The sequence below is a fragment of the Rhipicephalus microplus genome, chromosome X (assembly GCF_043290135.1).
Source record: "Rhipicephalus microplus isolate Deutch F79 chromosome X, USDA_Rmic, whole genome shotgun sequence".
NCBI classification, from domain to species: domain Eukaryota; kingdom Metazoa; phylum Arthropoda; class Arachnida; order Ixodida; family Ixodidae; genus Rhipicephalus; species Rhipicephalus microplus.
The window spans coordinates 25,051,619-25,295,411 of record NC_134710.1 but is presented as its reverse complement, the minus strand read 5'-3'; the positions used below and the strand labels follow the sequence as shown (position 1 = coordinate 25,295,411).

Sequence of the window (243,793 nt, the reverse complement as noted above, 5' to 3'; positions counted from 1 at the left end):
GTCTTGTCAGTTGTTCTTTTCTTATGTGCTGTAACATTGTAAAATGTAAATTTAATCCCTAATCTCTACTAGGTATCAATATCATGTTTATGAGACAAATAAATTTTTGGTTGATAATTGTTAACCTAATAGGCATATAGTTTTGCTCAAAGAAATGTTGAAAAAACAGCTAACTTGGGCTATTTTTTGGCTACCTCAAATTTATGCGTTAGGCTATCTGGACATCGAATTTGGTGGTTTGAGCATTCAACGCCATCTCGTAGCCCTGATCCCAGTTTGTTTTGCCCAGTAGCATGGTCTCGGTGTTAGCACGCATATTTGTCGTCTGGCGCTAACTTTAATATCGAGGATAGAGTCGAGTGCCGCAAAGCCCACGAGTTTAAAAGTTTTGTAAGCCAAAACTGTTGCATTTAATACGACAAGTGGTTCAAGGTAAGTACTAGAGCTCCTCTCGTTGGAAGCGCCTCTAACCCCTGCAGTCACGGCGTGTACAAAAGCACTACACGCCAACTTCAATGGCCCGTCACAGGCACTGCGCCGTGCTCCCCGACCGGGTTGCAGAAATTAGGTGCCTTTTCTCATCTTCTAACCACTACCACCAATGGCCCGTCACGTACCGCGTCTTTCATCACATGGCTTGAAACTTAGCGTGCGCATTCGTGCAGGCCTCCCGAGTTGTCAAGTAGTGATCATTTAACGTTATAATGCTATATGTTGCTGCGGAGGATCACTTTGCTGGATACACTACCACGTTCGACGTGACGCGGTCCAGGAGCAGCGGAAAAAGTATTATTTTTCTTCACCCGAAACACGTACAATCAAATAATAAACTGTGCATGTATTTCGGGTCTAATAGAGGATAATTTTTATACAACTACTGAAGCTGACTGGTGTACAAATAATTAGTTACGCTGGAAGCGTCTGTACACACCGACTGACTGAACGGGTTATCCCTTTCAGTACACGCCAACTTCAATAATAGAGAGTTTTAGAATACCGTTTGCAAACGCTGCAGGCGTCGCGGGCGAAGCGCGCGTGCTGCGAAGCGCAACGCACGATCGCAGCGACACTTCATCTCGTAACACTAATCCTGGTTCATTTCGCTCAGTTGCACGGAATCGGCTCACTGTGTTGCCCCACACAGCTGGCGGTAACTTCGATATAGAGGATAGAATCGAGTGTAGGAAATGTAACGAGTTTAAAAGTTTTGCAAGCCGAAACTGTTGCATTTATGACGACAAGTGGTTCAAGGTAAGTGCTAGAGCTCCTCTCGCTGGAAGCGTCTCTAACCCTTGCAATCACGGCTGTACAAATGTACTACATGCCAACTTGAATGGACTGTCACGTACCGCGCGTTTCATCACATGGCTTGAAACTTAGCGTGCGCATTCGTGCAGGCCTCCCGAGTTGTCAAGTAGCAATCATTTAACTTTATAATGTTATATGTTGCTGCGCAGGATCACTTTGCTGGATAAACTACCACGTTCGACCTGACGCGGCCCAGGAGCAGCGGAAAAGGTATTATTTTTCTTCACTCGTAACAAGTACAATCAAATGATAAACTGTGCATGTATTTCGGGTCTAATAGTGGATAATTTTTATGCAAGTACTGAAGCTGACTGGTGTGCGAATAATTAGTTACGCGGGAAGCGTCTGTACACACCGACCGACTGAACGGGTTACCCCTTTCAGTACACGCCAACTTCAATAATAGGGAGCTTTAGAATACCGTTTGCAAACGCTGCGATAAGAGTTTTTGAATAGGTGGTGGTGGTAGTGGTTCGTAAGGAAGAGGAAAAAGGCACCTAATTTCTGTCTGCCTATAGGCGAAGCGGCGCAGTGCCTTATAGGGGTGGGGGGAAGGAGGGATAAAAAGAATAGAAGGAAATAGATGAAGAAATAGAGAAGCAAGCGACGGAAAATAGAAGGAGATAGGAAAGTGGTGATCCGGTCGAAGCAGTCCAGGACTGGGCACCACAATGCGAGAGCTGCACGGCATCAGGAGACCGCGGAGGGCGAACCAGTCGGCGGGAGCTACGCTGGCGTCGGAGATCGCGAGGGCACGACCGTCCACCTTGAAATCCTGCGAGCGAATCTTGAATAGCGTTTGCCCTACTGCGCAGTGACACTGTTAGTGATTCACTACACTGTAGTGTAGTGAATCGCAGCGACACTGTCGCCTCGAAACCAGCGCTTGCAGGCCACATGCGGGCATAGCCTCTTGATGCGGGCCGCCATCCCCGCCCGTAGCCTCGAAACCAACGCTTTGTAGGGTTAATGATGGACTGTGTACTTACTGTGCCTAGCTGGAAAAGTAAAACATCCAAAGCCTTGATAAAGGCTGATCTTGGAGTCAGGTTGTGAACATGGTCATGTTGAAAGGCGCATTTAGCAGCTGGCTTTGATGTTGAGTGATGATACTCTGCTCTGCTGGTGCAAACCATATATTAAAACTTAATTTTGCATCATCGTAGCCAGAGCATTGGCTGTTGCATGATGGGTCATCTTGAGGCATGGTTGTCACTAATAAAATTTTAGCAATGCTGCCTCCTTGAGGAATTTTCTTTGCTGCAACCTTATTGAAAAGCACTGTTTTCGATGTGGCAGGAATGGATAAAAGTCCTTGAAAAATATGTATAATGTTTAACTGTTTATGTTGTTCTATTCCCACAGACACAAAGATCATGGAAGAGAGGTAAGTGTAAAAATGAGTTTTTGTTGTTGTGGAAGCCTAACACGATCTTTTATTCTTGCAGCCACTAGAACGCGAGTGCCCAGCAGATTGAAAAAGGTATAATGTTTCAACTGTACTTTGGGGAGTGGATTGAAGGGCTCGTTTCTTTGTGAGAGACTACATAATGAATCCTGCTGACAGTGAAGCCAAGGAAGGCAGATGGGATTTCATTACAGGGAATTTGCATATGGCTGAGGATCTGTGTATTTTTCCTGCACGTCAACAATGTGCCACTCGAATACGGTAAGCCCCACTGCTCTCCGCATGTAGGCGTCAAATGAGCAACGGAATGTGGGGGCCGCAAACACCACTTGATGGAGCCCCGCAACACTTTTTCGGTTAGAAAATGGGGCCAGTTGGTAGTCAGGGCTTCCAAGAACATGCGAGCCCAGGATGCAACCTGCATTTTATAATCAATTCTCGGTCAGCTAGAAATTGCTTCCTCTTCTCTCAACAAATGATAATGTAAATTGTTATGACTGCATCATGAATTCAAGGCACACAGATGTTGGCTGACTTGAGCTGTGCGAGCAGCTCAAGTCGCCATAGCTGCTGCAGGATGCTGCCACGGGCCTGTCTGCAACGCGTAGGATTGCACTGAAAGCCATGTATTAGAAAAAAAGAAGAAAATGCTCAAGGTCATGATGCGTGCTGACAAATGGACGCATCTTCTTGTTGCCCTTCTCCCCCCTCCCCCCAGCTTAGCTTTCAATGTGGTCGCTGGTACTACAGGAGAGGAGATATGCTTAAAGCATGGGACAAACTTTCGAACTCCTTCTCTGCACTCGACGGATACCCGAAATTCTTATGGCAGTCCATTTGTGAGGCACTAAGCTCTTTCACTGAAGCCATTCGAGTATTACCTGGGAAGGAGTTAGTTGCTGGGCCACTATAAGATCGTGCACAACACCCAAAGCTGACGTGGTATGGCAGACACAACAACGGATGTCATAAGACAGAGAATGCAGAAAAAAGACTCAAGCAGCATGCAGCTCAAATGAAAAACTTTGATGGAGCACATGCTATGTTCAAAGGGATCTTTCTGGGCAGACATTTGATAGTGGGTTGCAAGGTGTGTGATTGGCTATCATTGGAAATTCTGTGACCTCCATGTCATGCTAAACAGGTTTACAGATCATCCAACTTAACAAGTAGAGTGACTCACTATTTGGTATTGTTTTTAACTTTAGTATAAGAAATATGGTGAAAAAGAAATAAAGTTGGTTAACAAAAAGAAACGATGTCAGTAGGCACCAAGCCTACCACACATAACGCTTCGGGCACTGCACCTGTCGAGCAATCGTTTCCTTTTTTAATTTATTGGGTATTCCCGTGCCTGTATTTCGCGCTGGGTTAGCCAGTGCCATTATAGTCATGGGGGCAAATGGGAAACAACTTTTGGCAGCTGGCGCCATTAGCATGTGAACTTGTGATTGATATGTGGGGTTTATTGCCCAAAACCACCATTGATTATGAGAGACGCCGTAGTGGAGGGCTCCGGAAATTTCGATCACCTGTGGTTCTCTAACGTGCACCCAAATCTGAGCACACGGGCCTACAACATTTCCGCCTCCATAGGAAACTCTGCCGCCGCAGCTGGGATTCGATCCCACGACCTGCGGGTCAGCAGCCGAGTACCTTAGCCACTAGACCACTGCGGCAGGGCAGCATGTGAAATTTTCTAGGAGCTGACAGCTCATCAGTAATATCTTGGATCTAGGTTTAGACCCTGCCGACAGCCTTTGTTCTTTGTTGCATTTTGATTCCTTTCTATTTATGTCATTAGTACTACTACTTCATAGTCAAAAACTACGAATAATGTCCCTCAAGTATTCCTTGGTGGCATTGTTTGTTGGCTTCACTAAGATGTGTTCAGCAATATTACTTGTGGCTTCCTGTTAATGTGCAAGTTTAGCCAGTGTGTTGCAGCTGTTCAATATTGGCAAGACAGTCCAGCATCTCTTTGAAAGAGACACATAATGTTTCATCTATAACAGAAAATTACCCTTATAAAATACCAAAATCCTTAGAGTGTGCCTGGTTAGCCAATAAAGGGGCGAAATGGAAACTAGCTTTACTGCCACAATCGATAACCTCTTCTGAAATTCATTATCACTGTCGTTATGTTGTTCCATGACTGAATCAGGCCCTTCTGTCAAAAAAACAAAAAAAAAATGGAGCCTCAAGTGACCCTTCAATAATTTCTACCTTTACTTTAGCAAGCACTAATCTTTTGTAGAAGCTTTCATGTGTCTATTTCTGTAATATTACATAGATCCCGACTGGCATGAACAAATACAATTAACTCTCAAACACTTTGTAAAATTTTCGAGTTAAAACAGAGAAAAAGTTGTTGCATAAGGTAATGACAACTTCATGGTGGGACGATTAAAAAAAAATCACAATTATGCCACAAGAATGAAGCAATACATGTAGTAGCAGGGTAGTGTAATTTCTTTAGCATCATGTCATGAGTAACAAAACGCTGGGGTAAGGAAGCACAACTCCACAGCAGGTGAAGTGACCTGCGTGCTCTCTATTGCTTTATCATAACTGTGTGGCGAGAGGACAAAATGTACAAAGGTACGAGCTATCTTTACCGTTCTCACTGGAGCAACCTATGATGGAAAATGACCTGTGCGTTTTCTCTCCTCTTGAGCCACAACCTTTGGCTGCACTCTTTTATACTCAGACATAGAATGTCTTTATACTCAAACTAACATTGACGGGGATGGCAAAAATGTGTTCTATTCAGGGCACATTTTTTACGTCGGTGAACATTCTATTGATGTCTAGCGCTCGTCCTGCTTACATGTCTCTTTCTTTTGTGTCTGTTTTGCTGCACTTGCTAAGATGCACAAGCAAAAAAAAAGTGCCTGTAGCATATCTCTTAAGCCTTCCGGATTGTCTGGAAGACTCCCAGATTTCGACCGTTTATTCAGTTTGTACGGTTGTCATGAAAATCTCTCGGATACATAAATCTCTGTACATGATCTGGCTGCATTGACAAAAAAGTAACTCGATCCGCTCTGGCCGGCCCTACCAGCAAAATTTGCTTCGGCCAAGCATGATTAATCATCAGTGGGCAAGCTGTCCATGCTTGGAAAGTTATTGGAGGCCAAAGGAAGTATGTGCTTGGGAAGTGTGACAAGCCTACCATTGGCCAAGCAAAGGAAGGCAGTGCTTGGAAAATCATTGGAAACACCCCTTTCCATGGTTGGCACTGCGTTGGAATACCATGCAATAGCCAAGCATGTTCTTGGCATGGCAGCCAACCATTTTGGCCACTGCAATTTCTGACTCATTTATTTATTTTTGTCTTGGCTACAATTTGATGCCCCAGCTTCTTTTTTCTATATTTTTTATGCCCCCATTCTCCCCAACCACGAGAAGTAACAAGACCATTTCTTTCATTTTTAGAGCTTCCGGTTTATTTTACACGTAATATATAGAAGGCAATATGCCATTTTTCCATTTCGCAAACCCTTGTGATTCTGAAGTGTTGCTGGGGCTTCTCTTGAAGTCGTCTATCGTAGCGGCATGCCTTCTCGCATAGGTGCACCTTCTTGATCTGAAGCAAAGACGAGCCATCCATTTGTTACGTCCGGAACAGCTGCATCAGTTTTATGAACAGAGTATGTCTCATCTGGAAAATGGGAGAAAAAAAAACATGAGGTCCTCTTCTTTATTAAGCCATCTCTTAAGCAACTGCTTTGACAAATTTTAAACAAAACATACACGGTAGGAACATTTGTTTGGAAACTAATAGGTTATGCATGATTATGACGAAGACAGCAGCTACACAGACGGGAAGGAAGAAAATACTTGTTGGACTGCATGATGCATTTTTAAATGAAGACAAAGAAAATTCCTTCATCCTCGTACGTTCTAAACATATATTCTCACAATTAAAAAAAAAAGGTAATTTTTTACCGATAGCATTCTAGAAGCAGCAGTGGCACAGAAGCACTGTTTAGTGTCCCTGTTTCCTGTATGTACGTACCTTTATATTTATAAACATTACTGAGGTAGTCAATGCACCTTTATTTACGAAGGTTATTTTTGTCGTGTAGCTACTGTTGTCAATGCTTTATTTTATTTCAATGCTCATTATTGAGCAGTCCTGCCGCTTAGTCGTGCAGCTGACTGCTTAAACGATGAAATTGGTTATGTGCTCTGGCTCCCACAAATCAGCAAGCTGATAGAGGAAATAAGATTACACAACATTTAAGTGGTGAATATGGTGGCAGTGAAACTGTTTCAATGCTCAATCTTGCTCCAGATCGCAGAAGTTGGCTTTTTTGAGGAGGGCAGCATATAAAACTGAAAAAAATTGTATTAGTAGGTCAAGTTTTCAAACAAACATCAGTGATGTATTTGGTACAATACTCTGGTCCTAGTGAAACACTCTGTAAACAACAGCAACCAGAATATCACAGCATTGACATAACAAAACTAATTTATTTGTTTTCTGTTGATGCTCACCAAGCAGAAGCAGCAGCACAATTGCAGGCTTTTAAATGGAAAATTGTTCTCAGCGGCCCAGCAGTACTTCTTTGTAACCACATTAGTACAATATGATGGGGCTTTTTATCCACACCATATTTAGCACTGCTGACATTCTTCAGGAACAAATAGCTTACCTGTAAAAAAAAAGCAATACATAAATTAGAAAGTTGATAAATGTAACATGTTTAGAAACTTTCAAAAAGTCTACTATAGGCAGTGGTTGTGGTGCCAATAGAAGGATAATCTTGCCAAAACAAAACAGCATCGATTCATCAAAATATTAATTGGACATTCTACTAAGTACTTGGACTGGCAAAAGTATGCCTTCATTGTAGAAAATTGTGAATAAAATTCACAAAGCCCAGTAAGTATTTAGACCCGATTTCTTTTGTAAACAGTATTTTTTGGTGTAAATTTCCTAAAGATTCTGGTGGACAACTGGAAGAATCATGTGTTTTTGTGTAATTTATAAATAGTCTGACGAGCAGCACTCACTCTATGCAAGAAAATAGAACTGATACAGTCAACTGCCGATTTTTCGGACCCTCTAGGGAGTGAAAAACCATCCGAAAATTCGGGCAGTCCGAAAAAATGAATGCACGCAACAAAAAAAAAAAACGCATTAGTTTACTGATAATTTTCAATGCAAGAAAAAGCGCACCATTTCATTGATATTTCTCGGATCAAGAAGGTCAAGGTCGAAGTAACAGACTTCCGGAACTGCCAAAGCATCAGAGAGGTGGCTCTGAAAACAGCCGTTAAAAAAAAAAAATGCATGCAGCCGACAGGGGGTGCCGTCAGGCCAGCCGGTGTTAGAGCTGCAGTGGCTTGAAAAACTCGTTGATCCTTGTTTGAATGACGTTCCACTTGCATGTGATCATATTCGCCTCAATCTGAGCAAGGGTCATGTCATCACTGTACACCGATGACAGCGTCATCAATGCTCGCATCAATTTCCCGGTCGTAGGTGGCACAGGCGTTGGTTCCTCTTTTTCGACATTGGAGTCGTCTGAATCCACCACAACCTGACTGACTATTTCGTCGTCGGTTAGTTCTGCGCAGAAGTCAAGCTCATTGTCAGCGTCGACGAATCGCTCAAAGGTTATTTCCGTGGGCATGGGTAGCACCAGCAGAGCGGAGGTCGTTGATAATATCGTCCATGAGAGGGCACAAGTCTGTCACACTCTCGCTTTCTTCAGGCAAGTCTGCTGCCTCTGTGTCGAGTACGAAGCCCGCGTGGCGAAAGCAGTTGCGAAGCGTGTCTTGAGTTACTGCCTTCCATGCATCCGCAAGCATTCCGACAGCAGACCGAAGGTCAACGCTGTAGCCTTTTCCGTTTTCAGAGCACAGCACCATGCGGTTGAGTATACGTGAACGGTACAAAAGTTTGATTACGGATAACGCCTTAGTTCATCGGTTGTAGGATCGCAGTCGTGTTGGGCGGCATGAATTCCAGCTGGATAGCCCTCAGGTTATTGATGTGACTATGAGCAGTGCAGTTGTCAACGAAGAGCAGAACACGTCTGTTCTGTTGTTCAAACTTCCTGTCCAACCTGCAGACGTAACTCTCGAACAACTGCTGGGTTACTCATGCCTTTTTGTTGGCTTCGTATAACATTGGCAGCGCTGCCCCTTTAAAACACCTCGAGCTCTTGGACTTCCCAATTACTAACAAAGGAAGTTTCTCGCTGCCAGACATGTTGCTGCCGTCAAGAACGGTCAGCCGTTCTTTGCTATGCTTGCCACCATGGCATGCGTCACTATCAAAAGCGAGTGTTCTTTCCGGCAGCAGCTTGTAAAACAAGCCAGTTTCGTCGCAGTTGAAAATGTTGTCAGCAGAGAACTGCTGCAACAAAGACTGGAGTTTTCTACTGCGGTGCTGCGCAATAACTGCACTGTCGACGGTGCCGCTTTCGCCACACATCTTCTTGAACTTGAGGTCATTCCGGTGTTTAAAGTTTCTCAGCCATCCATCACTGAACTTAAAATCCGTGATGTCCATTCGAAGCGCGAGAGTTTCCGCTTTTTGTTTAAAGATGCAGCCCGAGACAGGCAACCGCTTGGCAATCATTGAATTAAGCCACACGACGAGAGCGTCCTCAAGCTTTGGACGAACACCTTAGCTTGCATTCATCTTTTGGGCACCAGACGGTTTTTCGGCCGCTTCCAAGATCTTGTCTTTGTTCCTCAGAAAACCGGAAACTGTTTGCTTGGAAATAACGAACTCCTTGCTCACGTCAGCCTGCGATCGGCCACTCTTCACTAACTTAATAATGGCGGCTTTCTTCTCCATCGTTAACCAATGGTACTGTTTTCCGCACTTCGATGCCATCGGCGAGGACGACGAAGGCAGAGTGGGGGCTATCGCAGGCAAGCGAAATCCTCACGATGTGAACAAAGGAGTTTGCTGACGAGCGTCGAAGTACCTAGGCTTAGAGTTGCAGAGCACACTTCACACGATCGTACAACCATGCACTAGGCTAGCCAAACACCATGTGGGCTGCGTAAACAAAATGGCGCGATGGTGCCTCGGGTAATCCGGAGGTGGCACTGATAAACATTCAAGATAGCCAGCGTGGCCAGACCAAATCGGTGTGCGACGGTTAGTTCTAGTTCGAAGTGGTGAAACGCTTCACGAAAGCGCTGCGTGGGAAGCCAGAATGGCACGCACGAGCACAAGCGCTAAAGCGAAAGGAACTTTATTGGCGCCAAAAAATTTCCGGCTGGATAGTTTCGATTGTCAGCGAACCGCCCTTGCATGATAAACACGGCCAGTGTTAGGAATCTCGGAGGCCATGCCTGTTTCTCCGCTAACGATCAACGAGTCCAAGCAACAGATGCCGCACAGTAGACCGGCGCGCTCATTTGTGCAATCGTCATCGCATGTGACGCAGTTTTGGTGGCTTCCACTGGCGGTCAGTGCTGGTTTCTGACCTTCTGTCGCGTCAAAAGTCCAGAAAATTAGACTCCAGGGAGTTCGAACGTCTGAAATTTCAGACTTCCTTATACATTTATTCTATGGGGCTCGTGGCAGGGCCGCGAAGATGTCCGAATTATCGAGCATGTCCGAAAAATCAGCAGTTGACTGTACATGAAACTAAGAATACATTTAGCTGATGATAGATCATCATCAGCCAGACTACGTCCACTGCAGGACAAAGGCCTCTCCCATGTTCCGCCAGTTAACCCAGTCATGTGCTTGCTGCTGCCAATTTATACCCGCACACTTCTTAATCTCATCTGCCCACCTATCCTTCCGTCTCCCCCAAACCCACTTGCCTTCTCTGGGAATCCAGTTAGTTACCCTTAATAACCAGCGGTTATCTTGTCGACGCGCTACATGCCCAGCCAATGTCCATTTCCTCTTCTTGATTTCAACTATGATATCCTTAACCCCCATTTGTTCCCTAATCCACCCTGCTCTATTGTTGTACCTTGAGGTTACACCTACCATTCTTCTTTCTATTGCTCGCTGCGTCCTCCTCAATTTAAGCTGAACCCTCTTTGTAAGTCTTCCGGTTTCTGCTTCGTAGCTAAGTACCGGCAAGATACAGCTGTTATAAACCTTCCTCTTGAAGGATAGTGGCAATATACCCGTCATATTTTAGAGTGCTTGCCAAATGTGTTCCACTCCATTCTTATTCTTCTAGTTCCTTCAATCTCATTGTTCGGCTTCCCGGTTATTACCTGCCCTAAATAGACAGTCTTTTACAACTTGAAGTGCACTATTACCTATCTCAAAGCGCTGCTCTCTTCCGAGGTTCTTGGGCATTACTTTCATTTTCTGCAGATTAATTTTAAGACCCACCTTTCTGCTCTCCTTTTCTAATTCCTTAATCATGAGTAGTAATTAATCCCCCGAGTAACTCGGCAATGAAATGTCATCGGCGAAGCGCAGGTTACTAAGGTACTCTCCATTAACTCAGATGCCTAACTGTTCCCATTTTAGGCCTCTGAAAACCTCCTGTAAGCACGCGGTAAATAGCATTGATGAGATAGTATCCCCTGCCTTACACCTTTCTTTATTGGTATTTTGTTGCTTTCTTTATGAAGCACTATGGTAGCAGTTGATCCCCTGTAGATTTCTTCCAGGATCTTTATATATGCTTCATCGACGCCCTGATTCCGCAGTGATATTTCTACTGAATCAAACGCCTTCTTGTAATCAATGAAGGCTATCTATTGCTGCATTCAACCTGCAGAGGAGAGCTCGCGCAGCCAGAGAGGAAGACGAAACTCTAGCCCGGTCCTCTTTACAAGCGCCTTTCATTTTAATTAAAGTGAGCTCTTCTATATCGGACTCCTGCCGTGTCTGCGTCGTGACACTGGTGGAGGTGCTGAGTACATGTCCAGGACACCTTCCAACAGCCCGGGATCTAGTCCACAAAGACTTTCGCTCGTCGAAACACCCGTTCACCGCGCCAGCCGCCGCCTGTTAGGCCTGAGCCCAGAGTTCGGTCCTTGAACGGAAAACATGACCGCGCCGGGAAGCAGTTGCCCTACCATGACGAGCCCAAGCAGGACACAGGTGACTGTTTTCACCCCTGAAACTCCTGCGGACTTCCATGGCAACACATATGAGGACGCAGATGACTGGCTTGAGGAGTTTGAGCGCACAGCCAACGTTAACGGGTGGAACGCCGCACAGATGTTGGGGTACGTGTATTTTCCTCTTCAAGACGGGGCTCGCACATGGTTCACGAATCGCGTGTGGTCAACGTGGGACAAGTTCCGGCGGAAGTTCCTGGACACCTTCGCAAACACCGAAAGGCGGGAGCAGGCACAACGACCCCTCGAATCACGGATTCAAAAGCCCAACGAGTCTGTTGCTATGTTTGTTGAGGACATGGCTCGTCTCTTTCATCGAGCCGATCCCGATATGTCCGAGAACAGAAAGATCAGCCACCTCATGCGTGGTGTTAAAGAGCAGCTGTTTGCTGGTCTTGTACGGAACCCACCTTCAAGCGTCGACAAATTTTCGGAAGGAGGCGACCGCCATGGAACACGCACTACAGCTACGGTACCGCCAGTACGATTGTCCAAACAACAGCGGACAAATCAGCACAACTGCCGTGACCACTGTGACACCTGACGAGCGTTCTTTGCGTGACATGATACGCGAAATTGTGCAAGAAGAGGTGAAGAACCTCGCCGCCACACCGAATGACTGCGCGATTGCGTCGGTCACAGAAGTTGTTCGCCAAGAAATAAGGCAAGCGCTTTCACTTCCCGAGCCAAACACTGAAATAGTTAGGCCAACATATGCAGATATTCTCCGTCGACAGCCTAGATCTAACGTGCCGCCACCTCAGAAGTGCCACCAGCAACAGCCGCCGACAGTGCCTTGGCACTACAGGGAAATGTCGACGCCGATGCAACCCCCACTCCGCAAAACCGACATATGGCGTACCCCTGACTACAGGCCCCTGTGCTTCCTTTGTGGGGAAGCAGGCCACATCGTGCGGTGTTGTCCTCATCGCGTTGCCGGGTATCAAGGATTTCCGTCTACTACCCCTCGGCGCTATTTCGACGGAAGATGCAACGTTGAAACGAGCACGACGGTCCTGCGGGACGTTTCTCCTGGGTTCCGGTCACGCTCGCCCTTTCCAGGTCATTTTCCCCAATCTAAATTAGAGGTAGCACCACGGACATGGCAAGAGGAAGATCTCCCAGTCCACGCCGGGGAAACTAAAAGAAGCGACCTTAGGGGGGAAGGCTGCGAATTGCCGAAGATTTGAAAATCCCCCATTACTGCCGCACGAAGCGCCGCGCATCGTTTTTCGTCGACCTCGAGGGTAAATCAAACGCCACTGACAAAGCACCGAATTATAACGGAAGAGACTGCAAGACCAATTCGACAAAACCCATACTGCGTGGCACCGAAATAACGCGAAGCAATCCAAGAACAAGTCCAGAAAATGCTCAATGATGACATCATTCAGCCGTCAAAAAGCCCTTGGGCATCAGCGGTAGTGCTAGTTAAGAAGAAAGACGGCAGCTTACGCTTCTGTGTGGACTACCGCAAGCTGAACCGCGTGACAAAGAAAGACGTATACCCACTACCGCGTATTGATGATTCACTTGACAGGCTGAGGCATGCACGCTTCTTCTCGTCGATGGACCTGAAAAGCGGTTATTGGCAAATCGAGGTCGATGAGCGGGACAGAGAAAAGACTGCTTTTGTTCCGTCTGACGGGCTTTACGGGTTTAAAATCTTGCCCTTCGGATTGTGCTCAGCCCCAGCAACATTTTAGAGACTGATGGATACCGTCCATTCAGGCCTTAAGTGGCAGACGTGTCTGGTATACCTCAACGACGTCATTGTTTTCCCACCAACATTCGAGGAACACCTAAGACGGCTGCTATTAGTATTTCGAGCAATACGGTCTGCTGGCTTAACGCTGAAACCTGAGAAATGTCATTTCGGTTTCAAGGAACTCCGATTCTGAGGACATGTGGTGAGCCATGAAGGTGTTCGTCCGGACCCCGACAAGATCGACGCCGCCCAAAAATTTCCAGTGCCAACAGAAAAGAAGGCCGTAAGACGTTTTCTTGGTCTTTGCGTCTACTACCGCAGGTTTATCGCCAATTTCTCGCATATAGCGTTGCCCTTAACACACATAACGAGAGACGATGTTCCATTTTTATGGGGCGAAGAGGAACAAGCAGCATTTGACGGTCTACGACAGCGCCTGCAGACACCACCTGTGCTTGCTCACTTTAACGAGGACGCTCCAACCATGATCCACACTGATGCCAGCAATGTAGGTTTAGGCGCTGTACTCGTCCAGTGGCAAGACTCAGCCGAGAGTGTGATTGCATATGCAAGTAGGAGGCTTTCCCGTGCCGAGTCCCATTATTCCACAACGGAAAAGCAATGTCTTGCTGTAGTATGGGCAGTTCTGAAGTTTCCCCCATACCCCTACGGCCGTCCCTTCCACTTAGTCAGAGACCACCACTCCCTTTGCTGGCTGACCAACTTAAAGGACCCATCCGGTCGGCTAGCGCGCTGGAGCTTACGCCTACAAGAATTCGATATGACGGTCGTCTATAAGTCGAAACGGCAGCACTCTGATGCTGATTGCTTATCCAGGTCACCTACAAAGCAAGACAATTTATCAGAAGACGATAACATGGCATTTTTAGGAGTGGTCGACACAGTCACCATTTCGTCTAAGCAGAAAGAAGACAGTGAGTTACTCCCTCTTATTAATTTTCTTAACGGCCAGTCTACAAGCGTTCCCAAGATATTTGCAAGGAGCCTGCCATCATTCTGCTTGCGCAGTGGTGTCCTATACAAGAATAACTTTGCCCCCAGCTGAAATGCCCACTTACTTGTCACGACATCCATTCGCGATGAGATCCTGAGCACTTGCGACGATGAGCCAACCTCCGGCCACCTCGGATACACGCGCACATTGGCCAGAATCCAACAGAAGTACTACAGGCCGAAGCTTACAGGCACTGTAAAGCATTACGTCCGCACGTGCCTCGATTGTCAACGACGAAAATCGCCACCTTTAAAACCAGCCTGATTGTTGCAACCAGTTCAAGTGCCCACCATGCCTTTTGCACAAATTGAAATGGATCTCCTTGGCCCATTTCCGACTTCGCATACTGGAAACAAGTGGGTAATTGTCGCTACGGACTATCTTACTCGCTACGCAGAAACAAAGGCTCCATCAAGTGGAACCGCAGTAGAAGCGGCACGATTTTTTATTGAAAATATTGTTCTGAGGCATGGTGCTCCTAGAATTATAATAACAGACAGAGGTACCGCTTTCACGGCCATGCTTCTCAAGTCAGTGCTTGAGTTGAGTGGAACAGCGTATCGAAAAACTACGTCTTACCACCCACAAACCAACGGCTTAACAGAACGCCTCAACAAGACAATTGCTGATATGCTCAGTATGTACATCGACGTGGATCATGAAAATTGGGACGACGTTCTATCATACGTGACGTTTGCCTATAATATGGCGCAGTAGGAAACTACACGAAGCACGCCATTTAGTCTTCTTTATGGCCGTGAAGTGACGACAATGCTCGATGCCATGCTGCTGCACGACTGCGACGATACAGACACGAATGTTCAAGCCTTTACCCAACGAGCTGAAGAGGCACGGCAGCTAGCACGCGTGCGAATCGCCGGACAGCAGAGTTACGACGCACAACGTTATAACCTGCGACACCGATACGTCACTTATCAACCAGGCGAGAAAGTGCGGGTCTAGAGCCCTATTCTCCGATGCGGCCTTTCTGAAAAATTACTGAAGAAGTACTTTGGTGCCTACAATGTTGTACGGCGCCTAAGTGACGTGAATTATGAGGTCATCCCTGACAGTTCCTCGCGAGCTCAAAAAACTGAAATCGTACACATTGTGCGGATGAAGCCATATTGCAGTGAGCCAGTTGCGTAATACGTCAACTACATACACCGCGTATTCTGTAGCCGAGCATCGGGTCGATGCTCTTCCTGCAGGGAGGCAAATGCCGCATTCAACCTGCAGAGGAGAGCTCGTGCAGCCAGAGAGGAAGACGAAGCTCTCGCCTGGTTCTTTTACAAGCGCCTTTCGTTTTAATTAAAGTGAGCTCTTCTATATTGGACTCCTGCTGTGTCTGCGTCGTGACAGTATAGTGGTTGGCTGTATTCTGAGCATTTCTCTATTACCCGATTGGTAGTATGAATAAGGTCGATTGTTGAGTAGCCTGTTCGAAATCCTGCTTGTTCCTTTGGTTGATTGAGTTCTAATGTTTTCTTAACTCTGTTGGCAATTACCTTTGTATATAGCTTGTATACTACGGAGAGCAAGCTGATAGGCCTGTAATTCTTCAAGTCCTTGTCATCTCTTTCCTTATGTATTAAGATGATGTTAGCATTCTTCCAAGATTCTAGTACTCTTCCCGTCAGGAGACACCTCGTACACAGGGTGGCTACTTGTGCTAACACAATCTGTCCTCTATCTTTCAGCAGACCTGATGCTACCCGGTTCTCACCAGCAGCTTTTCCTTTTTGCATGCTCTCAAAGGCTTTTCTGACTTCTATCATTACTGGTGGGGTGTCATCTTGGTTACTGCTGGTTCTTATATTATTAGGGTCAAAGTTGTACCCCCGTTATTGTACAGATCTCTGTAAAACTCCTTCGCTATTTTAACTATCCTATCCATATTGTAGTTATTTTGCCTTCTTTGTTCATTAGTGCGTACATCCAATTTTCGCATGTCCCAAGTTTTCTCTTCACTGCTTTGACGCTTCCTCCATTTTTCAGAGCCAATTCTTCCTTGTTATACCTTCTTACATTGAATCCCTTACACTTATTAATCAACTTCGAAAGCTCTGACAGATCTATTCTGTCTGTTGTACTTGAGACTTTCGTGTTTCGGTGCTTCTTAACGAGATTCTTCGCTTCCTCGGAAAGCTTGCTAGTGTCCTGTATAACTACCGTGTCTCCAACTTCCACTGCACACTCCGTAATGATACTCGTCAGATTATCATTCACTGTATCTACGCTAAGGTTGGTTTCTTCAATAAGAGCAGAGTACCTGTTCTGAGGTGACTGAATTCCTGTACTTTCCCTCTCAGAGCTAGCTCATTGATTGGCTTCTTGCATATCAGTTTCTGTCGTTCCTTCTTCAAGTCTAAACGAATTCGAGACCGTACCATTCTATGGTCATTGAAACATACCTTGCCAACCACTTCCACATCCTGCACGATGCCTGGGTCTACACTCATTATAATGTCTATTTCGTTCTTATTTTCACCATTAGGGGTCCTCCATGTTCACTTACCGTTTCCTTCTTTTCGGTAGAAGGTATTGAAAAACTATAAATTATTACATTGTGCGAATTCTACTAGTAGCTCTCCTCTGGCATTTTTAGTACCGATGCCATAATCTCCTACTGCCTGGTCTCCAGCCTGCTTCTTCCCTAGCTTTGCATTAAAGTCTCCCGTCAGTATAGTATACTGCGTTTTTACCTTACTCGTCGCCGATTCTACGTCTTCATAGAAGCTTTCAAGTGAAGCGTCATCATGACTGGATGTAGGGGCGTAAGCCTGTACCACCTTCATCTTGTACCTCTTATTGAGAATAATTACGATACCTACCACCCTTTCATTAATGCTATAGTATTCCTCTATGTTGCCAGCTACGTTTCTGTGAATTAGGAACCCCACTCCAATTCCCTTCTGTCAGCCAAGTCCCGATAGCAAAGAACGTGCCCATTCTGTAGCACCACATAGGCCTCAGCTGTTCTCCTAACCTCAGTGCGCCCTATTATATCCCATTTAACACCCTCTAGCTCCTCAAATAGTACAGCTAGACTTGCCTCACCAGATAAGCTTCCAGTGTTAAACGTTGCCAAGTTCAGGTTCCGATGGCGGCCTGTCCTGATCCAGAGATTCTTAGCACCCTCTGCTGCGTTGCAGATCTGACCGCCGCCGTGGTCAGTTGCTTCGCAGCTGCTGGGGACTGAAGGCCGTGAGTTAGTTGACGTATGCATGTGGCAAGTAGTGGCAAGATACTGCAATAATGGATCATTGACGACAGATTACACAATGAAAATTCTGAATAAATGCATTACATTCAGAATAGCATCGCTCGCCAACGTTGCGTGCTTATTGACTAACCACAACTTTCAAACTGTGCCAACATCTGAAATGACAACTGTCTAAATATCGATAAATGAAATCCTCAAGTCACTGAAGCTAAAATTTTATCATGACATTTTTTTCCAAAAGTAGAATTCCACTAAAGTAGACCTAACAATACCGAGGAACCTTATTGCGTCAAAGCATGACGTAAAAAAAATAATATAGGTGCAGCTGAATTTAGATAGTAGATGACCCATGACTTTCTCGCATTCGGCACCAGCCTTCATATCTATTTTACCTTTTAAGTATGACCGCATGCAAAAGTTTATAATTTCGAATTGACAAAGCATTGGCGTCAACTTTAAATCGCATGGTGCATTAGCTCGATGCGCTCGTCATCAGCGGCAGGCAGTCCCGCTAAAAGCAAACAAGAAATAGCCGCGCACTGCGCGTCCACATAACCAGCGGCTGGGTGCCTGTCCTTAGGAACCGGGTCTTTTCAGTTAATTTCAAGTTTTCCCTGAAAACAGTGTATTTTTATTTTGAAAAAATACGCCAAATTGAATCGGTGCTTGAACACTGTACCGAACAATGTTTTGAATATGTCAGGTTTTTACTTGTAACAAGAGACTGTAACTACGCCATGTGAAATCTCGCCGAGACGAGCTAGGACTACAGCTAGGACTACGCAGCGCCCGCTACTTAACACATGCGCTATTTTCGCCGCCGTAAACCTGACCGTCAATTCTCATATGCCCCTGAGAGAACAAGGGCAAATACAAGTGCCGTTGTCAGATAGGAAGGAGACGCGGTGCGAAAGCGCTTTGTCCCAGAGTCACACGTAACTCATCAACCCTTCATCATCCTATGTCTGTCCTGGCACTCCCTCCCCCCCCCCCCCAGGGTCGTGTGAGGGGACATTTTGTTTCGGGAAGACGGCCATGCCCTGGCAAGGGGGCCACCGCTCGGTGCCAGGGAGACCCGACAAAGGGACTACCCCTTTGGCGAAGCAACTTCGGTCGCGACGCACAAAGTAAACGTACCCTGGCAAGGTGGGCTATCACAGCGCGTGGGGTGCGCTGCGGTCATGGCTTGTCTCCTTACCGCTAGGGCCCAGCGAGACTTGACACAGGGGCTATCCTTCGGCACGCTGGCTCTCAACACTGCATGCAAAGCGGACGTACTCATACACATGGCGGCAGGACTGCCCTTGGGCGTGACAACTTCAGTCACCACAACAAAAGTGCCCGTGCCCTCACACTGTCGCACGGCTGAGAGCCTGCGATGACATCTCCTCAGGACGGATGGGCTATCGCTCGGCGTGAAGCGCTTTGCAGTCTCGGCCCATCTCATCACCACTAGGGTGCAGTGAGACACAATCCGTCACGTGGGGTCTACGGGACTACTATTTGGTGGAAAGGCCAATGCCGCTGCACGCAAACTAAACATACCCACGGAAACCGGCACGGCTGAAAGCCGGCTTAGTCCTTCTCGAGGAAGGGAGCCACCCTCCGCCGCGACGAGTAGAGTCGCCGAGCCTGCAGAAGGGGCCAACACGGACCTTGACAGTAAAGCCCGACAAGGCGACAGGATCACCTTAGCACATGCAAAGCTTGAGTGAACAACCATACAAACCGAACTCTGGGGCGACCGGCTCACTAGGCCTAGTCATGAAACCTTAGAGAAAGCCATCATTAAAAATTGATAGTTATCTGCCCTCCTGACTCACTAAAAATCGCTGTCGGATGGTGCCACATCTCATAAAACTTCTTTGCACCTAGGCGCTGCCACTCTCGGTGGAGAATGAACCAAACCTCCTTCCGTAATTTTGCGAGCACTTCGTGAAACCCGGGTCGCTTCTCATCAAAGACGGCACAGCACCGTGCCACCCACACTTGGTAGGAGCACTCAACAAGCAGAAGCACGTATTGCTTAGCCGCTTGTCCCGACAGGGGATGAAGAAAACGAACAGCATTAAAAGGAACACCTGGGTGCCCAAACAAGCTAGCTATCCTTCGACGGAGGGCAGCTGGTAGTGCACACTGGGAAAACACGTGGACCAGGTCCTCCATACTGCCACAAAAAGGGCACTTTCCTCGCTGAGGAATTCTCGTGAAGGGCCTGAACTTTAGAGGCAGGCACTCTCTGGCCAGGCGATACATGAATGTAGCGCGCTTGGCATCCAGGAAACTGGCAGGAATGAACCGCCAGTTAGGACTATGGTGGGACAGGTCAAATGCTACACAGTTTGCAGGTAATTCTGGGGTAAGTCTATCATCAACTAATTCGTGAAATTCTATCGAAACTAATTTTGTCTTGGGGTCGACCTCTTGGAGACGGGCCAAAGTAGAAACGGCCCCTGCATAGAAGGCAGAAGGCGTTCCCGCCCAAGGCACCGAATTCCAGAATGCCCCAGGCGAGAACAGCCTCAGCCACGTGCTCAGAAAATACGATGCGAAACTTCTAGTAAGGAGCATATCTGAATCGAGAGCTACCCGTGCCCATTAACGTGTAATGCTGTGGTCAATGCTAAGGTTGGAAATACCTAGTCTTTTGTCCCTACGCAACTTCAACATGGGGCGAGACACAAAAGGAGAGGCACGACTCCAAAGGCAATCCAAAAGTTTCTTTTCCAAGAAAACCTTGGTGTGGGGCTTAACTGGCGTAACCGAACCTGCGTAAGTAAGGAAAATAAACAAAAGTGATCGAATTATCGTGATCCTAGCTGTAAGCAGACAATACAAGGCACCGAGTTCCCCAATCCTGTCGGTCAGCTTTTGCCTTGCTAACCGCCAGTTTTCGGTAGTCGGGCCATTTAGCTCGAAACGGAAACCTAATGTATGTAGGCGCACCTTTATGGGGAGGCCATGCACAGGATGTGGACTGGAGGGAGCGCAGTTCAGATACATGACTGCGCTCTTCGAATTATTTTTCCTGGTGCCGCTCGCCGAGCAGTACCCTCCATAACACCCAAGACTGTGCGAACAGTTGCCTCGTCGGGGACGACAATAAAGAGGTCATCTGCATAGGCGAACATTGCCACACCGGGGAAACCTGGCGGAAGGTAAATCTACCTATGCTGGTGTCTTTAGAAAGCCTCTGCAAGAGCGGCTCGAATGCGAGCACGTAGAGAGCGGGCGACAGTGGGCCGCTCTGTCTGACTCCACGGAACACACCGAAAGACTCCGAGACGCGATCTTCTATGACAACAGCAGAACTAGGACGAAAGTAGAAAGCCCTGACCATGCTAATGAACTTGGAACTAAAGCCCGCCTGCTTTAAAACTTTAAAGATGTACTTATGACTGATAATATCAAAAGCCTTTTCATGATCAAAAGAACAAGGGATTCCACTTAGGTTGCGTGAATTCGACCATTCTATAAGGTCCCTGACAGCAAAACCATGAAGTTGGCACGATCTACCTAGGACACAACACGCCTGGTACAGACCCAAAACAGTACTAAGCACTGGAGTGAGTCGAACGGACAGGCACTTAGCTATGAGCTTGTAGTCACAGTTTAGAAGGGTGATGGGCCGCCAGGCTCTCAGGTCGGTGCGTCTCTTCTCATCTTTGCACAGGAGAGTGATCCGCCCTTCCCTTTGAGTTGCTGACAGGGTCCCCTCACGGAGAAGCCCGTTTGCCAATGTGGTGAAAGGCCCCCCCAAAACCTTCCAAAACTTGACATAAAACTCTACAGTCAATCCATTTGAACCTGGGCTACAATTACGGTTCATGGATTTAAGGGCTGCAAACACCTCCTCTTCGACGAGAGGAGTGTCACAAATATCAAAGTCCTCGTAAGTCTTGGTGAAAGGAAACGAGTACGGAGTGGGAGGTGGTTCGGCGTAAAGGTTCTTGTAGAACTGCTTTGCCACCTCTAATACTTCATCCTGCGTTTCCACTAAACTGCCTGTGTTTGCATCGACCAAAGAGGTTATCGCTGAGCTATTCTTAGCTAAGTGTCTGCGAAAGACATTTTTGCTGTACGAAGCCTCCATTTCTCGCTGCTCTGTGCGTGCTGTGGCCCGCAAGCGGTCTCAGCGTCGCTGGAGCAGGACTCTATATTCTTTGCGCAGTGAAGTAAGAGCCGCGGTTACCCCCGGGCCGCTGGACAATGGCTTTGAGAGCAGGAGAATAGCATCAGAGACCGCTTTGATCTCGGCGCACTTCTCCCGCACCCACCTCTTGCCCCAATCCCAGAAGCGCTCCGCGACTCCGGCCGTCACCGTGTCCCATTCGCTATTGCCTAAGTTCTGACCGCCAAGGAGTGAATCGATGAGGAACCTTGCTGCATCTTTTGTGGCGTCCTTATCTTTAAGGAGCCGTGGAATTAAACGCTACAGTCTCTTGCCCCATGGCACTAAACTAGAGTCTGCACATCTCAATGCAAGGAGGCTACGGTCACTCTATGCGGAAGAACACAGCCAGCTAGAGTGCAAGCCAGGAGCAAGCGAGGGCGAGACAAAAACGATCGATCCTCGACTGGCTCCCCGTCCAAGTCATTTCTGACTCGAGGGGGCGAAGGGACCGCCAAGCATCGACAAGCCGCAGCTCGTTAACAAGCTCCCGCAACTCTAGGTCCCTGTTTTGATCTCTAAACTTTGGAGTTCCTCTGAGGGAAACACGATCCACTTGTTCTAAAACACATGCATTTCCGATGGAGGGGGAAATGTTGTAGGCCCGTGTGCTCAGATTTGGGTGCACGTTAAAGAACCCCAGGTGGTCGAAATTTCCGGAGCCCTCCGCTACGGCGTCTCTCATAATCATATGGTGATTTTGGGACGTTAAACCCCACAAATCAATCAATTGTTCTAAAACACAGTTGAAGTCGCCTATTAAAATGACGCAAAAAGGGCCAACTAGATAGGAATATAAGGAGTTAAAGAAATCTTTCTGCTGTCCGTACTGCGCTGGAGCATAAACATTCACAATTCTAACACCATAGTCAAGTTCCACTGACAGGAGACGGCCATCTGAATCTCTGGCGTAGCATAGCACAGAACTGGTGAATCGTGGCATTAAAATGACAGCAACTCCCCGGCAACGTGCGCCGCCATAATTCCAGTAGAATTTGGCGCCAAACGTTCTGCCGAAGTTCTTCATCTGTCCCAATTTAGACACAAAGGTTTCTTGCAAAACGAGAATGTCTATTATCGAGACTGAGCTAAATGGATAACCTCAGCTTGTTTCACTGCTCTTGTGATACCTCGACAATGAAAGGTAGAAATATTGAGAGAAGAAGCCATGACGAAATATAGGAGATAACACAGACACTAGAATAGACAAAAAGCGAAAAGGAAAACACAGAAGAAGAAGGAAACAGCTAATACTCGAAGGTATCAGCTGCTGACAAGCTACATAAAATAAACCTATGAACAAGAGTCTCCCTCGGAGAGGGAGTCCTCATTCGTGGACGAGTACTTTTTGTCAGACATTAACGAACACTCGCAATTGCCTGGCCCAGTAGGGGCAAAGAGAACTGTTGCTCAACTCACCCGCGGTACTGTCCGTGACAGTCGACGAGGTAGATTCCTCGTCAGACTGTCGCTGCGGTACCGGGAGGTCGTCCTCAGGGTTGCTGGGGCCGCCGCGCAAAGCCGCCGCCAGCCTCTTGGAGGGCCGTGGTGATCGGCGGGCGCGCTGCTTCTTGCCCCGAGCAGCGTCGGTCCAGCTCATGGTGTCGTCCTGGTCCTCGGCAGCAGGCGCGTCAGCAGGGCTGGTCCCGGGCGCACCGGCAGGCGAGGCTGGCGACGGCTCAGCAGCAGCAAGGAGGGTGGGGGCCTCAGCTGATTCCAACCCCGCCTCCTGCTCTTCCCCTCCTGGAGCCCGTTCACTAGTGAGCTCCGGCTGTGGCTGGGTCGAGCCCTCGGCGCCCCTCGGAGCAGCCTCTCGGTCTTCCGCAACACCGCTCACCTGCTCTTGGGAAGTAGAAGAGGCTACAGTCGGGGCGGCCGACGAATTCGTCCGCGCCTTGCATTTGAGCACGCACTGGTCGTGACCAAACACCCCACAGCGCACACACTGTGGAACAGTAAACTTGGCCGCATGGTGTCCGGTTTTGCAGCATCGCCGACAAACTCGCGCGACACCCTCGTACTCAGACTGGACGATGACGTCCCCCACCTGGTGGTGGTTAGGGACACTCTTGTGCATCTCCAGTCGGACTACGAGGTTGCCGTTCAAGACTCCCGGAAAACCATTCCATTCCTCACGCGACAAGTCCAAAACAATGCCATACCTTCCCAACAATTGAGCTATGATGCGTACATCTGCGTCCGCCGGGAAGCCAAGAACGCGCACTGCCTTGATTAGAACACCCCGGTATTGAAACCTGATCCTCGCATCGCGAAAGACGAAGACTGAATCGTCGGAAAACCGCCGACTCGCCTCATCGGTCACGAATGTCACCTCAAACTTCCCAAGTCGATAGTCCTGCACACATTTAAGCTCACTGAGCTTAGGCCGATTCACAAGCTCCCTGCAAATGTCGGCACTGCAGACGCCCTTAGCACGCGTGCATAGTGCACCCGCGGCCTAATCAGCGAGAGTAGGTTAGCCATCGTGGTAAAAATACCACGAGGCTGCCAAGTCAGCTAGAAGCTAGCCTAACCTTACAAAGTCTAGGTAAAAAACTAGTCTAACCTGACGAATGAAAACGGAGAAAAAAGGGACAAAAAACCTCACCAAAAAACTTGCGAAAAACCGGCGCGGGAGTTCGCCGGGTCACCGCATGCAAACAGCGAGTCTCGTCCCACTCGAACCAGCCAAAACCTCCTTCAAACGACGACTGAAGGGTGGCGCTAGTCCCACCGGGAGCGGGGCATGGTGCGTCCGATCACATCGACTGACGGAGTGAGAATACAAGCACTGCTGATATCTTCTCACTCCTATTTCAACTTGAATAAACAGCTCATCGCTGCACAGCTGTGACGGCCATGACGTCCATCCAACGTGCGAACGAGGCATGACGATAGTTATAGCGCGCTATAACTATCGTCATGCCATGCCATACCAACTAGCCCAAGCTGCCACACTTCTAAGTGCGAACGAGGTCACAGAACGACGAGGTCACAAGACGGCGCGCAGTCATACACGTAACACGCTGTAGCATGTGGAAGCGAGCATAAACAGTTCATGCGTTTATATTAGCCTAAAGCTGAATGAATTGCAATATTTTTGATTAATTCTGTACTATTACGTACGTGCTTTACAGCCGTTCCAGTTTGTGGGCATCTGAAAATTGCCTGTCTTTGGTGAGCTTTGGTGAACTATTTTTCTTGAGCGCAGTAGGGCTGTGCATGGGCCAAATGGCGTGCGCGCGGTAAAAAGTGCGCAGTTTAAATGCCACACTGTGCACTTGCTGGTACGCTTTGGTCCTTTGGATGAAAAGAAACAAAAAAATAGGTATTCCGTAGAGAAGTCAGTGCGAACTTAATTAATGACCAGAACAAATGAGCGTCCGTGGCTATTCGGTAGCTGTTCGTCTGACTTCACGACAAAGTCAGACGAATCTGCTCTAACCACTTTAACATCTGCTCTAACCACTTTACCTTTTTACCGCTTGTATACGTGCTCGCATGCCAATTTCTGTCGAATAGTATATAATGCACAAAAGTGAGTGAGCTTGATGAACAGGCAAATTTTGTGAGCATTGGTCAGCAACCACGGTATGTGTCAGGAAAGCCCTTGGCCTCCATGTTAAATATCACAGATATTTTCCAAAACTTTTGCTTTATTCTAATTATTGAGAAGGGCAAAGAACAAAGAGAAACGCGCGCTTTAAAAAATTATTGGAGGCTTTCACTACCATCTCGCCCATATTTTGTTGTAGGCCAGGTCTTTTTCTGTCACGCTGTCCGGGCATTGGCCAATGAAGCCGATGGGAATCCAACACTCTAAAAAAGAGCGAGTAAAAAGGGTGTCTTCTTGTCCCACAATAATAATTGTCATCTATATTGCGTTCCATCCTTGCACTATCGCCCCGCGCCCGGCACATTCCGGTCACAATCGACATGCCCATTATCAGAGTTACATTGCATTCTCGATAGGAAAGTGGACAGTGCCGAGTTTTCAAGAAAGGAAGCGCACGCAAGCCTGATGATGATTACTGTTGTGGGACAAAAAGACACCCTTTTTACTCGATATTTTTTAGAGTTAAGCTGTTTCCAATCATCGCTCATCGGCCACTGCTGGTAGGGAGGCTTCTTGCGAACATATTCCATTTTATTGTAAGTGAATTTAAGAGACGTTTATCTAAAAGTTCAGGAGAATCTCAGTGATGCGAAACTGTGACAGATACAAATTCGTGAAATTCTTCAGCAAAATCCCACTGTGTCCATGGGCCTAAATTTGAATGTTCCGAACATATTTTCTAATCGCGGCGAGTAATACGAACTTCAGTACCGAAACCATCGAACAAATGCCGAGAGCAGCGTACTCAAAACTTCGGAAGTACGCGTGCGACTAGCGCACGCAGTCTACAGTGCGTGCGGTTGCCGCAACCGCTGTGGACGAAACCGCGGTCGTTCTTGACACGATCGTGTATGGCGACGACAGAACTCGTAGAACCCCGAAAGTGTGCGTGCATCCAACGCTCGACCTGTCACAGCAACGCAGCTTTCCGGAAACTCTGTGGACAAAACCACGGCAGATGCGATCGTGGATGGTACAAAACGACTTAGTTTTGAAGGCACGTGCGTGGCCAACGCACGTGGATTGAAAAATGGACTACTGTTCGCCACAACCGCCGCGCACAAAATCACGGTAGCGGCGACGCGATAGCCATCTGCGAGCTTTTTGGGCACGCGGCTAACGCAGCGGTAAATTAAAGGCAGAAAGACACAACATAGGCTAAAAGCGCTTTGGCGTTCCGGTCCAAAGAATCAAGTATTGAGCAAAGCTTTGACCCGCGGTTTTTCCGGCAGCCAGCTGCGCCGTCCCATCTGTTCACGTGTGTCCCAGGAAAACATACGCAAGTTGTTTTGAGAAAATTAGATTTCGCTATTTGTTTTGATCCTTTGAGACCCACATCTTCGTGGGAAACCCTACGCTCATGTGTTCAGCCTCTCCAAGCCACTATAAGACCGCAACGCCGATGTCGGCACTTGCGATTGAGACCCCCTTCCCCACCCTCTCTTGTTTTTAGAAACTTTTTTGTTTTATTTCGGTGCCGAAAAAAATGGGGGAAAATAATTTATTGCAACCCCCGCCCCTCCGTCGGGAAATCTCCCGGACTCAGAATCTTTGTACTTGGCAGGTATGCTGTAGTGTTAGTGGTCGTATAATTTTTTATGCAGTAAAACAGAGCATATGGTGGCGTTGGAGCAGGCGTTCTTAAAACATCTTGTAACCTTACACAGTATGTCTTTGCATTTAAAGCAAGCTCTTTTGGATGTAGTTTCTCCTATGTAAATAGGAGAACCTAATGATGACACAGGGGCCAAAGGCACTGTTTCTACATGCTTGGCATATGAATGGTTGGCCAGCAGGCTGTGCTATGCTTTATGCACGTGGGAATTCGGGATTCAAAATGTGCAATATTCCATGTTGAAAATCGCCATAATGTGAGGCTTTACCGCAAAGTTTTCTGTCGCTGCTTTTACAAATTTTGGTGATCTGTGGCATCACGACGTCGTCACAGATTATGGGTGACGTCATCTATATTTCTGTCACCGTTCACGTTGACACCACAGCCTCAACAGATGTTGGGAAGTGTTGCCTGGTCTTGCAGACTCTGGAAAAGCCTTTTAACTCATGCAACCTACATGAAAGGCTTTCATTTTGAAATTGTATACACCCGCTTGTAATGCACAACTGCAACTGCTAGCAATTTAATGTTAGTAATGGAAGTCGGAAGTACAGTCACTTAACAGGACATTGGTAAATTATCTCGGGAGACGAAAAATTTTATTAAGAGACAACAAACCATAAAAGCCACAAATGCGACCGACAAAATTGAACTAATGGAGCTTTCGAAAGGCTTAAGGTAGCCGATATCAGAACGTATAACACGGAAAGAATCGAGCAGGCTGTAAAAAGTGGCAGACGCCTAAAAGCTGCAAAGGCAAACTTGTGCATAAGCAAAAATCACGTGTGTGCATTAAAATACAAGGAAAGCAGTGTCATAACCAATATGGATAAGATAGTTGAGGTGGCAGAGGAGTTCTACAGAGAGCTGTACGCAAGGCAAAACAACCAGGATGATATCGAAAGAAGCAATAGTAGCTCAGATGGTTCGGTATCCTACCAGTAACGACAGGGGGAGTAAGGAAAGCTCTAGAAGGAATGCAAAGAGGCAAAGTGGCTGATGAGGATAAGGTAGCTATGGACCTTCTGAAAGGTGATGGATAAATTGTGTTAGAAAAACTGGCCACCTTATTTACGAAGTGTTTTTCGATTGGCAGGGTACCAGAATCTTGGAAGAACGCCTAAATCGTCTTAATTCATGAGAAAGTAGGTGTCAAAGACTTTCATTTCAAAAATAATAGGTAAATGAATCAAGCAAACGTTCGAGTTCAATCAACAAAAGGAGCAAGCAGTATTTCGTACAGGCTACTCCACAATAGACCATACTCATACTATCAATAAGCTAACAGAGAAATGTGCGGATTACAACCAACCCCCATATCCTTTATAGGTTGCAAGAAGGCAATTTGATTCGGTGGAGATATCACCAGTGATGCAGGCACTACGGAATCAGGGCCTCGAAGAACCTTACATAAACAAACTTGACGGAATTTACAGTAGATCCACAGTGAACATTGCAGTTCATATATACTAAAAGCAACAGAATCTCAATAAAAAAGGGTGTAAATTAGGGGGATACGTTTTCTCCGTTGCTATTCACTGCGTGTTGTTTACAGGAGGCTTTCAGGACCCTATATTGGAAAGAGTTAAGGACAAGAGTTAATGGAGAGTATCTTAGTAACCTGCGATTCGCTGATGACATTGCCTTGATGAGTAACTCAGGGGACGAATTACAGCTCATGGTTACTGAACTGGACACAGCAGAAAAGTAGGTCTGAAAACAATATGCACAAAACTAAAGTAATGTGCAACAGCCTCGGCAGAAAGCAGTGCTTTACGATAGTTGGAAAGACGTCGGAAGTTGTAAAGCAATATGTCCATTTAGGACAGGTAGTAACCACGGAGCTGAACTATGAGAGTTAATTAACTAGAATAATAAGTAAGGATCAGGTGGTTTACACTAGGCGAAAATTTTCAAATCATGAATGGTAACCTACCACTAACTCCCAAGAGGGAGTTTTACCGGTCGGAAAGTTTACTGGCCAGAGCTTCAAATCAAGGAATGGTAACGCGGGAAACGTTGTAGAACATTTATAATCAGACTTTTTCGATTTCTGGCGAATATGCAGTCTATGGGAGACATTCTGCAAACAGTGGATGTGATCGCAATAGGGATTATACGCCAGTGTAACGCCATGGAGCAGTGATGAAAAGTGGAGCCTTTAGTACAAACACGTAGTGCTGTGTTTGTCAAGCATGGAGTCTTGCGACCACTGCTTTCTAGCATGCTAAATTATTTTACAAGAGTTACAGCACTTTCCCAGGGCTTTTTATGAAAGTACTTTTGGTCGTGCACGGGTCGTTTTTTCGACTTTAGCCAACTGAAGCTAAGCCAAGTCTTTGAAAATGAAATAATGCGATTACACGTGATCGACAATTGACGCACGGTAGTTCACTTGCGGCTGTAGTTGGATGGCTTCGACATGTCATCGCTTGACAATTTGAGTGAGTTGGAACAAATTTTGGCTCGCATGCGAGTGCGAAATTTGGACCCCTATCAAGTAGCGCCAGAGCGACATGTTTCGATGGACGCCAGCGTTATAGCGACATATCCGACGGACCGCCACCACCAGCCGCACGCCTAGAGAATGCAGATTGGTAAATAATTTTGCGTGCCACAGCGACCGCATTCACAAGCTCGCGTGCTTCTGTGAGAATCGAACTGCTCTGAAAACGCCACACGCGCATGCGCCACTGTCACTGTTTTTCTGCAAGGGCCACGAAATCAGCGCTGCTTTTCATGCTCAACTTCGTTTAGCTTGTAAGCTGCTTAGAAACAAACAAAAATGAACAATAACATACATATTGACAATTTAAGCCGTTATTTTGGTTCTCTTTAAATAATCACAGTGAAGTGATTAGGACTTCATATTTGTGGTTCATGAGTCTTGTGCTGGGGGCGTGACATGCCGGTTTTGGTTACATTTGCGATTTAAAAATATAAGTCCTACTCAGATCGCGAAAAGTATGCTGTCACCTGTAACCATAATTCACACTCTTTTTCTTGCCACCGGAATCAGCCGTTCTGGCCAGTTGTTGGTACTTTTAAGAGACAAGAAAAGAGCAGAGTGGCTCAGGGAAAACACGTGGCTAAGAATATCATAGTTGAAATGAAGAATAAGAAATGGACATGGGCCGGGCCTGTAGCGCGTAGGCAGGATAACCGCTGACCAGTAACTGACTGGATTCCCAGAGAAGGCAAACGCACGAAGAGGAGACAGAAAGTTAGGTGGGCTGATGAGATCAAAATGTTTGCGGCTATAACATGGCAACGGAAAGCACAATACCGGGTTGATTGGCGGATCATGGGAGAGGCCCTTGCCCTGCATTGGGTGTCGTCAGGCTGATGACGATGATAAGTAATTCACAGCTGCAAATAAAGCCCATCGTACTCTAGGTTACCTTTACAGACACTTTTAACCACTACCATCCTCTGCTTAACTACTCCAGTACACTTCATACGTCCGCCTACAGCTTGCGTATGTGTCAGTGGGGTGGGACCCCCGCCTTATTACTTTAACCGAAAGCATAGAGGCAATACAAAATCATGCTGCCCATTTCATCATATCTAATTATTACAGAACATGCAGCTTAATCACCATGAAAGCATGGTTACAATTACATTTACTTGCTGTTTGAAGGAAACATTCTCGTCTGTCTTTATTATAAGATTTACTATCACAACGCACACATGTCTTTCCTGTTGATACGTGCCCCATCTTTTATATGAGCACGTCTCAACCACTGTGGGAGTGTTCAGGGGCTCAAGAGTAGCACGATTATTCAGTCATTGTCATTTTGTGCAAGACTGTTTTTTGAATTAGCGAAAAATGCCTTTTTCACTAATTCATCATAAAGAGCTAGCTTTTCTAAAATTTTATTCTTTGTTGTAGTACTTTGAGTTGCTTTACACAAGGTGTGGCAAGAAATGTGTCCGTTATTTTTTAAAAAACACAAAAAAGGTAACTGCATGCTACTTGTGGCATTGACTTTCCTGTGTTTGGCGTCTCTCATAATCAAATGGTGGTTTTGGGACGTTAAACCCCACAAATCAATCGACTTTCCTGTGGCACAAGGCATCTTCAGATGCATACAAATATTAATTACAGCAGTAATTATATAAATTAACACGATAAACTTTTGAACCAGTGGTGATACCTGGTCGAGTCAAATGGGCGAATTCATGCCCTTACTACGAATAGTACATAGTCACTTTGAAATTTTAGAAAAGCGGCCACTGGTAATCATTGTGGAGGGACGTAATGAGCCTAATTTAGCTGGAGAAACCGAAACCGACACACCAAACACAGCATCTATCATTCACTTCGACAACGCCCTCACTGTTTCCCTCGCCGTTATCAACCGTCAATCTAGACACTTTGCTTCGAGGCCGCTTATCGATGCACACTTATTCTTCTCCCACAATGCGATTAATATGTGGGGTTTAACGTCTCAAAACCACCATATGATTATGAGAGACGCCGTAGAGGAGGGCTCCGGAAATTTCGACCACCTGGGGTTCCTTAACGTGCACCCAAATCTGAGCACACGGGCCTACAACACTTCCGCCTCCATTTCTCCTCTGATGCTATAGGGAAACAGTGTCGTCACTGAGGGTGTTGTTGAAGTGAATAGTAGATGCGCTGTTTCTTGCGTCGGTTTCGCCAGCTAAATTGGCCAGATTGCATCACTCTGCGACAATTACCAGTGGCCACTTTTCAAAATTTCAAAATAGCTATGAACTATTCGAAGGAAGGGCTTGAATTCGCCTATTTGACTCGACTGGCTATTACTGCTAGTTAAAAAGTTAGTTGAACTAATTTCTTAAATTACTACCGTAATTACTGTTTATACCCATCTGAAGATGCATATTGGCACAGTAAAGGCAACACCCCAAGTATCACGCAGAATATTGGACGCATTTCTTGAAACACTGCGTATATTTACTGTGGGTTATAATGTGCCTGTTAGGTTATGTATTACTAGTTATGTTGTGTAACCTTTGTCATGTTTTATTATTTTTGCCTATTATTAGACGATACAAGCAGGTGACAGCCCACCCCCTCGGTAATGTATCGTGTACCTTGAGCGTAAAATAAAATGAAAATTACCGAGGAAAACCATGTTTTTGTTTGTGCTTCACAAAAGCGATCAATTTCTTTTCTTCCTAATGAACTATTCTCCACCTTTCTAGCTTTTGAATGTGAAACAATTTGAGTATCTTTTTATTCAACAATGTCGTCTAACAAATTGTGGCAGCTTATCAAGCGTTGGGGCTATATATTAGTTTCTGTTCAGTGTTCACATTGGGAATGTAGCCTCAAGCTTATACAAGGCTTAGTGGCGTGACAAATCCCATCTCAATAAAATATTGTTAGTGTGCGTACTGGAGTGGTGCTTTGCGGATTTTTCTTGTACTATATGCAGTTAGTACAAATTGCAGACTTTGTTTCTCCAAGCTGATCTAGCAATTTTCACCTATTGTGTTTCATACCTGCTTTCGAGGCTAAGTGTGCAGTGCGAATAACATCTCCACTGTTACAGGAGATTTCTCCCACTGAGGTTAATTGAAAGAAGTTTGTTTTGCAGAAAACGAAGAACTGAAAAAGAAGCTCGAAAACTTGCGTGAGGTGAATCGGGCTCTACGCAGTGACTGCAGGAGATACATGAACAAGCTGATTGAAAACATGAAAGAGCTGGAATCACTCAAGGAGGTCAGTAGTCCAGGGTTGAAACATACCTTTCTCTGCAAAATACTACAGCACAAGAAGTTATGCATGCACGGAACGGTGCCGATACGGATGACCGAACAACTTCAACAATTTTTATGTGCACATACACTCACACGCACTGTTTAATCGAGCATAGATATACTTCATCTCATTACTGATTATCTGAAAATGTGATGTAGGCCGCACATCTCTCCCTACGGTTGGAAATGCATTCAGATTAAGCAGTTAGTTGTGTTCTGTGTGCTTTGCTTTTTGTAACAGAAGGAGTTTTCTAGGTTGTACAAACAAATCTGACGAGTTATGTAGGGGCTAGCCAGAAAATAGGAATGTGCGTATATTTGGAAAGCTTGAATAAGGAATGGGATTGTGTTCTATTTGATATGGTACAATGTGATCAGTTTGATGCGGTATTCAGCTGCCAATTTTCGAACGCCCGATTTTCGGAACATGCCTGGCAATTAAGAGAACATCGCTGTATCGTCATAAGCCCCTTCAAAGAAGTGCTGACGTCCTTTTGAGACACCCCAAAAGGGACAAATTTCATTTCCACAGGGGCGAAAGTGCTGCGCCAAGTGCGCCATGCTGCACCAATCTGACGCGCTGCGCCAAGCCGTGCCTAAATGGCAATTTGCACGCGCAACGCCAAAATTAGTCGAGAGTTTTATCATCGGCCGAGCAACACGCGTGGGCTACACAAAAGACGCAACCGCTTCCACATAAAATTCTGTGTCCATGTCAAACGCCGTATTTCAGATCATGCATGAACTTTGCGCCACGTAAACACAATGCATGATTAATATTAATGTGGCATTTGTGTGCGTACCTCATTATGCGACTCTATATACGTTTTAACAGCAAAGCTGTGAGGCAAACTATAAAGACGGCAGTGGTGTTGCAAAAAAAAAAAAAAAAACTAGCCGGGTGCTGTGCTCGGCGGTTGGTCAGGGGAGTGAAACTTCCTATACCCTCCATGGAACGCGATATTCGCTCGCAGCGCCGGACGAACGTCTGGTGTTTGGGGGCGGTACGAAAACATGGCGGCGCATTGCAGACATGCACTGGGGGACGCCATCTTGATGAGGACTGAGGATCCGAGTGGCGAGGGGGGGGGGATTTAGCGCCAAATTCAATTGGGATGCACCAGCAAGCCAAATTGAGCGAGTGGAAGGTATTCAGATGGCGAGCACGCGACCTTCTTCCTGTTGCGCAACCCGCCACATGATGAAAACGGCCATCATTGCGTTCTGATTGATGGTCTGCCCATCCACCTATTTGTGCACTACTTATTCTAAGTAAGACGTTGTTTATGTTTACGTGTACACATAAATTAGACAAGAATAAAGAGCAGAGTTTGTTTGAATGTTTTATTGCCTAAACGTACGGTTTATGCAGTACAAATACAACTTGAATGTTTTACGTTTTTGGTCGCATACAAAAGTGGACCGCACATGCCAGCATGCTACTAACCTAGTATCAATCCAGTGCACATTGCCGCACATACGTATATACAAAGACAAAAGAAAAACAGTAATAACTATACACAAGTTCACAGCACGTATCCCGATATAAAATCATCCCATGAGTGGGACAAGATAATACGGCACACCGCACACTTAGGATGCAAGAGGAAATGATACAAAAACCATAAGGTACCGGAGTTAGACATTGCTACATTTTCTATTCAGCATCAGGTTTCTTTATAAAAGCTTAAGCAAAAATTTACAAAATACTGAAGCCACTATAGAGTGTTCTCATAAAATAACACGAAGGGTTTATGCTTTCTTCAGCGTAATATACCTATATTGCTTAATAAAAAAACAAAAACAAAATACAAGCAGATAAATAGTACACACACATGTCCGCTTCAGAGGCAGAAAATGGTGACCTCAGCTATATAGAAGTAGCGGTGACTCAAACATATGGAAGTAGCGCCTACTTTTGCGCATATGTGTGTCTTTTTGTGGTCCGTGTTTTCTGAGTGCTCAGTTTTTCAAGACCTCAAATATGCAAACAGAATCCTAAAAGTTACAAAAACTTCCGCATTTTTTGTGCTGCAGCCGATTTTCTGGTGCGTTGTTTAGCCAAGGAGATGTTCACGAAGCGAATATGCCCCAACAGGCGAATCCTTGCAGAGAGGTGCACAAAGGCTTTCTTGCATTCTTCAGAGCAGAATTTTTGCCTTCCCATACAACTGTGCAAAATGCCTGCCAAAACTCCACTCACATTAGGCAGGTGCGCCACAACACCGATATATTCCAAAAAACAAGCTTCCATGGACTTAATATCCTGAAAGCAATCGTCAGAAGGCATTGTTACATTGCCAAATAAATCTCAGGAGATGTTGCTTGCCTTAAACATAGCAAAATACTCGTGTGATGCACAAAGCTGGCGGTCGGCATTCTTCAAAAGGGTGTTGCACACACAGTGTGGAGGCCTGTGCAACAAAAATTTACTATATCATGGCTAACGGGCTGTTCCTCATCAGGAAGCATATCGACTGTTGGTGCTGCATCACAAGTAGTAGAAAGCGAATGAGGTGGCTCTGACATTTGTACCAACACAGTGCTGCGATCCTGTTCACAGTTTCCTTCTGAAAAAAGGGCAACCAGTTTGCCAACAGAAATGTGTTTCAGACCTGATGTGAACTGAAGCACATTTGGGTTGTCATTGCAGTCATGCTTTAACCTAAAAAGCCCGAAAAGGTTCTCCAGGGGGTCCTGCTGTAGACAGCGAGTCAAGAGAACACGAAAATCAAAATCTTGGAAGAGGTCGTCCTAGTGGAGAAGTATAGCCTTTAAGGTGACCTTCCATGCCTCAACTGTGTGTGGTTGCTGAGGCCCGTCAAATTTTCACTTTTCAACCCACGACAGGCACGCCCGCAAAAAGGCTAGGTGTTCGGACCCTTCCGAAATTGCATAACGTAACTTGTCAGTGGCTTTTTTTACAGAAGAGCTATTCAGACAGTCGAATAACTTATCTATCTTCTCGAGAAAATCAGCTGTTGGTTTGGCGGATGCCGGCAACACGCCAAGAGCAATGAATACATCAATGGCCACTGAGACCGATTCGCTCATCACCTGGCTGGCATATTTAACTTTCATGTTATTGAAAGGCTTCTGGTAAATGTGGTTGTCGGTTGCTTTCTTCGCCAATTTGAGTTTGAGAGGATGCGAGCTTTCGTATAGTTGCGTAATGAAAGACCAATCCACAATTTCTTGCCCGATATGGAGCTTGTGAGGTGCGCGGAGATTATTCCTTGTGCATTTAAGTAAGTGTGTGTCATATAGGAAATAAATCTTGCGGCCTTCAAGCACAAAAAACGGCTCTTCAGGCGTCACACCTAGCTTACTTGCCAAAGTGATGTTGCTTCCCCCCTGGTCACAGATGAGCGCCTTCACAAACAACCGGGCTCCCTTCAGCTGCTTGATTAATGTTATGATCAGATGATGAAGAGTATCTGCGGGCGTTTTGGTCCTTGATACTGTGTAAGCAAGAGGCTGAATCCACATTTTTGAAATGCCTGCCACAAGTATCAGGAGTGCTGAATTTGCCACGGCTGGTGTTCTTTAATTGCGTACCGTCATCGGAGAATCCCATCACAATGTCATGCTTTGCATCATACTGCAGATGTTCCTTCAAGGACATTTCGTCAATCATTAATGTGCACGCACGGTCTGTTAAATGCCAATTTCGGGTAGCTTCTTCGAGGGCTTCAATAGCGGTTGGAATAACTCCGGGAGTCATCGGAATATTTGATAACCACTGCTTTAGCGACCCCACAGTTGGCATGTCAAGCAGTCTTGACAGATGTCTGTACGCTTTCGGACCATGAAAGTATAAGTTTAAAGCGAACTTGCGGTGCTCGGGCGACCACCTCCGTCCTCTACGTTTCACGCCATTAATTTTAACTTGAGTCTCAAGCAATCTAAAGAATGTCTTGCGTACGTAGGGCCTGATAGCATTCAACGCCTCGGACTGGGAAAGCTTTTTAACCTTTCTCTTGCCAATTCTTGACAGTGCCTTCCGAAGCCTTGAATTTATCTTCTCCAGGTTCTTCATTTTTCTGGCTGTCCGGGGCGAGCACCTAGAAGGCTTGTGTTGTCGACCCGCTGGATTGGAACCTGAAAGATTTAGAAAAAAAGCTCATTTATACTGTGTTTTTGTGAAAGCTGACCATGATCCTTAAACCTAGTAAAAGTTCTAGCGGCTTTTAGAATTGAAGTGATTACTTCCACGAGTAATCAGTTGGTCATATTTAGTTGTCGATCCTTCACTTATTCAAACTTGGGGCATTGGGAACAGGCCTCTGATAAGCACACTGCTGGGCATTGAGCCTACTAATGGCATGTATAAGCATCGTGGGCAACATGAAGCGTCAACTAATTTTTCCTAACCATTAGCATACTCCTTGTTAACAAACATTATTGGTTATACGTTTAAAATGGTATGTTTAGGAAAAAACAATGAATTCATAGTCTTCTTTAAAAAACACTAATCCCTTTTATAATAATAATAATAATAATATCTGGGGTTTAACGTTCCAAAACCACGATACGATTATGAGGGACGCCGTAGTGGAGGGCTCCGGAAATTTCGACCACCTGGGGTTCTTTAACGTGCACCTAAATCTAAGCACACGGGTCTCAAACATTTTCGCCTCCATCGAAAATGCAGCCGCTGCGGCCGGGATTCGATCCCGCGACCTGCGGGTCAGCAGTCGAGCGCCATAACTACTAGACCACCGCGGCGGGGCACTAATCCCTCTTAGGAGGCCACAAACAAGCAAGAAAGGGATCGGACAAACACTCGTCTCGTCCTGCCTTTCGGTATACATCGCTCTGGTTCTCGTCCCCTAGCAATGAACTAGCTCGCCCAGCTGACACCCTAGTGCACACTAGGATCTGTTAAATGGTACGTGACATTAAAACGATAGCTGCAGGGCATTAATTTATCTGGAATAGTTTTAAAGAGCTTAGAGAGCAATACAATTTGCGTACATGAGGGCTCAGTCTGTTGAACTTCTTCATCGGCGCTGTGAGCGGGCATTGCAGTGGTATTCGCGGGCCTAGGAGAGCCTGTGAAGAGAAATTGGCGGAGCACAGATTTCAGCGTGACATACATACAGCTGGTATTGGGCGTCACATTAAATATTTGCGATTACAATCACTCAGGGCGTTTTCTCACTATTAATTGGTCTCCTCGCGTATTATGTCTCAGTACGAGTAATAAAAAAAGTGTAAACACACAAAAAGAGAACGCTACGTGTCACTCACTAAATATATGGGTGTCCCAACTATCCTAAACCAATATTTTAAAAATCTTATTGCGATGTGCCTAGAACAGGTTAACATCGTGGTGCCCGTGTTGACCTAGCACGTAACCGAATTCTTGCCAATTACACTTATTTGGCCCATTGAAAATAAAAGTAATTTTGTAATAATAAAGCTAATAAAAATAAAGTACCTTTTGGATTCTCAATTTTAAAAGCGACTTTGAACTAGGGTGTCGTAGAATATATATATATATATTTCTAAAAGGCCTGTTCTGTGGCTCCCACTGTCAGAGCTATCGCGCAATTGTTTTAACAGCGACACCAAGTTGGCCGCTACTCACTCGCCATGTGCGAAATAGCTGATAACGCGCCACATGGAGTACTCTCTCAAGTTATGAGGTCATTTTCGCCTTTTCCTGTAAAACGCTACGCCACGGGTAAAATAGCAGAGAAAACTGAATCAGAATCGAGGAGGTTACATGTAGAGCGTTCTGAGTGAGACGTTTGCTCTAAATTTAACGATTGTGAAGCCGGCAAATTTTTTACTTAGCAAGGTATATCTACCAGCAAAATCATGCCGGCGAATCCATGGAGGCTGTGTACACCATGCGTTGGTATTGTTGGTGTAGTCTGCGCGAGAATCTTAGAAATACTGAGTCATGATAACTCGGATAGGTACACATATTGAGTATTAAGACATTTCTGTAAATATATGTAGAGGCATGAAAGTTTGTGCTGTTGTATGATCACTTCACAGTATTCCCACCTGGACTTTCAACGTGTGTCTGCCCATCACCAAAGATGGAAACTGTTGGCACAGCACATCTTAGCAGCCTTGTCTGTCCAGGGTCTGCGTAGTCTCTGCTGGTGAAATGGACAGAGCACAGGCGGTAGCTGCTGTAGATCTGACGAGGTGGTAAATGAGCAAGGTCCTGCCGTCTCGCATACTGAACCCAAGCGCGAGATCTGGAAAATCAATGTGTGCGTGTGTAGTATTTGGGTTATAATGGATTTATTTCTATTTTCAGGCGTAGATGGATAGCTTTGAGTGAAAACTGGCATCTTTATTCGAAGTAAGCGTTATTTGATACATTTCTCATCTGCCTTTCTTAATTGAATTTTCGTAACCAAGACGACTTGTGATAGCAATCCTGAAAGCAAACTTTAAAATAAAATCTGTCTTTATTATTAAGAGACGCGGATACATGCTTCTACTTGCGCGATAGTAATGTTTGGTGGCAACGACCCCAGCTTTCCTCCTAATTCAAAATATATTTTTGCAGACAATAGCAATCATCCCACACCAAAATTTCTAAACAACTATTCGTACATATATACCCTCGCGCACTGCGTATTCCTCGGGTATTTCTCGCGCCCTGCTGCAAATCTTACATAAAAACCTTATTAAAACCAGTAATAAATTAGTAGAACACGTAAGTTTACATTGTCCAATTATTTATGGACTTTTAGCTGCAATTGCATTCTTGTAAATATATAGTAATTGTACTTAAGGCTGAAACTGAAAACATGAAATTGAAGTATACATTATAAATTATTACTTTATAAATTTATTGCTAAATTCCTCTGCAATATGCCGTGGATTTACGTGAGGCCAAAATGAAAACACACAATTGAAACGCAATAATGTAATACCATCCGTCTAAACTCGCAAGTGTAATAATTTATGTACTCAGTACTTAATTAACATAGTACTAACAACACATGCTATGAACGTATATGGACCCTCCCTTATAACCAAAATATTATGGGAATCGCCTTCCTCCAGCTATGGACATAAATAGGCTGATAATATTCAAGAATAATAATAACGCATGCAACGAGAACAGACTGAACGCAGGCAATCAAAAGGTAATAAAAAGAGTGCGGATAAGCTTACACTGTTCTATTAGTTACTGTATATGCTGCTACAAATACATTTGTGACATGCCTTGCATTGCCTTGAGCCAAAGTGCAACATCTAAATGCAATGCACGATCAAAACGCATTAAATTGAAAACGCAAGTATAAACAATCGTGCGTAGCAAATGTATTCGCTGGAATAATTTCCAGATGCTCTGCCGTGCATGTCATGTATAACTGAAGCCGAAAAGCAGACAATCAGAATGTAATGAAGAAATCATGTACGTGTAGCTCAATTAAATTACACAGCTACTGCAGCAACCGCGTCCTGATATGCCGTGCAAGCGTAGAAAGACAAAACGAGCAGCATGCAGATCGTACCTTTCGTCCGCCGGGATCCGAAAGAATTTTATGCCGGTGTGTCGTGAAGAATTCCGACACCACTCAGCGCAGCACGATTTGTGATGATGGCGAAAATCCATGGATGCGTCTGTTTGGCTGAATCTTGCATGGGTTTCGCTAAAACAAACTTTACAGCGGTAAAAGCGGCCTTTGGGACACCGCAGGCTGTAGCATACATGGGCGCGCGAAAAGAAACGCCCCTTTTTCACCGTGAGAGATAGGACGACTGCGCAGTTCCCGTTTTCCACTTCGGGTGGCGCTCTTATTTTCGCAATCTCTAACTGCAACATTTAGGTTCACTTGTGTAGTAAAAACTCCGGAGTTAATGAGTAACCTAGTAATAACTATAAAATAGAACAAGAACGTTCATTTAGGTAGTACAGCCCCCAAACGTTAGGATCGCAGCGGTCATGGGACAGAAAAATCACGAAGTTTCACCCCCCTGGGTTGGTCGGCAATGGTGCCGCTAGTTTTTTGCCATATAAACTAAATATAAATGAAAAATCAGTGTCCCCGGCGCAGCGATGACCGCAATAGCAACAATTTGTAATATTGTAATGGTATTGTCATGCGCGCTTCTTTCTTTTTATTTTTGTTACCGCATCAATGCGCGTGCAACGCTGCCTTGCGCAAACTGCGCCTGAATGACTGGAGATCATCTAGATAATCTGAGAACCTTTCGATGCGATTACGCTCACTACGTGTACAATAAAGTTTTTTCTGGAACGTAGTGGCCGCTAGCGATAACGTTGGAATCTTCGATGGCATGCGCATGAACGCCATACGCAATATTATCGACGGCCGACGCTTTGTGTTCGCTGCAATAAGTCTACAACGTGTGTTGCTCATGAAAACAGCTGCTGCGTTCTCGTCAACATCACAACCCCGTGACAATACGTAGACTGACAGCTAACTTTTTTTGGATCCGACATCGCCACACTCGTCTCGCAACTACAGAATGCTGGTGTAAGAGAATAAGTACGTCCGCTCCAGGGGGAAATGCTCTTGTCGCGCAATCTCTTCCTGTTGAGAGCGCACCACGTAGAGCGCTTTACGAGCCGTGCGCTGATGCTAGCTGATATCGCGTGCGCCAGCTATTGCAACCACGTCCTTCATTAGAATCAAAGTTCACGGCTGCTGCTCGGGCGACCCCCCCCCCTTTCCTCTGCGTATTTTCATGCTCATTCAAGACGGGCGGGGTGTTTCCTCTCTGCTTGAGCATTCAATGGCAGTTCTAACACACGGTGGGATGCTAACGAGTGCGCCCCTTGAGCGATGGAGATCGTCCCTTTCGTTTAATCTGCTTGAGCAGCGCTGATCACCCCAGCTTGCATAGTTATACGTGCGGGTCGAATGTATATATATATATATATATATATATATATATATATACGTGGATGATTGCGGCGACGATGACGGCAAAAACCAGCCGAGACAATAAAAATTCACTCAATTGCCTAGCAATGGCGCAGTGATTGCATCTGAACTTCCTCGTGGTTCTCATGTTGGCTGTGGCACTTCAATGACCGGAACATAAGTTCTTTTTTACATTTATTTTTATAGACAACATTTATTATACATTTATTTACATTTATACATTTATTTACATTTATTTGTGTAGACAACATTTATTATAAATTAACCCATCTCTAGTCTTGAGTTGCTGTTCATGTTGGCTGCGGTGTTTTAATAAATTTTTGAACATTGCAACATTTTAACATTAATTTTTTTTCATTCGTCTGAGGTCTAGTAGCTGTCCAGAAGGCTGCCTATGTTTTTTTTGGTGGAGGGGGAGTTTCTGCACTTTCACCTTTGATACTGTAAGGTTTAATAAATACGAATTTAGGGTAAGTCTGGTCATTCGATCAGCATGACATGCTTAGTAAAAACCACTGAATTTTTGTTGTGTTTACCAGAAAGCAAAAAAATGTAATTAACAGTGATGTGTGGCCCAAGAAATCTGCTCCAGAACTAAATTTGATGCTCCAAAATGCACCTTTTGTTGCTCCAAAGCTGCTCCAAAATTCCCTCTTCTCCGAAGCTGCTCCAAAACCGCCCTGCTCCCAAAGCTGCTCCGCAATACTGAAGCCCACTTCCATCTCTGTTTCCATGACTTGCACCATTAATATTGGCGTGTGCATTGCTGCATTTAGCGGCGAGATAGCGACGACAACGAAGATCGCGGATTTGCTTTAGAGGCGCAGTGCAGGCGAGTGAAGAAGACGACAATCTTAGCGGCCTTCTTTTGAGAGCGTTTCTACGAGTTCCACTGTCCGTGTTTTTTAAATAAACCCTGTACAATTTATAACCCGCGACACTGGTGGAGGAGCCGGGGTACTAACACCTCATGATTGGCACCCCTGTGAGAAGGCCTGAGTCCAGTCCTACGAGACAGCCACGCGTGGTGACGCCCGTGCACCGCTCAAGCCGTCGCCTTCAAAATCTTGAACCAGAATTTGGCCTTTTAGAAGGAGCAACACTTCCGACAGCCATCCCTACTCAAGAAATGGCATTTTAAGGAGTCCTGCACAGGTGACGGTCCGGAATATGTGCATTCCTGAACCATTTCATGGCCGGCCGAACGAAGATGCGCAAGACTGGCTTGAGCAGTTTGAACGGGTAGCTAAATCGAACTACTGGAGTCTCGATGGAAAGCTCTTCCTCGTATACTTCGCCCTTGAAGACGGTGCGAAGACGTGGTTTATAAACCTCGAGGCAACATTGACGACATGGGAGGAGTTTTGTCGTCGGTTTCTTGACACCTTCGGTAACGCGGACCGACGCGAAAACGCACAATGCCTTCTTGAAGGACGCACCCAACAGCTGCATGAAAGCGTCGCCATGTTTGCTGTGATATGGTGCGTCTGTGCCACCGCGCGGACCCCAACATGCCCGAGGCTCAAAAGCTAAGCATGAGGGGCGTCAAAGAGCAGCTATTTGTTGGTCTTGTGCGCAATCCGCCAACAACAGTGGACGAGTTCACCAGGGAGGCCACCGCAATAGAGCGTGCACTGCAGCAACGGTACCGACAGTCTGATCGCCCGGCCACCGGCGCAGCCGCACTTACTGCAAACGACGAGTTTTCTCTGCGCCACCTGATTCGACAGATCGTGCGTGAGGAGATCGCGAAGGGGAACGCAAAGTACACATTGCAGTCACAGGCGCCCCCGCAGCAGGAGTCCACGGTAGCCTCCGTCGCTAAAGTCGTTCGCCATTGAACTCCGACAAGCGTTTGCCTCCCCTCAGCAATATTCCGCTCCGCCGTACCATCCAAACTCGTGTACCTACGCAGACGCTGTGCGTCGTCCATTGGCTCCAGAAGTATCCTACCAACCGAACGGATACAGCTATGCAGACGCTGTTCGTCGACCCACGCCCATGCCAGCGCCGCAGTACCTCGAACCGTATCCTGTGGCAGCCTGGGCTCAGCAGGATTCTGTCAGGCAACCCTATATGCGGAAGACCGACATATGGCACACTGCGGATCGCCGACCACTCTGATACAACTGTGGAGAGCCAGGGCACATTTACCGTTTTTGCCCCCATCGCCGAGCTGAATACCGCGGTAGTGCACCTACCGCTACGCGCCGACAGTTCGACGAAAGCCGTGCCCCCATCGACGACGACCAGGCTGGCAGGCGGGAAGGCTCTGCTGCCTTCTGGACGCGCTCACCATCCCCGGCTCGTTTTAGTTCACCAAGCCGCCGTAGTTTTGCTGACACTGTCAGAGGTCGGTCTCCCAGCCCACGGCGGGGAAACTGAAAGCAGCGACCTCTGGGGGGAAGGTTGCAAGCTGTCGAATTGCCGAAAATTTCCCACTGCTGCCGAAACACGTGAGAGATGACGATGACGACTCCGCCGAAAGAACTGTGACTGCCGACGTCGCTGTGATGATTGATGGCGTTGAAGTGACGGCCTTAGTCGACAGGGGTGCAGACTTTTCCATAATGAGTTAACTATTGGCAGATGAACACAAGAAAGTCAGGACGGAATGGACGGGCCCTTATATCCAAAATGCTGGAGGCCAGATAATGGCACCCACGGAAAAATTTACAGCAAGACTCACGATTGAGAATGTGGCTTTTGTAGCCACATTTCTGGTCCTACCGGAGTGCAGCAAACCTATGTATGATACTGGGAATGAACTTCTTAAGAGAGTATGGTGCTGTGGTCAACATACGCGATGGTGTGATCACGTTCGCCGCTGACAAGCCTGTGACCCATGATCCAGACCAAGAACCCAGGGTGTTATGTGTGGTCGACGACGACGTATGCGTGCCACCACTGTCATGTAGTCTTGTTTCTGTGTGTTGCGGCGTGAACTGTAATGAAGACGCCATAGCCGAACGCATCACTTCCCTTCTTTTTCGACAAGGCATTGCCATCGCTCGCGGCATCGTCGGCTTAGTGGATAGGCGCGCAGAGGTGCTTCTGACCAAGTTCACGAATGAGCGCCAGCACATCGGTAAAGGCAACGCTGTGGCGTACCTCGAAGAGCTCGACTACTCTCATGACTGTCTTCTTATGCAAGGGGAAGCCACAGCCCAATAACCTTCGCATACACCACCAGTCGATATCGGTCCGAGTCCAACGCCGACTGAAAGATGCCGTCTTATGGAGCTCCTCAACCAGTTCAAGGACTGCTTCTCATCAACATCACGAGTGGGTCGAACGCCTCTGACTAAGCATCATATCATCACGGAAGACACAGCAAGATCGATCCTACAGAACCCATATCGCGTCGCTCAGAAAGAACGTGAGGTAATCCAGCAGCAAGTCAAGAAGATGCTAGAGGATTATGTAATCCAACCATCAAAGAGTCCTTGGGCATCGCCAGTGGTACTCGCGAAAAAGAAAGATGGCAGCTTGCGTTTCTGCATCGATTATCGTAAGCTGAGCCACGTTACAAAAAAGACGTTATCCATTACCACGGTAATGGATAACGTCTGTAAAGACTCTTTGTAAAGGCTACGGCATGCGCGCTACTTCTCGTCAATAGGCCTTAAAAGTGGATACTGGCAAATAGAAGTAGATGAGCGTGGCCGAGAAAAGACTGCCTTCGTGATGCCAGATAGGCTTTATGAATTCAAAGTCCTCCCTTTCGGTCTATGCTCAGCCCCAGTCACGTTACAGAGACTATAAATACCATTCTGTCCAGCCTGAAATGGAAAACATGCCTTGTGTACCTCGACGACGTGATTGTTTTTTTTGGCCACGTTTGAAGAACATCTAGAGCGGCTACTGTCATTCCTTCAAGCTATACGGTCCACTGGACTGACACTCAAACCGGAAAAATGCTACTTCAGCTTCGAAGAGTTCCAGTTCCTGGGACACGTGGTCAGTCGCGAAGGTGTGAAGCCTGACCCAGATAAAACTGCAGCCGTCGCAAAAATTGCAAGGCCTGTTGATAAGAAAGCGGTCAGGCGTTTTCTGGGTCGCTGCGCCTACTACCGGCGATTTATAGCAAGCTTTGCACATATCGCATCTCCACTCACCCGCCTTACAAGGGAAGACGTTGCGTTTATATGGGGTAAAGAGCAAGAAGCTTCGTTCAACGAGCTGCGACAGCGTCTACAAACTCCACCCGTCCTCGCCCACTTCGACAAGAATGCATCAACAGCTATCCATACAGACGCCAGCATTGTGGGCCTAGGTGCTGTACTTGTCCAGTGCCAAGCTGGTGTGGAGAGAGTAGTTGCCTACGCTAGCAGAACGTTGACAAGTGCCGAGTCCAACTACTCAACAACGGAGAAAGAGTGTCTGGCTGTCGTTTGGGCAGTTGCGAAGTTCCGCCTGTACTTATATGGCCGTGCTTTCCAAGTCGTAAGCGACCATCACTCTCTTTGTTGGTTGACCAACATGAAAGACCCATCTGGACGTTTAGCACGATGAGCTTACAGCTCCAAGAGTACGACATGGTCATAGTTTACAAGTCCGGAAGGCAACACTTAGACGCTGACTGTTTATCAAGGTCACCGATTAAATCACCGGCTACAGAGGATGATGAATTCACGGGTTTTTTAGGAGTTGTTGATGAAGCTATGATTTTTCGGCATCAACAAGATGATCGGTAGCTGAACTCGCTTATAGAATTCTTGAACGGACAGCCACCAATGCACCAAGAGTGTTTTCGAAGAACTTATCGTCATTCTGTTCCCGGGACGGAACTCTGTACAAAAAGAATTTCTCATCAACAGGTAGAAGCTATCTGCTGGTAGTTTCTGAAGCTCTCCGCGGCGAAATTTTACAAGCCTGCCATGACGAAGCCACTGTGGGACACCTCGGTTTCACAAGAACACTGACACACGCCAAAGAAAAATATTACTGGCCAAGAATCGCAGCAGAGCTGAAACATTACGCCCGAACATGCATTGACTCTCAGCGGCGCAAGGTACCACCTGTCAAACCCGCTGGGTTATTACATCCTGCGCCCGTGCCAGAAACTCCGTTTTCTCAAATTGGAATGGATCTGCTGGGCCCATTCCCAACATCGGACAGCGGCAACAAATGGGTTATAGTGGCGACAGATTACCTCACCCGATACGCGGAGACCAAGGCAATTACGAGTGGCACTGCAGCTGAAGCGGTCCAGTTCTTCATTGAGAACATTGTCCTGAGACATGGTGCTCCAGCTGTCGTCATAACAGACAAAGGTACCGTGTTTACAGCCTAGCTTTTGTGCACTGTGCTTACGCTCAGTGGCACAGCGCATAGGAAGACAACAGCTTACCACCCACAAACAAATGGGCTTACAGAACGACTTAACAAGACAATCGCTGACATTCTTTGCATGTACGTCGACGTGGAACACAAGAATTTGGACTGAATATTGCCGTACATCACATTCGCGTATAATACGGTGCTCCAGGAAACAACAAAAATGACGCCGTTTGCACTAATTCATGGCAGAGAAGTGACTACAATGCTTGACGCCATGCTGCCTTACGATTTCAATGATTCAAAGACAGACACCGCAGACTTCACTGAGCGCGCCGAGGAAGCAAGACAGCTTGCCCGCGTCAGAATATACAACCAGCAGCAACTTGACACCCCACGGTACAACCTTCGCCATCGATTCGTCACTTATCAACCAGGACATAGAGTCTGGATTTGGTTTCCTGTACGACGGCGAGGCCTCTCGGAGAAACTCCTACGCCGATACTTTGGACCCTACAAGGTTTTGCGCCGTCTTAGCGACGTGACGTATGAAGTCGTGCCCGACGCCTCCTCCTGTTTGAAATGCCGTCAGCATCTGCCTGAGACAGTGCACGAGGTCCGCATGAAACTTCACCACTCAAAGTGATGTAAACACCCGCTGGCCGCATCTTTGCCTGTTGAGCATCGGGAGGACGCTCACTCTGGCGGGAGGGTAATGTCGTGTGCATTGCTGTATTTAGCGGTGAGATAGCGACGACAACGAAGATCACGGATTTGCTCGAGAGGCACGGTGCAGCCGAGTGAAGAAGACGACAATTTTAGCGGCCTTCTTTTGAGAGTGTCTCTATGAGTTCCACTGTCCGTTTTTTTTCAAATAAACCCTGTGTAATTTATAACCCGCGACAATATCAACGTTCTTCACACACCGCATGCAGCCACACAAAACGTAGAAAATATTTTACATTGATTTCAAAGTTCGTCATTCAGCATCATCGAAAGCACTTCAACTGCAATGAACATTATCACGACAAGTCAACACAGCTCCCTAAGTTTGAGAAATTTTCATTCTGCACACAGCCTATATCTCAGAAATCGCTGTAAGTCTCTCTGGACTGTTATTCACTCATCATTTTTTACATGAACCATGTGTGACTGACAGTAAACCGGCTGCTGTTGCTAGTATGCCGTGAGGTGCAGCCTTCCCGTGACATCAGACCCCTCTTGACACGCTATTGCGAAACCACCCACCACTCGATACTGAAACCGAACTTGTTGTTTTACAGTAGCAGTATTAGGATGTATTCAGTGACTATCCAAGTACCCTGGCGCTCTTTTTAGTGTTCTTGACACCCGTGTTTTTTTTAACGCAACAACCTGAAAATATTTAAAATCTGTGTCAGTATTTCTTCAGACGTACATGTGTAAGAACATCTGAAACATCGTATCACTGGATAGCATTTGTTCAGATCCAGCCAAGTTTGGCGCAGTCGCCGATTTTCTGAAAGCAAACAACCTAAAGAAACTTCGAAGTTTTGTTGGCCTGTTTTCATTATTCCGATGCTTCATTCAAAATTTCGCCTCTATATGTGGGCCCTTGACAGACTTTCTTAGTGGTCACATGAACCTTTCCGCTTGGTCACCTGCCGATGTTGCCATCACCAAAACGCCGCCTGCAAACTTCATTGCTCATCCTCTACAACATCGATGGTGCTGCTCTGATGAAGTTTTACACTGATGCCAGGGCCGGGTGTTGGACTTGGCGCTGTGCTAAAAGCAGGATTTGGTAAATATGTCATCGCCTACACTAGTAGACCTCTTATAAAAGCCGAGGCTAACTACTCTGTTACCAAGAAAGAGCGTTTAGCCGTTAATTGGGCCTTAGAAAGCTTACGCCCCTACCTATCACGCATTTGATGCCACTGACCACCACGCCCCTTGTTGGTCATCCTTCTGTATGACTAGCTTGCTGGGCCCTCGAACGTCAGAAGTATGGCATTCGCGTTATTAACAGATCCGGTCGAAATCTGACACCCTTTCTTACTTCCCAGTATCAGATTATGGGCTTGATTATGTGCCCTTGAGTCTGCACTTGCTTCACTCGCCCTATGCAAAATGACATCAGAACTACGAGCGAATCCCGCGATTATTGCTCTTAGCATCTTTTCTGATCCTGTCGCCTTTTCAAAAGTTGGTAGCCTGGCTCTCTGCCACCAGGCTTCCAGCTTTGGCATCTGGGATGTCCTTCGACGCAACTACCTTTCTGTCGGTCGCAAGTGGCTTCTTGTGGTACCCCGCAATCTCTGTGCTGTTATATATAACGCTTTCCATGCAGACCCACAATGCGCAAATGTAGCCCTCTTCAAGGCGTACACTAGGCTTTCACTCCAATTTGTACGGTACGCATAACTAAGTGGCGAAGTTAATCTGATCGCTTGCTCATTTCATACGATGAAAGTTACCTCCCAGACAAGTCTACCCGTCGCAACCTTCTTGCTGTCCTAGTCAATTCACTAATAATGTTGGCATTGATATGTACTGACTGCTACAATTTACTCTAGCAGGTTACCGGTGGATTATCACTGCGATTGACTAACTGGGACGCTATGCTGAAACAGCCACACTGCCGACTGCCACAGCCCATGATGTTGCAATGTTTCTGCTGGAACATTTCGTTCCGTGCCATGGGGCCCCTGATGAGCTTTTAAGTGGTGGAGGCTGCACCTTCCTTTCCGACGCTTTAAAGGCGTTACTTGATGAATGCTGGGTTGTGCAGAGCACAGGTAATGCTTACTGTCCGCAAACTAACAGCACGATAAAGCGCTTCGCCTGTACTCTTGGCAACATGCTATCAATTTATGTCGCCTCTGATCATTAAAATTGGGACAAAGGTTTCTCTTTCTTGAGGTACGCTTATAATATTGCAGCACAGGTTACTACTGAATTTTTGCCATACTCTTTTTTATATCGATGATGACTTCACATATAGTTGACACCATCCTTCAATATGAACCTCATCATCCAAAGCAACTTGACATGCTGAAGAATGTTGTAAACTTGCCCACTCCTTTTCTATTGAGGACCAGTAGCAGAAGCAGTACTGCCAACCTGGTGACTGTTCAGCACCAATATTCTTTTCCCTGGTGCTTAGGTATAGCTTTAGGTACCCACTATCGCACCTGGCAGTTCCATAATCTCTTTACTAAATACCTCGTACCGTTCCACATAGTAGAGCAAACGTCCGCCATTAATTACCTAGTACAGCCCATCACGCTATCGACAGAGCTACACTATTCTGGCTGCAAACTTGTCCACGTCTCTCGCTTCAAGATGTACTATGACCCAATAGTTGTCTCTTCACCCTAAGTCCCCAGGATGGTGCCTTTTAGGGGCGAAGCATCTTAGGGTCTAGTGTGCCTTTTAGGGACGAAGCATCTTAGGGTCTAGGCTTGTTAATCGTCCGGCAATGGTGAAGACGCTGATGACGATGAAGAGCAAGCACATTAGCTCATGCACAGCACATGCAAGGTACCCAATACACTCAAACCTCATTATAACAAAGTTGCATCTTACGTAAAAATAAGAATGTAATATAAGAAAATTTCTTATAAACGTTTATTCCTAACACGATATTTACTGCAAGACAATTTTTATTCACTTACAATTTTTTATTCACTTACAAAGGACCGCAAATCAATAGATTCTTCTCCGTCGTCTGCACAGAAGAAGCAGAGCATCGAGTGGGTGGCGTTGGAATGACATGAAAATGCAAAAGACCATGCTGAATTTCTGCCTACCAAAAACGATCCAATCTGACAAAGGTGAACATGCAGCAATAAACCTTTCGGACAAACTCCGACAGAACCGTTGTCTTGACATTGTACTCGGACCCGAATATCCCCCGAGGCAATATAGAAAAGTGCATTGATCTTGCTATGCGCACAATAAACGAAATACACGAACAACCCTTTCATACTTCTCACAAACTTGAACGTTGACATCAGGGACAATGACTGGCTTGTACAGTATATAATGTCTTCTTGATACACTCTACGATGCATTTCGTATGGCTGGAAACAACCTACAACCACCAGGGGAACATGCATAAACCTTGTCTTTGCCAACTTCAAGCTAGATTAAGTTGAAGAACCACTGACTCTATATTTTATGGACCACAAAGCAGTAATTATGAAGGCAAAATGAAATACACAACTGAACACAACATGTCATTTATGATCAATAAACATTGAATATAAACTGTACAGCGCTTTACCACACATTTACATGCCTGCGTGGGCAATGTCACGGGTGGTTCACGGTAACACTTAACGATCCTGCTGCTTTGCCCACTCATTACCATTCACTCTGTGGATATGCCGTGATTTGCTTGGTACACATGGTGACTTGCTAAGAGGTTCAATAGAATAGGCAGTGGTCAAGAGCGTGTGGCCGAGTGCAGTAACCACGAGCTCATGCTGATGGTGATGCCTCTGAGGCGCAGAGCAATGCCGCTGAGGCCAGTCTTCTTCACTACACATGCTTGAAAAACATTTGCAGAGAGCAGCATTTTCCTTTTCAATCATTTCTGCATGCCATTGCTGCTGGTGTATCAGTTGCATATTGATCACTTCTTGAACCCCTTTTTACGCAAAAAATGCATGGTTGAGGAGATTTTGTGGCCCAAGCGAGGTGAGCTAATACATGGTGTTACTGTTTTTTGCAGCTCCATAGCAGTACCTGCAAAACACTCACACAGGAGCGAGACGAAGCGCGCAAAGCCCACGAGGAATCGAAGACGGCACTGGAGAGTGTAGAGGTGATAGATGCATGCCTCACCAGAGTCATTGTCTTGTGATCCTTAGATTTTAACCCTATTCTTGGTATAGATAGCCTTTTCTTACTGTAAACAGCACCAATAACAACAGCAACAAACAAACCCTCTGCAGAACACGCACTGTGAAGTGAACAACAGTGACTTTTTATTTTAAGTGAGAACTAGCAGACAGCAACGACAAGGAAAGCATGGGTATGTTATTAGTAGTAATCTTAACGCAAATTTGAAGGAAGAAAAGTGGACGGAAAGATAACTTTCCGCTTGCTGTGAGTGAGCCTACAACCTTCGAATGATGCGTCCTGTGCTCTGTAAACTGAGCTTTTTAGTTTTAGCTCGGAAGACCCCGACTTCACAGTCTTATTTTTAATTTTCTCCTCTGTTCTCACCAGTAAAGCCACTAAGGAAAATTGGAGTATTTGGGGCGTTTTTCAACTACACAGCCATGCTCGTTATCTCGCTGGCTTCCATTGCTTTTCTTGAGGACTGCCTGCTCGAAATTTTCCGATCAAGAATACTGTGTCAATTGTGCTAATCGCAGCGCGACCGTGACGAAGGTGTACCGGGCGTGCAGCGATAATGCGAGGTAAGTGTGCAAGATAGATGATTACTGATGTGGGATAGAAAGACGCCCCAAATATGCTTTTTTGTTTACGAAGCCACAACTCTCGGCGGCGAGGGCACTGTTTTGCTGCGCCGAGACCCTCTTTGGCGTTCACTGGCTGCCGAGGGCAGTAAACTGACGTTGGCAGCAAGATCGCAGCAATGGTGTAACGGTTGCAGGAGACGCCACATGAGCTTAATGCGCGCACAACTGATTTTCAAAGACGCTGTCAGGAACGCTGTGGAACTACGCGTTAGTCCGTGCGTCACCTTACGTGCACCGCCGTTAGCAATGAAGAACTATATGTGATGACGCCATTTTAACATTACTGAAAGGGCATAGACTTTTCTATGTTTGCCATTGCGTGGAAAAACACTTGCTCATTTGCCTGACCATATCCGCTACCATGAAATCATTCCGAAACTATCGAGAGAGTATACATGCTGAAGTAGCCGCACACCTGACGGACAACTCGTCAGACTGACTGATGCTCTTACGTTTGAATGGCGATCCACTAGCGGAAACTGGCGTGGCCATACATGAAAAGCGTTACCGTCGTACGTCAAGCTGAGTGCACCCCTATAGCTATTCGCATGCAGTTCTTCGCCTACTAAGCTCACTCCATGAGCGCCGCGCCTTGTAATGTATACGTGTGTATCTGCCATTACGTAGAGACATTTTTAAAGACAATAGTCTTTCTTGGGGACCTTCGATGCCAAAATTTTGGTCTGTCTGCCTTTATGTTTGTACATTTGTCTGTTTGTTCGCGCTAACGATACCCCAAACGGCACCAAACGATATCTCTAACGACCAACCCCATCTGCAGCGCCCACCAATATTGCTCAAGTTTCAGCGTTCATACTTATGAGATTGTCAATTTAAAACCAATCATTGCGCATATCTGAGGCACCGTAACAACACGTCGATATTTTGTATGTGTGTCTTTATACTAGAGAAAACACGCTTAAGTAATTCTAAAGACCGTAGCGTTTATGACGCTGCGCTGGCAGTGCAACGCGATGTCCAATAAGTCCAGTGTTTCTAATGTTTTGCTAAGGCGACACGGTGGTGGCACCTGCTTGTCGCTTTGCGTTCTACACCTTATCGCCTCCGGCACAGGCGCGCATGCAGTCCTTCGTTTTCGAGGATAACTGCCAGATGGCGCTCGTGTCTAACGTGCTTCGATGCGCTAGTTTGCCTTCGCTGCACAGATCGAAACTAATGCAGCGCTTCCAGAATACAATTCACTGATTTTCTTACGCAGAACATCGAATAAACATTTTGTTCGCTCTCTCCACTCGCAAGATTGTCGTTTTTCGAAGGCATTTGTAGTGAAATATGGAGATACGGGGGCAATTTTTTTTCGTGCTCGCTCAGCACTGGGACCGAGCAAAGGTGTGAAGACTATTATGTCAAGCCAATGTGGCGGCGGCAAGTTGCCTTTATATCCATGAGCGATACGTACTTGCGGTCCCGCACATAAGGGCGCGGCAGCAGACGGCGTGGTTGGTATGCTTACATGAACAGTAACAGCGCTAAACGACTAAGTCACACGTAATGCCGTGCAGGCAGTACATGATTTAGATTGATTGAGATGTTTACCACTGGTGGGTTTGTCGGGGTGATGTGCTGCCGCATTCGTCGGTAGCCTTCATCACGCTCCCATTAATTTTCATGCAGGCATCGCCGCACTCTTGCTGAAGTCGTAGAACTCACTGCATGATCTTGTACGTAGTGTACACGTATCCTAAAGGATTATGACCACTAGCGGGGTGTCGGTCCTAGCGAGCCGCAGAGCACCCATTAACTGTCGCCTGGCGAGAACACGGTGCTGCTCAAGGTCGCAACACCAAAACGCAGTACAGGGCGCGCAAGAATTGGGTTAATTCATGCCATGGGCGAGAAGTACTACACGGGGTACTTCCCGCGAGCACGTCTTCGTTGCCAAAGGTGATTCACGGGGTCACAGGGACAAAAGGGCCCGGTTGCTCGAGCGAGGGCAAAAACTCCGCTCGCGTTGGCTTCCGAGAAGCATGGGTCGGCGTAGTATGACTATAGTGTACTAGAATATGGGGTAGTGTGTTCAGGCACCCTCTCGCCATGCATCGCGTGAAGCGTCGCACGTGGACAAAAAACCGGTTCTCAAGGCGGCGCTGCCGTAGCATGGGCTGGCAGGATTGCCAGCTCCGCGCCGCTCTGCCTTCTCGGGTGCTGTTCAGTGACCTGTTGCTTGTATTCGCGCCCACTTAACGAAAGTTTTTCTGGCAATGTTTCTGCTGGCCACACGACAGTGAGGCAATGTTGAGTCATTGGCGGCAACGACACTGCTTTGCACTTAGGTGCGAAACAGGGTATACCATAGGAAAAAAAAAAGTGAGCAGCCATCGCTTTTCGCTGCACCCAAAGACGAAGCACGGAAGAAGGTTTGGGAACAGAATTTACATGGAAAGGATGGGACCTTGAACGAAAGCTGCTCTGAATGTGAGCTACACGTCGAGCCTTCATGTGTTCTCGGAAACTACGTGCACGTTATAAACGGCGAAGAAGTTCGCGTACCACGTAGGAGACCAGAGCTAACGCCGGACGCTGTGCCGATGTTACTGCCTAACGCTCCAAGCTACTTATCCAAGAAAGCGCCACATCCAAGACCTGCGAGAAAGCGGAAAAACTCGGCGGTCGAATCTACCATCTCTGAAAAAAAAACTGCAGCACCCTGTCTTGACGGTGAGGCCACTGATTCAGGTTCATTGATTGACCTTCCTGCTAGCTACGAAACCGAGGTGGCGAACACTACAGGGACTGCAGCTTCGCTGGAACGCTTACTCAAGCTTTGTTTACCTTGAATTTATATGAGCTCGATCGCACCGCATCTCGTGCTAAAGAGAGCGGTAATTTACGTGCTGTCACGCTTCGTTTTTTTTGTGAAGGGTCTCAACTAGTCTCAAGAGGCAGAACAAAAAAAAAAGCTGCACGCGAAAATCAGTTGTTGTTCATAAAGGTGCCACTGCGATGAAGTGATCGTCAACTGATAATTCCACAAAACAGCGTCGAATTTGATCGGTGTTACTGCTCACTGCAGTATGCGCGCTCGTAAATAAGGGTTTCTTCCTACAACCTGTCAGGGGTGCCAAGTGATGTTTTCTTTTGACTGTACAGTGCAATATTTCGGTCACAGCAGCAGTATTTCGGCGGGCGCGTAATTGTTTAAAGACCCAAGATTGTCAAAATTATTCCCAAGTCTTCAGCTACGGCATGCCTCTCAATCAAATGGCAGGTTTGTCACCTTAGCAACATAATTAAAATTGCATGATGCAACTATCGACAAGAACGGTGCCGCGCGCGTAACGAAGGAAGTCGAAGCTGTCGAAGTGTGCAGACTACAACTCGATATAGCAGTAATATAACAATAAACTTTCGGGTTTATAGATGCTACTTCGATACCTCAATCTTCCTAATTTTTATTCGTTCACCAACCGAGCTTTAAAAACTGCAAGCAGTTTACCCAAGGATGACTGCTTCGCCATCGTTTGTTAGTGCCTGCATTTAAACCGTTTGTTGCGGCTTTGACATTTCGTTTTGTTTTGAATGCAGTACAAACAAACCCATTAGAAAGCTTTTCGCGGACGTGTCAGCAATTACGTATGCAAGCCCATGTCACGGGATCGAATCCCGGCTGCGACGGCTGCATTTTTGGTGGAGGCGCAAATACTGAGGTGCGTGTACCTACATTTAGGTGCACGTTAAAGCACCCCAAGTGGTCGAATTTCCGGAGCACTCCTTTACGATGTCTCTCATAATCGTATGGCGGTTTTGGGACGTTAAATCCCTGCTATTACTAATATCAAAGCACAGAAGTGCATAAAAGGCAAAGCGTGAGGTGAGAGCCCATGCTGAGGTGGCGCCATCTCGTAGCTGTCGATACCAAATGCTTCAGCCTCGGCTCCTTCCTGAACACACTACCCCATATTCTAGTACACTATAGTATGATCACGCTCTTGGACACTGCACCGTTCTTCGGCCTATTGTTCGAAAAGGAGCAACAGAAGGTGAGCGCTCGCCGCGGGCACAAGGCGCCGTTCGCGAAGTCCGACGAGCCCCAAACAACAGGAGCCGATGGACAAAAAAGAAGAGCGTGCTCACCCTAGGTTGTACCGGAGAGATCTGACTCACTCCCGACGCGTGCGCACGAAATGCCCCGAGAGACTTTGCGCACAGCGCCACAGTCGACATCTGCTACCGGGTCAGAGGGGTTAAACATCACTGCCCGAGCGTGGTAGAACGCGGACGACGGGAGTCATGTCAGGACACGAGAACGGCAGAAATAGGCGGCAAAGCCCGCGCAATGGTGGTGCGCTAGCCTCAATTCCCACAATATACTGAGACTCTTATCACAAATGCGCGAAATATTAATTTCTGCATAGTGACATATGGGAGCGAATATTCGTGAACATTGAATATTCGAGGACTATTCGAGTTAGTTCGAATATTCGAAATTTTTGAATATATGGTCATTGAATCGAATACGAATATTACAAAGTAATATTCGGTGAATATTCGAAACTTTTGAATATTTACACACCCCTCTACTAAAGCCGAGCGATGAGCTCCAGAAATGTGCCTTTACGGATAAGTGTTTATCAAAGTGCCAAAACTGTCTTTCTGTTGTAAATATGGTCTCATTCAAATGATCGGAAGCTTATCGGAAGCTTATGCCCCGTATTTTTATCCCGATTTCTCATGTTTGTATTGACTCTGGCTGTGTTGAGAGCTTTATTAGTAATTCAAGGAGGTTATGCTTACCAGCAGCGTGGTAGCCTGAAGCATCGTCCAGCGAAACAGCTGTGCAGAAGTCTATACACTGTTTCATACATCAGGTGCGTTTTGGAAGCTAGCGAGACTAGGAAGCAAGTCTTTGCACTAAGAAATAGTACACTCATTTTTCCATACGAAACATGACTTCCTTTCATCTCTGGGGTTAGTAATAAATAAAGAGGCTTTGTGGGTCAGATATAGAGCCGCCCTGTTTAGGGCTGTCAATAGGTTGTTCTGAATCACTTAGCGTCTCTTTCTTTTCATCTCTTGATGTTTTATTTGTAGTCTTTCGCGATGCTGTGTGTGCGCGTTTGTGTGCGTACACTCAAACCTTGATATAACCAATATCAGATATAACTAAATATCGGTTGTAACGAAGTAAATGAAAAATAGTCTCGCAATAGATTCAGTGCTAAGAATAAACTTTTATAATGAAGTTTTGAATATAACAACCCTCATTTCATGTAAGATGCAAGTTTGTTATAATAGGTTCGAGTGTAGTAACACACATTGCTGACCGAACTTCTTGCATAGCTTCCACCGCGTTGCACCTGATGTATGAAACGGAGTATAGTTAGTCGAGCATTGGCAATGCTGCTAGATGGAGGTGCACCTTTTTTGCGTACTTCGCACACGGGCATTTCTTGATGGTGTTGCTAACCTGAGGTTTTGTGTTATTCTGTCATGACTTTGATGCTGCGTCGCTTCAATTTCAGTGGTGAATAACTTGCCTGATGGGAGAGAATTAATTAGCTAATTAGCATGTTGAGGTAATCATCATCAATAAAAATAAATAATAATAATAATAATCTTGGGTTATGCCAAAATCATGAAGTACTATTGAGGCACTGCATGAGGCAGGGCTCCTGAATTTCCGACTATCAGGTGCTTTTTATTGCATGCAGCCTTCTAGCATTTCACCTCCATAAAAATGCAACCACCTCAGTTGCAATCGCACCACCTGCAAATGAGGCAATCATGAAGGTTACAATGATTCTGCATTCATTGCTTCGCACTTGAGTGAATTGTTGCTGTGCTTCCAAATGCAGGCTTCCATGATTCAATACCAGGCACTTCTTCAAGAGAGGACTGAAGCTCCAGAGAGGTAAGGGCAGCATTTGCTGCACTGGTTCTCTGAAATTTACATCTTTAAAAGGAAAAGCATTTTGCAAGCATAACTTCAAATTCTGAGCTATAGGAACAAGCAGGCGGTCCAGGTCGCTATGTTTTATTTTGATGAAATGTAATTTGGATAAAAAACAATCATTCGAAAGTTAGATGTGCCGGCAAAAAATTTTGTTTATCAATGAAGAAGTACAGTTCAGGCTGTTTGTAACGTAATCGCTTGCAGTGCAGATCATAGAAGCAGAAGGGATTTGCACTGCTTTAGCTATAAAAAAGGCAGGGAGCGCAACGCTTCGTTTACTATTATCACATATTCACAAATCGCATGTAGAAATGATCAAAAAGGAAAAATATGCATCAAGGCACACCATATACTTACCCAAAGTAGCAAAGAGCTGGACAAAAGCTGTACCCGGACACTTACTTGGGCTCCGGGACTCGAGGGTATTACTGGGAACCTCTATGTAGATGAGGCGGTTCGAGGTTTCACTAATTACCGAGTTGCCAATGGCAACACCATGGAGGACCCAACACCCATCGATCCCTGTTACCAAACGATCCTGCAATACTGCAGAGATTTGCGGAGACATTACTCAGCACCTCACAAGAACCTTTCGGCCATGGTTTCTGTGACGTTACGCCGACTCCAAACTGACACGTATATATAAACATCCACAGATTGCACACAGCATACAAAGCATCCCTGCAGCATACAAAGACATATTTCCGCGATGTGGAAGCACGCCGACCTCTACCACATCACGTGGGAATGTACGGCACACACCTAAGAACAGAAAGGATATAACAGCAGATAGAAGTAGGAGGCAATGCTGTCCAGTCTAGCCCTTGAAGATCAGCTGAGGCTAGTCAAAAGGGCTGAAAAAATGGTGAGAGCCAGTGGCGCCTTGCAATAGGGGCCCGATCACGCGGCGTTGTCCCGTTTTAGCGGCAATGAAGTCTTTTCCACAAATAAAGTTCTGTTATTCCAGTTTACCCTCTCATAAAACTTCATGTATACGCATAGTGTTTATTGTGTAGTTCCCTGAGATGAAAGACCGATTTTAATGTGGATGCTGGAAAATTGTCAGAGAAACGAGGGTAGGAGTGTATTTCTCAGTGGAGCTGCGAAGGAGAGCTTTCAAAGCAAATGAAAGAGATTAAAAAAAAGAAGGAACAAAAGGACAGAAGTGTGAAGTAATTGCGTGGTGTGGGGAGGGGGAATGGTTACTTAGATCACTGAGCAGTCTTTGCCCCCATGCCTTGCTTTCTTTTGCTTCGGCCGATTTTCGGGCGCACACTTCGCTTCGAACTTCACTCACTTCATTTGCATGTTACCATTATTTGGCTTTCGGTTTTCTGTTGAGAGAGTAGTTGTGCCGTCGCTGATTACCGATAACTTGCATGCGGCCTTTTGCCACCAGCTGGCAAACTTACAAGTGTGGTATAGACAGTTTTCGCAGCTGTTCTCATGACCGCAAACTTAAACTTCGCTTCGCGCTTTCTGCCCTTGGTTCAGCTCGTGAGTGTGATCCCCTCTATGCCCAGTCTCCATGTTGTCTTTCGCAAGCTCTCTGCAATAGCAAGCCATGTTGCAACCCTCAGGCCAGTTCTGACAAGTGCTTGCTGCCTTGTCGACAGTGCCTGTAGATGGTCAAAGTTTCACTTCGGTACTGAATCAACAAAAAATATCAATTCTTGCATTCGAAAGGAGTGATCAACTTGCATCTTGAATGAAAATGAGGACCTGCACGGGCAATGCTCGAATGTTGGTTTGCGGTCGCCACTGTTGCTGACATCGCACACACAGCTGGAACATCGAAAGCAACTGGAATTGCCCTTGCCTTTCGACGCATAGTTTCTGCACTGTGTGGTACCATGGTGAAATCTGCGTAAACGAGAAGTTCTAAAAAGTTATCAACTTTCTGCATTGGCCCTTATCATTCAAATTACAGTGTAGTAGACCACTTATAACGTAATCACATCTACTGCGAGACTGGTTCCAAGGAAGTTTTTTTCGACTTCCTTTTACTTTCCTAAATAATGCCATGTATACTCATAGCACTTATCGTGCAGTTCCCCCCCCCCCCCCCGTCACCAAAAAAAAGACTGGTTGTAATGCTGTTGCCGCAAAATCATTCTGAAAAATACGGCACCAACTATGCTTCTCAAAATGGTGCACCGCCGGAGAGAGTGTGACAGGGTCGTCATGGAGAACGAGATGAGGCAGAGTGAACGAACGAGAGTCTAAGAGAGGAGAAAAGCACTGCATGGGCTGGCTGAGTGAGGAAAGAGGGCAGTTGTCTAGAAAATGGGGAATCCTTTGCACTGCGCAGCCATCACAGCCATGGTGGCTCAGCGCCAGCGGTGCACCATTTTGAGAAGCAGCAGCAACAACAGCCATTGAACCTTGCCGCGATAGATGTTGTTGTTGAACCTGAAAACGAGGCATAGGCTCGGGATACTGGTGCATAGGCACGGTACTCAGCCACTTCGAGCGTAGGGGTTCTTTTGTGGCAGGCAGTTTAAAGTCACGTCAGTGCTGCAGCTCAAGTGGTGCGCACCATTTGGGCTTTCGGTAAGATCGCATGCATGTGGCAATTGCTTGAACTTTCCGTCACAGCGACCTTGGTGAGCGTGTAAAGCACATGCAGCAGAATGCAGTAGTGGGTCTCTTCTATTTTCAGGCCTCTGGCAGCTCTCTGGCAGCCAGAGCTAACCATAAGGTCAGTCAGCTAGCTACGGTCGGGACAGGAAAAAGCGTCGTGGTCACGTATGTGGAGAACCAGAGACAACCCGAAGCTGCCCGAAGATCGCAAAATCGAATGCCGGGACAGCCAGTGTAAACGTCAACAAACTCTACCATCATTGCAGCAAACGAAACAATGCATTGCGTGCGTGTTGGTTTTTTTCTGCATTGTCCGCTTGGAAATACGTAGCTAAGCACGCCAAAAAGCTGGTCCTCGAGCGTACGCATTTGCGGTACGACTTCGTACGCTCGCACGATCACTCGCCGCGTCCGCGAACAAAACAGCCAGCTGGCGCACGCTGCCTCAAGAACGATGCAAGGTGAGGTGCCGTGACGCTTACGGCTTAAAAAGCTCACGTCTCTTTAGTACGTGTATCAGTCACTGCACAACACGACGCGAAGTCACGCGAAAGTGATCGTGTCTTCAAAAAAGCTCGAGGATATATACAGGCTCACCTATCGCGTATTATACGTCGCAAACACGTGTTGACCAAGTTACGTTTTTGTCTAAAGTTTATGATCATGCGCCGATATCGGTACCACGAGTGCGCGTCGTATATAAAATAAACATTTGCATGACACGTTCTCGACCCATTTTAGAACTTGCCTTGGCCTGTTTTCCAGTCCCAAGTGGCACTAACGAATGTCAGTTATATCAGCTTTGATTTGACCTACTAAGTCACGGCATTATTACGAAGAAGTGAAAAAAGACAAAGCCAACGATGAAATGGTCAGTGAAAGGATGTATACATTTCTGAATCCATTCTCCGTGTTTTTTTTTTTCTCGCGCCGTATCGTATAATATTACACCACATATGCTGGCTCATTGAAATGGGCTCGCACGCCGGTCGCGACAAGCGGCCATCACCAACAGTCGCGATCTAGAGCCTTCTATCACCATCGAAGATCAATCGAGCAGTCAGGACAGAGGTTCTAAGAGGTTCACGTACGCAAACATACGACGGAGCGAGCTCATTCGATCACAATCGTCTTCGCTAAGTGCAGAAAAAACAGGCACAGCTCCACAAACGACTACAACGAAAAAAGTTGTCTCCATGCATGCGTACGAACGTGTAGTACGTATGTACATAACTTTTAAGGCATGCGCACAACGCAGTCAACAGGCAACAGTTCACCGAGTTGTTCACAGGAGGAAGCTTCACGGAAAACATAACAAAAGCGATGAACACTCACCATCACTACAAGTGCCTCATCTCGCAAGGCGGAACAGGCTTTAGAAGATAACGCCACGCGTAATGACAAGCGAAGGCGCAGTCCTCAAGCGCCCACATTGCAATCCATTGAGTCCTCTCAAAGATGGCACCGAGCGCGAATCGTACCTTTTCGGCGTCTTCTAGCCCGAAACCTTCCCAAAACCTCCCGGAAAGTTTCCACGACTTATATTGTCCTGGAAACGTCTGGCGACCCTTCCGCTCCCCGCGGGTCGCCAGAACCGTCCAACCCGAGAAAAATGAATGCCAACCGGAAGTGCGCCGCGAAGGGGGGGGGGGGGGGTAACGGAGCAGCCAGAGAAAAGCGAGCGCGGTCTGGCTGGCTCTGGCAGCCCGCGGGTAGCTAGAAGTGGAAAATCGAAGAGCCCCCGTGTGAGTGAGGTGCAGTTCGGCAAAAATGGAACTTTTGAAACACTCAAGCCATTCCTTATAGTAATGCCAAGCGATTCTCTTTTTCCATGAATTAAACAAAAAGGAGAATCAGCATTTTATTACGTGTCGAAATGCATGGAAGGTTCTTTAACACGAAAGTGTTTTTGCTGGGGTCCACCACGGCTCTGCTGACGCATTTATATCGCGGATATGATATTGTTACGTTTAGAAATGTGTTTATTACGCTGTGGCGTACTGGTAGACTTGAAAGGGTCGTGCACTAGAGGCCTACCTCGCTAGCCGAACGTCCTCTTTTCTAATCTGCCTGTTCTTCGCTATTCAGGCTTATACCCAAATCACATATGCATAACATTTTCCTGTACGCAGACGTAGCCCACCGGGCGAGTTAAGAGTCTCTCTCGGAATGTAGCGCTTCAAACGTGCTATATGGGTAAGTTCAGTCTTTGCAGATCGTCGGCCATTTGAATGAAGATGTGCTACGCAGTAAGTTACATCGCTTATGCGGTCTACAACACAAGGTCCCGCATAGTGTGCCAGCAATTTTTCACACAACCCCGTTTCCTATTTGGCGTCCACAGCAACACGTGGTCTCCGCGATTATACGACACGTGTCTACGTTGACGGTCAAAACGTGTGTTCGAGCGATCTTGCGAAGCGAGGGTGCGCAGGTAAGCAAGACGTCGGGATTCTTCCGCACGGCAGACAATCTCGGGTATACCGGAATCATGGTGGTCTAAAAACGGGAAGACGGTATCTAGGGTATGATGAGGTGGCTGAGCATACATAAGAAAAACCGGACTGTAGCTGGTAGTCTCATGCTGTGCGTTGTTAAGAGCGTAAGTGATGAAAGGTAGCACGCCATCCCAGTTCTTGTGATCTGCTGTGGCATACATAGAAAGCATGTTCGTGAGAGTCCTGTTAGTTCGTTCCGTCATGCCGTTTGTTTGGGGATGATAGGGCGTAGAGTGCCGAAAGCTTGAAGCGCATAGACGAAGCATCTCTTCCACCACGCCTGCAGTGCATTGTCGCCCACGATCACTGATAACAATTTTAGGAGGTCCATGTCGTAGCACCACAAAACGCAGCATGAATAAACACACGTCAGCTGCAGTTGCCGATAGTATAGCAGCTGTCTCGCAGTACCGTGTTGAGTGATCGGTACATACGACTATCCAGCGATTGCCATTCTAAGACCTCGAAAGGGACTTAGAAGGTCAGTCCCAACTTTCTCGAATAGAGTTCTAGGGGGTAGAATAGGATGTAGTCGTCCTGGAGGAGCACTGGTAGGGTGCTTGCGGCGTTGGCACTCGTTGCAACTAGAGACGTACTGTTCCGTCGTCTGGCGCATTTTCGGCCAGTAAAATCTTTCTTGAAGCCGGCAAAGAGTTTTCGCTGTGCCTAGATGGTCGGACGTAGGGTCATCATGCATGGCCTGCAAGACGAAAACGCGAAGGCTCTTCGGAACCACTAGAAGATATCGTAAGCCGGTCGTAGCATAGTTCTTTTTGTACACAAGCCCATCGCGCATGCAGAAGCGAGTCGCCGATGGTTTTGACTTCGTAGAAAAGAGCTCCTGTTTGGTGCGGTTCCTTTGCTGCTCAATCTTAAAGGCGTTGGTATCAGAAAATAGCAAGTCCAATGGCGCGGTGTAGGTGTCGAAGTTGCCCGCGTCACAGTCCGTAGATAGAAGTGGTAATCGCGAAAGACAATCTGCATCAGCGTGACGAGGAACTCAAAGGTCTCAAGATACAGGCGGAAATGAACCCGCTTCTTGTGGTTCTTGAGACCTCTGCAGTTCCACTGTGTTAGTAACAACGGCTGAGTTGCTCTGGCTCGCGACCTAGGGTTGGGGGCCATGTTCAAACATGGAGGGTGGGGTTGTGTTGTTAAGATTATTCAGTTCACTAGCACGCTGTGCTGACGTGCTGGAGTCTTCAGAAAAGTCAGACTCATCTGGAGTCACTCTGCTAACTTTTGAGGGGCGATTAACGTCCCTAATGGGCCCTAAGCGCTCAAGGACGCGTGGATTGTCTTGTATCCACTTTTGGATAGTGTGAGTTACTATTTGTGTCACCTGTGCGATGACAGTCTCCATCTGACGTGCGATGGTATCGTGGATAATTTTGGGGAGGTCAGCCAATTGTGTTTCTATTGCATTCACCTGGGTCTCAAGGGCCGCGACGCGACTCTCTACAGTAGTAGGAATCTCCCTGTCTGTTATATTTTCCTCTTCGTCGATCAATGAGGGCTGAGTAGTAGGATTGGTTCTGAGCGAGTCAAGTTCGCTGGCTAGTTTTTCGTTCTGAGATCGCAAAAGGGCGAGCTCATGCCTGAGTTTTTGTGTTTCGGTAGTGCTTGTGAGAGGAGAAGGTGGAGGGAAAGGAGGGAGAGGAGGCGACCTCTGCCCAATTGCCTACCTTGGGTTGGTTGCGTGCAGCGTTGCCAGATGGAGCGCCGAGAGCTGGAGATTCCGCCGCGCAAGGTGGTAGCGTTGCCGTTGCTGCTTTGCCAGGGGTTGGCGCCTTGCCAGTTTACCGGCGCTTCGGTTTTGTTGGGGCGATGTCCTGGACCCTGGTTGCTGAAGCCTGATGCATTTTTCGGTGCATTCGCGGGAGCTGGTGAGGTGCGGACCCCCGCAAACTATGCACGTTGGGTTGCATTCGTGGGGGGCCATCCCCTCAGGACCAGCACCCACGTTTTGGCCACAAAGGCTACATCTTTCGGTGACCGGGTTAGGACAGATATCCGCCCGGTGCCCCAGTGTGCCACAGCGGTAGCACGCTGGCACTGTCTTCTTGTACTCCCTGACGGGAGTCAGTTCTGCGTTATAGTGGACGAAACGCGGATCGTTCCTTCCCGCGAAAGTCAACACAGCTAAGTTGGAATTCCCCAGCTTGCGCGCATAGACTAGTTCACCACCACGCCACTGCACACTATGTTTCAGGGACGCACTGGTTTCGAGGTTGTGCACAGAGATCACGCCGCGACACACATCACTGGTGAGCTCGAGGTGACCGCGAAGCAGCAGCAGTCCTTTGCTGGTGTTGATTTGTAAGTCCAACAGCAGTTTCTGAACCACCTCGTTATTCTGCGTGCCACAGATGATGATGTTTTGCTCCCAATTGGGAGAGATGGTGATGTCATTCATGTGCTGCCTTCCGATGAGTTGGGAAATGACAGCGCTGAGCTCACCTTGTTGAAACGCAGTCTTGAGGGCTACTGTGATGCGTGGCTTGAGCACGATCACGTAGTCGCCAGGACTCATCCTGACCGTTGGTTTCGGCGTTCACTTGGAGACTGGTGAAGTCTTTTGTGGAGCTTTAGGAGATGGAGCGCGAGCGTCTCCAGTGGTTGGATTGTTGAGAGGAGTTTTGAGTGCAGACACTCCTTCCGCGTTTCTTCGGCAGCGACGCCGTCCCTCGACGAGTTGAAAAATGTCGGCTTGCTCCACCGAAATGGTAGATGGGTCGTCGTCTGATTGATTTGCCGGGATATATGACCACGACAGAGTCGTAGGGTCGTAGCCACTTTTTGCAGACAGTGTCATGTTGAGGAGTTGACCGAGGGGCGTCTCCGCACCCAGCAGCGGCGGAGCCGCAGCCGTGAGGCTTAGCTCGTTCGCTACGTCGTGATGCGAAGTTGCTCGAAGTGGCCGAAAATTGGGTGCACCTGGGTAAGATCGGTGTCTCCAGAATCTTGCTGACTTTGCAGATGCAGTCGCACAAGCTTTAGAGCAGCCACATTGAAAAGATCACAGTTCCAGCCGAAAATCGACGGAGCCGATGAGCGTCGCGTCCGATCACTTCGCGAAGCGCTCTCTCATCCCGGCTCTACGGTGGCATCAAATGTCGTCTCGGTTGCAGGGGAACTGACGACAGGAACACACTTGGCAGACAAGGGTGGTACAGTTGTGTCCATGGACACTCGAAGGGTGCTTTCCATACAGGGCGGGCTTTCCATAAACGCTACTGGAACATTTGAATCTACTGTAATCTCTCCTGTGCGGAAATAGACAGTGGCACCACAAAAATTCAGGAAAGCGAGTCCTAGAATTACATCATGCGTCGAATGAAAGAGAACAGCAAAATCAGTTATGAAATTCTGGCTACCCAAACTAACAGTCACTGTGCGGACACCAACAGGTTGTAAGACATCTCCACTCACTCCACGAAATGTATCAGCACGGTCCCAACGAAACATAACTTTTCGTCCAAGAAGGAGTTTGAATGCTAGACTCACCACTGATATGGTTGTACCTGTGTCCACTAAGGCCATTGTTGAGACACCGTCGATTAGCACATGACTCTTATTTCTAAACATGCAAATTAAAGGAGGCATTTCTGTGGAAATCAAAGACTGTCCAGCGACCTCACCTCCAACGGTCGCGCCGACTAGTTTTCCGGAGGTGGCGAAGGGTAGCGGCGCCTAGGAGATGGCGACTGATTGGAGCGATGGGCTGGCGGGGGTGTCAGACTGCGGTCAGAGGCCGGAGAGCGGTTTTGCAGTGGCCTTGGTATCTCGTAGGATGCGCTTCCAGGGAACGTTGGTGCTCGTGCAAAGTCAGACAGGTGGGATCCCCGTGAGCGGTCGTACCTTGGCGGCTGCCGGTAGTTGCAGTACCTGGCAATAGGGCCTTCGACGCTACAGTTGCAGCAGATGGGTAGGGGTCATTCGCTGACCACTGCTGAGAGCGCTCCGCTGTGTAAAGTCGCCTACCCGAACGGAGTGGAGCAGCTTGCTGAACGGGAACTGCCCGCCTCTGTGGAGCGGGGCCGGTACGAAGGCGTCGGTCATACCGCTGGTCAGGTGCGAATGAGTCTCGGCGTGGTCAGGAAGTTCCAGCTTCGCTAAAGTTCGTCGCACCTACCGATGGTGGCAGAGAAACGAACGGCGCTGGGTAGTAGGATGAACAGGTAGGCGGATGATGGATGGTGTCGTCGCCCAGTGTGTCTTGTCGCTGTAGCTCTTCGCGCACTATTGCCCTGATAGTGGCGGCAAGGTCAGCAGGCGGGCTTACGTCGACGCTGGCGACTGTTGTTACATTTGCCAGCTTACCAAATTTCGGGACAATACGACGGTCTTCAGGTTCTCGAAAGTACGGCAGTGACGTTGGACGGCGGAGACGGAAATAAGGTCTTCCCTGCCTATCAAAAAATTGTAGGCGTCTTCTGCTATACCCTTCAGAAGGTGTCCGACCATGTCCTCTTCGGACATATACGGGTCTATGATCTTGCAGAGAGCATCAGAACGTCCTCTATGTAGGTGGTACACGTTTCTCAAGGAGTCTGGGCTCTTTGAGCCAACGTGCGCTTCGCGCTTTTCTTTTTCAAATAACAGTCGCCCAAGCATTTCTTGAGTTCTTCGGCGAAACGATCCCACGTTGTTCAAGAATCTTTGTGGCTTTCGTACCACATTAAGGCGGTTTTCGTGAGAAACAGCGCGACATTTCCCAGTTGATCGGTGGGATCCCAGCTGTTGTACCGGCTCACCCTTTTGTAATGTGTCAGCCACGCATCCACATCTTCCCCTGCTCTTTCCGCGAACAAGTGGGGTTTCATATAGCGATACCGAGGTGCAGCCGGCACTGACCTTTGCGTGGTTGAGAAACCGTGACTTTCGCTCTCGGCCACGATAGTTGTTGTCGGTGGCAGACCAGCAATACGATGGCTCCGGCGAAGTTCAAACAGCTGTGGCTCCGTGGTTCGTCGACGTGCTGCACCCAGCACCTCCACCACTCTGTTAAGTTTATAAATGTGTTTATTACGCCGTGGCGAACTGGTAGACTTGAAGGGTTGGTTGGTTGGTTCCTCAACACCTTGGCGCAACCCACCTAGGGGGATAGGCCATGAATGGGACGGTGCCTTGCTTTTTAAATTAATTCACTTTTGAAAGAGAGGGTTGGATTAATTAGGTAATGTAGGTAATAATAAAAAGGTATTAAATTTAAAAAATAACCTTGAAAAGAAAACATATAAACATACAAAAAAGAAAAAAAATTATACATAAATCAACTGAAGTTACCTATTTTTAGAATTCCATTCTTTTAGATTCTCGTGAGAAATTTGTAACAGCGGTAAAAACGCTCCTGTGGCTGAATCCAAATGCGACTGCGCCAAATGAAAGAGTCACCGGAAGTGTCAAGTTTAAGCCCAACTTTCGTAGGGGTTCTTCTAGTAGATTTTCCCTTTGAGTTTTCAATTTTAGGCATGACAAAAAGAAGTGCTCCAAAGATTCCCTCTCAATACAATAAAGGCACAAAGGTGAGTGTGCCAGACCCGACCTGTGAAGGTAAAAGTTCAATGAGGGGACTCGACAACGCAGCCTGGTAATTACTATTTCTTCCTTCCTTGATGAACACCACTTGTTCTTCCAAGGGAACTTTAGCTGTGTGAAGTCTGATATAAACAAACGGGATTTTTCAAAGTTATTGGCCGTTGTGCGTTTTTCAAAGCGTGCTGCTGTGATATATTCAGAAGTAGGCAAAATAGGTAAAACAGGACAATCAAGGGAAGATACAGCTAGTGCATCTGCATGCTCATTCAGAGCAAAACCTCTATGGCCTGGTACCCGAACTAGTCGGACGAGTCGCACATGTGTAGGAATGAGCGAGTAGAAAGTTTCTAAGGTACGCGAAAAAGTTGGTGAGCTTAAGGCAGTACAGACCGACAGACAGCCTGTTATAACAATCACCGCTGATAGATCTTGCGGCACTTTACGCAATGCAAGGACTATTGCCAGTAGTTCAGCTTAGTAAATAGGTGTAAAGTCGGGTAATCGAATTGCGAAAGCCCAATCTAGAGAGGATGATACGATTCCTACACCAGCCTTTTCTCCATAAACCGAAGCGTCAGTCGCTATCACAATGGATGTTTCTAGATTGGCCAAATGATCTTCCAAAATGCCATTTATATACTGATATGGTAATTTTTTTGCATTCTTGGGATATATATCGTCAAATTCTATCCTAATTGCATCTACAGTGTTGAGCACAAGTGTTTCCCAAAGGTTAACTCTTAAGGGCTCCAAAAGTTTCTTAGTATATATTACTTGAGGACACCTTAATTTAGGCCATTGGTGGTTGAAGAATGAGGTCTGCTGGCTAATGAACACATACTGTGCCATCCGCTGAGGTGATGCATAGATTTTAAGGAATGTACGTACTGTTAGATTATGAAATCTTTTGATAAGAGAAAGCAGGCGGGATTCTTCGTATAGGATATTGTTGGCAACATATTTGGGTAGCCCTAGGCATAAGCGTAAAGATTCGCGTTCTAGCAGAATCAGTGGTCGAACTTTGTAGGCCGAAGTGCCAGAAAACAAAACACAGCCGAATTCTAGTATCGGTCAAATTTACATGCAATATATCATAATAAGCACGTCTCTACGCAAACCGGCACGATAATTACTGAGCCTGCGCAACATCCCTATGGCACGTGCTCCTTTAGCGGCCATGTTTTCTATGTGGGGACTCCAGTTTAGTGTTTCGGTGTAGGTTACCCCCAAGTACCTAACTGACTCGACCTGAGGTATGGTGTCCTGTCGGTACGTTAGTGAAATTCGCACTGGGGCATTTTGTGCGAAAACTATGATTGTACTTTTGTTTGTATTGAGGCATAGGTTGATATCCTCCAGCCACGTTTCCAGACTATTCATGTATGTCTGCAGAATCAGGTACAGTGTGTGAATCTCCGCCGACGCAGCAAAAAATGCAATATCATCGGCATACACATAGACCTGTACATCTTGCTGTATGGGAATGGAACATAGTAGAGCATTAAATAATAAGGGCGATAGTACTGACCCTTGCGGTATACCTCTCGTTTGACTGTATACTGAAGAGTTGACACCAGATTGCGAGCAGTGAAATTCTCTGTCACCTAAGAAAGCATCGGTCCAGGCCACAAAGTATTGAGGCAGTCCTAAATTCTGAAGTGAATCTAGCAGTTTAACATGCTCCACGCTATCATAGGCTTTTGTGATATCTAAGGTTACCAAAGCGGAGTATTGTTTCTGATATCGAGCAAGTTGAATTCTGCTTTCGAGATCCACGTGCGCACACCAAATGGAGCAACCACGCCTGAATCCAATCTGACATGGGCTCAGTGTCAGTTTTTCTGACATCCATCGATCTATACGTCTATATAAAATTCTTTCAACTAGTTTTACTACGTTCGATGTAAGTGAAATGGGCCTGATTTTATCTAAGGTAAACCCAGCGCCTTGCTTTTTTAATAATGGAATCACTTTTCTCATTCTCCAATCAGGTGGCATCCAAGAGCTTCTAAGTGAGTGAATAATAATTTCGAGTAGGCCAAGTGGGTATATTTTATGCACAGATTTTATCACCGATGTCGTCATGCCATCAGGACCAGGAGCCGAATGGGGTAGTGTTCTGACTACGTTTGCTAATTCTGCAGGCGTAACCTCTTCAAAATCCTCAGCCCTTTGGGGGGACTGGGCTTGGTATGAGAGAAGTGTCGTAAAGCGACTTTCTAGGCCCTGAGCTATATCTTCTAGAAGGGCCTTCAGTTCAACTGGTGATGATACTACAGATTCTATATTTCTTTGTACCGGAAGAACTTTCTTAGTTTTCAGAAAGCGAAGTGCTTTTCTATTGACCGGCTTTGACAGGAACTCACATCGGTCGTTGTTAAATTTGTCCTTCGCATTAGCGATGGTTCTCTTAAAAATAGCGGCTGCATACTTATAATCACTCCAGTTCCTGGGACACTGGTTGAATAATTTTTTCCATGCAGCCCTTCTTAGTCTATAAGCCCGCGAACAGTCCACATTCCACCAAGGGTTGGTAGATGGTTTAGCGATTTCAATGGTGAATTTTGATTTATTTAACGACTCTTTTAAAATGTCGCTAATTCTGTTGGCGTCTAGTTCTGCATCATTCGTTTGGTTAGATAAAGCGCCTCGTAAGGATTTCTCGAAAGTATTAAAGTTTACATGTGTTACGGCAGATCTATTCTTGGAGGTTGTTGGACATACCACCTCGAACAATATTGGCATATGGTCACTACTTGTTCCCGAGTTAATCGCAAACCATGATAAGATGGAGAAGTTAGCGTTAGAAAAAGTTAGATCGAGTACCGAGGAGGACTGATTACACATAAAAGTAGGAGTTTTTGTGTTTATGCATATAAAGTTATTATTGTTCACTCAATCACATAAACGTTTGCCATTCAGATCAGTTTTAAAACCCCAAGATATATGATGAGAATTTAAGTCACCTACTAATACAATATCTTTTTGGCAATATTGAACTGCAGTATCTAGGGTGGAAGAATTTAGAACACCCGCAGGAAAATAAGCATTAATAAATGAGAATGGGAGGGACCCAGGAATAGTAAGGCTGATTGCTAAAATCTCGCTTTCTGAAGCCAACGACTGATAAATAATTTTAGCTCTATGGGCGATTTTAGATGAGATAAATATTGCCAAACCTCCACCCCGAGTTGGGCGGTCTAGACGAAATGTGCGGTAATTTTTAATCCTAAAATGCTTATTTTCTGCAAGCCAAGTTTCTTGTAAAGCAACAATATCAGGGGAGTAATTATCGCAAATTTGAAGTCAGTCTGTGGCTGCTGAAAAAATGGAGCAGCAATTCCACTGTAGTACCTATTTTGAAGAGATACCAGCAGCACTCACTGCTTTCTCTAAGATGCTATCCTTTAAAAAATCTTGTTTGATGGTTTTTTTTCTGATATCTCTTATTTCTTGATTTAGGACTAATTGAGGACCGTTGTGCCTCAGGAGAAGCACGTCGTTTCATATTTCTTGAGTCAGAGTCCATTTGTTCTGGTTGTTGGACATGAGAATCGGAGTCCAAGCTCCAATCTAGGTCCTGTACAAGAGGCTTAATTATTCTACGGCCAGTGTTCGGCGTGTCCGGCTTTGACTTCGAAGGGCCTGGTTCCGATGGAATGTCAGTAACCTTAACTGGTGAAGGGGGCACGGTAGGTTGGTTACCTCCCTGCAATATTTGATTCAACTGAGTGCTCAATATTTGTGCCAATGACTCCGTTAGGCTCACGAATAGAGATTCCATAAGTTTCGTCATGGCCTTTTCCACCATTGATGTTATTAAATCACGCAACGATGACTCAAGCATCTGGTTTGCCCGGTTGGCAACGGAGGCATAGCCACGTGAGCGCTCAGAAAGAATAGATCGGGCCTCACGCCTGGATCATCGTTGTTGTTCGATGATCTCTAGAAGTTGCAACTCACATGTCCTCATGGGGCAAATTTTATCATCAGCCGCGTGATTTCCTCTGCATAGACAGCACCTCACCTCTTGGGTTGAACATTCGTCGGGTTTATGTTGGTCAGAACATGTGCGACACCTCACATCCGATCTACATCCCTTGATGGTATGCCCATACCTCCCGCATTTTTTGCACTGCAGTGGACGAGGGGATAGTGCATCAACACGATAAATTAGTGGCCATGCCTTAATTTCGGTTGGTCGAGCCGTGCCGACGAAAGTCACAATCACTGATTCTGTGGGGACCTTTTTGTTCTCAACGTTCCGCGAGCATCGAAATACAGAGACTACTCCTGCGACCGCAAACATTTCAACTATTTCGGGTGGTGTAAGGCTCAAGTCCACTCCTCGAACCAGTCCCTTCACACAGGCCAAATGGGCAGGTACGAAACAGCTCACCGGATTTGAGGCAAACGTTGTGCATTTTAGTAGATCTGTGATGCAGGCCTGGTCCGGCGAGCAGCACAGGATGCCTCCACGCCCAAATTGACGCACCTCAGTAATCATTTGGTAATGATCGGAAATCTTCCGAAGTTCTTCCTGAATTAGTTTCAGGTTTTTCATGCGAATAGACTCGCCGTTGGTTGGAATCAGGGCCACCAGACCACTGCGCAAAAATAGATCGATTGGCAAATCACTGTTAGGAAGGGAAGCCGACCAGGCAGAATATGCCTGGCCGGGAGAGGAAAGAGACATCAGGTTAATAGGCTTAACAGCACCGCCCGATCCGGCCGCTCCCCCACAGGAGGAAGCACGAAAGTGCCCTTGAAGCAGTCAGGAAGCACCGGAATGAAATCTGCTAGCTCACGACACCAGGTAGTTCCACCGAGGTCCAATGGCGACGTACGGCGAAGGTACTATCCTCCCGTGATGGTCTCCGTGATCATCATCTACGTCTTCTGCAGCCTAACAAAATCGTGCACCGGAGGCCTATCTCGCTAGCCGAACGTCCTCTACGCTAATCTACCTGTTCCCCGCTACCCAGGGGCTGATACCCAATTCACATATGCATAACAATATTGTAAAATATATTTTAACAGATCATTAAGAAAAAACAAGTACGAAAGGATCTGTCGTTGGTAGTCGAACCAGCGACCTCTTTATGCACAGCTTGTGGCACTAACCATTATGCCACGAAGCGTACGTTGTCAGGAGTGTTAATGGCGAGCCATTTATATACACGATATACTGCTTGGCGGTCTTCAGAGCTTCGAAACTTTTTTGTGTTTTTGTCATCAATAGCCGGATGGCGCGAAGGTTTCGCATTGGGTAGAGTTAGTGTATATGCTACATTTAGGTATCAGAGCTGCGCATAGGTCCGCCATCTTGCCCGCCGAGACGCCAATGTCATGCAGGAAAGCCACGACTTCCGAATGTAGTAGGCGACGCAGCCCAGTGGCTTCGTGCGTTTTCTCGCTCGTTCATAACTCGTTGCTGGTGTAATGACTTTCGGATTTGAATGAAAAAAAAAGGAAAACTCGAACAAATGATGGTCTTAGATATTATTGATGCTTGTTCGATGGCAGTCATCATAGGAAGCTATTTTTTTAAATAGCAAACAAGAAAGCCTTGACTTAATTTGTTGAGAATCGTGTACAAGATCCGCGATAACTTAAGTTTCGCAAATCGCTTGTTTCACGTAGTTTTTCACTGCTATAAACCATTAGGCACGTGGCTCGATAAAACAACCACCAAAACTCTCCCTCCTTGTTTCCCAAATAAGGCAAGCAAACGAGAATTTTTGGCATGCCTATGCGTAGCTGTGGAATCCGGTCATCGTGCCAACTATGCAGCACAGAGTCATGGTGCTGCGCGGCAGACACCACTAACACTTTCGTTCGCTAAAAACGGACAACACAAGACACAATCACAACACCAATGAAGAAGTACTACTCAGCAGGATCGCACCGTCGGACTGCTTGGGTATAGTCGGACTGCTTGGCACTACCCACTATACCCAAGCAGGCCGGCTCGGGTATAGCCAAGCAGTCCGACTATACCCAAGCAGTCCAGATGACGCCAGTGGCGTCGCGGTGGGACACACTCACACTACCGTAAAGTTCGCTTTCTCTAAAATATACCTTTTTGCGCACGTGAGTACGCATGGCGAATAAGCGTGCGTGGGGGGAGTTCTATCAGTGACACAACTCTGCTACCCAAAGGTAGCATATACAGTAACTCTACCGTGGGGCGTGCTCTCAAGGTCACTGCCTCTAGGGTTTCGATCAGTGCTGCACCCTTGGAGCGAGGTCTCCCCTCTGCATGCGCTAATCAGACTCGCGATTTGGGAGAGCACGAAGGTCACTTCGCTCGCTGCCGCAGCCGCGTCTACGAACGGAGCACGCTGCTCACACACGAAGAAGGAAAAATTGTGACGATTGCTCACGCCTGTCCTATGTATACTTGCGCGATCGTTTCATGAGTATATTTCTTTCTGTTGGAATAGCGCACTTTAAGTGTTGAGCTGTGACAGTTACTAGTCCGCGCACGTCTTGTGTGTGCTCATTTCGCGCGTGATTTCTGCTTGAGGTGTGCGCTGCAAGTCTCGATCTGGTTGTCGGTCTTTGCGTGATTTTGCAATTTGTTGCTGTCGCATTCATTCTTTCGCCCTTGTTTCGAAACAATGCACGAAGAGGCTCAGCTATTCCTTTGAAGGTACATTTCGTGTCAAATTGGTTCCTAGAAGAGGGATCAACCACATTTTCTTACAGCGAAAGATTTGTGAGATCACAACTCAGTCACGCGCCGCTGGTGTCCATAACCACATTGCGCGAAAGTAGAAGAAAAACCTAGTGCCAATTGCACAGTGGGGCTCGAACCCGGCTCCGTTAGGTGCGAGCCCAGTTTTCTACCATTGAGCTACGCCGGTGCTTCGAACTTGTTGGCAAACTTGCAGGCTTGAAGTAGGGAAAGCAGTCGTGTTAATGCGACTTATAAAGCGTTTTAAAACAGCGAAAGAACAACCAGCCATTGCACAATGCGAATAACGTAACAAATGGGTCGTTCAATGCTCCAACCCATTACAAAAGCTTGTTTTTGTTCACCTATCAACTGTGGCACATACCCAGTTCAGCCATAATTCCGCATCGTCGTCAGCCACTGCACGAACAATTGGGACAGAATTCCTTGAAAGTGGTTAGCGGATACAATGCTTCTCAGAAGAATGACAAAAAATAGCATAGCAAATGCTCCTTAAATATTTATTGTTAATGCCATAGTGGGTATCAAGCAAGTGTGCTTGCAGTAGTTACCAAACAAGTGTTTTGAAAAGGCTCCGAAAGGCCGCCCTTCTAGCTTTCGCTGTGACTGTGCTGCGCTGTCCGCGCAGGCCTGGCGTTTTTTTTTTCTATTGCAACTGTTTTGATTACTATTGATAAATTGTATTCGGTACTCTTGACATCGCTTGGATAGTTTCCAGATGTCCCACTTGTGTGTATGATGTCGTACATTTATCTTCAATTTTCTGATTAGTATAGATAATATTGATGTTTTAAATGTTCTCAAACATTGATATTTCACTCTGATGTAAATTGTTATTTGCCTTTGGTGCCTTTTTAAAAGCCTGAATGATGGTTTATCTCTAACTGTTGGCCTTGTCTCCTTGTTTACATTGCAGTTGCATTTTCTGTCTATCAACTAATAAAAATAATAATAAAAAGGTAGACATGTATAGCTTAGTGTGATCTTAATCCTCATTTGGTTTGCTCCAAACTCGATCACTTCTAAACAAATTTTCTTGTGCTTTAAATTTGCTTCAAAACGTCTTTTTTTTTCCTGCTATCAAAATTGCTTTGAATTCTGTAGTGGCTGGACCACCACTGTTCGTAGCATTGGCAAGCTATCGGGCGAAAGCTTTTTTCTGCGGGCTCTTCAGCTGTAATGTGTTGTTTTATGTTGAATAAAATACTTTTCAATCTATATAAACACCGAGCCCGACCACGCTGCCTGACACACTTGACCGACAACAGCGGCGGCTGACTTTAGTCGCCTTGCACGCACGCTTGCTGGCTTGAACACTCGTGCCATGGTGATGCCACAAAAACAAAAATTTGTTTTTATTGCAATACTTTTCTTTCGTGAAATATACTGAGCAAAGAATACATTAAAAGACTATAAAAAGCATAGCAAACTGAAATGTTGGTGGCAGAAATAAAAACAAAATGTAAGACATACAGTGCCTAATAGCGACATTATAGTCTTTTTCTTATTTCTTCAAGCCTGTATCACACTGAAGCATATTTCCCGTTTTAATTTGTACTGAGGTCTCAATGATACTTTCTATGTAACTATCTGACGCATTGGGGACATCAATTTCTCTTACCGCAGGGGGTTCGTGTAACTCAGGTGTAACTTCCGGGCCGCGGCAGCGAACGTGAACATCGATGTTCACTTCTCAAGCTCTCGAACGAGCTCGCCTATGTACTTACACAGGGGCAACGGAAAGATAAACGAACCGCGCCGTTTGTATTTGTTTTCACCGTGCACTTAGCTTGGTCATGCTAGACTCATTATTATGCACAATAAATGGCCTGTCTTTTTGTTACCACGAAGGCTACAAGTGTAAGTAACGGGACCAGCAGAGCGGGGAGACGTACTGTTCCCGTTTTTTTGTTTTTTTTTTCATTCGAAGAACCGTACTGGCCCACTAGCTGAAATGGACGATAAATACAATATGGGTATACACGTTCAAACAGGCCGTGACAACTTCTACCATACACTTCGACTTCGGTTATTTTGTTAATAGTTGATTTTCCCACCTCGTTTGCACTTTGAAGGAAAGCAGTACGCTGCTGCTTCTGCACGAACATCGTGACCCCCTGCTAAAACATTATCTTAAGGACATTCTTTTTTTAACTATATGATAAGTTTTCCTTCTGTGAAAACTTATTTTGTGAGCTTATATAGCCTACAAACTATAATTATAATCTTGAGTGCAAAATGAAATTACTCAAGTTCACTGGGTGTCAAATTATTTTGGTGATATTTATAAAAAATATGGGTGCACTATTTTGAAATACACATATATCTGCCACTTTCCTCATATATAGAACTAATAAAAAACTTTATTTTGTTTGAATTTACCGAAAGTGAAATACATATATGAATGGCCTCTTAATACCACACATATAACCTCAAATTTACTTGATTCTAGTGGAAATGACAAATAGCTGCTGTTTATTAGTTCAATAGGCGACAAATACGTCGCACCTATTACAGCCTATGAGCACCAATACGCACCAATAGCTGTCGCCTATAGGTACCAACACATACTTATCGGTCCTATAGGGGACAAATAGCTGTCTTCTATTGAACTCTAATCGTGACAATACGTGTATATTGGTTCTATAGGGGACAAATAGCTACAACCTATAGGCAACTTATTGTTGTTATCGGGGACAAATAGGTGCGCTCAATCGGTTTTTATTGGTGCCAATAGATTTCTAATAAGACTAATGCAGTACCAAAACAGCTTTTATTGAACCAATAAGAGTACTCTATAGGACCAAGACATTTCTCGATTGGCATGTTTGCTAAAGAATTATCAACCCACATGATTTAGAAGAATGCCTCCTTGATCTCACTTCTTGAATGCTGTGTGGGTAGGAAACACACTTTTGATGTAAAACTACAAATGAAAACTACTAATGCAAAAATTTTCACATTTCCCGAATTTCAAAATCATCGAAAATATCATGATATCACTGAACAATACCAACTACAACAGTGTATTTTTTTGTTGAATAAGATTTTCAGAACTTATATTTCATAAGAGCAGTGTAGAAAAGCCATAGTTTTTATCATTTGCGACTGTGTTCACAATGTGACATGCTGCTCGAGACACCCATGTCTTAAGCCGAAAATTGCTCTGAGCCCATTCTTCATTATTTATTGTCACTTTGTTCACGTGATGATAATTTTTCCCCTGCTAGCATAAAGGTTTGGTAAAAAGCAAACACTCAGACTCAGGGCAGCAGGCTTTCCATTTAACATTGTTTTTGTTTTACATTCGTGGCAGAGTTATTGCTTCATGAAGCTGGTACCAGGCCTCCGCTATCCGAGAACGAACCCAGTGGCCAAACACACATTAAAGAATAGTGGGCGTACTCTACATTCACTTGGTTACGCTTCGTGTAAGGAAAATCGGTAAAAGATGCAATGTGAAAGCGGTATTTGCTTCGCCTACAAATTGCGTAGTACAGTAGACTGAGTAAACGGATATCTGTTAAACAGAAGAACTCCTAATGGTATCCTGCAATGCTTACTTTCGGGCTTGTATTTTGTACCCATGTTCACCTCTCAGTAAACGGAACTCCTGCGAAATGGAACATATTTTTCCATTCCTTTCACTTTCCGTTTACTGAGAGTCTACTGTATGTGTGCTGTGGTAAATGCAGGTGCCAAGCAGAAAGGACAGCTTGAACAAAAACACAAGAAAAAGTTTGTTGAATGCATTGAAGGAGTGTTGTATTACTCCCTTCCGCTTTTGTGTGAAAGGGAGTATATTGCATGTAATATTATATATTAACAATATATATTGTAATATTGTGTATTACTCATGGGGAACCACATGCCAATGAAATCCGAATCGGCTCATAAATGTTCAGAAGTGAGCAGTTCACTCAATAGAAAACCTTTGAATCCGTGATCATACAGCCAATGTATTTTTAAAACACAGTCTTGTAAAAAATACTGACCTATATTATCTTAGGCTCGCAATCTACATACGAGGTGAACTCGAGAAAAGTGCAACGCTTTTTTTTTCAAAGGTACCTTTTAACTAACACTCAATAAAATTTTAGGCACAATCAGTTTGGAGTTTCCTTTTGTAGAACATTATAAGTACTAAACAGATACATGCTTAATCTCGTCCTTTATAAATGCACGTCCCAGTACTATCAATATTGCACAAAACTGCACGTCTTTAAGTCACATTAAAAATGTCACGAGGAGGTACTTCTTTTCTGTTAGTGATTGAATTTATTGCTAGATCTCTCCTTTTTGACGTATCGTTTTGGTTCAGTGTTGTATGCTTAAATAACTTTTTAGTTTGCTACAATGTCAGTGCCACTTTGTGCTTGTATACATTTTTTGTTTCGTGTTATTATAAATTCTATTAGCATATACAAAATATTTGTTTCTTGAAATGTGTTTTTTCTGTCATTTATATGTAACGTCTTTATGTTAGTTACTCTATTGTACAAACTTTCTGCATTCTTTTGTGTTCTGTGCCACCGCATGCTGCCGCACTGATGGAGCAATGTATGGGTGGCAAGGCCTTAGTTAGACAGACAATGTTCTGCCTTTTGCCTTGCCATCCAGGACTCACCCTGTGTCTGAAATAAATCACTTATTATTATAAATAACAATAAAATGTATTTGGCTGGTAGTAGACAAAGTACGAATAAAAATGACAAATATTTAGCCAATGTCATTGTTAGTTGCTGTAGAAAAGTGCATGACAATATGCTTTAAAAGACAAAGGAAGTATAGTTGGTCCCCTTAATATACTTTCAAATTCATCCATAATTACACTTTGTTTTGTTCAATTACTTTCAGTGCACTCCTAGTTACATTCTCATGCTTTAATTCACGTTCGGTGTCTTTAATGGGTTGTACCACTCATATTCCTAACGGTCACTATTACTGTTGGACGACTCATATAAGGCTTCAGTATACCAGGTATATTGAGATAGGCTGGTGTCCTTGCACATTTTGCATGTACACTTGACTTTGCGGTGTCTGAATAATGTGAAGAAGATATCTGTGCCTTTGTACACTGTAATGCAAGCCTCGTGATGCTTTACCCGCAGTGTCTCGTCTGCAGAAGAAGCTTAACACATGCCAGAAAAAAGTTGAAGAGGAGCGTTCAGAAAAAAAGGAAGCCATGGTATGTTTCTCTTCTTGACTAGCTTTTGCTGTTTATATCGCTATTGTAAAGAAAGGCAAGGCATTGTGATGTTCCAACTCTGATTGTGTAATTAAAAGGTGACCATCATCAGTAACTTTTTGCCTTGCTTTTGAATTTGTGTATTTTGAACATGTTTGTACAGTCGAACTCCACTACAACAAACGCTGCTTCAACGAAATTTCCGCTACTACGAAAAATGCATGATTCCCCGTCAGCAGTCTATAGGAGTCAATGCTGTTGCGGCTCTCTGCGCTGTTCATCGGTTGTCGCTTCGAATCCCAGCGCTGAGCACCCGTTGTTGTGGACCGGGGTCTACCGGGTCTTTTGTGTTAGCATGGTGTAACTTCGGGTGGAGGAAACGAACGCTGACAAGATGGGGATACGAAAAAGTGCCGCCACATCCACGAAGTGAATGATGATGAGTGGGCGAAGCTCCGGAGGTAAACCTGGTAAACCATGAATCCTCCGTACATTTTGCCCACTCGATTTTATTGCAACGCTCCCCCTAGCGTACGTCGCCGCACTATATCGAACGATGACACGCGCCATATGTGGCATCATTCCTATTTTATAACACCTCGCATCTTTCATAATCAACTACACGTACCGCCGTCTAGTTTATAACATCTTGCATCTTTTGGATGGATGGATGGATGGATGGATGGATGGATGGATGGATGGATGGATGGATGGATGGATGGATGGATGGATGGATGGATGGACGGACGGACGGACGGACGGACGGACGGATGGATGGACGGACGGACGGACGGACGGACGGATGGATGGATGGATGGATGGACGGATGGACGGATGGATATGGCTGTACCCTTTAGATCGGGCGGTGGCTAGCGTAATAATGCCGTCAGCTACAAGTACCGCCATCTAGTGAACACTGCAAGAACTGAACGAGAGGTGGCTACATACAGGGGACGCACAGCCCACGCCTTAAGGAGCTTCGCTCCTAAAACAAACAGATTTGTGGCACCATTTACACTTATTTACAGCATATAGAGGTTGAGAGTTTTACAAACCACGAGCGTGGTGGTTGAACCGTTACATGGTTCAGAGCGACGTCCAGCACTCTACCGCGTCGTTTTAAGCCCTCTCGGGCTCCTACTCCTTGAGTGGAACACCAATCACACACACAAAACGCCACTCACAGGGCACCAGTTAGTAACGCACAGTCCGCCGAATAGTTATTGCCTCTCGCAACTCAATTCTCTGAGAAGAGGGGAAATGGGGTTCCCTCCGGGAACAGTTTGGCGGTTGGTTGCTTCTTCCGTCTTTCCTTGGAAGGGCAGCCAAGGAGTAGGCACTTGAATCGCGGAGACACGACATGTGCGGTTGGTCTGCTCCGCCGTTTCGCTAAACAAGCTGGCTTGGAGGAATTGCTTGTAGGGATTGGCTCTTGGACCATCTTCTAATCTCTTTGTCACTCCCCACCACTGGATCCGAGAAACTGGGGTTCCGGGCGTGGGAGCGCTGCCCGGCTACGTTTCTCAGCTACAGCATGGCGCCTATGGATGACGGTCATAACAATGCGTAAATATTGTCGCCCTAACAAACACTGTTTCTTCTGTCGTCCCGCTTCAACAAAATTGGACGATGAAATTCCAGGCTCAGATACTTATTGCAAGGCAACCCAATCTTTAACATTTCGATGCATTTCCATAGCAAAATTGGACGATGAAATTCCAGGCTCAGATACTTATTGCAAGGCAACCCAATCTTTAACATTTCGATGCATTTCCATAGCCTTAAAATGCGTCAACGAAGTCTAAAACATGCGTTGGCACCACCATAAACCGCCGCTACAGTTCCTATACACTCTACCGCCGCTGTTCAGCAAGCATGAGTACCGCCATTGCTCGATAGCGATGGCAACGAGACTGCTTTGCTTTTGCCACTAGCTTGTAGTAAAAGAAAGCCACTGGCTTGCTTTTGAGCCGCAGACGATCCGAAGCTGAAGCTTAGTCGCTCAGTTCATGGTTTCCTTCACGCAGCTGCTGGGTGCAACTGCGGATGAATGCTTTTTCTGATGCTTATCGCTACGTTCGTACTTGGCCAGTGTGGTTACTAATCAGAGCGGCTGTTCATCTGCATTATCAACAAAATCAGCTAGCAGCGAGTGAGAGATGATAAGAACGGCATAGAAGTTGCCGCTCCACGATACCCTGCCTCCATCTTGGCGTTTTCAGATACACGTTGATGGCGGACAGCTGCTGCTGTTAACGTGTTAATGCAACTGTTTGGTTCGTTCACGAAGGCGGTTTTAGGCGTTGTTTCGGCGTGCTTTTCACCATGGCCTCGCTATGCATGGGTGAGATTCAGGTCGTGATGCTGCTGGGAAAGAATAGTAGGCAGCGGACACTTTTTGAATTTTGAGAAAAAACGTTCTTTGTTTTGTTAGCTCAGATCAGCTATGTATTTTTTTATTTTACAACAACGAAATTTGCGCTTCAAAGAAATTTTTCCCGCACCCCATCAGTTTCGTTGTAGCGGGGCTCGACTGTAAATGGGTAACCATTGCCAAAAGATGGTTGACTAGGCAGAATGAAGAAACACATATGACAGGTGCTGCCTCATAACTGCAGATTTTATAGCTGCAGAGCACTATTGAAATGAAATAGGCATGGAATCTCATTTGGCGTTGTTTTAGATAAACAAACTGGCCCAATGTAGCACAGTTCTGTATTTTATTTGTTGAAATGCTAGTTTGTTGCCTACAACTATTGTTTTGGTTAGCTTGTGAAGAACAGATACTCCAAAATTTGTAGCAGGGATTATTATGCATGTTCTTAGTGGACTATACCTGGCTGGTCTCTTAAGTGCAGTTTCATTGTATTTTATATGTAGCAGTCAATGCCACAAAAAGGAACATGTTCTGTCAGTGCTACCCAGTGTGGCAGGTTACCAGCTAGTACATATTGTAATGCACGGTTAAATGAACACTTTTAATAAGCTAACGTAGGCAGGGTGAACTTGTGCCCGAGAATAATAACAGCTAGAACGTGCCTGGTTTATCTTGACGATGTTGTAGTCTTCTCTGCTACCTTCGAGCAACATTTGGAAAGCCTCCGGGCTGTGCTCACTGCGATAAAGTCAGCGGACTTGACAATAAAACCACAGAAATGCCATTGTAGCTTCCTTGAGCTCCTTTTTCTCAGCCATGTCATCAGTGCAGAAGGCGTCCGCCCAGACCCTGAAAAAACTGAGGGCGTAGCGAAATTTCCGAAGCCAACAGACAAAAAGGCTGTTAGGCGATTTTTAGGTCTCTGCGCCTGTTATCGACGGTTTGTTAAAAATTTTTCACGAATCGCTTAACCACTGACGGGGTGACAAAACAGGAAATACCTTTCGTATGGCTTGCCGAGCAAGAGGACGCCTTCAATGAACTACGAAAGTGTCTTCAAAGTCACCCTGTTCTGGCGCATTTTGACGAGGAAGCAGTAAAATAATGCCTTGTCGATGTATGGGCTATCAGCAAGTTTCGACCATATTTATATGGCAGGCCTTTTCGAGCTATAAGTGACCATCATTCGCTATGCTGGCTGGCTAATCTCAAGGACCCATTGTGGACGGCTTGCACGATGGAGCCTGCGATTACAGGAGTATGATATCACGCTTGTGTACAAGTCAGGTCGCAAGCACAGTGATGCTGACTGCTTTTCACGTGCCCTGATTCAACCTGCTGATTCTCCTTCCACTGAGGATGGTGAAGATATTGTTTTCTTGGGAACTGGGAAACCGTAAGAGATGGCACATCATTAGCGATCCGACGCTGAGATACTCCTCTTGATCAAGTACCTACAAGGACAGTCTGTTGATGTTCCATGACCTTTTGTCCGCAGCTTGTCAGCGTTCGTCCTATGAAACAACATCCTGTATAAAAGGAACTTTGACAACAATACAGCGACATTCCTGCTTGTCGTCCCTTCACTTCTGCGACCAGAGATTTTGGAGGCTTGCCACGACGATCCATCATCTGGACATTTAGGAGTAAGTAGAACGTTGGCACGCATCTGCACTAAATACTACTGGCCGAAGTTGCTTAGCTCTGTACGACACTATGTCAGAACCTGGCCGGACTTCCGAAGACGTAAACCCACTTCTAAAACCAGCAGGTCTCCTTCAACCGATAGAACCACCAGAGGCCCCATTCGCACAAGTGGGAATGGACTTACTGGGCCCATTTCCTACGTCGTCATCGGGAAAACGGTGGATAATAGTTGCGACCGACTATTTAACTCGATATGCCGAGACAGCGACTCTTGTTAAGGGATCAGCCGTTGAAGTAGGCGAATTCGTCTCCAACATTGTACTGCGACACGAAGCTCCAAGAGCGTTGATCACGGACCGAGGAACTGCATTTACGGCCAACCTGATGAAATGTGTTATGAAATTGACGCACACAAGTCATAGGAAAACAACGGCATATCATCCTCAAGCGAATGGTCTTACGGAACGACTGAACAGAACGCTGGCTGATATGTTGTCAATGTACGTTGATATAGGGCACTGTACTTGGGATAAAATATTACCCTATGCAACATTCGCCTATAACACTGCGATGCAAGAGACAACACAGATGACGCCATTCCAACTTGTTTTTGGCTGGATGATAACGACACCTTTAGATGCAATGTTACCTATTGACGAGACGCCTGAGAATTACTATGACGTTCACGACTACATACAAAGAGCAGAAGAAGCCAGACAGCTGGTACGATATCGCATTCTCCAACAGCAGAAAACCGACACGCATCGATACAATCTATGAAGGGACGTCCAGTACGCACCGGAAGACAGAGTATGGGTGTGGACTCCTGTACGAATACGTGGCCTGTCAGAAAAACTGCTTCGCCTCTGTTTCGGTCCGTACAGAGTTCTCCGCCGCGTCGGCTCGCTCAACTACGAAGTAATGCCAGAGGGACAGGATATTTCATCCCGACGGCGGCATCGCACAGAAAATGTGCATGTTGTCAGGATGAAACCATATCATGACAGGCAATGAAACGCCGAAGACACAACGTTGTTTGACGTTAACGACATCCCCAACGAGGGTTTGTGAATGACTGCCATGCAACCAATTCGACACAAGCATCGGGACGATGCACTCTGGAAAGGGGGGCAATGAGACAATGTGACTTCAAATCACGCGTGCTAGCCGATACTTGTGCCCTCTGGATGGTTTGCGACGCACGAGCCTGCGGCACCCAGCTGCGCACGAACCGTGTTGAAAAAAAAAAGAAGAACGTAGAAGAAGAGGCAGAAAGGAACTCTCGAGAGAACTAGGAGATTTGATAACTAGGAGACAACTAGGAGAACCGTCCGGGGTCACAAACGCTGTCTTTTCGCGATCTCTTTCGTCAACTTCTATCTGCCAATATCCACTTTTAAGATTTAATGAGGAAAAATACCTGGCATTTCGCAGCCTATCCAGAGTGTCATCGATTCGTGGAAGATGATAAACATCCCGTTTGGTGACGGCGTTGAGCTTCCGGTAATCAATGCAGAAACGTAAGGTTTGGTCTTTTTTCTTCATAAGAACAACAGGTGATGCCCATTGACTTGATGAAGGCTGAATTACATCGTCTTTGAGCATTTCTTTAACCTGATTACCAATAGCTTCTCTTTCTCTTGGTGACACTCGGTAGGGATGCTGGTATATTGGCCTCACTGACTCGTCGACAATGATGCGATGTTTGGCGATAGGAGTGCGTCGAACTTTAGATGACAACAAGAAACATTCAGCGAATTCCCTTACAAGACCCTCTATTTGCTCTTTTTCGCTTGGTAGTAGCCCTGGCTCGATGTCGATGGCTGCAAGGACACACCACGTCTTGGAAATCAAACTCATTGGTTTCGAAAGTGCGTAGCTCCGTAACCGGGACAAAATAATTCGGCCTGGCGATGACGGTTCCTTTTGCAACGTGCTGCATCTCATTCCCAAAGTTTGTAAGTAGAACATTTGTACATCCGTCACGTAACTTAACAAGCCCTTGTGCCATGCAGATCCATTTTTGAAGTATTAAGGCAGTGTTGTTGTCAGCAAATCCTTCGAATTCACTGAATGCTTTGTTGGCTACTGCGATAGATATGCTCGATCTTGGTGGCACCATGACGCCATCATCTGCAACACAAAGGTCATATACGTTTTCTTCCGTTTCAAAGGTAGCAATTGTGTGCCTAGTCGAAAATGAGACGGAAGATTCTCGCAAGTTAATTACAGCGCCATTAGCTCGTAAGAAATCTATGCCGATAATCAAGTCTCTTGAGCATTCTGGCAGCACAATAAAACTGGCGACGTACGTGAAACCCCGTATTCCAATTCTTGCTGTGCACATTCCAGTAGGGTCGATGAGGTGTCCTCCTGCTGTGCGAACTTGTGGTCCCTTTTAAAGAGTCAGCACTTTCTTAAGTATTTTAGAAAGTTCGCTACTCATCACTGAATAATCTGCGCCGGTATTTACCAGTCCAATGACTTTGTAGCCGTCAACGAACACACGCAAATCGGAAGCAATGTCACTATCGAAGCACCGGTTCCTGAATCAGTCGTCGTTTAGAGTCAGCAATGGAGGTTTTTCTGCATTAGCGTCGACAGCGGCCTTGCCTCCACAGGTCGCTGACTGTAGTTTTCCCGACGCGGGCTTGGGGAACGAGACCTTGGGGAGCTTGCTGAAGGTCGAGGGCTAGGCGATCTATACGTCCCCGTTGTCGTTGCACGAGGTTGGTGTCGTTGGAAGCCACTTGAGGATTGACGACCTGACAGGTATTCTTCAATTTCGAAGGGAGGTTCACTATTTCGTGGTCGAGGTGCATTAACAGGAAAACCACGTCGTCCTGCCTGGTGGTAGTGGCACGTTCTGTAGAGATGACCAGGCTCCCTACAGTGGTAACACAGTGGTATCCTGTCGGGAGTGCGCCAGACATCGCTCTTCCTTAATCTCCTCTCTGGCGTTGGCTGCAGGGTGCTCGGCGGCATCGGGTACTGCATATAGTGTAGCCGCCACGACGTCCACACGTCCTGGAGGTCCTCGTAGTAGCACATCGGCATACGTCATTCTCGTTTTCTGTTGTAGTGGCGGCCCTGGCTGTGCGTTGCTCGAAGGTTTGCGTACCACCTGCCTGACCTCCTCACGGATCACATCGGCCAGAGACGAAAGCGTTGGAGCGTTCTGGTCAAGGCGCTGCTTCTGGAGCTCTTCTCGCACAACAGACCGCACCAGCTCGCGTAGTGCTTCTATGCCGTTACCGAGGACTGGTGGCAACATGTCCAAGGAAGTGATGATCGCATCCTGGTTGTATAATCTTGCTCGATGTTGTAGCGTCCTTTCCATTGTAGTCGCCTCGGAACGAAACTCGGCGACGGTGCACGGCGGGCTTCGAATTAGTTCGGCAAAGAGTTCTTGCTTCACGTCTGGTATCAGATGACGCAGCTTCCTGTTTTCGCTCATATTGGAATCCGCTAGGCGGAATAGGCGAGACATGTCTTCCACATACATGGGGACAATTTCGTTATTTCGCTGATTTCTTGTCTGGAGCGCAGCTTCAGCTCTCTTTGCGGTCTGTGTTAGGGAAAGCAGCGAGCAGCTCTTGTCAAAAGTCATCCCACGACCGGAAGGTAACTTCGTGGTTTTTATACCGCGTTCGTGCGCCATGTTCCAGCGCGAAGTAAACACTTCCAAGTTTGCGCTCTTCCCCTTATCCGTTAGCCTTTGCGACGCGTTCAAAGTGTTCAAGCCAGTCCTCTGTGTCCTCGTAGCTTTAACCATGGAAAGGCTTTGGTAGCATTGGCTGGTTCACTACGATGTTGGCTGGAGTGACCTGAGCTGTCATGTCGGTTGCGTATCTGTTCACTGCCGTTGAGGTTCTAAGAGAAGTCGATAAAGGTGAAAATTCAGGACCATCACCACGTAGGCGTCGACTGCAGCGCTGATGAACAGGCGTCAGCTCGTTGGGTCCAAATCACTAAATCACTATGGTTCTGGACTCTGCTCCGTCACATGAGAGGGGCTTGGCATCGCACCCATCGCTTCCACCAGATTGGTAACGCACGGTTCAATGAACACTTTTAACAAGCTAACGTAGGCAGGGCGAACTTGTGCCCGAGAATAATAACCCAGCTAGAACGAAATCTTCTAGTTGTCTTGATAGTTCATTTTTGCCTTTTCTTCCATGTTCTTTTTTTGCCAACATGGTTCGCGCACAGCTGGGCCCCGCAGGCTCGTGCGTCGCAAACATTCTAGAGGGCACAAGTATCGGCTAGCGTGCTTAACTTGAAGTCACAATGGTTCAATATTGTTGACAGAGATGTACTTCTGTGCTTGAGGATACAGTTACCATACAGTTAACAAAAAGCAACAGAATACCAATCAAGAAGGGTGTAAGGCAGGGGGATACAATTGCTATTTAACGCGTGCTTACAGGGGGTCTTCAGAGGCCTAGAATGGAAACAGTTAGGGATAAGAGCTAATGGAGAATACTTTAGTAACCTGCGCTTCGCCGATGACATTGCGTTGCTGAGTAACTCAGAGGACGAATTGCAACTCGAGATTATGTAGTTAGACAAGGAGAGCAGAACGGTGGGTCTTGAAATTAATCTGCAGAAAACGAAAGTAATGTACAACAACCTCGGAAAAGAGCAGCGCTTCAAGATAGGTAATAGTGCACTTCAAGTTGTAAAAGACTATGTCTATTTAGGGCAGGTAATAACCGCGGAAGTGAACCACGAGATTGAAATAACTAGAAGAATAAGAATGGGGGGGAGCACATTTGACAAGCACTCTCAAATTACGACAGGTAGATTGCCACTATCCCTCAAGAGGAGGGTATATAACAGCTGCATCTTGCGGGTACTTAGCTATGGAGCTGAAACCTGGAGACTTGCAAAGAGGGTTCAGCTTAAATTGAGGACGACGCAGCGAGCAATGGAAAGAAAAATGGTAGGTGTAATCTTAAGAGACAAGAAGACAGCAGAGTGGATTAAGGAACAAACGGGGGTTAAGGATATAATAGTCGAAATCAAGAAGAGGAAATGCACATGGGCCGGGAATGTAGCGCGTAGACAGGATAATCGCTGGTCATTAAGGGTAACTAACTGGATTCCCAGAGAATGCAAGCAGGTTAGGGGGAGAAAGAAGGTTAGGTGGGCTGTTGAGATTAAGAAGTTTGCGGGTATAAATTGGCAGCAGCAAGCACAGGACCAAGTTAACTGGCGGAACATGAGAGAGGCCTTTGTCCTGCAGTGGACGTAGTCAGGCTGATGATGATGAAAGTTACCATTCCCAGCTATCGCAACCGCATTTGGATGAAACATCATTGTACCTAGATTTAGGTGCACTAAAAAGTGGCAAAAAGAATTGATCCCAGGTCTTTCAAACCTGCAGATGCCTGGTAACCGTATTTCTAAGTCTGCTTTCATGTAACCAACCTGCTGCACGTACAGTTGAACCCTGCTACAACGAACGCCGCTTCAGCGAAATTTCGCTACAAAGAAAAATTTTGTTTGCCCGTCAGCAGTTCATAGAAGCCGATGTTTAAGCATTCTCGCCACAATTAACACTTTTCCTTTTGCCATTCTGCTTCAACAAAATTCGACAATGCAATTTCAGGCTCAGATATCTCAGCGGTAAACACAACCTTGAACAGTTTGATACATTTTCATATACTAAAAATACGTCGACAGTGTGTAAAAGGTGCACTCATTGGCGCCACTAGAAACCGCCGCTGTTTACTAAACATAGCGATGGCAATCAGACTGGCTTGCTTTTGAACCGCAGACAACCGGAAGCTGAAGCTCAGTCGCTCAGTTCATGGTTTCCTACACCCAGCTGCTGGGTGCAGTCGCACAATGAGGCCGTATTTGGGCTATTCTGATGATAATGGGTGATTCCACGAGAGATCGACACGGGTCCAAAAGTTGATATTTTAGATTTCATTGAGTATTTTATATTTCGTGCATCTCTCACCAGGTAGCCCGAAAGTCAAAGTCAACTTCGTTTTATTATTAACGGCATAACTTACGAGAAAAAATGTCAAACTTCACCAACACGGAGGCACCAACTTCGTCACCTGTCATTTTCGAAAATTGCAGATGCTATAAAAAGACAAATATTTTTGTTTCAAGGAAGCTATTTTTTACCTGAAATGTATGTCTAATGAAGAATGAATTTATACGGTTTTAAGTTTGCAGACCTTAAGAAAATAGCTTTTAAAAATGTCTAATTTTGCGACAGTGTAAAATACGTTACGTATTCCCCCTTTTTTTTTCTCCGAAAGTAATGCAAGCAGCGTTTTCAAACTTGACACGTTTTAAGGATATAGTGTGCTCATTAGGTACATAAATTATTGCTGCCGTAGGGCAAATGCGAATTTTTATGAATTGCCTCAAAGTTCTCATATTGGCAAAAGTGTACTCCGCTGAAATTTGAATAATAAAAAAAACACATCTTCGATTTTTCCTAAAATCTTGTAAATAGACAACCGAAGGCTATCATACAGTAATACAGAAAAACATGTTGCATTATTTTGTTTTTAGCGACAATATTCGTGGTACAAATTAGAGCTTTTCGAGAATACGCTGATGAGTTGAGAAATCTAGAAATCGGAACGGAAAAGCGGCAATAAGCTTCAAACGCGAGTAAACGTGACCGCATTTGGTGAAGAAAGGCTGTTTTAGCACTGTGACAAATACGTACCCATGAAGGCGCATTTATGCTCGTGATAACACAGCTCTAATGGAGGAAATCTTTGACACTGTAACTCATTTGCAAAACATCTGTCTATATTTGCAGATAAACTCAAACATGAAAATGTTCCAACGCAAGTGTTGGGTCTCGCTAGAAAAAGCATATGCGCTTAAAGTATCCTCACTGGTATTTTGGTGGTCACTGCGTGAAACAAGAGATGCGCTCAAAATGGCTGCATCTTTTGCAGATCACGTTTAGCAGTGCGTGACGCTAACAAAACACGACCACGATCAGCGCCCTCAGATGTGCTTAGCCAAACATGCCAAGAACGGATGCCTGGAACACGTGGCAACAATTTCCACTGGCTCTTCCTAAACTGACGGAATGTTTCAAGCTCGTCTGCATTTGCACACAGCAGCTTGACATTCTTGAGCTTCGCGCTCATTTGTGCCACCATTTGGGATGCTGACATAAGCACAGCTGAGCTTGCCGCTCTGAGGTTGTAGAGCGTAGCCTGATGCTTTAGTAGGCCACCAGCGCCGTCACAAGAGTTCTTGCCATGTCCTGTAGCCAAAAAAATCCACTTTGTTGATATATGATCTTCCTGACATAACTCGAACAACTGGTACTTGTTTTTGAAGTGACTGCATGCACCATCAGAAACATAAGTAACATGCGTGTCAGGCTTAAGTTGTTCCTTTATATAGTTGTGGATTATTTGTAGAGCAAAACAGGCATGTGCAGCATCATGGCATGTGTCATCACTGATGACGGCAAAACTTTGAATTGATTGCTTCCTTGTGACGACACACGTGAACATAAACACCTGTCTTTTGTGCCAGTGATACGACTGTACCTCATTCGGTAAAATGGCTGTCCAATTTTCGGCGAAATGAAAGTGAAAAATGCAAGATTCTTTTTCTTGGTTCTCTTTCGCCTGGCGTATTGCTAATTCTTGAATGTATCTTATGTAATCATGGGTAATCCACTTCACGAACCATAGACTTAGCTCTCGCAGAAAAGCGCTTGTCTGGGCTGTTTCTTTTACTAGATCGCCATTTTCCCATACTGCATAGGCTACCTCAATATCTTCAGGGATTCCTAAACATGTGGCTGTCAGAGCGTCCTCCTTAGCACAATAGTCGCAATGGCCTACAAAACAATCACTTGTAGGGGAGCTGCAAAGACATAGTTCTTTCAAGAAGTCCGCCGTGTAGGCACCATCGGTGACGTCTTGTAAGGAAGAAACACACTCCGTGGCATTAGCACAGTATATACAAAGGCACACTTCTTGGTGTGGTGGAAGAAGAACCCACTTCGGCCTCAGTGAATGAAACTTTGAGAGCCCAATAGACGTGTTCGGATTAGCTTCTCTAAAGAGACGGTAAGCCTCTCGCACCTAACGGGTCATAAACCTTTTCGAAACGAGCTCCTTTTTTTCGTCAATGATAACAGATACTACATCTTTTTTTGTTGGGACTCTGCCGAGAGCAGCTATACTCATCTTTGTAGTAGTAATCCATAGCTGCCTGGTCGTCCATTGGGTTCAGCCATGTCCTTTTTACCGCATTTGGTGCTAACCATATCCCGTGTTTTGCGCGCCAGCGTCGGGATCTGTATATCATGTAAGCTGACAAGTTTGGTATAAGCGCTTGGAGTTTTCGGCGCTCTATATCGCTCGGCAACAGTGTCAACAAACGCATGCGCTCTTGATACAAAGAACACGCTTCATAGGCTTGCTTGAAGGTCTTGAACCACTGGGCACACACACTGCATTTTAGATATGTAGGTTGAAAGTGGCGGTGACACACGTTACGGTGGCATTTCACGGTTACTGTAGAATTGCTGCTAAGTTGCCTTGGCTCTGCATGAACTTTGATATTTTGCGCATGCAGCTTCTCCAGTCACATATGTGACAATGCTTCAGGCGTGTTTACGCACCGTTCCTGACTTCTGCCTTTTTCTTCTTCCGGCAAAAACTCATCAGCTGTTTCAGCTGAGAAGCCATTAGACGAATACAGCATATCCCTGAGGCGTCTGAAGCAGTTCTGGCAGACGTGGTCGTTGTTATGAGCATGGCGGGCAGCTTTCGGCAAAAGCTTCTGGAGGGCAAACAGGCCGATGTCTTCGACCTTGCGGAAGTTTCTTTGATAAGGTATTTTCTTTTTATGCAACATGAGGTAATCTGAACAAAAAACTCAATCCCGGCTTAAGTGGTCAGCCATCGCCACGCTCCTTGATGCTCAAATTACTGGCAATGCAACTATGCTTGAAGCCAGCAGCACGAAAGTTATCTATTTGTCGTCTGTTCCTATGTCTCTCACCTTTAATGAGAGCAAACGTAAAACAGGGTGCGCAAGTATCCGCAGTGCGAATGCAAAACTGAAGTATAGTACGTTAAAGTGAATTTCACAATGTTTTTGTCGATAAAATTACGGGAGGCGTAATCTTTGTCCCTACTTTGAACCATATGATGTAAAGCATTGCCTCCGAGATGCGGCGCACAGCAATTCATCTGTAGAGCAGACGATGGATGACAACTTGCCCTAAAGCGTGTTCTTCAGTCTAATGCGGCAGTCTTCGTGCCCCAAATGATGAAAAATTGTTATGAATCGTTTATGAACTCATTCATCATTATCTTACCCAACGTGTTGCAAACACATGGCCGTCACAGCAGCTCCATCTGTGTGTCAGTAATGGAGAGGCACCATATATTAGAAGTCTCAGTGCTCTTCGTATAAGAGTGAATTCAGATACTGCAGAATATCGTGTTCAAAATAGTTACTCCTATCTGCTACAACAGCCTTTCTTCACCAAATGCGGTCACGTTTACTCGCGTTTGAAGCTCATTGCCGCTTTTCCGTTCCGATTTCTAGATTTCCCAACTAATAAGCGCATTCTCGAAAAGCTCTGATTTGTACCACGAATATTGTCGTTAAAAACAAAAAATGCAACATGCTTTTCTGTATTACTGTATGATGGCCTTCGGTTGTCTATTAACGAGATTTTAAGAAAAATCGAAGATGGGGTTTTTTATTATTCAAATTTCAGTGGCGTACACTTTTGCCAATATGAGAATTTTGAGGCAATATATAAAAATTTACATTTGCCCTACGGCAGCAATAATTTATTTACCTAATGAACACACTATATCCTTAAAACATGTCAACTTTGAAAACGCTGCTTGCATCACTTTTGGAGAAAAAAAATGGGGAATACATAACTTATTTTAAACTGTCGCAAAATTAGACATTTTTAAAAGCAATTTTCTTAAGGTCTACAAACTTGAAACCGTATGAATGCATTCTTCATTAAACATGCATTTCAGGAAAAAAATATCTTCCTTGAAAAAAAATATTTGTCTTTTTATAGCATCTGCAATTTTCGAAAATGACAGGTGACGAAATTGGTGCCTCCGTGTTGGTGAAGCTTGATATTTTTTTTTCTCGTAAGTTATGCCGTTAATCATAAAACGAAGTTGGCTTTCACGCTACCTGGTGAGAGGTGCACGAAATATAAAATACTCAATGAAATCTAAAATATCAACTTTTGGACCCGTGTCGATCTCTCGTGGAATCACCCTAATGCTATTGGCTCTTTAAGTCAACAGCCAGTGTGGTCACTGGACGGAGCGACTGTTTGTTTGCGCTATCAACAAAATCAGGCAGTCATGACTAGTGGATGATAAGAATAGCATAGAATAAGTCATAAGTCACCGCTCCAAGATACCACGCCTCCGTCTCTGCATTGTCGGATACACTTTGACGGCACACAGCTGCTAGTGTTAGCGTGCGAGTTGAACTGTCTCAAGAAAACCGTTATGGCCGTTGTTTCAGCGTGCTTTTCACCATGGCATCGCTATGCACGGGTGAGAATCTCGCGTGACGCTGCTCGGAAAGAAAAGGAAGCATCTGACACTTCCTAATTTTAGGAATAAAATTTATTTTGTTTTGCTAGCTTAGGTGAGTTATATTTTTAAGATTCCACTGAAATTAACTTTTTGCTTCAACAAAATTTTTTACACACCCCTTCAGCCTCGTTGTAATTAGGTTCGACTGTATAAGCACTGTTTAGTTCGTGCTGCATCAGAATGTTGAAAATTCTCAATTGTTTTGGACTTTTCTGGTAAGCTTGAGTGTGCAACATGAACAATGGGGATTATTTTGGAACTGACACAGTCAACAATAAAATGTCGTGGTTTTTCGATGCCATGTGTGTAATTGCTGGTTCACCGTGTTACTGAAATGATATTTTTTCGCCCCGTCACGGTAGTATAGTAGTGGCTGCGGTACTCGGTTGCTGACTCGCAGGTCGCGGGATTGAATCTTAGCTGCGGCGGCTGCATTTTCGATGGAGGCAAAAATGCTTTAGGCCCGTGTGCTCCGATTTTGGTGCATGCTAAATAACCCCAGGTTGTCGAAAAATTCGTAGCTCTCCACTACGCCGTTTCTCATAATCATCTGATGGTTTTTTGACGTCAAAATCCACATATCAATCAATCAATCAATCAACTAAACTGATTTCTTGACTGCTCATGATTGTCCTCGCTGATGTCGGGATACAGCATGACTCACTTATGCAGTCGACTGCTCTTAAGCGGAACTCGAAGGGGATCTATAAAACTTGTCCATTTATCAGAAGTTTCATTTAAGCAAAGTTCACTTTATTGAAATAAGACCTTTATTCAAATTGCACAAGCCTCACCTTACTCATGAGGATGAGTAGAAGAAAAAAAGGAGTGAAGCGTGGTTTGTTTGGCAAGCTTGAGTTGTTGTGTTTTTCACAAGGTACGCACTAATGCCTGACAAACTAGCTAGGAATTCTGGACAAGCCTCATGCTCAAAATAGCGCTGCAAAAGTTTAACAGCCTCTTCAGCTGATCGGTCTGATGGCACCACAGCACTGGCAGTATTGTAATCACATTCATCGCTGGAAGGTCGATCCTCATCTTGCACTTCGGCAATCATTTTCTCGACAGTCTCTTCACGACAGGTACGAACATTTTCATCGATTGATTCGTAGTCCTGCAGCGTGAAAGGGGCATAAGGCACGACCTGACTGAATACTGTCTCAAGTCTGCATCAGCAGGGCTTTCTTCTTCATCAGGTACTGCTTTTTTGCGCTTGAAAGCCAGCATGGTGAAAGAATCTGTGTATTGTTGTTGCCTTCACTTGCTCCCAGGCACTGGTCAAAATGTGGATGGCTGCCAATAAATCTATGCTGTATCATTTCCCGCTGCCTGCTCTAAGCAGCATATGATGGTGCAATTGTATTTGGTAATGAACTTTAATGTTCTGAATAACCGCTTGATTTATCGGCTGGATCACTGCCGTTGCATTGGCTGGCAAGAACTTAGAGTGGTGGCTTGGAGTCCTTGAACCTGACCGTGGGCTGGGCAATTATCCACGCTGAAGACAACCTTCCTGCCTTGCCTGGTAAATTTTGCGTCTTCCTCCCGAAGCCAGTTTTCGAAAATGGCCATGGTCATCCCCACCCTTCCGTTTTCATGATATGCAACGGGAAGGTGTCGAATGTCTTTGAAACAAAGTGGGTGCCTTCATTTTCCTATCACCAACAGCTTCTATTTCTCATCTCGTGCCATGTTTGCACCCACCAGCACAGTGTTGCGATCTTTACTGTGTTTTTCTCCACTACAATCTTCGCCTTGAAGGGGAGAGTCTTTGATAGAAGCGCCTTATAAAAAAGGCCCATCTCGTCGACGGTGAAGACGTCTCATGGCTCAAAGCTCATCAAACTTTTCTTGAGCCGCCGCTGTTGCCAGTCGGTGCAAATGTCTCTGTTGACTGCACCACTCTCACCTGAGATTGCTTTTAAGACTAGGCCATGGCGTGTTTTGAAGCGGCTGAGCCATCCGTCGCTTAGGACAAAGTTCTTAACACCCATTAGCATGGCGATCTCTCGAACTTTCTGCTCGAGAATTGGTCCGCTTATGGGCAAATGGGAACTCCGTGCACGCTTGAACTACAGAAAAAGAACTTTTTTTAGTTGTTCATCCGACGCCAAAAGCATGCTTACCTCGGACGCTGAAAGCACACCCACCTCCTCGCATCATGGCAATTAACCGACGCATAGCAAACGAGAATCTCACTATATGGTCCTGGAACTGTCGTTCCCTGCACAACAAGCACGCTACACTCACTCTATACATAAAGGCGGCGCTGGTTCCTCCTGACGTAATCTGCTTGCAAGAGGTGGGAGCCAGGCCTAAAACAGTTTCTGGCTACAAACTGTACATAGATCCAAATACACCTAAGATTGCGACACTCGTCCGGAAAGAATTGGCAGCTACATGCATAACGGCACCGAACGAAGAGACGCAACACCTTATCGTAACGCTCTGGCCAGCGAAGAAAGGACGCCCGAGGCAGGTTATATGTAACATATACAGTCCCCCACAAGACAGAAAAGTAGAATTCAGCAATATCTTCCACTATTTGAACAACAAGCTTCAACCACGCGACCGCTTGATCATCACTGGGGACTTCAACGCTTGGCACACCACATGGGGTTATAGCGCAGACAGACCCAAAGGTACGCGACATTTAGAAGCGATACAGCACTACGACTACGCACTCCTCACGACACCGGGCATACCGACTCGTATAGGAAACAGTGTCAACAGTGACACCATTCCCGACCTTACTGTAACCAACAATGCCGCGACCATGCGCTGGAGTGTGCTGGACGACAATCTGGGCAGCGATCACAATATTGTGCAAATAACATATGAAACAGCTCGACTGCGACGCCCGCTCGGAAAAGCCAGACTGACTAACTGGACTAAATATAGAGAGCAACAGGAAGTAGACGGGCCCAAGCCAACAACTATAGCCCAATGGACACCGTACATTAAGGGTCTCTATGACAAGAACACCAAGATATATCAAACAACTACCGACGCACCTGCCATTGACACCCACTTGACACATCTTTGGGAAGCTCGTCGAGGCCTCACGAAATGGTGGCACCGACAAAAGCTAAATAAGAAACTCAGACTCCGTATCGCGAAAATCACGGAGGAAGTAAACGCATACTCAAAGGAACTTTACAACAACAACTGGCGCACCTTCTGCGATTCCTTAAAAGGCACATTAAGCACGAAAAAGACGTGGAACATCCTACGGAGTCTTTTGGATCCCTCTGCAACAAGAACCGAAACAAACGCTACCCTTCAACGGCTAGCTGGGGAATTTCAAGGTGATCCGGATCAGTTAATAGAAGAGCTGAAACAACGCTACACAGGAGAACGCAAGCGAAACGTTAGCGCAACACGCAGTCAAAAATACAATGGAGAACCCAACACTGAGCTCGACGCCCCCATAACCTTTGCTGAGGTTTATGCAGCGGCTCAAAGCTTCAAAAGAAATACAGCGCCCGGATTGGATTGCATTACAAATGCCATGGTACGGAACCTCAGCGATGAAGCATTACAAGCCATCACAGACCACTTTAATCAGGAAGTCTGGACACCGAGTGGAAAGATACCTGCAGAATGGACACTGGCACAGGTTGTACTCATACCTAAACCAGGCAAACGGCGAAGCCTTGATCAGCTACGACCAATTTCTTTAACGTCATGCATTGGCAAGCTCTTCGAAAAAGTTATACTCACTCGCCTTGACCAATACACAGAAGAACGGGGGCTTCTACCAACATCTATGTACGGATTTAGGCGAGGAGTGTCTACCCAGGATATCTTCTTACTGCTCAAAGAGGAAGTGCTTAACCCAGCGCCAAGTAGTCTCAACAATCTACTCGTTGCACTCGACATCGAAAAAGCATTTGATAATATTGCGCACTCTACCATACTAGACGGTCTTGCAGCCATAGGATGCGGACAACGCATATTCAACTATGCCTCTGATTTTCTTGGAAATCGCAAGGCGCAGATTGGCATAGCTGGTACCAAATCATCACCATACGACCTCCCACTGAAAGGCACACCTCAGGGCTCCATCTTGTCTCCATTTTTATTCAATATCGGCCTCCGGAAACTAGTCCTCCAGCTGGAGACTGTACCAAACCTGGGCTGTGCCTTTTACGCGGACGATATTACGCTATGGGCAACAAAGGGCTCCTATGGAGAACGACAAGATGTACTGCAAACCGCTATAGAGATGATTCAAGGCTACCTCACTGCTGCAGGCATGTCGTGCGCACCTAGCAAATCGGAATATTTGCAAATAAGACCCCCACGCACTCGGTCCAACCGTGCACCCGCGCTGCAGCTAGAAATTGCCGGACAGATCATCAACAGGACCCCAGTAGCTCGAATATTAGGCATGCACGTGCAAGAAAACAACAGCGTAAAGACTGCAATAGACAAACTCAAACACACCGTAAAGAGTATTGCATCCCTTATAGCTAGAATTGCGCGAAGTAATGATGGGATGACAGAGGCCGACACGGTACGCCTTGTACATGCCTTCGTTCTCAGCCGAGTCACGTTCGCTCTTCCCTTTCAATCAACACGCAAGCCCGAAATAGAGCAGATTGACAGACTCATCAGAATTGCGTACAAAGCAGCATTGCGACTTCCGAACAGCACAAGCACAGAAAAACTCATGGGACTCGGCATGCATAATACGTATGAAGAATTGGCCGCCGCCACGCTAATCGCACAGCGAGAACGACTCACCACTACGCTCCAGGGAAGAACACTGCTACAGAGGCTGGGATACCCTCTCACCCCTCAATATTGTGGCGATGAGACAGTCATTGTACCCAAGCAAATACGTGATCAAATAATCGTGGAACCAGTTCCAAAAAACATGCACCCGCTCTACAACAAAAAGCGCCGTCAAGCGCGAGCACGAAAACTCCTGCAGAGAAGTAGCGATCCAGACGCTTACTTTACCGACGTCAGTCTTTATCCCGCGCCACCACAAGGCTCCAGAAAACAAGCATATGCATTGGCAGTGACTAACCAAAGCAAAGTCGTGGCCTGCGCGTCCCTACGCACCAGATCAAGTGCCACCGCAGAGGCAGCAGCCATAGCCTTGGCAATTAGAGAAGCCGAAAGAAGGGGGCGCTCAGCGTATATTTTGACAGACTCACAAGCTACATGTCGCTTATACCTTAGAGGCACACTTCCAAGGTGCGTCACTGATATTTTGGGGTCCATGTTGATGGAGGCACATGGCGTCACTTGGTGCCCAGGGCATGACAGCCTGGGGGGGAACGAGGAGGCAAACTGCGTAGCTCGCGGACTTACTGGCCGAGACGCAGGACTCTCCTCAGGACACCTCACAGGGCATCATGAAGAGCAAAGTGTAACAAGCAGGCAGATATTGGAAAACCAACGCCTTACAAGACGCACGTACGCCCCTCCACATCCGAACTTAAGCAGCCAACAAGCCCGAGATTGGCGCCGCCTCCAAACGAACACATACCCCACATATCAAAACTACACGCAATTTTTCCACAGATATACACAACAGGGGTATGCCCATGGTGTAGTAACCACACAGCCACACTTACACACATAACCTACCAATGTACCGAGCGGCCAGCCAATGCAGTATCTAGGTTGGTGCGCTCACTACAAACACTCACAACGTGGTCTTAGGAGGCACGGCTTTCCGAGCTGGCACTGGGGAGCCAACTGGTGACCCTAGACCAGGCCCGGCGAGCCGCTGTGGCCAGTGGGGCTCTACAAGAGGGCTCCACCCGGGATTAGTCACGTAATTTTAATTCTTCAATAAAGTTTATTCTCTCTACCTCATCGCTAGAACCAGACGAAACATCAGTAATTGACCTGTCGAAATTACCACCGCAGAAATCTTCTGATAGGCCAATAATGTCCGAAACCACATTGCTGCTGCCTCAACCATCATATTCATTCGACACAAAGCCGCCAGTACTTCTCTCGAAACAACTAGCGATGACTTCGTCATTGGAGCTGGTGACTCCACTTTCTCCACAACTAGTGCTACCGCCGACACGGTCAGAACCTGTGTCACTGATACCACTGGTGCCGAAGCTGCCGACGCCAGAAGCAGAGCCAGCACGCAAAGGTATTTTTTCCCTCTGTGCCCTTTGTTTAGCAGTGTCTTGGCAGTGTCTTTCGTATTTGTGACCGCTACCAGTTGGGCAGCTATTACAAATAACACTCTGCCTTTGTTTTATTACTGCGAAATGAAAGTAAGTACTGTGGCGTCTCAAGAAATATGGCACTATTTTAGAACACGTGGAGACAGTCATGTGGTCATACAGACTAACACATCTTAATTTATCAATCTCTGCTTTTACATCAGCGACGAGCTCGCCTGCCAAATCAAATATATCACTTGTGACGCGCTAAACAACGTCATACAATAATTCAATACAACACAAAAGCAACATCACCAAACACAAGGTCTCGCAAGTGTGGTGTTGGTGATGATCGATTCACCACAAGGTATCCACGAGAAATGATTCGCATTGTCGTGCACCATGGACCCACTGTAGGAGACATCTGTCAACACCCGCCACTAGTTCCAAAGAGACTCGCTACTTTTCTTGAGTGCCGGCCTAGCCTTTCCTACCAGGTTGCGCTACTGGCGCCACCACGCTAACGCTAATCCGCGCGAGCACAGCGCCTCTGCTCGCTTAGCGGCTATTAAAGGGACACTAAAGCCAACTATTAAGTCGACGTTGATTGTTGAATGGTAGTCGAGATGCCTCGTAGTGTTACTTTCGTGCCACGGAAGGGCTTATTTTGAAATATAATCGCGTTTTTGTGCTCCACATCGGGTTAGCGCGCTTCAAATTACCCGCCTCAACAAGCGGACTGACTGGTCCGTCTCACGTCACTGTTGCCGTGCACAACGTTGCCCGGCTTTACTGGGATAGTAGCAGCAGACCAAAATCAGCGGGTGCCACAACAGCAATAACGGCCATTGATCAATTTCTTGCCATTGGCTTTGAGATTGCAGACGCTTTTGTTTCAACTGTGCCCTGCTAGACGGAACTACTTGTGCCGTGTAACAACGCGAAAATTGAATTTTTGAACCACTCGCGCCATTTCTCATAGTAACGTCCGCCGGTTCTTTTTCTATGAATCAAACAGAAACGAACAAGCAACATTTTATTGCGTCTTTTGATGCATGGAAGATTCTTTATATAGTGCAGTTAGATCGATTACTATTGATTATTTGTAGGCAGTCCGTGTGATGTCATTGGGATCATTTTGAAAATGTCCTACTGTGGCACTTGTGTTCTTGGGCGTTTACCTTGATTTCTCGGTAAGTAGGGCGCTGTTGTTGATACTATTGTCATTTTAGATGTTGTCAATCATTGATTGATATGTGGGGTTTTACGTCCCAAAACCACCTTATGATTATGAGAGACGCCGTAGTGGAGGGCTCCGGAAATTTCGACCACCTGAGGTTCTTTAACGTGCACCCAAATCTGAGCACACGGGCCTACAACATTTCCGCCTCCATCGGAAATGCAGCCGCCGCAGCCGGGATACGAACCCGCGACCTGCGGGTCAGCAGCCGAGTACCTTAGCCACTAGACAACCGTGGCGGGGCTGTTGTCCATCATTGAGATTTCACTCTGACGTAAATTGTTATTTGACTTTAGTGTTCCTTTAAAGGATTAATGACTCGAATTTTAAACATTTTCAAGTTGTCGCCCCAAATAAAAGCACTAGTGCCAAGAACCCTTAAGAGAGTATTGTGGTGGCTGGGAATGCATCAAATATACGTTTAATGGTGCTGCCTTGAATAAAAGAACGCTTTCGGTCTCGGTATCGAAAAGTGGCTTCTCCGTGACGTGTCATGGCAGTGCGACGTCACGGGGAGACAGCAACTCACAATGTACAGGTCTGTCATCTGCTCGTGGTGCATGTAAACAATGATGAGTGTATTATCTTCTAGTGACCTCAACAGTGATTACTGTGATTTAGGCTACATGTAGGACGCATAGTTGGTACACTCAGTGGAACTGTGTTGACTCGTCGCGGCAATGTTAATTGCAGAGAGGCTGGCTTACTGATGCTCAGCGATGAAAACTTCAAGTCAAGTAAAATATATTATACGTGTAGGCTGACTCTGGTGTTCGGAGTGCGATAACAGTGCACACCAAGGAAACTAAAAACGTCCCTTTAACGATGTCGCTAAATTGTGTCGGTACTTTTTAAAGGGTTTCTTAAAGTTTTGGTTTGAGAGAGCTCCAAAAACAAGCTGCCAGGTGCAACTATCGTCACTTTGCGTGTGCAGCTTTCGATTGCATCTGCACACAGAACTGCGACGCTTTCCCACACGGTTTGCATTAAAAATTCCTTTCGAAATGGAAACAGAACTGAAGTGTTGCCAAACGTGAAACTTCCTACGCGAGTGCGTAGCTACGGCACAAGCAACCAGCCACCGACAAGTATAAACTGCTAGAACACCTTGTTTCTAGTGATTTATAGTCAGAGAATATAGCCAGTGGCTGTGTCTAGAAATCTCGTTTGTGCGGATATGCAACGGTTATTTATTTAGGGATGTTTTTAAAGTTTCTATTCGTAGTTTCGGTTTCAAAGAACACTTTACCTAGGCAGGAGCGGTTATGGTGGTAAGCCAGTAAATAACGCTGACCACACAAAACAGTGGCGTGGGTTCCGTGCGCACTTTAGTAGGTGCTGCACTGACAGCCAGCACAGCCTGCGAACACAAAGCTGCAGGCTTGGGGAGAAAAATTGCAAGTAGCGCAAGCGCAAGCAACCAGCCAACACAAACTTGTTATGTAGGTTTGCTTTCATTGCTGGCGCATTACTTTTGTTGTTTCTAGGGGTTCGTCGTCTCAGTCATTTGCATGACATGCGCTTTGATATTGATTTTAAATATGTTCAAGGCTTTGTCTGCCCTTAAGATTCCATAAATGTTTTGTGTCTCCCCATAAATTTATCTCACTCATTATCTCACCTTTAATATTTTGGGTTGGTACTCCTTTAAAGAAACACTAAAGGCAAATATTAAGTCGAAATTGATTGTTGAAATAGTTGTCCAGAAACCTCTTTGTGTTACTTTCATGCCAAGGAAGTGCTTATTTTGAAAGAATCATGTTTAGTGGTCCACGTTGCGTTAGCGCACACTCACCTGAAAGCAGTCTTTATGACGTCACTGTAGCCGTGCCTAATGCTGCCTGCCTTTACTGCATAGCCGACACCATAAAGTTTCCTTTATATACACTACAGAAAACTCTGGCGCTGTGTGTATCGAAGCTGCAACACATGGTACTTCAGCAAGCATGGGAATTACGGGTAGTACATGGGTTTGCCTAGTCTTGGTACTTTAGGTTCCGTATGACTTCGTGTGACTTGATGCTGCTTTGTCCCGAAACAACAATTGGCAAATGTTAGCCTGTTACGCTTCACCACCTTCACTTTCTAGGATCACTATTTCAAGTCAGCTCACAAAGTTCAAAACCTTCTATTCGAAACAAAACCAAAAACTATGATAAACGAAGACACAAGTGCGATTCTCTGCCCGCAAGCACGAAGACTAGGTAAATTCATGTCATACCCATAATTATTATGCCTGAAGCGCCATACGTTGCAGCTTCCCTAGACCCCTCTAGTTAATATCAGGGAACTCTATGGCTGACACTTGTAACAGCAGAGAAAAAGTAGCGGGAGCCACAGCAGCAACAACGGCCACTGAACAATTTTTTGCTTGCTTAGTTTGAATGAGCCCCAATAAATGGCACCACCCATCGATCGTAACTAGGCGTAAACGGCACTTTTGAACCACTTACAACATTCCCCATAGAAATGCCAGATGCATCTTTCTATGAATCAAAGATAAAGGACAAGCAGCACTTTCTTGCGTGTTGTAATGCACTGAACATTCTTTGTTATTGCAGATGGTTTGATTACCAGTGTTGATTAATTGGAGTCAGATGCTCTCAAGCCATTGGGATCATTAAAGAAATGTTCCACTAGTGGCGCATGTGGTATCTAACATTTACCTTAATTTCTCGATTATTAGAGCAGTGCTGTTGATAATATTGAAGTTTTTGGCATTCTCAAACATCAATCTTTCACTCTGACATAAATTCTTATTTGCCTTTAGTGTCCCTTTAAAGTCGGCAAAGAATGGCTCAACACTTTAATTGAAAAAGAAAATAGTAGAGGCTATGATGCATGCTGATGTAGCTTTGTTCTTCTTTGTCGTCTGTCTCTGTGTAGATTTGAGCCAGCTCATTGGGACGACCAAAAAGAAGAAGTTCCTGGAGCCTGTGACAAGTCCCCGACCTGGTAAGATTTTATGTGAGTGCTATAAATGTGTAATGCGTATACCTACACGGAAAAAGGTGTTCATGCAGGCTCCCTTTTATATCGCTCATTAAAACATCCCTGCAATACTTTTCCAAGTATTCATCAAATGGCCCATTTGGCCCATTTGAATCGATTACCACTAAAAAAACTTTATCCATCAAGTACTAGTTTAGCTGCAGTGATTTGTCACCCTGCCCGCCGTTCCCTTCCTGCCTGCCTGCGGGCCTTGCTTGCAGCACTTTTTGAAGTATTCGTCAACCTCAATGTAAGAGTTCATTACATCATGAATCGATTGCCGCAAAATGTTTTTTGAATTCATCAAGTAAAAGTTTTAGATGCAGATATTTCTGACATGCTTTAAGTGCTTTTTTTCTGCTTTTGTCTCGATGAATCTGCTCAAACCTCTACAGCGGGTGATAAGAAAGGGACAAAAACTATGTCAGTGCGTATCACGTTGAGCACTTTCTCTTCTTCTTTTTTTGACTGTATCAGCTTCCTTTTGGTGTGGTCATGAGCTCGTTAGTGCCAGCATTGTGGGAATTTGGCGGCACATTGCGGCGGCCGCACTAACCATCCAACACAATTATGCTTAAATCAGTCAGTGGCTGTCCTTCCCTAGGGATGTAGTCAATGTTGTGTGCAGTGTAATCTGTCAGCCTGAGAGTGAGAAATTTCTATCTGTCTTTAAAGCATAAATGCAAGTTTCCCCACGCACCCAGCTCTATGATATTTGGCTCACATGTTTTCAGGAGCCTCGACAACTGACCTCCAGCACTTCCGGTTCGTGTTCAAAAAGGGCTGCAAGGCTCCTTTAAAAAAGACCTATAACTGGGATTTCACGTCAGCTGTGCAGTGTGCGTTGTCACTGTGCCAAGTTTATCATTGTGACCATATAATTCTAAGTGGAAAGATGTATTAGAAGGCTTCCGACCCTTTTGAGCTGAGAAATGCGGTGCATACATTTCAAGTTCATGTTCGCCTTCGCCGAGATTTGTAATGAGCGCTGTGAAGGTAGCTCGAATTTAGAGCTGGGCATCATATTGTCTTATTCTCGTGGACACCATACTCCGAGATAGAAGGTGACGTACAGCACTGAGCACATGTTTATAGATATTGGCAACATTTCTTGAACGAATCACGTTTCATAGCTCCATGTGTGCCAGCACAAGTGCCTGTCATCATGAGCCTTTGCAAAGAGTGTTGCTGCTTATGACGCATACTGTGTTGTGTGGTGCTCCTTTGCTTCCTTGCAAAATTGTTAACTGAGCTGATCAGAGCTGTGAAATTGTTGGTTGTTGGGGCTGTGCTGCGCAGAATTAATTCGAGGTTGCATTGTTGAAGCAGCAAAAAAAAGTGAGACAAAAAAGGCATGAAACCACAAGACGAGCGGAAACTCGCAACTGAAGACATTATTATGAAAAAAAAATCACGAAATCGAAGCAAAACAAGGCAAACATGATTCGCATCACAGCACATAGGCCAAGTAGGATTGTGCAAATAGTGAATTTTAGGTTCGAAGTGAATGCGAAGAGAATAGTAAATTTGATCGAATAATTTCGAATTGGATCTGAATGGTATGTATGACTTATAAAAAAGGAATATTTATCATGACTTAAATAACCTGCACAATATTTCTTTTGAACTGAAATAGGGGCTCTATGCAAATGCCATGTTTTTTTTTGTTCAAAGGAATTCGAAACAACCTTGAGTAGTAGTTTCGGTAGGATGTGAGTGATAACCTGTGAGATACTTAATGTTTAAAAGTTTAAGAAATATTTAAAAATGTTTCAAAAAACTTGGAGCATATATGCCGTGATAACAAGCTTAATAAAATGAAGAATTGATTTGAGGGTGACATGTTCCTTTAAAGGGACCCCTGCAACACTTTTTCAAGTAGTCATGGAATCAGTGAACATGCTTGTTGCCTCACAAATTTACCAGCGCAAAGTTTCTAGAATCAGTCCAGTATGAGCGGAGTTGCAGAAATCTGTCGCACGCCGCAATTGCATTCTCTCTTCTCATCCCGATGAAACAGCTGGAAGTTAAGCAGGGAGGAATGGCACGGCGAAAGAAAATACGTCGCACACACCTCGTGAGCTTGAGCACCTCTTTTCGCGGCTTTTCAGTGCGATCACGCACTCGTGGACAAGAGGCGGCCTCCCGCAGCGGTCCCGGCAACAATAAGCGCGCCATGCTCAAATCAGCCAATTGCTGTGACCAGAGCCGTCTATTCCCTCTTGGCTCAGACAAGTGATTTTTGAGTTTGTAGTGTCATTTGCAGATGGAAGAAAGCAATTTTCAGCTTTGAAAGTTCATTGTTAATGACAGGACGCATGCTGCGCTATAATATTTGCCTCGTGTGTTCTCTGTAGCCTCGACTACCGATCGGTAGCGTTTTCTGACCATGTTCAGTAAGTGTTGCAGGGCCCCTTTAATTTTGAAGAGGGGCTTCGTGGCAAAGCGAATTTTCCCCTGGATAGGTGCTTTCATGGCTTAGCACTTCTACATTACAGGCGGTGACATGCGGATTTATATACATCTATTTGTTCATTGCGAATACTTCGAAAATATTCGATAATATACATCTATTTGTTCATTGCGAATACTTCGAAAATATTCGATAATATAACTTCGAATCAAAGCCAATTTGAATACTCAACAATTTGTTCGTATATTCGAAGCATTTAAATATTCGCACAAGCCTAGTGCCAAGCATAAAAGCAAACTATTTTTCCATCAGTGACAATGATGCCTTACTGACATATGCACTTTCCACTTTTTCTATATTAAAAGCTTCAATAACCTTTTCAGTAACCTTGCATACATTTGTTGAGAGCACTTTCCTATTTACAACAGTGGGAGAAAACCCTTCATGCTGCAGTGCAGTGCGAAATGCAAAGCATCCAATTTCACCAGTTACTGATTGGACTCTGTTATACACACGTGAAGGTATCTGCTGGTCTGCCATACCTACAAATGCCCAGAAGTAAGAGGGTTCCGATAGACAGCACTGTGCTTACAAGGCACATACATTAACCTTGCATACTTTGTCCCATAGCCTTCATTCTTAGTGCTGTTTTGTTCCAGTTTTCTGCTGGTTAGAGGGTATACTTCATAAAATTTATAAGCTGCTGACCCCCAGGTTGCGGGATTTAATACCAGCCGTGACAGCCGCATTTCTGATGGAGGCGAAAATGTTTGAGGTTCATGTGCTTAGATTTAGGTGCGCTGTGAGGAACCCCAGGTGGCCGAAATTTTGTAGCTATCTACTAAGGCATCAATATTAATCATATAGTGGTTTTGGAACGTTAAACACTAGCAACAACATAGTAAATTTATAAGAGCAAAAAACACTGACTTAACCCTGTACGCCTTGCCTACACTGCTCAAGCCACAGGACAGTTCGTGTACTATCATCGTCAACTAAAACCCGAATAGCCGCCGGGATTCATGATGACATAGTGCGCGCCGTCCACTTATCACCATGGGCAGGTACGCATACATGTGCAGAGCTGCCGAACAAAATGCACGCGCTGGTCAATGGTGATAACTGGGCGGCACGCACTACACCGTCGCAAAGGCTTGCCGCTGTTCGGGTTTTATTTGACGCTGATAGTACATAAGGTAACATTGTAATCTTTTCTTATTATTTTATTTTCAGTAATCTTGACCATTTACCCATCTCACTTGTCTGTTGCTACCAAATCAGTGTTATGAAAGTACGCCGTGTTCACAAGACTTGGTCATAGCCAACTCGTAATAATCTAGTGAATTCTTAATCACCTTTTAGAATTTCGAAGAAGATGGATAGAGCACTTGCTGGGATCTTGGATGGTAATTTTAACAAATATATATTCTCCTCACGTGAAAAGCACAAATATAAAAACTGTGTTCCGTTGTCTTTAGCTCGAGCGTAAATTTAATTCCATAGCCGTGCTCCACAGCCACACACGCCTCGTTTTGCTTCGTTTTATGGTGTGTTTTTTTGTAATGAATATTTCAGTTGCAAGTCAGCTTCTTCACGTTAACGCACAGCTGTACCAACCAGCCCAACTCACTATCCTGTTGCATAAACTTTAGAAAAATAATGAAGACGCATTGCACACACGTATCATGATGTGTGAGTAATGTGCCAATGTGTGTACATTATGGAATCCTCTGGATTTTATAAGGGCAGGGAAGTAACTTGGCTCACAAAGCCAAGACAGAGCAAGGTGTGGAGCTTGCATCACGTTGTGGTTTCATGCCCCTTTTTATCTTTGCTTGTGAAGAACCAATGTCAAAAACTTTATATGTGGAATGCTTTCTTAAATAAAAGCATAAACAAAGGTGGATAATGAATCAGGTTATGCAAATGGACCTAAACAAATGAATGATATGTGATGGCTGCAGTAGATGAGAGTGAAGAAACGAATTACAGTCAAACACGGATATATTGAACTTGAATCAGATCGCGAATTAGTTCGATGTACGAAAAAAATCGATATAAAAAATAGAGGCTCCGAGAGCTTACCTGTAGAGGATCATCAGCCTCAATAGCCGCATTCAAGAATGACAACTAAATTCGCACACAAGTTGCAACAGAATGATTTATTTGCGTCAAAACAATCGCTTATCTTGGCCTGCTTCTTCCTTTTTGAAATGAGGTGGGAGACGTTAGTCTCGATCTTATCAAGGCTATCCAGGTGCGACAGACCGGTTCCCTCCATGTCGCCGATACAGCGGCAAATGACTCCGAACCCTGCCGCTATATATACTTCAGCGGCGGAGTACGCGTGTGTAGCCAGCGCCTCATCCGGACGATCCTCCTCATCATTTGAGCTATCAGCCTGGGCATCCTGGGTCCCTGTGACCGCAGCTACTACTCTTTGTCAGCGAAACTCGCAACGGCCGTCCGCTACCACGAAGTCGTCCACGCACACTTCGTGTGGAACTGCTGCCGGAAAGCTGGACGAAAACTCGCGAAACGCGTCTTCTATGCGCTCGTCGTCGTTGTCTTCACCAGTTTCCGCAATTGCAGTCCGCTTTCACGAAGTCGTCCGCGGACACTTCGTGTGGAACTGCTGCCGGAAAGCGGGACGAAAACTCGTGAAACGCGTCTTCTGTGCGCTCGTCGTCGTTGTATTCACCAGTTTCCGCAATTGCAGTCCGCTTTCGCGAAGTCGTCCGCGGACACTTCGTGTGGAACTGCTGCCGGAAAGCGGGACGAAAACTCGTGAAACGCGTCTTCTGTGCGCTCGTCGTCGTTGTATTCACCAGCTTCCGCAATTGCAGTCCGCTTTCATGAAGTCGTCCGCGGACACTTCGTGTGGAACTGCTGCCGGAAAGCGGGACGAAAACTCGCGAAACGCGTCTTCTATGCGCTCGTCGTCGTTGTCTTCACCAGTTTCCGCAATTGCAGTCCGCTTTCATGAAGTCGTCCGCGGACACTTCGTGGGGAACTGCTGCCGGAAAGCGGGACGAAAACTCGCGAAACGCGTCTTCTATGCGCTCGTCGTCGTTGTCTTCACCAGTTTCCGCAATTGCAGTCCGCTTTCACGAAGTCGTCGGCGGACACTTTTGTGTGGAACTGCTGCCGGAAAGCGGGACGAAAACTCGCGAAACGCGTCTTCTATGCGCTCGTCGTCGTTGTCTTCACCAGTTTCCGCAATTGCAGTCCGCTTTCACGAAGTCGTCGGCGGACACTTTTGTGTGGAACTGCTGCCGGAAAGCGGGATGAAAACTCGTGAAACGCGTCTTCTGTGCGCTCGTCGTCGTTGTATTCACCAGTTTCCGCAATTGCAGTCCGCTTTCATGAAGTCGTCCGCGGACACTTTGTGTGGAACTGCTGCCGGAAAGCGGGACGAAAACTCGTGAAACGCGTCTTCTGTGCGCTTGCCGTCGTTGTATTCACCAGTTTCCGCAATTGCAGTCCGCTTTCATGAAGTCGTCCGCGGACACTTCGTGTGGAACTGCTGTCGAAAAGCGGGACAAAAACTCACGAAACGCGTCATCTATGCGCTCGTCGTCGTTGTCTTCACCAGTTTCCGCAATTGCAGTCCGCTTTCACGAAGTCGTCTGCGGACACTTTTGTGTGGAACTGCTGCCAGAAAGCGGAACAAAAACTCGCGAAACGCGTCTTCTATGCGCTCGTCGTCGTTGTCTTCACCAGTTTCCGCAATCGCAGTCCGCTTTCATGAAGTCGTCGGCGGACACTTTTGTGTGGAACTGCTGCCGGAAAGCGGGATGAAAACTCGTGAAACGCGTCTTCTGTGCGCTCGTCGTCGTTGTATTCACCAGTTTCCGCAATTGCAGTCCGCTTTCATGAAGTCGTCCGCGGACACTTTGTGTGGAACTGCTGCCGGAAAGCGGGACGAAAACTCGTGAAACGCGTCTTCTGTGCGCTCGCCGTCGTTGTATTCACCAGTTTCCGCAATTGCAGTCCGCTTTCATGAAGTCGTCCGCGGACACTTCGTGTGGAACTGCTGTCGAAAAGCGGGACAAAAACTCACGAAACGCGTCTTCTATGCGCTCGTCGTCGTTGTCTTCACCAGTTTTCGCAATTGCAGTCCGCTTTCACGAAGTCGTCTGCGGACACTTTTGTGTGGAACTGCTGCCAGAAAGCGGAACAAAAACTCGCGAAACGCGTCTTCTATGCGCTCGTCGTCGTTGTCTTCACCAGTTTCCGCAATCGCAGTCCGCTTTCATGAAGTCGTCCGCGGACACTTCGTGGGGAACTGCTGCCGGAAAGCGGGACGAAAACTCGCGAAAAGCGTCTTCTATGCGCTCGTCGTCGTTGTCTTCACCAGTTTCCGCAATTGCAGTCCGCTTTCACGAAGTCGTCGGTGGACACTTTTGTGTGGAACTGCTGCCGGAAACCGGGGCAAAAACTCGCAAAACGCGTCTTCTATGCGCTCGTCGTCGTTGTCTTCACCAGTTTCCGCAATTGCAGTCCGCTTTCATGAAGTCGTCCGCGGACACTTCGTGGGGAACTGCTGCCGAAAAGCGGGACGAAAACTCGCGAAACGCGTCTTCTATGCGCTCGTCGTCGTTGTCTTCACCAGTTTCCGCAATTGCAGTCCGCTTTCACGAAGTCGTCGGTGGACACTTTTGTGTGGAACTGCTGCCGGAAACCGGAACAAAAACTCGCGAAACGCGTCTTCTATGCGCTCGTCGTCGTTGTCTTCACCAGTTTCCGCAATCGCAGTCCGCTTTCATGAAGTCGTCCGCGGACACTTCGTGGGGAACTGCTGCCGAAAAGCGGGACGAAAACTCGCGAAACGCGTCTTCTATGCGCTCGTCGTCGTTGTCTTCACCAGTTTCCGCAATTGCAGTCCGCTTTCACGAAGTCGTCGGTGGACACTTTTGTGTGGAACTGCTGCCGGAAACCGGAACAAAAACTCGCGAAACGCGTCTTCTATGCGCTCGTCGTCGTTGTCTTCACCAGTTTCCGCAATCGCAGTCCGCTTTCATGAAGTCGTCCGCGGACACTTCGTGGGGAACTGCTGCCGAAAAGCGGGACGAAAACTCGCGAAACGCGTCTTCTATGCGCTCGTCGTCGTTGTCTTCACCAGTTTCCGCAATTGCAGTCCGCTTTCACGAAGTCGTCGGTGGACACTTTTGTGTGGAACTGCTGCCGGAAACCGGGGCAAAAACTCGCAAAACGCGTCTTCTATGCGCTCGTCGTCGTTGTCTTCACCAGTTTCCGCAATTGCAGTCCGCTTTCATGAAGTCGCCCGCGGACACTTCGTGGGGAACTGCTGCCGAAAAGCGGGACGAAAACTCGCGAAACGCGTCTTCTATGCACTCGTCGTCGTTGTCTTCACCAGTTTCCGCAATTGCAGTCCGCTTTCACGAAGTCGTCGGCGGACACTTTTGTGTGGAACTGCTGCCGGAAAGCGGGACGAAAACTCGCGAAACGCGTCTTCTGTGCGCTCGTTGTCGTTGTCTTCACCAGTTTCCGCAATTGCAGTCCGTTTTCACGAAGTCGTCCGCGGACACTTCGTGTGGAACTGCTGCCGGAAAGCGGGACGAAAACTCGCGAAACGCGTCTTCTATGCGCTCGTCGTCGTTCTCTTCACCAGTTTCCGCAATTGCAGTCCGCTTTCATGAAGTCGTCCGCGGACACTTCGTGGGGAACTGCTGCCGGAAAGCGGGACGAAAACTCGCGAAACGCGTCTTCTATGCGCTCGTCGTCGTTGTCTTCACCAGTTTCCGCAATTGCAGTCCGCTTTCACGAAGTCGTCGGCGGACACTTTTGTGTGGAACTGCTGCCGGAAACCGGGGCGAAAACTCGCAAAACGCGTCTTCTATGTGCTCGTCGTCGTTGTCTTCACCAGTTTCCGCAATTGCAGTCCGCTTTCATGAAGTCGCCCGCGGTCACTTCGTGGGGAACTGCTGCCGAAAAGCGGGACGAAAACTCGCGAAACGCGTCTTCTATGCACTCGTCGTCGTTGTCTTCACCAGTTTCAGTCCGCTTTCACGAAGTCGTCGGCGGACACTTTTGTGTGGAACTGCTGCCGGAAAGCGGGACGAAAACTCGCGAAACGCGTCTTCTATGCACTCGTCGTCGTTGTCTTCACCAGTTTCCGCAATTGCAGTCCGCTTTCACGAAGTCGTCGGCGGACACTTTTGTGTGGAACTGCTGCCGGAAAGCGGGACGAAAACTCGCGAAACGCGTCTTCTGTGCGCTCGTTGTCGTTGTCTTCACCAGTTTCCGCAATTGCAGTCCGTTTTCACGAAGTCGTCCGCGGACACTTCGTGTGGAACTGCTGCCGGAAAGCGGGACGAAAACTCGCGAAACGCGTCTTCTATGCGCTCGTCGTCGTTCTCTTCACCAGTTTCCGCAATTGCAGTCCGCTTTCATGAAGTCGTCCGCGGACACTTCGTGGGGAACTGCTGCCGGAAAGCGGGACGAAAACTCGCGAAACGCGTCTTCTATGCGCTCGTCGTCGTTGTCTTCACCAGTTTCCGCAATTGCAGTCCGCTTTCACGAAGTCGTCGGCGGACACTTTTGTGTGGAACTGCTGCCGGAAACCGGGGCGAAAACTCGCAAAACGCCTCTTCTATGTGCTCGTCGTCGTTGTCTTCACCAGTTTCCGCAATTGCAGTCCGCTTTCATGAAGTCGCCCGCGGTCACTTCGTGGGGAACTGCTGCCGAAAAGCGGGACGAAAACTCGCGAAACGCGTCTTCTATGCACTCGTCGTCGTTGTCTTCACCAGTTTCAGTCCGCTTTCACGAAGTCGTCGGCGGACACTTTTGTGTGGAACTGCTGCCGGAAAGCGGGACGAAAACTCGCGAAACGCGTCTTCTGTGCGCTCGTTGTCGTTGTCTTCACCAGTTTCCGCAATTGCAGTCCGTTTTCACGAAGTCGTCCACGGCCACTTCTTGTGGAACTGCTGCCGGAAAGCAGGACGGCAACTCGCGAAACGCGTCTTTTATGTGCTCAACGTCATTCTCTTCACCAGTTTCAAAAGGTTACGCCGTCTCGAAGCCTGCCTTGCGGAAGCGGTTGACCACTGTGTCCTTCTTCACGTCTCGCCAGGCTATGAAGATATCCGCGGGAGAAACCTTCGCAGAGATTTCCGGCCACTCCTTCGTCATCCACAGCTGGATGTTTTGGCTGCTGACAGCTTCGCTTTCGCCAGAGTCGGTTTTGCCAACAGTGTGGTAGCACTGCTTAAATCGGTGAATCCACCCCGTGTTGTCGCCGAAGTTCTTTCACCGAGTGCAGCGGCAAACCATTTGGCCTTGGCCATCAGCATCGGGGCATTCATTGGAACGTTCTTCGCATGTACTTCTAAGAACCAGGCATAGAGTGCCTTTTTTTCATATTCCCGTGGGCAGAAGCGCGCACATGACAAGCTCCCGACGTTCGCTGCTCCGCCGCTTTTGCCTTGATATCTGCTTTGTTCTTCAACAAGGTACTTAGAGTGCTCAGTGGTATCCTGAAGTCGTCTGCGACGGTCGCACATTTCTCGCCTGCTTCAACACGCTGAAAAGCCTTCAAATTCGTCGCAAAGTCAAGGGTCTTGTGCTTGACGCTGGCCATCGCTACACGAGAAGTCGACATTTCAAGGAGTCCACAGCGGCTTTGCACACCACGCACGCAAAAGGGAAATGCTACAAACGCGGTGATACCTAGACAACGCAACAGCGGAAGCAACCAAGCGCTCGGTGCTCGCGAGGTGATGGCCACCTTTGAGACCAACAGCAAAAGGCGCGAGCTGTGGTTGGCTAATAAAAACTAGCAAAACAGCAACAGAAAATAAAAGGCGAAAGGAGGAGGACGTCGAATCCTCCGTTCTGGCTCTGCGAGCTGACGGGTACGCGACAAAGGATGAAATGAAAAAAAAAGCTGATCGACAAGTTGGAGATTGTGCCCTTACCTTTTTCAAGCGTTTCCGGTTTTGACGGAGGCGTGGTGTCGCGCAGAGGTCCCCGGGCGTGCCAGTGCCAAAACGCGCCTTCCAACTCGCGCGCGGAGCCGCGCTGCTGTGGAGATCGCAGGGCGCGGCGAGTACCAATACCGAAGCGCACCTTCCAGCTCGCGCGGCGTTAGATATATCCGAAGGGGGGTAAAAGTATTTTTCAATATAAACATTCGAATTCCTATAATTTTACAAAGGAATTTTAGGGGATCATTTACGTGTTCGATACACCCGAAAGTTCGGTATATGTGGGTTTGTTATAACCGTGTTCGACTGCTGAACAACCGAGTGGAATCACTGCTAGCTAAAATTAAACAGGGTTATTATATAGCATGCAAGAAATTTAGTGGCAACCATGAACTAATTTGCTGTTGCTGACAATCGTTTCCTCGTCCCTGTTCCATGGAACCCGAGTGATTGCAAATGCAACTGTGCAACAAATGCAACATGGATGCTTGCAACAAATGCAAGCATCCATGTATAGGGAGACAAAAATTAACAGTTTGAGTGTTATGTTTGTGTGATGTGAATACTGATTTTCTGTGTGTAATGAGATACGACAAGTTGGATTAGTTCACAAGCTTGTGGTCTATGATAATTTGCATTTCCTTTACATATTTTATACTTAAAATCAGGTAAGAGCAGCTGGCTTTGAGAGCAATAAACTCTCACAATTATAAACTTCTTGAAACATTTACTATTGGTGTATAGGTTTTATGAGATGCCTGCAATAAACCATGATGCAAATGACAACTTGAATGTTTGTGAGCATTGAATGCCATCTTTATTCAATACTATGCATGCAGTGGTGACTTTTTGTTATTTTCAGGCCCAAGCTCACTGGCCAGTGCTTGTGAGGCTCGGTATGCTGCCAGCGCAAGAGGACCTGGTGGCCCTGAGCAGCAGGTGTGTGGAAAAATAATGAAGCAGAGACCAACTGGAGAGGACCTGTTAGGTGGTGCTGTATAGGAGCATTTGGAATTCGCTAAGGCACATTGCCGGGCTAGTTGGTTGAGGTTCATCATTTATATGGGTATACCGCACCTAGGTATACCCATATAAATTTATAAGGGTATACGCACTCCCTCACCAGAGAAGGATTGGCCACCCTGGTGCAATATCTGGCCACTACCTCCCACATGCATACGTCAAATAACTCACGGCCCTCAGTTCCCAGCAGCTGCGAAGCAACTGACCATGGCGGCGGTCAGATCTGCAACGCAGCAGAGGGTGCTAAGAATTTCTGGACTACAGGCCGCCTTTGGAACCTGAACTTGGCAACATTTAACGCTAGAACCTTATCTATTGAGGGAAGTCTAGCTGTACTATTCGAGGAGCTAGAGGGTGTTAAATGGGATATAATAGGGCTCAGTGAGGTTAGGAGGACAGATGAGGCCTATACGGTGCTACATAATGGGCACGTCTTTTGCTATCGGGGCTTGGCTGACAGAAGAGAACTGGGAGAGGGGTTCCTAAGTCACAGAAACATAGCTGGCAACATAGAGGAATACTATAGCATTAATGAAAGAGTGGTAGGTATTGTAATTAAACTGAATAAAAGATACAAGATGAAGGTAGTACAGGCTTACGCGCCTACATCAAGCCATGATGACGCCTTAGTTGAAAGCTTCTATGAAGACGTGGAATCGGCAATGAGTAAGGTAAAAACACAGTATACTATAGTGATGGGCGACTTTAATGCAAAGGTAGGGAAGAAGCAGGCTGGAGACCAGGCAGTAGGAGATTATGGCATCGGCACTAGAAACGCCAGAGGAGAGCTACTAGTAGAATTCGCAGAACGCAATAATTTGCGGATTTTGAATACTTTCTACCGAAAACGAGAAAACCGCAAGTGGACATGGAGGAGCCCTAATGGCGAAAATAAGACCGAAATAGACTTTATAATGACTGCACACACAGGAATCGTGCAAGATGTGGAAGTGGTTGGCAAGGTACGATGCAGTGACCATAGAATGTACGGTCTCGAATTCGCCTAGACTTGAAGAAGGAACGACAGAAACTGATACGCAAGAAGCCAATCAATGAGCTATCACTTAGAGGGAAAGTACAGGAATTCAGAGTGTCGCTGCAGAACAGGTACTCGGCTCTTAATGAAAAAACTAACCTTAGCGTAGATACAATGAATGATAATCTAATGAGTATCATTACGGAGTGTGCAGTGGAAGTTGGAGGCAGGGTAGTTAGACAGGACACTGGCAAGCTTTCCCAGGAAACGAAGAACCTAATTAAGAAGCGTCAAAGCATGAAAGTGTCAAGTACAACAGACAAAATAGAACTGGCAGAGCTTTCAAAGTTGATTAATAGGCGTAAAGTAATTGATTAATAGTTGACGTAAAGTAGTTGATTAATAGGCGTAATGGAGATGACAAGGACTTGAAGAATTACATGCCGATCAGCTTGCTCTCTGTAGTATACAAGCTATTTACAAAGGTAATTGCTAACAGAGTAAAGAAAACATTAGAATTCAATCAACCAAAGGAACAAGCAGGATTTCGAACAGGCTACTCAACAATTGACCACATTCATACTATCAATCAGGTAATAGAGAAATGCTCGGAGTATAAGCAACCACTATACATAGCCTTCATAGATTACGAGAAGGCGTTTGATTCAGTAGAAATATCAGCCGTCATGCAGACACTGCGGAATTAGGGCGTAGATGAAGTATATATAAGCATCCTGGAAGAAATCTACAGGGGATCAACTGCTACCATAGTGCTTCATAAATAAAGCAACAAAATACCAATCAAGAAGGGTGTAAGGCAGGGGGACACAATATCCCCAATGCTATTTACCGCGTGCTTACAGGAGGTTTTCAGAAGCCTAGAATGGGAACAGTTAGGGATAAGAGTTAATGGAGAATACCTTAGTAACCTGCGCTTCGCCGATGACATTGCATTGCTCAGTAACTCAGGGGACGAATTGCAACTCATGATTATGGAGTTAGACAAGGAGAGCAGAAAGGTGGGTCTTAAAATGAATCTGCAGAAAACAAAAGTGATGTACAACAACCTCGGAAAGGAGCAGCGCTTCGAGATAGGTAATAGTGCACTTGAAGTTGTAAAAGACTATGTCTACTTAGGGCAGGTAATAACCGCAGAGCCTAACCATGAGATTGAAGTAACTAGAAGAATAAGAATGGGGTGGAGTACATTCGGCAAGCACTCTCAAATTATGACTGGTAGATTGCCACTATCCCTCAAGAGGAAGGTATATAACAGCTGTATCTTGCCGGTACTTAGCTACGGAGCAGAAACCTGGAGACTTACAAAGAGGGTTCAGCTTAAAATGAGGACGACGCAGCGAGCACTGGAAAGAAAAATTGTAGGTGTAACCTTAAGAGACAAGAAGAGAGCAGAGTGGATTAGGGGACAAACGGGGGTTAAGGATATCATAGTTGAAATAAAGAAGAGGAAATGGACATGGGCCGGGCATGTAGCACGTAGACAGGATAACCGCTGGTCATTAAGGGTAACTAACTGGATTCCCAGAGAAGGGAAGCGGGTTAGGGGGAGACAGAAGGTTAGGTGGGCAGACGAGATTAAGAAGTTTGCGGGTATAAATTGGCAGCAGCAAGCACAGGACCGGGTTAACTGGCGGAACATGGGAGAGGCCTTTGTCTTGCAGTTGACGTAGTCAGGCTGATGATGATGATGATGATGTAGATGACCGCACCACGACACCACGAACCTCCTGTGATGCCACTGGGCATCACAACAGGTTCTGCAATTCGGCCAAGTGGCTGAACTGCCTACAAAATAGGAGCAGTTGGCCAGGAAAAAGTGGGTCACGCATCAACAATTTTTGAAATCAGAGCTTGAAGGGCAGGAGCAGGTGGGCCATCCTACTTTTGTGCTTCAAGGTGGTTGGGTGCATGTTTAATTTTGTGTCTTCTGAAGTGACGTAAACGTGAAGGTTAAACTTGAAAGTGATCAACTGATTGCACTGTATGAATACGAAGGGCAGTCAAACAGTTGGTTCAGTGTACTGAAGTTGTGACCTACAGTCGAACTCCGCTACAACGAACGCCGCTTCAACAAACTTTCCGCTACAACAAAAAAATTCACGATTCCCCGTCAGCAGTCCGTAGGAGTCAATGCATAAATATTGTCGGCACAACGAACACCTTTTCTTTGATCTTCCGCTTCGACGAAATTTTGCGATGCAATTCCATGCTCAGATACATCTTGCTAAGCAGTAAACCCAATTTTTAACATTGCGATGCAATTCAAGACCCTGAAAATATGCCGACGAAGTCTAAAACACGCCTTGGCACCACCCGGAACCGCCACTATACCGCCCCTTTTCAGCAAGCATGGGTGCCGCCATTGCTCTTTAGCGATGGCAATGAGATTGCCCTGGCCCTTCTTTTGTTACTGGCTTTCTTTTGAGCCGCGGATGATCCGAAGCTGAAGTTGAGCTCGCGCAGCTGCTGGGTGCAACCGCGGAACGATACCTTTTCCGATTCCGATGCTTATCATTATGGCCACGCTTGGCCAGTTTGGTAACTAATCAGAGCGGCTGTTCGTCCGCATCAGCAACAAAATCAGCTAGCCGCGAGCGATGTATAATACGAATGGTATAGAATAATGCAAAAGTCACCGCTCCACGATACCGTGCCTTCCTCTCGGCGTTGTCGATGACGGCGGACAGCTGCTGGTGTTAACTTGTTAATGCAACTGTTTGGTTAGTTCACAAAGGCGGTTTTAGGCGTTGTTTCAGCGTGCTTTTGACCATGGCCTCGCTATGCATGGGTGAGAATGACGTTGCGACGCTGCTTGGAAAGAATAGGAAGCGGACATTTATTGAATTTTGAGAATAAACGTTCCTTTGTTTTGCTAGCTCAGATCAGCTATATTTTTCGATTTCACTACAACGAAATTTTTTCCGTGCCCCGTCAGTTTCGTTGTAGCGGGGTTCGAATGTATAACAGTGCTTGCCTGCTCACTCTTGAAGTAAGGCCTCTGCATGAGTGCACACTTTCCCTATTACTCCTGCCATTGTTCTTCTTTCCGTATCCACCAGAGCTTAGCCATCACATTTTGTGATAGTCCTGCTTGATTGCAAAGTTTGTCTCCTTCACGCCAATAGAAGATATTCATAATGCTTGGTGCTGTGTTAACAATGAGTCTGCTCGTCATTTTTTGTTGGTGTCGTCATGGGATCGCCCACTAGCGTCTTTATGTCCCCTTCAGGCGTGAATTATGATGTACTGTCTACGAACTTGTCAAATTCACATACCATAATTCGAAGGCACTCAATATTTTGATGGTTTGATCTTATGGCTCTTACCAGGGAATGGACGACAGTCATCCGACAAGGGAAGATCAAGCCACAACACTACGGTGCGAAAGGCGAAGGAGAAAGGAGCCATTTCTTTGGCAGAATATTACTGCGGCGATGAATATAAAAAGATTGGATCATCCCATAAAAGACCAAGCTCAAAGAAGTGAAAGGTGGAGGTGAGCTTCATAGTGTACGTTGTTAGTTTAAATGATCAATTGTACGGATGGGTTTTAACTCAAGTACACTGCTTTAGTGTGTTAAATAATGGAGGCTTAAACAGATTGAGTTGAACCCTTTTATAAAAGACGTGCACTGAGGAGCAACTCTGGTCTTTTATATGAGAGGTTTCCTATAAGCAGGGTACCTCGTATGCATTTTCTTCTTAAAACTTATTTCGAAGCGGGCAGACTGCTGTCTTCTATACCCATTTGTCTCCTGCATCAGTGTCTCTTATAAAGAGGCCCAACTGTACTATATAATACTGACAAAAAACTGCTGATGGCTGTTATGTTGGGCTACGCATATGGACGTACTTCCATGAGGTGTACAGCAATAAACTTGGCTGGTTGAGACTTATAAAGTTAGGAGTCTCGCTATTTGCCACAGATCTGTGATAAATTGGGTGTGAATTTCGTTGTAGTACAAATTTGTGAATATTTGAAAAGTTTGAATTACGAACCGAATGGCTTTTCATACAATTTACTGCTTGAATGAAAAAGTGCATTATAAAAAATTGGTAGATCCCACAAATGGGTGATATGCGAAGTACGAATCAGGAAAGTTGCATTGTCACATTAAAATCGGCACAATGTTTTAAGCCGGGCGTAAATTACGCCGTACATGACTTCAATGTCATGATTATCATGTTGGTGCCAGGCATCTGCGCTGAGTCGTTTATTCACGTAACGTAATAGCAAGTTTCGTATGTGTGAAGCTAGCGAGACGGTCGTGAGCGCGCTATGAGCCTAGCATGTAGCCATGTATTAGATGACACGCATGTCATGATTATTATGTTTGGACTTGTCATTTACCATCGTCGTCTGTTCATGTCACGAAATATGAAGTTTGGTATATGTGAAGCTATTCAAATGGCCGCGAGTGCATTATGAGCGTGGTATGTAGTCATGTTTTTAAATGACTTGTATATCATGATTATCACGTTTGCACCAGTCATATACATTCGTCATCCTCTCACATCATGTATCGGCAAATTTGGTACATTCCAATCTCATTATTTCGAACACGCTTAATTTGAACTTCTTGTTTATTCGAACTCACGATGAGGTCCCGTCAAAGCTATGTGTATACCAATGGGCGAAAATGTCCCGTAATTCGAACGCCCAAACGCTTCCGGCGGTTAGTTCGAACATACCGCGCTCCGAAAATGCTTGTCAAATTCACATACCATAATTCGAAGGCACTCAATATTTTGATGGTTTGATCTTATGGCTCTTACCAGGGAATGGACGACAGTCATCCGACAAGGGAAGATCCTGCGGCGGCACCCCGCCGCAGGATCGGGCGGGGTGCCGCCCGATCCTGCGGCGGCACATGCGACACCTCAACGCTGTGCGCGAAGGAAATGAAAAGGAAAGAAAAGGCTGTGGTGCAATGACGATAATTATAGCGCGAGAACAAAACGACGACTATAACTATCGTCATGCCATACCAACTACCCCAAGCTGCCACACTTTTATGCGGTGGAATGTTTGCTCTCTCTCAAATGCCGATCTGCGACGCGTCCGTGTCATGCTTCTCCCTTCTCCGTCCCTGCCACGTAAAGACCCTTCTCCTTCCAACGCTGCGCGCGAGAGAGACAGGGAAAAAAAAAAGCCATTGCTGGGTTGGATGAATGTGTGGTTGAAGGAAAGGAAAAAAGGCACTATCTTCTGCAGCCCTTGCCCCTTGCAGGAGCACGGCTCTGTGCCTTGAGGGGGAGGGGGGTCTCTCATGCCACGCTTCCCCCTTCACTCTCTTGCCTGCGACGTAACCCTTTTCCTTTCAACGGCAAGCGCGAAGAGAGCAAAAAAAAAAAACTGTCATGGAGTGTTTGTTTTCTCTGAAATGCCGATCTGCTTCTCTCCGCGTGGAGACGCTCTTCCTTTCTCGTTACGTGGTGGCCATGCTGCGGCTGCGTAGCGGAGAGCAGGAGGCTCAGCTACGCAGCAGTCGTTGTTGTCGGTCGTCGTCTTTAAAAAGTGTCGGCGCTGGACATTTCCGCGCGCAACTTCTCTTGCTAGGAGAATGCTGAAGCCGAAGTAGAAATGTTTTTCAAGCTGCGTGTGCAATTGATTGACTCGCTGCAAGGCAAACGTGCGCAGATGTGCATCACCGATTACTTCAATTAATAAAGGATGTCCTGTGATTTGTGAATACATGTGTCTCTTCTTAAACTTCCCCCTCGTGTGTTAGCTCAATGCACATGCGCCACTTCATGGAGAGCCCTCCGTTTATTTAGTTTTCATTAATTCAAACTTCTTTTAATTCGAACAAATTTTCTGGCCCCTTCGAGTTCGAATTATCGAGATTTGACTGTATATGTGAAGCTAGCGAAATGGCCACGAGCACACTATGACCATAGCATGTAGTCATGTTTTACATGACATGCGTGTCATGATTATTATATTTGGACGTGCCATTACCTTCATCACCCATTCGCTTCATTAAATGCCAAATTTGGTATTTGTGAAGCAAGCGAAACGGCCGTGACGGCATCATGAGCATGGCATGTAGTCATGTTTTTACATAACAAGCATGTAATGGTTATCATGTTTGCACAAGTCACATACCTTCATCATCCGTTCACGTCACGTAATACCAAATTTGGTGTATGTGAAGACAGCGAAATGACCGCAAGCACATCATGAGCTTGGCATGTAGTCATGTTTTTACATGACATGCATACCATGGTTATCATGTTTGCACCAGTCACATATTTTCGTCATCTATTCATCTCACGTAATACCAAATTTAAATTGGTGTATGTGGAGACAGCGAAACGACCGCGAGCGCATCATGAGCGTTGCATGTAGTCATGTTCTTACATGACACGCATTTCATGGTTATTATGTTTGCACCAGTCACATACCTTCCTTCGTCGTCCATTCACCTCCCGTTGAGAAGCACAGCCATTACAATCACTTATTATGAACCGCATTATAACTGATCTCTCATCTCAGGGGTAGCGCAACACATGGTATGTGTATGCACGGAGTGGGAGAAATAAATGAGAGTAAGAAAAGACTGCATTATAGTGGTGCTGCACTATAAGCGATAAAGCCACAAGTAGGCCGAGCTATATACATGCATTAAGCTTTATGAAATGTTGCTCAGTTGTGGTTTATTTAGCCATTTTATTTCTCACTAATTCAATTTTTCCACTTGGCATTCAGCCTTTGGCAATCAGCACTTGGCAATCAGCACGGAGGCATAGCCATAATTTTTTTTTGGGGGGGAGGGGGGCATTTTGATCTGAAGCTGGACAGGCAGAATATGTGGTTGATTCTTGTTTTGGGCTCTTTATTCCGTAGCATATATATATATATATATATATATATATATATATATATATATATATATATATATATATATATATATATATATATATATATATATATATATATATATATATATATATATATATATATATATATATATATATATATATATATATATATATATATATATATATATATATATATATATAGTGGGAGTAATAATTCAACGGGCCAGTTAGTATTCGTGAAGGTATGAGATATGGCACAACGGGAGCGTTGTCAACAAGGATAAATATACTTATTTCCCAACAGTTTCGGGAGGGGTCCTCCCTTCATCAGGGGATGAGTTATACTGACATGAGCTTCCAAACTTCGTTGCTGCCGCGTCCTTCTCGCCTTGAAAAATGTTTGCGAGAGTGAGAGGGAACTAGGAAAAAAAAGGGGAGAAAAAAGACGAAAAAGAAAAAGAAAGAAAAGAAAGAAAGTAAAAAAGAGGAAGAACCACTGTCTACACTGAGAACGAAGCCAACTGTCCGTCTACATCCACACACGGTTCATATCACGTGCTGTTCAGTTCTTGACGTGTGTCGGGCCACCCAAGATTGTCGCCGCGGTGCCGGGAGGGTCCGTGACGGCGTGCATAAAGAAAGGGGTTTCCCCGTAATGGGTCGGTCGGCGGGCGGCGTGCGTAAAGGAAGGAATTCCCGTTAATGGGTCGGTCGGCTATATTGTTTTTCCCTTCAATGGTCATCAAGTGGTAGGCGAAGGTAAGCACTTTGTATGTGCATGTGGAGAAAAAAAGAAAGAAAGGACAGTGTACACGTACGAGCCAGTCAGAAAAAAGCATGGTCTCCGGCTATCAATCTTTGTCACCAATTTTCTCCTGGCTTACTTCTCGGAGGCAGTTGAGTTTTCCGGGGTCCTCGTTGATGCCGGCTACTACTGTACGAAATTTGAAAATAAAATATGCCTCACGCTGTTCGCGCTCGCGTCTGTTTGAGAAACCGGACTGCAAAAGAGTTACGCTGATATTTTCAAAACTGTGGTTTGGCAGGCGCAGATGTCTAGATAAAGGTAGCTTCGGCAGTGAAGTGGCGTGGTACCGGTGATTATTGAATCGCAGCCGAAATGGCGCGTCTGTTTGGCCGATATATTCTTGTCCACAGATGTTGCAATGTAGCATGTATATTACGTTACTGGAGTCACAATTAAGGCTTTCAGTTATGCAGAATTTGAAATCCGAGAAGTTCGCTTTGGATTCACGTGTTGTGACCATCTGTGGGCATACCTTGCATCGAGCTTTTCCGCAGGGATGGCACCCTGATTGAAATTTGGGGGTGTTTGTTTTCGCTCTGACCAGAATGTCCTTCAGATTTTTATCCCGGCGGTACACCACGTGAGGTGGCTTCGCGAAAATAGAAGTTAGTCGTTCGCTTTGCCTGATTATGTTGAAATGGCGGGAAAGTATGTTGTTGATTCCTGGCGCTGATGAGGAGTAAGTTAGTACAAGGTTCGTTTGGGAAGTCGTTTTAGATACTCTTTTTGGTCTCTTAATTATATCATTCCTGTTCACGTAGCGAGCACGTAGTATGGCATCGTCAATAATGTCTTCCGGATAATTTTGTTTCAATAAGGAATGCTTTAGGTGTTCCGCGTGTCTGTCAATTGATTGATATGTGGGGTTTAACGTCCCAAAACCACTATATGATTATGAGAGACGCCGTAGTGGAGGGCTCCGGAAATTTAGACCACCTGGGGTTCTTTAACGTGCACCCAAATCTGAGTACACGGGCCTACAACATTTCCGCCTCCATCGGAAATGCAGCCGCCGCAGCCGGGATTCGAACCCGCGCCCTGCGGGTCAGCAGCCGAGTACCTTAGCCACTAGACCACCGCGGCGGGGCCGCGTGTCTGTCAAATTCCCGCATATCGGTGCATATTCTTCGGTACCGGTAGGCCTGAGAATATGGAATACCCGTTTTGCAATGCTTTGGGTGGCTGCTGTTGAAATGTAGGTACATTTGACGGTCTGTAGGCTTTTTGTAAAGGGTTGTTGACAAGCGGTCATTTTCGACCGTGACAGTGACGTCCAAAAAGTTAATGCTAGTTTTGGAAATTTTGTGCGTGAATTTTATTGCCGGGTGGCATTTGTTAAAATCCTCTATGAAGCGGAAAAGACATCCCTCATCATGGTTCCATATCATAAAAATAGTTCCCTCTCACTCTCGCAAACATTTTTCAAGGCGAGAGGGACGCGGCAGCAACGAAGTTTGGAAGCTCATGTCAGTATAACTCATCCCCTGATGAAGGGAGGACCCCTCCCGAAACTGTTGGGAAATAAATATATTTATCCTTGTTGACAACGCTCCCGTTGTGCCATATATATATATATATATATATATATATATATATATATATATATATATATATATATATATATATATATGAGATATAACAGACAGTAATGCCAAGGAATGTACAGGGGAAGTTATTAAAATCAATGGAATGTAAATAAGAAGAAAGAAAAGTGGATCCACTTTTCTTTCTTCTTATTTACATTCCATTGATTTTAATAACTTCCCCTGTACATTCCTTGGCATTACTGTCTGTTATATCTCATTAATATTGTGTTAAAAACACGGAAAAACGAGCCCTTAGGTATACACTTCTTTCCCTTATATATATATATATATATATATATATATATATATATATATATATATATATATATATATATATATATATAGATATATATATATATATATATATGTGTGTGTGACGTATGAAGCGATAGTTGGTAGAGGCAGAGAAGGAAGAAGTGGAGATTAGAATAAACAGGGGGTATGAGCCAGGCCACGTCACCCAGTCATCATAGCGTCACACAAGTCGGCAGGATGACCTGGCCACCACTCATCAACCTCGCATCATTCACGAAGCCACCTGCAGTACGCCTCAACTGAATATCGACCACAGAAGAGGTGATCTCAGGCGCATACAGTTACCGGCACCATGACAGAACCATCGACTGAGCTCGACATCCCCAAGTACACCGGATCAGCGGACGACGGACCCGTACAGGACTGGTTCAACCTATTCGAGGTCCACGCCGCTGCTGCATCCTGGTCGGAACGGGAGATGATCATCAACTTCACTGACTACATCTCCGGTGAGGCATTCAAGTTTTACCTGACACACTTATTCGAAAACGACGAATCATGGCAAAAGATCAGGGAAGAGATGATTACCCGTTTCAAAGAATACGATGAAGACATGTTCATACCTCATCAGCGGAAGGCTTTTCAACTGACCCATCACAGTTACGCGAAGTCTTCCCGCAGTAAGCCTATTTTCCAAACGAGATCTCAGAGAAAATATACCACCATTGTACCATCATATGACTCTTTCGAAAAAACGTCACGCATTCGAACACCGACTGGTAACGCGCACGTCACAACAGACAAGGTAAAGCGTCCGTATACCGAAAGGAATCTAGAAAATTTCGCCAAAAAACTGAACCTAAACTCGTCTTTCCCAAGTGCAATGAAATCGGCATTTTTAACGTGTTCACTGCATCACAACACTTCAGATTTTACAGAACCACCCAAATGCCTTGATACATCGTGTCACACACAAGGCCCAAACGGTTTCGAGCGTGTGACGGAAGTTACGTGTGACGAGCTGGTGAATCCTCGCAATACCAGCCCACACCCTGACGTTCCCGACCAGGGTCGTTCGACAGACATTCTCAGCCGAACCACGCTGCAAAAAGAAAAACATACGCCATCAGAACCACCCGAAGCCATGTCTGTTGTGCTCTCATCGTCAAGTGATAACACACATGTGAGTCAAAGCACTGCAAGAATTTCGAATCCACCAACGCCGGTGCATTGTCAACTGACAGAAGCATTTACAATCAATGATGACTCACAACCATCTTGGAAGCTTTCTCATCAGCCTGTCACGCTGCTTTCATCGCAGGACAAGCCTAGCAGTACAGTGTCGACTACCGACAATCTACTGATCACATCACCATCTAAAGAAAACCAGACTCATGTTCCTGAAAGAGGCCCATCTGACGAACTTTCACAAGAAGACGAGAAATTTAAACAAAGGCAACTCCACGAACTCCAAGAACTGCAACGGCTACTCGAACAAGAACAACGATCAAGTGAAACCTCCTCACGAGTAAACTTGTGGCTGAAAGATCATCAGAGACAACATCAATTAAAGAAGCAAAGACGAAGTCGATGCCTAAGTCATCTTCGCAGAAAGCAACGTCGACAAAGTTTCCTGCACCAGTTCTCAACGCCGTGTTTACGATTCAACAAACTGAGAGAAGACTACAGAAAGCTACGAAAAAAACGTGCAGCCACCACGTGTACAATGAAGGAACAATGGCATCATACCATCAGCTTCGGTTCTCGCACATGCAGGCTGCAAGCACTCGTTATGTCTCAGCCACGACACAAAAAGCAGCGTCTACGACGGAGAACTTCGTGCCTACGACATTCGACTCTCAAATGCTACAAGTACGTCGACCCTTGTTCATTCATGACAAGAATCGCTGTATCATCAGTAATTTCTACGTTCAAGGCGTGCTTCTGTTGGCCAGAACGCAATAGTCAACCTCGCCCACCAGAGTTGTCATAAAATTCATCGGACTGCTCAATCGGCCTTGAAGATTTAGTGAGATTGTGGAACTCCGTCTGGACGTGAAACTGTGAATTTGGGCATTGTTTTGTTCATTCACTTCTTTAATTTGGTATAGTTTGTAACCAGTGCCATCTTTCGGGGGGAGGGGGAATTGTGTGACGTATAAAGCGATAGTTGGTAGAGGCAGAGAAGGAAGAAGTGGAGATTAGAATAAACAGGGGGTATGAGCCAGGCCACGTCACCCAGTCATCATAGCGTCACATATATATATATATTAGTTATAAATATATATATTAGTTATAAACTTCGAGAATAGTGCAGTATAGGAAACAAAACCATAAAATATTTATTTAATCCTAACAGTTTCGGCTGGTGGACCAGCCTTCTTCGGAGGATATACTTATATTCTCCGAAGAAGGCTGGTCCACCAGCCGAAACTGTTAGGATTAAATAAATATTTTATTGTTTTGTTTCCTATACTGCACTATTCTCGAAGTTTATAACTTTTATTACGGTAGCCGCAAGAAACTCTGATCATCTATTTCATCTATATATATATATATATATATATATATATATATATATATATATATATATATATATATATATATATATATATATATATATATATATATATATATATATATATATATATATATATATATATATATATATATATATATATATATATATATATATAGTCACAGTGCAACGCGAACAAAAGATGACAGCAGCTTACGGCAGCGAAAAGAGCGTATTCGGGATCAGCTGTACAGCAAGATGCCTGCTTCGTTGTCGTCCCGAAAAACCACCTGACCCACTAGCTGGAATCTACAAAAGCATTCCTATCATCTTTCTTTTTCATATAAACACGTGTCACTTGCCCCTCCTTATAAGAGCATCGCCCCGATGCTGATTCAGACCCACAGTATTTTTTAAACGTGCAGTCAGTCACTCACATACGGCTTCATACGCACTACATGAACAAGTTCAGGCTGGTGCTGGCGGCGCCTCGGGCATTGGGGACTGTCGGAGACAACCTCGTAGGTGACATCACTTAGCTGGCGCGATACTCGATATGGCCCGAAATATCGCCTTAGCAGCTTCTCGGACGCTCCACGTTTTCGTACGGGTGTCCAAACCCACACTCTGTCACCGATTTTGTACGTTACAGTTCTATGGCGAGCATTGTAGCGGCCTGCGTCGTAGTCTTGTCGCTGGTGGATTCGTAAGCGGGCGAGCTGCCTAGCTTCTTCCGCGCGTTCAGTGAACACGTCAGCGCCTGGGTCGGTAGCGTCCCATTCATGTGGCAACATCGCATCCAGCAAAGTCCGTACCTCCCGTCCGTGAACCAAGCTGAATGGAATCATGCGAGTCGTCTCTTGTTTAGCCGTATTGTATGCGAACGTGATATAGGGTAAAATTTCGTCCCAATTCTTATGTTGGACATCCACGTACATCGACAGCATGTCTTCAATCGTCTTGTTGAGGCGCTCCGTTAGTCCATTCGTTTGCGGGTGGTACGCAGTGGTCTTACGGTGAGTCGTTCCACTAAGCATCAGGACGTGGTCTAAAAGAACTGCCGTAAATGCTCTTCCGCGGTCTGTGATCACGATAGTCGGGGAACCGTGACGTAGCACAATATTTTCTATGAAAAATCTCGCCACTTCCACTGCGGTGCTCTTTTGGATAGCTTTTGTTTCGGCATACCTGGTTAGGTAGTCTGTTGCGACTATAACCCAACGATTCCCTGCAGTAGAAGTAGGAAGGGGTCCCAAAATGTCCATTCCTATCTGTTCAAACGGTGTACGTGGAACCTGAACTGGTTGCAGCTGACCAGCGGGTCTCTTTGGAGGTGACTTGCGTCACTGGCAATCGATGCAAGTGTGAATGTGGTGCTTGACGGCTGTTGTGAGTCGTGGCCAGTAGTATCCCTGCTGTACTCTTGCTAATGTGCGAGTGTAGCCTAAATGGCCAGACGTCGGCTCATTGTGACATGCTTGGAGCACTTCAGTTCGAAGGGGTGCAGGAATAACGAGCAAATAGGGAGCTCCGATGGATGAAAAGTTTCTTTTGTAGAGGACGCCATTGCGTAAGCAAAACGACGATAATGTCCTTGCAAAGACTCTAGGTGCCCTCGAAGAACGTCCGTCCACGTAATTAATCAAATCAAGCAATTCAGGGTCACTTCGTTGTTGTTGGGCAATCGTGGACGCGTCGAGAACACCAACGAAGGCCATATCGTCGTCGTCAGAAAGAGAAGCTGACTGTACTGGTGATCGAGACAGGCAGTCGGCGTCCGTATGGCGCTTCCCAGACTTGTGTATGACCGTAATATCAAACTCTTGTAACTTCAGACTCCACCGTGCTAATCGGCCGGTTGAATCTCTTAAATAGGTCAACCAACAGAGGGAATGATGGTCACTTATAACTTTGAAAGGGCTGCCATACAAATACGGGCGAAATTTCATAACTGTCCAGACCACGGCGAGGCATTCTTTCTCAGTTGTTGAATAATTGGCCTCAGCGCGTGTTAGCGTCCTGCTTGCGTAGGCGATCACTCGTTCCGTGTCTTCTTGCCACTGCACAAGCACAGCTCCGAGGCCTACATTGATTGCGTCAGTGTGAAGCATTGTTGGCGCTTGTTCGTCGAAGTGAGCAAGCACTGGAGGTGTTTGAAGACGTTGGTGGAGGGCATTAAACGCTGCTTGCTGTTCGTGGTTCCACTCAAAGGTGGCGTCGTCTCTAGTGAGGCGAGTTAACGGCGACGCAATCCGTGCGAAGTCGGCGATGAACCGGCGATTGTAGGCGCATAGGCCCAAAAAGCGCCTGACAGCTTTCTTATCGGACGGTACTGGGAACTGTGCCATGGCCGCAAGTTTTTCGGGATCAGACCGAACGCCGGTACAGCTGACGACATGACCAAGAAACAGCAGTTCTTCAAAACAAAAGTGGCATTTTTCTGGTTTCAATGTGAGGCCTGCGGAGCGTATGGCTCGTAAAACAACTTCTAGCCTCTTGAGATGCTCGTCAAAAGTTGGGGAAAACACTATAACGTCGTCTAGATAAACTAAACAGGTCTTCCATTTTAACCCTGGAAGTACAGTGTCAATGAGCCTTTGAAAAGTAGCGGGCGCTGAGCACAGACCGATGGGTAGAACTTTAAATTGATATAAACCATCCGGCGTCACAAAAGCGGTTTTCTCCCGATCTCTTGGGTCTACCTCCATCTGCCAATATCCACTTCTGAGGTCCATTGAAAAAAAGTAGCGAGCGTTTCGAAGCCTATCGAGGGAGTCATCAATACGTGGAAGCGGATACACATCTTTCTTAGTCACTTGATTCAGCTTCCTGTAATCTACGCAAAAACGCAGGGTACCGTCCTTTTTCTTAACTAATACTACAGGCGATGCCCACGGGCTCTGTGATGGCTGAATCACATCATCTTCAAGCATTTTAGCGACTTGTTGCTGTATCACTTCCCGTTCCTTTGGAGCCACACGATAAGGATTCTGGTGTATAGGCCTTGCTGCGTCGTGGGTAATGATTCGATGCTTTGTTAGCGGCGTTCGACCGACCCGTGATGTCGATGAAAAGCAGTCCTTGAATTCAGCTAGCAGCTCAAGAAGTCTCGTTCGTTTGTCCCTTGACAACGTAGTACCAACGTCAAGATTAGGTACTGATTCTTCTTGAGGTGCTTCGTCTAGGGCCGATAAACTGCCTTGGATTTCTGCAGTACGGTGTCAAAGTAAGCGACGGCTGTACCCTTCAGGAGATGTCGGTGCTCAGTACTGAAGTTAGTGAGCAGCAAGTTTGTGCTTCCAGCAGTGACTGTGACAAGACCTCGAGCAACTGAAATACCGTGGCTAAATATCAGTGAGCTTATTTGGTCAGCAATACCGTCGCCGTCAAACGGCTCATCCCCTGCCACCGAAACAAGCGTACACGATCGTGCCGGGACGACCACATCGTCATCCGTCAGACGCAAAGTCCCTGAACAAGACGTATGTCTCGGCTCTGAACAATCGACTAAAGTAGGGCTGTTGTTGCGAAATGTAATGACACTGTCAGGGATGTTGATGACGGCGCCATGTTCTCTCAAGAAATCCATTCCGATAATCAGGTCTTTACAGCATGAAGCGAGAACGACGAACGTCGCCACGAAAGTAGAGCCACCGATGTCGAGCCTTGCTGTGCACATTCCGACAGGCATCAGTAATTGGCCACCTGCCATCCTTAAGTGAGGTCCCGTCCACGCTGTCTTTACTTTCTTGAGGCGTACGGCAAGGTCATCACTGATAATAGAGAAGTCAGCCCCGGTGTCGACTAAAGCTTTGACTTGCTGTCCATCCACAAGAACGGTAAGGCCTGGGGTCACAGTTTCGTCGGTATCACGTCTTGTCGGCTTTACAGCGTCCTGAGGTGGGAGTAATGGGGGCTTTTTTTCTTCGTCTTGACAGCCTGCAACCTTACCCCCTTAGGTCACCGCCTTCAGTTTCTCCGGTGTGGGCTGGGCGACCTCGCTCCTCTGGTGTCGGCAAAAGTGCGGCGCTGCAACGAAGGTGACTGGGCAGGAGAAGGAGAGCGTGGTCGATGCCGGAAGACCGGCTCGTAATCAGTTATAGTCTCGTCATCATTGTTACGGCGGCCATCGAATGGGGGTTGAGGTACCGGAGGTCCTTGAGAACCGACATCGCCACGGCGGGATACGTACTCGTTGGCATGTCGAATGTCAAACAATGGCCTGAATGGGCGAGACGGATCGGCGCGGTGCCAGCAATAGCGGGCTATGTGGCGTACACCTCCGCAGTTGAAACAGAGTGGACGCCTGTCGGCAGTGCGCCAGGTGTCTGTTCGGCGAAGCTGTGGTTGCCGTGATGACTCCTCACGCGACGAAGGCCATGGCAGGCCAGAAGAAGACTGGTCGTATGGGGGCTGGATGGGTGGGCGCCACGATGTCTCCCCCTGTGGTGGTGACCAAGGAACAGTTGCAGGTGGCGGGTAGTATGAAGGCGAAGCGGGTGGGGAGCTTCGAAGGGCGGCGGCGTACGTCATGGGACGTTGTTCGGGGGCAGGATCAGCTGTCGAGAATGCTTGGCGGATTTCGTCACGGACGACTTGAGCGACAGATGCCATGTGTGTATCCACTACCGGAGTTCGCAGCCTTTGCAATTCTTCACGAACAATCTCTCCAATCATGTCACGTAAGGAGCTATGACTGTCAAACGTCACAGCGGCGGCCTGAATTTGGGGGCTGCTGCACAAGCGTTCATATTGTCGGCAGCGTTGGTGAAGGGCCCGCTCGATAGCCGACGCTTCTTTGATGATGTTCTCTGCAGTGCTTGGCAGGTTGCGCAGAAGTCCGGCGAACAGCTGCTCTTTCACGCCACGCATGAGGTAGCGCAACTTCCTATCTTCAGTCATGTGCGGGTCAGCCCTCCGAAATAATCGTGTCATGTCTTCGGCGAACATGGCGACCGTTTCATTGGGTTTTTGGACCCTTAGCTCTAGTAGTTGGTGGGCGCGGTCACGTCTGTCGACATTGGAAAAAGTTTCAACCATCTTCTGGTGAAAGTCGGTCCATGTGGACAGGTTGCCTTCTCTGTTCTCGTACCAAGTACGAGCGCTGTCATCGAGATAGAAGTAGGCCCAGCGGAGCTTTTCCTGAGCAGACCACTGGTTGATCTTCGCAACACGGTCATAGAGGTCTAACCAGTCTTCTACATCTTCGTGTGTGCCACCACCAAAGCGTTTAGGCTCCAGCGATTGAAAAAACGTTACCTGGGATGGAGCGGGAGGACTGGTGCCGAGAAGTACAGGCTGGGGGCTGGTGTTAGCCATTTCTAGATGTCTGGTAGAGGTTTTCTGCGAGGGGTTGCAGTCCGGAGGAATACCTCGTAGCCGACGACTGAATCGATGGACAGGGGTTGCAGTAGGCACGTCCGGGCTGGATGAACGGCTCCCACTAGGAGTGTGAAGCATCGGGCAGCGTCGCGGCCCAGCTCCTCCACCAGTGTCGCAGTGCAACGCGAACAAAAAGATGACAGCAGCTTACGGCAGCGAAAAGAGCGTATTCGAGATCAGCTGTACAGCTTTTGTTTTGTTTTGTTTCCCTGGGATGATGGCTCATACCCACTCAGGGGGATTGGCCAAGAAAGTGTAGTGCAGCTTTTCTGTGATCATTTTAACTATGTGTAATGAATTGGTATTATAATAAGACTAATGTAAAAAAACAACATAAAAAGAGCAAACGAAAAAAAATCAAGTTGAGCTATTTTGAGATTTGAGGTGTTATGATTACCACTTAGCTGCGTTTACTTCACTCTGCCCTGGGGTGTAATAAATAATTTTTTTGATTGAAGATCACAAAGGTATACGCTTGGTTGCCTGAATATAATCGCAAACGGCATTGAAAGCATCCCTGTGGCAATGTCCCAAAACTGAGGCATCAAAGCTTAGCACCGTTTCCGCCGTCAATCTAACGCCTATTTTCAGAAATGGCATAACTAGTAACCTTTTTCTAAGTATATTGTAGCGGCGACAATACAAAAAATAATGATCTAGTGATTCCATTTCTCCGCAGAATGCGCAGAGGGGTGATGTTGTCTGACCAGCTCTGTGTAGCTGTACAGCAAGATGCCTGCTTCGTTGTCATCCCGAAAAACCACCTGACCCACTAGCTGGAATCTACAAAACATTCCTATCATCATTCTTTTTCATATAAACACGTGTCACTATATATATATATATATATATATATATATATATATATATATATATATATATATAAGGGAAAGCAGTGTATACCTAAGGGCTCGTTTTTCAGTGTTTTGACACAACATTAATGGGATCTAACAGCCAATAATGCCGAGGAATGTATAGGGGAAGTTATTAGAACAAATGTAATGTAAACAAGCAGAAAGAAAAGTGGCTGAAAAAATAACCTGCCATGAGCAGGAATCGAACCTACGACTTTCAAATAACGCGTTCGAGCATCGAAGTCACGATGATTTTCGGAGACGTACATCGAAAGCATCTCTGTGACCGTGCGGTTGAGACGTTCAGTTAGGCCATTAGTTTGTGGGTGGTAGGCGGTAGATAGCTAATGCGCTGTAGCACACGATCGAAGGAGGTCGTCGACAACCTTGGACAAGAAAGAGCGGCCGCGGTCTGTAAGCAGCTGTGTGAATGCACCGTGGTGTAAGATGAGGTCATGAAGAAGAAAATCCGCGACGTCAGGGGCGCAACTGGTTGGTATGGCCTTCGTTATCGCGTAACGGGTCGCATAATCTGTGGCGACGGCGATCTACTTATTTCCCAGTGTCGTCGTCGGAAAAGGGCCAAGAAGGTCGAGTCCCACGCGATGAAATGGTTCAGAGGGGACTTCGATTGGGTGAAGATGTCCAGCTGGCAGAAAAGAAGGTCTTTTCCGGCGCTGGCAGAGGTCGCAAGTGGCGACATATCGACGCACGCTGCGGTACAGTCCTGGCCAGAAGAACCGACGTCGCACGCAGTCGTATGTGCGGGAAACACCGAGGTGTCCCGCTGTTGGTGCGTCGTGAAAATGTTCAAGTATAGCAGGCCATAGATGACGTGGAATTACAAGCAGAAGCTCAGGGCCTTCAGTGTTGACGTTGCGGTGGTAGAGGATACCGTCATGTAGCACGAACATACGGGATTTAGTGTCATGGCTGTCAGACTAGATGGCGTCGATGATAGTGCGCACTGACTCACCCCGTCGTTGTTCAATGCGCATATCTCTGATATCAGTAAACGCCATCACGATGCTCTCCAGGTCAGTCGCAGCGGGATCAGGAGGGTCCACCGGATGACGAGAAAGACAGACTGCGTCCTTGTGCAAGCGACCAGACTTGTAGCTGACGCTAAACGAAAATTCCTGGAGCCTCAGAGCCCAGTGACCCAGACGTTCAGTCGGGTCCTTCAGAGAAGTCGGCCAGCAGAGGGCGTGGTGGTCCGTAACGACGGAGAATATGCAACCATATAAATATGGCTGGAATTTGGCGACGGCCCAAACTAAATCTAAACACTCTCTCTCGGTGATGGAATAACTTTTCTAAGGGGGAGACAGCAGGCGACTGACAGCCGCTCAGCGAGAACTGCGCCAATACCGTGACCACTGGCGTCGGTGCGAACTACTGTGGCAGCAGAAGGTTTAAAGTGGGCAAGTATGGGGGGTGTGTTTAAGCAGCCGATGAGAGCGGTGAACGCTTGAGCCTGCTCAGGGCCCCATCAGAAAGTGGTATCCTTCTTCAGCAAATCTGTGAGTGGCCTGGCAACGCCGGCGAAGTTTTTCACAAAACGACGAAAGTAGGAACATAAGCAGATGAAACTCCGGATTTCAGATGTAGAACAGGGCACCTGAAAGCTACGGACGGCGTGGAGCTTTTCGGGATCTAGTTGAACGCCAACGATGTTTACAAGATGGCCCAAAATAGTAATCTGACGGCGGCGAAATTGACACTTCTTGGAGTTTAGTTGTAGCCCAGCTGTTCTGAAGACTGCGAGAATTCCAACGAGATGGGTCAGGTGGCTATCGAAAGCAGATGAAAAGACTATCAAATCGTCTAGGTAACAGAGACAAGTAGACCACTTATAACCATGCAAGAGAGAGTCCATCATTCGTTCGGATTTGGCAGGGGCGTTATATAGTTCAAAAGGCATCACCTTAAACTGGTATAAACCATCCGGTGTAATGGAGGCCGTCTTCTCGTGGTCCATCTCATTGACAGAAATCTGCCAGTTGCCGGACCGAAGATGAATAGACGAAAAGTATGTAGCGCCGTGCAGGCAGTCCAACGCGTCATCGATGTGTGGTAGCGGGCATACGTCTTTTCGCGTGATCTTGTTGAGGTGGCGATAGTCAACGCAGAAGCGCACTAAAACCTCGTTCATAATTTCCTGGTTCTTGAACACTGCCCCGCCGCCGTGGTCTATTGCCTAAGGCACACTCGGCTGCTGACTCGCAGGTCGCCGGATCAAATCCCGGCTGCGGTGGCTGCATTTTCTATGGAGGTGAAAATGCTGTAGGCCCACGTGCTCACTTTTGAGTGCACGTGAGAGAACCCCAGATGGTCGAAATTTCCGGAGCCCTTGGCTACGACGTCTCTCATAATCATATGGTGATTTTGGGGCGATAAATCCAACGTATCAATCAATCATAAACACTGAAACAAATGTTCTATGACTGGGTTTATTGACCCGTAGACTTAGCAAAAGTGGAGATGTCCAGACTAGGGTGTCGAAGAGGGGTGGGCGTCAAGCAGCCTAAATCCATGCATGCACTCGAGACCAGTGCTGCTACTGGCACTGAGGCTTGTTGGCTTGCTCGCGTGCTTTGTTGTCGTCGTCCTCTCTTCGCTACATTGCCTTGAGAAATATCGAAGCTATCATGGCGACTTGAGGGGGAACACTAGTAAAAAAATATAACAAAGTTATAACCTTATTATAACAAAGTTGCATCATACATGAAGATAAGTTGCCTTGTCGTGGTGGTCTAGTGGCTAAGGGACTCGGCTGCTGGCTCGAATCCCGGCTGCGGCAGCTGCATTTTTGATGCAGGTGAAAATGCTGTAGGCCCGTGTGCTCAGATTTGAGTGCCCAATAAAGAACCCCAGGTAGTCGAAATTTCCGGAGCCCTCCACTACGGTGTCTGTCATAATCATACGGTGGTTTGGGGATGTTAAAAATCACATATCAATAAATCAGTCATGAAAACAAGTTTGTTATATACGAAAATTCATTATATAGGTTTATTCCTTACGCAAGACTATTTTTCACTTAGTTATAACTGATATTTCGTTATATCAAGGTTTGAGTGTATTGTCGCTTGTTTTATCATGAAGTTTGTTAGGAGAGTTCGGTGAAAAAAAAGGGGGGCTGCAGTGGTGCGAGAGCTACTTTGGCCCGAGAACAGTCGATAAAGGCGCTATAACTCAATAGGCAGTCCCGCCCAAGAATAATGTTGTGGGAGCACAACGGTAGCACGAAGAGCTTGATCGCGTTAAGTGCGTCTTGGATGGTAATCCGTACAGTGCGCACAGCGGATGGCACAATGCATTGTGAGCTGGCGGTGGCCTCCTTTTATGCACTAAAAAAATTCCTGGTTGAAAAAAAATCTTGTTATTCTGAGGAGGCAAAGGAGGTGTGAGAAAGTGCACCTTTGCCCACAAGTGCCCCTGAACCCACTTTTTCTGTTTGGAATGGGTCACTACTCACTGTTTGAAGTGGCGAACTTAACTGCATTGTGCTGTTCTGTGGGTAGCAGAAAAAGTCTTTCCTGGCCTCAAAACCACTCGAGCTCACAGTAATGCAACAAGTTAGTCATATGGACCTTTGTTTCTTATAACTATCATTTTTGTTTGGCCTGTAGTACTTTTCTGTGCCATGTTGAAAAGCCAGCAAACCCAGCCATGGTGCCCTTTGTGCATTGCAATGTAGAGAGCATAAGTTTTTTTCCTGACTGCACTCATAGAGTAATCCTTGAGCTGACTAGTCTCCACAGTACTGATGTGAAGGACATGCACAAGTCAAAAGTTTTTCTGCAAGAAACTTTGCATGTAATGTTCAGTCATCATCAGCCTAACTACGTCCATTGCAGGGCGAAGGCCTCTTCCATGTTCCACCAATCAACCAGTCCAGTGCTTTCTGCTGCCACGCCATACTTTCAAACTTCTTGATTTCATCTGCCCACCTAATTTTCTGTCTCCCTCTTACACATTTGCCTCTCTCTTTGAATCCAGTCACTTACCCCAGCGGTTATCCAGCCTACTTGCTACGTGTCCAGCCCATTTCTTCTCCTTGAGTTCAACTATGATGTGCTTCATTCCCATTTGTTCCTTGGCTCACTCTGCTGTCTTCCAGTCTCTTAAGGTAGCACCTATAATTTTCCTTCACATCGCTCGCTGCGTTATCCTCAATTTAAGTTAAACCCTCTTTATACCAATCCTAACGCTAAGCTAAGCCTTAATGCTTGTATAGCTTGCGGCCAGCACAAACTGTCACACGTGTGCATCACAGTAGATGCAGCATGTGATGGCGTCCGAATATGAAATTCAACGAAAGTTGTTTTCACGTTGTGCCAACCAGTGAGCATTTGTTTCGTTGAGTGCATATATGCATTTCTGTATGGTTAGAGGCACGAACGTAATATCTGATGTAACTTTATATTTCTCTCTCTCTCCACTGTACATTACAGTTTGTCATTTTCAGGCAATATTTATTTCTAATGCATTAAAGTGACTGCATTGCCAATTTTTCATCTGTGTTGCAGGTGAGCCTCAGGGTGGATGAGAAAGAAGTTGAGCACGTGCTTCAAGACAAAGCTCTTCTAGCAACATGCCTCAATGACAGTGCCGTTCTGTGAAGACTGTTAGCTGTTATCAGAACCATTGTGTGATTGTTTTACCTGTGTTTACCCTTGCTTGTCTACTGTGCAAAGATTGCACGTGTCTTTTTATTGTAGTACCCTAGTCACAGCTGGAAAAAATTGTTATCGATTGCTGTTGTGTCTCACTCTCATGTTGTGATAGTTGTTCTTCAAGTACACAATCATTCATATTGTATCATGTGGACTCATACTCACTTGATATCGGAAAAATGAAACTTTTCCTACCTATGGCTGTATGAAAAGTTGATTGCTCATTGTCATTATTTATTGTTGGTTATTCATTCAAACAAGCTAGATTTCAAAGCCAAGCACATACTCAGGCAAGTGCTGTCTATCACGTTTATTTTTCTGCACTGCTGACCTAAGAATCAGGAGATCGAATCACAGTTGTGGTTGCCGAATTTCTATGAGGATGAAACGCTTGAGTCCAGTGTACTTAAGATATAGATTCTTGTTAAAGGATACCAGATAGTAAATATCGCTGGAGTCCTCCACTATGATGTCCCTCATAATAGTATTATAGTTTTATTGTAGTTCTGGGACATGTTACCTTTACAAGTGCTAACAGCTCTTAGAATTTATGGTTTACATGATGTGTTATAGAATATTGTCACGGGGTGACAGTAAGTAGACAGAGGGTGGAAATATATTTACAAATTCTACACGGAGTACACAGTGTCCTTGAACCAAGATGGCTGAGTGGCAACCACAACACGAGCTTTTGTTCAATCGCCATCTTCGTCGCCTTTATGGTGCATTTGTTGATGTTAATGATGACTTGTATCAATATATTGCTCACTTTTGGGTAATGGAGGCACTTATTGAGCTCAAATTTCAATTTATTAGAAAGTTGTACATGAACTAAAATTAGCTACATGTATTAACAGTGTCGTTAGGAACAATCAAACATTCCCAATTTCATTACTATGTATTCCCTGACCCCAAACGAGAAACCAAACTTTTAACAACTTCAATATACCCCCCATAAAAAACGCATATAGCAAAAGTCTACTACAATATACCGGAGTGAAAATTTGGAACGGCATACCGCGTTATATAAAAAATACCCAGAACATTTCCAGATCATTGAAAAAATACTACTTTGAAGCAATTTTCTCTGCTTGAGTTGACTGATACTTTAGGCTGTAATTTTTCATCATGTATATATATTGCCTTTTATGTGTTCAGTGTTTTCTTTGAAAGATGTTTTCTTTGAAAGATGTTTCAATACCCTTGTTCTCTATATCAAGCCATATAAGAGAACTACTATTGATACTTGCAACTTCAAGTATCATTCTTCAGTTCTGTACGCCACTAATCACCAAATATTTGTGTTTACTACAAGTTATGTACTTTCCCTTTTTTCTATGTTCAATGGAATTCATGTGACTGTTGTTAGGAGACAAACATTACTTCTTGTATACCAAATTTGAATTGTTTACTTCTGTTTATTTTTAATTAGAACTATTACAGTTTCACTTATGTATACTTTCAATGGGACCCGCACTAGCCTTTGGCTATAGGACCATACAGTTCGTGCTTATTTCGTATAAGATATGAGTGCAATAAAGATCATTCATTCATTCATCTTGCGAAAAGACTCTCCACGTAATCGCTCGCAAAATCTTGATGTGATTCAACTGATCATATTTACATGGCAAGTAAGCAGACATCTCTAAATGTTTTCCATGTGCACGGCTACCCAAGCCATGTTAATATACCATTGCTGACAGATGTTTTGTGACCTTGTTTCGTACAGTCGCAGCCACTGTGACACGCATGGCTGCTCTCATCAGGTCCCTGAGCGGGCGCCACGCGAAGTATTTGGACGCAAGCACAATCAGCGTCACAGGCGGAGTTAACTGCGCGACGTCTGTTACGGTGCCTCCCACTTCGCCTCTAGCGGAGAAACCCGGAGCGCGTGCTGCAAAGAGGGAGGCACCGTAGCAGACGACGCGCAGTTAACTCCACCTGTGACGCCGATACCACTTGCGCCGCAATATCTCGCACGGCGCCCGTCATGGTGCTACGCAGAGTGCGGTCACCCGCTCCGTGTTCGCTCTAACAGTGGCCGCGACTGTACATGCAGACTCTCATCAATTTGGAGTGCCATAGCGTCCTGATGTAGTACTTTGAGGCACCCTGAATCCTCATCAAATGTGGAAACTAGCAGCATGGGCAGTGGTAGTCGCCTCAAGATAAGGCAGCACTACATTGCATGAGCTTGGAGCTGTGACACCTTGGCCTGTGGCAAAGTAGCATATGTTCAATGCCCAATATCAGAATGCTGTTGGTGTTTTTGAGGACTACTTACCTTAACAAATGTTTATGAATGACTCTTGTGTGCGTACGTGTTTGTGAACGTATGTATTTGTGCATTAGATGATAATTGTATGACATAATTGTCCCCAAGCACTTGTAGTAGCATGCAGGCTATCACCTTTGAGGATACAATTAAAAGTTTATATCTGTGATGTCTCTGTGAAAAAATTTGCCATGAGTTGGTTTGCGTTATGCATATGTGTACTGTACTCGTGGATTCAAATGCAACATCAAAATTTTCAGTAAAACGAATGGTAAGTGCAATTTCTTAAGATAACCACTTCATGTCATGATGAATCTGGTCTGTAGAAATAATATTGGCTCTGCATTTGAGTCAAAATTATGTCACTGTGACCCAAACTGAAGCCAGAAACAAAAGTATGTGCATTACTTGGATGCAAATTATCCTCTTGGTCTGTGAGTACTGTACATACTACTTCAATGGCCAAGAGTTTGGTGAAATCGAATACAAAGTTTTTTAGTTTTATTCTCTTGTTTAGGTTCACGATATTCAAATATGAAAATATGGAAGAGCCGCGTGGCCCCTTAAGAATAGTAACAGAGAAAATGATATGGCCAACTTGGAAGAAAAAAAAAGAGTGAAGTATCACTGCACATTTTGAGTTCGCGTTTACTAAGTGAAATCTCATGGCCCTGCTAGAAATCTGAGTGAGCGAACCTTCTTCATTGCTGTGCTCAAGAATGAATGCATTCATTGGTTGTGAAACCGACTAAGGGCAGAGTTGTTTGTTCCCCCAATAATTAATGTTCTTATCTGGTTTATTTTCTTGAGGTTAAATTGAGAAAATGGTTACTTTAGGTATGCAAACTATGGGAAAAAATGGCTGATTGGCACGGTGAGGCTTTATAGTTTCGGCATTATGACACATGTTACCTGAAGTTAGATGTGTTCCAAAGTACTTTTGTATTGAGAACATCTGCAGAAGTGCGTGGTCTATACAGCTGGTAACATACTAATTAAAGAGAACTTTGCTTCGGAGATTCTAACAATAGTAATTATCAGGAGCTAAAATACCCTTCAAAAGCGTACCCAACCAGGCGGCCGTAAATGAAGGGGAGGAGAGAATTCAAACCCTTTTCACCTCTGAAACTTTTTATGCTTGTCAGAAGCTGTTACTCTTCACCCCCCCCCCCCAAAAAAAAAAAAAACCTTCTGTGCTGAATGTTTACCATTGGCGAAGCTGAGTGTCTCTTCACAAATGCACAAAATGCGACTTTCTCGACAGTATGAGGTCTCAAAAATATTTCAAGTCTGACTTAGTGGAATGACACATGCATGGTGTACATGACCTACACCGTGGCGTACAAATAGTAAGCATTAAGGGGCATTTCACTGATATTGTCAATGGGCCGGAGAGGGACAGACATGCGACTTATCTGCATGTACTTGTGCGTATATAAATAAATAAATAAATAAATAAATATATATATATATATATATATATATATATATATATATATATATATATATATATATATATATATATATATATATATATATATATATATATATATATATATATTGTGAAGAAGAAAATGTGCCTGCAGCGAGCAGCATCACCAACGCCCGGCTCTCTCGTCTCCTGCTTCGGCTCGCTGCTGTGCCGGTCTCTGCTGGACGGTTCATCACGCTGTCTTGCCGTTGTCGTTAACTACTAATAAACCTCTTCACAATTGGTGGAGCGTGCTGTTTATCCCCGTCGCTACACCCTGGAGCGGCGAAGCCGCACGCTACAGCCCGTCATGACTAACAACGCCTACCCATCGGCGTCGTCGCCTCAGTTTAACTGCACCGCCCATCCTCGGCTACAGGACCCGAAGGTCTTCAGCGGTGCGGATGGGACCGACGCGGAAGACTGGCTCGACCACTACGAGCTGGTGAGCGCCAATAACAAGTGGGATGAAGCCGACAAGCTGAGCCACGTCATATTTTATCTCACTGGCGTCGCAGAATTGTGGTTTAACAACCACAAACACAACATTCCCACATGGAGCGTCTTCAAGACGTCATGTGCCGAAGTGTTCGGTCGGCCGGCTGTCCGCAAGCAGCGAGCAGAACAGCGCTTGCGCGTCCGCTCTCAGCAGACTGGAGAAAACTTTACCAGCTATATTGAGGATGTCGTCGACCATTGTCGACGCGCGAATGACACCATGCCCGAGTCGGACAAGGTCAAACACATCCTGAAGGGCATCGACGATGGCGCTTTTCAAGTGCTCTTGGCTAGGAATCTAAGCAGAGTTTCTGAAGTCGTCAGCTTATGTCAGAGCTACGACGAGTTGAAGAAGCAACGCATTCTGACTCGGCAGCCTCAGCCTAGTGGCGAGTCGCTGTCCAGTTTCGACTCCATGCCTGACAATTCACCATTGCTTCAGCAAGTCCGAGCCTTCGTCCGTGAGGAAGTCGCCCGCCAACTTTCCCTGGTGCCCTTTACTCACGAGACCACCACCCGTCTACCTGCCCCACTTCGCACTGCGCCTATATCGGAAGAGGTTGCACAAGCTGTTCCTCTTGCGCACTACGAGCCACCTCTATCTAGCCGTGGTCACTGCCCGGGTGTCGCACCGCCGGTAGGCCCTCCTGTCCCCTATCCGCCAGCCGTTCAGCCTGTGGCCGCGCCCCTAACCTATGCCGCGCAGCCTGTGGCTCCTACTGTCGCCTTTTCGCAAGAGATGCAGCCCGTAGCCGCGCCGCTCACATATGCAGACGCTGTACGTAGGCTCCCACAACCACCCTACACCATGTGCTCACAGCCCGCACACCCGGCGGCTTATACTGCACCTTGGGCGGCAGCACCAGTCACCAATCCCTGGAGGACGCCCGATAACCGACCGATTTGCTACGCCTGCTTCACTCCCGGACACGTTGCTCGCTACTGCCGCCGTCGACCTCAGACGTTCGGCAACTATGCCCGGTCGTCGCATCCCGGCAGCCAAGCCTTCGTCCAATACGGGCCGGTCTCGCCACCTCGCTATGCCCCTACTGACCACCTTGCCTTTCAGCCGCAACGCGCACCCTCTCCTCGTCGGCGATCGCCCTTCCCCATGCGTCGCCGGCCCGGACCCTCCGCCCAGGAAAACTAAGCACCGCAGTTCAAAAGGCAAGAACTCGGCCGTTTTCGAACTGTCTAAGCCCTCGCTCCTCTCCTGCTAACGTGGACGCAGTAACTGTTGGAAAGTTATTGTACTTTCGCCCTTGTGGACATCGGCGCCGCTGTTTCTGTTATTGCCGCTAATCTCTGCCGTTTATTACGCAAAGTGACGATGCCGCTTTCGGGACTGTCGCTTCACACCGCAAGCGCACAGCAAGTAACGCCTCTCGCAGCCTGCACTGCAAGAGTGTCCATCGAAGGCATTCTTTACATCGTGGAGTTTATTGTTCTCGCTGTCTGTTCGCATGACGTCATCGTTGGGTGGGACTTCCTATCCCGCCATAATGCCGTCATAGACTGCGCACGCGCCGAAGTTGAGTTTTCACCCTTGTGTGATGTCCCATTACTGGACGCTCTTCATCAGCTGCCGAAGTTGCTCGTTCATGAAGATACCGATATTCCGCCTGTAAATTTCGCACTTGTTCCCGTTTCATGCAACGCCTACACGAACGCTACAGCCCTTTTTATGCCTTCCCATATCTTTACGAGTCGTCGAGCTCTGCCGCTGCCTTTCGCTACGATTGACCTTGCCACTAGAAGAAGCAATATGTTCATACTCAACCCGTTTTCCACACCTGTCACTTTGCTTGCGGGGGAATGTCTCGGCCGCGTGCAGGATCTCGACCCTTCGTCTTTGGTTGATGTCCCGGATGACTACTGCGACCACCCAAAAGCACTGTCGGCACTCGGGGAGTCGTCCAATGATACGTTTTCCAGCGCCATCGCCGACACTCTCACTCCCACCGAACATGCCGACCTGCTGGATCTTCTGCATGAGTTCAGGAGTTCTTTCGATGTGTCGCAACCTCAACTTGGCCGCACATTGCAAGTCAAACATCTTGTTGAAACCGGCCTACACCAGCCACTGCGTCAAAGACCATACCGTGTCTCCGCTGAAGAGCGCCGCGTCATCAACGATCAAGTCAAAGATATGCTTCGTAGAGACGTCATTCGACCATCTCACAGTCCCTAGGCGTCTCCCCTCGTCCTGGTGCGTAAGAAAGACGGATCTATCCGATTTTGCGTGGACTATCGTCGTTTGAGTAAGATAACCCGCAAGGACGTCTATCCTTTGCCGCGCATTGATGACGCCATTGACACCCTTCACGGAGCGGAATTTTTCTCGTCGCTAGATTTGCGGTCTGGCTTCTGGCAGCTCCCAATGGCTGAAGCCTATCGCCCAAAAACGGCAATTATTACACCATACGGACTATATGAATTTAACGTCATGCCCTTTGGGCTTTGTAACGCGCCTGCCACGTTTGAACGTCTTATGGATAATACGCTACGTGACCTGAAATGGAATATGTGACTCTGTTACCTCGACGATGTCGTGGTTTTCTCCCATGACTTTTCTACGCACCTCCTTCGCCTCAGGCACGTTTTGACTTGTCTGACCAACGCTGGTCTGCAGCTTAACCTGAAAAAATGCCCCTTCGCTGCACGCGAGCTCGTCATCCTAGGCCATATCGTGTCCAAGCACGGCGTATTACCTGACCCAGCAAAACTTCGAGCAGTCGCAGAATTTCCAAAGCCGACGACCATGAAAGAACTTCGCGGTTTTGTAGGCCTATGCTCCTATTTCCAGCGCTTTGTTCGCAATTTTGCATCTATCATGTCACCGTTAACCCAGCTTCTTCGCGGTGACGTGAACCTCTCCTCCTGGTCCCCTGCATGTGACGTTGCCTTCACTACTCTGCGCCGTCTGCTCACTTCCCCACCTATTCTTCGCCACTTCGACCCAACGGCTCCTACCGAAGTGCACACCAACGCCAGCGGCGTCGGGCTAGGCGCGGTCCTCGCTCAACGAAAGCCCGGCTATTCAGAATACGTTGTGGCCTACGCTAGCCGCACTCTGACGAAAGCCGAAACTAATTACAGCGTGACCGAAAAAGAGTGTTTGGCTCTGGTGTGGGCGCTTGGAAAGTTCCGGCCGTACTTATACGGCCGCCCTTTCGATGTAGTAACTGATCACCACGCGCTTTGCTGGCTCTCCACGTTGAAAGACCCTTCTGGCCGCCTTGCGCGATGGGCACTCCGCATCCAGGAGTACGACATTCGCGTCGTATACCGCTGCGGACGCAAACACTCTGACGCTGATGCCCTGTCCCGCTCACCTTTACCACCAGATCAGACGTACGGAAACACTTGCCTCCAGACCTTCTCATCGCTAAATCTCGACTCGATTGCCACCGAACAACGTCGTGACCCGTGGATCGCCTCTCTTATCGAATATTTATCTGGCAAGCCCAACCTTCCAGTATCTCGATCCCTCCGACGTCAAGCTTTCCATTTCGCCATGCGCGATCAACTTCTTCATCGACGCAACTACGCTCCCGACGGCCGCCGGTGGCTGCTGCTCATTCCACGCACTTTACGATCGCAAGTATGCGCATCTCTTCACGACGATCCGCAATGCGGCCACGCCGGAGTGTTCAAAACATATGAACGCCTTCGTCATCGCTATTACTGGCGCGGCATGTACAATTTTGTACGCAAATTCGTGCAGTGCTGTCCTGACTGCTAGCGACGCAAATCAACACTGCGACTGGCACATTCCAGCCACTTCCATGCCCTGCCAAGCCATTTGAGCGCGTCGGTGTTGACCTCTACGGTCCCCTTCCATTGACACCAGATGGTAATCGGTGGATTATAGTGGCGGTTGACCACCTGACACGCTACGCCAAAACAGCCGCTTTGCCGAGCGCTACAGCTCAGGATGTTGCCTCTTTCATTTTACAACGCTTTATCCTTCGACATGGTGCACCTAGAGAGCTCCTTAGTGACAGAGGCCGCGCTTTCCTCTCCGAGGTCGTCGAAACTCTGCATTCGGAATGCCACGTCATTCATCGGAAAACAACAGCATACCACCCGCTGACTAACGGGCTAACGGAACGGTTCAACCGCACGCTAGGTGATATGCTCTCAATGTACGTGGCATCTGATCATAGCAACTGGGACCATGTTCTCCCATACGTCACGTTCGCATATAACACCGCAATACAAACCACCACGGAATTCTCACCTTTCTTTCTTCTTTACGGACGTGAGCCTTCCCATACAATTGATACCCTACTTCCCTACCGTCCTGATGCTTCCGAGTGTCCACCTGTCTCCGATGCTGCTCGACAAGCCGAACAGGGCCGCCAGCTCGCCCGTGCGTTCACCTCGGAAGACCAACAACGCGAGAAAGAAAACCATAGCACCTCTCTTCCGGATCCCAGCTATGCCCCAGGGTCTCTTGTGTGGCTTGCCATCCCATACCAATCTCCTGGACTCTCCTCGAAACTTGTCCCCCGGAATGAGGGGTGTAGGACCGCGGAAAGAATTCGTAGCGCGGCAATTTATGTGTGCTTTTATTTGCTTTGCGGCGTAAGCTTGGGACAGCATGTCAGCGTTGCTTGCTGACATGCTGCACTCAAGCAACGCTGGCGGGCAGCCAGCGTTGCTTGAGTGGCAAGCGGTCGTAGCGCGACTAACCGGTTTTGCCGCGAGCGCAGACACACGGCGCCAGCATATTGCCCTGCTTTGTGCAACGCCAGAGATGGTCGAGCATTTCGAGTTACCATTAACTCGAGGAAAAGGGAACCAAACGCGGCAACAAAAGAGGTGAGATTATAAACGTCATTGTGACGGCCCCCTAATTGCCTCTCGGAACTGGCAGTCGGCGCATCAACGGGCCTCTTCCGAGACCCTGCGCACTGCGGTGACTCCTCGCATCGGTTCGGCGTATGGCCCGGCCACGTGCTGTTTGCGCGCCTGCATAATCGGCGGCGTGCGTTGCGAAAACTTTGAAGTCACCGACGACCTTTTCTGCTGGTCCGGCTTTGGTCCAGTAACTCTCAGAAGCGGGCTCGCGACACGGGAAATGGCAACGGCCGCCCGTTCGACGCCTGGGTTGCCTATTGTTGAATCGGGCATGTCTTCGACTGCGTCCCCGTTTATCCGGGCAAAGGAGCTCGTAAGCAGAAATATGCGCGGTCAGCGAGTGGTTCCTCGTACGGTGCACAGAGGCAAGAGGATTATAGCCCCGTCGTCAAGAAATTGACGTGGTAGAGGGAAGTCGCCCTACGGCCGCAATACCGAGTACGGCTAGCTCTGTCTAGATAATTGTGCGCCGCGAAGCTGGCCCTGGCCTCTATGCTTTTTCTAGTTTTGTTTTATTTACGTTTTGGTTGTTGTGTTGTTTGGGGAGAGTGCATGAGTCCCACGTGCACGAAGGCGGCATCCTCGTGGCGGTTTTTTTGTAGATCTACCTACTGTACTGTCCAATCAAAGGTCAAGCAGGTGATTATTTGCCGAGAGTGTTGGAAGGGCGGAGCGCCAGGAAGGGATAAGAAGAGGCCCCGGGGCTCCGCCAAGTGTTCTGAACCGAGCTTGCGGTGTTAGGCACCATCGGCTCCGCCGGACCCCGTAGGGTCGCCCTACAGAAGTCGGTTCATTTCCAAGTTGTTTTTCTTTTCTTTTTTTTGTAACATTGATGTCCATTGTTTTGTAAAATCTGTAAATACAAGTTTTTCTCAGCCATCTAGAACTTCTTCAGCGTTGCTTCTGCTTCCTCGTCAAGCGACCAGCAGGTCAATAGCCGCTATTGGGATAGCGGCGTACGTTTCTTCTCCCACTTTGCTACACCACCGCGGGTGGTGCGCCTCGGGCGCCGAGTGGGGAGAAGTGGTTTCTTCTACATCGAGAAGAAGAGAACCTGATTTTACTGGCGCAGTCGACAGGATTGGCTTGCTGTGGACGGAGTTGGAAGAAGGAAGAAGCTGGCTGAGAGAAAAAACGAAGTACAGATGAAGACGCCAATCGGCACCAGACCAACGGACAGACACTGCAGCAAGTAGCTGCGGCAGCTGGAAGCTGCAGATAGCCTGGTGTTCCCGGAAGACACCGAGGGAGTGACTGGGTCAAAGCGGTCCTCAACGAGCTCTCGACACCCAAAAGGCGCGTCCACGACGAGGTGGGGCATCGACCAGAAGCCTGCAGCAGCAAGCCAGAGCGACGCCACGACAACGGGACCAAGCTAACGTGAGTTCCCTTTCTCATTGCTGTATTGTTATTGCGGGGCAAACAGGCTAGCACCACATTCAGCAGGATGGAGGGTGGCGATGGGGCGAGTGAGGATGGGAGTGGTGACGTCCCTTGGACGGCACGAGACAAAGCAGATCATGATTTTAAGATGGCTCGGGAACGAAGCCGGCAAATGGAGTTAGAGCTCGCTAAATTACGTCCGGCAAGCCCATCAGGTAGCGTGAGTGATGCTGGCAGAACATTTGAGCGCTGCTCCAACCCTGAGTGGCGCAAATACGCCAAATTGTTAGTGGGCGCTTTCCCGAAATTTCCCGCAGACGCGGAGGTCCCAATTTGGTTCGAGTCAGTGGAGCATACTCTGGAGGCATACGAGATGCCTCGAAGTTATTGGGGACAAATAGTCTTTCCACTCGTGGCTGAGCGCATAGAGTATTTATCAACTCGGCTCACACCCGCCCAACATCGGGACTATGAGACCGTGAAGGAAGTAGTGCTTGATGAACTGAAGCTGTCTCCCTGAGAATACCAAAAGAAATTCACAGGGGCACGTAAGCGAAAAACAGAGACGTGGAAAAGTTTTACAATAAGGTTGGGCAGCTACTTAAATTTTTATGTGGCGTCAAGAGACGTGTCCACCTTCGCGGAGCTTTTGGAACTACTGGTAGTGGACCAATTGAAAACCGTGTTGTCTGAAGAGGCATTAAAATACTTGAGGTTACGTGAGGGGGCAGCATGGTACAAAAGCACAGAAATTGCAAGGCTCTTGCACACCTTTGAAGACGCGAACGGCAGTGCGGAAGCGCAGAAAGGACAGCCGCGTAACGCCAGCAGTAAAGGGGTAGAAAAGACGACCGACCACCAGAGTAGCAGCCCATCGGGTCCGAGTCAGGGTTCGAACACGAGACCGAAGGGTTCGTATAATTCAAGTAGGCAACCGATGAAAACGGGATGTTTTGAGTGTAGATCGAACACTCATATTAGACTCAACTGCCCGCACTATCTTGAAAGGGTGGCGCCGAATCCTAGCGCTTCGGAGGGAAATGACAAACTCACTGCTCGAGTCTGCCTAGATAAGGTAACGCCTGCCGACCGCTTGTGGAAGGTAACTCTGAATTGCAAAGATAAAACTTTGAATGCAATAGTAGACACGGGCGCCGAGATTACGGTAGTGCAGGAAAGCGTGGTTACTGAAGAATTTATCCAGGCCCATGGCTGCGTAAGCCTCCGGGCAGCATTTGGTGAACGAGTCGAGGCCAAACTAGTAGAGCTCCCGCTAACGCTGAAACAGGGGCAACCGGTGTTCGCCGAAGTTTCACAGGCCACACCGGTCTTGTGTGCGGTCACAGATAAACTAAGCGTAAGCGAGTGCCTGCTCTCGGTGAGCGATTGGACCACGTTGCAACAGAGCCAGTGTGAATACAACAAACAGGACACGACACTATCCCCCCGAAACTTCTCCGACGAACGGGAGGCGGCCGCAAAACTAGATGGGAGAGTAGTAGAGCAGAGTAGACCGACTCCGGATTATCCGCGGTCAGCGGGGGGAAGCGTACTACAGCCCAGCGAGGTCGAACGCACCCGGGAGGAAGAAGTGGTCACAGCCGTGGAGGTAGAGGAGGGAGAATCAGGGCCGGAAGGAGAGCGTAACGCTAGAGAGAAAACACCACACACCGCCGAGAACGAGGCAAGTTGCGTGTCGCAAGGTGGCGCAAGTGGCGAGAGGGGCGATTTCGAGGCGTTGCGTGAGGAACAAAAGAGTGACGAAACGTTGGGCCGGGCATGGAGAGACGCCGCGGAAGGGCGAGGTGGAATGCTGGTGATTGACGGGTTGCTGTATCACCGAGAACATGTATTGGGTCAACCAATCAAGCAGTTAGTTTTGCCGACCACCCGGCGGGCTGATGTGCTCAGCCTGGCGCATGAGTCGTATTGGGGCGGACACCTGGGGTTTTGTAAGACGAAAGCGAGAATTAAACTTAGTCTTTTTTGGCCAGGTATAGAAAAGGACGTCCGAGACTACTGCAATTGTTGTCACGCGTGCCAGATCAGGGCTGACAGGAGGCAGACAGACAGAGTTCCCATAGCGCCCCTCGTAAGGCCCCGATACCCCTTTCAGAAAGTCAATATCGACGTCATGGGACCAATTGAGCCGCCGACAACTCGCGGCCACCGCTACGCGTTGTGCATGATAGATCTCTGCACCCGCTGGCCCGAGGTCATATGTCTCAAGTCATTGACAGCTAAAGCTACCTGCGACGCAATGTTGGAAATTTTCAGCCGCAGCGGGATACCAGAGGTAGTATGTTCAGATTGCGGAACCAATTTCACCGCCGCGCTGACCCGCGAATTCCTGACGCGCCTCGGCTGTTCCCCACGGTTTTCGACACCGGACCACCCGGAAAGCAACGGAGCGGTCGAGCGGTGGAACAGAGTATTCAAAAACATGCTATTTCATGTGATATCTGAACAGGGGCGACAATGGAACAAGTTCGTGGTGCCACTTCTACTGTGAGCATATAGAGAAGTTCCTCACAACACTACGGGCGTGTCCCCGTTCCAGATGATGTACGGCAGAAAACCCGTCGGTCCGCTCGCGATCCTACAGAGGGCTTGGACGGGAGAACAGGAAATGCCCGCGACAGTGGCAGACAAGCCGGCGGAGTATATGCGAAAACTGAAGCAACAGTTGGAGATAGCCGCGGAAGCTGCTAACGCGACCGCAACTAAACAGCAGAGGGCGTACGCGACGCAATACAACCTTCGTGCGAAAGAAAAGGAGTTTCAACTTGGGGAGCAGGTGCTTGTTTTTGATAGCAACCGTTCCGGTAAGATGCAACCGAAATGGGTAGGTCCGTGCAGGACCACAGGAAAGTACCGCCAACACTCCTATTACTTAGAGACGCCGGCGGGTAAGCATATGCTAGTGCATGCCAACCACCTGCGCCCGTACACGTGCCGTGTCGCTGGCATTGGTGTCATATTCCATGACGACCACGAGTTCGGGGAGGTAGAATACGTGCCGCGTCCTGTCACCTCGCACGACAGGGCATCTATCCTACCGGCGGGTAGCTTGGCTCATTTGCAGTCCCCTGAGAGAGTGTTAGTACGGGAGGTGTTTGAACGCCATGCGGCCTTATTTAGCAGAGAAGTGGGGATCGCGCAAGTCGGGGAACATAAGATAAGGCTTATGCAAGGGGCCACGCCGAAACGTAGCCGCCCTTACTGCATGCCAGTGGCCTTGAAGGACGAGGTTTCAAAACAGATAGCGGAACTGCTCGAGCTTGGTTTAATATACCGGTGCGAAAGTCCATTTGCTCACCCCCTTGTGTGCGTCCCAAAAAAAGATGGCACGGTGCGCCTGTGTGTCGATTACAGAAGCTTGAATGCCATAACCGAACCAGACGCATTCCCAATGGGATTCCCGCAAGAATTGATCATGAATGTAGGTCAGGCTAGTTATATAACCCTCATTCATCTCCGACGAGGCTACTGGCAAGTGCCCTTAGCGGAGGGGTCACAACGCATGACCGCGTTCGTGTCGCACCTAGGTCAGTTTGCTTGGAGAGTAATGCCGTTTGGGCTCAGGAAGGCGGCAGCCAGCTTTCAGCGGAGTATGAACCAGCTGTTAGCACCCCATGAGACGTATGCCTGTGCCTACTTGAATGACATTGCGGTTTTCAGCAGGTCCCTACTACAAGAGCACGTCCGGCACCTCCACGCTGTGTTCTCCGCCCTAACGTCCGTAGGTCTAGTAGCTAACATGGAAAAATGTCAGGTGGCGTCCGCGTCTATCCGCTACCTCGAACATATTGTGGGATCGGGAAAGCACGGTCCGGACCCCAGCAAGCTCGCGGCTATTGAGGGGTTGCAAGTACCCCAGAATAAAAAAGAGTTAAGGAGTGTTCTAGGTCTGTGCGGGTATTACCGGGGTTACGTACCCAATTTTGCTGGCATCGCCAAGCCCCTTACCCAATTGACGGCTAAACATGTTCCTAACCACATCCCTTGGACGCCCGAGGCCAACGAGGCATTTGCAAAACTCAAGGGTGCCCTGTGCAGCGCTGTTGAATTAACGACTCCAGACATTCACAAGCCGTTTTGGCTTTTTACGGACGCTTCCGCTATCGCTGTGGGAGCTTGTTTGGCCCAAATGGCCGATGACGGTACCAAGTGCCCGATTGCTTTTGCCAGTCATCGCTTCACGCCTGCTCAGATGAAATGGTCTACGATAGAGCGCGAGGCGTTTGGTGTCATTTGGGGACTCAAAAAGTTCGACACCTGGGTATTCGGGGCCAAAATCTTTGTCGTCTCCGACCACAATTCACTCGCGTACCTCACTCAAGCTTCGCCACAAGGGGCCAAATTGATACGTTGGGCATTGGCTTTGCAGCGCTACGACGTGGTAGTGCAACACAGAAAGGGTCCAGCACATGCTAATGCCGACGCGCTTTCCCGGCTGACAAACCAATGCTGGGAGGAGGTGCAGTAGCCTGAGAGCCCCGCAGCGGCGATCAGTGAAGGAGGGGGAACGAGTGTTATGTGCCACGAGACTAAGTGATGGATTTGTGGTGCAAACATGGCAATAACACTTCAGAATGGTGATGGAACTTTTGAACATCATACAACAGTGTGTGACAATTACCAAGTGTAGTGGTGTGAACTGCGTGTGGTGTCTGTTTGCTTTTACGTGCCAATATTTTTTGTTGCGTTTTTTTATTATGTTGGGTGGGGCAACAGCGCCCGATTGTTCTGGGGCATGTGTTGCAGTGTGTGTCATGTTAATGAAAACTCTTGCAGAGTATTCAAGGAATTGCCCACGGCAGGGAATGTCAGATGTTGCATGCATCATAAGCGTTTGGTGAAAAGGCGTGCGGAGCGAGCAGCTCTGGCACGTTCGGTCGGGTCTACTAGATACCGTGTTTCAGCTGCATGATGTTTTGAATAGGCTCGCTATATTAAGAGAGCAGGGCAGCTCACTAAGTAGCTTTGTTATGTCAGCTGGCGCTGGAGACTGGTTTGTTTCATAGTTTTTTTTTTTGAGCACCGAGACCAAGTGGGGCTTTTTGCGCGCTTCCTTTGCAGGAGAGAATTTGCGCATGCTGCTGCCAGCCAGGGGCAGCGCGACCACTGCGTAGTGGGTGGGACACCCCAGCCGTTGGCTGCAGCTGTTAACGCGCCGTACACCCACTGGTTGAGCGCGGTCCGTTTTTTTGTGTGGGTTTACTTCGGCAACACTGTAGGCAAGTTGTTGCGAAGTCTTGGATGGGGGGTGTAGGACCGCGGTAAGAATTCGTAGCGCGGCAATTTTTGTGTGCTTTTATTTGCTTTGCGGCGTAAGCTTGGGACGGCATGTCAGCCGCGGGCAGCCAGCGTTGCTTGAGTGGCAAGCGGTCGAAGCGCGACTAACCGGTTTTGCCGCGAGCGCAGACACACGGCGCCAGCATATTACCCTGCTTTGTGCAACGCCAGAGATGGTCGAGCATTTCGAGTTACCATTAACTCGAGGAAAAGGGAACCAACCCGGCAACAAAAGGGGTGAGATTATAAACGTCATTGTGACGGCCCCCTAATTGCCTCTCGGAACTGGCAGTCGGCGCATCAACGGGCCTCTTCCGAGACCCTGCGCACTGCGGTGACTCCTCGCATCGGTTCGGCCACAGTCCCTTAATACCGTTCTGGTCACGAAACTTCTCCGTCACTCTATGGGAGAGCTTGATATGGTGCCAAGAGCGACCGCTACGCGGCGCAAGCCGTCCTAGGGGGGCCATTGCCCCGCTGCGCCCGGCGGAACGCACTGGCCGCGGCGGCATCCCGAAGGCGTTGTGTGGTGGCAGCTCGCGGTTTCTGCATCAGCGAAACGCGAACTTCATGTGCCAGTGTGCACCGTGCTCAAGGTGGACGGCATGAAAATTCGAATGAACATTGCCTAATACGTGCTGTGTGACGGGCTGCAGCTCCGGATACCGAAGCAACAAAGAAAAGGCGTCGCTCTTCTGTTTCCCAAGTAGCACCGAACACCGAGAGAAATGGAAGCGAGCTATACCGCGGTTGGAAGCTGGCGGTTTCAGCTTCGAAAGTAAGAACGTTCGGGTGTGCGAAAAGCATTTTGATGCTAGCGACGTTGTGAGAACCGACGAGCACACCGTGAACGGGGTGGTCGTGTTGCTTCAGCGAGAGAGGCCGAGGCTTCGCACGAACGCCGTTCCAAGAATTTTTGACGGGCTCCCGGCGTACCTGACAAAGCCGAAACCGCGTTCACGGCCTGCGACTCAGAGGCAACCAGTGAAGAGGCGGCGCGAATTGTCACCGGAATGCGCAGCAGTGGAATGCCAAAATGTCAACACCGACTCGGCAGGAGAAGCCAGTGACGGTAAGCTCTTGAGGATTCGCTCGCAGGATTTCAAGCTGGACGGTTGTGCCCTCGCGATCTCCGACTTCAGCGTAGCTCCCGCCGACTGGTTCGCCCTCCGCGGTCTCCTGAAGCCGTGCAGCTCTCGCATTGTGGCACCCCGCCCTTGGACTGCTTCGACCGGATCCCCACTTTCCTATCTCCTTCTTTTTTTCTCTCGTTGGCTGGCTTCTTCTCCGTCTATTTTCCTTCTATTCTTTTTATCCCTCCTACTTTTTCCCTATATCTTTTACTCCCCATATCCCATTCCTCTGCTGACCTGTTGAGGTGTCCTCGTAAGGAGGGACAGTTACGGGTCGGCACCTTTCTTTTCATTTCTTCTGTTATAACCACTTATATATAGCTCTTGAGCCGGTTTAGTCTGCGTGGAGGACAGACTGCGTGGAGGACATTGGCCATCTTTCGACCAAAGACTCCATTTTGGATTACCTCGGCGGATATGTGGCCAAGAAGTTTTCTACTTTGGATTGCTTAGGCTGCATCGAAACGATGTTGAGCACAACACGTCAGCCATCTGCCTTGATCCAAACAAAATCGAGGGGCTATTTGAAAGTACCTAGCAGCCGTCTTCTTGCTCTCCTGAAAATTGTTGAAGAACATGTAGAGACGTACACGGTGCAAAACATTGCATGCGGTGACGTGTACGCGAGGATTGTTGAGGGCATTTTGCTCGACAGCCGCACAGCGTCAGCAAGTGTAGGTTGTCTGTTGCACTTTTTAGGGACAACAGCTGAGGTTGTACACTTTTTTTTTTGACATGTAGATTACATTTCTTCACTCGAGAAAAAAACAACCTCGCGGGCAACTGTGCGCAGTTCATGCCCTGCAAGTGGTGGGCGGAAGCCACAGTGTTAAGCATAATGGCTGTGTATGTGAGCACGCCTTCCCATTTGTATATAGTGTTGTATATCTTGTATACATTACACTGTAATATTTTCGTACTATTCATATTTATCTGCATATAGTGTAAATAGTGTATATTCAAATACAGTTTATTTTAGGCAGTGAGCTAAGGCAGAGTGCAGCTGTTAATGAAACGAAATACACATTGTACAGTAGAGTCACAGATTGTGTAACATTGCTCAGAACAGCTACAATAGTTTTTAGTGCTTTTCTTCTCCAAAGTGTTGTTCTCAGTGTATTTTGTGTAAATAAATGTTTTCCAACTTTCTCCCCATTACATGCACCATATGTGAATCTCCCATTCATAAGTACACACCTGACTATTAGGCGGCGTATCATTAGCACCAAATTTAAGATTTATTGCGTGCCTTAAATCATAACCGCCCTCCCCCCCCCCCTCCCACCCAAAAAATAAAAACAAATGTGTGATGAGGTACCTCGGTAGTGGCAGAGGCGGCCAAGCGGCTAGCACTGGCATCAAAAGGAACTTCCAGATTAGGCTGCTGTACTTCCGTTCCCGGAGAAATCATGGGTTGTCGGCCAGTAAATAATAATGCCCTAAACAGTAAACACAAGGAAACGTCAAGCGGCGGGTGTCCCGTGTAAACTGCGTGGAAAGAAGTGATCAATCAAATGTTGGGCACGTTTAGAGCGGTCGCGAAAGCCCTCGGCATCGAAAGTCCCCGCGTCAAAAAAGCGATCGGCGCTCACAAACGTGTGTGCCAAACAACTGCGCATTTGGGTATAAACTCAATTGAAAGGTCTGGAATAAAACTTCTGGCTCAACCATTCAGTTCATTTGAATACTTGGGTAGTAGCGCGCGAGAGGTGAGCCGGATATAAACCAATGTGATTGCTCCTGTACTACCCAGTCGTGTTTCATTTCGTTCACCTTCCTCCCCCTATTAGCGGCCCTACCAGAATATAAAGCTCACCTACCGCATAAACATAATCGCCCTTTGGCTGGGCGCAAATACAAATATGTTGTCGAGCAGATCAAGCAGTAGCTGCTCGCATCAAGAGCATGGAGAGTAAGCATCGTCTTTCAACACTTGCGAGCTATAGCTCGCAAGTACCGCTTCGAGGCATCGTAAGTATGCATATAATTGGGCTATGAGACAATTATTGACACAATGCGTTATCGCGCGGTGTGAGAACACTTTTAATGCGCTGCTGTTTATAAGGTGGGCCCGCACTTCCAAGTAAACTACGCGTGCGTTCCAAAGTAAACAGCTCTCATTCGTCGTCGACACTGGATCCCGTTTCAACTTATTTATCTGGTGGCATTGATGCGTTCAGAGACGTTTAAAAAAAGGTAACAGGAAGAACAGCACGCACATAATCGCGTCGAAACGTCGGCCGCAGTGCGCATACAAGCCCAGCAGTGGCGGCGGCTTGTGGCCCCCATACGACGAGTGGCGCCTCTAGCGACAGATTTTGTCCCTATATCAACCTTCGGGCGGAGTTTCGTGACCAGAAAAAAATTGAAGGGCTCTGGTTCGGCGTATGGCCCGGCCACGTGCTGTTTGCGCGCCTGCATAATCGGCGGCGTGCGTTGCGAAAACTTTGAAGTCACCGACGACCTTTTCTGCTGGTCCGGCTTTGGTCCAGTAACTCTCAGAAGCGGGCTCGCGACACGGGAAATGGCAATGGCCGCCCATTCGACGCCTGGGTTGCCTATTGTTGAATCGGGCATGTCTTCGACTGCGTCCCCGTTTATCCGGGCAAAGGAGCTCGTAAGCAGAAATATGCGCGGTCAGCGAGTGGTTCCTCGTACGGCGCACAGAGGCAAGAGGATTATAGCCCCGTCGTCAAGAAATTGACGTGGTAGAGGGAAGTCGCCCTACGGCCGCAATACCGAGTACGGCTAGCTCTGTCTAGATAATTGTGCGCCGCGAAGCTGGCCCTGGCCTCTATGCTTTTTCTAGTTTTGTTTTATTTACGTTTTCGTTGTTGTGTTGTTTGGGGAGAGTAAGAAAGTGACTCTTAAAAAGAGAAAAGAAGAGAAAAGTGAGCCCGGTTATTGTCTGCTTCAGTGAGCGACACCGCCACAGTAGCTCACGAGGGATGGGGGTGAGGAGTGATAAAAAGGATAGGAGTAAAGATGTAGGAAAGCCGAAGAAGAAGAGAAGAAGAGACGTGAGGTGGTGAGACAGAGCGAGCGACGACAAGATGAGGGGATAGAAGAGATAGGAAAGATGAAGCACGGTCACTGGAGTCCGAGGACGGGGCGCACCTGCGAGAGCTCCTTTCGGCGTCGGTGGATGGCGTAGAGCAAGTCCAGTAAGTCAGGGCTGCACTGTCGTCGGAGGTGGAAGGTCGTCGGCGGCAGGAGGTGACGTAGGGCGAGCCCAGTCGGCCAGAGCCACACTGACGCCGGAGGTCGCAAGCGCGCGGAGCGCGCGAGCGCGCGACCGGTCAGCCCGAAATCCAGCAAGCGAGTGTTTGGGGAGAGTGCATGAGTCCCACGTGCACAAAGGCGGCATCCTCGTGGCGGTTTTTTTGTTGATCTACCTACTGTACTGTCCAATAAAAGGTCAAGCAGGTGATTATTTGCCGAGAGTGTTGTAAGGGCGGAGCGCCAGGAAGGGATAAGAAGAGGCCCCGGGGCTCCGCCAAGTGTTCTGAACCGAGCTTGCGGTGTTAGGCACCATCGGCTCCGCCGGACCCCGTAGGGTCGCCCTACAGAAGTCGGTTCATTTCCAAGTTGTTTTTCTTTTCTTTTTTTTGTAACATTGATGTCCATTGTTTTGTAAAATCTGTAAATACAAGTTTTTCTCAGCCATCTAGAACTTCTTCAGCGTTGCTTCTGCTTCCTCGTCAAGCGACCAGCAGGCCAATAGCCGCTATTGGGATAGCGGCGTACGTTTCTTCTCCCACTTTGCTACACCACCGCGGGTGGTGCGCCTCGGGCGCCGAGTGGGGAGAAGTGGTTTCTTCTACATCGAGACGAAGAGAACCTGATTTTACTAGGGGCCTTACACCGTTTTGGAGAAAACCTCTCCGATTAATTTCCTAATTGAACCAGTTTCCCGATCGGAAGACATGCGCCGGCGTGCACGTGACATCGTCCATGTTTCCCGGCTGAAACCGTACCGTGATCCTCTGCCTGAAACTTCTTAAGTCGCCAGGATGGCTCCTTTTTCAGCGGGGGCGATTGTGAAGAAGATGTGCCTGCAGCGAGCAGCATCGCCAACGCCCGGCTCTCTCGTCTCGTGCTTCGGCTCGCTGCTGTGCCGTTCTCTGCTGGACGGTTCATGACGCTGTCTTGCCGTTGTCGTTAACTACTAATAAACCTCTTCACAATATATATATATATATATATATATAAATATATATATATATATATATATATATATATATATATATATATATATATATATATATACCGTATTTACTCGCATAATAGGCGCACTTTTTTTTCAGAAAATCCGGCTCGATGTTAGGGGTGCGCCAATTACGCAGGGTAAAATTTTCGAAAATTTTTTCAACTCGGTTCTCGCGCTTTAAATCTGCACACTAGTCAAGTAAAAGGCGACATTATCGTTTACCAATTAATTCAGCATAAAACAAACATACCTACGTACCTTTTAATGAACAAGCGAGAGCCGTCAACTGCACACACACACGTAAAATTTATTTACACAAAAGTCGTAGCTGTTCCTCCTTTTCCCTATTCGGAGTCCGAGTCGGAGATCACACATTCATCCTCGCCGAGCGGGGATTCGTTTTCGGTGTCCGAATCATCCGCACCCCACAACATGTCATCCTCACTCGCATCCAGTGCGTTCGAGATACCCGTCTTCTTGAAGCTTTTCCTGACGATTTCGTTGGAGATCGCCTGCCACGCTTCCACGATCCAGTCTTGGCACCGCGGAAAGCCCGTCGTGTCTTCTTCGTCGCCTTAAGTTTTTCTTCTTGGTCCCTCCAGTACCGAATACTGGTTTCTCCAACGCCAAAATGCCTGCTTGCAGCCCGGTTGCCGTGCTCCAGCGCGTACTGCACTGCCTTCAGTTTAAACCCAGCCGTGTAGCTCGCGTGCTTCCCCATGGTGGAACCAAAGTTCAATACATGACCACAACATACGCACACCGCTTGCAACATGGCGTTTCTTTCTTTTTCTCTGATGGTGGTGATGGCGATCGAGCCCCCGGCGTTGTACACGTGACCTCCAAAAAGCCCGGCGATTTGGGGGGTATCAGTAATTGATGGAACAGCCGTTTTTTTTTTCGCTCATGGACGCTTTTTTTTTTTTCAAGTTTTATTTCGACAAACACGTTGGTTAGGTCGTTGCACTTCGAATTTTTTTATTTGCTCGTCGATTTGCCTTCTTTTTTTCTTCAGGGTACGGGGACCGCGTTCCAACTGTACCGCTGGGGGTAGAATCGTTTCTGATCACGGCCAAGTTCGGGGTGCGCCTATTATGCGCGGAATTAAAAAATATCAAATTTTCCGCGACCAAACTAGGGGTGCGCCTATTGTGCGAGTGCGCCGATTATGCGAGTAAATACGGTAATATATATATATATATATATATATATATATATATATATATATATATATATATATATATATATATATATATATATATATATATATATATATATATATATATATATATATATATGGTATGGGATATGGCACAACGGGAGCGTTGTCAACAAGGATAAATATATTTATTTCCCAACAGTTTCGGGAGGGGACCTCCCTTCATCAGGGGATGAGTATAACTCATCCCCTGATGAAGGGAGGTCCCCTCCCGAAACTGTTGGGAAATAAATATATTTATCCTTGTTGACAACGCTCCCGTTGTGCCATATCCCATACCTTCACGAAGACTAACTGGCCCATTGAATTATTACTCCCACTATATATATATATATATATATATATATATATATGTATATATATATATATATATATATATATATATATATATATATATATATATATATATATATATATATATATATATAAGGGAAAGAAGTGTACACTTAAGGAAGGGCTCGTTTTTCTGTGTTTTGGTACAATAATAATGAGATATAACAGACTATAGTACCAAGGAATGTATAGAGGAAGTTATTAGAACGAATGTAAAGTAAATAAGAAGAAAGAAAAGTGGGTGAAAAATTAACTTGCCGTGAGCAGGAATCGAACCTACGACCTCCGAATTACGCCTTCGCATTATTGTCTGTTAGATCTCATTATATTGTGTCAAAACACGGACAAGCGAGCCCTTTGGTATACACTGCTTTGCCTTATATATATATATATATATATATATATATATATATATATATATATATATATATATATATATATATATATATATATATATATATATATATATATATATATATATATATATATATATTCACTGAGTTCTTGCATAATTTCTACAGTGTCCTCGTACATTGGCCGCAGGTACTGCTTGCGAAGAGCGGAGTCTGATGTTATATTTTGTTTGCAGTACTGTTGCACAAAGATCTTGAATGTCTTGTTTTCTATTTTCACGCAATGGACGTTAGCAGTGACCAATGCTTTGTATAAATCTCCGCTAAATTAACTTCTCTTAATTTCCTTCAGCAAAAAGATGAGACAAGAATGACGGCCTCGACGATGGACGTTGGTTGCGGAAAACGTTGGCTTAATGCAACGTTGTTTTTTTGTACTGCTCCGGCTGACACTTTTTCACGTGGTAACTGCGAGAGAAATGAGGGGAAGAGCACTAGGAAGATGCATTGGATTCATAGAATTTCTTTAGTGCACTTCCGCTTGTACTTTTTCCCTTGCGGCTGTTGGCAAATGGCGAAGTGAGATAGCAGGAGCTCTAGTATGCATAATAAAATCGAAAAGTTTATACCTGTATCCTACCGAGAATGCGCCGCAAATTTCCTGCTGCATGCGAGTTCACAGGTGCTGTTATAAAAATAGCAAAATAATGAATCTGAGTGCCGTGAATTGACCATAAAATTCATGTTATTTGCGCAGGTTCAAGAGTTATTCAAATTGGTGGTTGCGTAAGCAATGTTGGGAGCTTAATACATATGCGTGCTCTAGAGTGGACGTCAAACGTGTAAGATATTGGTGACTTTTCCAATGTGTTCTCCCTGCTTTCCACATGGATGACAAAATACGGTTTCTCCATTAGCGGTGTAGCACCGCTATCAACTGGTCGGTCGGTCAGTCAAGAATGAAAAATGGCTACAGTGTACAGGACTGTACAGTACACTCTCATAGACACACTTGTCCACTCTCAAATCAATACCTCACCCCCCAATAATTCATGCCGACCTTGTTTAAAGTCACGATGTCTTGTATGTAAGGCGATGCGAGAAACACACAAAGCAACCAGCACACAATCCAAGTTTTCGATTAACATACGAGGAAACCTAACATGCGATTCCTCTAATGTGGTATACCTACTCGAATGCAACGTGTGTAGTATGCAGTACAACGGACAAACAGAAACACCATTTAGAATTCGCTTCAATAATCACAGAGCCCATGCGAAATCAGCCCCAAATCTATCCCTATCAAAACATGTTAATCTTCCCGACCATGCATTCGACTAACTCTCAGTAACGCTCTTAGAGATGGGATTTAAATCAAACCTAGAACGTGAACAACGAGAGTCATACCTTATCCACCGATTTAACACCCTCGATAGAGGAATAAATGCGAATCCTGGTACACTTGCAGCAATTAAAGCATTAGAAAACAATAACGGCAATAATTAAAATAGTAACTGAGTTCACGGGACTGCAGCTGCGAAGGGTACTGGACAACTCAAAACAATTCCAAGTGTAACTACTCTTCCCAAGTACAGCTGTCGTCTGTTTTCTGTTTTATTTTACTACCCAAACAATTGTGCCATGCATGACATGCCCAACAGCAACCCTGTGCACAGCCGGGAGGCCCCTTCTGCACGCGTAATCCAGAAGCGGTCAAGGAATTCGCATTGCGCCCGCTTACCAGCCTCTGTCGCAATACGCGGCACCCCTTTTTCTACGACGAAATGTTGACGGGGCGCCGAGTAGTTCAAGGCTTCAAACTTCCTAAAAAGCCTGCTTACCAGCCTCTGCCGCAATACGCAGCACCCCTCTTTCTACTACGAAATGTTGACGGGGCGCCGAGTAGTGAAAGGCTTAAAACTTCCTTAAAAAGCTCTTTTTTGCCCCACACCGAACCGCCAGGGCCAGGAGGCAACGTTTGGTCGGGAAGAATCGTTAGTGAAAGGAAGCATACACAGACCGCTGACATCAGAAAGGTAAAGGAGAAAAAGAGGAGAGAGATGAAGGGGGATGTGGAAGGAAGAGTGGAAGGGTGGCACCCGGGAGGAGTCCACCTTATATTCTTTTTCTCTTTTTTTCTGTTTTCCCTTTTTCTCTTCTTTTTCTTTTCTTCTTTTTTTCTGTCTTTTTTCTTCTTTCCCTCTGATTTGAGATTGTATAAAGCTGAGCACCAACCAACTGTACCTTTAATCCTGATGAAGGCCAGTCTCTAGGCCGAAACGTCGAAATAAACCACGTTGTGACCGCTCACGGAGGATCTACTTGACTATATGCAACGCTACGGCCACTCAACCACCATGCCTGCCTGCCTATATATATATATATATATATATATATATATATATATATATATATATATATATATATATATATATATATATATATATATATATATATATATATATATATATATATATATATATATATATATATATATATATATATATATATATTATAGTGCTTTAATTGCTGCAAGTGTATCAGGCTTTAATTTATGCCTTTTTCGAGGGTGTTATATCGGCGTATAAGGTACGACTCACATTGTTCACATTCCCGGTTTTATTTACATCCTCTTTCTGAAAGCGCGACTGACAATTTGTAGAATGAATGATGGCCGAGAAGGTTAAGGTGTCTTGATAGAGGTAGATTCGGGGCTGATTTTGCGTGGGCTTTGTGACTATTGAAACGAATCATAAAGGGTGTTTCCGTTTGTCCGATGCTGCCGCACACGTTGCATTCAAGTAGATATACCACATTAGAGGAATCGCATGTTAGATTTCCTCGTATGTTAATTGAAAACTTGAACTAGACTGAGCGCGATGCTTCTAAGAAAATACATAGAACACCACTCGCATAGCGCAGTGAACCCTGCAACTTTCCCCCCCCCCTCTTCTTTGTCATTTCTTTCTTGTTTTCTGTCTTAGCCGTTCTTTCGCTCTAATTTTGTTGCTCAAAATATTATGAATGTGCAAGCGAACAGAATGTACCCTTATTCCTGACGAAGGCTAGAATCTGGCCGAAATTGTCGAAACAAATGCTTCCGCTGTTACCGTTCTCACGGAGGATCTACTTGACTATATATATATATATATATATATATATAAGATTTAACAGACAGTAATGCCAAGGAATGTACAGGGGAAATTATTAGAACTAATGGAATGTAAATAAGAAGAAAGAAAAGTGGATGAAAAAATAATCAGCCGTGAGCAGGAACCTACGACCTTCGTATAACGCGTTCGATGTTCGATGCTCTAACCACTGACAGCGGCCTTCCCTCCATCCACTTTCTTTTTTTGGTTTTATATGTGAATTTAGAAGTAGGAGTGACAGTCAGCGCCATCTATAAGCCAAGCGACGAGTGTGAACCACTCTTTTTTTTATGCGCATGTTTGGCCTCACGTAGCACGTGAACTTATTACGAGCGGGCAGCTGATTAATAGTCCCTCGTATACAACCTAATGACATCAAGTCTGCCAGTACGAGACCCTCGTTAAATGAAATAAGGGAAAGAAGTGTATACCTAAGGGCTCGTTTTTCCGTGTTTTGACACAATATTAATGAGATCTAACAGACAGTAATACCAAGGAATGCACAGGGGAAGTTATTAGAACCAATGGAATGTAAATAAGAAGAAAGAAAAGTGGATGAAAAAATAACCAGCCGTGAGCAGGAAACACTACCTCCGGGGCCCATCCCGGAGGTAGTGCAATACCGGGCCAACCCGTGGCGGAGGTGAAGCAAGCTTCAAGCACTCCACCGCATCACAAAAATAAGTTTATTATCTTGGATCCAAACAGGATCCGTATCAGATATTAAGTTGATAAGAACAGAGGTTTTCAAAAATGTTAGGAACATTCCTCACCGAAAAGGAAAAACTTGTTCTCATTTTTGGAGCCTTCAACTAGAAAGGAAGAAGGTGGTGTATAGTGAACTGTGTAGAAACAGAGAAGGAAAAATAGGAAATAGCAGGGGAGAAAAAGAGAAAGGGGCGTGTGCTGTGTAGTGTCGCCTCTTATTTTTGCGATGTTTTTGGGAGGGTGACTTGGTCAGCACGTGGCCCAGCGAGTGACAGTCACTTTATGGCCACGTGTGCGCAGTACACTTCCCGAGAAGCTGCAATGGTCTCGCTCACTGCAAGCTTCTCGAGTAGCCGGAGGTACCTCCCGCTGCAGAGCTTTTTAAAGACTCTGTCATTTGCCGGGTCCCAGGAGCCGAGCATTCCTGCTCACGGCTGGTTATTTTTTCATCCACTTTTCTTTCTTCTTATTTACATTCCATTGGTTCTAACTTCCCCTGTACATTCCTTGGCATTACTGTCTGTTAGATCTCACTAATATTGTGTCAAAACACGGAAAAGCGAGCCCTTAGGTATACACTTCTTTCCCTAATATATATATATATATATATATATATATATATATATATATATATATATATATATATATATATATATATATATATATATATATATATATATATATATATATATATATATATATATATATATATGTATGTATATATATATATATATATATATATATATGTATATATATATATATATATATATATATATATATATATATATATATATATATATATATATATATATATATATATATATATATGGGATATAACAGACAGTAATGCCAAGGAATGTACAGGGGAAGTTATTAAAACCAATAGAATGTAAATAAGAAGAAAGAAAAGTGGATGAAAAAATTACCAACTGTGAGCAGGAATCGAACCTACGACCTGCTCACAGTTGGTAATTTTTTCATCCACTTTTCTTTCTTCTTATTTACATTCTATTGGTTTTAATAACTTCCCCTGTACATTCCTTGGCATTACTGTCTGTTATATCTCATTAATATTGTGTTAAAACACGGAAAAACGAGCCCTTAGGTATACACTTCTTTCCCTTATATATATATATATATATATATATATATATATATATATATATATATATATATATATATATATATATATATATATATATATATATATATATATACAGTGTATACCCAAGGGCTCGTTTTTCCGTGTTTTGACAAAATATAATGAGATCTAACAGACAATAATGCCAAGGCGTAATTCGGAGGTCGTAGGTTCGATTCCTACTCACGGCAAGTTATTTTTTCACCCACTTTTCTTTCTTCGTATTTACTTTACATTGGTTCTAATAACTTCCTCTATACAGTCCTTGGTACTATAGTCTGTTATATCTCATTATTATTGTGCCAAAACACAGAACAATGAGCCGTTATGTATACACTTCTTTCCCTTATATATATATATATATATATATATATATATATATATATATATATATATATATATATATATATATATATATATACGCACAAGTACATACAGATAAGTCGCATGTCCTTGTCCCGCCCATTGACAATATCAGTGAAATGCCCCCTAATGGTTGCTATTTGTACGCCACAGTGTAGGTCATGTACACCATGCATGTGTCATTCGACTAAGTCAGACTTAAAATATTTTTGAGACCTCATACTGTCGAGAAAGTCGCATTTTGTGCATTTGTGAAGAGACACTCAGCTTCGCCAATGGTAAACATTCAGCACAGAAGGTTTTTTTTTTTTTTGGGGGGGGGGGGGGGGGGTGAAGAGTAACAGCTTCTGACAAGCATAAAAAGTTTCAGAGGTGAAAAGGGTTTGAATTCTCTCCTCCCCTTCATTTACGGCCGCCTGGTTGGGTACGCTTTTGAAGGGTATTTTAGCTCCTGATAATTACAATGGCTAGAATCTCCGAAGCAAAGTTCTCTTTAATTAGTATGTTACCAGCTGTATAGACCACGCACTTCTGCAGATGTTCTCAATACAAAAGTACTTTGAAGCACATCTAACTTCAGGTAACGTGTGTCATAATGCCGAAACTATAAAGCCTCACCGTGCCAATCAGCCATTTTTTTCTCATAGTTTTCATACCTAAAGTAACCATTTTATCGATTTAACCTCAAGAAAATAAACCAGATAAGAAAATTAATTATTGGGGGAACAAACAACTCTGCCCTTAGTCGGTTTCACTACCAATGAATGCATTCATTCTTGAGCACAGCAATGAAGAAGGTTCGCTCACTCAGATTTCTAGCAGTCCATGAGATTTCACTTATTACGCGAACTCGAAATGTGCAGTGATGCTTCACTCTTTTTTTCCCTCCAAGTTGGTCATATCATTTTCTCAGTTACTATTCTTAAGGGGCCACACGGCTCTTCCATATTCTCCTATTTGAATATTGTGAACCTAAACAAGAGAATAAAGCTAAAAAACTATGTATTCGATTTCACCAAACTCTTGGCCATTGCAGCAGTATGTACAGTACTCACAGACGAACGGGATAATTTACAGCCAAGTAATGCACATACTTTTGTTTCTGGCTTCAGTTTGGGTCACAGTGACATAATTTTGACTCAAATGCAGAGCCAATATTAGTGCCTGTGAGTCCAGCTCCGAAATGGTGCCTTTAGTGCATGCCATCGTTCACCAGGAGCTTTCGAACATACTGGAATCTGTGTGCACCGCCGCCCCTCCCAACCGACTGACCGTCGTCCGCCAGTTTCCTACGCCCAAGGCCAGAGGCTCCCAGCGGGCGCTCGCAATCCAGCTGAATGGAGGACTGCTGATGACCGCGGCCCATATGCTTTAACTGCCATCGTGTTGGTCACGTGGCCCGCTATCGCAATAGCAGGTGGTATTGGCGTGAGCCTTCCTATGGCTACAACCGTCGCGCAGAGGCAGATGATGGTCACTTCGGAACTTGGCACGAGTCGCCTCGGCCAGCCGGTGGTCACGGTTCGTCGACGGTGCGTTGTCGGTAACCATCCCCTCCCGGCCACCAGTCCCGCTCAGCGCTGTCTCGTCGTCCATCGTCGCGCTCACCCCAATTTCGCCGTCCTCCTTCGCCGACTGCACATCTGGCTCCAAAAAACTAGACGATGCAGCTCCCAGAGGTGATGCTGCATCGACGATTCACCAGACAAATCCTCTGGCTATGCCGACACGACGAAACCTCATAGACGTTAAAGTAGACGATGCACTTGTTGTTGGCCTTGTAGACACAGGGTCTTACATTTCGGTGATGAACTCGGAGCTTTGCCGCCGCCTTAAACAGGTTTTAACACCGCCCACAGTGCCGCTCATCTAAGTCGCCGACGGTGGAACTTTTCCTGTGCTTGGGATGTGCTCCGCACGTGTTAGTGTTGTTGACCACTCCACAACTGTGCTTTTCGCCGTGCTCGAGAAGTGCTCTTATGAACTCATCCTGGGCATGGACTTTCTTGCCGCGCACTCTGCCTTAATTGACTGTGGAATGGGCTTACTTTGGCTTGACCTACCTCATTGCTATGACACTCCAACTAAACCTCAACCACGTTTGTGTTCTGTTGAGTACGTTCGCCTAGCGCCATAAGCCGTTACCTATGTAACCATGAGGTCTTTTCCTCCAGTACCCGACGGCGATTATGTGCTGGCACCGATTTTTGATGTGTTATTAGACAGAAATGTTGCCCTTGCTCATACTCTGTTGACGATTACGAATAATGTGACGTCACCACCGATACTGAACTTCAGCTGGTGCACTCAAGTTGTTCCAGATGGCATGACTCTAGCCAACGTCTCATCCATCGGTGAACATTATATTTCTGCATTCATTGCAGACGCTCCTTTGCCCGCTACTGCATCCTCTTCACAGAGCTCCACTAATGCCGACGTTGACAAGATGATCGCGCCAGACCTCGTCCCAGCACAGGCAGCTGATCTCCGGCATATCTTAGCATCCTTCAGGGACATCTTCGACTTTGGCGATAGTCCTTTAGGTCAGACGTCAGTTGTTACTCACAGGATCAACACTGGAGACACCAGCTCAATCCGACGACGTCCTTATCGTGTGTCACATGCAGAGCGTCAAGTCATCCAACTTGAAGTTGATAAAATGCTCACAAAAGACGTCACTGAACCATCTTGCAGTCCATGGGCCTCACCAGTCGTTCTAGTAAAAAAGAAGGATGGCAGCTGGCGCTTCTGCGTCGACTAGCGTCAGTTAAACAAGGTCACGCGCAAGGACGTCTACCCACTGCCACGGATTGACGATGCCCTCGACTGCAGTGCACGGGTCTGCCTACTTCTCCTCTATCTGTCTGTGTTCAGGATACTGGCAGATTTTCGTCGACGAATTAGACCGTGAAAAGACTGCATTTGTTACACCGGATGGACTTTTCCAGTTTAAGGTAATGCCCTTTGGCTTATGCAATGCTCCCGCTACATTTGAGAGAATGATGGACTCCCTTCTACAGGGTTACAAATGGTCAACGTGCCTCTGTTATCTCGATGACGTCATTGTATTCTCGCCGTCATTAGAAAGTCACCTTAGCCGTCTGTCAGCTGTTCTGGAAGTTCTCAGAAGGGCAGGCCTGCAGCTCAACTCCTCCAAATGCCGTTCCGGCCACCAAACAATCACTGTGCTAGGCTATCTTGTCAGTGCTAAAGGCGTGCAACCCGATCCCGACAAAATTCGCGCCGTCAAAAATTTTCCCACATTTTCCCACACTACGTTCCACAAAAGACGTACAGAGCTTTGTCGGTCTCTGTTCCTATTTCTGGCGTTTTGTCCAAAACGTCGCCGACATTGCCCACCCTTTGACACAGCTACTGAAGAAGAACACGCCGTTTTCTTGGGGTCCCCAGCAAGCCGATTCGTTTCGCAACCATACTGCGTTGCTCACTTCCCCGCCCGTCTTCAGTCATTTCGATCCTTCAGCGCCCACTGAAGTTCGCACCGACGTCAGCGGGCACGGTACTGACACTGTCCTTGCCCAGCAGCAACAGGGTCAAAATCGTGTAATCGCCTACGCAAGTCTCCTCCTCTCCCCCTCCGAGTGCAAGTTTTCTATCACTGAGCGCGAGTGCCTCGCTCTTGTATGGGCAGTTGGAAAATTCCGACCATACTTGTTCAGCCGCCACTTTTCGGTCATCACGGATCACCACGCCCTGTGCTGGTTCTCCCCCCTCAAAGATCCTTCTGGACGCCTGGGTCGTTGGGCTTTAAAGCTACAGGATTATAGCTTTGCTGTGGCCTACAGGTCTGGCCGAATGCACCGAGATGCCAACTGTCTATCTCGCCATCCCGTTGATCCCCCTGACCTGTCAGCGCACGATTCTGATGCCTCTGTCTTCGCCAGTTCTGATTTCACGGACATACGTAAAGAACAACTCTGTGATGCCAATTTGCGGTCTATCATACGCCGTCTAGCTTCTGACACCGCAGATCCTTCCCTTCGCCTGTTCTCACTTCATGACGAAATTCTCTATTGGCGCAACACAAGCACCGAAGGCCCAGAACTGCTGGTAGTTCCTGCAACGCTCCGTTACACTGTGCTCAAACTTCATGATGCCCCAACCGCTGGACATTTCGGAGCAGCCCGCACGTATCACCGCGTATGGCGTCGATTCTACTGGCCCGGCCTTTACCGCTCTGTGCGCCGATACGTTGCATCTTGTGTCTTGCCAGCGCCACAAGCATCGTTCATTGGCGCCACCTGGCCCACTTCAGCCTATCGACATTCCAGCAGACCCGTTCTACCGCGTCGGCCTCGAACTCATTGGACCATTTCCAACGTCTTTGAGTGGGAATAAATGGGTAGTGGTGACAACAGACTACGCGACACGCTTTGACATCACGTGAGCGCTACTAACAAGCTGTGTTACTGATGTCGCGGACTTTCTCCTTCATGACATTATTCTCCACCATGGAGCGCCGCGTCAACTGCTGACCGACCGTGGTCGTTCATTTCTCTCCAAGGTCGTGGACGACATTCTTCCCTCGTGTTCCACACGTCATAAACTCACCACTGCCTACCACCCGCAAACAAATGGACTAACTGAGCGCCTTAACCGCACACTGACGACCATGCTATTCATGTATGTCTCCGCAGATCGTGATTGGGATGCTACTTTGCCTACAACTCGTCACAACACGACACCGCTGGCTTTTCTCCCTTCTATCTCTTGTACGGCCGTCACCCCACTTTGCCTTTTGACACTTTTCTGCCGTCGCATACTGACACTCCTACCGAGTACGCTCGCGATGCAACTGCACTGGCTCGAGCAACCCGCCAGATTGCCCAGGATCACCTTTCTGCCTCGCAGCTATCTCAAAAGGATCGCTACAACAGCCTTCATAGAGCTGTCTCTTACTCCCCAGGATTGTTGGTCTTGCTCTGGACTCCCTCTCGTCACTTTTGCCTGTCCTCGAAGTTCCTCGCTCGCTACAACAGGCCTTACAAAGTCTTGCGCCAACTGACCGAGGTCACCCATGAGATTGCCCCCTTGGACACTCCATCCTCATCGTCTCTGCCGTCCACTGATATTGTACACGTCTCCCGCCTTAAGCTGTACTTCTCTGCCCAGGATCGCACGCTTTCTTAAACGCGGAGACCGCGCTTTCACCGGCAGCGGCTATATGATACAAGTCATCATTAACATCAACGAATGCACCACAAAGGCGACGAAGATGGCGATTGAACAAAAGCTCGTGTTGTGATTGCCACTCAGCCATCTTGGTTCAAGGACACTGTGTACTCCGTGTAGAATCTGTAAATATATTTCCACCCTCTGTCTACTTACTCTCACGCCGTGACAATATTCTCTAACAACACATCATGTAAACCATAAATGCTAAGAGCTGTTAGCACTCGTAAAGGTAACATGTCCCAGAACTACAATAAAACTATAATACGATTATGAGGGACATCATAGTGGAGGACTCCAGCGATATTTACCATCTGGTATTCTTTAACAAGCATCTCAATCTTAAGTACACTGGACTCAAGCATCTCACCCTCATAGAAATGTGGCAACCACAGCTGTAATTCGATCTCCTGATACTGAAAAACAAACGTGATAGACAGCACTTGCCCGAGTATGTGCTTGGCTTTGAAATCTAGCTTATTTGAATTAATAACCAACAATAAATAATGACAATGAGCAATCAACTTTTCATACAGCTATAGGTAGGAAAAGTTTTATTGTTTCGATTTCAAGTGAATATGAGTCCACAGGATACAATATGAATGATTGTGTACTTGAAGAACAACTATCCCAACATGAGAGTGAGAAACAACAGCAATCGATGACAATTTTTTCCAGCTGTGACTAGGGTGCTACAATAAAAAGACACGTGCAAAGACACGTGCAATGTTTGCACAGTAGACATGCAAGGGTAAACACAGGTAAAACAATCACACAATGGTTCTGATAACAGCTAACAGTCTTCATAGAACGGCACTGTCATAGAGGCATGCTGCTAGAAGAGCTTTGTCTTGAAGCACGTACTCAACTTCTTTCTCATCCACCCTGAGGCTCACCTGCAACACAGATGAAAAATTGGCAATGCAGTCACTTTAATGCATTAGAAGTAAATATTGCCTGAAAATGACAAACTGTAATGTACAGTGGAGAGAGAGAGAAAGTTACATCAGATATTGCGTTCGTGCCTCTAACCATACAGAAATGCATATATACACTCAACGAAACAAATTCTCACTGGTTGGCACAAAGTGAAAACAACTTTCGTTGAATTTCATATTCAGACGCCATCACATGCTGCATCTACTGTGATGCACACGTGTGACAGCTTGTGCTGGCCGCAAGCTATACAAGCATTTAGGCTTAGCTTAACATAAGGATTTGGTATAAAGAGGGTTTAACTTAAATTGAGGATAACGCAGCTAGCGATGTGAAGGAAAATTATAGGTGCTACCTTAAGAGACTGGAAGACAGCAGAGTGAGCCAAGGAACAAATGGGAATGAAGGACATCATAGTTGAACTCAAGGAGAAGAAATGGGCTGGACACATAGCACGTAGGCTGGGTAACCGCTGGGGTAAGTGACTGGATTCCAAGAGAGAGACAAATGCTTAAGAGGGAGACAGAAAATTAGGTGGGCAGATGAAATCAAGAAGTTTGAAAGTATGGCGTGGCAGCAGAAAGCACAGGACTGGTTGATTGGTGGAACATGGAAGAGGCCTTCGCCCTGCAGTGGGTGTAGTTAGGCTGATGATGACTGAACATTACATGCAAAGTTTCTTGCAGAAAAACTTTTGACTTGTGCATGCCCTTCACATCAGTACTGTGGAGACTAGTCAGCTCAAGGATTACTCTATGAGTGCAGTCAGGAAAAGAACTTATGCCTTCTACATTGCAATGCACAAAGGGCTCCATGGCTGGGTTTGCTGGCTTTTCAAGATGGCACAGAAAAGCACTACAGGCCAAACAAAAACGAGAGTTATAAAAAACAAAAGTCCATATGACTAACTTGTTGCATTACTGTGAGCTCGAGTGGTTTTGAGGCCAGGAAAGACTTTTTCTGCTACCCACAGAACAGCACAATGCAGTTAAGTTCGCCACTTCAAACAGTGAGTAGTTACCCATTCCAAACAGAAAAAGTGGGTTCAGGGGCACTTGTGGGCAAATGTGCACACTTTCTCACACCTCCTATGCCTCCTCAGAATAACAAGATTGTTTTTCAACCAGGAATTTTTTTAGTGCATAAAAGGAGGCCACCGCCAGCTCACAATGCACTGTGCCATCCGCTGTGCGCACTGTACGGATTACCATCCAAGACGCACTTCGCAGGATCAAGCTCTTCGTGCTACCGTTGTGCTCCCACAACATTATTCTTGGGCGGGACTGCCTATTGAGTTATAGCGCCATTATCGACTGTTCTCGGGCCAAAGTAGCTCTCGCACCACTGCAGCCGCTTTTTTTCACCGGACACTCCTAACAAACTTCATGATGAAACGAGCGACAATACACTCAAACTTTGATATAACGAAATATCAGTTATAACTAAGTGAAAAATAGTCTTGCATAAGGAATAAACCTATATAATGAATTTTCGTATATAACAAACTTGTTTTTATGATTGATTTATTGATATGTGATGTTTAACATCCCAAAACCACCGTATGATTATGACAGACACTGTAGTGGAGGGTTCCGGAAATGTCGACTGCCTGGGGTTCTCTAATGTGCACTCAAATCTGAGCACACGGGCCTACAGCCTTTTCCCCTGCATCAAAAATGCAGCTGCCGGGATTCGATCCAGCAGCCGAGTCCCTTAGCCACTAGACCACCACGACAAGGCAACTTATCTTCATGTATGATGCAACTGTGTTATAATAAGGTTATAACTTTGACATTTTTTTTACTAGTGTTCCCCCTCAAGTCGGCACGATAGCTCCGATATTTCTCAAGGCAATGTAGCGAAGAGAGGAGGACGACAACAAAGCACGCAAGCAAGCCAGCAAGCCTCAGTGCCAGTAGCAGCACTGGTCTCGAGTGCCTGCATGGATTTAGGCTGCTTGACGCCAACCCCTCTTCGACACCCTACTCTGGACATCTCAACTTTTGCTAGGTCTACGGGTCAATAAACCCAGTCATAGAACATTTATTTCAGTGTGTATGATTGATTGATACATTGGGTTTATCGTCCCAAAATCACCATATGATTATGAGAGACGTCGTAGCAAAGGGCTCCGGAAATTTCGACCACCTGGGGTTCTTTAACGTGCACCCAAAAGTGAGCACGTGGGCCAACAGCATTTTCGCTTCCATGGAAAATGCAGCCGCCGCAGCCGGGATTTGATCCGGCGACCTGCGAGTCAGCAGCCGAGTGTGCCTTAGCCAATAGACCATGGCGGCCGGGCAGTGTTTAAGAACCAGGAAAATATGAACGAGGTTTTAATGAACACTGCTACAGCTGTTATTGGGACCACCACACATCAGTTATGCGAGCTTGTAGTTAACCAGGCCAAGTTCATTAGTACCTTTGCAAGCTTAAAAGCAGCAGGGTATAGCAAAATGTATGTTGGCTGTATTTATAAGTCTTCTAACACGTTGAAATAGAGCAAGTGCGCACTATAATGATATTGGAGGCTATGATCTAACAGTATTGCCCGGCACGTTGGGAGATAATGGTTAAGGTACAACTCAGGTTAAATATATGTCCACTGAAAACTTAGTTTGCAAAACTGTCTAAAGTATCAAGTAACAGCCACTCGCATGAAGCAATTGAATGCACATTACGACGTACAAATAACTTCCACCCATGTTCAAATTTTTTGCACAAGTCGTCAGTACACATGCACTCACACACATACAGTGCTATACATCTTCAGACAGTCAACTGTCAGCAAAGGAAAGAGAGTAGCGTGATAGCTGGCGATGACACATACCTTGCTTAGTCTGAGCTCCTTGTGCCTCTTGACAGTAATCAGGCCCCTTGACTCCAGCAGGGTGCACAGGGATTGGAAGTCAGAATGGTCAGTAGAGCACTGGTGTCTCTGGCAGATGCGCATGAAAGCTTCTTGAAGCTGCATTAGCAATCGTGGAGTGTAGAAAAATTATTAAATTAATAATAGAACAAACCCCCTCCCCAGCACAAATATAATGCATGGTATTTGGTAAATATAATGCAGGCTAAATGTGATACAGAACTGTGCTCACAATGACTGCAGTAAGAGGGAAAAATAATTACAGCACACTTCACAATACAATTCTGCTGCTCAGCACACTTCACAATACACACACTTCACAATACAATTCTGCTGCTCAGGTTCAGCCAAGAGGACTTTCAAGAGAGGTTGATAATGCTGTCTATCTCAGCAACAAAGAATTATATAAAATTTCGAAAATGCACTCTCACATAGTTTTACTAGCGGCCCACTGCAGCTTGAAACAAGCTTGAGCAGACGTACAGATAGAGTGTAAAATTGTGCACAGGCTGTCAAAACTGCTAGCGGGAATGCCTGGCATTGGGCATGCTATTTATGCGGACGATAGTACCGTGTGGTGCACGGGTGGCTCTCTGGCCACGCTTGAAGAGTCCCTGCAAGAGGCGCTGAACGTGACTGAGTGTTTTCTAGAGGGTACGGGCCGCACGCTTTCTCCGAAAACGTCGAAGCTCTTACTCTTTCGGAAGACGCGCTAGGGCATGCAGAATCTCGAGCCTTTGGACTCTCTTCCGGTGAAGCTGTGGTCTTGAGAGGGGACGGTAGTTCCGAGAGTGGACTATGAAGATCCTGGGTCTGTGGATTGATGCGCGAGGCTATAACGGAGGCGCTATTGAGCGACTGAGGGGTCAGGCGAGCAACATCTTGAGCCTGTTCTCTCGGATTACAAGCAAGCGTGGTGGTTTGAAAAAAGATCTACTCCTATGGGTGTTTGACGCATTCTTCATTAGTCATGTAAATTATGCGGTCCCATATTTGCAATGGACTGGGACAGAGAAGAAGAAGATTGATATGCTCATCAGGGTCGGGCTCAAGAGGATTCTGAGAATTTCACAGACTACTAGCACTGAGCGGCTTATGGAGCTTCGTTTGCACAACACGGTTGACGAGCTGATTGAAGCACACTTTGCGGCACAGGTAGCACGTCTGTCCAGCACCAAGGCTGGCTCGAGGATCTTCGATGAGGCTGGCGTTGTGGCTCCGAGGGTAGCGGTGTCTGAAGGAGTTCAGCTCACACGTGAGGAGCGGGAGGATATCACGGTGGATCCTGTTCCGCGCAACATTCATCCGGTGTACCATGCAGGCCGCCGTGTGGCTCAAGCTTGGGCTATTTTTTGAAAAGTAGGTAGTGCTACTAAAGCAGAGCGTTTTCAGCAAAAGCTGTTATGAGATCATAACCAGGGTCACATTCCACCGCAGTTGTCCACTGCTGCCTCTTCAGGCGTAATTCCTCATCATCGTCAGCCACTGCATGAACAATTGGCACAAAATTCCTTGCAAGTGTTTAGCGGATACCACATTTCTCAGAAGAATGAAAAATAGCACAGCGACTGCTGGCCTACTACCAAAAAATTTTTATTATTAATGTCGTAGTGGGTATCAAGCAAGTGTGCTTGCAGTAGTTACCCAATGAGTGTTTAAAAAAAGCTCTGATAGGCCGCTCGTCTAGCTTTTGCTGTGACTGTGCTGCGCCTAACGGGCAGGCCTGGCGTTTTTGGTGGACGCTGCGCAGTACAGTATGCGGCGGGCCTTTGGTGTGTCAGTCGTCGACGGTAAAGGGCAGCTGGGGTCTCGGGCTCCAGTCTTTACAAATCAGGTTACAGTTGCAGAGGAGGTCTCCATTGCTTTAGCTCTTCAGGCAGCTGAGTTGCCTTCTGTGATTTACTCAAATTCAAGGTCGGCCGTTCGGGCCTTCTCTGGAGGTTTGGTTCCGCAGCAGGCAGCCAGTCTCATTTGGAGTGGTCGCAGAAAGGAGAGATCGGTTGGTGGTCACAATATCTTTTGGTTTCCAGCGCAAGTTGAGGACATTGATAGAGTTAATCCTTATGCCAGCGCTCACACCCTTGCACGTGAATGCGCGAACCGTGTGGCAGATGGTGAAATGCCTCGGGAGGACATCGACCGCAGAAAGGATCCTTTGAAAAGAATAGGCTAGAGAATGCGTAGCCTATGAGATGTGCGTTCTAAAACTGAAAATACCAGAAATACTTCACGAGATTGAGCATTTCTATGGCCACACATTTCAGGCCTACATACCATCGTACGTGAACAAACAAGAAAAAAAAATGCCTCCATTGCAATGAGGTTGTAGAGTCACTTCGCATTCTCATTTTTTTGCCCTCAGCATTCGGTCATTTTGAAAAGTACTATGCCTGCCCGTCAAAACCTGCAAATTGCGCATGAAACATAACAGTGCACTCACAAAACTGCACAACCAACCAGATCAACGTGATGGAATACAGTCGAGCCCAGAGATAACGGCGCCACTTAAAATGAACAATATCCGTGTGACCGTCAAAATATACATTGGTTCAATGTCACAGAATCGCACTCACAACGAACGTCTCCGAGCGCCGCTGATCGGTTACAGCGAACGGAGTCAGCGGTCTGCCGACTTCCCGGGAAACCAATTTGGACCACCGATCAGGCATTGGCGAAGTGCCCATACATTCTTATTGTTAAACGCCGACCCTGCCTCTGCGACCCTCTAGTTGCCGCTCTCCCCAACCCTCCATGCCCCGACAGCTTTTTGTTACGCACCCCTCTGTCCTTTGTCCCTCCGCTACTTTGAGCAACCCGCATCACCAGACGAAGCCCGTGTTTTCACACTACCACTGATCTTTCGAAGACCGGTCGGCCATCTACCCTGTTTTTGATCGCTGGTACAGTAGTTGGCGTCGCCAGCCCGGAGTGACAAGACCATTTACCAACATCAGCGGCCACCGACTGTATCCGATATTCGCCGTCTAGTGTACGCGCGTACGCTACCCCACCAACTCTGATAATTTGTGATTATTTCGTGTTTAGGACTTGTTCTCACTCACTTAGCCCTCAACTCAGCATGCCTTCCGCGCGCGCGGAATTGCAAAATTGGCTGTTAATTTGCGCGTAACGAATCGCGAAATATTGAAGTTCGTGAGGCCACGCCAACCCGCCGGCGCAACAAAACAATTTTTCACCACGGCCACCGATTCTTCGAACACCGCCGCGCGCACCAATCCAGGCGACGATGCTTTGACTTCTGCGCGCCAGGGACTCTTTCCAAGTTTTTTTACGTGTGAGTTTCGCGGACTTTTCAAGCAAGCTACCCAACGTGCCTCGTTCCGTGTTTGGATTTCAAGGTCGCCCTGCTGCCGCATACCCCCCCCCCCCTCTTTAGTGCAACTCTTTGGACTTCTCTCGCAAGTCTGCTCTCTTTTTTTGATCACAACCCCTACGCCCGTCTCCACCGCTCCGCGACGCCCGCCACACTGGCTCGAATTAGTTTCGTATTCTGACTGGAAACGGGCCCAGAGCTGTTCTACGCGTTCTGGCATGTGTGTCGCGTGTGCGCGTCTTGCTCGCTCTTGGTGTGCGTGTATGGTCATAGTGGCCGACAGGAGGACTAGCACGCTTTTTCCTGCCGCTCAACAAAACGTCGAAAGTGTGACCACTTGGCTTGAGCGTAATCAGTGCGTTAGGTGCGTTCCTCATAGCTATTGTGCGTTCCTCATAGCTATTGACCACCTGGCAGCCAACTTGCCGCTTCGGGCGTCCCGGTATCCAGCTGAGCGAGGAGATGGTGAATATTTCGTGGGCGGCGGTGACGGCTACATGCGCGAAACTGTTTTCGCGAGGCCGACTTCGTCAACGTCGGGCCCGATGCCGAGCCTGAAGCTTCCGAACTGCGGCGGCGATTTGTGGCAGCGCGTCGTCGACTCCGACCTGGGAGAGCGGGTGGGACATCCGTTTCAGTGGTTTAATTACGGCCGACGATAAGGCCGACACTGCAAAACTGTGCACGGATTGGGGCATTGTGAATGAAGTACGTGACGAGAGCGATTTGGAGGAATCGGATTGCGAGAACGACGAAACTTTGGAGCCAGTGCCTCATGCAGCTTATGCCACGAGCGAACGAGCACCCTGCCGTTTTAAATGAACTCGAGACCGCCCTTATCGCTTCTGCTCTTCGAAATACGTGCATCAGACTTTTTGGGGCAAAAAAAGTTTGCGTTTTCACTCGCAACGTTTTAAAAAGCTGTGTTTCATTTACTACGAACTTCGGGATACAGCGAACGGATGCCACATCACGCTCAGGTTCGTTATAAGCGGGCTCGACTGTACAGGGTTCATAGCACCTAAGTGAAACAAAATTCAAGGGTTTTCAAGGACTTTTACAGACCTAACAAATACTTTTCAAGGACCTAAAAAACTATGTTTCGTTGTCGTCGCACTTCATTTTTTTTTAAAGCGACGCCGGCCAGTGGGCTCTCATTTGTGCGAGAAAATAACTCATCTGCTGTCTTTCTGTCGCTAATGAACATCGCCGTATTCTAGCTAATGTATCTTTTGGGTGTGAACATGGACTTTAGGTTTAGGTAGGTTCGACTTGAAAGTTTCATTCATGAATAGCTTACTCATGAGTAAACCATAATAGTTTGTGTGACCCTGCAGCCGAAGGTGATATCTTATCAGTACATTTTATAATTTCTCAGTCACACGAACACTTCGAATCACGAGCGATTCCTATTGCCGCTGATCTCTTTAGAAAGTGCCCGGTGTGACACAGGCGCAGATATAAGCGTTTCACCCTGAGGTTGTGTGCTTAGACGAAAACACAAATATGTTCGGCGTTCAACAGGAGGAAGGTTTTCAGTTCTAGTCGAAAACCTGAATTGAACAACTTCACTATGAATAGAGCAACTGTTCTCCTGCATGTCGACATTGTGGGTGCGCTTTGAAGATGCAAACAGGGAAAAGACAGGTGGGCGCTGTTAATTCCCGGTCAGTGTCTTCAAAGTGCATCTGCATCGTCAACATCCCCTTCATGTCGCCAGCCCCTTCATGTAGCTGCTAGACGTTGCTCCAAACACATCCTAAGAAATGTGCCAGAAATTATAAAAAATGAGCTCAAACACACCAAGAAAACACCACCAAAACCACTGAAAAAGCCTTGCCGGAAGTGTTGTACCAGAAGTCTGCTGGGGTAGGCTGTTCGGCACGAGTCGGTTTGTTTACAAACACCAAAACCCTCTATATTGAAGAGCAAGGATGCTATAAACAAAGCTCTAGCTGCAGGATCTTCGGCAAAGCATAAAAAGTTGACCTAGCCAGTGCACGAAGCGTTGGACAAGGCAGCCTACACCTGGTTCATGGAGACGCGAGCCACGAAAATAGCCTTTAGCGGTGTTATTGTGCAGCAGAAAGCACTAGAGTTTACTTGTATGCTCGGCATAGACAATTTCAAAGCCAGTGCGAGCTGGCTGAACCGATTCAAGTCTCGCCACAGTATCATCTACAAAATGCTGTGTGGTGAAGCCGCTTCGGCAGATAAAGACGGCGCCGCCGTGCGGATGTTGGCCAGCCTCTGAAGTCTCCTGAAAGATTATGCACCATGGAATATCTACAGTGCCGATGAGACTGATTTGTTTTACGATATGCTTCCGCCAAATGCTCTGGATTTTAAGGGGCAGCGCTGACAAGGAGGTAAACACAGCAAAAAAATAACTGTGCTACTGTGTGCTAATATGGACGAATCTGATTAACGACTGCTGTTGGTCATTGACGAAAGTGCAAAACGACACTGCTTCAAGGGAAATCGGCGCCTTCCAGTGAGGTACGTGGCCAACAGCCGCGTGTGAATGACACGTGCTATTTTTGGAGACTAAGTCCGGGAATCTGATCCGTTTCATAGGCCGGCAAGGATGAAAGGTTTGTCTGCTTTTGGGCAATTGCTTCGCACACGCCGTTGAGGACGCGGAGCTCGAGAACGTAGAGCTGAAATTTTCGCCACCGAAAAGCACTTCTATCATTCTACCACCCAACCAAGGGGTCATCCAAAGCGTGAAATGTGCCTATCGTAAGCACCTTATTCAAAGGCTGCTTTTAAACACCCAGTTGGGTCGTGAAAATAAAAAATCGTCATGTTTATGGTGCTCCAAATGATTGCTGCTTCGTGGAGCGCGACAAAAAGTGCCATTGTCGCGAACTGCTTTCGCCATGCTGGATTCGATTTGCAGTGCAGGTAGACGCTCGTGATGACGACGCAGGTCACGATGAGAATGAATTAATGGACGACGAAGTCACATTCGCATGGGCAGACCAGCAGGAAAGTGATGTGCTGGCCAACGTCCATCTCAGTGAGCTCATGCAAGCCGCTTCCTGCTTGGTGGTGCGAGAGCAATTAACAGACCAAGACATCATAAAGAGCGTACAGGAAGATGGTGTTTCGTCGGACGAAGATGATGCATTCGCGCAACGTAATTCTGCGCTGCTTCTGACTTCACATGTGCTGGACGCATTTGACGTCATCAGACGTTGCATCGGGGCAAAGGATGACGACGAAGCGATGGCTCTGTTGGTGGCATGGAAAGTCTTATTGTACTATCGCTTGGAAAGCGATGGCTCTGTTGGCGGCATGAAAACTCATGTTGTACTATCGCTTGGAAAGAAGCAAAAACAGCTGAAACTGACCGATTTTTTGGCATTAAAGCTTGTTTTTATTTATTTTTTTTGCGTTGGTGAGTCCGTGTGACTCGCATGTGTTTTTTTCCCCATCAAAACGTAACAACGAATTTTTTCGCCCGCACCGTCAATTTTGTTGTTGCGGGATTCAACTGTACTACACCAAGTGTACCAAGCGTACATCTATGGCACATGCAGCCCAAAGCACGTTGGAAACACTGACAACATACCCTAGGCTCTCCCAGCTTACTGGCTCAAAAGTGCTCCAGTGAAAAGGTGTGTACAGACATTGGTTCTGCCATCCGATATCTCTCATACTGTGCCTCTCATTGCACATACTTTGGAAAGCAGTGGTATAATATATTTCAGTGCCAAAGTTGAACTCCTTTACAACAGACAATACGTACACCGGGGAGAAATTCTTGTTTTTTATTATGAGGTGCCTCTTATAAGCAGGACACCATGTATGCAGTGCCCTGCTTATCAACACCTATTTCAATGTAGGCACACTTGTCTCTTTTACACCAATTTGTCTGTTACATCAGTCTCTTATGAAAACATTCAGCTGTACTGTATTAGCGTCTACAAAGTTACTAAAATCTCATTAATGCATTCACCTTTCAAACATTCAACTGCACTGTATTAGCGTCTACAAAGTTACAAAAATCTCATTAATGCATTTACCTTTCCAAGAAGCACATCTCGCAATTTCTTGACTTTGAGCAGTGCCACTAGTGTGCATAGCAAAAGCTTTTGCTGCAAGGGCAATGTAGCATTGAGGTCCTTGCTGCCCATTGCCGAAGACCCAAACACATCTGCCAGGACAGAAGAGATGTGGGCCACGTTGACGACTTTGAGAGATGCCTTCTTCGGAGAGCCTGGATTATAACCTGCGACAATGTGCAGTAACACTTTAAGTATGTGCTGGTTCAAATAGAAACTAAAACTTTGCCAACTTTGGCGCCATGGCAAGAAAAAAGACTAAATGAACTTGTCCAAGCCTCTTACTTGAAGCAAAATAACGAACTGCCCATTTACAGTCTTCCTACAAGAATGGTGTGCATCTGAGTAAAGCTTCTAGATTCGACGTAAGCCTGGGAGGACCCTGTCTGTAGTATTTGCCAGTTCGTGCATCCTCTAATTTAAGTTATTATATGAAGGCAGGTATGTAAGCTTGCTCTAATGCTGGTAGATGAGGAGATCCCTCGCAGTCGTGGTATCACATGATTCAGATTTACAGGGCAACTTACTAGTCAGAGCCATGAAAACTCAGTGCTGCAGCTCTATTTGTAAGCGATCAGACTAGGGCATCTTCCCTCTCATTTACTCTCATGCCCAAGCACTAGATAAGGGAGTGATTGTGCTGGGGAGTTGGGTTTATCATGTGAGCGCACCATTTGGGTATTCTCAATTCTGCTCCACAAATAAAGGCAGCAGATAGATAGCTTGTGCATTCACAATTACACTTAGCACTTGTTTATGTACTGTTTAAGGCTAAAGCTTTGGGCTTTGCCTCTCGCTGAAATACACCGAAGCGCGATAATTGATACCGACAAATGCGCCAGCACATCATTGCGACAAATCTACGAGCTATAAACATGTTAAAGGAGCACTGACATCAAATTTCAAGATCGAGATGTGCCCATCATTCGATCACTGTGTATGCATAGGTCGTCTTGGCCAAATTTGAATGGCATCCGTCGCGTGGAAGTCAATTTAATTTGATGTCAAACAGCGAAGAAAAGCTAAGGAGAAAAAACGGAAAATAGACTGCCCTGCGACATCAACACTAGTGCTACATGTTCGGTGTGATACATTCCACAAGTACCATCCCGAGTGACGATGCCCTAGTAGCGATGACGTGTACAATCCGAATGTTCTTATCGTGACGCCGACTAGCGCCGAAGCGCACTCGCTCGTCGCGTCTGAATGGTTTCGTGAAATTATCACGATAAAAACCACCTTTAAAAGAACGGCGGAAGAAAAAAGCATGATTAAACGTGTGCTTGTTGGCCGGCATGTCGGGGAATCGTAAGTTGCAGTCGTCTAGTTCAAAGCACGGGAAAAGCGCAATGAGGGTGTCTTTTCATATCCCGTATGTGTTACACATCAACACGATCACAAGCTATCAAGAGTGGAACAGCTCATAGTCAGATATCATCGCTTACAAGAAACATGCAGGTATAGTTGAATTTTAGTTCATCTGTAGACTTTGCGTCCACGCAAAAGTGGTAATACTGTGTTAACCACGAGAGGCTGGATAGGTGGGGCCATCTGGAGGCGCAAAAAACAACCTGGCAAGCACAATTTCTCCGCTGAGGCTCATTCGCGATAGCTATACTCCATTGACCTCCCAGCGTATACCTGAATGCTTTGCACGACAAAACACACCTATGTAGCTAACTGAGACACACCAGCGAACATGGCTGAAGCGTGCATCCTCGGGCACCTCTACTGTGCTGCTTGGAACGGTGTCCGTTTCGGAATCACTGTTCTGCAAAATGTCGATCGAGGAGGAGGAAAGAACTTTATTCAGAGTCCGGCGAGTAGATAGGGTGAGCTAATGGCCCAGCCTAGGTTACGGCCAGGAGTCCTTGAACCCTGGTGGCTTCCTCGGCCCGCTGGACGGCCGACATTTGGTCTTAGAGGACAAAAACGGTATTTAATCTATCCCGCGTGCCTTCTTTGCATTATTAACACACGCCTGGTGCCCCTCGGGAACGATCATGTGGCTATCAGCGTGACAGAGAACTCTTAATATACAAACGGCGAGGGTGCAGCTTTCGAGGAAGGAAACGCAAGCTAGCCAGGTAACGAGTATTGCTGTGTAGTTGAATGATGCCCAAACTACTCCTGTTTGCCTTAGTGGCCCGACCGGTGAGAACAGGGGTGACAATTAGGAGGAAAACGATGAAATCTGGAATTGTACGTGCCAAACCTGATAGTGAGGGAACCTGGATAAATTGCGACCACCTAAAAGTGTTTTAATAATGGCACAGATTTAAGTACACGGGCATTAATGGTTACATTTCAACTCTTCGGAATGCAGCGGCCATGGCAGGAATTAAACCAGCAGCCTTGAATTCACTAGAAGTCACGGCAGGTACAAAAGCTTTTTTTTTTCCTTGTTAAAATACTAACACATAAAACCGAAAGTTTGTTCAATATGTCAACTGAACCCAAGACATCGCAGTGATATGCTTGCTGGCAACTACAGATGGTGGCATTGATTTTGTACAATAACAGACTAGAATAGCGAACAAATGCACTGGTTTCAACATACACTCAAACTTAATTTTACCAAAGTTGCATGTTGCACGAAATTAGGTTCCTTATATGAGAAAATATTTTATAGGTATATTCTTAACACTACGTCTATAGCAAGACTATTGTTCATTTACTTCATTATAACTGATATTTCGTTATATGAAGGTTTGAGTGTAAATACATATATGGTGAAGCACAAGATTACTGGTGAAAATAATTGCACGAATTGATTATTCTATATTCGATTTGTATTCAAAGCTATGTATGCGTATTCGATTTGTATTCAAAAAAATTTGATATTCACACACTCACTCCTAGTTCTTAGATTTGCAAGTGTGTCTCAACCAACCGAAGCATGTTTTTTATTACGACCTGCGTGTGGCATATTATCTTACATAGGGTAACTGGCAATGCTGGCCACCGTTGTGCGCAGGTTTCGAGTCATGCCTGTGGTTCAGAGGGGAGCCATCCCTCTACCATACTACGTGGAGATGAACATGAACGACAGCTACAGACACTACTATGGGCAACACAAATATCAAAAACCCAGACAGATGGGAGACACAGTTTTGTTTCTAGTCTGAGGGAGTAAAAAGGAGAGGCCAGCGAGGCCCTGCACTGAAAGACTCCACCACTAACCGAACAATTTCTAAATAAATGTTAATTGTCTCGCTAGATATGCTGTAGGAAAATGCTTGTAATGCATATAAAAGTAAGGCCTATTGGACAGGTCGAGCCGATGAAATCCTATCTTGATGCACTGCAAGGGCAAACGTGCATGCTCAAGTAAAGCATTACTGCTACCCTACAAAGCACACAGGACATTTTAACAAGTTACTAGCATGAATTAGGAATAAAAACACTCCATTTACCTAAACCGATTTTCATGAACCATCCCAAGCTAAGCTGTACTGGGTATGTTTTTATCAAGTAGTTTGAATTTTGCGCTGCTTTATACATACCATGTTCAGGTCGTGTAACTAGAACTTGTTGAGTCTTGGTGGAACGTTCTACAACTTCAACAGCTCGCCTGGAACAAAAAAAGATGCATACAAAACAATTATTCGGCACTCGTGTTCTATTTAAAACATCAGCAACACACGAACACATGTAGAAGTTCTAGCTTCTCAACTTTAATTTCATTTCAACCTGAATTATTAATGGCACTATCATCACCCATATGAAACAATATTTTATGTCACAAGTCAAAACTGCCTACTGAAATGAAGGCACCTCAGACAGATTCAGAAAGAAAATGGGGCAATACCTGCATACATCCAGTGCCTTCCGAACATCTCCTGTGCAAGCAGCGATTTTCCGTGCACAGAACTGAATGGCTTGAGGTTGTATTACTGCATGACACTGAAATAGTAATAGAGAAATAAGGGTGACTGCTTTAAAATTTTGAATTAATCCCCTTTCGTTACAGTTGTGCCATACAAAAAATGAAAAATGAAAACAGCAAAAATGAAAACAGAGCAAGAAGAGTTTGCATTAGAAGCAAGAGGACCAGGACATGGAGCAACTCACTGCTAGCATGAATGCAGTATTCAATACTGGGTGCAATTATTATGAAATAAGGCTTTCTATTTTTCGTGGCACCTGCAGCCAAGTGACACTCTTGCTTCTCTCCCAAGCACTCCCTTCAACATGGCCTCAGATCTGCGTCGGCAGTGTGACGAAACACAATGTGAATCCAAAGATTGCACACGAACACTGAAGGCCACTACCAGACACTCAAGTCAAGGATTAGGGTTGCCGTCAATAAAAAAAAAAAGCATTTACTTTGTATCACATAGTGATTTCTGAGACTGAATCAAATACTTTACAATACATTAGAGTCCTTACCACACAAATAAAACAACATCTGAAACTCAAAATTCATCATTTCAGGACTAGAATAAAAATTGGGACATTGAAAGAACTAAGTAGATCTTTAGTGCACACAAACTTGCAGAGAAGCTAACTGGCTCTTGAGTGAAGTAGTCTGCTGCACAATGCAAACCCATATTTTATGCCTATGCTATGCCCAAGGAAAGAAAATATATTCAACCTTGGCACCACTTTTTTTATTTCAGTGCAGTTCACATTTCTAAATATTCATAAACCATGTATTTGAAAAATATTTGCACTTGCAAACAGCACATTTGAGAACAGAACCCCTCCAAGACATACCAGAAAAGAAATGCAAATTTAAGGGCTCATTTTCCTTGTTAGACACAATATTAATGAAAACAGACAGTAATGCCAAGATAAGTACAGAGCATGTTATTAGAAGTAATGTTAATGTAAATACAAAGAAACAAAAGTAGACAAAAAGCAATTGCCGCTCGCAGGAACTGAACCTGCAACTTTTGAATAACATCAGATGCTATATCACTGAGCTACGATCCCTCCGTAAACTTTAGAGGGTATATATGTGCATCCATGTGTGAAAATGTTAGTCAGCGCCGTTATGACCTTTACTCAAGCAATAAACACTACATTGAATGAAAATAAATTAGTAACAGTTATCTTTCTGGACCTCAAAAAAGCCTTTGACACCGTAGATCACAGAATACTGCGAAGTAAATTACCACATTATGGTTTCCGTGGGACCATATTTCAACTTCTTTCAGATTACCTGAAAGATCGTCAACAGGCTGTAGTAATTAATGATTTCATGTCTTCTATGAGCCACTTGAGTACTGGTGTTCACCAGGGCTCGGTGCTGGGACCATTGCTCTTCTCCTTGTATATTAATGACCTTCCGCAGATATTACAGCCTTCTAACATACTGATGTATGCTGACGATACTTGTGTCATAGTAACAGGTAAAAATCTAACTGATCTTGAATAGAAGTCCAATATGGAACTGGAAAAGGTCGCTCATTGGTTATCGAATAATAAACTATCTAAAAATACCGATAAACCTAAATGCATCACATTTCGCCCTCGGTTAAGATTCTTAATGCTAATAACATACACATAAAGATTGACAATTCCGTGATCGAGCAAGTAACCACAATTAAATATCTGGGTGTCACTATAGATAACAACTTACATTGGCAGATGCAGTTTCAAAATGTGTGTTCCAAATTGGCCTCAGGGTGTCATGCACTTACTCAGGTTCGTCAATATTTTAATACCACTACTCTACGAATGCTTCATTATGCTTTCATTCATTGTCATATCTCATATTGCATTGAGTCTTGGGGCGGCACGTACACAACTTACCTGGACCCGGTTAGACGACTTCAAAAACGGGCTGTAAGAATCATTACTCATTCCAAGTATAACGACCCCAGCAAACCTTTGTTTTCCAGATTACTTATTTTGCCCTTCGACAAGCTATGGAAATTAAAACTAGCCAGATGCGTACACACAGTTATTAATTACAACCACCCTTTTCATGTGTCGATGTTTTCCGCCCCTTCTCGTTCAACTAGGCAACTAAACTTTGGTAAATGGAATATTCCACGAACTAACAACATATATGATGAACGGCTTTTACAGTTTGTTGGTATTAAAATCTGGAATGTTATTTCTTTTGAAATAAAAATGTGTTCCAATTTCACTAAGGCACTAGAAAAAAACTATTTAGAAGAATGTACTGATTTATTAATGTCCTGTCAGAATTAGTCTGATGACTGTCTTGATTCAATATGTAAGTAGGTGTTTATTCCGTTTTCGTTCTCTCGTGCATGTAACGGTTTAGTGTGGTTATTTCATGCACTGTAATGTTTCTTTATTGATATTGTATAACTTTCTTAGTTACACTTTTCCAAAGTGCCTTTATAAAATCTATCTTTTTTGGACCCAAACTAGCCTATGGCTATGGGTCCACGCAGTGTATGCAAATTTTTTGTAAAAAGTGTGACCAATAAAATTCAATTCAATTCAAATTCAAAAGGGAAGGAGGGGGGAGGACTGGGTGGCGGCACTATTATACAATAATGCACTTTAGGTGGACGGTAATTGTTATATTTCACTCATTTTAGAACCAACCGTTCAAGGAGCTGGATTTTAAAACTATGGCGAATCATTCATTTAGATATTAACATTTCGTTGCAAAATTTGAATGATTGAAACCAAAATAAAGTGTTTTTGCACATTTGGTGCTTGCGACCTTTATTGCAACATTTAAAAATCTCGAGGACACTTAAGCCCTTTTCATGATGTCAATCTAGTGACCAAAGAGCTAACTAGTGACCAATTGCTGAACGTGTTTGGAAGATGAAGCCCAGGAGATCAGACGTTCCTGAATCTCGAGCTGAGAGGTGGTCATCCCGCACTCTCAGTGCTCCGAGGTGGGATCATTCCATTATTATCGTTATCTTTTTAACTTCGCTTGATTCCTTAGACTATGCACATACCTGTGTTCGCATTGCCAAGCCATGAGGGCATTGGGGAGTATTTTTATACATCCCTACTAGCTGCTACTGTAATATCATGCTCAAATTAGTCATGTAGGCCTGAGTACACGCTCTATCGAATTCGAAGGCCCCAGCGCTTTCTTTAGGTCCATCGTTACTTAGCCAAAGCCATGGGTAGGCCTGAAGTAAAAGTGTGAACAATGTGCCAATTCGTAAAAGAGAAACCGCAGCATAAGTTGGCGTACAAACAAATGCATTGTACTAACAGATTATTTATTTTTTATTAATGAATACTGCAATCCCTACTAGGGATTTTCACAGAGTGGGTTACATGAATTACATAAATTCTCAATATGCAGACGAACAAATTTTCAAAACAGGAAGATAAAAACACACAGAAACAAAATTGCGAACGAAGTACAGTTGAACCTCGATATATCGAACGGCGCGGCGATCGCGAAATAGTTCGATATATCCAGAATTCGATATAAAAAAATCACGAAAAAAATGCGTCAACAGCTTGCTGAAAACGACCAACGAACCGTTCAAGCGTGGTGCAGTAAATACTCACTTGAAGATTCAAACATAGTATTTATTGTGTTGGTTTAAAGTATTGAAAAAGAGTAGCCTGCTTTTTGTTGGCCATGGCGCGTTTGACGACTGCGTCCTCAATATAGTCCAGGCGATCCATAAGTGATAGGCCGGTGCCTTCAATCGCGCCACAGTGGCGGCGCACAAGGGCCAAGGCAGCTACGACCTCAGCTGATGTCGGGAGCGGGGCACAATCAGCACTTGTGGGATCCACCTCGGCAGAATCTTCATTTGGCTGCTCAGCAGTAGCTTTGGCGACAATCTCCGCATCTATGAGCTCCGCCGTTCGAAGTTAGGCCTGTCGCGCACCACAGCGCGCGACAGGCCTAACTCCGAACGCACGAACACTGCGAGCACAACGACCGATGCCTGTCAATGCTACGGGGGAGGAGCTTGCAACAAGTGCGCAGTGTGCCGTTGACACCATAGAGACTGCAACGACTGCAAGCTGCAAGGCTGCAGCGTGGGTCCGGGTGTAAAGCGTGCACATGGCGCGCCCATGCCAGCTCGCCCACAGAACGCCTACCAGTTTCTCGCCTGACTGCTTTCCCTTTCCCGGCGGCAGCGCGGGCCGTGTCCGAGACAGTCGTCTGCGTCCTTTCCCTCCTATACTTTCCTCCTCAATCTTTACCTACAACTCCCCTTTCTTCCGCGCGAAGCCGTGTCGGTGCCTTCGTATTGAAAGAAAATAACAGCTCCGCGCTTTTCTCTTCACTTTCCTCTACCTCTACCGCAAGAACCTCTACCGCAAGGCTGCGGCGCGCCTACGCCGTTACGTTAAAGTGGCGCTCTCGGCGCCATCGATGTGTGCAGCCAACGCCTCCTCTAGAAGATGCCTGCCGCATGAGAAGAAAAACGGCTGCCACGCCCTTTCTCTCCTTTATTTTAGAATGTTCTCGGTCGCCAGCGTCACCTGTGGCGGACGGTGCAACAACGCAACACATTGCATAGCCTCCGAAATAGCGGTGTACAGTTGCAGGTCTCGAACAACTCTCGACTGACGCGCCCCTATGGGCCGCAGATGAAAAACGCTTAGCTGGTACCGCCCGTCGCCGTGATAATAGTCTCGGTCGCGAGCGCCACTGCGCGGCGCTTGCTCAAAACTGAAGGCAGGCCAACTCCGCTGGAAGCGCGAGCCATTTCCCAGGCATTGTTTAGAGGAGGCGTTGGTGCAGCATTCGTAAACGCCCGCCGCTCTACCGCTACTTTCGAGAGTTGCGGGAAAGCTCGCCGCCTGTCAATGGAGCGCGGGCGGTTTGGGGTGGCTGAGTTCGATATATCAATTATATGTCAAACTTTGTTCGAAATAAAAAATCAATAATGCATGCGATTTTCCGCATGATATAGGAACCGTTCGATATAGGCAATAATTCGATATATCCGTGTTCGATATATTGAGGTTTGACTGTAACTCGGAATATACAAAAATACGAACGTTTATGGGGACAGAGCTTAAATGGCATGCTATTTTAAACACTACTATTGAGGCTAGAAGAAAATGTTAAGGATGGCTGTAAAACTTTGGTGTCGGTTAGTTTGTTCCAGTCATTTATAGTTTGTGGAAAGAATGAATATTTAAAGCAGTTGTTACGGGTTGCATAGGGTGTTATTGTGCGCTCATGCCATTGTCGAGTTGCATATCCGGACGAAAATGAAAGAACTTCAGAAAGAACTCTCTTTTGCAGTTATCCTATTTTAAAGATTTCAAACACATCAGAATGAGATCAACAAAAATTTCATACCTCATTAAGACGGTCCATGAGTATCGCTACTATTTCATCTTTTGAATATGGTGCAAAATGAAGCAGTGTTGGTCTGCAACCATATGCTTGCAAGTGGGGCAGCACACGATCCGTGAGATCTAAGGCATTGGCGATTCCTGCGTGTGAAGCAAAACTACATCAGCACTTGCAGACAAATAAATTACTTCATTATTATTAAAGATTTCTTACCTCTCTTAATCATGGCAATATGCATTCATAGGTCAATTGTCACTGTTCAATTTGGTCACTAAAAACTTACTGCTTCAGTTTACTTTTAATAAATTTAGCGGATTTTGTGTAGACCTAAATTTGGTAACAAGTTAAAAAATAGCTAGGCTGTCACCAGAAAGATTGCACAATATTAAGTCTAACTGTTTCACACATATCAACTGAAATGGTGACGATTCCCAAGGAGAACAATTTTCAAATTTTTCCCTCATATTGGCACAGAGAACTGCCAAAATTTGTGCCATTATTTGTGTATTGTGATAACTGTACCTATCTTACAATTCTATGCAAAAATACATGATTGTATACCGTAAAAACCGGAATATAGGTCGAATTTTTTTTCAAAGAGACGCGATGAAAAGTCGACCCCCGTCTTATATACCGGTCATTGGCAGAAAACTTATGGAAGTCTTGCAACAATGGGTTGACAAAAGTCGGTAGGCTCCATTGCCATCGTGAGCATCAGCAACAGCATCGTTGGGCGGCCGCGACGCCCATTTTGCGTTTTGTTTGTCCCGATTGCGAAGCAAGGGTGGCTGCGGTGGTTTTGCGCTGTTTCATTATCCCCATCTGAGGCTATCTCCTTCAATATGAGTGGCAGCCGACGTCAGTTCACGATGTGCTTCAAGAAAAAAGTCATCGAATATGCGGAAGCCCACGGCAACCTGGCGGCACAACGAGAATTCGGCCCGACGGAGAAGAGCATCCGATACTGGAGGAGCCAGAAACAGCGCATCATAAGTTGCAGCAACCAGAAGAAAACGTCGTTTCGTGGACGGACTGCAGTTCACCCCGAACTGGAAACGGCACTCGTCGAGTTCGTACGGGAGCTGCGCGCAAGGTCGCTACCCGTGACAACGGAGTGCATCCGCGTGAAAGCGCTCGAGATTGCGCGCGACTCGGGGCTCACGAGGGCGCAATTCAAGGGCTCGCCATCGTGGGTGCGCCGATTCATGAAGCGGAAGGGCCTTGTTCTGCGGCGGCGTACTTCAGTGTGCCAAAAACTACCCGCAGAGTTCGAGCACAAGCTTGTGGAGTATCAGCGCTTCGTCATCGAGCTTCGTCGACAGCGTTGCTACATGATGGGCCACATGGGCAACGCTGACGAAACTCCGGTCTGGTTCGATATGCCATCGAACACGACTGTGACCGAGAAAGCAGCGAAGCAAGTGAAGCTATTGACAACGGGCAACGAGCATTCGCGGTTTACCGTGATGCTCGCGTGTACAGCAGACGGAAAGAAGCTGCCTCCTTATATTATTTTTAAAAGGAAAACGCTACCGAAGGAGGACTTCCCTCGGGATGTGATCGTGAGGGCAAGCGAGAAGGGGTTCATGAACGAATCCCTCATGCTTGAATGGATCCGGCTCGTGTGGAACCGGCGACCCGGTGCCCTTTTTCAACGACCGAGCATGCTGGTGCTCGACTCTTATCGCGGTCACCTCACGGCCGATGTGAAGCGATCGCTGTCCGATGGCAAGACGGATCTTGTTGTCATCCCCGGGGGACTGACATCTATACTCCAGCCACTGGACGTTGTGCTGAACAAGCCGTTTAAAGGTCGCGTGCGCGAGCTCTACAGTGAGTGGATGCTGGGAGACAATCCCAAGACCCCCGCTGGCCGCCTACGGCGTCCACCGCTCGCAACCGTTTGTGGCTGGGTGTCGTCAGCCTGGAAATCCCTCCCGGAAGAGATGGTTCGCAAATCCTTCCGCAAATGCTGCATCAGCAACGCGTTAGACGGCACAGAGGACGATGCACTCTGGGACATCGCTAGTGAAAAACAAACATCATCCGACTCGAGTTCGGATGAGTCCGAGTAACTTCGTGACCTCCTAGCATTGAACAGTGTCTAAATAAAAATGAATGTTACCACAGTGCAGCTAGTTGCGTTGCGTTTTTATCAAGGTAAGGGTGTGCCGCGATACTTTGCGATTTTTTTAAATTTCTTTTTTTACGATTCGAAGTTTTGGGGGGTCGTCCTATATTGCGGTCCGACCTATAGTCCGGTTTTTACGGTATGTTGAGCCTAGACCCATTGGTCCATTGTCCCCACCTGTAGCTGCCATGTCACATCCTTGGAACTAAATTAATGGGATACTGTCAACTAGACTAATAAACCGCCTTACTTTGAACTTAATATTGTTTAGCAAACATCTTTTTAACATGAAAGCTACCACCCGAAATTGAAACTGCCGCCAGAACTTTTACTTTTGAGGGTAATACTGCCATTATTGTATTCATGCAAACATAACTGCAAAAAAATTTGACGTTAACTCATAGCCATTGTGTGCCAATTATAAATGCCAGTTTTTAATCAAACGTTATCAAAAAAGGAGGCATGTAATAGTACGTGTCTATACACGTCACATATCATAACCACTTTTTAGAAAAGGAAGGCAGAGTTCATTAGTTATACAATACTGGCATTTGCTTTTATTGTTTAGGTGACGGCAAACTTCGGGGAAGAAATTTGGTTGACCCCAATTTTATTAAAACTTGTCCAACATACAGAAAAGAGTATTATTGAACTGAAGCAAAAAATTAGAGACCCTACTATAGTTGAACCCCCATATATTGAAATGTGTGGGAATAGCAAAACAGTTTAATATGGCCAGAATTTGATATCTAACACCACATTAAAAATGAGTCCCACTTGAGCACCAGTCATTCATGATAAAGAGGGCGCAAACTTAGCTCAATTCTTATTGGCAACTGCGCACTTAACCACAGTTTAACAACGTTCACGCATTAAAAAATCTGAGCGAAGCAGGTGGTTGTATATCTGTGATAACTGCCTTCGCTGACTGCAGAAATGTGAAACGTTAGGATTGGTGCCACACACACACACACGCACAAAAAAAAGCTTGGAAAGGTGTGCAATACAAACGTCTATAACTTTCAATACAAGAAACAATCAGCAGGCAAAAATTCGTCGTGCTGTTCAAGGAAGGAAGTGTCACAAGACAGAAAGAGAATCAATAAGAAATAAGCTTCAACTGTTCATAGATTCTTGTAATCACACTATCTTACACGGCAGAATGGGCTAAGTCCTCATGTGCTCGCATGTTTCTTACAAGCAGAAACACCTAGAAGTAAGTGCGTCAAATGCAATGTGCGGTCGAACTAGCCAAGTCGCTTGGATGTATATACACTTATAGCGCTCAGATAGGGCCTTTGGCGCAATCGATGAAGGCGGGCAACCTAGTGTGCAGCAGCAGGGAATGCCCACAGTGCCTTAGCTATCTATGAGAGCGTTTCAAAAATTCTGTCACCTGAGCAGGCATGGTTATGAAAAATCCCCATGCCTGAGCTCATGTGCTTCAGGGTGGTAGACTTCCACATTCAATTTGAATCTGACACCGTTTGAAACAAAAGATGAAAAATGCAAGTGATTTTTCAAGGTATATAGAAAGAATTCGATATAGGCAATAATTCGAAATAGCTATATTCGATGCATCAAAGTATATGACGTATCCCGTACTGTGGGGCCCATGTCCCAAAACGACCATATGGTTACGAGACGCTAGTTAACATGGCGATGATTATGCTTACTATTATGTTTGTTTTATTGGCGCAAGGGCCATATTTGGCCAAAAAGCGCCATATAAAATTATGAAAGTGTAACGATTGTTGGTGTATTACAAAGGTATGTAGGGATGTGGGCTATGATAATGTTACATGACTGTATAGTGGCCTAAAATTCGGCGCGGGCAAAACACAGATACTAAACTCATGAGAATGACGTGATGCTTAAAGTGAGAATGAATGACAAGTGATCGTAGTAATAAAAGCATAGAAGGATAACAGCACAACTGCCTTATCAACACCCTCATGTCCAAGGGCTGCCAGGCAGCAGGTGCTTTTTTGATGTAGTTACTGCAGCAGCAACCTCCACTCTGAGATCATGCTACCAATTGCCTGGAAAGATGATGTGAAAATGATTTATATCTCTTAAAAGTGCGAGCAATGACTTGTACTTAAAAAGTGCCTCTCTATCTATGAACAGTGACGGATGCAGTCGCATTTGATGTCGGTAAGGAAGCGGAAACTGTTTTTGCATAAGAGTATCCGATTCCTTGCATTCAATTAAAATATGAAGCGTGCTGAGTGGGTGACCACATCTGTTCAACAATGGAGGATAACCACCAGACAAAAGGTATGAATGAGTGCTGTGGGTGTGTCCTATTTGTAGCCTTGTAAGTGTTACTTGAGTGTGGTGTACCTTGATACTGGCGGCCAAGGTCCAAGGCTCGGTTTAATAACATAATTTATTTCGTGTTTGCTTACCCAAGATAGCTAACAATACGCCCTGAGCTTTTGCCTTACGAGATGTTTCAGTTCCAACACAGCGACAGCCATAGATGTATTAGTGTTAGCATTGTCGTGAGCTGAGGCAACCAGTTGGTCCGCCAAAACATTTTCCCCGATATTGCGGTGCCCTGGCACCTAGCACAATACAACTTGTTTTTTGAGTGAATAGATGGTGCATAAAAGAGAGTAAAGCATCAAAAATACAGGATTTTTATGTTTTTTGAGGGTATTCAAAGCTTTTATGACGCTCGGAGAGTCAGTGAATATTACCGCATGTTGTAATTTTAATTCCTTTTTGTGTTTAGCGGCCAAAATTATTGCATAGGTTTCTGCTGTGAATATGCTTGAATTAGGGTGGAGAATGCCAGAATTTGAAAATGATGGACCAACGGCAGCGAAGGACACTCCACTATGAGACTTGGAAGCATCCGTAAAGAATTCAAAACAGTTTTATTTGTGCTTCAGTTCAAGAAAGTGAGTGTGTATAGGTGCTATAAGTGCATGCTTCATAACTTCTACAAAGGATGTATCATGGTCTATGGGCTGCCACTGCCACAGCAGCAGACGAGAAGCGGGAGCCATCAGACGGTGTTCAAGAAGTGGCACACCCGTTTCTTCAGCGAGGCTTCTCACACGAAGTGAGTAGGGCTGTTGAAAGGAAGAACGATTCTCAAAAAGCGTACAACTCGACAAGTCATTGATAGTCGTGCGTGAAGGGTCTTTGTTCTTTGTCTGCATTCGTTTTTAAATAATATATAAAAGACATTTACGTTCTTTGCAGGTGCAATGGCCACTCATTGGATTCGACATACAAACTCTCCACGGGACTAGTGTGAAAAGCACCCGTAGACATACAGATGCCCAAATGGTAGACCGGGTCAAGCATTTTCAAAGCACTTGGAGTGGCAGACTGGCATAATACCGTAATTACTCGAATCTAACGCACACCTTTTTTCCGGTTAAGCGAGTTCATAAATCATATGCGCGTTAGAATCAAGTACGAACAAAAAAATTACGGTCAATCTATTGCCATCGGCAAATCCAAAATGGCCGCCCCCTACGTGCGCCGGCCATTTCTGCCTATGTGTTTCCCATGTGCGGCACATCGTACGTGTGCTGAGGAGTTCGTCATCTAGTAGTGCATTAGCATCGACGGCGTGGAAGGGCCGACTCCAAAAACTCGAGTGCACTTGGATGCCGCTTTTAAAAGAAAAGTCATCGCGTGTGCAGAAACGGACGAAAATCGGGCCGCATCGCGGTCGTTCAGAGTTCCCGAAACGTGCGTGCGGGACCGGTGGAAACAAAAGCAGAAGATTGTTGACAGCAAAGCTTCACGCAAAGGCTTCAGTGGACCACAGCAGGGTCGGTTTCCGCAAATTAAAGAGCTGCTCGGCGAGTATGTGCTTGAGCAGCGAGCGGCACAGCGGCCCGTGACGACAGAACTGCTTCAAGTGCGGGCTATGCAATTAGTCTTAGAAAAAGGTCTAATGGGGAGCCAGTTTAAAGCGAGCAGGTGCTGGCTAACTAACTTTATGAAGAGGAAAGGCTTTTCCCTCCGAAGGGAAACATGCATGTGCGAAAAGTTTTGCGGAGGAGTACGATGAAAAGCTTCACAGTTTTCAGAGGTTCGTCCTAAACTTGTGGCGCAACAACGGCTTGGGCAAATCGGGAATGCCGATCAGACGCCTCTTTACTTCGACATGCCTGGCACCACAACTGTCGAGAAGAAGGGGGCGAAGCAAGTTTGCGTGCTGACATCGGTCCACGGTAAAACTACAGTGACGGCAATGCTCTGTTACACGTCAGATGGGCACAATCTTCGCCCGTACCTCATATTTAAATGGAAGACACGCCCGAAAGGAGTCTTTTTTTCGAGTGGTGTAATCGTGCGGGCCAGCGAGAAAAACGGGTGCACGTTGCAATCGATGTTTTACGTTTTTTTTTTTTCGCGGTGGAAATCGGGTGCGCATTACAATCGAGGGCGTGGTAGAATCGAGTAAATACGGTTTTGCCCTATAATCCAGGCTCGTACATATGAGGCTTTTATACAGATTTATCAGACGATTTCGGTCACTCCCCCATGATGCGCGTGAGAGTACTTTCAGAATGTTCATTGTTTTTACACACTTGTTTTTATATACCTTATGGGCGATGTAAATGTGAGTTTACAATCCAGAATTAGGCCTAAATATTTATGTTCGGCCTCTGTGGGTAACAGCTGGCCACGCAAGTCAATTTCGGGATTTGGGTGGAGGCCTCTTTTTCTAGAAAAGAGTACACAGGTGCTCTTCTCTGGACTTAACCTGAACCCGTTTTCGTCAGCCCATTTAGACACTTTGTTCAGACATGCCACTTGCACAGTGCAAGATTACATGACCTGAAGCCTACCTGGATGTCATCCACATATGCGGAATAAAGTGTGTTATGCGAAATGCAGAGTCATAACGAGTTAACTTTTATAATAAAAAGGGTACAACTCAGGACACCAGCCTATGGTACTCCCGTTTCTTGAATAAATGGCCTGGACAAGACATTCCCAACACGAACACAGAATGTTCGCTTGGATAAGTAGCTCTATGATATTCAACATATTGCCATAGATACCAATGTCTTACAGATCTCTCAGGATGCCGTAGCGCCATGTGGTGTCATATGCTTTTTTCATGTTGACAAACGCACAGAGACAGTACTGTTTGTGGATAAACGCATCGCGGATGTAGGCTTCAATGCATACGAGATGGTCCGTAGTAGACCGGCCCCCTCTAAAACCACACTGAAAAGTGTCAAGCAGTTGGTCAGTTTCTAGAAAATGCATAAGTCTTTTCTTTATCATTTTTCCTAAGCAGCTTGTAAGGGCTATTGAACGGTAACTTGCAACTGAAGAGGGGTCCTTGCCTTTTTTTAAAATGGGAACAACAATGGCCTCACTCCACGTGGACGGCAGGTACCCGGCAGCCCAGATAGTGTTAGACAGGGCAAGTAAAGCGATTTCGGTGTCATTGTGAAGGTGTTTGAGCATGTCATATGCAATTATGTCTGGTCCTAGCGCTGTGCTGTAGCACGCAAAGCCGCCCTAAGTTCGGCAATATATAAATGGAGTGTATTGTTAGACTTCAACTCAATTGTTCTGCATTTCGTCATTTCTTTATATTTTAAGAAAGATTTTGAGTAGTGTGCGGAGCTGGAAATGCACTGAAAGTGCTTGCCAAGGCTGTTGGCCTGGTCCTCCAGTGTGTTTCCTTGACTTGAGGCAGGGGATGTGCTTGCTGCCCACTTCCCCTCTAAAACATTCGTAAGGCTATCCTGAATGTTCTATGCACCTTTCTACAGAGCTGACCTTCTATGAGGAGCTGTATGATATCTCCCTCTTTCGCAACTGGCTCATTCGAAAGAGTTGTTTTTGCGCCCTGATCAGCATCTGCACAACGTTCACTACTCGCTGAATCACCACAGTTTGTTGCAACCATGGCAACTTCCTTTTTCTCGCTAATTACCTTACTGTTTTCTGGTGTAACGGTTCAACCACCACGCTCATGGTTAGTGAAACACCAGCCTTTCTATGCTGTAAATAAGTGTAAATATTGCCATAAACTAGTTTGTTTTTCGTATCCCCATCTTGTCAGCGTTCGTTTCCTCCACCCGAAGTTACGTACCATCAAGACTTTTATCACTACCGTATAAACCGGACTATAGGTCGAGTGGGCATATTGGTCAACCCCCCAAATTCATGTTACCAAAAAAAAAATGGAAAACAATCCAAAATACTTGAACGACATTTATTTGCGAATTGGGAAATCGTCTGAGTTCCCCTCAACCACCATCGCAACTGTTCCTACTCATCAGTCAAAGCACCACTGTCTTCTGAAGACGAGAGTTTGTCGCTGGCCGCCTCCCACAGTGCGTTGTCTTCTGTACCATACAGCAAGTTTCTGACGGAACATTTCTTAAAAGCATTTTTTACCATGAAATCTGGCAAGGAACAACAGGCGGAAAACACCCAGCCACAAACAGTCGCAAGCGGAGGCCTCTGAAGATGGCCCGTCGGTGTCTTTGGGTTGTCGCCGGATATCCACTTTTGGTACTCCAGCAGCACTCGGTCCCTGAACGGCTTGTTTAGCAGAACGTCGATCGGTTGGAGGGTGGACGTCATACCACCTGGTATCACGGCGAGGTTCGTTTTTCCATCGCCCAGTGCGCACTTCACAGCGTCGGTTAAGTGACCACAAAACGCATCTAACACCAGCATGCTGCAAAGACGCAGCAGTGCACCTGACTGACGGTTCCAGACTACTCGTATCCATTCGAGCATCATGGCCTCGTCCATGTATCCCTTTTTGTTTACGCGAACGACAACACTGGGCGGGAACACTTCCTTCGGCATTGTCTTACGTTTAAAAATGATGAAGGGCGGAAGCTTTCTACCATCTGCCATGCATGCCAGCATGACGATGAAGCGCGAGTGCTCGTTGCCAATGGACAACAGCTTCATATCCTTGGCGTCACGCTGCATGATCATGGTAGGTGAAGGCATGTCAAGCCACACGGTGGTCTCATCGGCAATGTCAATCTGCCCCATCATGTAGTTGTTCTGCTCCCGAAGCCGGATCACGAAGCCCTGAAAGTTTATAAGCTTGTCCTCGAACTCGTCTGGAAACTTCTGACAGATGGATGTGCGCCATCGGAAAGAAAATCCTTTGCGTCTCAGGAATTGACGCATCCAAGAGTTTGGTGCATAAAACTCTTCTCTAGTGAGCCCAGCTTCTCCAGCGAGTTCCATAGTTTTCTTGCGAATGGTATCCACAGTCACTGGCAGCAAGCACGCATGAACTTCCCACACAAAGTTCCCTAGTGTATTCTCCAGCTGCGGATGAACCGCACTTCGCCCACGAAATGACATTTTTTGAAGAATGCAACATCTGCAGCTTCCTTTTCTGCACCCTCCAATAGTGCACACTTTTTTTTTCTGATACACGAAAGCAGCGCAGAGCAGCCATATTCCCATTCACTTCTGCGAACTCGGTAACCTCTAGTTTAAACGCAGCTGAGTATTGCCTTCTCGTACCGCTTGACCAAACTCTCCCTTCTTGCCTGGCGTCGTGTTTGCCTACCCAGTGATTTCACTCTTAAATTCGACGAGGTTTTCTGCATTCGGATATCGGCGCAGGATGAAATAAGCTTTACGCCTTACGCACATCCCTACAGTTCTCGTTCCACCAGGGAACATGTCGTTGACACGAGTGACCATTTGTTTGCGGGATACACTTTTCAGCAGCATCAAGAATAAACGCACTGAAGAATGCTATTGCGCAATCGATGTCACGATTTGTGATAAAGTCACGAGGTAAAAGTGTTGATTCCTCAAAACTTCTCCCAGTCAGCGGATGCTATTTTCCATTTGGGAATATGTGGAGGAGAGTCATATGATCTTGTCCAGTTTAACATAGCAGGAAAGTGGTCACTGCCGTACGGATTCTTGACCACGTTCCATTCTAACTCGGTGAAGAGAGGGGGAGAACCAATCGCCAAGTCTATCGATGAATATGAGTTGTGATGAAAGTTGTAATAGGTACGCTGCTTTTTATTGAAGAGGCATGCTCCGGAGCACAGGAGTAATTGCTGTATCAGTCGGCCCCTCGCATTGCAGCGGGCGCCCCCCACAGTGTTGTGAGCATTGAAATCACCAACAACAATGTAGGGTGCCGACAGCTGATCAATGAGGTGATGGAAGTCTGTGCGGTTAAGTTTGTAGTTTGGTGGTATGTATAGTGAGCACACAGTGACTAGCTTGTGAAATAAAATGACGCGGACTGACACTGCTTCGAGTGCCGTCTGAAGACTAAGAGGTTGGCAAGGCACAAATTTTTATACTATTTTCTACACCACCGGACAAAGTAGTTGCCTTGACTTGATCCTTGCGGGACATAGCATATTGTTGCAGAAAGTTTGGCTTCAGATGTGTCTCTTGGGTGCACAGCACCTTTGGATTGTATTTATGTAAAAGTTCAGTAACAACATCGAGATTATGGAGAAGACCCCTGGCGTTCCCTTGCATTTTTTGTGTAGCCATTTTGAGCGAGTTTTTAAGCTGTGCATCAAAGTAGACAACCTTAGCTTAGAAGGCCTTTTCAGGCCCCCTAATACGTGGTTTTTCCTTTTTGGCAGGCTACTTAGAGCAACGCCGATCTTTCGGCGTCTGAGGCATCAATAGACTTGCCGTTGTGTCCATCCTCCCAGCAGAGACGCTGGACGCCCGCTCGCGGTGTCCGCGTGCAGGTCCGAGAGACTTGGGGCTCTCTAGAGGCCTTGCAGATGGCCCGGAGGCCTGCGGACCCGGAGGTCTGCATGTTTGTTGGCAGCGGAGCAGCATGGACTGCTTCCGCTGTAGGAGTGGATGATGTTGCGGGGGTAGAGGTTGCTCGCGGACCACTGTGCGTGTGCCGCGCAGATGCAATAGGCCATTGTGGCGCCACCCCCGCACGCGTCGCATCGGAATAAGAAAGTGGGACGAATAAAAGTCTGTTTTGCGCTACTTTGTATGCGATGTTTTCGTTGACCTTTAGTGTTATAATCTTCTCTCGCTTCCACGCAGGGCAGGAGCGAGAGTAAGTAGGGTGATCTCCATCACAGTTGGAACAGTGTGTATCAGAGGTGCACTTCTCGACTTCATGTTCTTGAGACCCACATTGTGCACACCACATGTGGCCACAGCAGCTCTGTGAGCTGTGGCCAAACTTCTGACACTTGAAGCACCTGCGAGGGTTAGGTATATATGGTTGAACGCGCATCTTTATGTAGCCTGCCTGGATATGTTCCGGGAGCATGGCAGTATGAAAGGTGAGGATTAAGTGCTTTATTAGTACTTCCTGGTCATTGCACCTTATTTTGATTCTTTGCACTTGAATGACATTCTGATCTTTCAATCCATCAAGGAGTTCAGCCTCTGTGAGGTTTAGGAGGTCACTGTCCAATGTTACACTGCCGACTCTGATCAAGGAACAGTGGGCTGTTATAGGAGTAGTGCCAAAAGATGCCAGAAATTTTAACTTCTCATATATGGCCTTGTGCTTAAATTCTAGAGAAATATCTCCACTGGCCATTTTTGTGGCTTTGTAATCGGCTCCAAAGGTGTCTGAAAGCCACCTTGAGACTAAGAAAGGTGACACTGAACTTGCTGTTATGTCAGGACATTCAGTGTGGATAATGTGGAAGCGTTGGAAATTTTCAGTGTTCTTTGCAAGAAACTGGAAGCTTACTTCGGTGCACCCTCTTTAAGAAAGAGGGCGATTGGGAAGGTGTGTGAAAGAGGAACCCATAAAAAATTCTTGTTTTCGGTAGTGAGGCCAGCCACCCACTACCGAGCCCAACACGGGGACGCTGCAGAAACCCACAGGTATTGCAGATGCCAGTTGTACAAAGCTACTCTAACCCGATATAGCAACCTTAAGGTTGGATATTGTACACCAGGTTAACCCTGGCCGCCAGTAAAACTAAAAGTAATTGAAGAGAAGAGAGGACAGGAAAGATTAAAGGAGAGAGAAAGACAAAGATGTGGGAAGATGATGATGATGATGTTTGATGTTTTATGGCGCAAGGGCCATTTCACGGCCAAAGAGCGCCAGTTCATCTTACTAAAAACATGGACAATGATTGTGATAAGCGGCTGTATAAGGGCCATAAAATTCCTCGCGGTAAGGTGGGTAAAAACATGCAAGTAATAAAATCATGACCATGTCGTGAAAGGTGTGTGCGGTGTGAATAGATGACAAAAGTTGGTGATAATAAAAGACGATGGTGGATTTGTATGGCATTAGCACAAGTGCCTCACACGTTCATACCCTTGCGTCCAAGGGCCGTGAGGCAAGTGCTTTCTTGTGTAACCACCGCAGCAAAAACCTCTCTGGAGAGGTCATGCTACGGGATGCCCGGGTATATGATGTGAAAACTATGAATTTCTTTAAAAAACGCTAACAATGATTTGTGACTAAAAAGCGGTTCCCTATCGACGAACATTGCAGGGTGCAAAGGTATATGTTGTCGGTAGGGTAATGGAAAGTGTTGTTTTCTTACAGTGTCCAATTGTTTGCACTCAATTAAAATGTGAAGGACTGTCAATACTTCACCACATCTGTTACACAATGGTGGATTGCCACCGGACAAAAGGTGTGTGTGTGTCGTGTATGTGTGTCCTATCCCGAGTCTCGTTAGTATTACCTGTGTATGACGTGATTTCGATACAGGCAGCCAATGACCAAGGTGTGGCTTAATAACGTGTAGTTTGTTTTGTGTGTGTGTATCCCACTTGCTCTGCCAGTATACTCTGAGGTTTCGTTTGAGAGACGGCTTAAGATCAACGGCCGGGATTGATATGGGTGTAGGGGCAGTGCTTTTATGGACGGATGCAGCGAGCTGATCCGCCCTCACGTTGCCTTGAATCTCACGGTGCCCTGGCACCCAGCACACTACAACATGTTGTTTGAGTGTGTATAGTGTGCATAAAATGGAGTAAAGTGAGACAAGGACTGGGTTTTTGTGTTTTTTAAGAGTGTGCAGAGCCGTTACTACACTGAGGGAGTCTGTATAGATTACTGCTTTTTGTATTTGTAATTGCTTGATGTGTTTAGCCGCCACAAGTATCGCGTAGGCTTCCGCTGTGAAGATACTTGTGCCTGGATGTAGAGGGCCAGCATCCGAAAAGGATGGGCCGACAGCAGCGTAGGACACAGAGGAGTTAGACTTGGAGGCATCTGTAAAGAACTCAGGACGTGTGTATTTGTGTTGAAGTTCCAGGAAGTATGTTCGGATATGGGCAATAGGCGCATGTTTTGTAACTTCAAGAAAGGACACATCACAGTCTATAGTCTGCCACTGCCACGGTGGCAGATATGCTACAGGAGCCATTAAACTATGTTCAAGTGAGACTCCAGTTTCCTCAGCTAGACTTTTCAGGCGAACTGAGAAGGGCTGCCTCATTGAAGGCCTGTTTTGAAACAGAATGGAGCTCGACAAATCAATAATAGTGGAGTATGAGGGGTGCTTCTTATCTGCTTTCACCTTAAGGAAATAAACAAAGGACATGTAAGTTCTCTGCAGATGAAGCGACCACTCATTCGACTCAACATAAAGGCTTTCTACGGGGCTGGTGCGAAAAGCACCCGTAGAAAGGCGGATGCCCAAATGGTGCACGGGGTCCAGCATCTTCAAAGCACTTTGTGTTGCAGACTGATAAACAATGGCCCCATAATCTAAGCGGGTGCGAATGAGGCTTCGATACAGATTCATGAGACATTGCCTGTCACTACCCCACGTAGTACGTGACAACACTTTTAAAACATTCATGGCTTTTAAACATTTTGTTTTTAGATACTTGATGTGCGGTACGAAGGTCAACTTGTTGTCCAAGATTAATCCTAAGAATTTATGCTCCACATTGACAGACAGACGTTGACCGTTCAGTTCAATGTCAGGTTCTGAGTGCATGCCTCTCTTTCGGGAGAACAAGACACACGTGCTCTTTAGTGGGTTCAGTCGGAATCCGTTTTCCTCTGCCCATTTGGAGACCTTGTTTAAACCTAACTGAACCTGTCGCTCACACATGGCCAAGTTGCATGACTTGAAGCCAAGCTGAACGTCGTCGACATATGTACAATGGAACATATTGCGGGGAATGGACAAGTGCAAAGAATTCATTTTAATAATAAAAAGTGTGCAACTAAGCACACCACCTTGTGGCACGCCTGTTTCCTGGACAAATGTTTGGGAGAGCACACTGCCCAGACGGACACGGAATGTCCGGTTTGACAGGTAACTTTCGATTATATGAAACATTCTTCCGCGCACACCAAGGTGGGACAGGTCTCTTAGAATTCCGTAACGCCATGTAGTATCATAAGCCTTTTCGATATCGAGGAACACAGAGAGGAAATATTGTTTATGGACGAACGCGTCTCTGATCTGTGCCTCGATACGAATAAGGTGGTCTGTGGTGGATCTACTTTCTCGAAACCCGCACTGAAATGGGTCGAGCAAATTATTTGTTTCAAGAAAATGTACAAGTCGGCAGTTTATCATTTTTTCGAAGACTTTGCACAAGCAGCTTGTAAGTGCTATAGGCCTATAACTCGAGGGTAAAGAAGGGTCCTTGCCCTCTTTCAAAATGGGAATAACAATAGCCTCTTTCCAGGAGGTAGGAATAGTGCCAGAAGACCAAATAGCATTGTACAAACAAAGTAAGGTTTTTCGGGTTTCGTTTGGTAGGTTTTTTAACATTTCATACATCACACGGTCAGAACCTGGGGCAGAAGTACTGCAGGAGTTTAGAGATGTTTGGAGCTCAGCTAGATTGAAAGCTTGGTTATAGGCCTCGTATCTAGTGGATTTGTGTTCGAGTTTCTGCTTTTCTATTCTTGTTCTGTATTTTTGGAAAGTGTCAGTATAGTGGGACGAGCTGGATACCTGTTCGAAGTGTGCACCGAGGAAGTTTGCCTGATCTTCCAAGGTATCACCCTGAGTGTTTACGAGTGGAAGTGTGTATACTTGTTTTCCTGCTATCCTACCGACCATGTTCCAGACTTTAGCCTCCTGTGTGTATGAATTAACCCCTGATAAAAACTTCTGCCAGCTTTCTCTTCTGGCCTGCCGACGCGTTCTCCTGCCTTGAGACTTTATTTTCTTGAAGGTTTCAAGATTTTCGGCTGTCGGTGAGTTCCGAAGCAGCCTCCAAGCTCTGTTTTGCTGTTTGCGCGCGTTTCGGCATTCAGAATTCCACCATGGCACACATCGTTTTCCAAGGTGTCCATTTGTTTGTGGGATGCATTTTGTTGCAGCATCAATCAAAAACGTTGTGAAGTAGTTCACAGCAACATCAATGTTCAAAGTACAGATGTCATTCCAACCTAGACAAGCGATAGTATGAAACTGTTCCCAGTCGGCTCCGTTTATGAGCCACTTGGGAACGCGTGGTGGACACTCAGTTACTGTCGTTGTGCTCAAAACTACGGGGAAGTGGTCACTTCCGTACAGATTACTGACGACTTTCCACTGGAGTAGAGGCACAAGAGATGGAGATACTATGCTCAGGTCTATGGAGGAGTAGGTGTTATTAGCGAGGTTATAATAGGTTGGTTCTTTTCGATTTAGGAGACACGCGCTCGACGAGAGAAGGAACTGTTCGATCAGTCGACCTCGCGCGTCATACCGAGAGTCACCCCATAACCTGCTATGCGCATTAAAGTCTCCAAGGAGAACATAAGGCTCCGGAAGTTCATCAATTAGAGAGTGTAAATCGCGTTTTTGGAGCTGATAGCTAGGAGGAATGTAAATACTGCAGATTGTGATCAGTTTATCAAAAAGAACCGCTCGAACAGCCACTGCCTCAAGGGGTGTTTGGAGTTGTAAGTGTGTGCATGCTATTCCTTGATTCACTATGATGGCAACACCTCCGGATGATGTCATAGCATCAACACGGTCTTTTCGGAAAATAACATATTTACGAAGAAAATTTGTGTGTTTTAAATTAAGGTGTGTTTCTTTTACACACAGCACTTTTGGCGAGTGTTCATGTAAGAGTTCTTGGATGTCGTCAAGGTTTCTGAGAAGGCCCCTGACGTTCCATTGTATAATTTGAGTGTTCATGGTGAATGTGAAATAGTGCTGTGTGTACGAAAAGCGAGTGGCTGCTTAGACGGGGAGTTTGAGTTCACTTAACAGGGCCATCACCAGGCCCTGTTATTTGCTTTTTTGTTTTCTTGGCGCGCTCCAAGGAGCCATGCCGCTCTTTCGGCACCAAGGGTGCCGATGTATCCATTGCCTCCTCGGAGGCACTGGATGCCCGCACATGCGGGCTGTTAGTTCGAATTTTGGGCCTCGCCTGGTGAGGGGAGGCCTTGAGACCCGAAGACTCTGGAGTCTCCGGTCTCTGTTTGGGAGTAGGCGGTGTAGCCTGGGCTACAGCCGCCTTGGGGGCAGGTGCCACAGCCGACGGCTCGCTCTGCGCAGGCCGAAGGGGTGGCGAGGGCTGGTGCGGCGTTGCCCCCTGACGCGCCGCATCAGCATATGTTGCGCCGTAAAATGGCGACACTCTTCGTCTTGCTTCTTTGAATGTGATGTTTTCTTTGACTTTAAGAGTGATGATTTCTTTTTCTTTCTTCCAGTTAGGACACGAACGCGAATACGCGGCGTGTTCCCCGTCACAATTCACGCAGTGAGGCGTGGTAACACAGTTATCAGATGGGTGGCCGCGGCCACCACATCTTGCACAAGTTTCCTGACCCCGGCAGTTCTGCGAACCATGACCAAATCGTTGACATTTATAACACCGTCTCGGATTGGGAATGTAGGGACGGACAGAGAGTTTGATGTAGCCTGTGTCTATAGATGAAGGCAGTGTGCTAGATGCAAAAGTGAGTATTATATGTTTGGTAGGTATTTCTTTGTTGTCGCGTCTGATGACGATTCGTTTCACATCCGTGACATTTTGCTCTTTCCACCCTTCAAGCAGTTCCTGTTCAGACATTCCAAGAAGGTCTGCTTCTGAAACAACTCCGCATGAGGTGTTCATTGATCTATGAGGTGAAACAGATACTGGGATATTTCCAAATGCTACGAGACTGCTAAAGTTTTTCATAGTGGTGTTTTTCAGGCAGCTCAAGGAGAAGGTCTCCGCTAGCCATCTTCGTAACCTTGTATCCTGGGCCAAAGACCTCTGTCAGAGATTTAGCAACAAGAAATGGAGATATTGCTCTGGCTTGTTTTGTTGGGTTTTTGCTGTGCACAACATGGAATTTGGGAAAGCATTGTCTGGGTTGGCTGAAAATTGATATGTCATCGGTGCGTCCCCTCTTAGGCGGGAGACGATCTAGGAGACGGGGAAATGCAGGTGTTCCCATAGTAGTGTACTTTTTGTTCGGCAGCAATGGCGACCACCCACCATGGAGTCCAACCAGGGGACGCTGAAGCACTTAATAGCATAAGGCTGCAGACGCCAGCCATACATTGCCACTATAACCAAATATAACTACTCGAGGTTGAGTAATTACACAAGGTTAACCCTTGCCGCCAGGAAAAATCGGAAGTAAATGGAAGAGAGAAGAAGACAGGATAGATTTAAAGACGAGAAAAGACTAAGATGTAGGAAGAGAGAGATAGGAAAAGGCGACTGCCGATTTCCCCTGGGTGGGTCAGCCCAGGGGTGCCGTCTACGTGAAGCCGGGGCCAAAGGGGTGTGTTGCCTCTGCCGGGGGGCCTTCAAGGTCCAATCACCCAGCGTCGGCTCAACCCCCAGGATCCCCTTTTCCCCGGACACGGCAAAGCCACGCACGGCTAGGCGTGGGAGGGAGTAGAAACTCCCCCGTTAGCTCGGGTCCGTGGTGTCGCTACACACCAAACGCCTACTTGCGCAGGCGCCCCTGCGGGCAAAAAAGATGTGGGAAGAGAAAGTACTTAATCGGAAACGGCATGGCCGGTTTCCCTTGGGTGGGTAAGCCTAGGGGTGCCGTCTACAGGAAGCCGGGGCCAAAGGGGTGTGTTGCGTCTGTCGGGCGCCTTAAGGGTCCAATCACCCAGCGTCGGCTCAACCCCCAGGATCCTCTTTTCCCTGAACACGGCTTAGCCTCGCACGGCTAGGCGTAGGGGAGGTCGAAACCCCCCGTTAGATCGGGTGCGTGGTGTCGCTACACACTAACTCATCCCCCGTAGGGACGCCTGCTTGCGCAGACGCCCCTACGGGGGATGATTATGCTTAGACAAGGAGTAAACTTGCAACTAAAACTGATCTGTGCTTCCACTTATGCTAAAATCATTACAAACATTGCCTCAAATTAATAAATATTTTGTGTTACACTTACCAAAAATTATAGCACGAGAATTCTTCAGTTGTGGAAGCTCGAAAAGTGAGTAGAGCACAGTCTGGTTCTTGCTGTTGAGTTGGTCAATTTCATCCATCACGATTATCCTGCAGCCAGTCAGCAAAAACAAAAAGCAAAAATAAACAACACTTCCCACTGCAGTGTTTTGTGAACCAACATTGGTTGGTTCACACTTGCAGACACTAATGCCTTCAAGTATATAGTCGATCGCATTGTGCTTTTTAACACTTTCCGTACCTTCAAAAAAGAAATTGTACTGAATTCTGTAAACTTTTTTTTTGCGTTTTTTTTTTTCTTCAATTTTTAAGCAGTAACATCCTTTCAATTCAATGGGGTTCCTATACTTCACTGATTGCGAAAAAAGATAAACTGAAGATGGCTTCACTGCATGGCAGTACAATAAAAGCTCAGACACAAGTGTCAACATTGACAAGCGTGGTCATCTAGTGTCAAAAAACACAGACAAGTATAGGTGTCATCGGTTACATGTGGGACCAATTTTCGTTGATGGCGAGTATAGTCCTCATTGGTCATTTTGGTAGAAAATCTCATGACTATACTTGTCAATGGAAGGGTAAGGATTCATAAAGTAAAGCATAACAGTTTACATGGAACAGATCTTTCCACAAAGTATCTTCACAACCACATACAAGTAATCTTCATAAACATTATTACCTTATAAGTCATGAATGTGTACAGTGGAGTCCTGGAAAGCTAAGTCCTTGCACCAATATTATTTTGTTCACTTATTAATCGCTTAACATTGTAATTAAGTTCAAGCTAAATCACAACTTAGCTTGAACTTAGCGCAAGTGACACTTGCATAGAGGCTAAAGCTGACAACATTTGCGATTCATAGACTAAAAGCCTAAACACACTAGCAAAAAAATGTGCACGCATCTCTGCCACCACAGAAACGCTGCTGTGGCGGTGCGGCCAGACCCTCTGGCAGTGAGCTGCTGCGACATTCACGTGACAGAGTCTCACCTTCTGTTGAGTTTTCATGCGGTGTCACGGATTACGGGTGTGGACCTAACAATGGACTCTGTCAGACTCGAAAGATGAACCAACATTTATCCAAGTAAACAAGCGGCTTTTAAAATATATACAAATGTTCAACAAACAATTCCCCTACAAAGTAACTAGAACTGTACCCACAATGCACCAATAACCCAAACATCCTAACTAAAGTCTTAAACCTTGCCTTCTGCTGTCTTGGTCCGGCCAACATGATTCCGTTAACATGGTAAGCTTGTTGCCCAAGTCCGGTTCGTCACCGATTCCAACGTCCACCCCACAGCTCGACGTGTCCGTCACCGCCTGTGCATGCAAGCTGGCGTTTCGGGCAACTGGTACTGTTGACAACTTCACCCGGCTTGGCATTACCTTGTAGACGTAGAACTCCGGGGATTGCCTTGGGTGGCTCACTTCCAAAAGGGAGCTTGCGCTGGCAACAGTCTTGCTCGTTAGGCGCGCCTGCTGCGTCTCCGAGGAGCTTCCTTTCGATTGCCATCGATGTCGCCGGCCACCTTGAGACGTCTGCCTTTCAGGCAGCTGACTCGAACACCCGTTGCTTTTGTCGCCGGTGCGTGCCGCTGATGCGACCTTCCGCCACAGAGTTCCCCGAGACAATGCCAGCTCACGCCCTTCGCATCCTTCTATTCGATTCGGTGCTTGTGCCTCGAGTTTTGAACGTTCCGAGCACACGCCTGTGCTACTTCGAACGCTGGTCATCTTCGTCGTCTTTCAATCTCGCGGCTGTTGCTCATGACATACGCCCCCATTTCAAACAGTTTTTTTTAATCAAAAACTGCTTCTCTGTCGTTAGCGCAACCGTGTGACCTTTTCCCTTCAAATGTTGAGACTTGTAAATGCTTACGCTGCCTTTATTCTTGCACAGTTGACGGAACACCACCATGAACTTCCTTGACACACTGCACGTGCCATACTTTCACATCGTTCACCATTGAATTTTATTGCTACACCCACCCAATTCACCAATACAGCACTTTTCACTTCCCTCAAATGATCCTTTATTCCAATGCCCGTAAAAAAATTTAACACTACAAACCCTCCTACTCTTGACGTTACACGCGTTTCTCAACTTTCTTTCGAGTCTCTTTACTGAGTGCCGTAGCGATTGCCCATCGTCTTTATTCTTGTTCTTTGTAATCATGGAACGCCTCATCCACATGACTTTTCTTGGGTGCGTTCCAACTGCGCGTCTACTGCTAAGCAATTGCGTAAAATTCTTTTTGTCTGCATATTCATGACCTAATAGCAATGTTTTATCAACCCTCTTCTTTTTCTTTCATTTGATATGGATAGCAGTGCGACCTTCATCCCAGCCCACTTACCATCTCAAACATTCGTAAGGCTATCGTGGATGTTCTATGCACCTTTCTACAGAGCTGACCTTCTGTGAGGAGCTGTACGATATCTCCCTCTTTCGCGACTGGCTCATTCGAAAGAGTTGTCTTTGCACCCTGATCAGCATCTGCACAACGTTCGCTACTCGCTGAATCACTATAGTCTGTCGCATCCACGGCCGCTTCCTTTTTCTCGCTAATTACTTTACTGTTTTCAGTACCATCAAGACTTTTATCACTACTGTATAGACCGGATTATAGGGGGAGTGGGCATACAGGTCAATCCCCCAAGTTCAGGTAACCAAAAAAAAAAAAAGGAAAACAATCCAAAATACTTGAACGACATTTATTTGCGAATTGGGCAATCGTCGGAGTTCCCCTCAACCACCATCGCAACTGTTCCTATTCGTGAGTCGAAGCACCACTGTCTTCTGAAGACGAGAGTTTGTCGCTGGTCTTCCACAGTACGTTGTCTTCTGTACCATACAGCGAGTTTCTGACGGAACATTTCTTAAAAGCATTTTTTACCATGGAATCTGGCAAGGAACGCTAGGCGGAAAGCACCCAGCCACAAAACAGTCGCAAGCGGAGGCCTCTGTAGGCGGCCTGTCGGTGTCTTTGATTTGTCGCCTGACATCCACTTTTGGTACTCCAGCAGCACACGGTCCTTGAACGGCTTGTTTAGCACAATGTTGATCGGTTGGAGGGTGGACGTCATACCACCTGGTATCACGGCGAGGTTCGTTTTTCCATCGCCCAGTGCGCGCGTCACAGCGTCAGTTAAGTGACCACAAAACGCACCTAACACCAGCATGCTGCAAAGACGCAGCAGTGCACCTGGCTGACAGTTCCAGACTACTCGTATCCATTCGAGCATCATGGCCTCGTCCATGTATCCCTTTTTGTTTACGCGAACGACAACACTGGGCAGGAACACTTCCTTCGGCATTGTCTTATGTTTGAAAGTGATGAAGGACGGAAGCTTTCTACCATCTGCCATGCACGCCAGCATGACGATGAGGCGCGAGTGCTCGTTGCCAATGGACAACAGCTTCATATCCTTGGCGTCACGCTGCATGATCATGGTAGATGAAGGCATGTCAAGCCACACGGTGGTCTCATCGGCATTGTCAATCTGCCCCATCATGTAGTTGTTCTGCTCCCGAAGCCAGATCACGAAGCCCTGAAAGTTTATAAGCTTGTCCTCGAACTCGTCTGCAAACTTCTGACAGATGGATGTGCGCCATCTGAAAGAAAATCCTTTGCGTCTCAGGAACCGACAGACCCAAGAGTTTGGTGCACGAAACTCTTCTCTTGTGAGCCCAGCTTCTCGAGCGAGTTTCACAGCTTTCTTGTGAATGATATCCACAGTCACTGGCAGCAAGCACGCATGAACTTCCCACACAAAGTTCCCTAGTGTATTCTCCAGCTGCGGATGAACTGCACTTCGCCCACGAAATGACATTTTTTGAAGAATGCACATCTGCAGCTCCCCTTTCTGCGCCCTCCAATAGTGCACACTTTTTTCTGATACACCAAAGCAGCGCGGAGCAGTCATATTCCCATTCGCTTTTGCGAACTCTGCAACCTCTAGTTTAATCGCAGCTGAGTACTGCCTTCTCGTACGCTACTCATATTCTGTGAACGAAAAAAAAGACCATTAAAAATGAAACACAATGTCAAGCGGAGCAAGACATTAGAACGAATCGGAGGCAAATCACGAAAACACAAAACAAAACAGACAAGAGAGAAAAAAAAACAACCTGCTATTGGATTTGAATGCGAATATGGCAGTGTCCAGCTTCTCATGCACATGCAAGCCACATGTTGCCAGACAGCGGTGCACTGTCAGCTAGACACCGCTATATAAGACGAGAGGCGACTTTAGCTCGTTTTATTGAAAATATCTCGACTTATGTTCTGGTTTATACGGTAGTTTCATCTTCAACCTTCTCCCAAAAAAAATGATGATCTGAAACTCCTATTAAATCCTCCTTTGTCCCTTTTCCTTCTAATCCTAACGTCCTCTGCAGTGCACCAAAATCAATTTATGCTTCCTGTTTTATATCTCCAGCGTGTGCTTTACATGCTTCATCACATTTGCTCTGAAGTTTAGCTCCGAGTTTTATTTGCACTAGCTCCCTTTCTTTTCTATCACGCTGCGACTCCGTTTCAAGAAACTGCAGTGCCTCTTACATTTAGTACCCTCGATCTCTGGCTAAGCTCAGAATCTTGACAAAGTCCATCATCTATACCTCCGAAATCCGTGATGGGCAGGAAGTAGAATGGTGGCAGGCTCGCCAATTGTCATGAATTAACGTGTGCAGCCTCAATGATGGACTTAGACTCGAAAGATGAACGAACATACATAAAAAAAACAAGCGGCACTCTAAAATATATAAAAATGTACAACAAACAATATAACTGCAAATTAGCTAGAACTTTGCCCATAACGACCTAACTAAAGTCTTAAATCTCGCCTACTGCTGTCTCGGTCTGGCCTACGTGATGCCGCTGACTTGGTAAGCTCATTGCCCAAGTCCGGTCGGTCGTTGATCCCGATGTCCACTCTGCAGCTTGACAAGTTCGTTGTCGCCTGTGCGTGAAGGCCGGCGTTTCGGGCTACTGGTAATTTCGATGACTTCACGCGGCGCGGCGTTCTCTTGGTAACGTGGCACTCCGGGGATCTCCTTAGGGAGCTCGCTTCCGAAAGGAGGTTTGCACCAGGAACGCTCGTTTTCCCTGGGCATAGCTGCCTCGTCTCGGAGGAGCTTCCTATTGAGTGCCGTCGATGTCGCTGGCCACCTCCGGACGTCCGTGTCTCAGGCAGCTGACCCGAGCTCTCGTCACCGGTGCATGCCGACGATGCGATCTTCCACCGTCGAGTTCCCCGAGACAATGCCAGCTCACGACCTCCTCGTCCTTCTCTTCGACTCTGTTCTCGTGCCTCGAGTTCCCGAACATGCACCTGTGCTACTTTGAACGCTGGTCATCTCTTAGTCTCGCGGCTGTCACTCATGACATGTGGATGATGCCCTTTTGAAAGTTTGTCTGCTGGCAAACGAATGCTGCGTAGTTGTGCTTACGGTCTTGTATGTTTCTCACACAAGTCGCATCAAATGATGTTACCAATGCCACCGTAATTATGCTTGTGTGCTCATTTCTGTTAAAGTGTCCCTGCGCTCAGAAAATGACAAGGCGGTACCGATAAGACCATGCTGGCCGAACTAAAATGTCAGAAACGCTAGAGCTTCACTACCTTAGTTGCATGTCAGAGACTAAGGTTACTTGGCATATAAAATAAGATATTCACACAGGAGTTTTAAACATATCCTTAATGCACTTTGGTTCAAAGCCATGCATGATAGAATATGTGTATACCAAGCCGAACGAGCCTCCACATGATGAGAGAAATTTCACATGGACTAATCCCTCGTACAGTAGCAGAATTCTGTCATGTGACAGCCTCTGAAGGCTCTTATATAGCCACCACCAGTGAGGCGCACATGTTTTTTCGCTAGTGCACTTCTGCTTTATGGCAAACAAAGTTCAAAAAGATCTACAAACGCATCTTAATTAACAAACTATAATACTATATATACTAGTAAATACACCTTCTTTAATGCACCAAGCAAGACCTTGTTGATTAAGTCTTTGAAGGTTATTAATACACGGCATCCCACAGGAGCTAGTTCACTTTCAGTATCTCGGCATTCTTACGCGGTATCCGCAAAACACTTGCAAGGAATTTCATGCCAATTGTTCATACAGTGGCTGACGACAATGAGAAGTTATGCCTAAAGTGGGCATGTGCCATAGTTAATAGCTGAACAAAAACAAGATTTTGTAATGGGTTGGAGCATTGGACGACGACTGGTTGTTTTTCCGCTGTTCTAAAACGCTTTATAAGTCGTATTAACGCAATTTCTTTCCGGACATGAAGCCTGCCTAAAGTAAGTTTGTCAGTAAGTCCCAAGCACCGGCGTTGTTCAGGGGTAGAATACTGGGCTGGCACCCAGCAGACCGGGGTTCAAATCCCACTGTGTCATTGGCGCTAGGTTTTTTTTTCTCATTTCGTGCGATGTGGTTATGGACATCGGAGGCGGACAACTCCTGTGGCGCGTGACCCGAGTTGTAATCTCATAACAGCTTTCGCTATAAAATCTGGAGATGTGCCACCCCTTGCCGCGACACCACGGGCCGCCCCCACATGGGGACAGTTAGACCTAGCCTACAACGCCACAGCGCAGGCTCTCTGGATAGGCCAAGGTTGAATGAACATGGTTGAAGCAGAGATAAAACGATCTGGCACTCTGAGGGTGCTTGCGATACCCCCCCCCCACCCCGAGGCCTGTTGTCGAAGCAGAGAGGAAGAGCTTCGCCGCCCGCTTTAGAAGGGCATTAAAAACAAGAGAGGGGGGGGGCAGTATGTGTCACCCGAGCGACGACTATGAACTGTTTCTGAGTGCATGGTCGTGATCGCTGGCACGCAGGCTATCTTCGCAGCCATCAGCGGGCGGCTCGCCTACGCTTCTATGTCCTGCACTGTCATCGCGAAGAGGATGTGCGAAAAGTGTTGCTCTCCTTGAAGTGGCCATATTCTCGTACACCAGCATTTTGTACAGTTACGTGAGAATGGATCAAAAAGAGTTCACTGCCAGCCTTATTTCGTATAACATTAACATTTGCTGCTATCGCATTCATTGCTTCCCCCTTGCAGCGCAACAGTGGCTTAGTTATGTACAGCTGCCCATGTATTTTTTATGCCAGAAGAAGCGAACGTCAACTGCCGAGTCGATAAGCATGAAGCGAAGCGGCCAAATGAACGAGAATATGCGCATGCTCATTGAGCAATCATGTGCACCCATACATGAAGGAAAGCTTTCCTTACTCCATGTGCACCAGACTACGCTAAGCTGTTCCGGAAACCAGACACCCCTCTTCTTTTGAGCACTGTTACTGCTATCTTTTCTTTATTTTCCAAATGCGGCAGTGTTTGGAAAAGCTATAAAAAAAACATTTCCCGGTATGGCGAAGCAATCAAAGTGACAGCAACACATTGTAAGGCTGGCAGCCAACTCTTTTAGATCAGATGTCGTGTAACTCTACGAAACGCTGATGTAAGAGAATACAGCCGGGCCAAAGAGAGATGCTCTTTTCGCAGCCTCTTCGAGTTGAGAGCGCAGCGCGTAGAAATGTAACGAGCCATTCCCGCTGATGCCTGCCATGATCGCATGCGTATAGCGATCACAACCACGCACTCAGGATAAGTTCACGGCCGATCCTAGAGCGAACACAGGCTTTACAAAACTGATACTATAACAGTTTTGATGAAACCAAAAGAAGTTTCAGGCACGTTTTCGGGCACGGACGGCGCTTGATGGCTTTCGCACTTTGCGGCTAAATTCTGGGGCTGATAGGAGAGTTTGGGGCACTAAGGGTGGTTCGGCGCTAGTAAGCCCGTTTGGCTCACAATGGCACAGCTGTTCTACCCCTGGGAAATATTTTCACAGTCCTTTCAGGGTTCATAAACCCTTTGAGACGCTATATGTACACAGTTGTGTACGCCACTTGTTTTCGCTGTTTGCATCAAGTAGAGGCTAAGAAAGAGCAAAACATATAGTATTTTGGATGAATTTAACCTCCTGCATAATATAACTTTTCGGAAGGCACTAGTACCACATCCCACGAGTCGTGCGATGTACCGCTTCCTTCAAGCAATGCAAAAAGCTGGATTTTTTTTCGCTCAGTACGAACATAACCAGAAATGAATTCACACTATATTCCTACCCTGCCAATTTATTCTCTTCATGCCAAAAGCATCAATGACTTCAGGGTAAAGAGATATTTAATTATAGCTTCATTAGGATGAGTTACTATAACACACAAATTTAACAATTACATCATTATTATTGTTGCAATAAAATATTGAGTGCCTCTAAGTAACATAGTAATTTTACATATTTACAGACAGTTCTTCATAGGTGGCATCAGAAAGAGTTAACGAGTCTAATGTATAGTACTTTCAAATGTTTGTGTAGGAGGAAATGCAATTCTGTGTTATTCTCAGTGCTTCTTTCTTAGTAACATTTTTGTATGTTCGACCACATCATGTTGTAAAGTGAAAATAATGAGTATACATATGATGTACAGCGCTATGCTTAGCCACGCTTAAAATTATTATAAGAGTTTGTGTCTTCCATATGCTTTAACCAACAATACAACCCTCTTGCATCAGTGACTTGGCTAATTAGAATAATGCAAAAAAAAAAGCAAACACCTCGGCCACACGTACACTTGCCATGCAATTATGCTCTAACCAGATTTTGCATCATTGGTATCAATATTTGCCTGAACAATGCTCTTTCACTGGACACACATCTAGACAATTGCTATATTTGAAAACTACGTTTTATGCCCACAAATAAATTGAAATTGCTACCCACTGAAGAGCAGCACAAAGCTACTTTCAAGTGCATCAAAAATCATGAACAAGGAATGTCACCAAAGCTAGCATTTTAACAAGTGGACTTGTTTTTCTTAAGGCCGTAATGAAGAGAACTCCGCTTGTCGAAACGTTTTGTCTCATTTTTCTAAACGTTATGCTTGAAATGATTTTTCCTCACTTCAAGTTTCCCCTTAACTTGAGTCTTCTGTGCATTCACGAAACTATTTACAGGTTGCAGATTTCTAATTGCAGAAACTGTACAAGTAGCTCCAACCGGTGCTTCGACTGCAGAACATGAAACTATTAATTCAAGCTAGTCGCAAGGCTGTGCCATAATTTGAAAGATCTCCTGAAACATACAGGTTTCTTCAGTGACACTAAGGCATTTCGCCCTATTCTACTTGCTTTCAAGAACACTCACATAGGATGGCCCTTCGTGGTGAGTCCTCTGCGTATTGTCTCGAGGTGGTTGCTACAGGCTGGTGACAAGTCAAGACCGGAGATAATTTTCTGATAAATAGCAGAGGTGCTTTGTAGCGACATGCAGTTGACAGACACATACTGGAATTTGAAGAGATTCTGAAAATGTACAAAAACAAGTATTGTACTGAATACACTGAGCGCCTAATAATTTCTCACACCATATGAAGCCAAGCAAAGCACAGGAAAAGTGACTTGCAGCTTTTAATCGAGGTATAAAAATTAAAACAAAAACCTACTTTTGACCAGCTAGCCACCATGTTAGATGTGCAGTGCTTTGAGGGGGTGAACACAAGATTTTTCCGAAGAGAGAAGAGGGAATGAGATTACGAGAAGTTGGATATCTAATATATAGTGTAATAGCGTGGCAATAACTTGTCTGCGTCCTTTCTTGTCCTTTATTCTGTTTCTACACTATTACGCTATAACTCATACAGTACCAACTAGCTCATCCTGTCACCCCTCTGATACCTAAACATTTTTATGGGGCATCTACCTAAACACCCCAAAATTAACAGGCGGTAGCGGAGAGTTAAGGACATATTACCCCTCCCCCTCTCAAAACGACCATTTGACACTTTGCAAAATAGTGATAGTCCCCTGACACACATTTTGCAATATATGCAGGTTGGCTTTGCTGTAACAATATTTTCTATGGGCCACCTTTTGTTAGCAGACTGATTTTTTTGCTCCGAATGTGTTCACTCCTCCACATGCAAGAGAGGGTGTACTGGCATCACAGAGGTTTTTCAAAAATTACTGTTAGAATGTTACACTGCATACTCTATGGTGTATAAAGAGAAAGGCAGAAACCAAAGAAAGGGACGAGGGCTTGACTGAAAAAATTTGTTTGCCTGCAAGTCTGTGGTTGAGGCTGATTGGGAGGAAAATGAACTTCAGTATGCACTGGCACTCTGCCTGGTAAAATTATGTCAAACACTGATGCGTTACGTTGATAGTTTCAGAAATGCACATTGCTCAGTGCAATAAAATTAAAAAAAACTACTATTAAATGTTGATACAATTGGGTAGACAACTTACTTTGGATGAGTCGAGTATTTGCGACAGACAAGCAGTTTTACCAGTGCCGGGTGCACCAGAAACATAGAGGCTGCCGGAGGTGCCAGCACGTAAATGAGTGTGCAGAAAGTCCTTCATCGACTCCATCTCCCTCTGACGACCGACAAGTCGGACGCTTAACTGCGACGTTAAATTCTGCTTTGCCTTTTGGTACAACGAAGCTACAATAAAAAAGGAAGACGAGGTCAAAATGGCGCATTTCATGAATGATTACTGAACACAACACAGTGCAAGACAAAGTTTCAAATTTTTTTTGTGAGACACACTCACTATCGGGCACGGACAGAGAGAGGGAAACTATATTTCCTTGTCTAGGTGTCTCCCTGGCTTTCTTCGGTGATTGTGATATCGGGGAATGTTGCGACCCTGAAGAAAGAAAAACAATTTCAGCGTAGCAAGCCACACAAAGCAGTGAATTTCGGGTCCTACAACAACATCATATTGGTCGGTCAAAAATGAAAACACGGAAACCTACCGGCATCATCGGACGAGGGAGTAGATGCATCGTCGGCGGGGAATAACCTCTTGCTAACTTTGTGGTTATGACGCGTATTGTTCTCGTCGAAAAGGCCCCCTTTAGAGATGCAAGGCGACTTACTGCTTTGTTTAGCTATGGCAGCGCAGCGTGCTGACTTGCGCACGGGAAGCTGAAGAACGGACTGAGTGGGAGGCATGCCGACAGACCTCGATCGGCAACGTGAACCGAGATAACGACGGGAGATCCCTTTCAAGCGTGTCGCGCTTGTTACAAACACGATTTCCCTAGCAAGATGCGATAAAGCCTGTCCTTCCCAACGAACGTAAATAGAGGCACTTTCTAGGAGTTAAGGCACCACACGAAAAAACCTAGCACCACAGCGCTGTTCACTTTGCACATTTGGCGCGCGAACTGCTTTGGCGCCTTCGCTGACACACACAGCGTCAGTTTCCCGCCAATCTATTCTGGCTTCCGATTGGCTAGACCACTGCAAAACTTTTTTAATGATAAGAAATCAACTTTACCGTTTATACCCTTTAATACGTATAAAATAAATTTTTACGTGTAATTATTTTCATAAATGCGCTCAGTATTGGTTTATATGTGTCAGTTGTCACCAATAGGTGACGTTACTCGTTTCCGCATCAAAAAAGTAGATAGAGAAAAAAAAACGGTAGCAAAGTGTCCCCCTTGCCACGTATGGGTACACGTTAGGTTTGTGATCAACTTACTTCTTTAATGTGTTGATTGAAAGCTTGTTGGGGGTTGACGGTTTGATAAGATGGGCGGCTCACAAAGTAGTGCCATTCCTGGAGGCGGCACAGAGGGATATCATGTTTTACGGGTAAGAAACCTGCACGTAATAAACATGCCGGTACTGTCAGCATACTTCATCTTTGCGCGCCTTGTAAATATAAATATAACAGTATGGCATGAAATGGCGCATTATGAAGGAGATCAAGAGATAACATGAACCTACGTTCTGTGCTGTGATGTATATCAGGTCACAGTGTGTGCTGCTGGGCTACCTCATGAAAACGGACCACTAAACTGGTCTGGTGCCATCGGCAGTGCGACCACACCAGTACTTGTAGTTATGAAAATTGCCGTATCTATTGCCTGCCAAATCGAAAGTTTTTTGCCACTTGTTCGTCGTGTTCATTTCCTATGTACCGGGTTTAGTAGCGAGTCGCACCTCTACGGGAGCGAAAGCCGTTGCCGAGAAACGTGCGCGTTGAAAAGTGGTACGCATACTTTACCAAATGTGAACTTGGCGGCTTCTCAAAGAAAATGCCGATTTACGTGCACGCCGGTGTACAACCCTGCGGTGTGTTGCAGATGCGTTATGTCGCTCGTGCAATTACCCAAGAGTTGGAATAAGAATAATTGCTGGGACTTTACGTGCCAAACCAAGATATGATTATGAGGCATACCGTAATGGGGAATTCTAGATTAGTCTGGACTACCTGGGGTTCTCTAACGTTCACCTAAATCTACGCACATAAGTTCTCATTGCATTTCGCTCTCGTTGATATACAGCCGCTGTGGCCGGGAATCGAACCCGCGTCCTCGAACTGAGCAGTGCGACACCTCACGGGCAAAGGGCAAAACTACCATATATATATATGTATATAAATATATATATATATATATAAGGCGTGTGTTAGTGTGCATATTTTACGAGGGCATGAAATGTACTTTTGCCCATAATGTTTTGATACATTGCGCTACGTGGATGTGCAGTTTACTAGACCTGTGATGCGAATTGCATCAAGCATGTAAGCAAGATTGCGGAAGTAAAACGGGGCAAATCAAGACGTTTGGAGTTATGCTGGAGCACTTTTCTGGGTTGTAGCTCAAGTGAAGCTGTTGAACTGAATTCATTGCTACATCTGTTTTCAGCATTTTTAAAATTTCAAGCTGCATAAAGCAAAAGTTGTTATTAAGACAAAATGCAATGCACCATCACTTATCTGTCTGCATGTAGGTTCAAGAGAATTCTCCTGGACATAAGGCAGGGTTGGAGGCCTTTTTTGATTTTATTGTTGCCATTGGGAATACACGCTTGGTATGTACTTTTCAATGTTGTTTCATTGTTGTCGCTTTGCCAGCTGCAAATGTAGTAAAACCTTGGGTTACGTAGCATCTGAACTTTCTGGTGTACTCGAGTCGCTGCATCTTTATGTTAAGAGATCTCACAGGCCCTAGTTGAGCGTTGTGTGACGGGAGGGTTGATTACACTCATGAATGGAACATACTTAATAAAATGACAGCCATGGGCGTCAGCAGGATTTTGTCTTGGGTGGCTGCAAACCTGTGTTGTATAGTTGTGGGAAAGGAGGGTGCAGTGGAGGTGCTCGGGTGAGGGGGGTGGTGGCAAGTGTTGGTGGTTTGGATGTGCAAGTGCCCATTTTGCACCCCACTCTCAGCACGTATGATGACAGCTTCAGAAGTAGTGGTAAATAAATGTGGGAAGGACATGCAGGAATAGGCATCATTACACATTTAAAATATAAATTGTACTGTTGTTCCATCACAGTGACAAATGCGGAGTAAGTTGTTTAATTTTCTTTCATCTGCTATACCAGGTTTCACATTCAGGTGGCAGGGAATACATGCGAGTTGAACAAGTATGGCCTCATGAGGAGAAAAAAAATGTAGTAGAGGGCTTCAGGACTAACGGCAGAGTAAATACGAGATGTGGCTGCGAAGTAAAGTGTAAAGTGACTGATCCTACTGATCATTTATTTCTGTTAGAAGGAAAAGAATCAAAGTTCGTGAACTATGGTCAAAGACAATAATTAACATCCTCTATGCTTTTCCTTGCCTAATTTCCAGAAAAATGCCGCATTTTTCATTCATGCATAACAAGGGCCTAGTCAAGCCAGGCTTTTTATGCCTTAGTTATGACGGAAAATTTTAGACACCTAAGCACAACCAGAAGAAAGAATAAGCACTGGAAAATAGTACCACTCTCAGCTGACTTTATTCACAGAAGAACAACAGATCATATATACGCTGTACCACACATGCACGAACAGGACTAGCACACCTAATTACTGCACATCAGACACAAAGCCATCGGAAAGTCATTTCTAATTCAGTGAAGAAGTGCGAAATCTGATGTGCGCAATGCGGTAGACATGCTCCTTATACAAAGTTGCACTTTTTTTTATGCAAAAAGATTTTGTTATTTTTTGGGTTGGAGCATGTGAGCTTTTTGCAATAGCAGAAACTCTGAAAAACCTCTCCTCGCACTAGATATTATTACGGTGTGCAGGCAAATGTGCTGATCAGTTGTTTCAAAGGGAAAGTTCACGCTTCCTGACTCTGGCATTCATACACCGACCAGTCTGGCAAATATAAACCCATCCACAACTGAGTGGGATTTCATACACCCCACCAATAAAGCTATTCACATACGACGAAGCATGTTTATTTTCATCCGGGGAGGGGCCTGGGTGGTTGAGAAATGCAAGGAAACGGGCTAGCCAACATGCGTGGCACTGTTGGACCTGCTGGCCACAGTCTCAAAGTTGGAGCTACACGATAAACATACGATACAATCATAGGTCTTTCGAACATGGGCTGCCTGGCTTTTCTTGTGCCCTTCAACTTTTGAAGGAAGATTTTGGAAACTGATATGATGACAGAGTTAGGATGGCCTACTGAATGCACCTGTTAACCTGATTCATGTAACTATCCTGCATGCTGTGAGGGCAAGATTTCACCAGCGCTGCCTAAAGACACATGGTTGCAGTACCCCCTTTTAACAAGCTTAGAATGGGCCGTATCAAAGGGCAAAGCTTGTCGGTTGAACGTTGGTGGTAAGTGCAGCACACGTGTCGCTCCAAGGCTGTCACGTCCAAATTTAAAAACTCAAATTTATTGTCAGTGAGAAGCTCATATGTGAATTAAAGGCCATTAGCATGTTGTCTGAAAAGTGCTACAATTTTATCCGTTGAGTTAGTGGTGGCAAAAAAAAGGGTTAGTGTTTGAAATTATTAAAAAATCTTCCACATACCTAAAAACATTCAGCCCCTTGCATCATCAAGTGCTTGAGCTAATTCTCTGTCAAAGGCTGCTAAAAACATGTTGCACAACTCTGGAGCGGCACGTAAGCCATTGCAGATCCCTTTTTGCTCAACGTAAAGGCCATGTTGAGCAATAAAATTTGAGCCGAGATGAAATTCTAACATCATCATGAGTATACAAAGAGATATGCCTGTATTCCTCTCAAAGGCTAATACCCATTTCACTATGATACATTTTGTAACATTTAAAAACTATGAGTGCAGTGCACAATAGAACAGGTCTTCTACATAAACTGAGAAAGCATTTGCATCTCAATGGCAGCTCTGCAAGACCTGCGTAACATTACAAGTTCTTAACTGCAAATTTGTAAAATGAGACCGTGCTATTTGTACATGTTTCGTGCAGTGTAAACATTTTCTGCTGTTTCCTGCAAGGTTAATCACTTGGGAGTCATGCTCTTTTCCTGTGCTTTGTCTTTCTTCAGGTGGTGCTTGGGTGTCTTGAATTTTCCCTCAAAGTTATGTACCGACTAGTCCAGCAACAAGTTCTTCCCCAAGTTTCATGCCTTAGGTTAACATATGAGGGTTCAGGCATGTAGCCAGCAGATGGGAGGTGCCCTAGTGCTCCCCACCCCCCTCGAATTCTGATTGTGATGTGGGGGTGTTCTGTCGAAAAATAAGTAATATGTCTGTTTTTAAAATAGTCAAGGTCTTCAACAAGTGCCCCCTTCTCACGAAAACAATTCCTGGCTACTGGCCTGCAAGGGTTTATTGGCCAAAAAGTGTCCCATACTTAAGTGGCTAAAAGCAACATAGAATAACATTCTCTGGGATTGTGTGTACAGAAATACCCAACAGAGGAGATAGGGAAGCACCATATGTTAAAGCTCAATTGGTAGAGCATTGCACACGAAATTTAAAGGTTGTAGGCTTAGATCTCGCAGATGAAAAAGGTGATTTTTGTCCCGTTCATCTTAATTTGTCTTCACTAACAAACTACAGTTGAAAACAACCATGAGCATCCGCTATGCTTCTCCTGGCCTAATTGTCTGTTCAATTCATTTTGTTGTCTTGCATAGTTTGTGAAATACTTGATCTGTAGCTTTGCAAAAATGATTGAGTAATAGACTTTTAGAGTTATTTTATTGCTAATGAACACAAGTGATATATATCCTTTTCTCTTTTTTCAGAATCAAGACAATGATCTTCTCAAGGATGTTTTAAAAGCGAACATAGAAAAACCGATTGTCATGACAGTATACAGCAGCAAAACCCAGATGGTGCGGGATGTGGAAATTGTGCCTTCGTCCATGTGGGGAGGCCATGGTCTTTTAGGAGTCAGCATTCGCTTCTGTTCTTTTGAAGGAGCCAATGAAAATGTCTGGCATGTGCTGGTAAGGTCATGAGTGATGAATTAGTTTAGTGATTTTATTGTTTTAGGTACTTATTCATTCTATTTATATTATTGTTGTTGAAGCCAGTCAAGGCCTGTAGCAGTGATTTTGAAATGTGGGAGAGGATAGCCCAGCCTACTTAAATTTTGTTGACTGTTCCTTGGACTGCCTTTTTTTCATTCATTTAGCAGCAACTGTAAGTGCTTGCCTGATGCCATCTGTTTAGCATAAAACCACAAATGCGAAGGCTGATTTCCTGACACCACCTGCAACGTACAGTAGCATTCTTTTGCTTGATATACTGTCTGCATTTGTCTACATCATCGTGAATTAGCTTGTCACAGAGTGTGCATGAGTAAATTTATAGGGATGTAGCACAGTGTTTTACTGTGCTTTTTTTTTGAAACCCTTTATAAACCTTTTCTAATTGATTGTGTCACTATGTTTATTCAATACAATGCTGGTTCTTTATTTTCATGGGTCTATAGCCAACTTGCTATAAAAATAATAATTTATGTCTTGTCACAAATGTACCATGTTTAAAATGGAACTTGTTTGTGGGCTAGTTGATTAACACCTGAGGAAGTCATTGTAGGGCACTGAAGGGCAAGTTTGGAAAACAAACTTAGAATCCATGTTTGTGGTTTGGGTGCTTGCCAAATGGGGCTGCTCCGTTGTTGAGGTTTTATGCGAACTTCCTGGTATGCTTGGCCGCCCCGATCCACAGACTTGGTTTATACTTTGATACCCTTGCTGTCCTTTTAGTGTCCTTAAGATTCTGCATGACCAGCTCTATTATGATCTTAGGCATAGAAATGTACTCATGACCTGACTCTATCATACTTGGGCTGGCCGATGAGTATGAATGAGTCCGGTTCAGTTAGAGTAGTTAGGTTTAAGTCCAAGAGAGCCTTGCTGAGTAGAATATTGTTCAGTCGAAGTTTAAGTGAACCTTATTCCGAGAAAACCTTTTGGGAGCGATTTTGGGCAAATTGCGATTTTGACTACATATGTCATCCGTGCCCAAGTGACATAGCAAGTTTAACCAAAACCTCATGCATAGATACATTAGCTACGGCAGAATGACAGCCTCTTGTGGAGATATTTTTGAGAGGGTGTTTATATTTTATTGTTTCTTTCTTTTTCATGCTTTTTTTAAAACTTTGCTGTATTTTGCCTGTGCTGCAAATATGCTCTGTTGAGATTTATGTGGCTGCCAGCTTCTTCATAGTGTGAGAGCTCATTAAAAACCTGTTGTGTGGCTTTACAAGTGGACTTGACCCACAACAGTGACAAATTTGGGTGTAAGAGTAGACTTGTACTTCAAAACTGTGGAAATAGATAGCATTGCGATAAGGATGAGACTGAATAAGTGACATATTTTTGCCACGGTACTTGTGCTGCGTTTTACTAACAGTGTCCTTGTTTTTTCTATGCTGATTTCTAGTACAAATATATCCGGCCAGCCTGTAGTTTTATATCCTATACAAAGTAGACATGCAACTGTCCTGGTGGCAATTATTTGCATGCACAGGGATGCAACAGCTGTGCCAATCGCGCCAATTCGATAAAATTCTTTATTTTAACGCCGAGCTGTGCGGAAATTGCACCAAGCTGCTCAAAAACACCCAAACAGTTTCAGTTGTGCTGATTTCAGCGAGAAACGGAGGCCACATTGGCCAGCTGTAGTCATCAATCAATCGAGGGATCCAGGCGTTCAGACCCTAACCTTAAACTCATTAGGCTAGCAAACCCATGAAATGCGATCGACCAGTTGAAGTAATGGCACTGCGCACCCATCGGTCTACTGACAACAGCCGATATTTATTGGGGAGACGACGCAATGTCAAGACAAATGTGCTTTGCCATAGACAGCAACACTTTGTGGAAAATATGAATTTCCTAGTCAGGGGCAACTAAAGTTGCAAGTGTAGGCTGCTGTTACTGTGCGTGAACTCCGGCCTTGCCGATGGCCATGGTGCTATAGCAACGCCATATGCGATAACCAGTGCCGTCGCCGGGCCAACGGGCACGTGCCTTTGTTAAATTATCTAGTCAGACACACCTTGCAAGTTAGCCAAGGAGTTCTGCCCTAAACCTCTCTTCATCGGGAAAAAAAATGGGGGGAGGAGGCAGCGGTTCGAAATTTTTTTGGTCTTGTACCAACTCTCGCAGAACGCTGCTCAGGCCATCTTCTTCACAGTGCACCGGTGGGCTGCAGAAAAGCATTTTAGGATTTGGAAGGGGCTGTTAGCACTAGTCACAAAGCACAGCACAATTTGTTCAATTGCTCATGTGTGTATACAGGTTGCCAGCTATTTTTAGCCAAAGTTTAAAAATATGCCGACACGTGCAATTGAAATGCGACCTAATTTATGTTGCTGACTGTTGTCTGGAGTGAATCAAACTATTTTTTGTGTTCTCATCAATTGTTTAATTGGACCCTTTTAACTAAATAACTTCTGAAGGCACAAAGATAGGTAAAAATTTTCAATTAGAAAGTTGTAGATCGGTTTGCAAAATGTCGATTAGACAAGTTTCGAATTTTATATCTGTTAATTATTGGTGTTTTTCTAACTACAAATGCCTGCAAAATACAAAAAAATACCACGTGACAAACCCACTAGCCTGCCTACGCGCGCCGTGATTGTGGTGCTTTCTAACGTTCCGCGTACAAACGATACACTTCCTTCGCACTGGTTCATGACAGTGGTGAGCAGTCACAGCGGTTATCGCTTTTGTGGCCGATAGCGAAACGTCTTCATCGCAAAGGCACCACAATCGTTGCAGCCCTTTTGAAACAGCACAATCGGGCAAATGCTATGCTTGTTTGTACGCAGAACGCTAGGGTACACTAGAATCACGTGCGCACTGGCCCGCGAGTGGCTTGTCATGTATTTTTTGCATTTTGTGGGCATTTAGAGTTAGTAAAAAACACTTAAATTTAAGAGATATAAAGCTCAAAACTGTCCAATCGACCGCTTTGAAAACCGATAAAGAGCTTATTGGAATGTCCGGCCCATTTTTGTTGCTTAAACACTTTGTTCATAAATGTGACTTTAAATTAGGCAATTAATCAAAACACAAAGAATAGTCCGACTCACTCCAGGCAACAGTCGGCAACATGCATTTGGTCGCGTCGTCATGTGGGGTATAACAACCCAAAACCACCATATCATTATGAGAGATGCTGTAGTGGAGGGCTTCGGAAATTTTGACCACCTGGGGGTTCTTTAACGTGCACCCAAATCTGAGCACACAGGCCTACAGCATTTTCGCCTCCATCAAAAATGCAGCCCCCGCAGCCAGGATTCGATCCTGCAACCTGGAGGTGAGCAGCCGAGTACCGGGCCAGTCGGCATATTTTTAAACTTTGGCTAAAGATAGCTGGGACATCCTGTATGTCGCATAATTCTGAGTACCAATGTAATTGCAGATAAGTGAAAAAGTTACTGGCAATCATTTGTAGCACTGTATGACGTTTCTTCAGCCCAGAAAAAAAATCACAACTTTGCACCAGTTTTTTTGCCAGCAGTACTTCTCAGTTTTACTAATCTTCCGAATCTCAAGTTTGCCAGCTTGGCAGATCCACATTTGAATCCTCAGGGTTAGTCAAAGGATTCGACAGGCATGGCAAATGTTAGTGTAAACTTTATCATTGTTAGCTGAATGGGGTGGTTCAAAATACTACTTTTATTGAAATTGTACTGCTCACTCTGCACAATTCAGGGGATGTTGAGTTTCCACATGTTTTTTTTTTTTTTTTCAAATGTAAGCCTTCTTTTTCATGTTGCTCCAAATTTAGTTTTTTGTGATAAAAATGAATATTTTTTTCCCTGTAACCTGCTTCAAATTGGATTTTAGTGCTCCAAAAATTGCTCCAAATTCTGTTATGGCTGTTGTACCCCTGCATGCATTATATCAACGCACCAGGTAAATCTCATTTAGCTGGCACGAAAGAGCTGGCTTGTGTATATCATTCCAGTGATGGTCTAGTGCTTTCTATTCGTACGGTTTTTTCTTAATCACATGCAGTTATTTCATGGGCCAGTCAGGCTATGATGTTTTATCATTTACTTTTGTATTCTGTTCTAAAGCTGCATAACTTCATGATGTGTGAAGTCTAGTAAGTGTCTCCTTTTTTGATTTTTAGCTGCAATCTATTCAGCCTGAAAACATTATAACAAGCAACAATGCATTGTTATGTTGCAGTTAAAAAAAAAAATCTTTGATCAGGTATGCATATAGCATACCTGCAGCTGCTGTCATTTGTGCATTATTTTCTTGTATGTTAGAGGAGCACTGACTCAACATTTGGAAAGCGAGATAATGAGCGAGAGAGATTTATGTGGAGACATACAGAACATCTACGAGATATGAAGGGAAAATGTAGCCTAGACATATTGAAGGGAAAATGTAGCCTAGAACATATTTAAATATCAATTTTCAAGTGCATTCCATGTGACTGAGTTAGATGCAGAGATCTCGTGACGTCAACACCAACGCAGGAGCAATGTAAACAAACCTACGTCTTGAGTTTGCATCGGCTGGTTGCTAGCATGCACCTTGCGCTACTTGCGATTTCCTCCTCCGTGCCTGCGGCTTCGTGTGTGCTGGCTGTCCTAGCTGTCAGTGCGGCCCTGCTAACGCACTCTCTCAAATGCGGCACCCATGTCACAGTTTTGTGCAGTCTTATAGCTAGAGGTGTTTACTTTGCCCTCGTACTCTTCCAGTCTGCTCGGTGCTTCTTGAAACCGAAGCTGAGACTGGGTGTGTTAAAGATTGCTCTAAATAAATAACCGCCACACACTTGCACAAAGAAGGTTTCCAGCCATGATAAGTGGGTCATAAGCTATCTATTGCAAATAAATAAAGTGTGCAGAATTTGTGTTGGGGATCCTTGACAGGGATACTGACTTTTTTAAAAGGTGTGTTTACTCTCCAATGCAAATCTCTTGTATACAGAGACGCCTCTGAGCAAATGTTGATGTGATATTTTATTTTGGTATTAAGGTCTATTTTTTCATGGCACACCTACCGACCTTGACACTAAGCTAAATTCAAGCTACAGTACTAATTCTGATTATTTCACACATCAGTCTGGCTAGTTGTGATAATGGCAGTTTGTGCGTCACCAACGCAGCCACGGGGCGGTGTGGTTGTGGGATTGTCACTATATTTTGCGCAAGCAAGTGACAAGGAGCTCATACTGTGTTATCAGTCTGGCTAGTTGTGATAATGGCAGTTTGTGCGTCACCAACCCAGCCACTGGGCGGTGTGGTTGTGGAATAGTCACTATATTTTGCGCGAGCAAGTTACAAGAAGCTCATACTGTGTTGCGACGTCAGTGTACAGTAGAAACCGATACTAGTTTCTAAAAACACTCTATTTTTTTCAGGGTCAACTCGTGCATAGCACTACATTTTGCAGGCTCTTGAGAGCTCGGCCTATTGTTTGATGCCAGAAAACAAGAAATTGAAATTTTCATGTCAGGATACCTTTAAAAATTGGCAGGAGAAATCTGGAAGAAATCATGTGTTGATGTTTCTCTGCACTGAGTGACACAAAGCACTAGACTAAATGTGATTTCCTGCTTTTAGTGCAATGAACACCAACAAAAAACAAAGTACATTGCAAAGTCATGATAGTTTCGTAGTGGTTGTGCGTTAAATTATCATCGAGAAAAAGCCCAAGTATATGTGGTGTTGGTACCATGCCATCGCAAGCGTTTCTTGTGCCGTGCATTATGAAAAAATTCAACTGAAGGCTGTTACTCCTTCACGATACTTATTCGCCTTGTACACCACCGATGGTGGCACTACGAATGGCACTACAATGATGCAATCCAGGGGATTCGGTCTTTGTCGTCTGCTGGGCTCTGGCTGGAACAGCTGCATTTTCATTACATTCAAACCTCAATATAACGAACACAGATATAGTGAAGTGAATGAAAAATAGTTTTGCGATAAATACTACAGTGTTAGGAATAACCTTTATAACGAATTTTTAGATAAAACAAACTTATTTTTTTTAAGATGCAGCTTTGTTACAATGAGGTTTGAGTGTATATTTCTTTCATTTAGCAGGCGCTCCTTGATTACTAGCTGTATCTTTTAGTGTTTGTTTACAAAGGGCTGCCAGCATTACAGGAAATCAAGAAACATTTACATTTAGTCTATCTTCTGTATACCCACAGTCATTGCAGTCAATGCTAATGTAACTCATTGGGCTAGGTGGTGTTGAAATGCCCCGCCACGGTGGCCTAGTGGCTAAGGTACTCTACTGCTGACCGCAGGTCGCGGGATCGAATCCCAGCTACGGCGGCTGCATTTTCGATGGCGGCGAAAGTGCTGTAGGCCTGTGAGCTCAGATTTCGATGCACGTCAAACAACCCCAGCTGGTCAAATTTCCGGATCCCTCCACTACGGTGTCTCTCATAATCCTATGGTGGTTTTAGGACGTTAAAGGGACACTAAGGGCAACTATTAACTCGACGTTTATTGTTGAATTGGCGGCCCAGAAACCTCATAGTGTTACTCTTGTGCCAAGGAAGGGCCTACTTTGAAATGAAATCACGCTTAGTAGTCCATATGGGGTTAGCACACTTCAAATTACCCGCCTCAAGAAGCGGACTGACCGGACCGATTCACATCACTGATGCTATGCACAACGTTGCCCGGCTTTACTGCGCTAGTAGCAGCAGACCCAAAGCAGCGGGTGCCACAGCAGCAACAATGGTCATTGATCAATTTCCCGCCATTGGCTTCGAGATTGCGGACTTTTTTGTTTCATCTGCACCCCACTACGTGGCTTCACCTGTCCCGTGTAACCACGTGAAAATTGAATTTTTTAACCACTCTCGCCATTCTCCATAGTACATCCGGTGGTTCTTTTTTCCATGAATCAAGCAGAAATGAACAAGCAGCATTTTATTGCATCTCTTTATGTACGGAAAGTTCTTTATTTAGTGCAGCCACACTTCCGTTGGACGAAAATTCATACTTCACTCACAATCTGTAGTCATGAGGGCATGTGTAATGTGTATACAAAACGTTTGCCAACAGAATAAAATTCGTAAGTCCGCCGACAACTAGCATGAGTTGGACAAGTTGGCACCGCATCCTAAAACATATTGCATGTACTATTGGCAGCTAATGAAATGCGAGCCGTAGCATGCGTGGTGTAGTTTGCAGCCTCATGTATAGAGATACACTCATACTATTTGCTGCTCGTGCTCGACATCCATGCTTTCAATCACACACTGCTGCCTGACCGGATGTGCACACCTTTCATTGGTGATGACTAAATAATCGAGTCCCGGCCATGGTGGCTGCATTTCGATTGAGGCAAAATGCTTGAGGCCTTTGTACTTAGATTGAGACACGCACCAAAGAACATCAGATAATCAAAATTTCCGGAGCCCTCCACTCTGGCATCCCCCATAATGATATACTGGCTTAGGGATGTAGAAACCCCTTAATTGTCTGTTCCCCGTCTTCTCCCTTCTCTTAGTATATTTTTTTGTCATTTTACTGGAGTGCCTTGCGTTGTTTTGATACCATGGGGTTTATCTGCCACTAGGAGGCATATGTTTTTTACAATATCTTATCTCTAAACTCTACCTACCTAGAAAGTTTTTGCTCTTTCTGTGCTCTCTAGTTAAAGGCCCTGTTACACTTTTCCTAGTGATCACCGGATGACTTCATTAAAAAAGTTTCAGCTTTGCCGCAAAGGCGTAGCAATGAACACGATAGCAACAATTTGAAAGGTCACGCGCAGAATGGAAAGCAGATCAAAACGTGCCCTGCATTTCTCGTGCACAAATTACGCAGGAAACGTACTCACAGGTACGAATGCACGCGAATAAGCGTCTCATTTGTTACTTTGCCGAGTCTGAAAAGCGCGTTTTTTTGTGAACGGAGACTGCAATGATTGCAGTGACCTTTGTGCGCCCGGTAACTACAGCAAAATCGTTCCACGTAAAGTTCGAGGCCAGCCAAGGCGTACAATCCTCCCCTGCTCGCCACCGCGAAAAAAACGTGCCCGAAAAGTATAGCTCTCCTTCTCTAAGCCAGGCAAACTACGTGTAGGAGATTAGAGCGGGCGCCGCTGCGCGATGTGAAGACGTGCGCTCATTGCGCCATCTTTCTTCTAATGCCGAAAACACAGCAGCGGTAAGTGGTAGATATAAATAGCTTGCCGTTTCAACGGTGAAGAACGTTCTCCGGGGTGGCTCAGTGGTTAGCGCCTCACTTTCACGACGCAGAGGTTCCACGTTCGATTCCGCGCTCCGGAGCGTTTTTTTCTTGATTTTTTTTTCTTGCGTTTTCACATATATAGATACGTATACATATATGGTGCATGGCATCGACGCAGGCGCCAGCGGCAAAACATAGCCGAGCGTGTCCATATAGTTGCTACCGCAATAAAAAAGCTTATTGCCTAAGCTACTGCCACAAAAATTTTTAGAATTTATCAAGTACGAGTGGTGTTCCAGGGCACATTTCCGAAGCTTTCTCTCTCCTTTCGGGCCAGTGAGTGCGCTGAAAGCTACGTAGGGGGGAGGGGAGAAGCGGAAGAAGAATGACAAAGGGGTAAGAAGATGCACCTGTTTATCAGCACCTGTTTATCACCACGCGTTATGAACTGGGCACTCTTTCTTCGATCATGCATTTTACTTCAAATGTGATTGCGTGTGCGGACACATGGTGGCATCTCGCGGCGGCTCAGGTAACCATGCATATCATGGTGCTCTAATAGGCCAATGGTCGTGAAATTTGGGTTTATGGCATTATTTCTCAAGAGAAAGAGAAACGTTTTTTAGCCAGCTTAGGGAATTAGTTGGAAGTCCCAGGCCGTGTGTTGTGCTGTAATGTTTGGCTCGTGGGTTCTCTGGAGCCTCAACTATCGATTGGTAATATTTTCGGAACATGCTGAGAAAGTGTTGCAGGCCCCCTTTAACATGCTTTTTCTTCACTATTGTTTAGTTGTGAGTAGATTAAGCCATCTTACATTTTAATGGGCATGCTTGATAGCCTTTAACCAATGCCCTCAGATGATTGCTGCCTATGATGCTGTATCCGAGCCTTTGAAGGAGTGCTGGCAGAAGCAATTTTGTTGGCTTTTTTTTTTGTTTTAAATGCAAAGCAGCTCTTTGACTAGCCTTCGTAACGCTGTCCCTCCATCCACACCGCGCTCTCCTGGCCGCAGGTGTTAAGATGGTGCCAAGTAGGTCATGCCTTTTCTCGCAGTGCGCGCGCGTTGACGTCACTCTCTCCATAGCCTGTCGTCGCGCCTCATCTCTCTCGCTTCACCCTCCCCACCACTGGCAAAGCACGAGCCCACTCCTCACATGGGCATCATCTCACCCACGCCACCTCTCTCCATCTGTCGGCGAGAAACCTCAAGCCGATGGTGCACGCGCTGCGTGTGCCTCAAGAATCTCGCGGCGCCGACAATGTGGACAGCGCGCCATGGCATGCTTCCCGCTAGTGTGCGCTACCTTCTTCCCGTCTGTCGCTGGCGTTGCGATGGTTAGCAAATCCAATCACGTTCGCGAATGGTGACGTCAACACTGACAAGGCACGAGCCAGGGAAGTCGAATGCAAGCGTTGGCAGTGGAAGATCAGCGACACCAACGAAATGCGAGTCAAGAACACCGATCACGTTCTAGTATACAGACGGCGCACGGGCAACACCGAGACGCGAGCCAAGGAAGCGGAGTGCAAGTGTCTTCAACGCGTCCCGCCTCCTGTGTCTGTGCGTCTCATACAAAGGTTTACTCAAGCAAGCGCTACACTGAGTTTCACTTCAAACCGTTCTTCCAACAACCACGTCGACGCCTGTTTCAACCTGCTGCTTGCAACTCATCAGGGTTCTTTTCGGAATGATGGTCCATAGTTTTTTTTTTTTTAGTAGCCTTCTGACTTCATGACGACAGTACGTTGCTTCAATACCTTGAACATGTTCTAGGTTATTATTCTGTTCATCTTTTATTGTGACTATGACAAACTGTGTGCCTAGTTGAGCATGCTCATATTGCTTTAGATGTATTAAGCAGGATTCTACACATCATGAAAACTGTAGGTAGATATGACCCGCCATTTCATTCAACCAGGAAGGGGGGAAAAAATCAGAAGCACAAGGACAAGTCCATTGAATCACTTATGCTCTGAATGGGCATGGGAAAAAATTACTCCAGAAGACATGGTGGCTATATTAAAGAACTTCCCAAAGCATATTAAAGCTCTTGTCAAAGCACAAGGAAGACATTTTGAAACGGAAATTTGAATTCCTTTATAAAATTGAGTTACCTAATAAATAAATCACGCATAGCCTAGTTCATCTATTGAAGAGTTCAGTTATTTCGCATCACACTTTTTAAGGTCACCTGATAGTTTGTAATATTTGCCATAGTTGTGGCAATTTCAAGTTGTGAAGAGTTGATAATTTTATATGGAAGCGTAAAAAACTGTGGCTTTTAGTACACTTCTTAATTATGTGCATAATTTCACTTAGTGAACTATTTGGTGTGAAGTTAATCAAGATTTTCTGGAATTTTTCCTTTTTTATTTTTATCGATAATTCAATGCTTAAGTGAAAAGTATTAATGGCTAGAATGGTGAATCCAGACGACTGTATTGGTTTTGTTTTGGAAATAGGGTACAAACATTGCATTCACATTTCTGCAAGACCAGATTTTTATTGTGTTTCCAGTGTAGACAGTACTGTTTCAAACAGCATAGAAAAAGACATCTTTCATGTGGTTTCAACCCCACCGTTATGTTTCCGAACGACATGCATATTAGTAACAAACAGAAAAAAATGCACTGCAGTGTTTATTATACTAAAATGCTGCTGTTGAACAAGAAATGAAATCTACACAAAAGTATTTATCATGAAATGTACTTAAATATTTTATTTTCGATGCCTTTGCAATAGTTTGTCATTGTTGATTGCAGGATGTGAGCCCTCATTCTCCCGCGGAAGCAGCAGGTCTCAGGCCTTACGCTGACTATATCATTGGGTCAGACTCTGTGCTACATGAGGTAATGTTTGTTTCAGCATTATGCCTTGCTAAACTAGAGCCCTTCGTACGTTTTTTTTTTTTTTCTAAGAAGCTTCTAGATGTTCTATTGTAGTTCTTCTCTGCTTTTTTGAGAATCTTGGTGTCTTGTTTGCCTTCAGTAATTCCATAAGTAATCACTTAAAATTTAATGTTCAATCAACAGCCTCTCATGTGCCGAAGGACCGTAAGCATTTGAAATCGATTGTCATTAGCGGGTTCCACATATAGTTTAGAAGGACTGTTATTGCTGGTCTTTCAAATAATATGGTACTACGTTTGTATTTTAAGAGGTGATTAGACCTGCAGTATTATAAATGAGCCCCGTCGCGGTGGTCTAGTGGCTAAGACACTCGACTGCTGACCCACAGGTCACGGGGTCAAATCCCAGCTGTGGCGGCTGCATTTTCAATGGAGGCGAAAATGCTGTAGGCTCGTGTGCTCAGATTTGGGTGCACGTTAAAGAACCCCAGGTGGTCGAAATTTTTGGAGCCTTCCGCAACGGTGTCTCTCATAATCATTTGGTGGTTTTGGGACGTTCGCTGCTATATATCAATCAATCAGTAATATGAATGAAAAGTTTGTGCCGAATATTCTGTTGATCCAAAAATATTTATTAGTTGCTACTGTCAACTGTAGCAAAATCCTTTTACTTATTAAGGCTTTTATCATTTTTTTATTTTTGCTAATTGGAAGATTACACTGGTTCCTTACTGTATTGGAAATAACAATATAGTTGGAATGTTTTTCTTTATTTTTGTGAAAGTAGGCTCTTCGTATCTTTACTTCAGGTAGTAAAATATTTTCTGTTCTAATGTATATTTTATTTCTTTGCCAAATGATCAAAATGTAGTAGAAATAACAGGTTAATTGGATTAAAGTTCACTGTTATATTAATGGAATAATGAACTTGCATTCTGAGTTCTGACTTTTTGACACTAGTATTATGTTTATTAAATGTTCAGTATAAGAAAGGAGACAACATCGATGTTGTTGCATAAATGTACTTTGTTTGGGCCCTTTTACTATTGTTGAATATTTAAACAAATCAAATAATCATGCTAATTGCTAGTTAGCTTTTAATTGTAAATGGACGAGACTTTCTATGCAGATAACTAGGGGCTCGTTGTTCTTGAAGTAACAGTGGAAATGAATGGCGAAGCACCCTTCTAAATTTGAACAGCGTAGTATCCACCAGCCACTCTCAATCTAAAGAATGGTGCTAATCGTTTCAGCATGAGATAAATGCGAAGGCAGTGCTGGGTTGATGGTGCCCATGCATGCTTGATGATATGAAAACACATCAAGTGTCTCAATTTGCTAGCTTCTTCTATGTGAGAAATGTTTGAGCCCCGCCGCTGTGGTCTAGTGGCTAAGGTACTCGGCTGCTCACCCGCAGGTCGCGGGATCGAATCTCGGCTGTGGCGGCTGCATTTCCGATGGAGGCGGAAATGTAGGCCCGTTTGCTCAGATTTGGGTGCACGTTAAAGAATCCCAGGTGGTCGAAATTTCCGGCGCCCTCCACTACGGGGTCTCTCATAATCATATGGTGGTTTTAGGACGTTAAACCCCACATATCAATCAAATCAATGAGAAATGTTTCAGGATGTTTTGTTCACCCTCTACACATGTGTATACCTGATGTAATGGTTTCAGTATTGGGCTTCTGTGCTTGAATATTTTGGAAACATTTTTCAAAATATAAATTTAAATCACATAAATTTTGTGATTTATTCTTATTTTTTTCTTTTTGCATTAGGAGCTGTGCTATCACGGATATTCGTGCATGAATATTACACTATTTTCGCTGATATGACTTTGTAAAGCTGAGGAACCAAATAATAAAATATCCACAGTAATGCCACCATAAAGCAGGCTCTTTAGCTAATACAATATTAATAACAAGAGCTTGGATGTCAGCATGGTGATCAATCTAAATGCTTTTTATTGCACCAGAACAGCAGTTTATGTTTATCGTAGCGGAATGGTCTCGTTTGTAATCATTATTTTTACTGATATATTTAATGCAGGCTGAGTTTTACATTACATAAACTCTTATCAAGGCCACACCTTTTTACGTTTTGCTAAATTTGGTTACGGATTTGTGTACTGCTGGTAATACACATACAAATCTCAATTAAAATGTTGATTTGCATCGTAAGGCATAGATTGGGGTCTTTATTAAACCTTTAATGGTTACATCAGTTGCCATTGCTTGTCACTTGTCAATGTCTTTAGAGCTGCTGGTGCTTTAGGGAGTTCACTAGAGGCGAAGTTGAAATTATCAATGGGCCTTATATCGAAGGATTATCCTGTGTTCATTGTGCTAAAATGAAAACGACCAGTGTAGAAGCGCTGAAGTAGCACATTGTAAATTTAGTACAGACTGCTGGGATAGCTGCTATTCTGGTATGCTACCAATAAAGGAGCACTTGTCGCATTACTGGGCATCATTAGGGTTGTGCATTTTTCACATTGGAGAGCTGTTTATGCTCGGCAAACCCCCCAAGTTTTCTCGACGAAAAACTGCCTAGCTATGACACCACCTCGCATTGCCTCACAACAGTCTGGCACAGCTGCACCTACTTTGCTCACTAAGATACGTTTTCAGATGGTCTAATGTTGACTATTGACATGACCAGTTGCTTCGTGTAACGTCATGTAACAACTAGTTACATGAATAAAGTGTCAATGTAACAGCTATTCATGTCACATGTTTCCACCACAAAC

The 243,793-nt window shown here is 45.9% G+C and overlaps 4 protein-coding genes, 2 long non-coding RNA genes and 1 other non-coding gene across 9 annotated transcripts in view; 3 read left to right on the top strand and 4 right to left on the bottom strand.

The window, feature by feature from the left end:
• Positions 1-1,112: 1,112 nt before the first annotated feature.
• On the top strand, positions 1,113-3,761 carry LOC142776809 (uncharacterized). Its single transcript, XR_012887814.1, has 4 exons — positions 1,113-1,251; positions 1,458-1,518; positions 2,674-2,695; positions 2,757-3,761. It is a non-coding gene; the product is annotated as an uncharacterized LOC142776809 (long non-coding RNA).
• Positions 3,762-6,138: 2,377 nt separating this feature from the next.
• LOC119175734 (uncharacterized) lies at positions 6,139-9,783 on the bottom strand. Its single transcript, XR_005110341.2, has 3 exons — positions 7,905-9,783; positions 7,220-7,377; positions 6,139-6,380 (listed from the first exon to the last, which is right to left on the bottom strand). It is a non-coding gene; the product is annotated as an uncharacterized LOC119175734 (long non-coding RNA).
• Positions 9,784-17,090: 7,307 nt separating this feature from the next.
• Positions 17,091-24,803, bottom strand: LOC142776808 (uncharacterized). Its single transcript, XM_075881164.1, has 2 exons — positions 23,331-24,803; positions 17,091-17,764 (listed from the first exon to the last, which is right to left on the bottom strand). Exons 1-2 carry the CDS (start codon positions 23,986-23,988, stop codon positions 17,727-17,729), a joined length of 696 nt encoding a protein of 231 aa, XP_075737279.1. The 5' UTR covers positions 23,989-24,803; the 3' UTR covers positions 17,091-17,726.
• A 4,680-nt stretch (positions 24,804-29,483) lies between these two features.
• LOC142777501 (uncharacterized) lies at positions 29,484-117,266 on the top strand. Of its 2 annotated transcripts, none has more exons than XM_075881992.1 (7): positions 29,484-29,586; positions 32,731-32,855; positions 51,785-51,877; positions 58,358-58,413; positions 80,889-80,965; positions 105,860-105,928; positions 117,189-117,266. In XM_075881992.1, the coding sequence occupies exons 1-5, from the start codon at positions 29,565-29,567 to the stop codon at positions 80,911-80,913; spliced, it is 321 nt and encodes a 106-aa protein (XP_075738107.1). In that variant the 5' UTR covers positions 29,484-29,564; the 3' UTR covers positions 80,914-80,965; positions 105,860-105,928; positions 117,189-117,266. The 2 variants fall into 2 exon arrangements, with proteins under 2 accessions (XP_075738107.1, XP_075738108.1); XM_075881993.1 differs by having other exon boundaries at positions 29,496-29,739.
• A 50,767-nt stretch (positions 117,267-168,033) lies between these two features.
• Positions 168,034-168,228, bottom strand: LOC119177427 (U2 spliceosomal RNA). The gene has a single exon (XR_005110608.1). It is a non-coding gene; the product is annotated as a U2 spliceosomal RNA (small nuclear RNA).
• A 7,158-nt stretch (positions 168,229-175,386) lies between these two features.
• On the bottom strand, positions 175,387-225,009 carry Cdc6 (Cell division cycle 6). The gene is made up of 11 exons (XM_037426684.2): positions 224,568-225,009; positions 224,363-224,458; positions 224,054-224,253; positions 222,954-223,111; positions 213,695-213,801; positions 195,291-195,427; positions 189,870-189,964; positions 189,565-189,632; positions 186,020-186,225; positions 178,616-178,753; positions 175,387-175,745 (listed from the first exon to the last, which is right to left on the bottom strand). The coding sequence occupies exons 1-11, from the start codon at positions 224,764-224,766 to the stop codon at positions 175,653-175,655; spliced, it is 1,497 nt and encodes a 498-aa protein (XP_037282581.1). The 5' UTR covers positions 224,767-225,009; the 3' UTR covers positions 175,387-175,652.
• A 225-nt stretch (positions 225,010-225,234) lies between these two features.
• The window catches only part of Grasp65 (Golgi reassembly-stacking protein 2), an 80,015-nt gene continuing 61,456 nt past the window's right edge, over positions 225,235-243,793 (top strand). Inside the window, exons 1-4 of one of the 2 annotated variants that reach the window (XM_037426683.2) lie at positions 225,235-225,414; positions 226,558-226,638; positions 229,795-229,998; positions 240,960-241,046. In XM_037426683.2, coding sequence (XP_037282580.1) covers positions 225,352-225,414; positions 226,558-226,638; positions 229,795-229,998; positions 240,960-241,046 — 435 coding nt within the window. In that variant the 5' untranslated portion in view covers positions 225,235-225,351. The remainder of the gene's footprint in view (positions 225,415-226,557; positions 226,639-229,794; positions 229,999-240,959; positions 241,047-243,793) is intronic. The other variant, XM_075881991.1, reaches the window with a different exon arrangement.

Excerpts from the sequence above, each read along its gene's own strand:
- LOC142777501 (XM_075881992.1), top strand. The coding sequence starts at position 29,565 with ATGTCATCGCTTGACAATTTGA. Across the intron at positions 32,856-51,784 it reads AGCTGGAATCACTCAAGGAG|CTCCATAGCAGTACCTGCAA; the intron begins GTCAGTAGTCCA and ends TGTTTTTTGCAG. Across the intron at positions 51,878-58,357 it reads CGGCACTGGAGAGTGTAGAG|GCTTCCATGATTCAATACCA; the intron begins GTGATAGATGCA and ends TTCCAAATGCAG.
- Cdc6 (XM_037426684.2), bottom strand. The coding sequence starts at position 224,766 with ATGCCTCCCACTCAGTCCGTTCTTCAGCTTCCCGTGCGCAAGTCAGCA. Across the intron at positions 195,428-213,694 it reads TTCTCGTGCTATAATTTTTG|GAATCGCCAATGCCTTAGAT; the intron begins GTAAGTGTAACA and ends CTTCACACGCAG. Across the intron at positions 189,633-189,869 it reads AAGGCACTGGATGTATGCAG|GCGAGCTGTTGAAGTTGTAG; the intron begins GTATTGCCCCAT and ends TTTTTGTTCCAG.
- LOC142776808 (XM_075881164.1), bottom strand. The coding sequence starts at position 23,988 with ATGCACAAGAGTGTCCCTAACCACCACCAGGTGGGGGACGTCATCGTC. Across the intron at positions 17,765-23,330 it reads TGTCACGGACAGTACCGCGG|TATCTTGCCACTACTTGCCA; the intron begins GTGAGTTGAGCA and ends CCATTATTGCAG.